Consider the following 287,166-nt stretch of genomic DNA (forward strand, 5'->3'; position numbering starts at 1 on the left):
TAACACATACATTAGTCAAGTAAAGTCAATTTTATTTATATAGCCCAATATCTGTACAATAAATGCAACCACAAGGGGGCACAAGCCAGTGTCTTCTTGTGCCAGTCCCAAGTCTGGATAAATGCAGAGGGTTGTGTCAGGAAGGGCATCTGACGTAAAACACATGCCAAATTATAAATGCGAATCGTGAAAATGACTTCCATACCGGATCGGTCGGGGCCCGGGTTAACAACGACCGCCACCGGTGCTGTTGACCTGCAGGGTACCGGTGGAAATTGGACTACTGTTGGTCAAAGACGAAGAAGGAGAGGAGGAAGGTGTGTTCGTAGGCAGAGAAAGAAGAGGAAAGCTAAGAATGTAGGACTGACAGTAGGGACTTTGAATGTTGGGACTATGACAGGGAAGGCTAGAGAGTTGATTGACATGATGCAGAGAAGGAAGGTGGACATACTGTGTGTCCAGGAGACCAGGTGGAAAGGTAGCAAGGCTAGAAGCTTAGGAGCAGGGTTCAAGTTGTTCTACCATGGGTCAGATAGGAAGAGAAACGGAGTAGGAGTTATCCTGAAAGAGGAGTTTGTGAGGAATGTTCTAGAGGTGAAAAGAGTATCAGACAGGTTGATGAGTCTGAAGCTGGAAATTGAAGGGGTGATGTTCAATGTTGTGAGTGGTTATGCCCCACAGGTAGGATGTGAGTTAGAAGAGAAGGAGAAATTCTGGACTGAGTTAGATGAAGTGATGCAGAGCATCCCCAGAGGTGAGAGAGTGGTGATTGGTGCAGATTTCAATGGGCATGTAGGTGAAGGGAACAGAGGTGATGAGAATGTGATGGGCAGGTTTGGTCTTCAGGACAGGAAGACAGACTGAGACAGACTCTGGGTGGTCAGGAAGTGCTCCCAGATGACTGGACCACTACAGCTACTGTGATCAGGGAGACAGGTAGGAGGGTACTCGGTGTGTCATCTGGAAAGAGGAAAGTGGACAAGGAGACTTGGTGGTGGAACGAGGAAGTTCAGGAGTGTATACAGAGAAAGAGGTTAGCTAAGAAGAAGTGGGACACTGAGAGGACTGAAGAGAGTAGACAGGAGTACAGGGAGATGCAGCGTAAGGTGAAGGTAGAGGTGGCAAAGGCCAAACAAAGAGCATATGAGGACTTGTATGCTAGGTTGGACACTAAAGAGGGAGAGGTGGATTTGTACAGGTTGGCCAGACAAAGAGATAGAGATGGGAAGGATGTGCAGCAGGTTAGGGTGATTAAAGATAAAGATGGAAATGTATTGACAGGTGCCAGGAGTGTGATGGGAAGATGGAAGGAGTACTTTGAAGAGTTGATGAATGAGAAAAATGAAAGGGAATGAAGAGTAGAAGAGGTGACTGGTGTGGAGCAGGAAGTAGCAAAGATTAGCAAGAGTGAAGTGAGGAGGACGTTGAAGAGGATGAAGAGTGGAAACGCAGTTGGTCCTGATGACATACCTGTGGAGGTATGGAAGTGTTTAGGAGAGGTGGCAGTAGAGTTTCTGACTACTTTAATTAACAAGATCTTGGAGAGTGAGAGGATGCCCGAGGAATGGAGGAGAAGTGTACTGGTGCCAATTTTTAAGAACAAGGGAGATGTGCAGAGCTGTGGCAACTACAGAGGAATAAAGCTGATGAGCCATACAATGAAGTTGTGGGAAAGAGTAGTGGAAGCTAGGCTAAGGGCAGAGGTGAGCATTTGTGAGCAGCAATATGGTTTCATGCCTAGAAAGAGTACAACAGATGCAGTATTTGCTTTGAGGATGCTGATGGAGAAGTACAGAGAAGGTCATAGGGAGTTGCTTTGTGTCTTCGTAGATTTAGAGAAAGCGTATGACAGGGTGCCGAGAGAGGAGCTGTGGGATTGTATGAGGAAGTCTGGAGTGGCAGAGAAGTATGTTAGAGTGGTGCAGGACATGTATGAGAGCTGTAAGACCGTGGTGAGGTGTGCTGTAGGTGTGACAGAGGAGTTCAAGGTGGAGGTGGGTCTGCATCAAGGATCGGCTCTGAGCCCCTTCTTGTTTGCTCTGGTGATGGACAGGCTGACAGATGAGGTTAGACAGGAATCTCCATGGACTATGATGTTTGTGGATGACATTGTGATTTGTAGTGAGGGCAGGGAGCAGGCGGAGGAAAATCTAGAGAGATGGAGATCTGCTCTGGAAAACAGAGGAATGAAGCTTAGCCGCAGTAAGACAGAATATATGTGCGTCAATGAGAAGGACCCAGGTGGAAAGGTGAGGTTACAGGGAGCAGAGGTGAAGAAGGTGTAGGACTTTAAGTACTTAGGGTCAACGGTTCAGAGCAATGGAGACTGTGGAAAAGAGGTGAAGAGGCGAGTGCAAGCAGGTTGGAAAGGGTGGAGAAAAGTGTCAGGTGTGTTGTAAAGTATCAGCAAGAATGAAAGGAAAGGTGTTCAAGACGGTGGTGAGACCAGCAATGTTGTACAGCTTAGAGACTGGAGGTAGCTGGAGGTAGCAGAGCTTAGGATGTTGAGGTTCTCTTTGGGAGTGACGAGGATGGACAGGATCAGGAATGAGTACATCAGAGGAACAGCTCATGTTAGATGTTTCGGAGATAAAGTCAGAGAGGCCAGATCGAGGTGGTTTGGACATGTTCAGAGGAGAGACTGTGAATATATTGGTATTGCTGAGGTTGGAGCTGCCAGGCAGGAGGTCTAGAGGAAGACCAAAGAGGAGATTTCTGGATGTAGTGAGAGAGGACATGAAGTTAATTGGTGTGAGTGAAGAGGATGCAGAGGACAGGGTTAGATGGAGGCACATGATTCGCTGTGGCGACCCCTGAAAGGGAACAGTCGAAAGGAAAAGAAGAAGAATATCTGTACAATATACGACACCCTCTGTCCATAGACCCTCGATTCGAATGAGTCCCCAACTCCCCCAAAAAACCTTTTTAACAGAGAAAAAAAGACCTCAGGAAGAGTAGCAGAGGAGGGATCCCTCTCCCAGGACAGACAGGAAATAGATGTCGTGTGTACAGAATAGATTCACAACAGAAAATCATAGTATATACAATTATGATGACAAAATGTAGATTGTAAAACATAAGTGAAGAGGATGAATCCAGAAGGACAATTATGCAGCTTCAAGTGATGCCCACTAAGTAGGATCTGTGCCACACCACCTCCTCTCCACCAGAGACAGCAGTACTGTTCCAGCAGGAGGCCCATAACCACAGATCCAGACTCTGCAGCTCCTGAGGCAGAAATACCTGCTGAAAGTGACAGCACAAACTACGGGAGAGATAAAATGTAGAGTTAGTAACATGCATTAATGGGATAATCATTCTGAAAATTTAATGCATCACTCAAAGACATAAACTCAACTACTTTCAGAGGGGTTGTTCTGCCCTCACTGTTCAGCCTGAGCATAGCTAAGCAGACAGATAATCTCACAAACAAACCTAGATAAATAAGAAATTGCCACATGACATGACATTTTGTCATTATTTGTTCATATATCATACAAAATGTCAAAAATGTAATTATCGCAACAGGCCTAATGTAATGTATATATTACCCAAATAACAAAATTTTGAGTAAGGGCCAGAATAGTACGGTGGAGATGATGACTTACATGCCGGCAGAAAACAGCTGATTAAGACAGAGGTGAGGTTAGACGAGGGTTACGGCTAGCGAGGACGAGGACACACGGCTAGCGATCGCATCTCATTTCTCAGGTCGCTCATACTGTGAGCACAGGAATCCAGGAACAGCCACTGCATACATTTCAGCCACAAACGGGGAAGGGTCATGATGACCTCGTTAAAGAGGAGGTCCGTAAACTCAGTCACATACTCTAAAACACAGGAGAGAGCACATAACATAGCATATATCGTAGAAAAGGTTTCAGTCGTAGTCAGAGGGACTACACCGTATTATTTTGAACATAGCATATAATTTGAGTCATTCATATGGTCTCAACTGTTAACAAACTGTTATTAAAGTAACAGCAATAGAAATGTTGTTTACTTAATATTACTCATCTTTTGTGGATTAGCAGTGTATATTTCGATGGATTCCGCTCAGGGAACAAGGCCAATAAAACATTACATTCAGTAACGTTAGCCAGCTTACATGAAAATGATGTTAGGCTAACATTACAGGATGTAAAATCACATTATGGGGTTGCAAATTTAGCTGAGTTGCTGTAGACTACCTACTGTAATTATAACATAAGCACACAAGACAACTTACACTCATTGGTGGGCATGTACTGCCGACAATGGCACCAGTTGTCAGCCGGGGCAGGAGGATGAAGGGCGGGAGATAGTCGGTCCGGTCGGGAGGATGAAGGCCGGGGAGGGAGATAGTCGGTCCGGCCTGTCAGCGCGTTCGTTTATTTGTGGAACAGTCTAGAGAGTCTATTTTTCAAATTGTCGTTTATTAAAGCATTAGAGGATCAAAAGAATCTTGTACAAGGATCTTTTCTATTCAGTAAACCACAGTCAGCAAGCTGTTAGTCTGTAGCTAACATCCTAGGAAAGAGTGCTCTTCTTAACATAACACAGGGTTTTGTAGTAGAAATGTGCAACTATCTGGTTTTTACAGAGATGAGGAGGAGCTGTGGTTTAGACTTAGCTCTCCCTTCGGTGGTGCACAGGCTGGTCCCAGCCTCTTGGCACACAATTCCACCCTTCGTGTGGAGACAGCGCCCTAGTGGAGGAATCCTACACTTCCTCTGTTTGTAAGTTGCTAAAGTCTCTGCTTCGTTCCCCACAACTAATACTTCTCCTCTCATGGCCATTACAATACATGCTGTCCTCAGTACATGATGTTCTTTCTGATATCCCTGTTTCTTTGTATAAATGTAAGCCTGTTTGCAACAACTAATCAACTTTTCCCTACAGTCAGCAAGTCTGCAGGACAACACTTTGACAAAACAAAAGTTTCAACATGGTATTAATATAATAGGCAAGCAACCTTAATTTAAATGATTAATTCTCACAGGCCCCATTCACCAGTAGTAACAGCGGGTTATCTGTGAATCCCAGTTGTCAGATGTAAAATGTTCACTGCAGAGGCGGGTGTTGGCGGTGATCCTCAGCTCTCCATCAAGGTGGCTCTTCACAAAATCAATCCACCTCTTCTTGATCTCATCATTCTTGGGAAATTTAAATAAGGAGACCGAGCTGTTTCGTTAATTCTCGCATCCAGGGAATATGCATTAGTGGGATGAAGGCATAGCTAGCTAGCAACCTGTAGGCTGTAACTAACGGAAATGTCTGTAACTCACAATTGAGCGCAAACCACTGATGCTAATGCCTACAAGTTATTATATAGTGTTAGGAGAAGAGCCATGCTCGGTGGCTCCAGTGGGTCATCAAGACATGATTTCAGCCCCGCCCAAAAAATCCTGAACACAAAAGTGGTGAAAAACTGTTTTAATGGTCTAACTCCACAGTTCAGTACTACAGAGTTCAGTCTTTGTAACATGTTTTAAGTAATATATTTCTTCTTTCTTCTTTTTAACATTTATAATTAACAAGTTTCTGAATTTCCTTTACACGGAGTGTATCAAGTTTAAAGTTTCAGAGCTCTGAATGTGCAGCTGCCATGTTAGAAATAAACGGGAGGCTGTGAGAGTGCACTGAGTGGTAAAATAAATATATTGTTACAAATTAGTTGCATATAAATGTAATTTTAGGAGACAGGGCTGGTCTATATTATGCGGAAGAAGAGTCAAATGATGCTCAAACGCTATCTTTTATGGGAACGAGCACAGAGCCGAAAGCCGAAAGCCTGGGTTAACAAATTAAGTTGATAACCACCCCTCTGGCTGTATGCCTCATGGTAGCATCAAAAACAAGAAATGTCAACCTAGGTCAACCGAGAGCCCACACACACTACCCAGACACCCCAATAATTGAACCCAGACGCAAAGGAGTTTGAAGTTAGTTTTTTGTCTAGGTTTCCAATAAAGGTTGAAATAAATAAAATAATAAGGTCCTATAAAGGTTGAAATAATGTTCTGTATTGAGGGAGCTCAGTGTCACCGGAATATCTCATCTGAACTTTATTGTCTATTGACTATGAAAAATGTATTTAGAGTAAAATAACACAAGACAGGTAAGGAGGACAGACATCGAGAACATAGGCAAATGAAATATCCTCCTCTACTGCACAGATTTTGACAAGTATTTTTTATATTTGTGTTTTGTGAATTTCCAACTTTTTGGAAGTATAATATAAAATAAATGTAGTACCAATTAAAGTATCTCTTTGAACAAGAACTAACACAAATTTTAGAATATGGACCGACATATTGAACTGAAACAGTTTCAAATGTTTCTTGTGACTCTCTCAGACAATTTCTTAAACTTAGATACTACATGATGAATTACATCAATCTCAGTGTTTTATGGCTCCATGTGACACAAAATTTACTATACGTCTTGTGCATCACTCAAATGCGTGAATGTTGTGAACGGGTCAATGGTGATAGCGTCAAAGAGCCTGATTCCCCCCAATTACAATCACTTGATTATTTTGGACAATGTCATTGTTCAGACCTCTGACCATCCGAAAGTAGTCAAAATGTTTTTCATTAAGGTAAACATAGTGATACCATCAGTTTGAACAGTAGTTACCTGGTGCTGTTTAAAAACCCTCAAGACAGATTACAGATAAATATATTAGCTCAACAAATTTCCCCGGACAAAAACCCTTTTTCTTGGAAAGTTTGAAGACGCTACCAAAGATCCTCACGGTTATATAATCATCGACCTCACCCCTATCTGCCCAGAACCATACAGACTAAGATTGGGAGTACTGCCCCATCAGTGGCCCATCATCTATCGACCTAAAATGAAACCCTAACCCAACATGACGCCGTGTTTAAAAAGGAGCGCATCTTTACTGCAAGCTTTGCACTTCTGAAACGTAAAGATATTCTCAATCATTGCTCCTCAGACTTTCTTCAATCACTGTGCAAGCTTTCTTTTTTAAAAGGAAACATTTCCCTGATCTCCGCTCAATATGAAAAACTCAAAAGGCAAAAGAAAATCCTCAGACTGTTGTCCGATTAAATAAAAAAATTTAAAAAAAACCTAAAAAGCAGAGCATCGGGCTCTGAGGAAACAATCCAGAGGGTTTCTTTTACTTCTACTTTTGGCGGTTGTTTCTATCTTTGGACAGCTTCTAGGGGGATTCTTTAAAACCTAAAAGTCATTAGTCACAAGATGTTTTTGGTGTCGCTGCATCAGTTAAACCGTCCGAGTCAGACGGTAGCCTCTGCTCCCAGCAGCAGGGAAACGATAAGATGCACGGCTGTAAATGATTTGACTGAAAAAATGAGGGCTATATTAAACAAACTGGGGTTGAATGCCTACAGAAAAATTTAAAAATGCAACGCTCTGCTGCAAAGATACCTCACTCTGATCAAACAAGGGGAGAAGGAGGAATGTCATATTACTCTGACTCTACCTAAAGGTGAGCAAGAAGAAAAAGAAGAAGAAAAAAAGCTAGTTACTCTGGATGAAGCGGCGAATGAGTTACTACAAAACTTTCCCGCGTGCTACCGTAACACACAGAGTACATAATGAAGAAATTAGCCGAGAGGTAAGGAGGGCGGACTCCCAAGGGTGAATTTATCTATAAGGGAGACATTGCAAAAGGCTCGCACCTGATAGACTTGTTTAAAAATATGTCCGTCTCTTGTAAAAGATCCCTATCGCCCAAGGTGTGGGACGAGTTTTTTAAATACTCTGACAGAACTCAACATCCCTTTATGCTCGGTGAGTAACCATCGAGTTTGTGAACAATATCGACGACTCCGAACAGGAGGACCACGTGAAGATGAGGAAAAGGAGGAAGGGTTGATCACGCCACAGGCCACATTGCCAGAGACAGGAAGAAGAAAGCAGCAAACCCCCTTTGCCCCACGTTGGATAGATTTTTCCCCTCAATAAAGTCGTTTATTTCTCTCATAAGTTGTAACAATTTATAAAACATTTGTAAAGAACAGACGGTGTGGTGAAAGTTTTCACATTCACGCGGGATAAGGGGTAGAGAGGGTTACCCCTCATTAAGGCATGACCTAAACGCACGGCGGGGGAAGCGGTCGCTTTCTTAACAAACAACTCCCAGTTGTTTTGTAAGCTCCCAACTTAACTCCCAGTATTTTTAAACAGTAATCGGTGTTGGGGCCGCATGTGAGACAGAAGGCGTCGTTAGCCCGGGTCAGTTTAATTCTCAAATCCACAGAGTTCAAAAGAAGCCTCTCACCGAAAAATATGTCAGCGTGGAGAGGACCCAACAGGTGAACCTCTTTAGATTCGGCGCTGAACCGAGCTCTCTGAACCAACCCCCTGTTCTGATCATTATTAGTCACTACAGAGTCCATAAAACCGGCCCTGTCTTTGTAAAATAAACCGGCGCCAAATTCAAGACACTGAACCCCAAATTGCTCCTGAGGGTGTGTGTGTGTGTATATGTGTGTGTGTGTGTGTGAGAGAGAGAGAATAATTAATTAATTAATTTCTTTGTACTGATGGGGCCACTGGGCCAGCTGCAGCTTAGTGGTAGAGCAGGTTGTCCACCAAGCGGAAGGTCAGCGGTTCGATCACGGTTTCCATCAGTCCACATGTCGAAGTGTCCTTGGCATGAGGACACTCAAAACACTGAACCCCAAATTGCTTCCAAGGGGGGTGTGTGTGTGTGTGTGATTGATGAATTAATTTCTTTGTACTGATGAGCAGTTCTGCCATCAGTGTGTGAATGCGATATGCAGTGTGTGAAGAGGTATGAATGGTCAGAAGACTAGAAAGGCGCTATACAAGTACAGTCCATTTACCATTTGCCTCCATCTGTAATGGGTAAGGCAGGATTTCTCTGTAGAGCTTTAGAGCATCAATAGACAACTGCGTCATGGGAGCCAAAAATAAGTCCAGCTCCACCTTGCTGTGGTCTTGGGGTTTTTTCCTCCATTCAAAGTAAGCCAACTCTGTGGGAATGTTGGTGTGTGGGTATATCTCCATCAAGGCTACCTGTCACGGACCCTCTAAATCAATATGTTGCACTAAATCCACATGGCAACTGCAACTGGTATTATTCTTAAATACACTGTGGCTGGCATTGGAGGGCAGGGTAAAGTAAAACCCCTGAGATGTAAAACCCCACCAGAGATTTGATCCATGATGTAATTAATCCAAATCTGATGTACCTGTTATTTTTATAAATTTTTTAGGTCGCTAGCCTTGACCCAACTGTTGAATTTCTCCAGCCAGTTTTTCCAACATACCAACATCTGTTTTTTTTACCCCTGATGACGTGATTATCCACAATTTCTTCCACTTGAAAGGCTTTGTCTTTAGCAACCTTCACTTTTTGCAACTCTTCGTAAAACGTACCGTGGGTATGTTCACTGTCATAATCTTTCAGTTTGTACACAAGGAGTTGACGAGGTATGTGTTCAGCCACCATAAACAACTCGTCGGTGTAAATCTGTTCATATTTTTTATCAAACACTCCTCTCAGTTAGGGTATTCTTACCAGATTTCCCTCCTTGGAATTCATCTTTATCACGTTTGTTGCAGATGGGAAATGTACTGTACAGGTTTTCAAATACTTGAGAGGCATTCTCTTATGTCACCTGCATAGGTGTCATTTTTATACTTTAATGATAGCCATTATTGTAGCCGACACAAGTTTCTTTATACCAGTTTATTGTGATTATTAGTTTTCATCAAAAATAACATGATAGGAAAAATAATTCTAAATATCTATCTTCATGTCATATCTATCTTCTCAATGTACTTAAGGCTAACTTCAACACAGAGGTTCCCATGGTACGGTTAATATCATAATGCAATCTTCTCAGTTCACTCAAGGTATTCAGAGACAAATTGTTTTGTACACAGTAACTCACAGCATCTACAAAAAAAACATATAGAGTACACAGATGGTACACTTTCACACCACGGACCCTGTATGCAGACACATGGATATGGCGTGACTGAAGAGCCCGTTGAATGGGAGGGATAAAACGATCCGTCCAAAGCCGTTTCAACAGCTCGTCATAGTGCTGTCGGAAGAAATAGTCCGGCATCTCAAACAGACGTTCGTGTTGTGTCTGACTCGGATGATCAATTTGATCGTTACAGATTTCAGTTCTATGTCTGTACAGAACCTTACAGAACAGTCAAACCACTATGGCTTTCACCATGTCCAGAAATACGGCAGACCTGTTCGGTTCATCGACCTCTGATCTTTGGGAAGAGCTGGGTGGTGAGGCACTTGGAGCTGAGGATGCTGAAGAAGAAGAAGGCCGGTCGTGTGAGGATAGTGGAGAAGCAGGAAGATACTGACGCATACGCCAAGGAGTCCTCAGTAGTGGTGGTGATCTTTCCGGACTCCCGGCCCGCCGTAGAAGAGGGAGAGACATGGCTTTCTTTCGGAGTCTGTCAGTTAGGAGAGAGAGACATGGCTTTCTTTCGGAGTCTGTTGGGTACCCGCTTTAAATGTGCTTTGGGGAGGGTGGGGATTACTGGGTGGAGCTGGAGGAGGAGGAGCCACCTTGTGTCCTGGATCGTGGACTACCTGACTGGCAGACCACAGCACGTGCGCCTGCAGCACTGTGTGTCGGACAGCGTGGTCAGCAACACTGGGGCCCCTCAGGGGACTGTCCTCTCTCCCTTCCTCTTCACCACGGACTTCAGCTACCACACAGAGTCCTGCCACCTTCAGAAGTTTTCTGACGATGCTGCTGTGGTGGGATGTATCAGCGGTGGTGATGAGACTGAGTACAGGGCTGTGGTGGGTAACTTTGTCTCATGGTGTGAGCAGAACCATTTGCAGCTCAATACGACAAAGTCTAAGGAGCTGGTTGTGGATCTACGGAGGGCCAAGTCACCAGTGACCCCGGTTTCCATCCAGGGGGTCAGTGTGGACATTGTGGAGGATTACAAGTACCTGGGAGTACACTTGGATAACAAACTGGACTGGACCAAGAACACGCAAGCTGTGTACAGGAAGGGCCAGAACTGGCTCTATTTTCTGAGGAGGCTGAGGTCCTTCAACATCTGCCGGACAATGCTGAAGATGTTTTATGAGTCTGTGGTGGCCAGTGCTATCCTGTATGCTGTTGCATGCTGGGGCAGCAGATTGAGGGTAGCGGACGCCAACAGACTCAACAAACTGATCCATAAGGCCAGTGACATTGTGGGGGTGGAGCTGGACTCTCTGTGGGTGGTGTCAGAGAGGAGGATGCTGGCCAAACTACATGCCATCTTGGACAGTGTCTCCCACCCGCTCCATGACGTGCTGGTCAAGCAAAGGAGCACCTTCAGCGGAAGACTCATCCCCCCACAATGCACCACAGAGCGCCACAGGAAGTCATTCCTGCCTGTGGCCATCAAACTCTTTAACTCCTCCCTCTAAGTGTCAGTCTGTATGACCCTAAGTCACCAAACTGGACATTGATCATTAACATCTCTGCCATACTTGAATAATTGTGCAATATTCTGTGTATTACTCGTGTGCAATATTTAGTTTTCCTGTGTTAGTTTTTCCTATTTATGGATATTGATATTATATACCTCCATTACTGCTGTGCAATATCTTAATAATCTCAATAAGCTACACTTAACTCGACGGTACTTGCACCACTACTTATTACTTATTACTTATATTATTACATTGTATTATTATACTGTATTATCATCATCAACCGGTAAACCCACTTGGTACCTCACACTTATTTTATCTTATACTTATACCCACCTGGTACTTAATTTATTTTCTGACCTGTTTTATAGTTTATTGTATTATATTTTTTGCTAGTACTTTCTCCTGTGTGCACTGACGTAAAGGCGAGCTGCTGTAACAAAAGAGTTTCCCTTCGGGGATCAATAAAGTATTTCTGATTCTGATCTGGAAAAATCAGTCTTTTTCACCAGCACAATGTTCCAAAGGCTCCTTTGGAAGAGAGCCTTAAGCTTTGCTGCTTTTTCATCCATCATTTTCAGCCAAACCGTGACAGGGACACATAATGATGTCTGAAATACCGCGCACTCATTGAACTACTCCAAGACAAGTTCATCCAAGGGTTCCTCTCCTACGGATACCTGATGAACAGTAGAACCATCTGCCGGAGGCTGAGTTTCCCGTCTCCCAAACAATGCTGGATAAAATTTTTGGGGAGTTACACATGGGTTGGGGTGGAAACTCCTTTTTCACCCATACGGTTGTCTGCGTCTGTTTTTCTTTTGTCGCAGGTTCCTTTCCCACGGTTGTTTGTTGCTGCTCTGCAGTTTGTCATACAATGCTATCTCTGAGATCATTTGAAGCCAACAGATTTAACACCACCCAGTCCGTTGATGTGAGCGTTGACAGTGAGGGGTCCAAAAGGTTCTCATTTCTCAACTAGTAAAACAAAATAAATTTGCGCCATAGTTGAACACATACCCCCAGACACCTCCCGCTTCTAAAGTCCATTCCTCCTGAAGTGTGTCAGCCTGAGGTGTCTGGATCCAGCACAAATACATCACCTGTTTCTTGCGTGCACCTCCTGGTGTCGAGTCTCTGTAGCTCATCACAGGCATCTCGCTGATCAGCCACAAGCCGGCAGCTCTCTTGGTCATCTTTAGTTTTTTCAATCTTTCAGACTAAAACAAAGGTCCTCAAAGGTCAAAGGTCACCATCCATCAAATTTTGACAAAAAATGTTGTATTTATCTCTCTTTAGTGTGCTATAGTCTTTACGGTGACAACGGTGTAATGGCATGTAGAGCTGAGCTACATATGCTTATGCTTGCTGGTCTTACGAGTGGTACTAAGAACACTAAACATAACACAGACCCTGTTTTGGGCCTCTGGGAATGCACCCATAAGCTTTGGTTCCACAAACCATATATGCTTGCTCAGCAATTGGTGGGGGAGAATTAATTTTACCCTTAGCAATATGTGAACAGTTACTATAGCCCAAATCCTGCACTCTGGGGTACGAGAGTCTTACTCAATGAGAAACAATGAGGCACTGATATTAATTCATGAACAGTTAACACTTGGAAGGGCTTGTCACAATTTCTAGCTTTCTCCTTAGTACCTGCAGAAATGCCACAACACACCTTGAGACATGGAGCCATTCCAGCTTCCCTTCCACCTTTAGGGCAGTCCTTGTGGTCAGCAGCACTTGGTATGTTGCAGACCCTTCCACCTGCAAGATAAAGAAACTTTATCTAGTTATTTCACAAAGTCTCCTGGTTTAAAAGGATGGATGGCCTCTTTTCCTGGTTCTGGTTGCCTGTCTGTGACCTGTGTTTGTGATATGTTCTCAAAATGTTGGCCAGAGCTAACACATAATCAGTCATATATTCTTCTGTCCATATCAGGGTAGCTCTGTGGGATGTTAGTGGCGGGCTTGCACCTGTGGACATCCCTAATATTCAGCTGCTGGGTAATTTTAGAAGTGAAGGGGGTTCCTCTGCCACTGTTAATCAGCAATCTGAGCTGATGAAAGCAGACTTTATCCACCTCTTTGACCTGCTCAACACCAGTAGAAAGCATGCTTTCATATCAGGTCCAATTCCTACAGTGGGTCATGGAATTGGTCGTTTTAGCAGGATCCTCAGCCTTCATACCTGGCTCCAGTCTGTCTGCAGTACCCATGACAATGGTATTATTCACAATTTTAATTCTGCGATTGCCCTACCTTGTGTATACAAGACAGTCTTCACCTAAACAAGTCAGGTAGTCGCATGCTGGCGGCTAACCTGCAGCACACTCTACTGTCCTCCTCACGTAATAGAATATTTACATCGCCTGTCTCCCCTTACTCTTCTTCTTTCTCTCCTTTGCCCACTAAAAACAGCCATGCACCCTTTGCTGTCACTTCCTCCCCCTTTGTGGACTGATCATTCTTGTCCATATTTAGAGCCCGGATCCTTCTAGCACTACTTTTAGTATTCCTGTGGTAATTTCGCATAGGTCTGTCAAATGAAACAGACACAGCCAACACAGCAATATTAATAATTTAATAGAGATCCGGACCAAAACCCTATCTTCAGCTTCAAGTTCAGTTTTAACCCAGCAGAGACTTTTTAAGATGGCTCTTCTCAATGTAAGATCCCTCGCTAACAAAATGTTCATTTTAAATGATTTTATCTCTTCTTCTGATTTAGATTTTATATTCTTAACAGAATCCTGGTTATGTCCTGGTGTTCACAGTCAGCTGGCTGAATTGTGCCCTCCAGATTATGACTGCTTTAGCCGCCCTAGAATTTGTGGTCAAGGTGAGGGCCTTGTTACTGTCTATAGGAAGCATTTACAATGTAACCTCATACAATGATTTTTCTTCCTTTGAAGTACTAATTTTTAAACTTGGAGGCCCACTCCTGGTCATATTTGTTATTATTTATCGCCCCCATAAGCCAGCTGGCTCCTTCTTGTTGGAGCTCCCTGAATTTTTATCTAGTTGTGCAAAATAGCAGAAAAGACAGATTTTGATAATGTACACAAGGCTCTGGCTCTTTGGTCAAAATTACAAACTGTAACTGTCATTTCTATAATTTAGAATGAACAGAAACTACATAAGAGACATAAAACATTTACACTGTGCTGCCCTGCTGGTTCATGTGCTGTATATAATTTGACAGACAGATAAACTCCTTCCTAACATCAAGACTCTGAAGACAGTTGTCCCGTTGTCCACAGATTTATTGACATTGCAAGGAAAGGTGAAACTAAAACATACAAAAAGCATAATCAATACTATGCTTGATCTTAACATGTGCAGATATACACAATGTAAATATACCAACTTAATTTTTAATATGAATTAAATCCCCCCTTTTTTTACTGTTACAAGTTTTATGTATTTATTGTATGTTTAACTTCAAATGTAATATATGGCATCATATGTAATAAATTATCTGAGATTGCATTTCAGCCAATGCGTTCTGCCTCTTTTGCTCTCCACACAGACTGTTTACCTGCATGCAACCAAAGCCCGCTCAAACATGATTGGTCAGTACTACTCAGACTACAAACGGAAACCAGAACGCTTCCGATACCAAAATCTTGGCCACTTACCTACAGATTCTGCATTCATATGTAGATATCTGTTTAGAGAGATTATCAATACATACATACATTGTCATTTCAGAATTCAAAGATAGATCATAGTGAGAAAATACCCCAACGTCTATGCCAATCATATCTATGTCTGTAGAAAATTGCTTATGCCACAGGTTCAGGAGTGGTATGCCGCTGGATCAAGGGTGGAATTCCAGTAGAAAACGGTATATGCTGCAGAATCAGGAGTGGTATGTCAGTAGAAAATGGCTTATGCCGCTAGATCAGTGTAAAATGGCATAATCAGGGCAAACAAGAGTAAGAATTAAACTGAGAAAAACATTTTCCAACAGTTTCTTAATGAAATAATTCAGACTGTAAAAAATGTTGGCAGCTCTGGGTTTAGTAAATGAGAATAAAGAAATTTGGGAGGACAGGAGGAAAACCAACCCACAACGTCATGTTATTTTATGCTAGTTGGCTACTTATTTCTACTTTCTTATGTTCATCGAAAAATTTAAGCAGTAAACAATAGGTTACAAGATTTCTCAAAAACAACATCATTTTATACAATCCTGTTGTTTCCAGATTAACCATACAGGCCTAATGCAGACGATATGGTATTCAAGGGTGTGCGATGTAAGAAGCAGGCCAGTGTTCAACACTTGTGAAGGAAAGTGTGGTGACTGATGACCACTTGGTGGTTAAATCCAAGCTGGTCTAATTTCCAATTAGACAAACGAAGCTTACTTCCAATTCCAATATTTTATTCCCATCGATGCATTATCACAAGTACAGGTTGACCAGGGCATGTTTAAAGTAGTGTGTGGTTTCTATTAAGAGAAATTAAATGTACATAAAAGTAAACAACTGGCATCCTTAACAAAGTAGTTTAAACAACTAGGCTACAAAGGAAATATATCAAAGTAATTATCACAACACCATTGGTAAATACCCATACCAAAACAGTAGAGGGAATTTTCTTAAATGGCCACCAGGTGTCAGGTTAAGACCATCATGGGGAATTTTGAGAATGAGCCACTGCCCACTACTACGAAAGATCCAGAGCGGGTGGCCGGTTAGGCATTCGCAAATGTAGCAATAATCCAACTAGCAGCAGTCTGTCGCCCATACAGTCCCGGGTGAGAGGAGTGCAACAGCACGTCGGGCCACCACACGCTAGCTAGCTACTGCTCAGTAAAAAAAGGGAAACGGAAATCTGAAGACAGGAAATTTGGACTCTGTTGAAAAGGCCTAACTAAAATGTAATTTTTTAGTGATGTGTTTAAAAGTAGTTCGCGATGTGCACGTTATAATTTATTTTCTAATATGCTGCTACTGTTTGAATCTATTTCTTTATCGCCAGTTCGTCATTTACAATACATCCATCCATCCATCCATCCATTTTCTTCCGCTTATCCGGGGCCGGGTCGCGGGGGCAGCAGTCTAAGCAGGGACTCCCAGACTTCCTTCGCTCCAGACACTTCCTCCAGCTCCTCCGGGGGGATCCCGAGGCGTTCCCAGGCCAGCCGAGAGACATAGTCCCTCCAGCGTGTCCTGGGTCTTCCCGGGGCCGCCTCCCGGTGGGACATGCCCAGAACACCTCCCGAGGGAGGCGTCCAGGAGGCATCCGGATCAGATGCCCTAGCCACCTCAGCTGGCTCCTCTCGACGTGGAGGAGCAGCGGCTCTACTCGAGCTCCCCGTGTGACTGAGCTCCTCACCCTATCTCTAAGGGAGCGCCCAGCCACTCGGCGGAGGAAGCCCATTTCGGCCGCTTGTATCCGCGATCTTGTCCTTTCGGTCACTACCCAGAGCTCATGACCATAGGTGAGGGCAGGAGCGTAGATTGACCGATAAATCGAGAGCTTTGTCTTTCGACTCAGCTCCTTCTTCACCACAACGGTCCGATACAGCGCCCGCATCACTGCAGACGCTGTACCGATCCGCCTGTCAATCTCACGCTCCATCCGTCCCTCACTCGTGAACAAGACCCCGAGATACTTGAACTCCTCCACTTGAGGCAAGGACTCCCCACCTACCCGAAGAGAGCAAACCACCTTTTTCCGGTCAAGAACCATGGCCTCAGATTTGGGAGAGCTGATTCTCATCCCAGCTGCTTCACACTCGGCTGCAAACCGTCCCAGTGCATGCTGCAGGTCCTGGTTTGAAGAAGCCATCAGAACGACATCATCTGCAAACAGCAGAGATGAGATCCTGTGGTTCCCAAACCGGACACCCTCCGGCCCCTGACTGCGCCTAGAAATTCTGTCCATATAAATTATGAACAGAACCGGTGACAAAGGGCAGCCCTGGCGGAGTCCAACATGCACCGGGAACAGGTCTGACTTACTGCCGGCAATGCGAACACAGCTCCTGCTCCGGTTATACAGGGACCGGACAGCCCTTAGCAAAGGGCCCCGGACCCCATACTCCCAGAGCACTCCCCACAAAGCGCCCGGGGCACACGGTCGAATGCCTTCTCCAGATCCACAAAGCACATGTGGACTGGTTGGGCAAACTCCATGAACCCTCGAGCACCCGATGGAGAGTATAGAGCTGGTCCAGTGTTCCACGACCGGGACGAAAACCACTCTGCTCCTCCTGAATCCGAGGTTCGACTATCGGACGAATTCTCCTCTCCAGTACCCTGGAGTAGACCTTACCGGGAGGCTGAGAAGTGTGATCCTCTGTGATTGGAACACACCCTCCGGTCCCCTTCTTATACAGAGGGACCACCACCCCGGTCTGCCAGTCCAGAGGCGCTGTCCCAGACCGCCACGCGATGTTGCAGAGACGTGTCAGCCAAGACAGTCCCACAACATCCAGAGACTTAAGATACTCAGGACGGATCTCATCCACCCCTGAAGCCTTGCCACCAAGGAGCTTGCCAACAACCTCAGTGACTTCGCCAGGGTGATGGATGAGTCCGCCTCCGGGTCCCCAGCCTCCGCTTCCTCTTCGGAAGACGTGACAGCGGGATTGAGGAGATCCTCAAAGTATTCCTTCCACCGTCCGACAACATCCCCAGTCGAGGTCAACAGCTCTCCACCCGCACCGTGACACGGTGTTGGTGAAGCACTGCTTCCCCCTCCTGAGCCGTCGGACGGTTTGCCAGAATTTCTTTGAGGCCGACCGATAGTCCTCCTCCATGGCCTCTCGAACCTCTCCCAATCCTGAGTTTTTGCCTCTGTGACCGCACGGGCTGCAGCACGCTTAGCCTGCCGGTACCTGTCAGCTGCCTCGGGAGTCCCACGAGCCAACAAGGCCCGATAGGACTCCTTCTTCAGCCTGACGGCATCCCTTACTTCCGGCGTCCACCACCGGGTTCGGGATTGCCGCGCGACAGGCACCAGAAACCTTGCGACCACAGCTACGAGCCGCCGCATCGACAATGGAGGTGGAAAACATGGTCCACTCGGACTCAATGTCCCCAGCCTCCCCCGGGATCTGGGAGAAGCTCTCCCGGAGGTGTGAGTTGTAGACCCTGCTGACAGCGGGCTCCGCCAGACGTTCCCAGCAGACCCTCACGATACGCTTGGGCCTGCCAAGTCTGTCCGGCTTCCTCCCCTGCCAGCGGATCCAACTCACCACCAGGTGGTGATCGGTTGACAGCTCCGCCCCTCTCTTCCCCCAGCTTTGTGGAGTCCTTCAACACGTCTTTAACCTGAGCCTGAGTCTTCAAAGGGTCCCCATTCTGTGGAAGACATCTTGCCTTGTTCCTGTGCCGAAGACGCCACGTCCCAGTGGCTCCAAGGACTACAGACCGGTGGCACTGACCTCCCACATAATGAAGACCCTGGAGAGACTAGTGCTGGAACAGCTGCGGCCCATGGTCAGACCCCTCCTGGATCCCCTTCAGTTCGCCTACCAGCCCCGACTGGGAGTTGAGGACGCCATCATCTACCTGCTTAACCGCATCCACACCCACCTGGACAGGCCGGCAAGCACGGTGAGGATCATGTTTTTGACTTCTCCAGTGCTTTTAACACCATCCGGCCTGCCCTGCTGGGAGAGAAGCTGGCAGCGATGCAGGTGGACGCCCCCTTGTGTCCTGGATTGTGGACTACCTGACTGGCAGACCACAGCATGTACGGCTGCAGCACTGTGTGTCAGACAGCGTGGTCAGCAACACTGGGGCCCCTCAGGGACTGTCCTCTCTCCTTCCTCTTCACCATCTACACCACAGACTTCAGCTACCACACAGAGTCCTGCCACCTTCAGAAGTTTTCTGATGACTCTGCTGTGGTGGGATGTGTCAGCGGTGGTGATGAGACGGAGTACAGGGCTGTGGTGGGTAACTTTGTTTCATGGTGCGAGCAGAACCATCTGCAGCTCAATGCGACAAAGTCAAAGGAGCTGATTGTGGATCTACGGAGGGCCAAGGCACCAGTGACCCGGTTTCCATCCAGGGGTCAGTGTGGACATTGTGGAGGACTACAAGTACCTGGGAGTACACTTGGATAATAAACTGGACTGGACCAAGAACACTCAGGCTGTTTACAGGAAGGGCCAGAGCCGCCTCTATTTTCTGAGGAGGCTGAGGTCCTTCAACATCTGCCGGACAATGCTGAAGATGTTCTATGAGTCTGTGGTGGCCAGTGCTATCCTGTATGCTGTTGCATGCTGGGGCAGCAGGTTAAAGGTAGCGGGCGCGCAAACAGACTGAACAAACTGATCCGTAAGGCCAGTAACATTGTGGGGTGGAGCTGGACTCTCTGGCGGTGGTGTCAGAGAGGAGGATGCTGGCCAAACTACACGCCATCTTGGACAGTGTCTCCCACCTGCTCCATGACGTGCTGGCTAAACAAAGGAGCACCTTCAGCGGAAGACTCATCCCACCAAAGAGCACCACAGAGCGCCACAGGAAGTCATTCCTGCCTGTGGCCATCAAACTATTTAACTCCTCCCTCTAAGGATAAGTCTGTTTGACCCTAGGTCACTAAACTGGACATTGAGCATTACATCTTAATAATAATTGTGCAATATTCTGTTTACTACTCAAGTGCAATATTAGTTTTCCCTTGTTAGTTTTTCTTATTACTGTTACGGATATACCTCAATTACTCTCGACAGTACATGCACCTCCGCTTTTACTATTATTTATTACATAATTAGTGACATTGTATTTATACTGTACTTCACCATCTACCAGTAAACCCACTTGGTACTCGACACTTAGTTTATCTTATACTTATACCAACATGTTACTTAATTTATTTCTGACCTGTTTATAGTGTATAATATCGTTTTCTCCTGTGTGCACTGACGTAAAGAAGAGCTACTGGAACAAAGAGTTTCCCTACGGGGATCAATAAAGTATTTCTGATTCTGATTCTGATTCTGATTCACCCGAGTGTCCAAGACACGCGGCCGGAGGTCAGATGATACGACAACAAAGTCGATCATCGACCTCCGGCCTAGGGTGTCCTGGTGCCACGTGCACTGATGGACACCCTTGTGCTTGAACATGGTGTTAGTTATGGACAAACTGCAACTAGCACAGAAGTCCAACAACTGAACACCACTTGGGTTCAGATCAGGGGGGCCGTTCCTTCCGATTACCCCTCTCCAGGTGGCACTGTCGTTGCCCACGTGGGCGTTGAAGTCCCCCAGTAGAACAACGGAGTCCCCGGGCGGTGCACTGTCTAGTACCCCTCCCAGGGACCCCAAGAAGGCCTGGTACTCTGCACTGCCGTTCGGCCCATAGGCCGCCACAACAGTGAGAGACCTGTCCCCCACCCGAAGGCGGAGGGACGCGACCCTCTCGTTCACCGGGTAAACTCCAACACGTGGCGGCTGAGCTGTGGGGCTATGAGCAGGCCCACACCAGCCCGCCGCCTCTCCCCGCAGGCAACGCCAGAGAAATGGAGCGTCCAGCCCCTCTCGAGAGACGGGTTCCAGAGCCCAGGCTGTGCGTGGAGGCGAGGCCGACTATATCTAGCCGGTAACGCTCAACCTCCCGCACAAGCTCAGGCTCCTTCCCCCAGCGAAGTGACATTCCATGTCCCTAGAGCCAGTTTCTGTGTCCGGAGATCTGGTCGCGAAGCCCCTGCCTTCGGCTGCCGCCCAGATCTCTCTGCACCCGCCCTACGGATCCTCCTGCGGGTGGTGGGTCCACGGGAGGGCGGCCCCACGTCGCTCCTTCGGGCTGTGCCCGGCCGGGCCCCGTGGGGAAAGGCCCGCCACCAGGCGCTCGCCGTCGAGCACCCACCCCGGGCCTGGCTCCAGGGTGGGGCCCGGTAGCGCCAAATCGGGCGACGTAACTGGCCTTGGTTGAAAATTCATAGGGGGCTTCTGAACCGCTCTTAGTCTGACCCGTCACCCTGGACCTGTTTGCCATGGGTGACCCTACCAGGGGCATAAAGCCCCAGACAACATAGCTCCCAGGGTCATTCGGGTACTCAAACCCCTCCACCACGTTAAGGTGGCGGTTCAAGGAGGAGTACAATACAGTGGTAGAGAATTGAAGATGAAATTTGGAAATTGTCATTGGCCCAATGCAAATATGAATATTGTATTCTGGTTCTTGATTGGTTAGGAAGGACGTCCTCTGTTGGAGCATCATTTTATGTGTTTTGGCCAATAAGAGATTAGCATGAAAAAAATGTACATTAAGTACATTCAATTGATATAAGAGATCCCACCCTAAGGAGAACAGCAGGAGCCCGTCCTCTGCCCCCCACCACCACTTCACACAGACTGCCCTTCCCCCTCTTGCCTGCCCTGCAGGTGTTGCTGTTGAAGCATTTTAATCAGAATTTCAATAGACCTAATGGATTTTTTCCAAAGAAGAGAGAAAAATTATTTTATAAATGATTCTGAGATTTGGTAATGGTTTATGTCAACCAATTACTCTTTTTTTATATTTGGTTCTACCTCTTGCCTCTCAAAAATAGAGGAGCAACCTCCTCTGCCTGTTCCACATTCCTTCTAAGTCGCGAATCACTGTATCCCCACAAATGCCCCTATATTGCAACACCTATGGTAAAAAGACGTTTCTATCATTCCCGTCCACTCTAAGACATTGGATAAAATAAAGCAGGCATACATTCAATGGGAATTATAATAATAATAATAATAATAATAATAATAATAATAATAATAATAATAATAATCCAATCAAAGAGTGAATACATAGTTGATCTGTGTTTCTAAGACGGTGTAGTCCCTCATTCGTCCAGGAGTGTTCTATCGTAGAAAAGGTTTCAGTCGTAGTCATCTGGACACTGTTTTCAGAATCAAGACGTTTCGGCTCCCATCCGGAAGTCATTCTCAATTGTGAAAAAATTGGACGGGAACTGGAAATTTAAACTACTCTGAGTTACATAAGCCCTGCCCTCAGGAAGGAATCTGCCTGAGTATCTGTTAATAGCTAGTTTCACCTGAAACTGACCTAATAGTTTCAAGATGGCCCAGTAATCAGTAATCAGGCCTATTGTTCTCTGGCTGCATCTACTTCATACGTTCAAACCAAGGTGAAGATTCTTAGTAGAGAGAAGAGTTGGTTTGAACGGGGCGTCAAGGAAGCCATTTTTGTGAAGAAAGAGAACCCCTCTTTGAACAGAAATGGTGGTCTGAGATTTAATCTGCCCAAAGTCTATCAGAGTGTATTATCACCTTGGTCACGCCTATCACATGCTAATCAGGCACTTAGCAGTGATGAAGTAGATGCAGCCAGAGAACAATAGGCCTGATTACTGATTACTGGGCCATCTTGAAACTATCAGGTCAGTTTCAGGTGAAACTAGCTATTAACAGATACTCAGGCAGATTCCTTCCTGAGGGCAGGGCTTATGTAACTCAGAGTAGTTTAAATTTCCAGTTCCCGTCCAATTTTTTCACAATTGAGAATGACTTCCGGATGGGAGCCGAAACGTCTTGATTCTGAAAACAGTGTCCATATGACTACGACTGAAACCTTTTCTACGATCTGTGTTTCTGTTACAATTACTGTTTGTAATTACGTTGTGGAAAAGTCCTTTGCTGTGCAGTGTCCGTTTGTGTTGTTCTTTCAGTTAGGAGCTCACGCTAACTGAGTTACGCCAGTTGCTTGTTTAAGTTAGCTGGCAGACTCGGAGTTTGGTTCTGCTGTGTGCCTGCTCCAAGTAGGCCACACCACAGGACAGCTGCTGCTGAGCAGCAGTGCCGAAGACAAAGCCAGGAGGGAAGAAAGAACAATGGTCGCTGACCCTTTTATTGACCTGGTGACATCATGAGTCACAGGTAAGACTGACCAATCATAACTGAAAGCTGGGTCCATGGTGTGAGTACCTGGAGGATTGTGGGAGACTGAGTTCAATGGCAGGCAAGAGCATCTAGTCTCCTAATAAGTTCAGTTAAAGTCACAAATGAACAATGAACAACAACAATTATTATTATTAACTTTTAAAGATATAATTTTGGAGGGTATTATTAATTCACATTTGAGTGTCATATAATTGGTAAGAGTCAAATATTTACACCAGATATCTTATTTTTTTGTGTTTTGAAAAGAAAATCATTGTCATTACAGACATTTCTCTGAAACCAAGATGATTAGTATTTATTTTCTGTAGCAATGAAAACAAGGTCACAGATCCAAAACATAAAATACAACCATATCTGTTTTATTTTACGCATGCTAGCTGCTTATGATGCCCGCTCCAACAGCGCGTTATGGAAGGGCCGGCTCTGATGCGGCGGGAACACACATACACACATAGGGCCGACCCCTATGTGTGCGCTAACGTTCTCAGCGAGGGCCAGTACAAACCAGGATTCGCTTCACAACCAAAGACATATTAGCACTGCAGCCAATCAAATAAGACATATTACAAATAAGGCACACATAATATATGATAGACAGACTGCCTTCAATGAAGAATGACTGAATTTGTGTTAGTCCAGTCCATCATTGGAACTGCATAGCCTTCAATCAGCATGTCTGACACAGTGGAGCTGGTGTTATTGACCAATCAGAGGACAGAAGGTTTTTTTATTCCTTCATTCACTGAGCTTTTACAGAAAAACACAGTAAAGAATCTTTCACACAATCCAGCTATTGCCCATATAAAAGGTAAAAAAACTCTGAACTACTTAAGAGTAACTTAAAATAATAACAAGAGCAAACATCCAAAACTGCCATGTGTAATTCATGTATCAGTTGTCCTTCTCTTTACTGACAGAGTCGATGTGTATGTCATCAGTGCAGAGGCCTGTCAGACCCTGAGCAGGCAGAGGCAACAGTGGGAAGTCTCCATACTGGCTGCTCCTGGCCCCCCAAGCTGGGATGGATGGGCACTGCTGTGAAGTGAGCACACGCTGCTGAGCTAGAAGCTGTTTCCTGGCGGCTCTCCTCTTGTTACAGAGCAGGTAGATTATCTCTAGGATGTTGAGGAGAACCGAAATGCCTGAAACTACAAGCATGAAGAAGATGAAGATCGTCTTCTCTGTGGGACGAGAAATGTAACACTGGGCACCGCTGAAACGGGCACAAGGTGGAGACATAGTACAGTGGAAGTAGAGGTCTATGAACACTGGGCCAAAGATGTAGAACTGGCCCACACTGAATCCCACCTCCAGGAAGATCTTGAAGAGCAGCTGGGTCATGTAAGTGCAAAAGAGGATGCCTTTGATCTTCACCTTCCCTCTGTCATCAGTATACTTGGGCTTCTTCAGTACAGTGCCATTAGTGCTGTCCCGCAGCTGCTCCATCATCCTCTTCTCTTTGTGGATGATGTGGACAGCATGGCCCAGGTAGACCAGTGTGGGTGTTGACACAAAGGTGATCTGCAGGACCCAGTAATGAATGTAGGATATTGGGAACATCCAGTTGTAGCAGGCGTGTTCGCATCCTGGTTCCAGAGTGTCACAGTAGAACTCTGACACTTCGTCTCCCCAGACTTTGTCCGCAGCAGCACCCAGGACAAAGATCCTGAACAGGAAGAGGACACTCATCCAGATCTTCCCCACCACGGTGGAGTGAGACTGGACCTTGTCTAGTAGAGAGGACAGGTAAGACCAGTCACCCATGGCTGGAAACTAGTGTCTAAAGTAGAGGGGAAACACACAGACATCAAACTTACAGCTGGGGGTTGAAAAATAAATGAGACCAGTACAAAGATAAAGCATCATTCTATATTTTATTTGTCAAGGTGTCTGCAATTCCTACGAAGACAAGACCCCGTTAACGCCAGACAGAATGAAAGTGTTTGCGTAAAAAACAAAAATAATTGAAAATAAAAACAACTATAGTCTGTCAGAATCCAGGACTTTGTGAAAGGGCGAGCCAGAAAACGATGCAACAGGTAATCTTAGAATTAGAATCTTAGAATGTTTTTTGTTTTTGTTTTTTCACGTTTCACAACACAGAAAGAAGACTAACTGGAGCGTGGAGGAAAATCTGCTGCTGGCTGTTTCTGTACCATCTAAGATACTGACAGCGAAGAGACCCGAGCTCCCTTAAAAATAAGAGTAAAATTACAATCAAGTACAAAGAAATGAGATGAAGACGTTTTATGAGTAGGACAAATAGTGAAGGACTTTTAGGGGACGAAGCAGCGAAGCGCGCTGCTGGAGCCTCATTATTCTTTCTTCTTCTTTTTTATTTTTCTCCGCTAAAAGTGTTTGTGCAGCCAAAACCTGCGACCAAAAGTCACCAAAATGGGCAGGTGGGTTGCACATTCCAATCCAAATAGTCAAGTTCACGCTTTCGCAATTATCTCCAACGGCTTGACTTAGAGTCCAAATTCTTCATCATTTTAATTGTCCCAAAACGTAGTCAGCATCATCTATTGATTGATTGATTAAAGTGGCCGTGGCTTATTACAACAAATCCAAATTTCAAGGCATTTCACATTCCAAACTTCAAAAAATCAAACGAAATCCCGTCCGACAGAGGTGAGATGAATGGGCGGGGCTTAAACCAGAAGCGAGCGGACTGACGGAAGTTGTACATTTAAGCCTGAAATTGATATGGGTCGATCAGAAGTTGCTATATTAATTAGAAAACTATTTACAGAACAGCCTCAGAATTGAGATTCAGAGAAATCTTTTTGATCACAAGGGTAAGAAGTATTTACAGTTGGGGTTTTTGCTATATCAGATATTGACATTACTCTGATGGTACATTATTTGTACCGGATACTCGTTTCAGCCGAGTACTCGCTCGACCCTAATCTGTATCTCCACAAGTCTTCATTCAAATGCTACCCAATGGACCCAGACATTCTTTAGATACTAGATATCACGTATGTTTCAAATGGTGTTCCGATATGTCAAACAACCCGCGGTGACATTCAGTGTCTTACTGTAATTAGCATTTTCTGTTTCGCCAAATGTTTGCTCAAACTTCACCAAAGTATTTGACAATCCAGCCGAAACCAGAAGAATGTGTGATTTTGTTCAGAATTGTATCACCAACATTTTGACTGTTTGAAGTTTAACTTCACAGAAGTACCCGTCTGGCAAGTTGTGAGGAGGTGAGTGGAAACCATGTGTCAGTGCTGCAGTCAGTAAGTCCCGTTTGCTGCACAACAAGTGGTTTTGTGAACCGTAAGAATTCCACGCACTACTCAGGCACATAGAACGACACCCATTGACTTCAAGGTGATGAAGTTTTGCAATTTTTTCTCAAAATCCTGTTTTCGACATCTCGTCAGAAACCACTGGGCCAAATTGTCCCAAAACGCAGTCCGGATCATCTACAGACTTCACTGATCATAAGTTGTTCAAAAAATTTCGACACATTAATTTGTTTCAATTATACAAGCCAATCGGCTTTTTATCAAAATAGCAACAAATGTAGTCATGTGACACACATCTTCACTGAGGGTCATAAGCTACATCAAATGTTTCTGAACGTAGATGTATACACCTGTAGCACCCAATAATGTAATCATTTCCTGAAAATGTCATAAAAATTTGCACTGAACTTGATCGAAAATGTAACAAGTAATAATGTAATAAATTGTCCTGACTGATATTGCAACATTTTTTCTTCTTTACTCAACGTAGCACTTTCATAGAATTAAATCTGTTCCACATAACATTAAATAATTACAGCTAGAACAAGCTATTACAATTCTGCACCAGTAGGTGGCATAATTGAACAAATTGCAATAGCCTGTTCCACAATTATTAATTCTAATTATTTTTAAATCAGCCTTATTGTTTTGACCTGCGCTCAGCAGTCACAGTTAGGCTGTGAGAGGTGAAAGACTAACTGTACCATTCTCAACGCTAAGTGATGCTAACTTTGCCTGATCAGGAAATAAATCACCAGGGGTGTAAAAAGCCCCCCCCCCCTTTAAAACTAGAAAATCTGTGATTGGATCCCCCCATCATAATCCATGGGGGTGCAGTTAAGTCAGAGTTTCTACTTTTAAATGTACTTATGTACTATTAAGGTGCACCTTTTTCTTCCTTTTAAATTCGACTGGAAACCCTTTTTGTATGCAGAAATTTCACAAGATCAGGCGAAGCAAAGGGCACTTCATTCAATACGAATCACTGGTGACTCAGATGGAAAAGAACATTTCATGGAGGTTGAGTCGACTGTTTTGCCTTCATCGCTCGCTTGTCTAACGTTAGCAGTCTTCTGCAGCTTTTGTCATCTTCTGATGCGTCTAATCTAAGATCCACGCTGGTCTGCTGGACGAGCCGTGCACAGCGACCGGTCAGCATGGCCGTGGGCGGGTTCAGTTCATTTGAATGCATCTTTGCCTGATAACAACGTTCCGCTTGCCATCTGTTGTAAATTTCAAATTCTACATAAAGCCTAGAGTTTACATTTCCACACAGGAAATTGGTGTCAAATGTTGTGTTTTCAGTAACGTGACACACTTTACATTTCCAAGGGGAAAAAAGCTCTTTTTTACATTATTACATCGTCAGTTTTGAAAAAAATGACCCACCTGAAAGGTAAAAATGTTATTACAGTATCTGTCAGGACATTTCTTTTTACATTATTGGTCAAGTTATTACATTGTTGGGTTTTATTACATTTTCAGGAAGATTACTGGGTGCTACATACTTCAGCAGAGCCTCAGCATATAGTGATGACCACGATTCATTATTTTACAGAAAATCAAGTTTTGCTTCTTTTCAGTTAAATAAGAAACAAGCATACTTGCTGCTGTATTTATTTTTTATCTTTGCTTAAGTCCGAAATCTCCCTTTTAGCAGTTTGATAAACACAGGTGTGGCTTTATAAACACATTACAATTTACAGACATACCACACACTTGTCACAGCAGCAAGTTACTCAAAGTTTGCAACAACTACAATATGCTGAGGTGGTACACTTGGAATTGCGACCGATTTGTCGTATAGAAACAGTGAAATACACAACAGCATGTTACTGAGCAAGTGGTTCAAGGCTACAGAAACATAAAATGTACTTGCCTGCCCGGCTTCAGATATTAGAAAGTCTTTGCCATGAGCCCATCCCAGGAGAGACAGAGTGTGGGCAACGAAAGACACCACACGCTGCCCAGGACGAGCCTTTAACAGCGCTGAGGCCTGTGGGTGTGGTCTGACTGACGCAGGCGTGCACACTCGCAGCTCGCACTCGCAGCTTCTCCTTTTACTCGTCAAACTCATGATAATTTTGATGAGTCTGATGAAAAGGTTTCAGCACACTCACTTCCTGAATAGGAAGCCTTGATGACAGTCACAGTAAATCATATTTTGCCTTACCTCCCACTCTGACTGACAGACACAGTATGTCACACACCTTACTCCCTGACCGCATGTGTGTATTCATTTCATGGACACACCCTGTTTACGTGAAATGTTAATATGTAGAAATGTGTATTAGTCTAAAAGGGAAAATGTGAAATTGCAACATGTTACCTGGTATTACTTACTACTTACTGTTAAAAAAGGTCAAATGGGCTGTCGTTCAAGCACATATGTTATGGTGAGTAGTATTACAGATGTTAGTTATGAGAAGAGGTCAAAAAGCATACTTCGTTGTGTCGAATGTTTTACAATCACTGGCTGGAGATCAGGGGTGACTTCATATCGGAGTATAATAGATAATGTAAAAGATGTTAATTCTCCTGAAAATGTTTACATTGCATTCCAAATACACACCGCAGACTAGCAGCTGTATACACTCTTCTTTTTGAAATCCAGAGCCTCAATGCTAATAAGATGAACCAGATAACTAATTAATAAAATGTAAGGAATTATCCACAACGGTGCGGTTATGAAAAATAAACTAATGCGCCAAAGCTAAAATTCCAACAAGTCCGCCACCTAGATGAAACAAACAGGCCATTGGTCAAAATGAAAATGGTCTGAAATGCATTTTCGTGATCTTACAGATGTCTACTGTCAGCCTCAATGATGAAATGTTTCCAGGGCAAAACAAACGTTTAAATCCAATATTTCCCCAGACTTCACATAACCTGAACTTTTGAGAGCCTTGTGAAGCTTTGGTTCGAGGTTGAAAGAGCCTGAAACTTCCATCAGTATAACCTCCTGAGCAAGCGGGCGGAGAAAGACTGATGGATCCAGCCCTCCACCTTTAGAGCAGCTCGAACTTCAGCACGTTGCTCACGGGTACCAGCAGACGTTTCTGTAGGAGTGAGGATTATTCATCCATGGTGGAGCAGCTGATCTGGTGTCAGCTGTGGTCAGCTGTGGCTAACTAAGCTGTTATTTCTCAACATCAGTCCATTTCAACACTACTAAGTAACAGACAGACGTGTTGTTAGGGAGTGTGGGTGGGTCACTGAGACAATCTGATGATTCTGCAATGTCAGCCTGAATTATAAGAGGGAAGTGAGAGAATCCTAGTCACAGTACAGAGACTGACTGAACAAGGCACTGGTCATTACTGAGGTAGGAACAGTTATTACAAATGTAATCAATGTATCAATTGTTAATGAGTAAAAATGTGAAAGCCATGACAGAGAATTTAATTCAGATACAATCTAACATCTGTCTAATCTATTTGGTGCAAAAATCTGCCGGTGTCTGCGAATCATTCAAAATCCTTATAGAATAAAGAATATAGCAGTATTACGCACTGTGGAGAAATACATTTGCAAACAAATGCACTTGATGAATCTCATCAAATGCAAGCTATCTGACTTGTCCTGATTTGTTTCCATCTATCTAGCGAGCTAGAGTTCTGTAATAGGACTTAGGTTTTTGGCTCTCTTGAAAAGATCTGAGACAGGTACACTTCATTCAGAAGTGCTGCTGAAAAAAGAGCATATCACTCAAGCTCTTCAAGCTCTGCACTGGCTTCTGGTGTGCTGTCAGTCTAAACTGCATCATGTTTCATAATGGTTTCAATATGAACTGTTTGGACCTCTTAAGTCTCACTGTTCTGCCACTGTTCCTAAAATTCAAACTACAGCAACATGTCTTCATACTTTTAAAAGTTAGGTTACATAAAGCGACCTGTTCAGACATTGAGTAAGAGTTGGTAAATGTGGACTGTATTGTTGCTGGATAGCATTTTCTTGGAATTCTGCCATGTCTTCACGTCCACAGTGTCGTGTGTGTAAGATGAGCCTGACGAGTAAGGTTACCTCACGCTGACTAGACTGACATGAAATCTGCCATGTTCTATTCATCATTGCCTTCTTTGTCTTCTCTCTCGTAGGCTGTCAGCATGGGGGAGTGGTCCTTTCTGTCGGATTTGTTAGACAAGGTGCAGTCACACTCCACTGTAGTGGGGAAGGTCTGGATGAGCGTTCTTTTCCTCTTCAGGATCTTCATCCTGGCTGCTGGCGTCGATAAAATATGGGGAGATGAACAAGGAAACATGAACTGTAACACCAAAAGCCCCGGCTGCAAGAACGCCTGCTACGATCGATCCTTCCCCATGTCTCACACACGATTCTGGGTCCTCCAGATCCTCATTGTCTCCACACCAACGCTCATCTATCTGGGCCACGTCCTGCTGGTGATTCGCAGAGAAAACAAGCTGAGGAGACGCCTGGAGCAGAAGCTTCGTAAGAATGGGATGATTAAAGCTCCAAAGTACTCAGATGAACATGGCAAAGTGCAGCTCAAGGGGGTCTTGCTGTTCAGCTACATGATGCAGCTGCTGGTCAAGATCCTGCTTGAAGTGGCATTCGTCGTAGGCCAGTACTACCTCTACGGCTTCATATTCATGCCTAGTAAGATTTCATTTCCAGACTACCCCTGTCCGGCACCAGTAGACTGCTTCATAAGTCGTCCCACAGAGAAAACCATCTTTATTGTCTTCATGTTGGCAATGGCCGTCCTCTCTGTGATCCTCAACATCGTGGAGATGTTCCACCTGATGATCTCAAAGATGATGGAGAAGAAAAGGAGGCGCAGTGGCTCAATTCCCCCAGAGATGTACGGCCCCAACAAACCAAACCACAACTCGGCTGAGAGAGTTACACTTTGTTGAAAGACTGTGAACCGAGATGTTCAGCTTTCAGACGGATCCTGTGACTGTGAGGGACGGTTGTTAGACATTAATATTGAGATAAGTCACAACCACTTTTAAATTGTCAAAGTACTACATGCATCTTGTGTACCTACAGTTATACATGATATCTTTACTTTTTACTTCAGGCTTTAAATAAATCAGGTCTGTGGTAAGTTGCAGGATAGAGTATTCAACCCTATCCATCAAATTGCACACAGGTGGTAGATGTGAACGGGACATTATCTGATCCAGGGGCTACTGAATGTGGAGTTGTGCTTGTGTGAAACTTAAACTGACTTGTGAGTTCACAGTTAAAGGGCGGTAATATTGAATTAGCAGTAAAAATGGTTGGATTGGATCAATATCTATGTGGTGAGTCAAAGGCTATAAAAGTTCTTTCTACATAAGATCAACCAAAGGATAGAATTTCTAGCACAGACAGCACCGTTCTTACATCTCTACATTTGGTGGCTGGAGCTCTGGTTCAGGGTCACTTTGGCTCTAGCCAATTTTACTTCCTCCAGGTCCGCATGTTGTGTCGGACCATTTCAGGAAGCTTAGTTGGGGAACAGTTGAGAAGAGGCTCAACCTTATTAGGATGTTGCTGCGTTTTTTAAAAACTGTGTCTTTGTGGGCTCAAGGTTGCTCAGTTCTACAAGGCTGTGACCTTTTTCTTTCAAATGTAACAGCACTGCGCCACAGCTGTCCCAAGACTAAGCCAGCGCACATCCGAGTGCTAGATTACCTCCCTGTACTGGGCATCAATTTCTGACAGGAAGGTACGAAACTAAATTCCTTTTGTTATAATGCTGTTATTAGTATTGGGCCAGTCAGAAGTGTGTATTCAACAGAAGAGCAATGATGGATTTTACTTTCCTTTGTCAAATTTCTTGTTTGTCATTTAGCTTTGTCATTTTATTGAGATGTAAATGTCATGTTGTGACTAATGTGGTGTTGTGAAATGTAATAAAATTATGAGGACATGAAGCATCATATCAGAGGAATGATATCTTCCATTTCTAACTTTTTGTACACAGTGGCGTGTCACAGTATTTTGAGGACACTGTAGAAACCGTTGTCCAGGCAACACATCCTGTTACAGGGTGGACTGTTAAAAACATGATGACAGCATCTGCCTTTATGTATGTAGTTTTAAAGACAAAGAAAAATATTTAGATTACTTGATCATGGAAGTTCATTCCTGATCTTTGAGACAACGCTGTCTCAACGCAAAGCTCCACCTGCTAGCATTTTGAGCTTTCGTTCCCGACCCCATCTCGTGGGTTTCATCACCTTGGAGTTGGCTCAGTTGCAATCATGTGACTTAAGTATACAACTTGAGTCACATTATCACAGGCAGGTCGGTGTACATGAGGGGAGATGGTCTGTCTGCCGACTGATGCACGATGATGATGATGTCGATGCTCTCCTTGATATTTCTCCGGTCACTCTTGTTTGATGACCTTTGACCCCTCCCCGGTCGATGCATACATTCATTTTATAAATGATGCAAAATACTGTAAATCCAATACTTCAGTCACGGAGGCGTTTGGACCTTTGAGAGTAGCTCGGTTCGCTCTGCTTTGACAGGTTGAGAGGAATAAACTGCACTGACCCCGGATGATAGGACATCACTTGTTAAAAGGATCAATTCGTTGTCAGTTTTAGTTGAGTTTTTAAGATGTGATTTATGCCAGTGTAATTCCCTCTCGTTCCGACTGTTTTGAAGCAGTGGCAGAATTTATCAGGAGAGATCTCAAAGCCTTGGAAAATAAAATCAAAACTGGCTGCATGACTCAAAACTATTAACACTAGTGGGAAAACTTTCTGATGATGATTTGGGTAAGGTGACGCTTTAGAGAGGTGTGGTCCCACTCAGACATGTTGCTGAAATAGAGTCAGTGAGACTTCGGTTTAACCAACAGTGGCTCTGCTCTCTTTGCTCAGTGATGCTTAGTGTCTTCATCAATATCATTAGGGACATTTTTGGATGCCGATTCTTGAGCCGCTATGCTGAGAATCCAGATTTTCTACTCTGTGTAACAGAAATGCATGACACTGTAATAACAGAAACAAAAAATATGTCAATGGCAATACCTTTTTGGCTGAACTGACAAAGTAAATAAAGATTCATTCAGTAAAATGAAACTTAATGGAGATAAGTGAGATAATCATCACATAACAGTCAGGTGGGGCCAAATTACAAAACGTCTTTTGGTGGTGTGTCCAGTGTCTGAGAGCAGTCTGATCCAGTGACGGGCTGGAAATGAAAAATGGCCCTGGACTTCTTGACTCAGACCGGCCCACCCTAACCCCCCAAGTGATACCACCGCCCACACAACCCACGCCACAGTTTATGGGAACAAGATTACTGAACCATATTTCTAACACTAGCTTTAGTGAAACAGATGTAAAATAGAACAAGGGGAAGGTGGTGCTCTCAGGAGGAGGCTGGCTCGAAGGAGCACATGTTGGCACAACGGCACTGGGAGGAATCTCTGGAACCATCTGACCAGTAAAAGAAATAATACAGGAAGAAATGTGTTGGTGAGAAGACTGGTGAGTAGGCAAGTCATAGCATCAAATAAAAATAAACATATCCTAGCTAATTAAAGAGCAGTTTCTGCAGCAGCTCACTTCTCTCAGCAGTGCCATCTATAACCAGGTCAGCGTCACTCGAAGATGTTCAATGATCAGAAGCATTCATGCAGAACAAGAGTTCAACATTTGAAAGTTTACTGCAGCACGCAACCTTTTTTAATGTCCCGCCCCATCCAGGCTGTGATTGGTCGGTTCACAAAAATGGGCTGCTCTCTCTGCTGCTCAGGCTCACTAGGCTGAGATGACTGACAGGTAACGGCGTCAAATGAATAATTTATTTAAAAACATTTGGCTGCAACCGCCTCAAGGGACTTCAGCATCTTCTCTCTCAGCTTTTCAGCACCACCTTTACATTTTTTCTCTCTTTACTTCTCCATCTTGCTCCACTCCACTACTTATCTACAAAACACTTAACACAGATGGTAAAGGGGCGGGGCCTAGGTAATGTTAGAATGGACTGGACTAAAAGTAACTGGCTGGGAGAGAGAGGCTGACAGATGTATACCCAACCACAGCGGGCTCACTCGCCGACAGGGTTTGTCTGCTGGACAGGGGCGTAATGTCACGGGGGCGAATAGGGGGAAGCTCCCCATTAAGAGAGACGCTGTGCACATTTACGCACGAGGCACAGCAGCGTAACTTCATTGACTATTTAAATCTCCCGACACGCCGACAGGATCTGATGTAATGAATGTTCAGGGTTCCTCTACACACCCAAAAAGTCCAGGCTCCTAAAATGAAGCCGTCCTCCTGATAAATCCTGAGCGCCATCAGAGCTGTCTAAACATGTATTTCAGAAGCTAAAAGTTTAATTTCCTCTGGAGAGATTCCTCTGTCCTGTCAAGTTTTTAACTACAGTATATATACAGTTTTAATGCTTTAAATGTCCCTCCGAGTTATCGTGTGCATACTGGCACAATTATTTGGTATATGCTATATTGACCTATGAAAGGATCTTCGTTATGTGACAACCAGAAACTAATGTTCTGCTGTGAACTGTATTATGCCCCGCAGAGTGTTCTTTTTATTTAACATTCAGTGTTAACAGTTCTGTTGTCAATTTGCTCGGACCTCGTCATGTGTTACCTTGTGTGTGTTGAGTAAAACATAAAACGGCAGCAAGATACACACGTTCCTACAGCTTTAAGATTTTTTTTTAATGCCACTCAGAATGAAATTTAAGACCAATTTTACAATAACTAAAATTGAAGAAAAAAAACATGGACCGACATCAGTTACTTGGGGTTAGGGACAATTTTGCCCAAACCTTTATTGTAACATAAACATGCCTTTTTTGATGATCTACTTTAAATGTTGAAAAAAATGTAACACTTTCTAAAGTGGAACACATGGAAAACAATTAACATATTATCATAAAAGTACTGACAGACTGAAAAAAGCTCGTTCATTTGTCATCTTGGTCTGCTTCTCCCACAGGTGTAGTGCTATTTGTTTCAGTTCCTATGACGATGGTGCATGCACAGTTAAGTTGTGGCTCGTAATGTAATGTTAACCGCTGTTCCTACCGTGGAAAGTTTACATACATTAGTCAACTATAACTGACTTTATGAATAGTTTCATGGTGCTGAGAATATGAAGCGGCAGTCAGCCAGACAGCTAGCTCAGCAGCATTAGCAGCTAATGGCTGTAGTAGGTTGTAGTTAGCGGCATTAAGCAAATAAGGCGAATGAACACAAGTAGTTTGTTCTTAATGATTTCAGTTACTTACTTGTGCCGAGCAAATGAAGCCACATCGGAAACATCCATTCTGAGGAAAAGCTGCAGTGCATGCAGAGGTGAGCTCATCTAATATGCTAATAGGCTATGAAAACGGAGCTAAGCTAGCTTTCATTTCCAGCCTGTTAAAGTTTAACAAGCTGCTTTGTCATGTTTCTTTGCAAGAAACCGTCAGATCAGTGAGCGATGAATCAAAGGATGCTGTGCTGCCTTTTCATCTTTACTAGTTCATGTTAGCTAGCTACCGGTGCAACGATTTGTTGCATGTTACTCACTGCAGGAGTTGATGCCGCGAATCAGTCAACACACCTTAAATGTCAATATGACAACTTTGACCCTTCAATTTGTTTTTATTGGCTGTCTTGCATGACAAAACGCAATGCAACGCCAGAAAAAAAACAATGTCTTAGCATTAAGACTTTTGAAAGATTGATTTAAGACATTTTAATACCAATAAAGGCCTTATTTTTAGATGAATGAATTCAATGCCCTTTAAGCCTTTTTAAGGATCCGCGGGAACCCTGCACACACCCTGTGTGATACGTAATTGCTAACTTTAGCACTGGATTTAGCTAAGTTTGTAAACTATGTACCTATTCACAAACAAAAAACTCCCCTGTGGCCCAAAAAGCATTTTCCAGCATTATAAAAGACGTCTGTACTGTTGACAGGACGCCTCGAACTGCAAACAAGGTCAATTACGACTCTTTCTATTATGACTTTTTGATGCATGGAGGTTTTATATTTGTAAAACTTTCCTCGAGCCGAGAAAAGTGATTTAAAAACCCGTGACGTCATCACAATGTAAAGTCTATGGGGCGAGCGGGGGCGAGCGGGGCCAGGCAACAGGCCAGCAACTCTTATTGGAATGATTTTGGGGTCCGGGATCCAGTTCTAATAATACATCCATGGGTGCGCCCCGCCAAGGGTCCTAGGCTTCCACCTAGTTGGGCACCAGCGCTCTCCCCATAGGAAAACAATGGCACACTTTGCCCAATACCTTGCCCAAGCCTACAACACATTCATCTGCACAAGCAAAAAGAAACACACCGACAACCACACAAGATATATTCTAAACTATGGATAAATAAAGCTAAAATTCTAGATATCAATAGAGAAAATATCTATAATACACCTTAATAGTCACAGTAAAAATAACTCGAGAAATAATGGAAATTGAAAATAATTAAATAGGATGGGGGGACAGCTACTCAGAGTACTGTAGTGGGTTTCACAAAACAAATGTCAAGAAGGGGAGCAACACTGTAAAATGTACTGTAATGTGCTCCCCGGGTAGTGTAGCGGATTTTCTCTAGATTCATACAGGAAATAACGTCTCTAATCCAGCGCGAGTGGGAAGGAGGGGCAGAGTCCTTCCAAATCTAATATTGTAGGAGCCTCAGTGGGTAAATCTGAGTAACCTGGGAATTGTTTGAACCTGATGAATGACAGCATTATCAATGTGATGTAGCTTCAGTGAAGTGCTGCAACCAGCAAGACACAGAATGTGGCATTTTCATACAGTGTGGAAAAGTTTAGTCCCAGTTCAAAGGAGTTCGAGTAGTTGAAAAGCTCTTTCCAGGAGAATAAAGCAGATACTGTTGGTGTTGTGTTGTCAAGCAAGTTAATCATAAAAATGTGTCCAAGCTGAGAAAAATAAGTCCTTCTGTTCTCTGAAGCTAGTTGATTACATTTGCCTCATTGACACACATTAACATATACTTTGGCTAATTACCCTTCTGAGCTGCTCTGCGTACTTTTGACAACAGCAGGAAGAGCATGATTGTCACACATTTTAAATATTGCCAATATTGCCATTGACAAATTGTACACTCATTCATTATGTGCAGTAAATGTATTGTTACAGCCCACAGGTGAGGTATACACTAATGTGTGATTGTGCTAGTAATGGAGATGTATCTTTATAGATGAGAAAAGTTCCCTGCTGTCCACAGAGGGCATACTCATCCACATATTCATGACAGTTAATGTTAAGCCAAATAAAACTTATCACCAGTTATTTAGTACTCAGTATTCTGCATTTGAGCTCATTGAACATCATATCTGAATCTTCAAAGTTGTAGTGGCTAATTAATATAGATGAGAAACAGATGAAAGCCAGAATGCCCTGGCAGGGTCGTACACCTTTAAGAAAGATTTCTTGCAGGCTGCAGACGGATTCTTTTGCACTCGCCTGGGCCAGTGAGCCACACAACACTTATTTTTATTTCAGCGGGGGCTGGGCTTATTTAGAAATATGTATATTTCGCGTTGCATCGGCCCCAATTGTCAAGCGGCTCCAGATGGCCAGTCCGTCATTGGTCTGATCTGAAAACAGCAATCCACTGTGAAGCTCTGTTACCTGAAAACCTGATATGTCTGATCCTAAAGACAAACAATGGTGGTGAAAATTATACTGCGAATTATGTTTCCTGCATTAAAACGCTTAAAAAGGTGAGGTCAGTGTCTGAATACTCACAACAGCATAACCATCAATTAGAACTTCGAACAAAGAATAAATAAAGGCAACGACATATTTGATGCAAGTTTTTAGTGTTCAAAATGATTTTCATAGCGGAGTGAAACCAATGGAAACGGAGGGCTTTTGGACGGTAGGAAATCAATCCAAACACATTGGCTCTCAAACTGGACGCATGCTCCACACAGTGTTATGAGCCTAAGGAGACAATCAGAATCACGATAAAGCAGAAACTGAGTCATACTGTATAATAACAAGGCAGCGGATGGAGGTGTACTGGCTGCTAAGCGACATGATAGAGTGAGCGACAGGCCTCCAAGTGCCTGGCAAAAATAGAAATATTTACAATAGACAGAAGTGCTCTGGTTAAAAACCATCTGTCAGCTTCAGTATTAAGTCCCAAGGACATAATGCGTGTAATGCATGCAGAACTCAGAGACCTTGTGTGACAGGACACCTGCCGATACCAGACGTACATGATCAGGTATAAATAGAAAGTGAAACGACGTCTGCTGGAAACCTAGTCGCTCAACTGTGCCAAAAGTAGAGAATACCAACTTGTTTTCATGCACAACCATCTGATGTCAAGCACATCTCCAGCATTTTGTATTAATCAAGAAGAAACCGTTTTAGAGAAACATGATGAAAAATGTTGAAAATACAAAGCATTACATCTGGTAGTTTCCCAACATCAGCTGTTTTTGTTTGTTTGTGTTTTTCTTTTTTTTTCTTTTTTTTACTAAAACAGCCAAAAACACACCACCACGAAATGCTGTGTATCTGTATGGAGGTGGTACTGACCACTTGTAAATTTTGTTCTGACCTACCAATATTTTAGAAATGAGAAAAACACTGAAGAATCCAACGACTAAAGATGAAGTCGGTGCGTACAAATGCTTGATGAGGCCCATTGTACTCTTCGGAAAAGCGGTGCACAACATTCAGTAATGTAAACAAATTGTAGTTAATAGGCTAAAGAATGTGCGGACCCAGGAATTTTCTCTCTATGACAAAACATTGATACATTTTTGGCCAAAATATACAGTTCCTTGTCATGTTGCCACGATGCAACTACTTGCCTGAGCCCTAGCTGCTGAGCTGGGATCCAGTCTTTTCAGGCATAAGAGAGAAAGAAAAAAAAAATGCAATTCCTCAACTTCCCCATTGATTTAGCATTTATTTTCAGGCTATAGAAGGTAACTAAATCATCCATCAGGCACAGAATTCAACTGATGTGCCCCACAGAAACACGTGGTGTGACGTGCATTATCGTGGCATTCTTCTTTATCCACATGCACATTGTGACAGGAGCCTGGGATTTCAGTTTTTGGCTTTCTTTGAAAATTCTTGGTCCCAGTCAGTGTCAAAAACATCATTACTTAACTCAACAGAGCCAAACGGAGACAGTCCTGAGAAGAGACCCTTGGAACCACCAACACTACTTGGTGGAGGGCCCAGCTCAAAACACTTTCTCTTCTTCAGATGAACAGTGCTTTGATAGTCAACAGGACCATCATTCACAATCTGCCTCGCTCTGCACTTTGACATTGTTTTAGCTGGTGACTCTGTCCCTTCTTCGTGTTCCTGTCCTGGTGTGAGCTCTGTGGCTGGGGGGGGTAATCTGTCCTTTACTTTGCCCATGGTGACTACAGTTTTGATCTTCTTTGCTGAGCGTCTGTGTTCGAGGGAATTTATTGTTTCCTCGTCTTTAGAATTCGCTCTCGAGCATTCAGCGCGGTCTCTTCTCAGTGGGCTTTTCTTCACTCCAGTTGGAGGATTTTTTCCCACTTTCGCTGTGGTTGTGGGTTCAGTTGTGCAGGTGAAAGAAAATCTTGAGAGTTTATCCAGGGTGGAGGTGGCCACAGTGGACTTGGTGCAGCCTGCTCTGGATAGTGCTGGATCATTCATGCAAGTGCTTGGTTTTGAAGGTGGGGTGCACGTAAAGCCATCTACTTTAGTCTCATCACTGGTGCTGGTTCTTTGTTGTTGACACAGATTTTCTGTACCATCACTCCCCTTTATTCCATCTACAGTTTTTCCTTGTGCCAGTTCGTCAAAGGAAAAACCATCCTTACGGAGTTCTTCTGACGTAAAACAAACGCTGCCTTCAGAGCTACTCTCTCCCTCCTCACTGACACTGCTCAGATTTCTCCTGCCTTCACCTTCCAAAACATCTTGGTACTGGTTCTGTCTTTTTTTCTTCTCTGTGCCTGTAAGTGGGTCTTCACTTGAGTCATCATGACTAACTGGCTTCTGTGTACTTATTCTGCTCCGTGTGTGGGTGTGAAGATCTCTGCTGGCTGGGATACATTCAGCTTGGAACTCTGAGCTGGCATTGAGCTCGTGGTTGTGGACTGAAGGTATCATCTTCCTTGGTTTGAATATAAAGCCTGACAACTTTGCATGAAATCCTTCACCTGTTTCAGCTTCAGCGGCCATCTTTTCCCTTAGCACAGCACTAATGTTCTTAGTCCCAGTCTGCTCCCTCTTGTCTCCCTTCTCAAATATACCAGAGGACAGGGTATCCTGAACCAGGTTATTTGAGGGGCCGTTACCTGATGACAGCGTGCTGCTAGTGTGGCATTCTGTCGGATCTAAAACATCAGTCACATTTTTACTTGCACTATCTCCGGACACCACCCTCTCTCCATGTCCTCCTCCTCCCTCTTTGTCACACTGCTGAGGATTCAGCTCTAGCTCCCTGAGTCTTCTGTCTCTCAGCTTCTTAGAGACTTTCTGAAACACAGACTCTGCATGTTTTTTATCTTCCTGTCTCTGAGATTGCTTTATCTCCTCTTGGAGAGCTCTTATAGAGCTCTTTTCTTTGAGGTTTTCATTTTTCTTACTTTGTCGGTTTTCTTCTTCTGAAGCACAAGTAATTGATCCAAAGGGATTTGAAACAACACTGTGGTTTAATGTTGAGCCAGTGTTACTAAGAATGTCCTTCTCTGTTGGACAGTTTGGCTGTTTGGTTACTGTGGACATTTCTGACCAACTGGAGTTTGGTTTTCTACTGAGGTTTTCTTGAGTTGATGTAAGTATGGGCGAGGCCATACCATGTACCAGTGAAGGAGTGATGGAGTGGAACCAGTCCAAGCCACTCTCCACCGTGACATCACCCTTGCAGTTACTGGTGCTGTCATGGCAGTGTGATTTGTTGATGGAGTTTGTGTCTCTGAGTTGATGCTGGTTATTATAAGTTGGTGGGTCAAATTGGGAGGCATCCGAGGTGTTGCTCTTTAGCCTAGTGAACAAAGAAAACGCAGATGAACTCCTTTGGCATGATGTTAAAAGCTATGTTGGATTACCTCCCACTGAGACTCATCAAATGCAAAAAGCAGTCGTTACTCACCTGGCCAGTCTGTCCATCTCCTTCTGAAGGAGCAGCGGCAGGTTCAGTCCTTCCAGTAGTATCTGACACCGAGTTTGATACTGCTGACCGGGGTCAGCAGGGAAAGAAGTGAGTAATGCATTTACATTTCCCAGCAGAGCAGCGCCCTAAAAGAGGAGTGCACCGTACAGTTACAGACTGCCGCAGGATCACAGGCTGCAGTGTTATGGTGGAAAACAGGGACATGGGCCAAGAGCAAGATGAATAAAAGTAAAGGGTCACTAGTGTGTCAATGTCAAAACGTATCATGATAATCAGTCGAATATCAAGATCAATTCAATCCTTCTTGTGGCAGGGCAAGCCCCCCCACCCCCAAGCAGAGTCCCAAAGCAGTACAATGCTTGTGAATTGTCTCACTGTGTTTCATATTATAGAGGGGCTGCGGTGGAAAAATAACCATAATCTTCTACACATAGGGTTGTATAAAGATTCACTTACTCTTCACTAGGTGTAGATTCAGAATGTCAAAAAATGGGCTGCTAACAGGAAAATCTATTTAAATAAATGTGAATATATTTTACAAAAAAATATGAAAATGATAAACAATACGGCCTGCAATGTAAAATGTTTACGCTCAGAAAGCTGATATTGCATCGACGACAGTCATCCGCTTAAATCCCTAGGTTTCAACCTGTCTCAGCACAATGTCATTAGCAATAAAAGTGCAACACACATTAAGCCTTGCTGTCTTTTCATTTGTTGTTGCAACGCTGAAAAAAGCAGACTGAAGCGCTAAGATTTGTTGATGGTTTCTTCTGAGTTGCCTTACTGAGCGCATACACTCTTTACAATACACATCACCAATCTGTTCTCAGTCAAAGCGAAGTAGCCATTGCCATCTTGTCACCCTGTTTATCCACATCTGTTCTTACAGTTCCAGGTTGTTGTGGATGTTGAGCTGTCACTTTCTGTGGCGACACACAGAAGGAACCCTCATCTCTGTCTCAACCGAGCCTGCTGTGCACTTTTTGTGGCTGTCCTTTCCCAAAGGACTGTCGTGTGACTTATTAGTTTCTATGATGCAACTCTGCGTCATCAATCAATATACTCACCAGTATATATTTGATATACACCAGTCATGGTTCCTACACTTTCTTAAACATCAAATTCAAGAACCTTTCCAGACCCAATTCCCTGAAATTCAAGGACCCAACAGAGCAGAGACACAGATCAAGGTTAATTACTGTAACTCTGAGAATTTTTATAATGAGAACTAGCAGGCTTTACAGAAGCTCACAGACAACAATTCAAGAGAGAGGCCTGAATGTGTTAGAGATGTTACTTTAAGAACAAAAATATATCAAAACAACTTCATTTTCTATTCTTGCACAAAATATATCAATTCAAGCACTTTCAATGACCTGTCTATTTCTCTATTATAAATAAAACCTTCAAGGCCTTGATCCCCCCCCCAGTATATCAAAGTTTATTTATTATACAGTATATATTGTTTCTATTGTCCAGCTCCTTTCATTGTCTAATGAAAACTGAAAATTGTTCCATAATGGACAAAATACATCAGTGACACAGTAAGGTGTAAAACCAAAAGGTCCAAATATTATGAAACAAACTGAAAGACAGGGGTAAAAATCCTATTAGTGATCATTATTCTTGGAACAAAGTGTGTCATTTTGTTTTCTGCTTACCTGCATGGAGCACTCCATGACGGAGACAGCCATGACAGCGTCCTCTATGGTCGCCGTCTCTCTGTACATAAGCCTGGCATGAGCTGTAAGGTTCAAATAATTCTGTGTGAGTGCACAGTTGTGTTGGGTTCAGCTAGTTATACACAGTCAAATGTATTTGCATTTTTGTTTTGCCCAAGACAATGCTTGCCATTACATTTAAAGAAATTAACTTAACAGCAAGACAATGAGCCCAAGTATAAATCCAAAGCTACACAGGATGTCCTGCCCTGGTCCAGATCTCAGTCCAACTCACAATTTGTGGCTGGCCTTGAACAAGGCTTCCAGTCCCCATCGCCATGCAACCTGACAGAGCTTCAGCAGTTTTGTATTTTAATTTGTAATTCATTTAGTCGCTTGTAGAGATCTGTTTGCACTTTAAGTATTAAAAGGGTTTTTTGTTGATCAGTGTCAAAAAAGCCACATTAAATCTACTTTGATTCGGTGTTGTGTATGTAGCCTTGCCACTGTCGCCAAGTGCTTGCTCATGGTGGGAATAATATTATGAAGAGGAAAAGAGCAATGAGATAACGTCTGTTATGAATTGGAGCTATATAAATAAAATTGAATTGAATTCAAAGGATGTGTGTGTGTTAGCCTGTGTGTTAGCCTGCCAGTCTAAATACAAAAATGTATTTAGACTGGCAACAGAGCAGGAAACTCACCAACACAGAGGTATATAGCATTAGTCTTAACGTAATGCTCATTTACATAAGTGAAGCAGACGCCTCATTCTGGAGGAAGAAACATGAAATTGTTGCACATAACAGGGCTAACTGCTAACCCTTGTAGCAGAAGAATTTCCCCACTAGAGTAGATTCACCATGCTCTTCTGTGCTGCACTGCTCCATTAGCCTGGTTCCAGATTCACTGCATGCACTGCAGCTTTGTTCAGTGATTCAAACATCTCATTGGTGGCTGTTTCCACCGGTTGGAGAAACCATCTGATCATAGCTTTGTACACGGTCTTAAGATTGGAGACATCACCTTTCTACATAGCTCGGTACCTACCTCAATTATTCTTATATTTTGCATTCCATGCAGTAGCATATGACCCATTTTGTTTGTGAGTTTTTTCAGATTCTTCTGTCTTCATGAAGACAATACGGACTGTTACATATACATTTTTTATTTTTTCTAATAAAAAATGGTGTCCCTAAGAACTGTGGGAGTGCTTCTTTAGAAACACTCCTGCAAACACTACTTTCTTCTCCGAGGGTACTCTGATCTCGCTTTGTGGTACAGGCTACTGAGAACAAATGGGAGTGACGATATCAGTTTCCTCCAGCTATCTTTGGGCTGAACTCCGGTTTTCTGGTATCACACAGCTGGCTCACCTGTAACTGGGTTCGATCACCATGGTAACCAATGCTGCATGGTTATTTTCAGAGGATCAGATCAGAATCTGTCAACAGCCCGACAACTGACCGATCACATCACTAGAAAAATTGAGTCGTCATTCCTACAGGACCTCCACACAGACAAAGTACTGACTTTAAAATAAAGAGCAACAGATATTTTATAGATCAGTAGAATCACTTTGCTGTTTCAGACTGTCCGTGTCTTGATTTAATGGCACAAGTTTCATTTCAGATTCCGGACCGTGTCGATGCTTTAACGCTCCCTTTCCATCACTTGCTCATATTAGGTGCGTGGTGCTGATGATGTTGCTTGTAATTAACAACGAATATAACAACTTTCTGAACGCGCTCATGACCGGACTGAAGACAGGTAACCCAAAGAGAGCCGGAATCAGTTGAACTGGCTTTGAGATACAGGGTCCATGTCAGTGACTTTAGGCCTGCAGCTATCGATTATTGTAGTCAGAGTATTCTACCGATTATTCCATCAATTCATCGAGTGATCGGATAAGAAATGCTTTTGCTTTATTAAAGAGCAATAGTAAATATGCAAAAGAGAAAAATCAGACAGGTCTCTTAAAATGAACAACTAATTGGTTTCATTTTTAGAATTCTACATTTTTATTGCTTAAATTGCAAACAATATCTGTCAAAACTAAACCCATTTAGTGCATTTATGTGCCGTATTACATTCTGGGTTTTAAAGAAAACATGTTGCAAAAAACAAACAGCTTTGCTTTAAAAAAAAAAAAAAAAGTTTTTATACTTAAGAACTACAAGTTTCAGCCTGACTACAGCTCAGTAACGTGAGCCTTCACTGTCTTCTTTGTGGCATCTGTAGGAGGCAGAAACGAGCGGACAGGAACTGTGACATCATCATCATCATCATCATAATAATAACAACAACATGAATGAAGCTCAGGCCTTCACAGACTGACTGCAGCATTTTATTTTCTGTGGTTAATATCTCTAATATCATAACTAGCCGCCACATTGATTTACGTGGTTAACTAGCCGTTACAGACAGCCTTAATTAACACTTTACTAGCCCTCATGTACCTTGTGTGGGGTCGCTCTGCAGACTGGACGCACAGACTGTAACGTCAGGCTTTCTGCTGAGATGCTGGAGCAGAGACGTCGAGCTGTTGTGGTCGGCTGGTTCAGCTTTACAACACAAACACTGGGCAGAGTTTTCATGGACTCTTTCTGTCTCTTCCCCCCTCGCTATTCTCTCCCTCTTCCTCCTCTTTGTAATCCGCGCTGTCAAATCACTCCAAAGACGCTCGGAACGTCTCTGATCACACAATGTCAGCGCGCTGTGCGACAGTAATAATCATCCGTGTAATTATATGGATTAAACTAAGTAATCGAGTTACTCGAGGAATCGTTTCAGCCCTAAGTGACTTTCTTTTTTAAGATGACTTTTTGCCTTTATTTGACAGGAACAGCTGAAGAGAGACAAATGTGTGTGGGGGGATTCATGCTCTGGGTCTGTGTGGCTCAGACATGAGACTTTATCTTTCTGTCTTTATGAACGCTGCCATTCATGGATATCTACAATGTGTTGAGCAAGCCCAAGAAGTCAGTCTTTAGACTTTTCTTGTCAGTGACAGCCAGGTGTTCGGAAAGTTCACAGCTGTAATCTCCCTAACCTCCCTCCTGCTCAAAGAGAGGATTAAAAATCCTTCTTAACACAATGTCATGGATTACATTAAAAACTGTTTTGTGGCTGAAGAAGCTGTCAATGAACATTTCAAGGCCAGATGTGTGGGCCAATAGTAGACAACTTGTAACAATGTTAGTGGTGTAAGTCTTAGTAACATTTAAGACTTGTGTTGATATGGTGTACAAAAACACTGAATCATTTCCAGCCATTTTACTTTGAGAAAGATTTTGTAGTAAATTTAAAAGTGTTAAAAGGGAATGGTGAATACTTTGAATTCACTATCGGCAAACAAAGAACTGACCACAACCCATAAATCAGCTTCAAAGGCTGAGGTCAACTCAAGGTTACCTAACTTAAGATTTAAATGGATATCAAAATGACTGAATTAAGATGAAGTCAAACTTCCATCCTCACCTTCAGCCAGTCTGCTCAGACTCTCCAGCATGCGAATGGTGGTGCGGGCAGCGTTGCGGCCGTCACTCTGTCTCTGCAGCTGGTAGTAACGTGTCAAGATGCTGTTGGCCTCCTCAGACACCTGCGGCTGCAAGCGTTTAATCACGCTGAAATAAGCCTTCATTTTGTCCATGGACCACAGGCTGGAAGACTCAGCAGGCAGTCCTGAGAGCAAAACCACTTTCATCATGAAGCTCTTCAGAGAAGGAGTGTGTGATGGGACAAAATGAATACTGATCATTATCACAGCATTACTGATCATTATTGATGTTACCGTATTAAATCACAATCAAAGTATATACCTTAACAAAAACAATATTAATATTTAATACTTATTTGGTGGTTTGTGTTCTGCTGAGGAGTTGGGTCATTTTCAATAAATCTATGTTCATAGTTATTCAAGATCTATTTTCAGTGTGTATTTTTTCCACACTGTATTTAGAAATATTATTTATTTACTGATATACTAATAGTTATAGATATTCTGATTTCTACCTGGAATGATGTTGTATAAAGTTGTCACTATACAACTGACATACATAATGCTAATGATAATATTTCCAAATTCAAAAGCACATCCTCTACCTCTGTCCTCCAGAATAAAAGAGGAGATGATGCGGTCCCACTCTGCGTTTCTGGTGTCAAGCAGAACCAGAACCAGGTCAAAACGACTCAGCAAAGGACTGGCCAGAGCTACATTCACAGACAGCGGCTCGCTGGGATCGTACTGGCCTTTAGGGTTGGTGGCTGCCAGGATGGTGGTTCGAGTGTTCAGCTTACACACCATACTGTAGAGAGGAGAGAGAACGTAGAGCAGGATACAGAATAAACAGAAGAGTGAATCTCAGTGTTAATGTCTATCTTAACCTTGCTAACATGCTAAACTAACATGCTCATGGATCCCACACCTTCTTAAACATCAAATTCTTTTCAAGGACTTTCCATTCCCAATTTCCTCAAATTCAAGGGCCCAACACGGCATAGAGACAAGAGAGATCAAGGTTAGTTACTGTAACACTGAGAATTTTTATAATGAGAACTAGCAGGCTTTACAGAAGCTCACAGACAACAATTCAAGAGAGAGGCCTGAATGTGTTAGAGATGTTACTTTAAGAAAAAAAAATATCAAAACAACTTCAATTTCCATGTCTATTTATGTCTATTTTCAAAAACTGTCAACGCCTCGATTTCCCCCCATCAAATTCACAAACTTTCAAGGATTTCAAGGACCCGTGGGAACCCTGCATGGTGAATATGGTTAACAATATACCTGCTAAACATCAGCATCATTGTCATTGTTAGCATGCCAGCATTAGCATCTACAGTGGTGTGCAAAAGTGTTTGCCCCCTTCCTGATTTCGGCATACCTTTTTACCGCCAAACCCCATTAAAACTAGATGCATAGCGGTGTTCTCTGCCTAGACTAGAATTCTATGAGCGTGTGGACATGTATGCATGACTGTCCTACCCAGCTTTGGCTACACTAATAGACTGCTGCTCCATAGCTTCATGGATGCTGATGCGGTCATGTTCCTTGATGCTGTTGAATTCATCAATGCAGCACAAACCACCATCTGACAGGACCAGGGCTCCTGCCTCCAGATGCCAATCACCTCCATCTTTCACCGCTGCTACTGTCAGTCCTACAACAAATTACATCATGTGTCAAGAAATTCAGTTACTTCCAGTAATACCCAAAACTGATAGGATATGTAGCATGTATAATTCTTTATCTGAGAACATGAAGCTCTTGATGACAGTCCTGATAAAAAGCTAATATGAGGCCCTAAAAACAAACTCCTTGAACCTAAGAGCAGACAGTGAACAGGCACTACCTGCACTTGTTGATCCAATTCCAGCCGTGAGTACAGAGCGAGGCATGATCTTAGCTGCATACTTCAGGAACTGAGACTTCCCTGTGCCAGGGTCACCAACCAGCAACATATGACACTCACCTAAAGAGGACAAGATTAACTCCACAGTGAGATGGCATTCCCCAATGGACCAGTTTTTCCAAAGACAAAAACCATTGGAGATTGGTTTTCAATCTCAAGAGGGCGGGTCTTACGTAACATGAGCCTGCCACAAGGCAGACGCCAGAGAGGCGAGAGTAGAGGAAGAGGAGAGGGGCATGCTGTGGAGAGCGCAACTCATTTTGTTAAGAACCCTCATCCCTAAAGTATTTGGGTTTAGTTTCTGACTGCATGTACTGTAATTGTTAACTTAAAAAGGTCCAGTGTGGAACATTTAGGAGCAGCTGTTGGCAGAAATGGAATATAATATATAAGTATGTTTTCATCAGTGAAAATAAGAAGCGTTGTGTTTTCGTTACCTTGGAATAAGCCCTGTATATCTACAGAGGGAGCGGGTCCCCTTCCACGGAGGCCGCCATGTTGCACCGCCATGTTTCTACAGTAGCCCAGAATGGACAAACCAGTCACTGGCTCTAGAGAGGGCTGTTGGTATTTTTCAAGAGTTTTGCGGCCACCGTAGTTTCTCCTACGCACTTGGAAGGGGAGGGCGAGGCGAGCGGGATTCAAATGGTTGCAAACAGCAATTTCCCCGCTAAATACCACTAAATCCTCCAGACTGGGCTTTTAAATGAACTGAAACTGACTCTGGGGTAAGCACACGCACGGTCATTAACACAAGAGACAGGAGCAGGGCTGGCCCAACGACGCAGTCGAGTGGATGACACTGCAGGGAACAAGTGGAGTGATGGCGGAAAGCTAGCTGAGCTCAGAGGTACTTCAATCTCCTAGACCTACAACAAATAATTTTACTAGGACTACCTGTGCCGTGACAATATATTGCATAATAAAAGACGTAAACTCTCTGGCTTGGAGGGTCTTAAAACGTGTGCTGAGATTTATTTTAAAAAGTACATTTATTGACATTTTTAATTATTACAAAATGGCAAAACAATTGAGTCTTTTTCAGTTGTTTAATTTAAACACATAAAAAACAAAAAGAGATACCCCTGATCTTGGTCCCAGAAGAATCTATTCTCTGCACTCCGCCAGCCAACACCATGGCCACCGCCAGTTTAACCACATACATGCCATATACCTGAGGGCACAGGCTCAACAAGATCTGGTTCCTACCTTCAGAGGGGAGAGAATAACGTTTTAAAAAAGAAATAAAACTAAAACAACTATGAAAATATAGTAGAATTGTTAGTGTTATGAGACAAATTCGTTCGTACCAGCTATGGGATCATGTTTGTAGCTATTCCAGAAGTCTTCAAATTCTTTCTGAACGTCCTTCATGAGCAGAGCAGCAGCAGCCTGCTGGTTGTTCACTTCTATGTTGTTAGCTTTGAGGACCAGCTCCACATCACAGCGAGCACCATCATAAAAGGGCTTCCAGCGTTGGCACATTACCCCATAGACAGTCACATCATCTCCTAGGAGCACCCCATACAGTCCAAAATTACTGAAAGCTACAGCATGAGCACTGTGCACTGCCATCATCGGGTGAAAATGAATACTGTGGTTTCTCATTTCATTTCAGCCTTCATGCTGCAACAACGCTTTGTCTTGCAGCATCGGTATACAGGACCAATAAGGTATTTTGTTTTTTATAAAGGTATTTTGTCACAGAAATGTTAACAGCTTTTAATTTAGTAATTAACAAAAAACAAACATAATTCTGTTCTGTTTCTAATCACTGTGAGGCAGAAAGGGTAGTTGGTAATGTGACGGTGGATTTCCACAGCATCATCACAGGCAGTCAATATAATGCCACAGCCTTCTGTTTGCTTTGGTACTCCTGTACATGGAGGTTTTATTTGATTTTGAACTGGGCCTCACCTTGTGTATGTGTTAACAAGCAAGTGTATCTTGTCAAACCCATTTACGGTTCTTACCAGATTTACAACTGTCAACCAGGTCGTCCTCCAGAACCACCACCATAGAACGAGGAATACTGCCCACTGACAGCCTCTGCACCTGTGGTGGGGGGGTGGGCAAGATTTACACTGACCAGAAGTACAATCCATGTTTTAGACACTCTGCAAGTTAACTTTTATATCTGAAGAAATCATGGTACAGTAAGTATTTGGACAGTGACACCATTTTTGTTATTTTGGCTCTGTACACCACCACAATGGATTTCAAGTGTTGCCAATCCGTGTCCCATTAGAGATTACTTTCAATGTCACAGATAAAAGAAAGTGCCTTGTAGTAGTGGAAGGTGATAAAATACATTAAATATTGCTCAAGGGGAAAAATCCAACAAATTTAAAAGTCCTTTTGAAAAAATAAATAAATAAATAATAATAATAATAAAAAATAAATACATTTTAAAAATAAAAAAAAAATAAAAATTTACACAAGAAGGCTAACCTAGCTTAATTTAACAAGGTCAGGGAGAGCGCCCAGCTCCCCTCCCCCGAAAGAGAAGCTAACCTTAGATCCAGGCCAGGCAGTACGAATGTACTATATAATGTTTTGTTTTTATTATGCAATACTTTTCTGACCTTTTTGAATCTTGCCTCTGACAAATACCCCATATTACAAATAGAAACTAAATCTAACACTAAAACTAATAAAAACTAAACTAAAACTAAGCATTTTCAAAAAACTAGCAAACCTGCAAGGCCATCGTGAAGCTGAAAAAAACCAGAAACAATCAATCTAGACAAATAGCAGAAACATTAGATTTGTCCAAATCAACTGTTTGGTATCTTCTTGAAAAAAAAAAAAAAGAACACACTGGTGATCTAAGCAATAGGAAATGGCCTGGTAGACCCCAGAAGGCTACTGCAGTGGATGACAGAAGAATCCTTTCCCTTGAAGAAAAACCCTTTTCAACGTCAGCAACATCAAGAAGACCCTCTAAGAGGTAGGCAAATCTGTGTCCAAAATCACGATGAGGAGAAGGTTTCACCAGAATAACTACAGAGGGTTTACCACAAGATGCAAACCACTTAAGGGACCGAAAGGCCAGGTTACAGTTTGCCAAGAATTACCTCAAAAAACCTGCAGAGTTCTGGAACAAGATCTTGTGGACTAATGAGACACAGATAAACCTCTACCAGAGTGGTGGAAAGAGGGGAGTGTGGAGGAGAAGAGGAACAGCCCTTTACCCTATGCATACCACCTCATCTGTAAAAATGGTGGAGGTAATGTGATGGCATGGGCATGTATGGCTGCAAGTGGAACTGGCTCCCTCGTATTTACTGATGACATGAGCAGGATGAATTCTGAGGTATACAGAGCAATCCAATCCGCTCAGGTTCAACCCAGTGCCTCAAATCTAATTGGACGGCACTTCATGCTGCAGCACGACAGTGACCCAAAGAGACCAAAAACTTTTTCAAAGAAAGTGGAATGTTTTTTAATGGCCAAGTCAATCACCTGACCTGAATCAAATACAGCATGGATTTCATTTGCTGAAGGCAAAATGCCCCAGAAATAAGCAGGAAGTGAAGACAGCTGCAGTAGAGGCCTGGCAGACCATCAGCAGGGAAGAAACCCAGCGTCTGGTGATGTCTATGGGTTCCAGTCTTCAGGCAGTCATTGACTGCAAAGGATTTGCAACCAAGTATTAAATATGACGACTTTATTTGATATTATGTTAATTTGTCCAATTACTTTTGCTACCCTTAAATGTGGGTTCTATCTATAAAAATGGTAATTGTAATTTTATGTAATTCCTACACAATTCACCCAATATTGCTGTCAATACCTTTAAATTAAGGCTGAAAGTCTGCACTGAAAGCACATACTAATTTTTTTGTTTTATTTCAAATCCACTTTGATGGTGTACAGAGTCAAAATAACATAATTGCATAATTGCCCTACTTGCTCTTGTATCTTGATCTCCTGGTAGTCCCTGCAGGCAGCAGGCTCAGATCCAGACAGACAGCTGAATTTGTATGAGTTACAGCCATTAGGATTTGGACAGGCCACCGGTTGGAGAAAGGTATAGGACTGGTCAAAATCAGCCTGCGCCGTGAAGACATGACGACACTTTACGCACATGTAATCTCGCTCATATTCCAGAACCTACAAGACAAAAGAAAATGGTAAATGACATGGTAAAACTCACATGTAACCACACATTTGTGATCCCTTTATTCAGCCACAGGGCTACAGCAGACAGTTCATTACAAGTAATTGTTGTTCCCACTGTACGAGGAGTGGAAGGCACAACCCTCATCCGAAGCCAAAAAACTTTTCAATTACTTTTATTTGTATAGCGCCAATTCATAACAGAAGTTATCTCATTGCACTTTTCCTATAGAGCAGGTCTAGATCGTATTCGTTATAACATTATTTACAGAGACCCAACAATTTCCACCAAGATCAAGCACTTGGCGACAGTGGCAAGGAAAAACTTCCTTTATGAGGCAGAAACCTCGAGCAGAACCAGACTCAGGGTGGGCGACCATCTGCCGCTGTCAGTTAAATCTCAACAACAAAAAAAGATAGCACGCACCCAGTCACCTGTATTTTTGTTTTATGGCTGTATATTCTTCTCTTTAGCACCCTGTTAACTACTAGTACTTTGAGGATGAGCTCTTTACAAGAAATGAATGTGCTTGCACAGAATACCTATGAATTCTCCAGTGAAAATGCTCAAAGAATCCTTCCTCCATGTACAGACACAATATTGTATATCTTTTACCTTGTTGGTCATTTCTAATTTCCCCACTGGTGTAACTTTTTGATCTTACATTAAATACCCCAGTCTTGATCTGTTGATGTTGCATATGATTGGCTTGTAATAAATAAACTCCACCTCTCTCATGTGGGGGAGTTAACTCACCAGATTGGGCCCAACAGAGAGAGAGCCAACACGAGCAGCAGCATTATGATCCACCAATTTCAAAGGAGCTGCAATGTACAGCAATCCTGCACTTCACAGTTCACACTCTCCGTCTGCCTGCAAAAACACATTTAACTAACTAACTCACAACCCATTAACTATCTTCACTTATCTAAGAGTTATACAAGTATGGTCATCCAGTTGCCAAGTGGTGGCCTTAAGCTCTATGTCTACACCTCATCGACTAATCATCACCCATCTCACTCAACTATCTTCCTATTCCAGTTAGTACTACCCATCTAACCCTACTGAATATACCTTACTCACTTCCTATTCTCTATTTCTATCCTTCTTTCACCACCTACTCACTTATCAAACTATTCATTGTTTCTTTTTTATCAATTTCACATTATCCTTCTGATCATATCTGTTTGACATTTAATATGTTATCTACATATTGTATCTATTTTAATATTAGTTTGTGGTCTATGTTTTTGTATCCTCCTAAGTCTGTTTTTTCTCCACCAGCAGTTGAAGTTCTTTTAGCTTGCTGCACGCTGGAGAGAAATGTTCCCGGTAACGGTGTGCAAAGTCCGCATGGATGGAGACGCACCAGCACATTTCCCTCTCCCCCTGCGCTTCCCTCATGGACAAAGATGAGGGCACTTTGACCAGAATGTCCAGTAATCCCACGGATGAGACAACAAAAGTGGGAAATAAATTTACTGGAGTTGTTCCCCTGATGTTCATGAGCGAGCTCCAGGTACTACAGCAGAACACTGAATTTACAAACCAAACAAGACATAACAGTGCGCACCAACACACAGAGGCAGCCATTTGCGGTGCCACTTTGGTCTTATTTACACATAATTAACACATTTATTTAAATGATGTCTAACCTGATTGCCTCATCATTATCGGATAGATTAGAAATGACTTACGTTAAGTGTTACCTACTTGTGTGTTTGTGTGTGTCTATTCCATCTCCTGGCAAATGCTCTGCTCGTGAAACAATGGCAGTACAATAAAGTTTACTTTAATTCAAAAATAACTGCTGGTGCTAAAGGATGAGTAGGAAAGTCGACAGTGTTGAAAACTGAACAAATGCTGTTACCTTGGTAACACTGGTGCGTATGACAGTACCAGTGACAGACAAAAAGTGCCCTACATCTCTGGACCTGGGAATGGTGTCTCTGGTCAGCTCTGGACAAACTGGCAGACCTGGACACATATATGAGAGTCAATAAACTACAACAAAAAGTAAAAGAAGAATTCAACAGGCAAATCAGCAGCAAACACTAAACTATGCAATCTCTAAAAACACAGGGCAATACTTATAATGTCAAGACTACCAAAATCACAAATCTTCAGATTTTTTTACTCTATACTCCTTTTTAGATTAAGTACTAGCTTCAACTTAGTCACCTGTCTGTCTCTGACGCTAGCCAATATACAATAACACCCACCCAGACACAGTCTTAAGTCTTTTTCATTTTGTAAAATAATGTAATTCTATAAGATTCCCATAAATGCAATAAGCAATAGCTATGGTTTAAACACTGGTGCCAAATAGCAATGTGGTGCTTTTGGGTTGTGCTATGGCCTGCAAACACCAGACTTTCCAGTCCACTCCCTGACACTCAGCCCCGGAAAAAAGTCCCTTCACATCTGCAGAAGGTCCAGCCCACCCTGTGTAGACATATACATCATACAGGTTTTGTCATTTGTGCAATTACATTGTCAGAACTAGGGCCGCCCTAGTGGTTAAGGCAGCGACCATGAACCGCAACGTCCCCGGTTCACATAAGGCCGGGAACCTTTGTTGTATGTCAGTCAGTCTCCATCTCTCTCACTTATTTCCTGTCATCCCCCTTTCAGTCTGCTATCTAAAGGTGGCATAAAGTGCCCAAACAAAATGTTTACAATAAAAATGTGATAACTACTCTGACAGGTTTTGATAATTTCTTAATAATTTCCAGTAAAGGCACTTTTTTTCTGAGATACTGTCACCACTTGCCTTACAGAATCCTGCACCGGTTTCATTTCTAAAAACACTCCCTGTTCTAACAGACGATGCTTTATTCATTAAAACCAACAGCTAAACCAGCTTATCATTTCTTCAGTAGGCAACAAAGTAGACTGCAGAAGAATACATTACAGAACCAAAAAACAAGGGATATTTCAGGCCAGAAGAGAGGAGAAAGTTCATGTATGTGACAGTCTGAAATACTATAAGTCCTCACAATGCAAGCTCTGAGCAACATCTGGTAACATCTGACCGTCATTCCCAGCTGGAGGTCTAACCTGTGATGCGGGCATGAAGAGTGTGTCTCATTCTCTGTTCTGTTGTTCCTGGTCCTCTATAGTGCTTGGGAGAGGAATTCTCTGACAACTCCATGGCTGTTCTGTGTAACACTTTATCAAATATAGCCAGGACATCATTGGGATAGGCGTTGAAATAGTCCCCAACCTGTGGCCACAGGCAGAAGAGATACCATGTAATTACTAAAAATGACAACATTCTCATTCTCACCCTCTCTCTCCCACTCAATTCAGTTCAGTATGCTTTAGTGGCATGAGTGTAACACAGACAGCACTGCAAGTGTCAAGTAATAATGAGATTAAAAGAAAAACAAAAAGTACAGTTCATAACATCAGGGAAATAACAGAAAAAAAATCCAAAAACAATGAACATTTGCTCTGTGTGTTTGTGACAGACTGTGGAAGTGTGTGTTGATGTTATTAATGAGTGTGTGTGTGTTGTGGGGGCGGTGTTGTGGTGTGTGTGTGTTGTTGGCGGTGTGTGTGTTGTGGTGTGTGTGTGTTGTTGGTGGCGGTGTTGTGGTGTGTGTGTGTTGTGGGGCGGTGTTGTGGTGTGTGTGTGTTGTGGGGGGGCGGTGTTGTGGTGTGTGTGTGTGTGGGGGCGGTGTTGTGGTGTGTGTGTGTGTGTGTGGGGCGGTGTGTGTGTGTGTGTGTGTTGTGGGGCGGTGTTGTGGTGTGTGTGTGTGTGGGGCGGTGTTGTGGTGTGTGTGTTGTTGGCGGTGTGTGTGTGTGTGTGTGTGTGTGTGTGTGTGTGGGGCGTGTTGTGGTGTGTGTGTGTGTTGGCGGTGTTGTGTGTGTGTGTGTGTTATGTGGTGTTGTGGTATGTGTGTGTTGTGGGGTGTGTGTGGTGTGTGTGTTGTGGGGTGGTGTGTGTGTGTGTGTGGGGGTGTTGTGGTGTGTGTGTGTGTGTGTGTGGGGCGGTGGTGTGTGTGTGTGTTGTGGGGCGGTGTTGTGGTGTGTGTGTGTGTGTGTTGGCGGTGTTGTGGTGTGTGTGTGTTGGCGTGTTGTGGTATGTGTGTGTTGTGGGGGGTGTTGTGGTGTGTGTGTTGTTGGTGTGTGTGTGTGTGTGTGTGTGTGTGTGTGTGGGTGTGTGTTGTGTGTGTGTGTGTGTGTGTGGGGCGGTGTTGTGGTGTGTGTGTGTGTTGTGGGGCGGTGTTGTGGTGTGTGTGTGTTGTGGGGCGGTGTGTGTGTGTGTGTTGTGGGCGGTGTTGTGGTGTGTGTGTGTTGTTAGTGGTGTTGTGGTGTGTGTGTTGTTGTGTGTGTTGTGTTGTGGGTGGTGTGTGTGTGTGTGTGGGCGATGTTGTGGTGTGTGTGTGTTGTTGGCGGTGTTGTGGTGTGTGTGTGTTGTTGGCGGTGTTGTGGTATGTGTGTGTTGTGGGGGCGGTGGTGTGGTATGTGTGTGTTGTGGGGGCGGTGGTGTGTGTGTGTGTGTGTGGGCGGTGTTGTGGTGTGTGTGTGTGTGTGGGGCGGTGTGTGTGTGTGTGTGTGGGGCGGTGTTGTGGTGTGTGTGTGTGTGTTGGCGGTGTTGTGGTGTGTGTGTGTTGTGGGGGCGGTGGTGTGTGTGTGTTGTGGGGGCGGTGTTGTGGTGTGTGTGTGTGTGGGGCGGTGTGTGTGTGTGTTGTGGGCGGTGTTGTGGTGTGTGTGTGTTGTGGGGCGGTGGTGTGTGTGTGTGTTGTGGGGGCGGTGTTGTGGTGTGTGTGTGTTGTTGGCGGTGTTGTGGTGTGTGTGTTGTTGGCGGTGTTGTGTTGTGGGTGGTGTGTGTGTGTTGTGGTGTGTGTGTGTTGTTGGCGGTGTGTTGTGGTGTGTGTGTTGTGGGTGGTGTGTGTGTGTGTGTGTGTGTGTGTGTTGTTGGTGTTGTGGTGTGTGTGTTGTGGGTGGTGTGTGTGTGTTGTGGTGTGTGTGTGTGTGTTGTTGGCGGTGTTGGTATCAGTATAAGAGCGAGGAATTATTCAAAACTATCAAATAGTTAACATAATTACAGAATAATAATTAACTAAATTATATATAACAACATGTATATAATCTGGTTATAATAGAAGAATGTAATATATATACAAATAATATTAGTCAGATCTTCATAAGCCAGATCAATTACAGGCCTACTAACCAAGGTGACTGATATATACTAAATAAGCAGCAGTTAAAGAAGTCAGAGTTGTGTTTGGCAGGCTCCGGTGACTGTCCTCAGGTCGTCACATGAGCCGATAAACTTTGCTGTAATCATCTCACATTTAGGAAATTCTCCAAGTAAATATGGGAGTTTCTCTGTGTCTTATGTTTTCAAATTCAGGGTGTGTTTTCATTGTACTGGGAAAATGCTGATTTTCAGGTATTTGGGGCCTGAGGTGAGAAGTGTAGTTCTGTCTGACACTGGGAGCGGAGTCTGTCCTCCTCTGGCAGCCAGAGACTGCTTGCTGAGTCTGAACAGTCAGGACTTGAATTCAGTTAGGATGTTTTACTGTGGTCAGATACCATTTTAATTTACTCTGTGTTTTTGCTGTTTCCTTCCAATATGTGATATCGTTTTCTTTTTGTTGGTTGATAGTTTGGTTTGGTGTGATCGGGTTGCTGTAGTGGTCCTGAGGCTGTCGGGGGCCTGTTAGGTTGTCTGGGCAGAGTCTCAGGACCAGCTGGCTGAGGGGGCTCTTCTCTGGCTTCAGCTCTTGGCAGGTCTGGGCTGTGTGAGGGTTTGTCTGGGGGTCACTGGTTTTTAGGCGACTGTAAAATTGAATTGCTCTTTTTTGTATTTTCAGTATGGGGGGGGTTGGCCGAGTTCTGCTCTACAGGCATTGTTCGGCGTCTCTCGCTGCACGTGCAGGACGTTCTTACAGAACTCTGTGTGGAACGATTCTGTTATTGTTTTGTCCCATTTGTCAAATTCATGATTTCATTTTGATCCCCAAATCTCACTGCCATTGAGAATTATCAGTTCCAACACAAATTGGAAAATTCTATCTACAGATTGAAGAGAATTGGATTGAGCTTGCATGAAACGGGCATAGACCTTCAAATCAAATGACGGCAATCAAAATGACGGCGTATGTTCTGGTTATCTGTGTCTGTTTTTCATTTGATCATTTTCTTAGAGTTTTCCTTATTTTTTGTGCATTCAATGTCAAACCATTTGCTATTGTGTGTGTGTGTGTTCTGACATTACCTCCATATTGGCTTCAAACAAGGTCATGGCATTAACAACAACAGGGTGATGGGTCTCTTCATTAGTCTCTGCAATAAGCTGGAGAATGTCCCCATGATGATGCTCGGTCAGATAGCTTTCAAACACCCGGCCAATCAGGGCCTCCTGTTCTGGGTTTATCAACATAGTGACGTGATGTGATCTGAACCCCTAGATGAAAAGAAATTAATTTCAGATCATACAAATGTCATGTTCATTGGAGTTAAACGACAAATTAAAATAAATGCCATGAGCTGGTCAACCAAGTTCACAGCAGCTCTCTACTTGTCATAAACACGTCCACGTGCAGTCAGGAATAAGAGCTCTCCTTCTGCATGGATTCCACTGAAATCAAACAGATTTGTAATCATCGGAAAGGTTGTCCCTTTCCATAACCTCTTTGTTGATATGTGACAAAAAAAGCCTGCAACCAACAAGCTCATATGATATTCAATTCAATTGTATTTATACAGCAGGTCCAGGCTTTGCGAATGCAAACAGAAAAAAGCCCTTGAAGGTATGTAGTTCTCAGGGGAGCGCCGCAGTGGGCAGCTCCCCTCAGGAGTCCCCAGAAGAGCTGGTCCCAAACGCCTAATGTAGCGAGTCCCCGCAGGCCGGTGTGAGTGGGTGACCAATAAAATCTGTTTTTTGACAAATTGTAGCGTTAAACTTGTGTTTAGGGATGGGTATCATTAGGATTTTATCGATACTCTTATTGGTTCTTTTTCATTAATAAATAATTGCTTTTTTTAAAATATATTATTTTAAAAAAATAAATTCAGCTAATTAAATGTTGTTTCTAGAGCAGCAAAGTCACTATATAAACTCAGTAATATCTCACTGGAAACAAATCTAAAATGCCAATAAAATAAATCATATTCCTGACATCAAAATACAGAGTGAAGTCATCAGACCTCAGTCAGTATCAGTCCTTGCTCCTGTCCTCTGTCCTCCTCCCTCTGCTGCTGCTGCGACTCACTGCAGGTGTTACCTGGCAGGGGGGGGGGGGGCTGCTTTGTCTCTGCCAGCAGGACATTTACAAGAATTTGCCAAATTTTAAGATTAGTGGCGTGTGTGTGTGCGTGCGTGTGTATGTGTGTGTGTGTATGGGAGCTCAGCCCCGACACACAGCAGGGGAGGCTGCAGCGTGAAAATTAAACTGTTTTTGACAGGAAGGCTTGTTTGTTTGTTTCAACACAGATTTGTTCACAATGTAGCATTATCAGGGGAACAGTATGTGTGTCCCCTGGACGCGTCAACAGTGGGTTTACTGCATCCTTTGGGATTTTAATGAGTCAGAGACGCAGGACGCGTACCTAGCAGCAACGCTGCGCTACATCCATGTCATCCAGAAATCCACTAATATAGGCCTAACACTGGAAAATAAACCACTGTGCATGATGCCGAATGGCCTACTTGTAATGGAGCAGTCTTACGTTGTATTGCTGGTACTTACAAGACTACACATACTTCTACCACTGAGTAGAGAGAGCATCAGTGATTTTCTATTCAAACCATATGTGATGTTGGCATTAACAGAGAGTCAGTCATTGCAGAACTGTGAAATGCTGGATTTGCTTTATCAGAGTAACACAGCAGTTTGTTTCTATGCCAGGGCAGGGCCAGAAGGGCGTGGCACTCATGTACATTTTAATACATACTGAAATATCTTTTAATGCGATTAAGGCCGTCTTTGATTAATGGGTTGTAAATAATAATGCACACCTCATCCAATCACACAGCACCGGTAATTTCAGACCGCTGGTGCTTTTTAGTGCAGGACTGGAAGATTTCACACACAGGTGTCACGTTTATTTAATCCTCTGGAATAATCCAGCGGCCTCGGGGCATTTTTAATTTAAGCTAACTGCAATCACAATAATCCAAAAATATTTTGTTGGGTTGTTTCAATGTGAATAATTCTGCTGCTTACATGCACTCAGTCACAGTACAGTAGCATCATCGTGTGCATGGAGACCAGTCTTAATTAAATAATGAGTGAGTGAATAACAAAGGCAAGTGATGCAGCCATATGAAGCCGTACTATAAGTTACTGTAGCTGTTGCCTCATTGCACAGGTCTTTATGCAGCAGCAGAAGTGTTCAGTGTTTGGTGAAGGCCCCATTCACGATGTAGAGCCGCCGCTGTTTCTCTAACAAATTCAACTTGTTCTTGAACTTTCAACCGCGTTTTGAGCGTCACCGTTGATTAGGACGCCCGGTGATGAAGTCGCTACAGCATGGGGCGAGTTACCTGTCTTTAGTCATTCAGACTCCCTGCCTTAACATCACCTCCGCTAGCTAACCGCAACATGTAACAGCAGCAGAGGGTAACATACCGTGTGTTACAAAGACAGAAACACCTTCCTCCTTCCCCGACGGACGCAAGCGACTTGTGTTGCGCGGGCTTTATTGACGGTGGGCGGCGTCTTCTTCTTCTGCTTCTGCTTCTTCTTCTTCTGCTTCTTGTTTTTGGCATCCAGCTTACCGCCACCTTCTGCTCCGGAGTGTGGAACAGCCAATAGATTTAAATCCCTTCAAAATAAAATATAACGAGAAATAAAAATACAGCAGACACACACACCCTGAGCTGCCTTTTATCCCACGTGCTATCCATGTCAGCCACAGCACCCTATTCCTGTTTTTCATCCTGTGTCCATTAGAAAAGCCAACAGCACCCTGACCTGTGCTCTCTCACTGTGCTCAGCATTTCTTTTAATCCCTCAGATTATTCCTCATCATCTCTCTCTGTGTCCCACACCCCCTACAGCTCAGAGCGACATGCTCCACTGTCTCCTCTTCCTCACATCCGTCACACACCCTGTCTGCTGTTCCCTGCCATCTCCAGCGTTTTGTTTAGTGCACCGTGCCCTGACCTGAATCTTGTCAACACGTTTCCACTAACCCACCCTAGTAACTTTGATACTTTTTGGAATTTTCCCCTCTCTGTCCCACCTTTCTTGCCATAATTGATTTGTTTTTTCCCATATTAAACATGTAACCTCTGCTTTACTGATACTAATTAGCATTTCTGGATGTCCTTTCTTTACAGCCCTCCTTGCTAACTCGTCCTCCTTCTCATTTCCCCTCACCCCTGCATGCACCGGAACCCACAGAAAGCTTACCTGGCCTCCCTGATGTTCTTGTGACTGGCTGTATATCTTGACGGCTGTTTGAACGGAAAGACCTTAAACTTGCTAGATCTGAGGAAGAATCTGGGCATATCAGCACCTTAGCTTGTCTAGTTTTTTCCACCCACCGCAGTGCAACCAACACTGCCAGCATCTCCACTGTGTAAGCCCCTAACATATCGGATGTTCTCCTGTTGATTCCAGGTCCTTTTGCTGGTATTGCCGCTCCACATCCTGTCACTCCTGTCTCAGGTTTCTTAGCACCATCTGTAAAAATCTGTGTGCAATCACTATACTCTTTCATTACATGGTAGTTGAAAGCACTTACCAAATCTGTTCCTTTTTAACAAATACTTCAGGCCAAATAAGCATCCATGGAGCCACCAAAGTATAAAGTACTGAAGGGCTCATCCTCAGACCAAACACTCCAAGTTCTTTGCGATGTCATACCCGACCACAGTTATCCCTCTGATTCCTCCCGTTCTCCCAGCACTCCTGCAACACTCCTGTGGGATGAGAATCAATGTGTCCTCTCCCATACATCCTCAGCCTTAGTTTCAGAACCTCAACCCCACTGACTGCTTACCCGGTTGTGCCCACTGCCCGCCTGTAACCAGACTAAGCCTTGTTCTTTTCATTAAAAGTGACTCCTGCTCCTGAGCTGCAGCAGCCTCCTGAACTCTCTGTGCTGGACTCTCTGTGGTGGAGCACGCTCCTGCCGCTGCTGGATCGCAGCAGCCATCTCATGCTCCGGTTGGGCTGCAACCATCTGAATCTCCTGAGCTGCATCAGTCACATGAACTTTCTGTGTTTCAGCAGCCTCCTGAACTCCTTGAGCTGCAGCGGACTCTGGAATCCCCAGAACTGCAATCACTGGCCCCTGAACTGCTGCGATCCTGTGTTCCTGCGAAGTCGCAGCTTAAGCACCTGTTATCACCAGTTCCAGAGCTGCAGCAACCTCCTGGACTTTTTGTGCTGCAGCAGTCACCTGAAGCTGCTGAGCCGCAGCGGCCTCCTGATCTCCCTGGGCTGCAGCAGGCTCCTGAACTTCCTGTTGCGCTGCAGCAGCCATTGGTGTCGGAGCTACTAAAATCACCAGGCCCTGGGCTGCAGCAACATCCAGTTTCTGATCAGCATCGGCCTCCTGGTTTCCTGGCTCCATCGGCTCTTCTGCCAGTCTGTCGCCGGCCTCCAGCTCAGATCTCCAGTCGTTAGACCCCAGTCTTGATCTCTGGTCGTGCCGCCGGCCTCCAGAGGGGTTTCGCCTTCATCGCTGACCTGAGTTGCTCCACAGGTCTGGTCATCTCCCGAACCTGCTCAGTCCTTCAGCCCTGCCTCCTGGTCGCCTCCTGACCTGCTCTGCTCTTCTGTCCTACCCCCAGACCGTCCGCCTGAGATCTTCCGCTTGGCCTTGTTTCTGTAATATCTTAAAATGCTAGCGGTTAGACAAATTTTGTTAAATGCAAGGCTCTATTACTTTGCAAGGAATGTAAGGCAAATTCTATTTTTTGTTTTAAAAAAATAGAGACCCAATCTGGGATGGCAGATGAGAAATTTATAAACTGCAGTGGGGATATTAAACCTTTTTTTTGCTGATGGAACTTCTCACTCATACTTGGATTTTTCAGGAAATTATTTTTATATATTGTAACAGACTGGGTGACATGTTCGTGTTGAACTGTTGTGTTATCACTGTTAGGAGTTCTGCCAACATAAAAAGGACTGTATATTGCAGTTACTGAGATTTCCAGGGTGTCAGTAAACATGTTATGAGCTTAGAAGCTCTGAAGCCTGTCAGTCATTTCAGCTACCTATGGCTTTGGTTGGGATAGCGTACGTGTGATTGGCAGAGTCGGGGGGGTGTTTGTTGTTCTTCCTGCTAGTTTATAAGGTGGAGTTGAAGTGAGAGAGTTCAGAGGCTACACAGTAAAGTTGACTGTCTTTGCTGTTGGCTGTGTTTGGAATTGCATACTAATATACTAGTCACACTAAGTATGACATCAAATTGAGTATGTAGTGCATTCCAACTACAGGGAGTCTGTGTATGCGAGAAATGCTCAGATGTATACTACACTAGCAAGAATTTCTGAGCATGTGCCGTACCACCCCAAAATGCATTGCATCTCTACAGACCGCAATGGCGATCGTGTGACGCAGTCATGACTCTTGCTTGAGTATACTTCAGTGTGAACAGTCTACTGGTAATGGTATACTTAATCGTTCATTTATTAGGCAGTATGCAGTACATACTGATTATGTAGTAGGCAATACGTTAGTATGCGATTTCGAACACAGTGGTTGTCTATGGTCCACAGTGGCCTGCACCGTTTGCTAACGAGAGATGCTGTGTGCTGGTCCCCTGGGGGCACGTTTGACAAATTGCCAAAGGCAAGAGTTGTATGTGGGACTGAGTTGAATAAAGCAGAACCGGTCTGGGTGGAGGAACTAACCCAGCTGGTGCGGGCTGCTATGTTGCAAGAGGAGCGGCGGCCCAGGCCATGTTCAAGGGTCTGTTGGGGATGTGGACAGCCTGGCCACCTGGTCCGGCATTGCTCTGGTAACTCCACGAAATGGGGATTGTATAATCGAGACTATGCAGACCCCTGGAACTGCATCCAGACCCCTTCCAAGTGAGGGAGCAGCGCAGTCTACAAACCAATTGGGGGCGAGGTCTGTTTTTCACTGTCAGAGGAAGGAATTGAAACTGGAGATGCAGTTATAGTTACAATTAAATGTTTCACTCTCTGTAATAGGATGTGATGGTCAATGGTGTCGAATGCAGCACTAAGATCTAACAAGACAAGTACAGAGACAATTCCATTGTCCTGTGTAATTAAAAGGTCATTTGTAATTTTCACCAGTGCTGTCTCTGTGCTATGATGCACTCTAAATCCTGACTGAAAATCCTCAAATAAACTATTGTTACTTAGAAAGTCACACAACTGATTGGCGACTGCTTTCTCAAGGATCTTAGAGAGAAAGGGAAGGTTAGATATAGGTCTATAGTTGGCCTCTGGATCAAGAGTGGGATTTTTAAGAAGAGGTTTAATTACAGCTACTTTAAAAGACTATGGTACATAGCCTGTTAATAAAGACAGATTGATCATATCCAGTAAAGAAGTGCTAACTAAGGGTAAAACGTCTTTAAGCAGCCTAGTTGGGATGGGGTCTAAGAGACAGGTTGATGGCTCATTGCACTGCTGCACTTTGAAAACGCTGTGTTTTACGTGATTTTATGCATTCTATTTTTATCCGGAGTTGTTGGTTGGTCAACAACAAAAAGAGGAAAAATCTCTTTCCAACAGGAAGTATGCAACTGTTATGTCCCTACCACTCATGAGTCAAATAATTGAATAAGTCTTATATTCTGCTGTGTCATTGTGTTAGCTGAACTGTAAGCAAGCTAGGCTAACGTTAGCCATCATATAATCAGACTACTGTACTGGAGCTACTAGCTAGCTGCGATTATCTTGCTAATATTAAGCATAACTAGTTTTTATTTCTAAGTAGTCTTAGTATAATAATATAATCTTATATTTCATCAGATCCAAGAAGGTGAATGTAGCAGCAGGGCTGTGGCAGGCAAACGCTGTTGAGCAGGCTAAAACACATGGAAGAGTTGTCCATAGACTGACTGACTTTTTTTAATTCAACTGCACTAGTTAGGATTTGTAGAGCATGTTGTTTTGGTATGGCTTTTCCCCTTAAAATCAATGTGAAGCAGACATCTAAAAGCCTGTTTGCCCAAAACCGATATCTCCCGGGGGGGGGGGGCTCTCAACCCAACGCCCTTGGGTGCGGGTAGCCGCCTGGAGGCGTCCTTCTGGAGAAACGTCATTCGCGCAGAGCCTTACCGTAATTGCAAGAATAGAGCCTCCGTTATTTACAACGGGACGCGACTCCCTCCGCCCCTGCGGGCTGCACATCCTCGCTGCGTTCTCGGCGTACTGTGTGGCGCCTGGTCGCGCTGGCAGTACTGCGGCTGGTCGCGTTCAGCTCGGGACGGACGGGCTTCATTTATAGGAAGGATACCGTTATCAGACCGAGAATATTGTCTTTTGTCGATCTTTTTAATGCCATGAATGATAGTACAGTAGCCGTGTTTTCAGAGTTTGGCCTTGTTTTTCTTTTGTCCTCTGATCGGGCTGCCGTTTCCCCTGCTGTTATCAAGCCCACAGTCGTACACAATGTGGTACAGAAGTGACTTTGAAGATGGATACGAATCTAATAAAACAGGTGAGGCGCCCATAAGATAAGGGTCTGGGATGATGCGGGTCTGCCTCCAAAGGCCCAGCGCAGCGACAGGAACGGTCCGGCCGCCGGCGCTCGAGCTCGGCGTGCCTCTGTCTGTGGTTTCGTGCTAAACACGTTTGAGCCAGGGAGCACAGAGGAAGACGTGTCCGGGCTCCGGGCCGAGCCCTGGCTCCCGGGCCGAGCGCCGGCTCCGAGCCGAGCCCCGGCTCCCGGGCCGAGCGCCGGCTCCCGAGCCGAGCCCCGGCTCCCGGGCCGAGCGCCGGCTCCCGGGCCGAGTCCCGGCTCCGGGCTGTAATGCAGCCAGTTTGAGGAGATAAGAGAGAACTGGAGTTCATGATCAGCCGGGCCTGAGATGTGGTTGAAATCAATAGTATTTCAATAAAGCTTGACAAACACCACAGTACAGCAGTAAACAATCGACATATAAGACAGCAAATGTGTCAAATTGATATATAATGTAAGTAACTATTACACTGTTACATTGTACATCGTGTAAAACTGAAGCTTCAATAACTGATTTTCTGAGTTTGTAATTACTACTGCCTGAAGTCATTCATTTGGAGAGCAGATTTGCAAAAATCACACCAGTGCTGGCAATAATGTACAACAATGCAACGTTTTCCCAGTTCAGGGCTACTGCCTGCTGAATCACTGCATCATCCAGTTTCACACAGTTAATGCTGATGCACTGAATGAAGGCTCTATCATTCAAAGTCTATGAAATAACTTTGACCATGGAAGAGTTCTCCACAGCGGAAGTCTTACTCCACTGTCTTCCTGGAGGTGGTCATGCCTGGGGGGTGGCAATGCATGACTGTATATCTGACAACAGGGGGTGTAAAGGGGAAATTACCTGCTGATACAAAAGAGAGAGCCTGAGAAAGCAGTCTTAGAGCTGAAGCCAATAGTCAATTAATAGGTTAGTGGTTTGAGGCAACGACGTCGATAAGTGAGCATGCATTGAAGTCATTCTTTAAGCAAAAATGCCAAAACTTCAAGTTCCATCTTCTCAAATGGGAAGATTTGCTGGTTTCGTTGGTCCTCTGTGATATTAAACCACATATCTTCGGTTTTGGGCATTTTTTACGTTTTATATTTTAGGGACCAAACGATTAAACGAGAAAACAATCAGCAGATAAAGTGATAATGAAAACAACATCACCACAAGGTCCAGCTGACATGGAGGTGAAGACTGAAATTTGAGCTTCAAAAAAATAGATCTCCTTTCCTCCTAAAAATGGCTGCAAATCAAGTTTTTGCTCAGAGCATCAGGCTCTAGAGTTCAGGGCGTGTATCCAGTGGCCTCCTGCCAGTAGCTGGTGGAGTCCGCTCCTCTGAAGAGTAGGGTCTGCCAGTAGCATCGTCTACATTTCCATTTCTAATGCTGTGTGATCTGCAGGTCGTGGTCTCGGGTGGCATTTGGTTTGGCAGGACATTTGAGCATGTAGGTAACGTGCAGTTTATGAATTCTTTGATCTGTGTATGGATGCTAAAATACTGATGTATTAAAAGTATTTGGGCATGTATGCAATGAACACCTTTGTAATTGCCATGAATTTCCTGAGAGAGCCAATAGGCGTTCTCTTTATAGACTGAACTAGGGCTGCACGGTATGGTAAAAAAAATGCGATTGCGACAGATATTACGATTGCGATATGATTCACGATTAGTGGGAATGATCATTTTTGCATTTTCCCTAAAAAAAATATTAAAATCATGATGTGACATATGTTACCAAACAAACATGTTTCTTCCATCTGGAGAACAGGATCTGTAGGCCGGGGCAGCTCTGCAGCTCCACAGTACTTCATCATAATGCTGTTTTCTCACACATTTGACCTTCATCTTAAAATTGCAGCTTCTGTGATTTGAATATTGCGCTTAGCCATATTGGGCTTTCGATAATAGATTCTGCAGTATTTTCTGATGTCTCCTGGGGAGGGTACAATAACTGCTCTTGTTGTTTTATGGATTGCTTCACTGAGCGCTTTATCATCATGACCTTGTGCAATGGTGTCAGCTAGTAATGACGGGACCCAGCGCGGTGCGTCTCAGATCCTGACACTGATCCTGGCAGCTGTCACATTTCAGCAGTACATGCTGTATAACGACTACCTGACTTTTTCGCCATGCTAGTGGCATGGCTCTAGGAATGACTCTGGGATGTCCCGATCAAGTTTTTAGGCCCTGATCGGAGACTGATCGGATACTTATATTTACTTAAATGTTGTTTAAATATATATCTGACAGCTGTAGTCTTAGTAGTCATCTTACATAGCTAATTTTTCACAAGCTACTTGATCCAAATACTGAAGGTCCTGGTTAAAAAATATTAAGTTTATAAGCTTAAATTATTCATGATATAAAAGAAAGATTAACTGCGAGAATACAACTCCTGAAACTGACGCGATGCGATCCGAGAAAAGAGGTATCACTCGGCTGGAGGTTCTCCCCTCACAAACAGTCTTCCAAGTACTGACACCTGTGTTATGTCAAAGACTGTTTCCCCTCCTAAATCCTAGTGTCCAGTTATTTCCCTCATGTGGTTTCTGTGGTTGTCTCTTGTTGTCCCTGTTTAAAACTACGCACTGCCCTTCTCTCAAATCACAGACTGTAGATGAAACACACACATCTCTCCTGCCACTGTGTGATGACTACAGGTGTTTCATCAACTGCACAGAAAAGGTCCAACTTTCTACAAGTTGTTGTGGAACTCCAGGTCACCGGATTACACTCATATTACTGATAAGAATTTTCCTCAGTCGATCACATTGTGTTTTGATGCACATATCAAACTGCAATAACGGGGAAAAAAACCTGAAGCTAACAGAAAGAGGCAAATCTTATCATAAATGAAAGGTGTTTTGTGATTTTGGCGAGTTCTGTGCACGTGCGTCAAGCCATGAAAGTGGCCCTGGGTTTGTGATAAGAGGTGGTCTGAGCAGGTTTTAAAGCAAACGCAGTTTTGTTCCAAATGAGCACCAAAGTTGCACTGCGCCACCTAATCAGCATAAACAGAGTCTCAGCGGGCCTGTCCTCCCACCACAGCGCAAACATGGTCGTTTGGTCCCATTAGCAAAAAGGCGCAGACGCAGAAGAACAGACCTGCACCTGAGGAAAATTGCATAAAGAACATGTTTGCCGTAGCACTGGCTTTGTGTCGGCCCGGCCGATATATCGGCCGATATTAGCTCGTGGCAGTATATCGTATCGGTGTATACAGTATGTCTGCCAAAACTGTCACCATTACGTAGTTTGTCCACCAGAGAGACTGACAAGGTGATTTTTCAAATGTAAAAGGGCACGTTTAGTATGTATCTTGGTCACAATTTAAAAAAAAAAAAAATCTAAGGCACCCATATCAAGATTATGGTTTATGTTATGTCTGTGTAAACGTACGTGGCAGGTACAGAGAACAACTTTAATACTATTGGTTGGCATACTGTGAGAATATTATAAACAGCTTCTCCATATGGCTGGAGGGCCAAATAAATTGCTGACAAAGCACAAACAGTACTATGAAACTACATTATTATTATTATTATTATGATTATTATTTCTTTCCTTTGGTACACAACTATACATACATTGTAGACAAGCCAACTTCAGTCACGTAGCAAATAAATTATAACAGGCTGGCACGGCAGCAGATCTGAAGACATCCACTATCCCCTGCACAAACAGCCTACTCCCCTACAGTAGCCACACACAGACTCAAAATGTAACAATGATAGACATGAGTTAGTTTAACTGAAGGTAGATAAACTGTCCAACTGGACCATTTAAGCACCATCAGCATACTGTCAGACTGTGGCGGGCCCTAGTGCCGCCGTACTGCCTGTATTTCAGTTACTGGCCATTTGCAACCCTGTCTCCATGGTGTCTTTTGTCTACCAGTGATCGTTTTGAAGCTGTCCTACGCAGTCCTATCAGTAACTTTGGAGCTGAAAGGCTGGGAGGCCGAACTTGGGGGGGAAAAGAGATGGCTTCCTTAAACAGTGTGCTTATATCATTCAGATCTATCAAATGTGGCAAGGATTCCACAGGTCAAACAACACAGGGACATCATTGGACATGGGGACTCGATTATGGTAACATTTGCAGTGTTAACACCTTTTACCGCTGACTGACTGATGCATGTTCATCCATGCAGATTACAATCAACGCAGGTTTGACCCTTCACTGACTCAGTCTAAATGGGGTATTAGTGATAATTAGATTTAACTTGTATGTTAACTTGAATGTATTTGTCCTTTCACAGCAGACAATTCTTCAACATAGTCCATTTGCCCATTATATATACCACAAAACCCCAAAATGCATGTAATCCTCTGTTGCTCGTTGTATTAGCTTTATATTCTGCAAACAATGAAGGTGTGGACATTTTCAGAAAATGAGAAACTTCAAGAGCGATGATAAAATGTCTGCCTTGTAAAATAAAACATGGAAAACAAATCAGTGTGACTAAGGCTGACTTAAGCCCTGCGGGGGGAAAATGCAGCACCCTCATTCGTTTGAATGAGGCTCGTCCGGTGGGGGTGCCAACGCAGAGGCCTCCTGATAACAGCTGAGTCTGAAACGATCCTGCTTTTCTTGCATGACGTAATCTGGCAAGTGCAATTGCCAATCGTGCAAGCGTATATTCCTGGTGGACTACTTTGTAACGGGAACGCCGTATTTCTGCTGTTTACCTCAGGATCGTCATGATGACCAAATAACTGCTGCCGTCATAACGTTCCAGAGTTGTAATATCCTGTCTCGGAGTATTATAAACCACTGTGCAGTGTTGGGGCATCTAATAAGCCTTTAAATTCATGGATCCACCAAGAAATGATTTGCGTTGTTTCAACAAAGGACTTTTTTTCGGGCCAAACGAATGTCAGACTATAAGTTGTTTCTTGCTCTCTGCGGGAATAACTCAGTCAGACATTGGCGAGCAGCCCACCTGATAACCCACATTTTTTGTAATTGAATAACTTGTGTAACAGATAGCCTTTTAAAATTGTTTCAGGCTCCAGTAGCGGTGGCTCTCCAGGATGGGTCCCTGGCCACGAATCAGCCTGGCACAGCAACCCCCCTGGCCCTGGGAACAGTTTCTGTGGCGGGCGCCGACACAGCACGGTGTCTGACAGTGGGGACACTGGAATCGGCACTTACTGCTCTGACAGCGTGGAAGGTAGGATGCCCTGTGTAGTTATTCTGCATTGTTTGTCTCTTTCAGAAAGTTCAACGAGCAGGTTTTTATCACTTAAATCAAAGAGCAGAGTGTGGTCAGCAGTGGTACAGTGCTGAGAATCGTTTTCGGGATGCGTTTCACACTTCAACATTCAACATTCCCGAACAACACAACACATCAAGCAAACTGCGTTTTATTTGAAGTGAGAACCCTGCAGCTTCACCACGTTCAACCCAACAAGAAACCAAAGTTTGTTTGAGCTGAACACCGATGGAGTATCATGCATCACATACACCCAAAAACTTCCACAACACCATGAATGGCACGACAAGCTCTACATTTCACTCTGTGTGTATTTCAGAAAGAGAGGGTGAGGGATGTGTTTGTACGTCCACCGCAGCTGTAACAGTAAACCATGTGTATGTAGTTAACAAATATAGTTTCACTGCCAACACACAGTTAATTAGAACAGAACTCCAATGTTGCTTAACTCCATAAAACTCCAACAATCGCGCTGCCACTCAGCCTCCTGCATTTCTGTTTTATTATCCAGTTCTGCTAAGATGTGTACTGCACACAAATCTCCCTTTTCTTGTTGCTTGGAACAAGCTGCGTGGAAGTTTTATGGTGAAAGATTCTACCAGATGTACATTTCTCTTCTAATAGTCCCGCACTGTTCAACAGTTCACAGATTGCATATCGACATTCTCTCGACACTAGACCAATCACATATAGTTTTATGGGGACTAATTAAAGCATTCGATATGATGCTAGTAAACACCGTAATGTTGCCGATGCTGTTGTGTTGATGACGTCTGACATGATTCTTTAAAATCTCTTTGCCTGTATGTCTTCCTGCAGACGACTCCAGTTCCAGTACCACGCCTTTGTCTTTCCAGCCGCTGCCCCAGCATCACGTGGGCCAGGATTCTGATGGCATCCCCATTGTCCAGGTCATGCCGTCCCCATCCTCCTCACTCTACAGCAGTGTTAGAATGCCAGCCTCACCCAGCAGCACAGGTCGCTGGAGCAGGTCTTGCCAGCTGCTTACGCCGGTCATGGCACCCCAGGGCGCATCAAGTTGCCTGGACATGAAGGACCATCAGCCCATCCGGAGGTGGTCCTCTCTCACCAAGTTGTCATCTGGGGTTGATAAAAGCTCCACTAGGACATCAGGCGATCAATACAACCCAGACTCACAAGGCTCCCTGGACAGAGGTCTGCTATATGGGTACAGAAAGGAACCGCTTGGTTCAAACGTGGACCTTTATCTACCTTTATCTTCCTCCTTGCTCTGCCATAGCTTGCTGCAGCGCTCACCAGGTGCTGGCCCCTGCTACCGGTACAACCACAGCAGTAGATCCGCTGGTCTGGAAACAGACCTGTCCCTTTCCTCAGCTCTGTCCTCACCGGTAAAACACAACAGTTTGGACATGAACTATAGTGCTTTACCAGAAGCTAAACTGGCTCGGGGAGGTGGACAGGTTTATGGCCTCAGCTTACCCAAACAAGCAGACTCCCCGCTGGGCCATCAGACTGACAGAGGCTCCCCGATTCAGCCTGAAGTTCGCACCCAGATGTGGCTGACTGAGCAGATGGAATACAAACCCAAAGTAGAGCATGGAGGTAAACTCGGTCATATCAGTGGGACGGGAACAGAGGGCTTTGGTGGAGATGGGCCGTCGCCATGGCAACAGGGACATCAGCAGGAACCAGGGCTTAACCAGGTGAGAAGACTATTCTAATAATAAAAAGCAAAGGGATGAAGTAATGATTCAAGGGTGGATGGGAAGAAGGTATATCTTCAGATATCCATATGTAAATATGCACAATTCACCTGACTTTAAAATAACCCTAACCCTGACTTAAGTCAAAGGTGTCCTGTGGCGTTTTCTTGCAAACAAACTGGAATGCTGTAAAGACCGGGACCAGAATCAGTTGATAGAATAATAAAGTGACTGTACATATATTTTACTAATTACAAAAGTAAATTTAGTGTTAAGTTACTCTTTCAAGTGTGGATGAACCCAGTCTCATTATCCCGCTTGTGCTGCTAACCTGTGCTGTGTGTTGACAACATTCTCTGTTTATACTAGGGATGATCGATTCATATAAGAATCGCATTTTTACTATTTTAAATCTATTCACAAATGCCAAAAATCGATTTTGTCAAAAGTACGTCAGTTAATAACCTTAGGTTGATGGAACTAAAAAAAGGCGGAACTCACCTGTGAGGGCACAGTGCAGCACATGGACGGTGTGCAGCGATCACACAACAGGATTACTTTGTAGTTCATCCTCAAAGAAGACCCCAATATATTCTCACACAGGCAGAAGACTGTTTTTCCAAATTAATGCGGGTGGGGTTTATGAAAAGGCTGCATATTCTCGCACTGACCTTCATCAAGACCATTTAGCTTAACTGCCAGTTATGTTTCATATTGCATTTCAGTAAAGTAAGGACAGGAGTGACGGGTCTGGCACACAGTGAACTGGAATGAGAGCCTAAACCTAGTACCCCCTTTCTATTTATTGAATCGAGAATCAGTTATGAATCAAGTCTGAATCGAATCGGGAGGAGCATAAGATACTGATGTCATTACATTATGTCATCATGCACTTGTGTATGTGTTCAGTTACCTGTGTGTGTTTCCAGATGCTGATGGGGACCTCCCTGCCTGTCAACGCTCTGGCGAAGGTTGAAGAGGGGCTTCTGAGACAGCGAGAACTGGAGATAGATAGGTACTGCAGGACACACTCACACACACACACGCTGCCCTGACACTTCCTCCAACAGTACTCTGTCAAATCTTTGTTCAGACCAAAGGCCTCCTTTTAATCAGATTTTCAGTGTGTATGTACTATACTTGTGTGTAGGTCTGTGTGTATTTAGCCGCAGTATTACCAATGCAATTCACATCTTCTCTAGCTTTAATCCTCAAGGAGGACTTTCATCCAGTGTGTGTTGTTGTGTTTCTCTTCTCATCTTATTAAAGTTACAGGAAACTTGATTTAGAAATGTGCTTGTTCCATATCTTTATGTGGGAATATATGTGATGCAAAGCAAAAGAAAAAAAATCTGCTTTGTTTTTTTCTATTATCACGGACAACACCTAAGATATTTCCAAAAGAGACCAGCTGAGTATAGATATGTGACCGTCCAGAGGGATGAAAATAACATCGCCAAAGATCTTTCTTGGGTTTGGAGGAAACAGTGACACATCGGCCCGTGAGCTGCAAAAGAAACTCCTGGACGGCATAGAGAGTAATGGACTTGATCTGAGCAAGTGTCGGGGGCAGGGATACGACTGCGCTGCTAACATGAGTGAGGTCTATTCAGGTGTGCGGGCCAGGACCATGGAGGTGGAACCGCTTGCCAGATATGTACACTGTGCTGCACACAACCTAAATCTGACACTGAATGACAAAAAATATAGCAGAGATGTGCCAATTTTATGATTGAGGCTCTTACTTATTTACATACTTTATTCAGCCAGAGGATTAAGAGATGGTCACTCCTTTCTGGTATCATTTCATCTGAACTCTCAGAGCATTGCTTTATTTTTCAAGTCTTACAACAAACAAAAATACTGGAAAACGTTAATGTAGTGTCAACGATGTTGCAGGCCAAAGATGTAGACATCCAAAAAGCGGTCGGTCTCCTCCAAAACACAATCCAGGCCCTATCCAGGCCACAATCCTGCATACCCATATGACTGTGATCTTGCAGAGAGATGGGGAGCGCAGAGCTAGTTCATGGATATTCGCAAAAGAAGAGTGAAACGCCACTTGAACTTTAAACTTGTGAAGATGAAAGGCTTAGTGATGACAAGAGCCATTTCAGAATGAATGTCTTCAACTCCAGCCTGGGCATCATTGTCACTTCTATGCATGAAACAAACAAACTGCTCCATCCTGCACACTGTGGCAGTGCGCAGGATGACGCACAGCGCCTCATGGACCACTACAGCAGGGATTTATCCCCCAGTTTCCCCGACCAACTCCTTGCATTGAGAGCCTGCTTTAAGTCTGAAATAGCAAAAGAGTTAACTGTGAAGGACTTGGCCAAGATGCTCATTGTGGACCACAGCTCAATGGCAGCAGTATTTAGTGGTGTTTGCACTTGCGCCTCCAGGAAAATAGTGCCCTTGTGTTTGTAATGTAGGCTTGTGCCAGTTGACTGACTGATTGAAGAGACAGTGTTTGTAAGCAGGAAGGGATTCTGTGTTTCAGACAGAAGCAGCAGATCTTGCAGCTCCATGCCCGGATCAGAGAGAATGAACTCAGAGCACAGCAGGTCCTGCAGAACCAGAGAGGGTGGTTTGATGACCCCCACATTCTAAATACTAAGGTAACACTTAGCCACATCTTTGTGATGAATGAGCATCCAAATTCACAATTTGATAATCACATCAAATATTTTCATAATAAAAGTCGCAGCACAAGTTCTGGTTGTCCAATAGGAATCAACGATGAGAACGCCATGCAAACAGCCATCTGAAAGGCTGTGTTGTGATGAAGAACTTGGTAAGAAGCTAGCAGTGGCTGAACTGGAAGTACTTCATTTGAACGAGTTCTTCAAGCAAGTCACACAAAAATATACAGAGGACATAAGAAAACTGGAGGAAAAGGTACAGAATTCACAATCATTAATAAAAAGACTGAAAGAAAAATGGCGAGCAGAGCAACTGCTCCATCTGCTCCTACAAATGACCACAGGAACAAAAGTATAGGTCGCTTTTACCATTTGGAGGGCAAATGATAGACTTTGTTGCTTTTTAAATAATTTTGTGTACCCAACATCATAACTGATGTGAACAAATGAATTCATCAGTTTTATTTTATAACATTTGTATATGCTGAATGTTTGAAATTACATTCAACATTATAATATGAAATCATTGTATTTTCTGTCCACAGATAAAGACGAGGGACCGCTACATTAGTAGTCTGAAAAAGAAGTGTCAGAGAGAGAGCGAACAGAACCAAGAAAAACAGCAACGCATAGAGATACTGGAGAAATACCTTTCCGACCTGCCAACGCTGGACGAGGTGAAGGCCCAGGCCCAGCAGGTACACACACGATGTAGGCTGTGGCTACAACGTGTCTGCCAGTGCAGCCTGGGGGGTGTTTCATACAGACGGCTTAGGAGGGTAGGTCTTACTGTGAAAGCCTGGCTTTTCTATTGGGGCAGGGATACTCAGCCATTCATGTTGTGCTGGCACGATGTTAATGGTTTTCCACAGGACATCGTGGTGAAGTAAAAGGTGTGCTTTACCTTAATGATGTGTTGGAGGTGTGCTGCTGTGCCCAAATCACAGTAAGAGCCTGTCGCTTGCTGCTCTTCATCTAACGGCTCACTGTGGGTTCTGTCTTTATCCATTCCTCCTAGCGATATTTTGAAGTAATCTGCTGACCAAATTGAATACGTCCATATGTTGTTGTGTAGACCAAATGTCCTTGAACAAGAACGCCGCTAACAACGGACGAAACAAAACCGGCTAGCAGTCGCGACGTCATAGAGCCGTGCCCGGTGGAATCCAGGCAACTGATCGAGCTGTTTCATCAAGCCAATGTTTATTCATTTTCTTTCATTTTAAGACACCTGAACATTTCATCTTGCAAAATCCATCAAAATAGTTGAAAAGACAGGAATCTGTTGCGTGCTTTAGGAAATGGCTGGCAGTAATGTAAGGTACACCATTATGGTCATTTCAGCTTGGAGTCAATGCCAATTGCTTCAAGTGTCAGATGGACTTACTCTCATGCTTCAAAGGTCCATTAGTTCAGAGCAATTCGAGGAAGGTTCACAAATGAATGTGCAGTTTTCAGGGTTTAATTTTGGCAGTTCCTGACAGGACAGTGACACCTGAATAAAATTCTCCTCCCGTGTCGCCCAGTGCTGATTTATTTCTTCCTGCTCCTTGTCAGCCCTGTCACTCTTTGTTGCTATCTCTGTCTCAGCACCTAGGAAGGACTCAACACAGCAGTCTTTCAAATGTTACAGTGATAACAGGAGGCCTCTGCATTGAGTCTCTTCAGTTTTAGGTCCACTGATCTGGTTCCAGTCCCATATCTAATCACCTCATCAAGTCTATGGTCAAATCCAAAACTCTGTTCTGTTTTTCTCTCCATGCATATGGTATTAAGATATATGACAATAATGAAGTCCTTTGAGAACCTTTGTAAAGAATGTCATTTGCCAGTTAGTCATATATTGAGATAAATTCAGTCTTTTAGTACGTACGTTTAGGGTCAATGTTGCCCCTCCAGAAGTTTTTGATCATCAATACCAGACACATGAAGTGTGATCATGAAGTATTACAAGTCTATGAAACCAACTGTTCTGAAGATGCTTTGGGGGAAAAAACAACCAACCTCCTCCCCTGCGTGCACAGTACCAGCAAGTAGAGCGGCCTCGCACAAAAACCTTTGGTTTAGGCGGTGGTGAAGTATTCAGATCCCTTACCACACTGTAAAAATCCTACATTGAAAATGCTACTCAAGTAAAAGTAGGTATTATAAGCATACTGTACTTAAAGTATCAAGAGTAGAAGTACTCGGTGCAGAAAAGGTTTGGGCGGTATCGAGGTATTACGGTATACCAGGGCATTTCGAAATCCCGAAGGTATGATTTTCAGTACAGTCAAAAATACAGACGCTCGTCTTTCTGGTTCATAGCGGCTCTTAGCTCATGTATTGTCTGTGCGCTCAGTTCAGATTTGAGCGGGTACGTTTGCTCAGTGCTCTGTCTCGTAACGTAAGTGGTGCTTCACGTTGCCGCTTTTAATAATCGCCACGGTCTGCCCGTGGGAACTTTTCTCTTTTTAGAGCACGCCATGTGAAATTACTCACTTATTTCTCCAGCTGTCTCCCATCTCGTCTCCCGTTCCTGTCGAGTCGCACAGATTTGATTGGCTGAGTAGCATCGCGTGCGATTGGTCTGAGTTTTCTGGCTGCTAAACCAGTACCGTAAAGGCTACAAAAGCCGCGCCGGTTAATATAGAAACGCTCCGGCTCTGCAGCCCAGATTGTGTCAACGGGTCCTCCTGCAAGGGTCTATGGAAGAAGGCCGCTAACTTCCTATCTATCGATTATTCAATGGGCCATAAGTATTTAAACCCTGCAAGACTTGTCTAAGTAGGCTAATTGCGTATTAGACACACAGCACTGTAGGCTAGACGATGTCATACATGCAGTGACTTCTATCACCTGCGGCTCAGCTTTTAAGTTTGTTTTACTGTATACCGCCGTGAAATGGCAGGAAAAAATAGATACCGCTCAAGCCTATATTGTTATGTATATTATAATATTCTGAACACTATTCAGACAAGTTGCACTGGTACTGAAGCAAGTTCCACTGAAAAACACAGGCATTGAAAAATCCAAGCTTCCAATAAACAACGAACGTAACACACGAGTACATTTTTTGACCTTGTACTTTCAGTCTTCTTTGTTCAGTGACAGTTTTTTAATAATAGCCTTGCACATCAAAATGCAGTACACATCAATGATGTCTGTCACACACTGTCAGTTAACGACCTGATCAAAACCTCGCTCAGTTCCAGTGACCACATTGTGTTCCACTGTGCGCTCAGCAGGAGGAGGTCCAGCAGAAAGCCAAGGACCTGGAGAACACAATGGCTCGGCTACAGAAGAGCCTAGAGGAAGGATGTGCTCTGATGAAGGAGAAAAAGCTCAAGATTGGGATGCAGGCCAAGAGAGAGAAGGAGTTGATTGCATCTGTACACAGGTACTTACTCAGCTAATACGCGCCACGATAAACAGCTGCCGTCAGCTTGTTTAAGTGTTCGGGCTGAACGCAAAGCAAATCTTCACCTTGTGTTATTTACACTAAATTGACTGCTGTAGTGTGTTTTCTGTTCAAACAGTCAATGTACATCCGTACAGATGTTTGCTTTGGCTAGTTAATCGTGCTTGTGCAGTGTGCGGCCTTGCTGTGTTTGAGATCGCTGGGACTTTGGACTAATCTCCAAACGTCCAGGAACTTCAGCTCTTTCTCTTATTTTCCTGCGGTTTCTCTCCTTTTCATCTTATCTCTGAACATTTATGAAGTGAAGTCATAAAGCCGCGAAACAAGAACAACACGGTCCGTCTTCACTTTAATTTGACTGAATACGTGAAAGTGTATATGCAGTTGTGCCGTCTCTAAAATCCTTCTTCTACATTAGATGTCAGCACTGCTGCTAACATGCTCTTCTCTACTGCTCTGCCTAAGTGCATCTGTCTGTCTCCTTCTCTTGGTCTGTCTTTGTGACTGCATGTCTTATCTTGGTAAAGCCTGCAGAAGAAGGTGCAGCAGTGTTTGGACGATGGGGTGAGGTTGCCAATGCAGGACCTAAAGCGGCTTGAGGTGGAAAACACTCAACTCCTGGAGCAGCAAGACCACAGCAGCAGGGTAGCATCCCAAACACACACAGGCACAAATGAACGCATGCATACATGCATACATGCAAATACAGTCAGTAACATGTTATCTCTGCTCCCCACCAGCTGATTGAGCATCAGAAAGAACAGATTGAGAGACTGACCTCGCAACTAACGGTATGGTAATAAACAAATAAGTCCTCAAGTAGAAGTTAAAGTAGTCATCAGAATAGCTACTTGGAAAAGGAACTACTGAAGAAACGATCTGAGTAGTGGCTAACAATGAGTCTTTGCTTTCCCCCGTATGACTGACAGTGTTTGAACAATAGATGGAGTTTCTCAGGTAAAGAAGGGCATGTATACCTGTATTCACAGCCACAGGTACTGAAATGTCACATCATCATGTCTTGATTAGATAATTATTTCAATATATTAAACAGCCGGACACCACAGGAAGTGGCTGCTGCCAGCCATTAACCCCGAACAACAAAGGAAATATAACATGTTACAGTTAGTTCTAGGGCTGAACCGAGTCCTCAAAATGAGCCTGTATGCATCTCCTCCTCACCTGTGGCAAAACATCCAAGACATTTTCTTTCATTCATTATTCGTCCAAACTGTGCACACTTTGCATCGTCATCATTCATCTAGCCACCTGGCCTGTGCGCGGCTGAACGTTTCCCAGTGGAATACCTCTCGCTCTGAAATGTGCTTATTGAAGGAGAAAAGTAATAACCTCATACAAATGCTGTATATTCTTCCTGTAAAGAATAAATGGGGCTTACCTGTGGCCTTCTGTGCTTTGTTAGGCCACCAGTACAAGACTGCAAAAGAAAAGAGGCCTTTCTCATCGACAGCAGTCTTATCCACTAGCAAAGGAGGCAAGCCTGGCCGCCCCGCCCAGAGCCTTCCCACAGGTATCAGAGTCCAGCTGGCGTCTCTCGGCCTTTCTGTCTGTCTCGCTGCAGAGCCGCACCCATGTGGTTATCCATCACTATCAGTGACTGTGGCCAGATTTCACTCTTCCAGAGCTTAAGTGCAATCCAAACCGATCTCTTCAGCATTTTACAAGTCAGCAAGCTGCCTGTCTCACAGGACCTGGTGTCTGTATTAATGCACACCAGCACGTTTCACCTAAACACACACACACTCAGTGTGTGTTTCAGTAGGCACTCAGATCTGCTACTTTCTGTGTGCTGTAGTGAACCAGCCCCGTCGTTATAATAAGCTTTGTAATGCCGTGTGTGTTTATATATTTGTATTGCAGCCCTCTGGCTGGTGTCACTGCGGCAGCTTTCTCAATGACCAGTGCGAATGTTAAGCTGGGCCCAGTGGGCCGCAGCCTCCGGCCCTCAGGAGCGCTCCTCCAGCCAGCGTGTAGAGAATCCATAAGCTGGCCTGAAAGCCATGCTTAGATTAGATTAGTGCTTCGCAACTCATTTTTTCTTAGAAAGTGAGTTTTGTGGTGTCTTTCCCTGACAGTCAAGGCGAGAGATGGCCGCTGCCTGTGCGAGGAGATGAGCGGCACACTCAGATCAGACCAGATGAGACCTGATCTAGCATGAGAGAGATCAGATCAGGGCCCTTCCAGGGCAGCATGTCTGCTCTTCAGACAGCTCATGTCACTCCACTTTTGGTTAGGGATGCACGATATATCAGTGGCCAATATATATACAGTATATATATATATATATATATATATATATATATATTTGGCTAATAAGTAAGGAAAAGAATTATTGTTAAGCGGACTAGGGACGCCACTTTAAACCCACTTCTGAATGGGGGTGTTTGCCTCTGCCCCCCCACACACACACACACAGAGCAGAGAGTACGAGAACACTTTTTGAACAAACACCAGATAAACGTGCAGAAATGCGACGTCTCAGGCCGCTCGGCCTGCGGCTCTGAAGACACAAAGTGTTGTAACATGACCAATAAATTCACCTTGAACCTCGTCTCAAAAACTACTTTTTACTAACCAATTGCAATGAAATTCGGTCGAGTTTGATCGTGGACAAAAGAGGAACTGGTCAGTTTTCGGTTTGTATGGTACCACCATATGGCCATTCATAAATACCAGCAAATGTTTGACATTTTTGCTTAAAAAATGACTAAAACGAGTAATCGCTTATCAAAATAGTTGGCAATTAATGTTCTTTCGATTGACTAATCGATTAATTGACTAATCGTGCAGCTCTATTCATAAGTCACTTGACGTTAGGATAGCGCCACCACAAGGCCATTTATAGATTACTTTTTACTTTTTATTCATTTATTTATTTAGATTTTTTGGGCTTTTTGCCTTTATTTGATAGAGCAGCTGAAGAGAGACAGGAAAGGGGGGAGAGAGGGGGGAGGAGGGCCGCGGGCTGGATTTGAACCCGGGCCGCTGTCTCCCTGAGGGTCAGGTCTTCCACTGTATGAGAGCAACGGTGTGCTGTAGAGAGCAAAGTTACTGGAAACTAAGATATGTGCCTTTGTTTCCCACTGAGAAGCAGCGGCAGGTGGGGGACGGGCCGGGGGGGCATCCTCTCTCCCATGTGGAGGTGCCAGAAGTGGGCCGGCTGCTGAAACAAATGTCCCTGTGTCTGCTGGACCTCCAGGCTCTCTGCAGCATCCTGGCTCAGAGAGCGCAGGGGAAGGAGCCCAACCTGTCTCTGCTTCTGGGCATGAAGTGTATGTGGAACACACACACACACACACACACACACACACACACTACAGTCTTTATGCAAGGCTTTGAACATAGGGATACAGTAGGCATTGTTTAAGCTACATCTTAACAGCACAAATAGTGAGGTAATTATCTATGATGGGCACAGAGAAGAAAATATTACGGTTTCCTCATTTGGAAAATCTGTTGTGTACTCTGTTCTGGCCAGTAAAGCCTTTCTGACTTCTGTTATGTGTGCGTGAGTGACCACTGTGGAGCATCAAATCCTATGAGTCCGCTCACCATCACAGAGTGCGCTATCGATATTCTCTCTCTTGGCAAGAAAGCAAATAAGCAGTTCTCAAAGTCTGCTTGTGTGTGTGCAGACACGGACATTTGGCACCAACCTGGTCCATTTTGGTAATTTATCGATCCATCTCTCTGCTCTGTCTTCTGTCAGAGTAGCTAGTGCCACCTTACCAAAAATAAAGCACAAACATGCAGTATTTTGAGTGTACAGTCTTTAAGCTAAGGCTCAGCTGTTACTTTACCTGTACGGGGCTTGATTCACCGTTCCTGAAATGATTTAGTGATAGTCTGGCTCGCTGTAGATCATCCCGTACCTTAGCTGGCTCTAACTTTTTCTACTTCACTGTCTCTATGCAGCGTTGAGTGTTTCGGCAGAGGAGAGCGACTGCAGAGTGGTGGTGGAAGAAGAACTGAGGTTCAAGCTGCTAGAGGTCGGCCAGCTGAGGCGAGGCATCGACGAGCTGAGGAAAAGCATCTCCGACTGCTATGCTCAGTATATGGGTGACAGCTGTGTCTCCCAGTGACACCCAGTGCCCTGCAGCTCCGATGGCACTGCTCTGACCCAGTGTTTGAACTCTTTTACTTCTCAGTACTTCATAGATAGAACCACATAAAGTATTATATTTATTAGGTCCATAGCAAGGCAGGCTTGCCCCAGACAAGTGTTTCTGTCACCCTCGTGGTGTGGCTTGTACCTGTTGACAGACAGTGTTAATGTGTCATGCTGTTCAGCCTTCCTCCATACAGTGTCTGACAAAGACACAGAAGCCACAGAGGATTTAACGGTGCAGTTTCCCTCAGCTTTATGGAGCGCTTAGCTGCATGCTGCTGGATGTGTAAATAAGATTACGTCGCCATAACAACTCTATTTTTAAGGTGATATGTCAATGTTGTATTTACAGCTTGGTGCGCTGGACCAAAATATCTGTGCATTTTAATGGTTTGAATAAATACTACAGGCTTGCACTGCTTGCCTAGAAGCCTAAAATAAGCGGCGAAACCCTTTGGTAAGAGCACGTTCAGGCTTATTCACAGTGGCTGTGGTGGGAATTCTCTTTTATAAAGAGTTCGGTCCTGCTCTGTAGGAAAAGTGCAATGAGATAACTTCTGTTATGAATTGGCGCTATATAAATAAAACTTAACTGAATTGAATTCATATGTCTTAATAAGCAATATCAACTGTGCAGTTCTGATGTCAACCACCTGATTAAAGTCAAAGGACTGTAGATTCATTCAGTAAGGACTCATCAGGTGATACTTTGCTGTTTGTCACAGCAAAAGAAAAAAACAAGTCTGTCTACAATCAGCACATTTATTTGGCATCATGTTGTGTATTATTTGTCATTTGTCCCTTTTTAAATGCTTATTGTTTCCAATTACCCTCGGGTACTTGCAGCCAAAGAAGCTGAAAGAGCAAACTGAAACAGCATATGCACTTGTCGGTAGATTGTGTCTTCTGTGCAGCCAGGCAGCTCGGAGAATAAATTAATTCCACTACCAAGCTTGATCCATCAAACAAACTATCAAACCTTTTTTTGTCTGCATGATTTAACAGGTTTGTAACATTTAGAGGTCCAGTGTGGAACATGTAGGAGCAGCTGTCGGCAGAAATATAATATTTATAAGTATGTTTTCATCAGTGTAGAATCACCTGAAAATAAGAAGCGTTGTGTTTGCGTTACCTTAGAATAAGCCGTTTTTATCTACCATGGATGTATTATTAGAACTGGATCTATTCATTCCAATAAGAGCTGCTCGCCTGTTGCACACGCCAAAAAGTTTTCTAGCTTCTGGCTTTACTTCTGGGCTCTGCAGCCCACTGCATATGTGCAGTAGTGTTTCTCCCACTGCCGATTTTTAAATCGCTTTTCCAAAAAAAATTAGAATAGAAAGAGTCATAATTGACCCTGTTTGCAGTTCTTATAATGGTGGCCTGTGGGGAAAAAGCTTAATGGGCCGCAGGGGGGTTTTGGCTGCAAGGCTGAGCAGCAGCGCCCTGTCCTGTTGTCTTTATACATCCATGATATCTACAGAGGGAGCGGGTCCGCTTCCACGGAGGCCGCCATGTTACACCGCCATGTTTCTACAGGAGCCCAGAACAGACAAACCAGTCACTGGCTTTAGATTGGGCCTTTTGTTGCCACCGTAGTTTCTCCTCCACGCTTGGAAGGGGAGGGCGAGGCGAGCGGGATTCAAATGGCTGCAAACTGCAGTTTCACCGCCAGACGCCACTAAATCCTCCAGACTGGGCCTTTAAGTGCTCTAACCAAAACCAAGTTGTCATAGTTGGTGTGTTCAGTCCACCTGTGGATGATTTAACAAGCCACTGGATGGCTCTGTATAAGAAATGATTCTTAGTTTGATATTCTTTTAGTTTTACTGTCAAAACCTATGAATGCCAAAGGTATGTTTATGTACAGTGTGTTTTTTTGCAATATGGCAGTTTGATCTTATTTGTTCAGATGGAAAATAAAATTATTTTTCCAAAGAATTAGTATGATTTCTTACAAACTGGTGACAGAATACTTGCAGTATTGTATGTGTACAAAAAGAAATGATGTCAGTCAACAACAGAGCTGGCTCCAGTAAATTCAGTGTGCTGTACTGCATGCTCACAAGCAAAGATGGCCCGCAGTACAATTTATTGGCTCCGTTACTGATACTGGCATTATTTTTCCTATAGCTGTCATTCCTATTATTATTAATTTATTAATATTAACACTACAATTACTATTCTACTCTTTAAAAAAAGAGTAGAATAGTGATGACTGCTTTGTGTGACTGAATTGTCTTGTTGTGATGTATGTAATTTGTTCTGTCTTATAAGATGTTGATCTCAGTGGACCTTCTGAAAAATGGAACATTGCTAGGAGGGTTAGACGCCCCGTGTAGTCCTTTTCCTCTGTTACTGAGTCATTAGAATGAGTTCAATGAGCAGAACAAACCGTTACGGTGGTTCAGTTAGAAAACCATGTCAGCACAGCTTGAATAGTTGCTCACAGGTCGGCTTGACGCGAGCATTGTGACAATAAGCGTCACAGCTGCTGTTTGGGACGTTCTCTGTCTCATACTGTACACTCACTTTAATTTATCTCTGGACTTTCATCTGTCTTAACTGGCCATCCAAACACCTAACAAAACTTTAGTATGTAGGCAAAGTAATGATAAGTCTTCTGACTATTTCATTTCCCTCTAACATTATTTGAAAAAGATAGTTTTAAAAAACAACAACCTTAGAATTGACTTAATAGAGGGAAATTACTTCAGGAGTCTAATAATCCATTCCAGCTGGTTTCCCCACACTGCATATGTTAATATAAAGACAGAACAGAGGTTTTTCACGTTCCACCAAATGGTTTTGTATTTGACAGAATGTTACTCATTTCAGCCACAACAGGTTTAAAGTGGCCATATGATGTTAATGTAGTAATGCCACATCCTGCACTCATTTAGTCCAAGTATAAGTCCAAGCCAAGCGTTCATATCTATCTGTTCCTAGTAGCGAAGGACATGAATGTCATCTGGATCCTGAGCCGTATAACAGAGCTCAGGCTCAACTGGCAGCATCGAGCCTCTTCAACACCAGTCACTATCACTGCAATCAGGGGGAATGCTCATTTGGATACAAAGATGGATTTAGGGAATCATTTATAGACAGTAGTGGTTATATTTCGTTGAGTTTAAAGGTTCCCTGTGGAGTTTTCTTGTAAACAGACAATGTTTACGTTCAGTGTTCTCACCTGAACACAATGGGCTTCAGTCTTACAGGGATTTTAGAAAGAGGAAAAGGGGAAAGCTCTTTGACTAGGCTATGGGTCTTATTTTCCAGCCTAAACAGCTTACTAACCTGTTAATGTGCATGCGTTTAAAACAGCCAATTTCAAAAAGCTCTGAAGACAATAGCTGTACATACATACTTTACGTATACAGTCCTCATCAAGTAATTCCAGATCAAAATGAATAAGAACAATAAGATGTTTCCATTTTATTTTGGACAGCGTGATTATTCATCAACAGATCTGGTCAGGTTGGCTTTGACCACGTGTCCATCTCTCTGTCCCCTCAGACCTGCCAGGAAAACCTGAGGTTTGGGCACGTTGCTCTCATCGTCTCTCTTGCTTTGGCAGGCAGCGTTCTTCGGCAGCCAGGTCTGAGTGACGTTTTCCCGCCTCATGTGGCTCAGATCAGTCTGTGCTGAATGTGTCACTTTAGTCAAGAGATCGGCCTAGAATTATGAAATACAAAACAACGTGTATCGGTATTAAATTAACAACACTCTTTATGTCACATACAGATTGTTGCGTTGCTTTTACACTTAATATAGTGTCAATAAATGCAATTCCTGGTATGTTGTTTGATGCTAGATGAGTTGAAAATTGTTTTTCTTCCCAAAACTACACAATGAAATCCATCTATTGAACTCTGGCTCACCAGTTTGATAGCGTTTCTTCGCAGCTCCCACTCATTCCACTCGTAAGACTTGACGATGTTTGATTCCACTGGGTGGATGTCAGTCTGTGTGCCGCTCTCACACTTGGTGATGGGCTTTACCAGTAAACTCTCTCCTGGCTCCATCTGCAAAACCACAAGGCAGCAACTAAGTGGATCAAATGCCCAGTGGTCAGAGTGTGGACAAGGTGGCGTTTCTGGGCAGATTCAGCCGCAGAGTCATTCTCAACACGACCTCCAGATGTAGAAATAAATGATAGAAATAAAAATAAGTAATACTTTTTCTAATCCTGCACCTGGTGGCTTTAATAAAATGTTTAGCTCTCTACACATACTGTATATTGCAGCTTTGAGCTGCAGCGATTCGAGTTAAACTATCCTTTTCCTGCGCTGCGTGCCGTGGTGTAGCGTCCACCAAAGGCCAACAAGGATTTTCTACAGGATTTCGCTGACTTCTCGACGGTGATTATGTTAAAATACGCTCGTCTTTTAATTGCCGTGATTTTAATATACATGTACGCTGTGAAACCAGACCTCTGGTCAAAGACTTTATGAATCTTATCAACTCTCTTAATCTCACCCTGTCGGTGACTGGCCCGACACATGAAAAAGGACCTAGTGAAGTCTTATGGTTTATCAGTGACATGTATATCGGATCATCTGCCTGTTTTATTTACTGCTACGGTTCCTTGCTCTAGGGTTACAACTTGTGTTCCTGCACGCCTCCTGCGTGCGATTAACCCTCTAACTACGTCGCAGTTTTCCCTGCTTTTAAAGACTCAACGCTTTTTACCCTGGATGGCTGCTGTGATCTCAGTGCTGAGGGGCTTACTACCCTCTTTGACTCCACTTGCACTGATATTTTGGACTCTGTTGCTCCATTTAGGACGCGCAGACGGGCTCAGAGGAAGCTGAAGGAGGACCAGCTCCAGGTCTCCTCAGGAACCTTAAGGGACTGCTCAGCAAATTACCAGAGAGCCCTTAATCGATATCTAACCTTGTCTCTAGTAACAGTCATAGGCCTCAGGTTCTTTTCAGTACTTTTACTTCTCTTATAAACCCGTGTGACTCAGCTCGTATTGTGCCAACGCCTACACTCTGTGAAAACTTTTTCCATTTTTTATTGGTAAGATTTCTGCTTAGGTTAGCCACTTCCTCTGCCTTAGACCCTTCTGCTCCTCCTCTGAGCCCCGCTGTCTTCGATCAGTTTGAGCCCGTATCACTCTCCTTACTGTCTTCATAATATGTGTCCCTTAGGCAGTATTCCCTCTCGTTTTAGTACGGTTGGGTCTGGTATCGTCATTCTGATGAAAAAGCCAAATCTGGATGCTTCTGTTCTCTCTACCTTCAGGCCTTTTTCTAAGCTACCTTTTCTATCTAAAGTTTTGGAGCGAGTTCTTTTTTATGAACTGAAATTTTTTTAGATAATCATGGCGTTCATGAAAAGTTTCAGTCTGGGTTTAAACCACGCCATAGTACTGAAACAGCTCTTTTAAGAGTTTTTAATGATCTTCTCTTAACTGTTGATTCAGGGAACTGTGCTACTCTGGTGCTTTTAGACCTGACTGCTGCCTTTGACACCGAGGATCATAGGATCCTTTTATCACGCCTTGAACAGTGCGTAGGTATCAGAGGTATTGCCCTCAGATGGTTTCAGTCATACCTGACAGATAGGAGTTTCTCGGTTCATCCAGGCGAATATTCATCGAATATTCATCAGGGCATTTTGGGCCCCATCCTCTTTTCATTGTATATGCTGCCATTGGGATCCATTTTTAAGAAACATCATATTCCTTTTCATTGTTTTGCTGATGTACAAATCTATTTGCCAATGAAAACTAAAAGTAAAGATTCGATGTAGCCTTTGTAGTTAATTCAGTTGTCAAAACCAGCTTCTTTCAGTTAAGACTTTTAGCCAAGGTAAAGTCCCATCTCTCTCCCAACGACTTCAAGAGAGTTACCCATGCTTTCATTACCTCGCCGTACGTCGAACAGTCATCTGTTCGTCGTCTGCAGTTAGTACAAAATGCAGCCGCTCGTCTTTTAACTGGTAAGAGACACCAGTTTTGGCCTCCCTCCACTGGCTTCCTGTCCGCTTCAGGATTGATTTTAAGATTTTATTTCTTGCTTTTAAGGTTTTAAATGGGCTGGCCCCACCTTATCTGGCAGAACTGTTACATCATCACGCTCCAGTTAGAGCACTGAGGTCGACCAACCAGAAGCGGAGGCGGCCGAGCCTTTGTGGTGGCTGCCCCTGATCTGTGGAACAGTTTACCTCTTCATAGAAGACCCTAGAAACTTAAGTCGAGACCCGCCTCTTCTCGTTGGCATTCAGTTCTAGTTGAGCTTGACAACTTGATTTCATTTTCTATTATGTTTATTGTTTTCTTTTCTTTTCATGTATTTGTTATTAACTTTTATGTTTGTTTATTATCCTGTTCAGCACTTTGGTGAACTGTGGTTGTTTTAAATGTGCTATATAAACAAATCTGACATTGACATATTGTAGGTGTCCAAAATATGGAACTTGTGTGGTAAAGCTGTGGCTCTACAACTGAAGTATGTGCTTTGACAATACTCAACGTGGAAGAGGCTGCTGACCTCAGAGTAAGGACTGACGCAGGAAAACTGTTGGTGGAGTCTGAGGAGCTGAATGAGTTCCGGGGAGTGCTTGGCTTTCTCTGCCACCTCTGCAATGAAGTCGTCTGGACTGGAGGCAAATTTCAAGGCAGCTTCTTTGGAGCTAAAAGCATAGAGCTTCTCCTTGTGTTTAAGGACTCCAATGTGTGAATTACCTGCAAAAGAATTGTCAAATATTCCAAACTGAATGGACTTCAGGCACAACTGGCTAGATTAAGGTTGCTCATCATAGTGTATCCCCTTAAACAGGATGTATATGTTGAGAAAAATCACAAGATTGGAGGAAATAAATGATATTAACATGACATATTACATATACATGGATATGAATTTGCAAATGTGTCCCATATGCATTTGTCATTTCTTAAGGCCTCAGTATGCTTCAGACGAAATGCTTGTTGGATCATCTAACAGTGTCTGAAATTCTCTTTCCAACAGCAGAATTGTGCAGGGCTGTGTTTGACAATTATTGTAACATACCAAAACAGACATCCAACAATCAGGCCCACTTTATGCAAGCGTGTGGCCAGGTCGTAGGCAGGGTTTGAACTATTCTCTCTATCACTAGTCACAACTTCACTTTTCGTGTGTACAACCAAATCCAACCCCATGAATGTCTTCAGGGAGAGACTGTCTAAAAGTCTAACTAAAAGACTAAAAAGACTACAAAGACACAGAATTCTTGGAGAGAGATCGGGGTCTGGCAGGCCAGGTGGTGGTTCCAGTTTTTTTTTTTTTTTTTTTTTTTTTTTTTTTTTTTTTTAAAAGGGGCCAGAGAGTCTACTAAAGTGATCAGGGTATCACACTACTCAGCCCCCCCAGGAAATCTTATACCAGGGCACTGGAAAGAAGAGGTCAAAAGAGTTTGCTCATCCAGTCTACATGTGATTTGTGTCCCTTGGGGTGTCTTATGGGGTTGCTTCAGGAGTATCTCAAGGTGTAGCTGATGGGACAGAGTGTCTGGTTTCGTGACCTGCACGAGTGCACCCGCACTCAATCTAGGTTCCAACCATCAGATATGAACTTTGGGTGACGACCAAAAGAATGAGATCATGGATGTAAGCAGGATTATATATCCTATCTGGCCTGGGAACACCTCGGCATCCCCCAGGAAGACCCGGAAGACATGGCAGGGGAGACAGACATCTTGCCTCCCTTACTTCCCATATAGTGGGATGCAGCCATGAGAAGGCTATGACAGCAGGCTTTCGTCCCACGTTTGAGGGGCCGTTCAGAACAGATATGAACACTTTGGTCTTTACACGTGGTGAGATGACACTCCACGAGACCTAGTTTGTTTGAAGCATGCTGAGGCCTTTACCCATATGCCTGAATCTGACAAAGAAGGAACATCCAAATACCTTTCCTGATATCACATTGGTTTATCATGACAACAGTACCTGGAAGAAGGAGCCCATCTCTGTTCACAAGCGTGTAGCCACAGACTCCATTATACTGTAGCAGCAGCTCATTAAAACTGGTTGTTGTTTCAGGCAGGAGCCATTCCTGTTCCTTCATCTCAGCTGGAACGATAGGCTCATCTGAAAGGCATAATAAAGAAAAACAAGCGCATTTAAGCTCAGCACTTACGTAAGCTTGGTTCAGAGCCGTTTCTCTCTGGAGTCCAGTTTTGTAAGCCTTGTGGAACATGGAATTAATTACTTTAGAGGCATATACATACTGTATCTGTTGGTGACATCAGCCATACCTGAGGACTCAGTCATTCTCTGTTTGTCTGTCTTCACCTCTGACGCTTCCAGTAGGCTGTCCAAATAAGCTTCAGAAAAAATCTTGGCCTGAGAGGCAACGAAGGGCTGCAAATTGAGCATGATGTTATTGAGGATGTTCAGCAGCTCAGCCTCATCCTGAAGTCCAGACCTCAGCTTTGACAGGGCCTTGAACAGTGGCTGAAAGACAATATGAGGAATGTCAAAAATGAGGCTGTAAAAATAAGTGCTTTACAATTGATGAAAAATACACAAAGAAAAAACAACAAAAATGTTGTAAAAAGGACTATGGCAACTCTCAATTAATGTGACCATTGGTCAAAGTCCTGGTCACTAAAATGGTGGGTGGAAACTGTAGTCTGCGCCTATCTTCTGCTTTACATACTGAGCAGTTTGTCCACTTACAGGAATAGTTTGACATTTTCAACAATGCGCTAATTTGCTTTCTTTTTGAGAGTGGGATGAGATGATTGATATCAATCTCGTGCCTGTGTGTTAAGTGCAGAGCTGGAGTCAGGACGCGGTTAGCCTAGTTTAGCTTACAGACTGGAAGCAAGAGGAAACATGTAGACTGGCTCTGTCTAACGTGAAGAAATACACCTACGAGCACCTCTAAAGCTGAGTAATTAACTCAGCTTTACTGTGTACAAATTCATTCTAAACCATTCGGTCTTAGGGTGAGTTACATTCTGGAACTATTTCTTTCTTTTTTAAAGATTATTTTTGGGCTTTTTGTCTTTATTAGATAGGAACAGCTGAAGAGAGACAGGAAAGGGGGGAGAGAGTGGGGGGATGTCAGTAAGGACTCAGCCTTGTGTATGGGCTACGCGCTCTACCAGGTGAGCTACCGGGGCGCCCCTGGAACTATTTCTTGACAAACAACAGTTTACCCATCCACGCAGTACTTCTGTGCAGCACCTCTGGATACAGCACGGTTTTTGGTTTTGGTTACGTAAAGATATGATGGTGCCAAACCTGGAAACCTCACTGTGACAGCAAGACACTGATTCGCTAAGAAATAGCTCCAGCAACTCCATTCCCTCCACAGAGAACTGAGTGAACCTTTCCTAACGTTCTTGTTCATAAGACCTCTGGGTCAAGAAACAGGCCTGCAGGACTCACAGAGGATGGTCAAAGGAAGGTTAAGTGCAAACTGGTTTATATCCTGAAGTTGCAATTTACGACAGGTCTGGCTTTCACAGACCCAGCGACGATCTGATAAAGGATTTCACTCCCACAACTGGGTGATTCTCTGCATCTCCTCAGGAACAACCCATGCACTCAGGGAACAAAGAACAAAGGAAATGACTCTGTAATGCAAAACTGAATGTCTGCTCAATGATATGGTAAGTATTGTTAACAACATGCCGATTTTGATTCAGGAACAATAGAAACTGAACTAACAGGAACTGTTTACACATGTCCACTAATCTGGAAAAGATACATACAATGTGCTTAGACTCTTTTCAGAGATAAAAAAACAGGATGAATGTGATGAATCTACATTTATATAACCAGTAAATTGGTCATAGCTTGTAATAGGACTGAATGCAAGTTAAAATGGCCGCTGTTTACGAGTCAACGGCTTACAGTCTCCAGATTGAGACTGAATTAATTAAATGGCTGTCATTTTCCCTTTTCTAAGGCCGGCGCCCCGAGGTGAATTTAATGCTTATTTAAAGTTAAATTATGTTACTCAGTATAAATACTGATCATTTCTGATAGCCAAAGTTGAGTGGAATCACTCTACTTCATCTTTTGTACCAATTAATGGGTTTAAGATAACGTATTTTTGGTACCTCTTGAGGCTTATTAATTAATTATCGCTACATATTTTGGTGCCCTGTGTGTACCTTGTGTTATTCCTCATATTCACTACAAGTGTCTCCCCCTCAAACCCCAAATTGTAATATTTACATTTGTACAGATGACACAAATGAGATACATGCTAATAAGTGAGCCTCAGAGGTGTTGGTAGGGGTATTTTTGAGTTCTGGACAGAGGCTCGCTGTTTTCCCCTACTTCCAGTCTTTATGCTAAGCTAGGCTAACCGTGTACTGACCCCAGCTCTGTACTTAACACACAGACATGAAATTGATATCCATCTCCTCATCTCACTCTCAGAAAGAAAGTAAATACTGTACATATATCGCCCGAAATGTCGAACTATCTTTAATCGATTATATAATAAGACATAATGACAGTAGCAACATAATAGCAGTGACCAGGACACTTACAAAAACCTTTGCAGTGGGTACAGCTGTCTTCGACTTCACAGTTTCTTTCAGCAACTTTATCTGTGATGAGAGCTCGGTTTGCAGGATTTCAATGTGCTTGGCACATAAACATGCATCAGCCTGGTGGTGAAGGGAAAACACATATTTATGATTTACCGAACATTTCACTCGGGACAGAAAACGTGAATTCATCTGCCTTCTTTTACTTAATAAGCTGCAAAAGTGGGTGTTCATTATATAAATTCACATTATAATAGTAATAGAGTAAGTTACATGAAAATACCACATTTACGCGAACCATAATTACCAGCTACTGTTACCTCACCAGTAACATTTTGAGGAAAACTTCATGCTGCCTGACGTTGTAGAGAGCCTGTTTGAGCAGGACGACAGGCACATCACATTCTCCAGGCTGACTGTCAGGGGCCGTTAGCTTCTGCAGCACAGCTGTGTATTTCCATGCCAAACTCTGTGATGCTTGCAGCTCGTTTTCTATGCTTTTACTGGTGACTGGAAGAGCTTCATTAAGAGTTGCAGGCACTGCGGACAGAATGTAAAAGGAAGTAGCATAGTTACCAAATGCAGAATTGATCATTAGTGAAAAAGATAACCTAGTCTGATGATGTAGTTGAAGACACAAAATGAAAAGTTTACCCTTTGGTTTGAATAAACACAACACTTTTATGGACTGGGTTCTAATATTGTAGACATACTAAATGATGAGGGCTGGATCTCTTGTTTTGCTACATATATACACATATAATATACATTATATGATAATGTATATGTAATAATGTAAAACGTCCTAAATTCTGTTTGATGTTTTGAAACTTTAAATACTTGGGGCCTTTATGCGTCTGAGCCCAGGGGCCCATTCTCTCAGAATCTGTCCATGATGGCACGTTACATTATTCTATGTTCCATCCACCATCCATCTGCACCCGCTTGGGCCAGAGGCAGCATTCTATCTATTCTGTGTAGCAGCCTAAATCTGTGATTCAGACTGATACATGGGAGGTGTTTTCCAGAAAACCTTGCCCCCTGTAATTTCAAAATATTATAGCAACTTAGTGATTCCAAGCAGAGAGGTAACAGTTTGAACCTCAATTCCCAGTAATGGTGTAATGAATGTCAGTGAACTCTGCACTGAATGCTGCCAACCTGGTTGCTGTGAGATGACTTTGTACCTGCTCAGTTAGCGGGGGTAAGACGTTCTTCCCTCAACTAGCCAGCTTCACTTAGTGATCTACTCAGGAGGAGGTATTCTTACATTAAAGCTTGTTGTAGCTTTAATGTGAATATTCTGCTATGCACCTTCTGTCAAACTGCTAATGTGCCTGATCATTTAAAAAAGACACATTACATTGTCTGACCACATGTAATAGTAATACTAATAAACATATAGCACTTTTCATAACAGCAAACAACGGGCTTTTTATGTCAGTAAGCTGGTGTACTGTACTTAGTTCATGGAGGCCCGTCTCCTCTTCTCCCTTGTTGCTGGCGTTGTTGAAGAGTCGGATCCCTGTGACAATCATGGTGAGCTCTTTGAGCTGCTGCTCCTTGTCCCTCTTTAAGAGCACCATAAAGGCTCCCAGCTCAGTCTGAGGGAAAACGCTCTGCAGGGCAGCTGGGACAAGAGAAGAGGAAGAGAAATCAAGGGTCAGGATGCAGTCCACTCATCATCATCATCATCAAAACAATGTACACTGCACTGCCAAAAGTATGTGCAGGGGTTTGCTCCCATTCAGCCACAGGAGCGTTAGTGAGCTCCAGCACTGATGTTGGGCAATAAGGCCTGGCTCACAGTCGACGCTCCAGTTCATCCCACAGGTGTTGGAATGGGTTGAGGTCAGGGCTCTGTGCGGGCCAGTCAAGTTCTTACACAACTGGGAAAAGCATTTCTTTATGGAGCTGGTTGTGTGCACGGGGGCGTTGTCATGTTGAAACAGGAAAGGGACAAACACAAACTGTTGACACAAACAAAAGTATGTGGACAGGTCCGTCCACATACTTGTGGTCATTAAGTGTACCTTGCTTGTCAAGAACATGTCAGCAATATTTGTTGTGGTGGGAGAGAAAATATTTCGAAACAGCAAACTTTCAGGAAAGAGCACAGCCATTGACTCAAATACTTTGCATGTTTCTGCCCAAGACACTTCAGTCAATACATTTAAACATACATCGCAAGATTTCTGAGTAAGTCGCTGCATCCAAATACGTCTACAGTTGTATATACTAGCAAGCTAGCAAGTAAACTTTAGTGAAACATTTTAACACTGACCACAAAGCAACATTTAATTTCAAAACTCAGACACAACTCAAAGTGTGTAGTTCACTGGTTGATGGATATACTTTAGGAGAGACTAGTACAGTTTACAGATATGGCCCGTGCTGTCTGGGACAGTGGCACATCATTTGTGAGTTGTTAAAATGGGTGGCACTGCCCTTTACCCTGTATTCCAGCAAGTGTAATGTTGTCACTGTACATTTACTGACTACAGTTCCCCAGAAACTGAAAGAACAAGTTAGTGTGAAACCTGTAGCCTCTTGCCGAGTGTTGACATCTGTAGGTGAGCCCATGCCAGAGCGCAGCAGGATGTAGGTGATGATTTTACAGTACAAAGCATCTAATTCCTCCCGTGTTTTCACCCTGCTGTCTGTGATCTCTCTGCTCACTGGGCTCAGCCTGGACTCCACCACCTGGTGGATTTCCTCAAGAAACTCACCTGCACAAGCACAAGCACACAAACAACCTGCTTAGTCATGATATTCATATTCTACTGATTTTTTTCCTCAGAGTGTAAATATGAAGTGCTTTAAAAGTTAACAAGAACATTTTTTAATTCATTCTAAAACAAACAGCCGGTCAGGGTAAAAAGGCTCTAACGTGTGTAATACGCTCCCATTTGCTATTCTGAAAGCCTTCTTTCTATTTTACGTTTTCTACAGTCTGAAGTCTGTCTATGGCTTACTGATTTAGGCAGGTAAAAAGAGCACTGCAATAATCCAAACATGACCAAAGGCGTGTATGACCGCTTCAGTGTCTGAGCATAAGTTCAATCTTTGCAATACTCCTAAACTGATAAAAACAAGACTGAACATGCTTAGTGACGTGATCAATTAGGCTAGAATCGAATTTTAGCTACGGGTTTAATGTTGCAGGAGAAGAACTCCAGATTTTGCAGTACTTGTTCAATGCTAAAAATATTTGTCTCATCAGAGTTTAATTAAAGTAAATAGAAAATGATTTCTATTTCATCTAGTTTTTGACATCTGCTAGACAGTCCTGTACAGAGTGCAATTAGTCCAAGGACAGAAAATGAATCAACAACAACAAATTTTGATAATCAATGAATTGTTTAAATCATTTATCAATGAAAATGTCCCATATTCTGGTTTTAGTTTCTCCAATGTGATCATTTGCTGTTTTTCACTGTTTTCTGAATATCGGATTTTGAAATGTTGGCTTGACAAAACAAGGAATTTATGTCTTTTCATACAGTGACACTTACTTCGGGAGGTGTAATTCATATCAAAATACACTTGCATTTTGATAGTGTCAAGGGAAGGGCTGCACTTTTCCATTAGTTTATCCAGACACAGCTGTAAGACATATTGCAGATGGAGATCAGAAACAAAGCAGGTGTAGTTTTGAGGGTCAGTCTTCACACTGTGCTGCTTCAGGCAGGGGTGGCTACCATTGACACTGAGGTCATGCACGTGTGGTTTTAGCAACCCGGAGGGAGTTACTTCTCCTATGAAAAACCAACACTTGTTAAATTCCTAAATATTTGGGTTAACATCCAAAATTCTACAGTGTAACTGAGTACAAAATTAGTGGTAACTTGTCTTAAAGATCATATTTCTAGGATACTAGCTCAATCTAACAGCATCAAAACGAATTTCAACATGAAAGGTGTGGGTTAATTTCCAAAAAAATGTAATGCAGGAGGAACTAAGTTGAGAGGGGATATGTGGGGTTAATTTCCTAAAAAATCTAATACAATAACTAACTGGAATTTACTGGACAATAGGCTGGACTCACCTCTTCAAGTTTCTGGACGTCTTGTTTTGTCAGTGTCCGATCGACATTAAACCCGTTCCTCGGGTCCAGCACAACCGCTTTCACCTGACAAGATTTCAAAAGAACACGTAGTTTCATACAGCAGTAACTTTAGTTTCCACAATATAGCTCGTGCCAGGCTGCGTCAAGTTCCAAAATGTATTATAATATAATTTATCATATCAGTTAGCAATATTAACACATGGCCATATGTTATTTTATAATATTAAAGTTTAAGCCTTACAGCTTATGTAACTTATGAACTGGATCCAGCTAGCTAGTTAGCTAGCTAACAGTACGAACTACTGACCATGAAAGCCGCCAAAGTGTCCGACACCGCATGTCCTCTCACCGCACACTGCTGCACTATTTCACGAATGATGTTTTTAATCACGCTTTCTGCGTGAGCTCGAGACATCTTAACCAGCGCTGCGGCTAACTGTTACTGCTACACCCAGCGACAGCCGCTGCAGCCTGTTGATAACCGGTTGCCATGGTAACACGGCGTCAACGCTGTGTGCACGTACAGCCCAGCGATGTATTACGTGACGGCGTCCGCTAGAGTGCGCTGCAAGAGGAAGGTGGGCCACGTGCCAGAAGGCCAATGACAACAGTAACTTCCGGTCCTGTTGGCATTCCAGACATTCCTACTGTCCTTTGTACAGGAAAGGTCAAATAAATAAATACAATTATTAGAAATGGACAGTAAATCCGCCAAACTGTTTATAATACAGATTGAATTGAATGATGATCATACAGTGCTGCGCTTACTTTGTTTGAATCATGTTTTAGTAATTGAACTGCTGCTTTAAAGGGCTTTCCAGCTGGGTGCCTGCAGAGTCCATTTTCTGTGCAGAGCCCACTGTGCGGTCATCTTGCCAGCCCCTTACGCGGTGAGGTAGCCCCGACACCTTCACATTTAGACACGAGCTGTAAGCCCAACAGAAGTATGTTTAAGCTCAACGGTTTGGCTTAATACTACGTGTGTTGCATTAAATGTGGCGAGCAGCTGTTGACTTCAAAATTGACATGCAACATTTGACAGCAGGACAAGTAGAAAGCCTCTAACTGGAGTATTTCCCATGTAAGCAATGCATTTACTTCAGCTACTATAGTGGAAAATACTCAACTGTCTGTGCATTAACCCCACTGCGTTCAATGAGGTCTGAGACTGATGAACATAAGGGACATTAAAAAGAAGGACGATTAAAATATTTATTATAAAAACAGACATGACATAAATAGCATGGTTTGGGTGAAAAATTGCTAGACTCAGTGCAGACTGACAGGAGGAGGAGGCCCAGGCAGAAGAGCCTACGGCCAGTAAACAAGGCCCCGAACCGCACATTTCATGGCGATTTCCACGTCGAGCTGAACTTTGCGTCACCTGACGACCCCATGCCACCCCAAAGGCAGTTTACAGAGAAAACATGCAAAGGAGTTCATGCAAAAAGGTGCAACTAAATTACATGCAACCAAATCATTTCATGCAAAAGAGATAACATTCAAGAAAGTAGACTTAAGAATAAATATATAGGGTTGACAAAGGGTTTTTCAAAATTCATGGTAAGGAGATGAATGCAGCAGTTTTGGCGCCATTAGAACACCTTTCACAAAAATCAAACACTACTGTACAAGTGTACAAAACATTTTTTCACACAACCACTGTTCTCAGATCAGAATATATTTCAGAAAAAACGAAGAAAATTAGTGGCAAAACACTGCACTCCAACAGAAAATATTAAAGAGAAATTCAACTTTAGACAGTAGACAGAACCCTGTACCCGCAGCAGCAGTTAACCTCTGCTTATTCAACAGACTGAAACTAAGCGAGAGGCATTCCCAGACCAATACTGGACTTCACATCGGTCACCTGCACACTGAGCCTCACTAACACACAGGCAACTCAGCTGCAGAAGCAAGATACGGGAGGAGAACCATTAGTGAGACACAGTCCGCTAAGGGTTTTATACAAACCTCATATCCCACAAACCCACTTTTCTCCTCTCCAGTTCACAGTAGAGCAGCAAACTCATGTACAATGATCTTTTTTGATTTGGGAGTCATGATATTTGATGAGTATTAGGGCGACGGCTAGGGAAAAAATAAAAACTGACAAAGAGAATTGAAATTGAATTCGAAATAAAAAACAGTTGTAATATGACGAGAACGTCATTATGAAAATAGTTTTAACTATGAGGAAAGAAAATGAGGCAAAAATATTTTGAAAAAAATACAACAATTTAAAATGTTGAGGAACAAGTTGGAATTTGACATGGAGACAGAATTCAAATCATAATGAGGACTCTTCTCTCTAACAGTAGCCCTAATAATCCAGCATCAAGATCATTTGATGCTGCGATAACATTCTAGCTGTGAACACCGCACAGCTGCACTGATCCAAATTTCAAAATGAACGCAACTTTCACCATGTCTAAACACAAAAGATCATCTGTTACACATAAACACACACCGTAATTTGATATTAGATTAATATATATATATGTGAGTCAGCACGTTGAGTTCTCTTTATGTCCCTCAATTGCTTATTCTGGAAACAGTTGGCAGACATCAATTAAAGGCCAGCTTCAATTCTAGTCCCTTAACAAACATTAACAAACTTCGGCTTACATTCTCGGGACACAGAAATACATTCCAAAAATGGGAAACTTATGACACAGTTAAAGGTTCTTGAGGGACAATAACACGACTGACAGGAATTTTATGACAAACAACAGTTTCATCCCTGCCTTGGCGGATCTTATCTTATATGAGGCGTAAAGCAAGCGGCAGGTCAACAGAAACCCACTGGTGTCAGCTCACAGGATCCGCACTGATGGCCGGGGTAAAACTGGCTCCACTAAGAGTCTAATCAACACATAAAAGAGACCTTTAAAAAGGGCCAATCCGTGGCACAGTATTTCAGCTGTGTGTATATTGCACTTGGTGAGTGGGACATTACGCAGGAGTCCAGCGTGCACGCCTCAGTCCGTCTCAGAAGCACTTCCTGAAGACGATCTGCGGCCCGTATTCCTCATATTCTTCCTGACTGATCCACGCAGAGCTGAAGGTGGGCAGGCTGGCCAGCACGGCTCCTCCGTGCCACACTGAGAAGTCTCGGTCCTCGGGGCTGGTGACGCGAACACTCTGCCCCATGTCGCCGGAAACCAGTCGTCTGATTTCAGCCTGCAGCCGCTCAGGCAGGCCGGGCAGCAGAGTGTTCCCACCTTCAGCAGGAGAGTTAAGAGATTAAAAACTAAACAACTCATTTGGCAAAGATCATCAAATTAACTGGACAGAGAAGCGTAAAGCAGGGCAGGCTGGGGTGCATCTTTGAGCCCTCAGATTGTTGTCACCTCAACAAAACCCAACAGACCTGACAGCACTATGTTTCCCATGAAGCAGCGCCGCAGGTCCACGTCTGAGCGGAGGATTGACTTGAAGACACTCTCGTGCATCCCGTAATGGTCCCGTCCGATCAGCTCAGGTTTGAAGAGAATCTCAGGGGCCCTGGATGAACGGGGGAGGAAGTGGTAGACCTGTTTGAGTAGTCTGTTACAGGAGGAAGCTTCCCTGCTCTAAAAGGTCTCCACAGTCTGACGCGTGCAGCACTAAAATTGGCTAATTAGCAATAAACACAAATTACAGCAAAGTCTGAATGGAGAGTCATTGGTTTGTGACCAAATATCTGCTAAACTAAAAGTATTGGACACGTTCACGTCCTCTGGGGGCCATAAAGGTCTGATTTCATGGCAATTTCACGTCAGTCCATCCATTAGTTGAGATATTTCAGTCTGGACTAAAGTGGTGGACCGACTGCCCCACACTGCCATCACTGCTAAAAACAACCATTTGTGGTTTTAGGAGGAGTTACGTGCTGGAACTATTTCTTGACAAACAACAGTTTATCCATCCGCCCAGCATTTTTGTGCAGCGTCTCCGGCTACAGCACGTGTTGCCAGATAAGGTCAGTGATCTCTTTGTGTACGGAGAACAGAAATGAGATATGACGCGTTAATTAGTGAACTTTAGTGGTTTCACTTTGGACAGAGTCCGGCTAGCTGCTAGCTGTTTCCCCCTGCTTCCAGTCATTATGCTCAGCTAAGCTAACCACATCCCAGTTACAACTGCATACTTAACGAGTAACTTGACTCTAAATTAATTCCAGTCAGTCATTATACAATCAGGTGATTCTGGTCCCAACTACAGTGTTTATTGCAATGGTAGTTGGTTTTTCCAGAAGAATACCATTACTGACTCAAAGTCACGACACTGCCTCGTACTCCATGACCCCGACGTAAGACAATAGCTCCCTGTAAGCTTTATATCTCCGAGCAACTGAAAAGCAAATACTGATCAAGAACAACAATGTTCGGCCGATAATTAACATGGTTTGTGTTTGACCGTAGAGTTCCCAGAAGCCTCGAGCTTATCATAGACCTTTTAGGTGGTCAATTTTCCGTCCTACTGGCTAATGAGATTTATTACTAAAATCATGCTAAACCATGAAATTTAAAGTTCCAGTGTTAATACAGATTTCCTTTAGGACCCCACTGAGAGTCCATCTGAAGCAGGCCACGCTGTGCAGACCGTTACCTGAACCTCTCCGAGCCCAGAGTGACAATCTGTCCGTCAGGCATGGTGTAATGCATCTCTCTGCAGGACGACCCCCCCTGACTCAGCTCCGCTTCATAGTTGAGAGCCACACAGCAGCACTTCTCCTTCATCTCCCTCACGATCTCCATCTCTGCTGTGGTGCGCATGCACACCCCCTGTTCCTGCAGAAGCTTTGAGCACAGCAAAATGGTCAATTCAGGGATGGAGCTGCAGAACATTAACCTACAGGTTAGCTTACAGCACACAGCAGCAGGACATTTTTCCTGTGGACACCAACAACGAACAGACACCGCTGTCCACGTTCAGTCGTGTCTGTAGCTCTTTTCAGACGTCACTGCACAATGTTCTGTAGTGACCTTATTCAGGCACCAGTGTACTGCTGGACAACAGCAGTGATATGTTCTCTCATAGGCTGGTGGATTAAAGACATATTGCAGTGGAAGTCTTAATGGCAATTTGAGCGCGAGATGCTCGCCCCCCCTTCTCACAGTGAACCCCCATTACACTGTATAAGTGTATGTACACATTGAGTCAAATTAGTGTATATCCCTTACAGACCTTTGCCATGATGGAAATGTCCCAGATCCAACCTTGTATTACAGTTGTGACTTTCGTGTAAAAGTGACTGCTTATTCAGACATGACTGACGTGTAAAATTGCCAGCATATTACATCACAAGGAGCTTAAGCGTCACAAAGATAAGCCATGTATCACTGTAAGAGGTTCCCAAAACAAACCTGAAACTAAAGATGCTGATGTACAATTCCAATTTGCTTATGGGGCTTAAGCCCAGAATCTTTACTGCACATGACATTTTTTGTACTATTACAAATCATAGCTGTGTAGCTATGAATGTGCTTAGACTGGAATGGTCGGAGCAAAGTGCTGACGGAAGAGAAGACCGCGCCCCCCCCCCGTGGAGTCTTTTTGCTCGGGCCCCGTCACACCTTTGTTGCATGTGTGCCTCTTCCCTGTCAAACTATCCAATTAAAAAGGCCAAAAAAATAAACTAAATCTTTAAAAAACAATCACCACCAGAGTACTGCTGGCAGCGCGGTCAGTGTGTGCACGCCTGCACAGGCCCGTTGTGTGTGCACGTGCAGCCCTGACATTAAAATGTCTCCGAAAGCTGGGCGAAGTGACAGGCGACGCCTCGTCCCTGTAATGGTGATAATGATGATCCTTAAGTGTGCAGTCCCAGCTCACCGGCAGACCGCCTGACTCCTCCCCAAACACGTGCCGGAGCCTGGAGTCGCAGCGCGAGTCTGCGAGGTGCGTCTCGCTCACTGCATATGCTTTTAAGGGACGCCGCGCTATTAGCAACTGTCACTTTGGTGGGGAAAGCTTGTAAAGATAAAGATAACACACATGAGCTTTACAGGAGCCACAAGGAGGGATGTAGTGGGGGAAATAAACACGCATTAAATATAGGCTCGTATATATCTACATTTACCTCAGTATAAGCATCCATATCAACATCATCTCAACCTCCACCTGCTCCACTCTGGACCTTCTCCGTCCGCCCGTCCCTCCCCCCTCACAAATGCCATTTTCTTAGTAAATCTGGTCCATTGTTGGCAGTTCTGATTGTTATTGTTAGTTATTTTCTTTATTGAATTATTGGGTTTACTGTTTCACGAAGCAGGTATTAATGACTGATTTTTTTTAAATTTCACATCACTTATTTAAGATGGCATAACCCTTCAGGCTCGGATTAATTACTCATTGTTTAAATTATAGCCGTTTTGATTTATTTCTATATTTTGACAGTTAACTGTTTGTTTGAATTGTTATTGCCATTATTATTTTGTTATGATATTAGAAAGACAAATAAATCTGATTGACAAGAGCTGTGACACTGTTTACAAAAAAGTTTGTTATTGTTATTCATTATCACAGCAATATTTAGTGATCGAAGCACAACCCCAGACTCATTCAAAGATGTCTGGTCTAAGACCCGGATCTGCACTGACCCTACCACCGGCCCTAAATATTTACCTAAATGACGTCTTCAGTCAAGTCGCTTGGAAGCGTTACCCATCGACATCACTGCCCACGAACTGTAAAAGACTCAAAGTTAGTGAATACCTTTTTAAGATGCAGTGTAACATCTCCACCAGCCAGAGGGAAGCGCTGCACTGCATGAGGTAGACAGTATCCCTCAAACACAGGCACACTGTGGCTCACTCCGTCTCCAGAATCCAGCACCACACCTACAACCAGGACAAAGTAAAACAGAAGAGAGCTTTGATACAGCAGTTTAAACATGCCATGACATCTACAATTTATGACTTAAGTATTCATCCATGAGTATCTGTCCAACACGATGCATTACCAGTGGATCTCCCTGCTGCGTAAAGCGCCAGCACTGCCTGCATGGCCACATAGGTGAAGGGAACACTGAAACCCTCGAACATGATCTCCACCATGCGCTGACGGTTCTCCAAGGGGCTCGTGGCTGCCTCGGTCAGCAGAACAGGGTGATCCTCTGGATCCACACACAGCTGCTGGAACGTGTGATGCCAAATCTAAAACCAAAACAGTCCATCTGGAAGTTAGTCAAGGTAACAAGAAAACATTGCAGTCAAACTTTTTTATTCAGGTTCTCCAAAAATGAACAAATTAACAGGAATGGGCTTCAAGCTTGACCTTAGTCTTTGGAGCAGGCATGATCCGACAGGCCCGGGGGGCGACATGAGCATCGAAAGAAGCGCGACCGGAGGTTAACGTGGGAGATGGCAGATGGCTCGAGTGGTCATAACAAGTAATCACTAGTACACAGCATGAAAGTTATCATAATAATAATATTTTGCGGGGTGCAACAATTTCCAAACACATGGCTGTATGGACTACAACAGCCAGTGGGGGGAGCTGTAACACTTTGGTGGCTATCAGTTGGTCCAATAAAACCAGCAGATCCATGCCTTGATGCAAGACTACATTGTATAATCATTCATCTTATTATTATAAGATGAATGATACCACAATGTACCACAAACTAATTGTCGTAGTATACAGTTTTTGCAGTTAGTACAGAGGACGTCAGTGTTCTTAACCCTTCGTACTTCAATCAAACTGCAACTTTGGAATGCCAATCAATCTTTACGCAGAGAAGGCTAAACGTTTGGTCCGTCTTCCAAGGTCTTTCTGGAGCTGTCAGAGTATTCAATCCTTAGACACTGTTCACGACTCGTGTGTCTTTACTTAATCTTGTCATTTTTCCTGTGTGAACACACTACATGCTCACATCCTGCGCAGAATTAGTATCAAGTATGGATTTGGGACACCGCACAAGTGAATACTTCATGGCGATCATGTCCCCCCCATGGGAATGATAGGTACTTTAACCGTTACTGGACTATCCCTGCATTATAACGAGCAGCATTATCTTATTCAGAATAATCAGGTAAAATGCCATTAATAGCCACCACAACACCCTGATATCAAACGCATATCCCAGCTCCACCGGCTGGTTCTGACAGTTTAAGCATCCCCCTTTCCTGAATGAATGAATATTTTCTTTCCATAGCACACTCAGCTCTACATCACATCACATATCAGCCATATGCATTCCTACTTACCTTTTCCATTTGATCCCAGTTACAAATGGTCCCGTTCTTTATGGGATGCTTCAGAGCCAGGACCCCTCTCATGTGTTGAGCCTCATGTCCAATGTAGGTCTCCCTTTCAAGGTTACCATTCATTATTTCCTGCAAAGACAAAACTTCTAATCAGAAAGGCTGGCTAGAAGCAAAGCCACATTTCTGTTCCAGTGCATTTCCTTTGTAGAGAACAAGTAGTAATACATCAAGTATATGCCCTTACCTCATATTTTGGCATTCCAATAATTGTTGGGAATATAATGTTTGGGAGGTCTTGATCTGCAAATCCTGCTTTCATCAAACCGGACCCCGTATCCAGTACTATGGGGGTCTTGACATCTGTCATCTGCAATCACATCAAGAAAGCTAAATCCATTTGAATCAAATGAACAACAATTCTCACCAGTATTGGGCAACACTCCTTTATGCACTATCAGGTTTTTAATGGTCTTAAGGCTCATGACTGTTTTAATTCTCAGGTGATGCACCAGCAATTTTTCCCCCTGCAATATATTTGCAATGAAACCATGTGCCATATAGCCTCCACATTCAAACTGTTTTTATAGTCACATTTCACTTTAAGAAGTAGTGCCCACACTGCAGGAATACACGCATTTGCTTTGGTTCCGAAAGAAGATTGATATCAATCTCGTGTCTGAAGTGCGCAGTGGGAGTCAGGACTTGGTTAGCCTAGCTTAGCACAAAGACTGGAAGCAGGGGGAAACAGTTAGCTGGCTCTGTCTAAAGTGAATAAAAGTGTCTAATAAACAAGACTCATTTGTTTAACTCTCAGGTAAACAGAAAGGAAACAACTGACAACGTATGGTTTTAGAGGGAGGTGTGAACCGGAACCACTTCCTGACGAACGGCCGTCAGGCGCAGTGACTGTGCACAGTATCTGAAAGTTTTTTGTCATCACAGCAAGATTGCCAGGTTTGGTACCATTGTCTGTACAGAGACCAAAACCAAAACCAAAACCTGCGCTGTAGCGAGGCCGCTGCACACATGTACTGGGCGGACGGATGTTGTTGGTTAAGAAATGGCTCCAGCATGTAACTCCCCCTAAAACTACAAATTTATGCGAGATACACTGAAGGATCTATATGAAGGCTCTCAATTAAGGGACTTCAACGTGCCCACTCCACGTATTATAGTAGATAGTGTACCTCTCTCATGTTGATGTTAAGCTGGGCCTGAATCCCACGTGCCCCAGAGCCAGATATCCTCATGGTCTCAGAGCTCTGAACACCAACAGGAAAGTCTTCATTCTGCTCGTCTCTTCCACCGGGGTCAAACTCCAGAGACTGGTCTGGAGGCAGCTGGTATGCTGACTGTTGATGTGGGCACTCATCTGCAGGAGATAAAGTCTGGATTTCCTCTGCTGGGTGGAAATCTGTCTGTAGCCAACACGCAGGTACCACTGATGTAGCCTCTTCATCTTTAGTGGTCATTTCAGACAAGTGGTCCAGTGACACCTTGCATTTCTCTGGGAACGCATGGTTATTATTGTTGTTGTTGCTGTGTTCCTTCACATTTGGATTGAGAACAAAGTTGTGACTGATGACTGGAGTCACATTCTCTGGCAGTGCATCAAGTGGTTTATCTTGTAGATCAAGTTGAACAAAACCGGGATCTTGAGCAACAGAGGACAGAGCTGGATTCAGCAGCTCTGCGGAATGAGGAGTTTCGTGTTCCGCAAGGTTGTCGTTCACAGGAACAGAAGCCTTTCTTGGCTTAGGCACAGGTGGAAGGTGCGACTTTCCACCTGGGTCAAACGCTCCATCATCTGGCCTCATTTCAGGCGTTAAAGAAGCTTGTGGTTTGCATATGGTAGTGTTTTCACGAGATCCATTGAATTCTTTCCCAGAGATACATCCCTGAGGTTGGATTCCCATCTCTTCAGGAGGTTCTTTCAAATCAGAGGTACTATTTAAGGTAGTTAAATTAAATACTGATGGCTCAGCTTCAGAGCAATGATCTTGACGTTGGGAATCCGGAAGTTGAACCAAGTCTTGTGGCGTAGCCTCTTTGGTAACATCAGGACCCAATACTGCGTGAATACTTTCAGTTTGACAGGTATCCTGAGACTGAGAATCACTCTGGACTGATGGTGAATGTGTTCTCTGCGATCTGTTACAACTACCTGATGAAAGCTCATCACAGAGTGCTCGGTCCTCTTCATTCTCAGTTCTAGCCTTCTCCATTATAGAACATTTTACAACCTTTCCAGCTCTGTGCTTGTGTTTCTTCACCTTAAGCTCTTTGTCCAAACTCTTCTCAAGCTTCTCCACCTCCCTTCTCTCCTTTTCCAGTTGTAGCCGAAAAGCCTCCCTCTCTTTGCTCATACTTGACAGCCCGTTTGTATCCAAAGGTTTGCTACCCAAGAGTTCCTCGTTGGGGCGTCGGAGCTCATGGATCTTCAGGTTCTCCTCCATGATCAGCTCGTCCAGGATGTGGACTTTCCTTAGCTCCGTCAGCAGGCCCGGCCTGCTGTGAAATGCTGCTGCAGCTGCTCCTGTGGCAGCTTCAGTGCCGTGCCCGTCATCTTCAGTTTCACTGGCAGATCCAGCTGATCTTGGTTCACTGAGGTTGTCAGATTCTGCAGGGACAAGGTAATCCTCGAGTCCCAGAACACCAGCTTCAGCCAGCTCACTAGATGACATCTCTCTCTAAAAAATGAGCATAAGCAGATGGCGGTTTACACTGGGTGTAAAAACTGTAGTTCACTGATGGTAGACAATTGTTCTCTAATCACAGCGGCTAACAAACAAAGCACAAGTTGCAAAGGTACACAAATGAAACAGGTTTCTACACCGAGACTCCTGCTGGTTTCTACACACTACCCTGCCATCAACTTAGTGAACAATAATGACTAATATTTGACAAGTCTTAAAGTGTTTAAAACAGGTATGTCCAGGTACTGCACATGTAAAAATAACACCTTGTATGAAATGCAAACAGTAGTCTGCACTGTATGGCTGTATATGTCTGTAAAATATAAACAAGATAAAAAAAACTAAATAAAGTAACCTTTGAAAACAAAAACTGTGACCAAATACAGTACAAATAAAAACTAAACAATTATGTGAAACAGAAAAATGTTTGTTTTAATGCAGAGTTCTGCTCAGCGACCTGCATGCATCTGCAGAATCGCAGTGTGATGCTGAGTGCTAACGCAAAAACAAAACTAATCTGCTTTTCAGAAGTTAATTTCGCTGCACTAAAATGATGCTATGTCTCTGCCAGTAACGTTAGCTAGCGTTTCCAGTTCTCAGAAGGAAAAAGTAACATTTATGGACTAAATTTATTCCCAGTCCCACTGAAAATTAGCCACAAAACATCTGAGACAAACCACGACATCATGCACGCTGACATTTCCAAAAGGTAAGCTAACATTAACGTAACAGTAGCACTAGTGAGTCTATCGCACTACGGCCGGGCATAGACGGGTAACAGCATCTTTTCTGTTGACCTTGTGATAGACGAGAACAATACCTGTAACCATGGTAACTGTACACGTCAAAGATTCAGAATGCTTACCCATCAAAAATGGGAAAACTAGACCAAAATGTCTTCAGGTTTTATTGACTAAAACTACACTTGAACAATAATCAAATAAATAGGTGAAAATGTATATTAGTCACATTTTAAAATCAACTAAAACTAAATCATAAAGTACAAAAATGAACACAAACTTTTAGCCACTTCATGAAGGTTTTTCCTTTTATGTTTCCAGAAAAAGAAATCTGCTTTTTTTGGAATAATTAAAAGAAAACAATGATAGCTGGCATGACCAGTGAGGGCCACCTTGGTTAAAAAGAGATCAAGAAGAGCACCACCTCCAGGAATACTAAGTTTACGACAAAAAAAAAAAAACAAAACAAAAAAAACCAAAAAAAAAAAACACTACAGTGAGCAGTTTGTCACTTTCACTTTGTACATTTCCCAGAGATCAAAATACAGGCCAATGTGCAAAAGGAAAAAACGCTGAACCCTGTTGATAAAACCCATTTGCAATGTGTCACCACTGAATGGCCTCCCATCATCGTTTACACCCCTGATTTGATCTACAGTATGCTCACACCGTACGTACCACACCGAGCTGGCCCTCACTGTCCCACAGGGGCCACTGATTCTGCCCGTCCTCGGATCTCAGCAAGGCATCCAGCACAGCCTCCTGAGCCAAATCCTCCTCTTCTTTCTGTAGAAGACGTACGTAAGAAATGAAGATAGAGCATTGGCTCTTGCTCTTGTAACTTGTGTGATATATTTGACATTTTGTAGACTTCAACAGTGAAAATGAGCACAAGCTGTAGCCCTTACTGACAGCAGTCAAATGTAATGTTACTCAAACGGTGCGTCGCTTACCTCCAGTATTTCATCAGCCCTGTCCAGGATCTTCTCCACCTCCCTCAAACCCTCCTGCTCCTTCACATCCCAGTCCTCCAGGGAGAAATCAATCAAGCTGGGAAAAAGAAATAAGCATGAAAAGTGCCATTTCACTGTAGTGTAGTTTTTTTTCTGCCAAACCAATCTTACTGTACATACACTAGCAGTACTTGTGACATCCACATGACTCCCCAGGGCTCGACACTAACTTTTTAAGCGTGGTTGCCAGGCTGGCAACCGGGTTGGTCGAACTTTTCAGTCAAACAACTTCATTTGCTTCGCCATTGTCTCTAAAACAGCTGCCTGCACACACGCAAGTAAACGCACGTGCAGCATTTCTGCTTCCAACTGTAGTAGTTGGTTGCTATTTTTCCATAGTAGTTCCTGTAATGAGAACCAACAGCCCAGGCTGCATGATGCTTTCAACACCACCATAGTAGTTCCAGAGTTTTGCAGAGTTTTAGTACATTTACACTGCTTCTAACATTGCACCACCATCTTTGGCAGGTAACCAAATAGCTTTTGTAAAATGACCAAAAAAATGGAGTGAAAGTTGACATCTGCAGCACTTTAAAGCAAGAGTCAAGACTATGACGATTTTAAAAAACTCATACGCAATACATAAGCTCAATTCACCCAGGGGTTTTGCTGCTATAGCCTAACTTGTTCTGGTGTGAACACTAGGTTACGGTGGCTAGTGTTAGCTAATTTAGTAATTCGTTCACTAAAGCTACGACTCTTCGTTACGTTTGTGCTACTACTGGTGAGGTAAGTTTTAGCATTTACCATCAACCCGTATTTCTTAGCTAAACTCCTCCCCTGAACAGCAACTGTCCAATCATAGCTTAGCAAATGTAACGGAGCTTTTCACGGCAGACATTTTGACTTGTCGTAGGAGGAAAAGCACAGGTGAAAATGGCTCCGTTTCATCAAGTGTCCCAGTAAGCCATGACAACGAGTCGGCATGCATAATACAGAGACCCTGGAACCAGGTCACCTCGATGGGTTTTGTTATCGATTACACCTGTGCTTTTCCTGCTACGATACGCCAAAAAGACTGCTGTGAAAGAGGTCTATTAGCTACGGCAGGTCTGTCGACCTTTGGATTTCGCCACTTGTGCTTGGTGACCTAATAGAAACTATACTCTTTCCAAAGCCAAAACCACCAAGAGCAACACTGTAAGGACTGGACCAAGCTGTGTTCATCCTCTTTAATATAAGCTGCTGACCTCGGCATTCCCACCTAGCTAGCATACTAACTACAGTTTTAGTAACCTAACATTACTTCCACTGGCCACTGGGTATCTGCATTAGCCAACTACATTATTTTGTGGGGACCGACATGTTTACACCACAGCCAAACTTATCCAATATAGCGTTCCATACAGTTACAAACTAATCAGTTAGTCCCCCCCAAAACTATCTGATATGATAAATGTCACTTATAAAAAAGTGACATTTATCATTTGAAAACACAAATAAATTGAACTGAAATTAATTAGCTAGGTAGCTGGTAAAATCTGCCAATGCATTTCATTTCAGCTGTAAAAATTTGACAGCTGCCTGCTAGAAACGAGAAGCCCACTTTGGTCCACTTCTGTCTGAAGTCCAGGACTACTTGTAAACACACACACCACAGAATTTCGCGTGGTAATGTTATCACTGTAAACGGCATACACACCATGCTAGAAGGGAAAGCTTGACCAGCATAGCAACATGGGGGTCAGTTGTCACAGTGGCTACTGTTCAGAAGTTATTTGCTTAGATCTGACATTGTGAAATGCAACTACCTTAGTAATAACAGTTAGCCCGTCACTCCAGTGAGGCAGCGGAGTCACCTTGTACAGCGGAGTTTAGGTCAGAGTACGTGGGTTGCATTCAAATTAATTTGAACTTGATTGGTTAAAAACAGGGCAAACTGAACACATATCCTGAAATAGATGCATTACCCATCAACAGCATCCTGATTCTGGTCATGGAGGTCATAAGAATCCCAGAGGAGAGTGGGAATCCCCTCTGTGGTGCAGACGGACTTGTCTCTGCCATCTGTAATAGTGCTGGAGAGGATGTTGCAAATGGGACTTAGTTCAGGATCCTCCAAAGTGCTCTGTGACTGTAGTATCCAGTCCCTGCTCTGTGGCCCTCTGGGCTGTGGGCTGCTCAACACCTCCGTCTGTGTGGGCTGCTCTCGAGACCTGCTGGACTGGTTGGCATTAGTGCAGGGGTCTGAGGGATCAGGGGATTGTAGGTCTCTCTTTTGCGGTGCTGGGTTCTGTGTAATGGTAACCGTATACGAGTTTTCCAGATTGTCTAGCGGCAAGCTAAGCCAAGGATTATTGGGGAGCGCAGCTGAGCGCCTCACTTTGATCTCAAAGTTGAGTGACTCTACAGTTACTTTAGGGGTGATCTGGATGCTAGCCCTGGAAGAGTTTCCCACAGAGCCAAAGTCAAACTCCTCTCTGTGATCTTCAGAATCTGAAACACTGGACATATTCTCTTTGTGGATTTGAGGCTGGCTCAAGGCAGGTCTCACAGAGTCCCTGGTCCCAGCTAATCTAGACAGACCTTCCACTGCTTCCCTCCCTCCACAGGCCTCCAGCTGGCTGCTCCCAGCTCCATCGAAGCCTGAGTCAAATGAGCTGAGGGAGGGGGGTTTGCCCTCAGCTGACACGCTTCCAGAAACTGCAGTCGAAGGAGACGTTCCGAGAAGATGGGCTGCTTCCTTACCACTTTCACATTTAGGGACGTCTTGAACATCCTTAGCTGTTTGGTTTGTAGCACTGTCAGCAGAGGAATGATTTACATGGCTGCTCCACAACAACTCATACTGCCACTGTAAGGCCAGCTGGAGGTGACCGACAGCCACGGGTCCCGGAGACATTAGGAGTTTCCTCAGGGTCATGCACCTGATGAATAAAAAGATTACTGTCAAAGTGCAACAGTCCCAGAGAAAAGCATCTGTGGCAGGGACAGGAACACAGACAGTCTGTCAGCCAAACTCTTCCATGTCTACAACTGTTGCAGATGATGTAGTAACCATGTTAGGTCATTTTGTCTCGCGGTATATCATTGCACATCATGACATAGTACATTTTCATTCAGGAAATTTTAACTGAGCAACTGAAGCAAACGCGCTGTTTCCAGAGCTTTCAACCATTTTACTAGGTAGCCAACATGGACCAGAAGTTATAAAAGTGCTCTGGATGAGAGCGGAACAGCGATTGAGCTAGCACATGGACAGATCCATCTCCAAGACAACAAAGCAAACGCCATGTGCTGATGAAGTAAATAAACGGTTTATACATAAAATGACCAGACTGGAATGCCTAACTTTTGAAGATACAACATTTGTATATCTATCTCTAAAAAGGATTGACTTATTTGTAACAAAGAGATTTAGCAGCAGTGTTTTTGGCTTGTGACACATTCAAATTAAGTAATATCTACTTTTCTTTCATATCCTTTTAATCATCTTGCGACCCCGGAGATCTGTCCTCAGTCCTTCCCTCTAGTACTGCCCCCTAGTTTGGGAGAGAAAAGCAAATGAGGCGGCAGACCCACCTACCTCAAACGCTTGTCTGCAGACACTGTGCTGTGAAAACAATTTCAATGTGCTGTATCCAGAAGAAATGTAGCCTTCTTTTACTGTACTTTAACTCATTTCAACATTGCTCATAGAGACAGAATTTTCTATGCAAAACTGACCCTCAAATTGGATGAAGGTCAGTAAAGGGATTGTGCCATCAACTACACTTATTATATAGCCATTTGCATGATTCTTCATTTAAATAAATATGCATCAGTCTGAGAGGCTGAACACTCCAGAGACATGAGCTGTACTTCCAGACAGGCAACAAGGGCCGAAAGGTTGTATCTTTGGGACCAGATTTATTCAGAGGGCCCCTACACACGTCCTTCAATTTTAAAATCATGTGGCCATCAAATGTACTAATATTTCACATATCTGTAAGAAACCAATACAAAGACAGCCATAGGTTTCTCTTTATAACCTCTTTGTGACATGAAACCTAATGCTCTCACCGCTGAGACATCTGCTTGCCCGCCTGCTGGACCTCATCATCTGGGATGACACTCGACAGATGAGCCAGATGAACCAGCTCCTCCATATCAGGTGGGGGATTCTTCTTCAGGAACGTGGACATTTTGTGCCTCCATGCAGGGATCGCCCCCCAGTTGCTCCTCGGCCTCCGTGTGGGATCGCCGTCTCCATTAACACCAGACAGCAGCTCCTGGAGGAAGTTCTCACAGAGGACCAGACTGTACCAGCTGTTGGCCTGTAAGGAGCAGAGGACAGATTCAGGATACGTAGCGTATACAGTAGTGGGTCACACACACACACAAATGTAGTAGTATTATTAATATTATTATCATCATCATCATCATCAGCTGATCTGGCATTTCAACTGCAATTTAACTGCCTACAGGGCTTAAACTTGAAACAAAAAATGTCAAATGCTTTCACACCAACAGACACCGCAACTCTTTTCAATGCTCACACTTCAACTGCTTTAAGCGCTTCAACTTAAACTGCAACTCAAATAAAAACATCTCACATGCAAACAATTTACAAATAACATTTCTCTTAAAAAGAGAATGTTTGTTTTGTCCGAAAGGGACAGCTTCAGTTTGAGATATGAGGAGGGTTTCTACCTATGGAAAGGTTGGAGAAGATTCTTTATAGAATTCTTATGAGAAGTTACTTAAAAATGATTACTGAATGACACTGCAGTTGATGGGTCTCTAGACTATAGCAAAACACCACAGCAATGCTGAAAACGTGCCTTGTTGTAGTAACGATGGTAGTTGGAAACTGCTCTGAGGGTTTGGAGAATGAAGTGCACAGCAGAGTGGAGTTTGTCCTTCAGCCTCTCCAGATCCAGAACCCAGCGCTCCCCGGTCTGACCGTCAAACGGCAGGATCTCCGCTAACGTGTGGATCACATCTTCAGCACAGCGAACAAGCGCCTGGTAGGTGAGCGGTGAGGAGGGTTTTGGAGTTATTATAAAGATTCAGATGAAGTGAAGAAAATGAAATCAAAAGGGAAAATGACAGCAGTAACCATATCAGCGGTTAACATCACACTGATAGGAACCGAGTACGGATCAGAGTGGACGTGTGACTGACACTTGCAGGACTCTTAACATCAATTGTGAAAAACTGAAAGAAAACAGGCTACATGTTTCACAGAGTAAAGATTCAGAACAAAATCAACTATAAGTAAGTACCATAGCAGGAGTGTGAATCGACGCCTCAAATTCGGACACCCGCGTCACCGCCGTCGCAGGATCCTTGGCAATCTCCATTTTGTAAGGGTCGAGTTTGTCTTCAGGAAGTGTTCTGATCTGCTCTGTGATCTGTAAGCAGAAGTCAACATTCAGGTCATAGACGTAGTCTGACATTTACTTATCTTGCTGTAAGAAGAGGAACGAGACATTTTAAAAAGGTCTCAAACAATCATACTGGTAAGGTCAGCACCATACTTTTAAAAAAGGGAAGGACCGTCGTGTTAAAATCCTCAAAGATCCAATGAGAAGCACAAGACTTAATCCAGCAGCAACATTATAAGATGCATTACAGCAATGCAACGCAGTTAGAGATGAAAACAGAGATTCTCCGCAATGATTAGCACCTCCAACTACTGCACTCAGGTCACTTTCACACCTGTAGTTTGGTTCAGTTGGTGTAGAGAAAAAATAAATAAATAATTCACTGTTGTCTTCTAGTTGTTGTCTGGTTCATGTTCACACTGGCTTTTTACAAACATGAAGTTATGCAGACTTACAGGTAACTCATTCATTGGACAGTTTTGGTGATGTCATCATCAGCACATGGAGGCGTGTGGAGGAAATAATTGACAGCAAGTCATGCTGCGCTTTACTGAACCCGGCGTGTTCATTCATCGTCTCTGGTGTTAAACAGCTCATAAAGAAATAACTAATTATGAGCATGATTATCAAGACTCGACCTCATGCCATGAACAATGATAAACAGACAGATCCTGAACAATGAAAGGCTTCTTTTACCATAATGTTAAGCGGGGAGGCCGTGACCGCGTGGCGGCTTCGTTTCACTTGGGCTACAATTTAATGAGGAACTCCAGAGTCCGCTTGGGAGCGGACCGTGACCCAGTGGCCTCGGCCCTGTTGTTCAGGCCGCACCAGAGCTTGCTTAACGGCTTTCACGCCAGCCCAAATGCACCACAGTTACAGCGGACCAGAGTCAGCTGACTCACCTGCAGTGCATCCTCTCGCAGCTGGAACACCTGCAGCTGGAGACGGGCCTTACAAAAGGCCTGCTGCCACAGCAGCTCCACCTTTTCCACAGCTGCAGTTATCCTGTAAAATAAGAAAAACACCTTTAACTAATAGCTGGCGTCATCAATTCATATTTATTATTACATACTGTATACCAGTTAGTGGTTGCTTTAGCCCAAACACCTTAAAATACCAAAATGGATGGACTCATGTTTACTGAAAGGCCTTTGTTAAATGCAAAGACGTATCCCTGAGTTTCCGTGTTCAATAGATAATGTGCTGTTCTAGCTTTACACACAGACAAGTCCAGAGCAAACCGGTGTGATTTTAGGCCATAAAGCCCAAAATAGTCAAAGTTTGTTTGTTTAACTACCATAAAACGTCAGCTATGATTATGTAGATTAACAAAAACATTGTTCAGCCTTCAAAAACCTTACTAGCCAAACGCATGTTGGCACTGTGCTTCAGCTGTTGTGCAACACAGGACCATTGCAACATTGTAGTATGGTATGCGTGGGAAGCGGCAGTGCCAGGATTAAGATGGAGTGACGGAGCTCTCTGGGAGCTGGCTGCCTGCGGTACCTGCTGTGGCTCTGGAGCATGTCGAAGGCGGTGTGGGTGAAGAGGGCAGTGCCAGCCATCGCCTGGTAGCACGGCTCCCTTTCAGGGTAACGCAGCTTCTCCAGCACACTGTCACAGTGCCTCAGCAGCTCATCCAGCCCCAGCTCCCTGCACACCAAAACAGACATACAAAAGGTATTAACGTCATTAGAAACACAGGCTAGACACTGCTAACGTGGCAAAAGACTATTACTGTGGCAAAAGGCTGAACCATCACTCCTGTGTTCCAATGGCACATTCTGTTAGATGATCCTAAATAAAAGACTAATTCATCATTACAAAACCCTTTTGCAACCATGTCAGCACAGCGCAGAACTGTTTTGCTATTTAAAAAGAAACAATAAGACTGGCCTTTGGGCTACTTGAGTATCTGAAGCGTCTGAAACAAGGAGCTGTCTTTGGAAACTCAATCAATTGTTTTGAGACAGGAAGGCTATTCCATGAGAGAAATTGCCAAGAAACTAAAGACATCGTACAAGGGTGTGCACCCCACACACACACACACACACACACTTCATAGATCAGCACAAACTGGCTCTATCCAGGATAGAAGAGAAGTGGGAGGCACAGACACGTCAGAGTCTCTGGGCTGAGAAGCCGGCGCCCCACAGGTCCTCAGCTGGCAGGTGTACACCAGTGTCGTCAGCTGTGAGAGGCGTGATGCTGGCCTTCTACGAAGAGTTGTAAAGAAGAAGCCATATCTGAGAGGGGCTAGTAAAAGGAAAAGACTGAAATGGGCAAAAGAACAGACAGTGGACGGAGGATGACTGGAGAAAAGAGTTATGAACAGATGGATCCAAGTTTGGGGTGTTGGGCTCACACAGGAACTTTTGTGAGGCGCAGAACCCATGAAAAGATGCTGGAGGATCCGTCAAGCACGGTGGAGGCAATGATGGTCTCGGGTGCTTTGGTGCTGGGAAAGTGGGGGATGTGCACAAAGTAAAAAGGCATATTGAACAAAGAAGGCTATCGCTCCCAGATCTCAACCCTATCGAGCAAGCCGATTTATGGGAGGCACTTCAGGAAGCTTGGGGTGACATTTCTGAAGATTACCTCGACAGCCAGAACGCCAAAGACCTGAGGCTGGAATCGGATTCTTCGATGAAAGCAAAGTTGAAAGCACAAAAAGGAATTTGTTCCTTGCAGATGAGACTCCACCTGGTCGGTGTGTTTGGAAGAGGGTGGAATGAGTTCTTTACAAATGAACGCACGGCACATTCCCATAAGAACACAGATGACTTCTGCAATACTGCAAGTCACAGGAGCAGCTCGATGAAGGCTAGTCCAAAGCAAATAGGGATTTGGTCGCAAAAGGCAACAGTGAAATTATTCTGATCCTCAGTTCATCAACTTCCTTTTGAGAAAAGTCACTGAAAAATACTTATTTTGCAGTTTTAGTTTTGACCTTTACAAAATGCATCACGTAAATAATCACAATATCCTAGAACATAATCAAATAGATCACTTTGCTACAATTACACATCCTTGCAAGTAGGAGGACAGCATACGCTTACTTTCACTCCATTTGATTCTTAAATCATTAGAAATCAATAAATGCATGATGACGATGATCGCCACCAGCTGAAACGTGTTGTTCTGACAGTAACATTGTTTGTTTCCTACAAATGGTGCTGAGTTTTGACCTCTTCAGACTTCTTGCAGTCTGACTGTCTAGTGAACCAACGTTGGCCTGTGGGAGGAGTAGAACAACAAGCCTGACCTCCTGAGCTGCTGGAACTTGGCTTCGTTGGTGGAGCAGAAGTGTTGGAGCTCGCTGAAGGTGGAGGGCAGTGGCAGCCTAGACAGAGCCTGCAGGGTGGAGATGCATGAGGGCAGCCGCTGGACCACAGACAGGAACTCCTGGACAAACGCATCAATCTCCTGCAAGGAGCAGCACAGAGCCAGAGTCCAAGATGGTTCATGACATGTTTGCTATGGTGTTGAACAAGGCCCTATTTTGCAACTTTTCACCGTTAACATTGATTAGCTTTAAGCATGGGTTTTTAATTTATGATTTATACTCACTTTTCTTGTCTAGTTGTAATTCTTATAATAAATCAAGAGGACTAATTGGAAGGCTGCTCTGCTTTATGCTCAAAGGAAGCTGCTGTAATTGCTCAACACTCAACCCAAATGTAGGTCTAGTGACTAGAGATTGTGAGTTGCATCCTGAATAGGTCTCCTATAGGCACAGAGCTGCCATGGTTAATGAACACTGTCATCACGGCCAAATGCCCCAGCTGAACATGACTGAATGCATAATGTATTGGATAGAGGGGCTCCTTTCACTTGCTAATAAGGTCAGCTGATTAGGCGAGGCATTCGCACAAGCTTCACCAAGGTAACAGACAATAGAAGCAGGCCGCTTGGACGGATCTCATGAATGGATTCACAAACGAACACCCATCTCCTGATGGAGAGAGCTGAGCACGCTCTCCATCACCGAGACGCAATATTTCCTGTGGTTGGAATCAGTATTTTGGCTGTGGTGCTGAACGTCAGAAACAGTTATTCTGCTTACGTCTGAAGCAGCACAAACATCCCGAGGGTGTATTTGTGTGCGTACGCACTCTACAGCTGAGCAGGACAATGTTACTTTGTGTTGAGCCCTCTGACTGATCACAAGACAGCTTCAGAGGTTTTGCTTTGAATCACTCAGATTTGTGTTTCACAAACAGAACTGGTCAGAATGGTTGACTTATGGAGGGATGCTAATTTATTGCATATATTTACTGAATATTAATATCTCTTGGCTCATAATAGTATATTTGTCAAATAATCATAGGGTGTTTTTGCCAATGAATAGAGAATACTGATGCAGCTGTCACTTATTTGATCTTTATGTGCACTCGGCCTCATGCAAGAACATTTTTGTATTCTCTTTGTATGCCCACGCCGCGCACTTTTCCCCCGTCAGCTAACCTCGCCATCCACCCATCTTTAGAGTGGAGATAACACCAACCGGTTCGTTAACTACTCACCGCATCTGGTCAGCTAGCCGTCACAATACAGTAGCTAACCTAGATCAGAGTAAGAAGAGTAACTTTAAAATGTACTGGGGTTTTTTATTAATTGATTAAGATAAAAAATAAATAAATAAAAGGATAGCAACAAAACTATCGTATCTCTTATTTCCAGCCCCTTCGTTAACTGCTGCTTTTCTACATTGACTTCTAGTTAGCTAAGCTAACTGGCTGACAATGCCCCAAATCATGGAAACCAGGGCTAAATAAAGCACAGTTTGGTTATATTATGTTGGTCATTGTTATGTTGCTGAACTGCTCCCACTACCACAGCTACACTTATGAGACACACCATCTCCTAGTTTGTCATAGATGTAGTGATTGACGCACGGCCAGCTCTCAGGATAACGGATAAAACTAGCCTTAGCTGCTACACACGTAGCCATTTTACCAGTAGTACTTATGGTTTCCTTGGACGCAGTCAAGAGTAGAGCTACGGACAAAAGGTATGATATTTACCTTAATGAAGGCAACCCAACTCTGGTGACAGTAAATAAGGTAGCCGCCCAGCGCCGCCGTGAGCTGGCTTCGGTCAATGTAGTTGGAGAGCTCTGAGATTTCTTTCACAAGTACTTTCTGCAAAAAAGAGGAGAACAACATGTGTTGCCTACTGAAGTCAAGGCGAAATCAAACCCAGGGATACGGTATGTGTCGTTTCACTCACCTTGAAAGAGGCCGCGTAAGACTTGGACGGAGCCAGGAGTTTCAGCAACTGCTTGACAGCCTCCTTCTTTTTGGGCTGAACTATGTACACGCTGTGGACGGTCCGCTAAAGGAAACAAACCGAAAAGTTAGCGCCAACCAGTGTTTGGTTTCTTATATTAACATTGAGTCACGTGTCTTGGGTTGTTCATGCTGCTGAATCAGAATTATTCCAGCAATTTAGTATTTGGCTTCCATACAGCTGGAGGACTCAGACAGATTAGAGAACGGTCAAAATCAGAAGCAGGTCAAGCTCTAAAACACTGCATCCTACATTACCAATACAGCCAACAGCATGTTTTTACCTGGGGGCGTCTCCAAAGCCAAGCCCAGATAACCCTGGTGACATCATCACGAGTCATTTTCTCACTGGGCGCACACACACACACAGAGCACATGCACTAGAGCCCTTCTGTGGCTTAGCTGGCTGGCCCTCTGCTTACTCCCACATTAATGTATCTATTGTTTCTTTTGTAATGATTTTATCTGGAAAGAAAGGAGACTGTGTGGTCAGTGGGCACCATGTGACCTGCAATTCCAACTGTGGCCACTATACCCAAGACCAGATAGCCCCAAGGCAACAAACTGCTGTTGGATACCTGCTGACCTGCCATCTACTGCCCTCTGTGCATGGTATAGAGTATGCTATGTACCCAGTGCTCCTACGCTGCAATAAAACTACCTGGCCCCAAGGTTTCTGTGTTGAGTCTGTGGTGATTCATATTCAGGAATGTGCACAATGGAAACTGAAGTAAAAAAAAGGTCGCAACTACGTTTTGACACAGGGCCCATGCACAAGATTAGCTAATAACGCAGGACCTGCCTTTGCTTGCATTGTACTTTAGTGGTGTGTTAAGTTCTTCAACAAATTTGCAGTAAATCCAACTACCAAAACCCCTGACATTCAGTAAAATGAGACTTTTGAGGCCAATTGGCGTCGGGGGCCCGCTCTGCCTTCAGTCTCATAGCCCAGCGCTGTTCCCAGGTATAATGCAGTGATATTGTGATGGCTGCACATCTGTTAGATTTGTTTTAAAGATGTATTCATTGATTAACAATGATTGATAACAAGCCATCAGTCTTAGAAATCAAAATAAATAAAAACATAGATACCAGTCATGTCAGGTTCAGATGGACCACCACACATAAATTCAGACAGAAAGGAAAAAACCTAACTCACAACTGCCAATCGCAGCAGTTTGTAATTACAAAATAAAATGTACAAACATGTCTGTGGTCTTGGCCTGATGTCAGCATGCATACCAAGACCACAGGAACTACAAACAGGGGTTTCTTCCTGAGTGGAACAGTTGATCTGGATGCAAAAATGCTGCATCCTCTATATAACTGTGCTCATTAATGTCATTTCACTGAGGCTTTTCTATTAAATAACCAAGCATGTGACCAGCCATGCATGTGACCCCCGCCCCCTTCTCCACACACACACACACACACACACGGTATTGTACTCAGAAGATCAGCTCACGCTACAGTACAGACGACAATAAAATGCCACAACTTTGTGCTGCAAGAAAGAAAGAGCTCTGCTAGTCCAGAGGGCAACCCCAGGTCGAGCACGTCACCGTACCGTGTGCCGGGGACCGACACCCAGACCTGTTCATGCATCTTTCAGACAACCCACTGCAGAAACACCCAGCTGCTGTTGCACATGTTTCTGAACTCAACTTGTACAATACTGTAACTTGCAATATGCAAGTTTATTACATAAAGTTACTGGTCTTCTGCTCCTTCAGGATGGGACAATTCAGTTCTGCTGTTGGGACTTCTCTCCGCCTATAGGAAACGACAAATCACAAGTGGAGCTACATCCAGCAGTGAGCGAGCCATCCTTTACGGGCAGATATTTTACAGGCAGCGAGGTGCAACCCTAACGGTGACAGAACCCTGACACTGCATCAGGATTATTATTTTTCCATCAACATTTAGAAATGCCTTCTTCTTAGCACTTCGATTGATATGGGGCGTCCTGGTGGCCTAGAGGTTTACGATGCTGACCATGTCCTACCCATCTCTCCCCCCTCCTTCTGTCTCATAAAAAAGATCCCTCCGCAAAATACATTTAAATAAGGACGAAACCTTTAGACCAACATCTGTCTCTCTGGGCTGTTGAGAAAGGTTCAGCAGTCAAATTCAAACGTCCTCACCAACTAATTGCCTTGTGTTGATTCTCTCACACAACTGAAAGACGCAGTAGTTTGATACTCAACTACGTAAAAGAACTTTAACCAAAATGGAGGAAGAGCTGTTGTCGCTGTCTGCCTTTGTCGGTGCACTGCAGCATATCTTGGTGTGGTACCGCCAGCTGTAGACCTGTGGAACAGTGTGAAGCCACTGCGAGGAGTGTGTACCGCATCACCTACGTGCATGCATGACCAACAGCTCCACGGCAGTACAAGAGGCCTGACACTCCACAGGGCACCTTTAACCCTTACTGATACTAGCTTCTCAGATATCACGTTACGGTGTATGTTTGCCACAACAGGTTTCTCCACTACTGATACAGTGTTGCTGTGGTATATCCACTGAGCACGTACTTGAACCATCTTTAAAGTGTCCTTATAGTTTGTAATGTGGAAAGATGACTGACGTCCTAGTTTGTGCTGAGCTGTGATTGGAGCCCTGGTGGTCAAGAGGCAGGGCTTCAGGTCAGTCAGCTGGATGTACATGTATTCAGAGGGCTGGATAAGGCGCGGCTAGTTAGCCTTGCTGCCAACTGTGGTACTGCGGCCCAAAAAGCATTTTCCCCATAGACCTCCATTGTAAGAGACGTCTGTAACTGCTGAATGGACCAACTGCAAACAAGGTCAATTAATTATTACTCTTTGTATTATACATTCTTAAACTCTGAAGGTTCATATTCTCAAAACTTTCCAAGAGCCTAGAGCCGAGCTGCGGGCGTCGGAATACCAACGTGAAGTGATGGGGCCGAGTGGGGCTGTGCAGTGTGCCACGCAACATGGCAGCAAGCCAGAAACACAGCAGTTCTGGGTTATGCTTTGGTTGAGCAACTTTCATGGAGTGAACAGGCACTACCCTGGAGTCCAGTATGCAGTCCTCCTGATACATCCACAGCCAGGCTACTAACTACAGTCCTTCACAGGAGGACCGGCCCTTGTTTGACCCAGTACAGAGGAAATCGGTGCGTCGCTTTCTGCATAGTTTCAGAACAGTCCCTGGAAACATGCTGCAGGCCAGCGTCCACCGCAGAGCCACAGTGCACTCCGCCATGACAGTACCTGAAGCAGAAGCACAGTCTCAGTGATGAACCTGGTCACAGAGAGCGAGGCATGCCTCAGATCAGCCACCACTGACACCAAACCCTCCTTCTCCTGCTTCTTCCTGTGGAGAGAGAACATCCAGCCATCATTAGATCCCCCCCTCACTCACACACACACACACACACACACACACACAGTAAGCCTGTCTGAGTCCACATACTTGTGCAGACACAGAAAGTAGTTTATGAAGTCCACCACTTCTGCTTTGCTGAGTTCTGAGGCGAGTTTGGCCTGTGCATCCACCGGGAACACGATCAGAGGGCAGCCATGTTGATCAAACGCACCTGTACCGGCAGAGAACAGCCTGAACATGTGTCGGATCAGGACCTACACAGACACGGGTTCGGCAAACTTTTCTATCTGGTGTTTAGAATATTTAGTTAAGGACATTTTACACCCAAGTTTGTTAAGTGATAATTGTCAATATCTCAATATTTTCTGCACAAACGTCAACACGCTGGCTCTGAAGTGTTGAGATAAGCTCTGCGAGTCTTCAGTAGCCCTTCCCATTCCTGGCCAAGCTTGCCGGAATGCAGTGTAAGCCACATGACTACTGTACACACAAAGGCACGTCGGACAGGCAGAGTGGGGAGGACTAATAGCTACCCGGGAACAGCACAGCTCCGGAGGCGAGCACATGATCGGCGGGCAGCGGCGGGGCCGGGGCCGGGGCCGGGGCGCGCTCCTGCACCGACTCCGGGCCGTCTGAAAGCAGAGTGGGACATGATTATTTTCACTGAAAACACGCCCGACAGCAATTTCCAACACTCCTCGCTATATGACCAGTGGAGGAACCGGTCCAGCAAATTCCTCGGCGCCTTACAAGAAGCTGGCTGATGAGCAGCAGCCTGCAGAGCGGGAAGGCGCTGACCTGATCCGTGAGACACACCTGACTGCCGCATCAGTCACTGTGGACGAAGTGCACTTGTCTCTCCTACCTGTTGCGTGTCGGCGCATTTCCACAACTGTTTTTTTTGTCTTGTAGTGCCAAAGAAAGCGGTCCCTGCACGGTGTGCCCAGAGACGTGGCTCAGCTCTACTGCGGTGCTGGACACCGGGACCGGGTGGCCCGCGGCTGCTCGCTGCCTTCCTCCGCCATGTTGCGTCCACTCCGCGGCGCCTGGCTCAGCTCACCCCGCTGGCTGGATGCTGTTCGGCTGCTTTATAAACAAGGAGGGCGGAGAAAACACAGAGGAGGACGGCCAGAAACTGGAGGCACGGCCCCAGTCTAATGACAGCCACCGCGGTCCGCCAGAAGCCCGGCCCCAGCCCTCAGATTACCGGCGAACACCAACAACCAAGTGTTATGTTTCGCTTTATGTGGGCGGCCCATACTGCTTCCACTCAGGCAGATGTTCACTTCGGCCAGTGCATTTCTGCGAATTGTCCTGAAAGATGATATGTTTTATCTTGTGCTCACACGATATTGTGAACTTGTTAACATATAAATGTTTCTATAGAGAATGTGCTCCAAAGGTTACAGAGTGGAAACCGCATATTTATATGATTTCATCAAAACTGGCAAAGAATACAGGGAAGTGTCCAAACTTCAGCTGTACATTATGGCCCTCCATGTTTTACACTTTCATATGTAGCAAAATAACTTGCCATACAGAACAGCCCAAGATGCATTAGTAACAAAAGAAATGTGTTGTCATGTTGGGTTTGGAGCTCACAGGGGCCACAGGGACCACAGGGGCCACAGGGACTGCTTTTTTCAGACTGCCCGGTCTGTTATTTCAAAACCTCTGCCTTCTGTCTGGTAGTTGTGGAAAATCCCATTTATTGACTGGAACAGTTAAGTTGAAGTGAAGTCCAGCTGGAAGCCGTGGAGGCCCGTCAGGCTCCACCTGAGGACGCTCCAGCTGATGGAGTAAAGGAGGCCTTCAGTCTGCGGCCCGATGGCAGCATCTGACATGCTGAGTGGAGAGGATGGGTGGGGTCCTTGTTGATCTGGATTGAGGACATACGTCTTGGAGCTGTTTGTCCCCTTGGATCTTGCTGGCCTGGTTGACACCCGGAGCTGATCTCATGGTATGGGAGCTCATCGTGGAATCTGGCTGAGACGGTTCAAGGCCTGAACTCTCGTTTGGAGCCCTGTGGCACTTCTTCACTTTTTGAGCCATCTCTGTTTCTGGCACGCTGACGTCAACCCCCCCCCACGGGACACGTTGTTGGCACACTTCAGTTCCAGCAAAGGGAAACAAAGAGAGGATATCTGGGTCAGGTTCACATGACATAGCAAAGGTTCCCAGCCACTCCCAGGCATCATGGGAGACGTAGTCTTCCCAGCATGTTCTACAGGTTTCCTCACATAACTTCTCAAAATATACAGAAACACTATCCCATAATATGAGGGGGGAAAGCTTTGGAAAAAAAAAATTGAAAGAAGAAGCCAGAGCAGATGGCCAACAGGAGGGGCTGGCGTTGGCCCCTGTTGTCCCGAGGGAGGCACATGAGTGATGCGAGCATGAATTGATGAAGTGATGCCCACTGAATCTGTAGCAATTACTGACAAGTGCATTTATTATTTCAGTAGCTGTGAGCTGAAAAGCTATTTTGCTTGCTCTGTATTCCGCCTCGACACTGGTCACAACTGTCTGGAGACTGACAGCACAGGAGCCTGTTCTGACTCGAGGACATGAATGGTAACTGGACTGCATTTATACGAACCTTTCAGACACTTTGATAAAGAGAGAGGATAGAGATCTAGTTACTGACTTCCATAAAATGAAGACTGACATATGTTCCGTTTTACATGCAAGCTCATTTCATTGCAGACATTTTTTAAGTGTCTGCCTGTCAGTCAGTACTCAGACATGTAGGACCTCGCAGCCCCCCAGCTAAAATACCTGAAAATCTGATGAAAACATGGATCCTGTTATGAACTGCTACCTATTATATGCCCCCCTAAAGCAGAGAATCTGAGACGCCAGTGCTCAGCACGCCGTTCTACTATATGGCTTTCTGTTAATGAATGAACATACCAGACGCAGAGAAACGCTGGTGAAATCCTCCCCACGGGCAGATTAAGCCACTGGGGGGCCACACATATATAGTCCCCCATCACATTTTGCCCAACACATATTTCAACAATACTACCTGGCCCCCAGTTTGTTGCATGTTGGTTGGTTTGTGATGATTTGACTAAACACAGATTTGTTTAAGAATATGCATCTCGTAAGCTTAATATCAACAGCAATATTAAAGGTATTAAATCCTGAGTTTGACACTGGGTCCCTTTATAAGACAGGGCCATAACAAGATAAGAATGCAGGAGCTACCTTATAGCCCTTACTATTTCAGCTTGTAATTGATCAAATTAGTACAAAGTGACTGCCCCACAGATAACCCGGTGCATTTGCGGCCCCTGAAGGTAAAAATGATTAAACTTTGACATGCTGTCTCATGATTGTGACTTAATAATTCAAAAGAAATACATTTTACTTAGAAAGTCAGTTTTTTTACTCAGTGTGTCATTGTATAGTCAATTTTGATTTAACATAACCTATATCTCATAATAAGTAGGCTGGTTTGATCATTTTGACATACTATCTAATATTTGTGACAAGGTATGTCATAATTTAGACTTGTGTAAGTGTATTAATTTTAGAATGCATAACTTTTTGTATACATATCTTTTATATAATATGCTTTGAAGCGCTGCAGCCCGCTGGTCAACACGTTTTATTTTGTAATTGGAACCGGAAGTTGTTTTCCCACGCGCCAGCCCCGTTGGCGCTCGTGGATGTGCGCGCGGCTGGTGCTGATGTGATGTAGTTTCCTTAGACGTTTTCATAGCATCATTGCTGCTAGCCGACTACCGATATGATGTAAACTCTCGACTCGTTTCACTTTACTTTAAACGTGTCGTCGGAATATGTAGGTGAGGTCCCAAAGGACATTTTTAATATTTGCGTCCAGCTTATTAAAAGGCGTCACTGCGTTATTAAGGCTAATGGCGCTAGGCTAACGCGCTAGCAGTGAGCGTTCCCCGTGTCAGTCTAATTTTCGGATCATTTACGTCGTGTGGTTGTAATCCAGAGATTCGTTACAGGCAGTCATGGCTGGCGACATGTGAAAGTGGCATTTATACGTAACTGACAGTAAGGCTAGTTATTAACGACCTGCGTCTGCGGAGTGTGGAGAAATGAACACGCCGCTCGGAAGGAATGGGTTAATCGGGCTTGCTGTCGGAGCTACAGCCGGCTTGGGCTTGATTGCCTTCCTAATTTACAGAGAGATCAGTAGGAGAAAACCCCAGAGAGTGGTGCTGGAGGCCCAGCCGGCCCCCCGGCTGTTTGATGGGGCGGATGGAGCAGCGCTGCTGCGGGAGACGCTGGATGCACAGGGTGGGTAACGTCAGGCTCGGACACCAGCTTGTCAAAAACACGCGAGTGTGAGAGAGCTGCTTGGCTCCAGCTGCGTAATAGATCATATCAAAAGTGCTTTTCCTCGGGATTTAAGAAAACTTCTTAGGATGATGAATCATGTGTACCACATGGCAACGTCATAGAATGTGTAGAGGTATTTTTCCCTAAATGCATTGCAGTTGTGGCCAACCACAGCTGATAGTATTCACTGTTTGAGTTAGAGATTGGCTTACATTGCATTTCATTGGTAGTTAAAAAGAAAGGTCACATCGCAGCCCTTTAATTTGCTAGTTTGTTTAGAGGCTTTTAAATGGGAGAGAGTTCAGTTTACTGGCCCCAGAAATCGACAAATAGCCCGCCTTTACCGTTTGAAAAGGGGTCTTATCTCTGTTGTTAAAAACACTGAAACCCCTTAAACACTTATTACGTACATTTGAACTTGATATAATGAAATGAGAGAAATGAGCCAGCATGCCATTGCCCCTGCCTTTGCCTGCCGCGTGTGTAGCAACGCACATGATCTTATACCTTGCAAGTTGCAGGGAGTTGGCTCGCAAGGCTGCAGCCCCATGTCACTCTCTCGGGCTGAGCCTGGCCACTGGCCACTGATCAGGGAGGGAGGCCTGGCCCGGCCCCAGCCTCGCTAATCTTGGTGAGGTAGCTTTTTGCCAAAGTTGCATAGCTCCTTAAGCGTTTTTTAAGTTTTGAAACCAGCTTGCCTCCCACTCCTTCCTCCACCACCATGTTAAAGTTGAGGTGGTTCAGGTGCCTCCTGGATGCCTCCCTGTAAAGGTATTCCTGGCACATTGAACTGGGAGGAGACCAGGGGCAGACCCAAGTTACACTGGGGGGGTTATATATCCCATCTGTCCTGGGAACACCTTGGGATCTCCCTGGAGGAGCTGGAGGACGTAGGTAGGGAGAAGGACGTCTGGGCTACCGTTCTTAGCCTGCTGCCACCGCAACCTGGATAAGCAGGGGAAAATACACTGATGGATGGATGTTCATGTTTGGAGGGTGGGAGAAGGGTTGGGGATCGGGGGACACTTAGGGGTACAAGACTAAATTGCAAACAAGTCCAAAGCCATATGTGTAACACGTTCTGTCTCCCTGTCTCCTCCTCCAGAGGTGGAGGCCCAGCAGCAGGCTCTGGCAGCAGTGGAGGCAGTGGTGCAGGGCCTGTCCCCCGAGCAGCAGCTAGAGCTCAGGAACCAGCTGGACCAGTTGCTGAGCTGCGTGGGCTCGCTGCGCTCGGAGGTGGCTGAGCTGAGGGGCGGCCTGCAGGACATCGCCTTGCAGATCATCCAGGATGTCAAGTGAGCGGTCAAACTCAAAGCTACTTTGTATGAGCCTCAGAAGGTTGTGTTGCTGTTTCGTGCATTCAGCAGGGAAATAGTTTTCATTTTTTGCTGGTTACACTTTACAGATATGTCTGACTGAAAAACACATCATGCAGCATTGTCCCAATAATAAATGATAATAGCAGAAATGAAGTTTTGAAGGAAAAAATGAAAAGGTCAGTGTTATGATTGAAATTGAAGAAAGATCTTGAAAAAACGCTTAAAAAATGATAGAAAAAGTCGCTATTAGCTAATGACAGAAAGTAAGAGACCTATAGCACAATAAGAGCCGGTCCATATCAGTAATATTCCATATGTCTGCAGGGAGCACTTTAAAGTCATTGACTGAGAGCCACAGAGGGGGGATTAGGCTGGAATGGTACAGTTGTCAGGACGTTATAAAACGGGGTGAAACATCAGGCTGACCCTTGTGGGGCTGGCTCCCCACAGGGAGGTTGTTGGTGGCGTTTGACTGATGTGTATGTGTGTTCCCCTCCCCCACATTCAGAAAGGGAGTGGAGGACAATCAGCGGGTACGCCGGCGGCGCCATGTCGTCCACAGGGAGCGCACTGACTCCACCGGCTCTAGCTCCATCTACTTCACTGCCAGCCAGGGCATGGCCAGCACGTTTGAAGAGACCAGCGAAGGCGGGTATGTCATGGCTTGGTGTTGTTAAACGGCAGTATGCTAACTTGTGTTTTGTGATTTGGCGTACTGTTTATATTGTGTTTCTAGTGGCACCATCTCGTATATATTATACTACATATGTATATGATTGATTAACCAATTAATTAATTGTTTGTCCAATATTCAGCATCCTTTGATCTATTTGTCACTTTAAAGATACTGATCAGTGCAGCTTGGAAGTGTTCTTTTTTGTTGTTGTTGTTGTTGTTAGTGTCTTTGGTTTGTGGGGCAGATTAGGTGGCAAAAATGCCTCCTTGATGCCTGAAAAGAGGCCTGGAGTAATGGCCTGTGAGTCCAGTAGTGATCTAACATTGTGCAGGGCAGAGATCCAGGATTTAGACAACTGTGGGCATTTTTAATGGGTTTCCTAACAAGCTTAATCAGCTAGTTCGTGTTAATCTCTAAAACAATTACAGACGGGTAAATAGTGCCATGTGTGGCCAATACTACGCAACTGGCTGGCTGACATTTATTCCTTGTGTTTTCTTTTGCCGGAGTTCTCTGCACGGAAGCTCGTCTGTGCTGATGCCGTGGCCCTGTTCAAAACTCAGTGTCTGTATTCAGAACCGCCTACTACATACTGCAGACGAATGCAGTACGTACTGCATACTGCTTTGGAAAGCGGAAGTAAACAATACGAAGATTGTAAATGTAAATACACATATAACATCTTTTTGAATTGAATCTACAGGCTTCAGCCTGTCTATAACAAACGCATCGCTACATTTGTTCTACTAACGTTACGCCATAACGTTTAAGTTAAGCCTGCTAAGCTAACGTTTGATCTCACGAAGACAGCTGTCAATGAAAAAACAACACAACATACAGAACTAAAATCTAACGTTAAGTTCTTTTTTTTGTTGTTAGGGACAGAGCAGTAATATTCCTCCTTGTCCACCACTGACGTCGGTGACGGTTGTTGAGACTGCCTGATTAAATAAAGATTAGTATGACATCTGGGTATTTGTGGCATACTGTAGACTTTGCTTTTGTTTGCATGCTATGTGCTCCATGCTACATTCAGGCTACCATAACTCTTAATATGACACATTTCTAAAGAAATTAAAGGGATTATTTGTTTTTTTACTTACCTCTTGTGTTATCTAGCCATGCCAATAGTTTTAATCTTACTTGTCCTTGTTTTGATTCTGAGACAGAGACACAGTCAGACCCCAGCTTATGTCCTAAACATTGTGAACAGTTTCACAGACTACTAATAAACAAAATAAAATGCACTGTTCCACTCACCTCCAGTGTATTGGGGTGGTGGCAGAAATCTCAAAACCTGAGCAAATACAACCAAAACTGTCTGCACGGAGTGATACCACTAGAGGGAAGAGAGAAAATAGGGCTTTTTGTTATTTGGGTGAACTTATCCTTAGTACACTGAACAATAAGCAGAAGTAATCATAAATCAATATAATGTGAAATTCCAAATAAAAATTACCAAAATAAAAAGTCCTCCATGTATGTCCCAGGTACTCGACGGCCTACGCCGAGTCAGACTACACAGATCGGGACACAGACCGAGAGGAGGGGGAGCGGGAGCCTGAACAGGAGTCTGAGGAAGAGGAGGACAGGAGCTGTGCCACTGTCCTCACCCTCCGCCAGGAAGACTCCCAGGAAGAAGACGTGGAGGAGGAGGAGGATGGGGAGGAAGATGAGGGGAGGCTGCAGCTGGTGACTGAAGTTCCCAGTGGGGAGCTGGCTCTCCTCCTGGCTCAGAGTGACATCCTCCACACAGGAGACGCGAGTTTAAAGGCAGAAGGCTTTCGCCTGCTGCTGGACAACAGAGCAGAGGTAAGGGACAGAAAGTGTGCTGAAACTATTCATAACACAAAGTTCATATGTACAGCACTTTAGATCCAATATGAAGAACAAAGGACAACATAACATGCCAAGTACACATGTATATGTTTGCCAGATTAAAATACTGATTAGAAGAAAGCCTTACAATAAAAGTGAGTTTTTAAGAGCAACTTAAAAGAAGATACTGATTTTGCAAGTCTGAGATTCTCAGCGAGCGATAGAAAATGAATCAACGATGATTTAAATCACTTACCAAGTCAAAATCCTAAACATTCGCTGGTTCCACCTCAGATTTGACTGCTTTTCCCTGTTTCATGTAACCTGAATGTCTCTGGGGTTTTGGACTGTTGGTCAGACAGAATAAGCGCTACGAAGACATCATTTTAGAATTTGGGAACTTGTGCATTTGTCATTGTTTTTGTCATTATTTGGATAAATCCAGTAATCAGAAAACCAATTATTCCTAGATGCGTGATAGCTGTGCCTGTAGGTGTCAGTGAAGGAGCGCTGGTCTGTCAGGATTCTGTAGCACAGAGAGCATCTCTACATTTCCAAACACCGTTTTTGTGTGAAAACGATTTGCGTCCACACTAGCGTTTCCAGGTCATTCCTCTTTCCAACAGATCCTCTGTCCACAGTGAAAAATCAGCATAAATACAGGTTAATGACAACGGCTACATCGGTATTTAAGATGAGTGATCACAGAGAAAGTTGGAGACGACGGGAACTTGTAAACTTCAGTCTGATTCTGTGTTGGCAGTATGGAGACAGCAGGGAGTTTCTATGGCGACTGGCTCGGGCCTACAGTGACATGTACAAGTCCACTGAGGACAAACAAGAGAAGAAGACCTATGCACAACAAGGTAATGGACGCACACACCCTTATATAATGTTATTATATTAAATCAAAGGAAAAGAACCAATCAAAGAAGCCTCAATAGAAATACATTGTCCTCCCAAACCTAACTGGAGAGCAAACGAGTTAAGAACACCTTTGGAAGCGCTAAAGTGCAGGCCCGGCCCGGCGAGTAGGCCCTGCAGCATGCTCCGATGACTCCTCTCCCTCCAGAATGAGCCCAGGACATTCAGCTAATTGTGGCTGGAGAGCTGGCCAGTGTAGCAGGAGCCCCTGCACATTCCCTCTTCGTTCATGTATAATACGCTTTACTGGTAGCAGTGCTCCGCTGCTCAGACCTTGATAAAGTTATGAACCAGTGTAGCAGACATTGGATGAACAAGCGTGTGCTTCTCTCCTCTTCTTTAAAACTAATTCTGTATGGTGATTAGACAGAAACTGAAGGTAGAAACTTGAGTTAGGACTTAAGGCTGCATATCATAATGGTGTTTAGCGTATCTCCCCAAAGTTAAAAGCTGCATTTTACACTCTTTAAGTATTTCAGTCCTTTCAAACTGTACCCCGGTGTCCACTCAGATTGGGGCAAAAACAACACTGCAGGTTAGTTTAGACTGTTGGAGTTTTTGTCTTTGATCTGCGCTGCTGTTGCAGGTCGAGAGGAGGCAGAGTCGGCCCTGAAGAAGAACGGCCTGAACGCTGAGTGTCACAAATGGTAAGATGGTGAACTTATACCTCAGGTTCTGGGTTTCAGCTCTGTGTCGACGGTGCCCCCCACCGGTGACCCTCTGGTTATATGTTGATGTCTTGGCTCCAGGTTTGCTGTGCTGATGGGACTGACCTCCCAGCATGAGAGCATGCATAGCAAACTGAAGAGCAGCCACATATTAAAGGTAACGCAGGCACACTTCAGCATGTTGTTTGTTCAGTCTTTAGAGTTGTGTGGAGTATATGACAGCGTTTCCCTCCACTCAGGAGCATCTGGACCGTGCAGTCGCCCTCAGAGACGACGACCCCGTGTGCTTCTACCTGCTCGGCAGATGGTGCTACGAGGTGAGACAAGGGCCGCTATTTGGCTGCTGTTGTCGACTCGGGTCTTATCAGAGGCAGACTTCCATCCAAACATCAGTCCAAGTGTTGATGCCCGTTGAGAATGACCACACTCAAAGTACTTCATTCAGGACACACTGGGGGGAGTTTGAAGTGTTTGTCCCAGTGGCGTGTCTGTGTCTCTGCAGGTAGCCTTTCTGGACTGGTTGGAGAAGAAGGCAGCTGCTGCCCTCTACCAGAGCCCCCCCACCTCCACACTGCACGACGCCCTCGAGAACTTCCTCAAGGTACTGGACTACTGTAGATGTTAAATGTCTACTCTGTAAATACTGCTTTCAGCTGTGACCACATGCGGCCTGTTTGAGGGGAGAGCGGGCTGGGGGGGGGGTCCCGTGGTGAACACCCGTCTCTGCCACTTCTTGTTTATTGCTGCGGGAGTGTCAAGCTAGCTCTTAGCAAACGTTGTGTAAATAAGCAACCTACGACTTTCTCCACCAATCTCCTGAGCCAAACAGCCCTTTGTCTGTGATACAGCGAGGAGTATAGGCTCCCATTTATGTATTGATTGATTGGTTTGTTAGTTTATTTAACAGGGACCGTTCAGATAAATATTGTTCGATGGAGAAGCAGTGCAACAGATGTAATGTCTGCAGGCTGACTTGGTAAGGCTTTTACATTCAGGTTAAAATAGCGTTGGTGCTCAGTCCCCCGCCACCTGCTATCCCACAATGCTTGTTTTTTTGAAATAACAAAATAAATATTAAATAATAAGTATTTCAGTATTATATGGTATATTGCCTTTATTGATGGTATGACAGTATAGAGACACAGAAAACACAGGAGAGCTCCCTCTGCCAACATAACATCGTGATTTAAATCGTAGAAAAGGTTTCAGTCGTAGTCGTCTGGACACTGTTTTCAGAATCAAGACGTTTCGGACTCGTGATGGTAAAACAGTGTTTCATATATTAAATCTGTGTCTCGTATGAACTTCCAGGCAGAGGAACTCAGCCCAGGTTTCTCCAAGACCGTGAGACTTTACATCGCAAAGGTAAACAATCAGATCCACCGATCCCACAGTCATTACAGAGACGATACGAGAGAGCGCCTTCACATACGTCCAGGCAACGACTGCAGCTCCAGAGAGCCATGTTGACTGGCCACTGTGATTATTCAGTCCAGCAGTGTGACCACGACTGTGCCCCTCCTCCTTAAAGTCAGTCAGCTCTGAACTCAGAGAAATCATAGACAAACCTCAGATTTTGCCTTATATAATCAGTGTCAAAAGTAATCCAGGTCTGTATCCATGGTTACAGTGCAAAAGGGAACTGCTAGCAGCTAAGGCAGCATAAGTTCTCACGATTCAAATTTGTGGTGCTAAGGTGAGGTCCACACCTACGTCACTGACTTTTCCATTTCCTGTTTTGTGCCACGAACACTGACACGCCCCTCTCTGCCTTCATGCACAGATATTTTCCCTGGAAAGCCCAAGGGTTTCAAAAGTTAGTGAAAAGTGAGCAGGACAGGAGAGGGCCAGCAGTAAATAGTGCTTATTGCTAGAGTTTGGGACGCTGCGACTGAGGACCGCAGACACTAATCGTCATGTTGGTTGACTTGTAGTGTCACAAGGATCTGGGAAACATCTCTGAGGCCACAAACTGGACTGAGCTGGCTCTGAAGATGCCCACCAGCACTAATGATGTAAGAGCACGCTTCACTTCAACGTAATATTCACCAGAAATATATTTCCTTTTATAGTTTTGAGAGCTGTGTAGAGCGCAGTGCTGCAGATTACAATGAGAAGCAGACGCATCCTGGAGCTGCAGGAGAATGTAGCCAGAATTCATGTTTAGTTGCATTTTCACTGTTGCCTTTTCTTTCTTTGTAAGGATGAAGAAACGTCGACACTGGAGGCTCAGCTTCGTGTCTTAACGGACAGAAAAATCTGAACCATTGCGTTCCTGCTGAGATCAGCCGATGGCACCGATTGGCTAGTCAGGCCGCGTCGTTGGATATCTTTGTCATACTGTCACTGTGAAATAATATGGAGTTTATTGATGTATATTTATTTTCCGCAAACTTTATTATGGCTTAATTGAGACAGTATCACAGAGTAACCTAATGTGATGTGTTTCTCACATTTAACTATTTGTTTGCCTTTTTAACTGATTAAATAAGTTTTGTTTTTCAGCACCATCATCTTAACTGAACAGGCGTACTCCATGAGTCCACCCGAACACAAGGCTAGATATACTAGAGGTGGGTTCCTACGTGGGGGCTAATGGGGCCAAAGCCTGCTCCACAGGTTCAGGACGCCACGTTTGGAAGAGATTTGAGTTCAGAGGGGACTGATAGTAAAATGATCTGGAAACAGAGCTGGTAATCCAGTTTGATCAGGGACGTTTAAGAGCTTTAAGGGAAAGAGGGACTTCAGGAATTACTAGGACAAATACATCTAATTTTTCTCTTCATGGATTAAAAGTTGTTCTTATTTGTATTGTACTTCCTTTCTTCTCATTCTCTGCTGCTGGGTCCACCTCAGTCGCTCTTTGACAGATGTTTGTTTAGTGGAGATAAATGACTCTTAATGTAGATGTAGTGAAAACTAGGCTTTTCAGTTCCACTCCAACTTCAAATCGCTGAACGGCCCTCCAATAGAGGGTGGAGTATGAAGCAACTGGACCACACGCACTTTGAGTCTCGGCAGCCATCAGTAAAATGACATGGAGCCTCCTGTTTGGTTGGGACTGGAACAGCACCCTTTGTGTGTTTGCATTCCTGTTCTTTTTCTGAAGTGAAATAAAGCTGCAGATTATCACTTTGAGCTAACACACTTTAATGGCACCTTTTCTATTTTTACTTAGTTCTTGTTGGGTTAACTTTGCAGTCATGTCGTGTTCACTTCCCTCAGAATTCTGATCCCACAGCGAAGAGTTAATATGCACTTAGACACGTGGATAACATTGAATAAAATTCTTTTTGTATCTGTCGTGTAAATTTGTTGTTGAATGTGCTTAATCAAACGTCATGTACAACATTATGGGTAGTTGAAGGTAGTCGACAGTAACAAAACCCTTCCACGCTGATGCTAACAAATGAGAACAAATTTAATTTATCCGAAGCTTATGTACAGAAGGTTCTGGTAACCAAACAGGAAAGGGGCGGACAGATGAAACGTTACTTTGTAGGAATGCTTCAGTGCAAAATAATGTTTCAACAGCATTCTCAGAAAACCACTCAGCAGGAACTCCAGAAAGAAAGTTAACAGAAACTAAAAGTTTGACCACTCCACAGGTGGAACTACAGAGGCGCACTGCATTCAGGAGAGGAAAGAGGAGACCTCTCTGATCCGGCTGCATCTCAGTTATGAGCTCATCGGTCGTTACGTAATAAAGATCTCGAAATTAAGGAAGATTTCATTTTTATTCCGTAACGCAATTATGGCTCGTTATTAAAGATCATTATGAGATTTTGGAGATACTAAGTCATAACTGAGATACTGAGCGTGTAATTATGAGATAGCCTGTCATAATTGCAGGAACTCTTTTCCCGTTGCAGAGTGCAATGCGCCACAGTTTGAAGTTTGCAGAAAACGAAACGTTCCATCTTGCTGTTGCAGATCTGCAGGCGGGAAACATGTCGGCTCCGCCTCAGCCAGCATCAGACCACATCAGCCTGAGGCCGAACACCGCACACACAACCCTTTAGTCCAAGAGTGAGTCAGCAGGTGTGACAGTCCCCCCCGCTGCTTCCTGCCTCTCTGCCAGCTCAGTCCTTGGCGTCACCCACTCCATCGGCGTTAATGGCAAACATGGCTTCGGCCTCTGGCAGGCAGGGCGAGTCGTAGATTTTACAGATCCTGGTCTCTCCCCTGCCTTTCCTCAGGTACAGTCTGCAACAAGACAAGACCGGTTTTAATCGTGGTGCGAAACCATGGTGCTGTCAAAGCATCCCTCTAGTGTCCCCACTCTCCCCTCCTGTCAGGTTCCATTAGGAGATACCTTGGAAGGATCCAACCATTCTGTCCGGACCAATAAAACACTGCATCGCTCACCGTGTGGTGGAGGCGTGAGCCAGAATGTTGCCTCCAATGGGTTTCTTGGGATCTGCAGAAAACATGGCTGCCCCATCCACCTGTGCTACCACCTGGTTGGTTATCACCACGGCAACACCAAACTGTTGTGACATAGGATTGAAGCAGACAAAATGACTCATGTTAGAGACCCCCCCCCCCACGTATCTGAGTGCGTCGATGAAGTTAGACGGTGAATAAAACATCTGAATGTGTCTTCACATGATCTGACTGGGATACTTTGCTGATCACCAGGATGTCTAGCTGCCTACCTCGTCTGCCAGCCTCAGCAGCATGCGGAGGAAGCGTCCCAGGTGGCCCTGTCTGGCCGCCAGCTCACCTCTGCCGGAGTAGTCTGTTCTGTACAGAGCTGTGGCGCTGTCCACTATCAGCAGAGCATACCTGCCGCACAGTGACAGAGTGAGCTGCAGGGAGACACACACCACCTGCACAATCCTCCTGAATATTGCCACTCAAATGTCATCGCTGAATACATGGGAGAGCACAGTGGCTGATGCTAATGCTACAGTAGGGGTTCGGTTAGGGATGCAGTGGTTAAATTCACACACCGCAAAATTATACAGTTATTATTATTTATAGGCCAGTTAAGGGTCTGATGAAACGCCGACAAAAGGCAGGAGAGTGACGACACTGAAAACGAGAGTGTGTATTGCAGTCTTGGCAGAACCAGAATCATAATCTAGGCATTTCAGCAACCAATTTAGTATTGACTGTATTTGTTGGAGACTTGATCACTCTACACGTCCCGTTTATACCCATTTGCACAGTTTTGATGCAGCACAACTCCACAGTTGATAAAAGCGACACAGCATGTCAAGCACAGGTGAATACTGTGTAAGCAGAGACACGTGGAGCTGCCTGACCTGGACTCAGCCATCATGGCGGAGGCTTGGTATAGCAGCTGGGTCTGATGGTCTGTGTTGAAGGCTCGGGCGTAGGCCACGTTGTCCAGAACATCACTGCCTACCAGCCCATACCTGACAGCAGAGAGGTCACATCAAGTTCAGCAGCGTTCCTTCTGCTGGCTACAGTGTGGAGCAACAATGCTGGGCTAACGAGAACTGCTAGTCTTTCCGAGCTGAAGAGAAGTGTGCTGGCTCACCTCTCAGCTACAGCGAGGAGTCTCTCTGGTCTGAAGGTTCCCTCTGTGTCGATGTACATGGCTTTACCTTCTCCACCCCCCTGATCAATGGGCAGCTGTGGGCAGAGAGCACAGTGCAGTCCACTGAGTGCAGTGACAAGTCATTTTACAATTTTCAGCGCTCACTAAAACAGAACCAGTCCAAGTATGCAGCTGTATTTTGTATACTGGATATTTGTTGCTCAAGTTTTTCCCATCGGTCTCCTCAGCAAGTGCATTCTTCCACGTGGTTATGGGTGCTGATGAACTAAAACTGATGCAAGATGGATTTTATCAACAGTCTAAACTACAAACAAATGTAAGGGCGCTCCCTGCAGTCAGTCTGCACTCTACCTGACAGGTGACAGCGAGTGTGTGGCACAGCTGGGTCTTCCCTGTCCGAAACTCTCCAAACATCTCTGTGATGGAGCCCGTCTCAATCCCTCCTGCAGCAGAAACGCCAAGTCAAAGCCTACAGTTATTCAGGTCACATCACAACCCGGGTCTAATGTTCACTGCGCGTGCACATCTCAGAGCAGGACCATGGGACACTGACAGTCAGGGGGACTTTCTGGATGACATACGAGACGTACGAACCCTGCAGGAGTTTGTCGAGCTCCTTGGAGCCTGTAGAGATCTGGATGATCTCTGCTCTCCTCTGGTGGAACTCAGTAGCTGTGGTGAAACCCATCGGCACAAGTTTGGCAGCTTCAGCCTGAGAGGAAAGGACAGAAATAAAACGACAGGCGCTACAGAGTGACTAGATACAGTACATTTCACATGGCCGACAGAAAGCTGACAAGGCATAAGAAACAGAGCCGATCAGAAAGCTGGTCGGTCGACACGTCGGCAGATATTTTCAGATATATCTATCGTTGTTTATGTCTAAACGGGAAAAGAAAAGAAAGTCATTTCCAAACACAATCTCCATTACAGTTTGTCCATCAGAGAGCACAGCGTGTGTTAGGGTGGACAACAACAAAATGGAAGGGTTCCTTATCAAAAACGTTTGTTGATGAAAATCTGATACATCATCATCGGAGTATTAGTAGATCAATGGTTTCAGATACATTCTGTGTCAGGAAGGTCAGACCCTGTCTCAGGAGGACGCCTGTCCTGCTCGTGCTGTAGGTTCAACTCCAACTTACAGGCGGTCAGGTGGGCAGAAATGTGTGTCACTAGAAACTTTCAGAATCATTTATATTTGAATTACTCAACTTGAACAACTACATTAAAAACTGAATCTGAATAGCGTAATTTGAAATGACACATGCCTGTCCATACAGTCAACACACGTTGCTGGTATCATTCACAGCTCCTGACTCTCTGGGACACGGAATCAGAAGGCTGCGGTTTCTTACTAGAACTTTGTCAGCTTTGGCCTCACTGATGCCCTTGATGTTGAGCAGCTCCTTCTTGGGTGCGTAGGCCACTGCCTCGATGGTGTGGAAACCCGCGTCCTCCAGCTTCTTGATGTCACTGGCACTGATTCCACATTGCTGCGCGCGGAGACATGGGAACAAGAGACAGCCGAGCATGAATTCACTGGGAGAGAGAAAACTGTATACCTGCTGGGTATGAGGAGCAGTCCTACCATTGGCCTTCACCAGGAGAGTGGGGACATTTAAAGCCCCCCTGTTCACAATCACCAGGGGCACAGCTGCAAAGCTCACACTGTATGTGGCACCTGGGTCACGAGAGGGAGCAGTGTCACCGCGAGAGAGGTCCAGGTCTGTTGTCTCACAGACTGCATCAGGGATGCATGGACAGCATGTGCTAACTAAGCTTACCAATTTCCATAGCACAACATCAGTCTGCAGTTCACCGGGCCCACGCAGAGTTAAAAGTGGCAGGACATTAGGACATTCCCTTTAACTCCCATGCTGAAGGTAAAGTGTAGCCACACCCTCGGTGTAGGCAGCAGACACTGAGGACTAAAGACTGACCGACAGAGTTTTCCCTCTTTCACGTGAAAGAGCCTCGTGTCTAAATAAGCACCTGAGTCAGACGCGTACAGTTACAAACACTTTTCCATAATGGAGGTGCGTGTCATAGCTGTAGAGTTATCAATAAATTAAACTCACTCCCCCAAACAAAGCCCTTACTCAGAAGGAACATGGGAAATGACATTTGTGCTAAGTGCAGTTTAATTGAGAGTTCCTTGTTAGAAACTAACTGCGTCGGGAGACATACCTCCAGTCTGCACAGAGGCTGCGGCCCGTAGGCGTCTTCCTCCTCCGCCTCCACCTCCGCCTCCGCCCTGGCCTCGCTCCTCATAGCCATGGTCCGAGTGTGGAAAGCTGCTGGGCAGGGAGGAAGAGGAGAGGCTCAGTGTGGTCATGTCTGGGATTCATTCCGTGACTTCCCGGTTCCTGTTACAGCCTGTACCAGCCGAGGAACTCTCGTCCCTTTCCTGACCGCAGTGAGCGGCGAATGCCTGGATTAGCTCGGTTTAACGCAACCACCTTTCCCCTCTGATAATGCAAGTACCGCATGACAACACCATTAGTTCGTTTACGTTAGTTGTCATTAAATTGGGAAAGTCAAAGTAATGACCGTTATTAAGTTTAAAGTACGCAATGATGTTGCTTTCGTCGTTGCAGAAGAAGGCAGGTTTCGGCAACAACCTTCGCAAGTTAACAGACTAACTGCTAAACTGTACATTAGAAAGAAATGGCTAACGTAACGTTAACCGGTGAAAGCAATCAAAGAAGCCCGACCGTTAGCTTCACAAACGGCGACGTTATAGCTCATGTTCTGAACCGGCTTTATTTTAGGTCTCACTAGTACTTTTAACACATGTACTTGTTATTTACTTATTTGCTTTATTAGCATTAGCTGGTGCTGTTTTCGCTGCAGTTCAGCCACGGAGACAGCGTTAGTTACCTGCAAGTCAGCTGACAATGCTACTCGATCGAAGAGCGCGAATTGACAAGTTCAATGCAAGTTACTACGTGTGCCTTGCGTACGTAAGTCATTCCAATAATATGCTATACAGGCGAATATTGTTTGACTTAGCTGCGGGCTTTAGCGTTACCTACCGGCTGCCTTCTTGTTTCCCTCTAACTCGGCTGTTCGATAACCAAAGCTCCCGCGCGCACCGCTCCGATGACACACAGTGACGCTGTGCGTAAAGACGTTGTGCGTACAGACGCCGCCTCCTCCGTCTCCTTTTCTGATGACGTTTGCGGCAGCCTAGACGAAGCGAAGGCGTTTTGCTGCCCTCCACAGGTCGCCTGTAGGACTCCATTGACTGAGGTAAAGCCTGTAGTCCAGCTCTGCTTCACGAGGCTTCTCTCTGCGTCAGTTGGTGGCTCTCCACAGATGCAGTTTCCATCCGGGTGCTTCGCAGCCAGCAGCCCGTGAGTCTCCGCCTGGTCGCCCCCACGCGGTCCCTCCTGCACAGGATTACGGAGCGGTGTAAGGGCCGAAACTAAAGATATAAATACATTAATAATTACATAATTACATGCTTGTTACATTTATTACACGTTACATTCATTATACAATGTTACATTTATTTGTGTTTTTATTTATTCATTAATATGTATTTACACATTTGTATATAAATTTATTTATTTACTCGGTCATTTATTCACACATGTATTTATCTATATATCATTTTATTTATGTATGTATACTTTAATTTATCCAGTGTAACTTGTTGCAGAGAAATAAATGAATGTGTCAACTTCATCCATCAGAAGTCAGCGGGCGGACTCTGCCCTGTGATTGGTGGTTGAACTTCAATCGACTGCTTTTGCCTAAATCAAGATGGCAGCTCTCACGTGTTGAAACCGAACTGCTGGGCAGAAGCAGACCCCAATGGATGGTTTCCAGCGGGACGGACAGCAGCGGAGCGATAACGGCCCTGGCGTTCTGCACAGATGGGTCGGTGCGTCTCAGCTCCAACACTGTGCCCGTAGCCCAGCCCCGCTCGACTGATTCCAATGGTAGCTGCATTGGTGCGTTGAGTAACACCTAACCATTTGCGGATGTAGTTATTGGCTTTTGAGTCGATCTCCGGTTCTGTTGTTGAGGTGATTTCACACACTTTCAGCGGGCACATTAGGCATTGGTATAAGGTGAACTGGTAGCGCCAGACCTTCGGATAGCTGCGTCAGGACAGAGGAAGCCACGTGTTTGTCTGTGAGATCGGCAGCGTAGAGCCTCCCAAGACTTCGCACTGGTTGCTCTGCAGCGGCATCTTCTGTACATCAACGAGAAGGAGATGTTGTCGCTCCTGGCCCCTTTCCGCACTGAAAGACTCTGGGACGTGGCTGGCTTGATTTTCATCCGTGCTCAACTTTCAAGGAGCCTGGTTGTGCAAGCTGCCATCTGGAGAAGGGTGGCGACATCGTCCATGTAGCTGCGTATGGCTACTCGACGCAGGCCGGACTGGGATCTCACCCCTTGGACCACCCGTCTCCCGCTGACCTCGAAGGCTGCCGAGGACAGGATGGGTGAGAGCGAACAACCAATCGCTGCCGTTTTTGAGCTGCTGCCACTCAGCTGTGATCTTCTGGCTTGCCAGAGAAATTGCTGAGGTACATAGATTTTAAGCTTGGGATGCAAGTTGGTATGTGAAAGGCGATGAGCTGGTGTGGAACAGATCCATCGGCATTTGCCAGATCAAGACAAACCACGTGGAGGTCTGGATTTGCTCCCAGATCATGGCGGAGTGCCTTCTGGCAGCTGGTGTTGATGTAGTTGCTCGACAGTAAGTTTCCCAAACATTTTCACGAGGTTGAGATTACAGAAGTGAGAGCACAGGCATGGTCACCTTTTTCAGCAGGTCTGGGCAGCACTACAGGCACCTCAGGTTCTATATATGGGGCAGGTACAGGACCAGCATGCACCTGGGAGGGTGAGAGAGGCAGCAGGGGCCATGATTTCTTGGTTCTGTTTGCTGAAGGAGTGAAACTTGTGGTAAACTACGCTGGTGTCAAAGATGCATGCTCCTGCAGTGCCAACATGTATGGAGCCAGTTACAATGTCAGAATGCCTTGGAGGGCGTCCAGGTTGCTTTTCTTCAGTGTGAACAAACTCAGTTCAACTCAAAATACGTTATTCGTCCCACATGGGGCAATTCAAGGCAAGCAGGCCTGCAAACACAAGTACACACACAAAAAGCAATCTAAACATACAAATATGACAATGTTAAAGTTTAAATCCATAGCTGGCTAACAATATCCAACACCACAAAGGCACATATTATGGTAAAAACAAAAAGGGGAAGAGGACATTTAAATTTGCCCATTTCAATGTTTAAGCCAAGTTAGACAAGAAAAATGGACACTTGAACATCTACAATTTTATGACAACTGAGCAAATTCCGTCTTCTGAAGAAGATCATGGTATACGATCAAACGCACGAGAACAGCTTCTCAGTGCGCCCTGTGGGGAGACGGTCAGCTGCTGTTCCTGAGGTCAGCCAGCTGCTTAGTTGCACTGGTGCAATCCCATATTACAGCTGTGCAATAAATTCTGCATTTGAAGCTTTGGGGGCTGATTAAGTCCAGTTCTAAAGTAAAGTTGTCTTTTTAACCACTTTACCTCAAACTAACACTTGTAATAACAGTCCTACGTGTCCTGCTCCAGGACAAAAGAAAGGTTTAACTTAGAATGCTGTCTGTCTATGGACTCACATGGACTATTTTAATAAGCACCACCAGCCAGTTTAAACTGAGCAACACACTCACATCACGGATCACAAAAATGAAATGATGTATCTTTTCTTTTTTAAATTGTATCAAAGTGCTCTCTTCTTCCATTGTTTTTTTTATTCTGACTTCACCAATTTGTAGGATGTTTGTGATAACTCACTGACTCAAAACAGAGTCAGTGAGTATTCCTCAGCCCCTTGCAACCAATCCACTACTTACCTGCTCAGATATCTTCAGAGGAAGAGACACACTATAATTTCACACTTCTGGAGAAAGATCAGTACGTATGACGTCCAGTTTCAATTCTGCCTCTGAGGCTTAGCTGTAAACTACAGGTGGGAGGACAGCCCACGCGTGGAAGTGTCCTCGGGCAGGACACTGAACCCCAAACTGCTCCCGAGGGCTGTGCCTTCGGTGTGTGAGTGTGTGTGAATGATGAATTAGTTTCTTTGTACTGAGGAGCAGTTCTGCCATCAGTGTGTGTGATACGCTCTGAGGGGTCGGAAGACTAGAAGGGTGCTATACAAGTACAGTCCATTACCATTTACAGCCAATCTGTGGAGGCCCCAGAATGAAAAGGGAATCTTAGTGCTGCGGGGGCTGTATAAAGGAGGGGCACTGACATAGTTTGACATACTGAAGAGAGAACACGGTCTGTCTAATCACTTGTGGAGGTATTAACAACTTAGACACCCATGACACAGACCTTTGGCTCAGATCCACCCTCCCCATTTTGAATTTCTTAAACACGTACAGTATATATTCAGTATCACAATATTAGTGTGATTATTGGAATTCAGAGCAGCAACACAAACCTCATCACTGACTCCTGTTTCCACAAAATCAAGACATCGGCACACGAACAGCATTAAATAAATGGAAACAATGACAGTCGGTCCTTGTATCAAACACTAAGATACAGCACGTGGCTCATGAAACAGAGTCCGATACTTTATCAAGTGGAGCTTTATTATTCAAACTAAAAGACGGAATAGACACACTAGACAACAATTAAAGCCAGGAACATTGAAAACACAGCCATTAAAATCGTTTTACTGGGTTCTACACATATCCTCCTGCTTTGGAGACTGAGGCCACCACTCCTCCTGTCTGTCTGCACCCCCAGCTGCATCTGCAACACACAAGACTTTTACATGTAGACAAAACTGCACTCGAGCTAATATACACATCCTGAAATCAATCTTACCGGCCTCCGTCTGTCGGGGCTGTAATGTTCATGGAGGTCTTAAACCGGCCCAGCTGCACAGGTGAGTCAGGTGAGTTTTCTAAGATTGGTCTTATTAATGTGCAGGTAACAAACAGTGTTTCAGTGTTCGTTACTTCCAGTTAATAAGCCAAACGATGTTTCTCCAAACAATACATTAAAGGTGTTGTGCCATTACAGGACAAACACTGCACTGCCTGTACATACTTTAGCATAAACTCATTCCCCCTTTTTTTAAAACATGGCGACTATGAATTGTGGGTATTTTCCACAAAGTCTGCAGGACTGCAGGCTTGTAGGATGCCCCTGTTAAATGACTTCTTTCATGCACACTTTGAGAGTTCACGGATTCAGACATTATGAATTGAATCACCTCATTTTGTAAATAAGTCAATTTTGACTGATATCTTAATGTTGACTTACCATGTCATTCTTGTGAAGTATGAGATCACTTCAACTTATCTAAAATGATGACTTAGAACATAACATACATAACATGTGTGTATGTATTTGTATTTATTTATACCAAGGGTAGACTAAATCCAGAAACAGTTCGACAGCCTCCAGACCTCCACCTCTCTCATGTTACTGCAGGACGGTTAGCTTCAATCAGCCAGGTGGTGCTACTGGAAGGCTGACTGCACTGTCCCAAAGTCTGGACTCCTGTAATTATTCATTTTAAACATTTTGACTGAAAAACTATTTATTTTTTAAATCACTCCTAACTTTTCATAACTTCATGTGGTAAATGAGCTTCTACGTTGATAGTTTTCTTGCTGAAATAGTCCTGTGTATGTTATCACAAACATGATATTTAAATGAAAGCTCAATGAATGGACTGCTCAGGGCCATGTAAGGGGAAACAGTGAATTCTTCAGGCGAGGAAGGTGTGCATCAGTCCGTGAAGTCCCAACACCCCATGCTTCTGTTAGTACACCCCCAGTGATGGCCCAAACACAGTGATATTACAGCAGTTACCCTTCTCTGCGTCCGGAGTATCAGGAACTTGGGAGACCTCTGGCAAAGCAAACAGCTCAGGTCTTTATGACGTTAAGACTACCAGACAAACAACAGCACAGGGAGGGGGACTTTAGATGTAGCTTACCTGAAATGGTTCCCAGGCTGGAGTTATCAAAGAACTGCTTGGGACAGGTTCTGGACAGCAGCTCGGAGCTTCCAGCCACATCAAAGAATCTGCTTTTGGGGGACTCGAGCAGAGAAACCTTTGTAGAGTCCAGCAGCTTCCTGGGAGACTCCAAAACCTTCCGGGGAGAGTCCAGGACCTTCTTGGGAGTAACCACAAACTTCTTGGGAGAGCTGAGGAAGTTGGAGGAGTCGGAGGTCATGGGAAGGCCCCTTTTGGTGGGAGTGCAGGGTGATGAAGGCTTGTCCACCTCCGTCTTGCTCTTGGCCTTCAGCTTGATTGCTCTGCTCTTCCACTTGCTAATCTCTGCCTGCTGACTGGACACCAGGCTGATGCGACAGGGGGACAGATGTCAGAGCAGGACTAAAAGATGCAATGACTCACATGAACCGTCCGAGCAGTTCCCCCCTCAGACTGGTTCATCTTACCTTTCCATCCTGCTGATTTGCAGTTGAAACTGTTTGACTTCCTCCTCCAGTTTGGTCTTCTCCAGCAGAATGCTGCTCTTGATCATCAAACCTCTGGGGTTGGTCAGTCTAGTATGAAGGTCCTCCCCCTGCAGGACTGAATTCAACATTTAAATGGGTCACACACACACACACACACACATACACTTTAAAGCTGCGTTAAATTACATTAAAAAAACAAAAACATAAAAAAAGAGCGTCACCACGTACCAGCTGTGGCTCTTGAATTAGTGTCAAGTAGCTGTAGGAACTGAAGTTACTCAGGAAACAGCACCTAGTGTTAGCGGCAGGCTAGCAGCTACAAATGCTCAACTCATTCCTTCATATTAATACTGTTACATGATCGCAGTCATTACATTCGTCCGTGTTGCCTCAACATGGAAGTTCTTTTAGCTGCACAAACCACTGTGTAGCCAGAGATTTGTGTCTTTACCTTATTTTTACTAATATTATCAAGTGGGTTTTATTTCTTATTATTTCCATCTTATTTTCCATTAATTATGGCTTTCTATCCCAGTTTCTATGTTCATTCTGTCTTTCATGTGAAGCACTGCAATGTCTTTGTTGTAGAGCACTTTGAGCTGCATTTCTTGTGTGAAAGGTGCTGTACAAATAAAGCTGATTATTATTATTTGTGGATATACTCAGGTCTTTGCCAGCTAAACATTGTGCCATCTTTGACATCTGTTAAATATACAATACGTTAAAAAGTTACGTGTTTTCACCCCCACTCTTTAAGTAATTAGCACCCAACTAAGAAACAGCGTTTTGTTTTTATATTCATTTCATTATTCTGTATCACTCACTTTAAAGTCCATTTATTCAGACATTTGTGTTTTGAGTTGTGATGGGAGGAAAACATTTCTAATACAGAAGTTTCATTTTAATGCTGTGATCCAGCTTCTACGTGTTTAGAAGCAATTATTCCATGAAAAATGAAACTCAGCTGACAGCTACTCTACATGTTCCCAAGATAAAACTACAATACACACACACACCGCTGACTTACATGACTCCTCTCCTTGCTGCTGTGATTTCCTCAAGGTCTCCTTCAGTTTCCTCAGTGACTCTTCCTTTTCTTTCAACAGCGTGGTCATCCTCTGGATCCTGAGAAGGACAAACCTCTGGTCAGAACAGGCAGTCGTGCAATGAACTGAATAAACCCCTTAGTATTTTCTCCTAATAAGGACAAAGACGACAGTTGGGAAGGTCGTAACTCTAATCTGTCAGAGGTACAGAACACTACTGAACCGATCGACCATTTCTAGCACGACAGGGAAGATTCTTTCACCATCTTCCGACACATTTTGCAAAACAGCTAAAGAGAAGGCAACCACAGAAACACAGACACTACCAGCAACTCATGAGCTACAGTCAATAAACAAGACAAAAACTGAAGAAAAACGCATCCAAAGGGCTCTCACTCTTGTTGGTGTTTATCAGATGCTGAACTTAACTCCACCTCCATTTTGAACAGCTTGGTTCGGAGTTTTTCCAGCTCAGCAGCACTGGGTGATGCCCGTCTCTGAAGCAGAAGAAGACAAATATTAAAAAAAGCTGCTCAATGTAAGTCAAAGAACCTAAATCTAAACCGCTTAGGGACTGTTTGTTATTTTTTTCTTTTCACAGGTGAGCGAGGGGAACAAAGGAAAAAATCTGATTTAAAAAGTCACGGCCGCTGTGCCAGTTGGCCAGCTGATATTATTCTGGCTGCTGCTGCTGTGTATGATACAGTTTAGTTGGGAAAACCGTCATTAATATGCACATGTTGCTTTTTATTTTCTCCAATACTACATACCTTTGGTGTGAATATGATAAAATATGGTTATTTATGGTGGAGGGAGGGTCACTCAGGGAAAAATATTTGCACCCCCCCCCATAAATAACAAACAGTCCAGTCCGCAATAGATGAGCTCAGAGTACAATGTGAAGGTATGGCAACAAGCCTCAGAATGTGCTCTGTCAACTGTATCAGAGGCTGTTCTGTTGGTCACAATGGGCCTGAAAAGGAGATCTAGATGAACCTCAGACTCGCGCAGTTTGCTCCTCAGGGTCTGGATCGTATTCTCTTTCTCCTCGACTTGTGCGCGGCTGTCCTGCAGCTCTGTCTGCAGGAGCTGGGTAGCCTGTTTATGGTTGGACACCCTGCTGTTGGCTTTGATCCGAGCGTCCTCCAGCTGCTCGTTTTGTACACACAGAGCCTGAAAAAGAGAAACCCCCGTCAGCATCTGCACATAGACAGGTTTCCGAGTCGTACCATTTTGAGATGAGACATCGGATGCATTTGCTACGTTTAAAGACAGGTTGGGGCGAGAAGAAAACAGCTGACCTGTACAAGCCATGCTATATTGTCCCATGAAAAGTGTTGGTCCATATCTCAATACTTTCTGACTTCCCTACCCTGTTTGTGGCTCTCACAGGGTTTCTGCAGGTTTCAACAAGTTCAATTTAAGACTTTATGACCTTTTTAAGAGCTATGAATGCAATTGAAGACCTATTTCATGTCCATACTGGCAAAAAAAACTACAAAGGATATAAAGGAAAACTGGAGTCCCAGAATTACTTGCAAAGTAAATCAACTGATGCTGTGAAAAAAGGCGCGGCGCACTAGCTGGGCGTGCTCTGATGAGTTCTGACCGGGCTGCACACTTCGCATTAATGGTTGTTAGTTATCCACGTTGGTTTCGCTTTGTACTTGTTACAGCCTGATCAATACAATTTTACCCCAAAAACATTTAAAAGCGAGACTGAAGTTAATGCAACTTCATAAAAGTACCGTTAACTTCATAATCCAATCAATTTTTAAGACCTGTCAAAATCGTATTTAAGCCATTTTAAGACCTAAAATTCAGATTATTGGATTTTAAATTTTAAAAGGACCCGCGGTCATTGATTCCTACTGAAGACATAAATCTTTGATTACAGCTCACAAATGTATGCTTTCATTTTTAAAAAGGTTCAGTAATGTTCTAACAGCTGCTGACTGTAGATTCAGCAAATGCTACTCAAACAGGAGGGAATTTATTGGGGATGAATCCACATGTGGTGCTGTAGTGAGTGTTTGGGGCAGCAGGACGGTGTGTGTGGGGCTGAGTCCGAATAAACTACAGTGTGTGTGCCAAAACCTGCAGTTCTTCGAATGGCCACTGGAGCCCCGTGTTAAAATGCCCAACTTCACAGCAGAAAAACATGTTTACAGCCTGCTACAAACAACAGTCCTGTTCATGACAGCTGTGAGCGGGGTGGATTTTTATGTAACTCGCACGTTTAAATTAAAGTTGTGCATAATTAAGGACATGGCAGCTTTGAGTGACAGGTGGGTGCCCTATCAGGTGGCCTGCCGCTGGTTCAGCAACCAGGCTTGATCCGGCCCGCCTCGGCTCCACCTCTTTGCCCAGTTTTGGATCAGCCAGTCAGGCACTACCAAGATGGCGACGGCCCGAGTCTCCGGGAGCCGCCCACTTCACAACGGCTTTTCAGAAACAAGTGGGTCAAACCCGCACCAGGTCACTGTTACTACATGTTACTACTCGATGACATCAGTCATAAGAACATATGAAACAGATACGGCAGACATACTTTGACTTTTTCTTCAGTTTGTTGGAGCTGAAGAACAAGTTGCTGGTTGTCGTTGAGCAGGGAGAGCTCTGTTTTCATAGGCGCCCCCTCCAGTGCCTGCAGCAGAGTGGAACTCTTGCTTCTCTCCTCTCTGAGTTGAGAATAAGCCTGAGCCTGCAGCAGCTTCGGCTCTTCACACAGGCCGTTCTGTTCATCGACGATGCCCTATCAGGCAGATAATACGACATTAGAAAGACAAGCAATATCACTGCAATACATACACTGTGGAAAACAATGAGTGTCCTGACTTTTTAAAGGCAATTATAAATAACAACAGTGAATGAAGACAATCAGGCTGCAGGTTTGAACACAATCCAGTTAAAGTTGTCTTTAACTGAACTTACCTACCTGCTACTGAAAGCTGCTTCTGGAAAGGAGCATGGGTGGGCATAAATCAATACTATGACTTACTGGCTGTGATACCATCGTCACTAAGAATTCTTGATTCCGATTGGCTGGCAGGTGTCCATTAAATTGCAGTAAATGGACAGTATAACTAGACACCTGTTGTGTCTCTGGTGTAGGACTTGATTTATAGTTTAATGATAAATAGCACATGATCATGCTTTAAATAGATTCCCCACAGTAACTGGGTTTACATTCTTTTACATACTTTGTGATATGAGGGACAGTTTGTTCTGTTTTGAGATATCCTGCTAACTAACACACAAACGGGACCAAAAACATGTAACAACTAGAGAAGTGAATTTTAACATTACCTGCAGGATCATCTTCCTGCTGTGAGCCACTGCAGATATGCGGTCCAGCTCGCAGCTCAGGACGCGGTCCAGCTCGCTGAAGTCGATTGGCTGTTTGGTGAACACGGCCTGCAGCTGCTCAGTGAACCTCTGCCTGTCTGTTATCTCAGCTGACAGCTCACTGGGGTAAGAAGCCATATTGGCCAAGAGCTTCTCCAAAATGCTGGCCATTTTCTACAAAACCAACAGTCATCAAAAGTTTCAGTCCAGTAATCAGGGATGTGACTGGCCAACAACAAAAAAGCAGGAAACTAGACATGGGTTTATTACAGACCATGTCCTGTAATTTCACAATGGTTGAAAAGGAAAGAGACGGTGCTGTTGAGTTTTTCAAATGTTTATGATTTTGGGATGAAGTGTCCCTTTAAAACAACCTTTCTGAAAAGGCAGAGCAGCAGAGCTCACCTGCAGGTAGAGCTGCCTCTTGTCCAGCACCTCAGTCAGTCTGTGTTCCCACCGGCCGTGGAAGTCCTCGTCTTTGATGGAGTAGCTGGGTGCCTGCGCTCTGCACAGCAGCACGTCCTGCAGACGCCTCTCCTCAAACACAGCCAAATCCGTCTTCACCAACTCCTCGAACAGTTTCCTGTAGCCCTGTGCCCGCACCTTTAGTTGCTCCTGGGGAAGCAGAGAGCAGGAGTTTTCAGGTTATCAACTGATCACAAGTAAGACCTTCATACAATTTAAAATGGATAATATGAATATTGATATTTACCATAATGTCTCCCAGAATCTTAAGACTCTGCAGTCCCACCTGACAGACTGCGCTGTAGGCTTTCATGGTGGGTTGTGGTAGAGAGGTCAGATAAGGGTACACCAGGGAACACTGCGCTCTCAGGGAATTATCCAGGACTGTGGAGTTATACTTGGAAAATGTGTCTATAAAGTGCTGGAATCTTCTGAAGGACTCCTGCAATGATACGAGTTCAGCGGTAGTAGTAGTTATATTGAACTTTTATGTTAGAATGTCTTTGCCTTTCAGCTGCTGGTTACTAAAAGATGAACTGGCGACATTACCTGAAGCTGCCCAGTAGAGTCCTGCAGCCGTGATGACGCAGTCTCCTTGGTGCTCTGATCCAAACTGCTCAGCTGCTCTCTGAGTGCGGAGATGGTTGCGTTCGCTTCCCTGAGCAACTGAAAGGACAAGAGAAAAAAACAAAAAAACCCTCAAACTTATATCCATTTTATTGTAAGCACATGGCTCTCCAACTCAAGCTATATCAAAATTACAACCTGCCTTTCAGACATGTCTGCAGAACCTCTCACTTTTTCTGAGTGCCGATAAGACAATGTGTTTTATTCTCCAGAACCCATAATTCTATTTTACATCTTCCTGCCATCCATACACTGAATGCTACTGAAACTTGTTGTTCAATTGTATAAATACCTAGAAATTTGGTTCGATAGCAGTCTGACTTTTAAAGCTCATGTGGATCAACTGGCACAGAACCTGAAGATAAAAATGGGTTTGTTATGTCAGAATAAAGCAGGTTTTCCTCATGAGGACAGATCGACCATCATGCCTGTGCTTGATTGTGGAGATATCCTTTATTCTCAAGCTGCTCGCTCCACCTTAAAACAAAACAACTTGACGCAGTTTACTACTGTGGCCTGCACGACATGCGGAAAATCTGCAATGTGCGATTACTTTGTTCAATATTGCGATGACAATATGACTTGCGATAAATACACAAATATTGAAGTGTGTATATTAGCTGTACAGTGACTATGTCAGCCTGGGTGTCTTTAAATTCAGAGCAGGATTAGAATTTAATATAAATTTTGTTTCCAGAGCAGCAACAGCAAAGTCACTATATAAACTCAGTAATATCTCACTGGAAACAAATCTAAAATGGCAATAAAATAAATCATATTCCTGACATCAAAATACAGAGTGAAGTCATCAGACCTCAGTCAGTATCAGTCCTTGCTCCTGTCCTCTGTCCTCCTCCCTCTGCTGCTGCTGCGACTCACTGCAGGTGTTACCTGGCAGGGGGGGAGGGGCTGCTTTGTCTCTGCCAGCAGGACATTTACAAGAATTTGCCAAATTTTAAGTTCTGTGGCAAACTAAGATAAACAGTTAGACTACATACAGACCGCTTCATTTTAGCTTGCTTGTAATAATTCATTATTAGCCGAGCTAGCGCGCTGTGGTTGTGTAAAACATGTGAGAGACTGCAGACAGCAGATTACCGCTGTCACTATTAACATGTGTATTGGCGTTTTATTCAAAGGTTTTATTGCGCTTATCGTTCAGCACTAGTACTCAGTGTGTACTATATAGTATGTACCTATAAGAGTAGGCTGGTCCTCACTAGTAACAAGAAGAGAACGACATGATTTAATTTCTGTGTACAAATATCTCCTACTAAAGCTGCCTCCGTATATCAAATCTCTTCTCTAATTTAAAACTACTGTTCAGAACAGATCCCAGGACTAGCTAACTCTTGAAAAGTAAATTCTACTGAAAGTAAGTTCAGTATTTACTGTACTTGGTAAGACCATCCAGTACTTTGCACCTTATAAATGGGATGAATTACTTTAAAACTTGAGTTGAGTAATGGGAAAGGTTCATTCTGAAGGACTATGAGTCAACAGTTTGAGTCAAGCACAGAGGTTGTATTAGGCTTTGTGTAGCTCTGGTTGTGTCTGTTTTACAAACCAACTGCCAAAAACCAAAACACAAAGCCAGCGGTGCTGCTGATCCAGGCTAACGCTTGCGGTGAGTTGTTACGAGTTTTCTAGATCTGGGTACAAAACGGATTGAATGCAGGTATCGTTTGACTGGAGACATTTCGATACTACTTGGTACAGGGTTAGTTTGGTCCAATACCCGGCCCTAGTGTGTGCTGTAAAAATATTTGTTGTTTGTACACAGCCATGGCACTGTAAATGGGAAACAAACAAATTGGCTCGGACCGAGCCACTAGGGATGGGGATCATTCATTTTTATCGATACCATTTTAGAGACTGCTTAATGATCCAAATCTTTATGATACTTTGATTCATTTGGTGGAAAGACGAGATGACGATAAATTCTTAACAGAACTGGTGTTGCTTTTATTGCTTAACTGTAAGTCTGTGACTGTTTGATTTCTGAACAGAATGAAATTTGCCTTCAATAAATACTGCTGATGCTAGGCATTTATTTGAAAAGAAATACACAGGGCCCCTTCAATATGACGGAACTAACTATAAGAATAGTAAAATAATACATCAGTAGCAGTAAATGTCCAACAAATTTTTCCAACAACAAAGATGGGATGAGCTGGAGCTGACCATCTAAATGAATGAAGTTGGCGAATATTAAACATATTTTGGTCTATCATTAAACACAACTCATTACTAGGCCCTCCCTTTTGGATTATTATCAATTGGATTATTATTGTCAACAAACGGGACTTACTAGTTGGGGGAAGTTGGGGTGCGCACCATGCATACCTTGGGTAGAAGAGAATGATTGTCCCAAAACGGCAGTCGGAGAAATCTGGAACCTGGTCCTTATAGAACCAGGTCTCGATCCCCATCTCTACGAGCCACACAACACTATTCCAGCCAATCAGCAACAGGTGGCGTTTGTGCTCATGCACAGGACAGGGGGCAGTGGGAGCGAGAGGGACGGTAAATCTGCTACCGTATTGTCAAGAAGGAGAGATTGCCGAGAAACAGCCAAAGAGGAGAAGGTCAAAAGAACAAAAACTGAAGAAGTTTTAAGATGAGGCAAGGGCGAAGGGCCACGTTAACATCGGTGAGGCTTTCCAACGGTGGAGACACCTCCGAGAGTTGAAAGGCATAAAGACCAACTTTGTCAGGAAACGTTAAATGACTTTCCCCACAGACATTCAGTTAACCTTCTAGTTTGCCAAGACATGCTGTTGTTGTGATGTTAGCTATAGCAGCAGGAGAGTTGTGGCGTCGCTGTCTGGAGCTGCTGTGCTGGCTCTGGGAAACCGTCTCGTCCTCTCTGGCTGTTAGCTTTGCAGCAGCAGCTGTAGGGACAGTCTGCTAACCCACAAACCGAGCTAACGCTAGTTACATTACTTGCTGTGTCGGTGTTTGCTCTATATCATGGTATTTGTCCTTACAACGTTTGCGAAGGGTTTTATAGCCAAGAAGACATAAAAACACAAGTTTGCTAGCACAGTGGGATGATTTGGATTGATGCATAATTCGAAATGCTATGCTTGGTAACATTACCTTCCTTGTTAGCTACAAACCTACGGCCCTGTCTTTGGTCACTGTTTTGTAAATACAATCAAAACAACTAACTTTTGCTAGATTTTATCTGTTGTATTTGTGTTCTTGCATGTCGTTCATTTGACCTTTTATATTATCATGTTTGTTTTACCCTCGGGCAGCAGACGCTCTGGATTCCGTCATATTGCCCAGTTTTTAGTGTTGTTGCCTTGGCAATGCGTGTCCATGAATTTGGGGGGCAGAGCTTGCCCCGCCTTTAAATAAAGATTATAAAACAAAAAGACCAGGGAAATACTAATGACTCAAGCAGAACTGTTGACAAACCTGCTGTGAGGTCCCAGCTTCAGCTTCAGCATGAGTTTGTCTTTCCCTGTACAATTGAAGCTGCTCCTCGAGCTGCTGCACCTGACAGCAGCAACAGAGACATGTCATCAGAACCGGCATCACAGCTGACAGAAATGTTAACAGAGGCATGGAGGCAGTTTCTGAAACAAAAAACACCTCTGGATGGTTTTTGAATGTGTAAAAGGGGGCCTTGTTAGAGATCATCCATCATCACAGACGCTTTCTCAGCCTCATCTCTCTGATAATTATTGTTGAGAAAAAACACATCACTCAGAGGACAGATAAAAGACATTTGAAGCAGTTTTTCTTAGTATGAAAACTGTGCATGTCTTGTTATCCAATAACTTAACTACAATTGAATTCAATCATCATATCCATTTACTGTCCAAGGTACATTTCAGGATTAACAAGATGGTTTTTTGGGGGGGGGACTAAGCTTCCTGCAGGTTATTTAAAGGATCAGTGTGTAAGATTTTGGGAGATATTGGCAGAATAGGAATATAATATTTATAAGTATGTTTTCATCAGTGTAGAATCACCTGAAAATGAGAAGCGTTGTGTTTTCGTTACCTTAGAATAAGCCCTGTATATCTACAGAGGGAGCGGGTCCCCTTCCACGGAGGCCGCCATGTTGCACCGCCATGTTTCTACAGTAGCCCAGAACGGACAAACCAATCACTGGCTCTAGATAGGGTCTTTTGGGTTTTCACGAGTTTAGCGGCCACCGTAGATTCTCCTACACGCTTGGAAGGGGAGGGTGAGGGGAAGGGTTAACAGTTGGTTGCAATCTGCAACTTCACCGCTAAATGCCTCTACATCCTACACACTGGTCCTTTAATGAATAATTGCAGGATATTACAACTTGGGTCTTCATTCTTGCAGTGTTGTCTGCCATTTCTATCAGTAATGATAACATTGCACACACCAAAGAAATTGCTGAGGTTTGGGAACATGGCGACGTTGCAAAAAGAGTTTATCCATATGCTCTCAACCACTTGATTTGGAGGTAAAACTGAAAGTGAACGCACCTAAAATGTTGCTAATAATCCCTCACTGCACAGGAAACGGCAACTACAGGCACAGCAAATTCCTTGAGTCTTGTGGTCACAGTGAGGTTGCCCAGCAACCAGTGGAGACACCAAGTGATTACTGCACCCAGCCAAGCAACAGTCTGGCCCTTAACCTCCCTTAAACCCACTATGTGTCTTTTTTGTGTGGATTAAACAAAATAAATATAAAGTGCTAATCAGTGAGCTTAGCAGGTGCTGGTAGGCGAATTGTTTCCACTTTAGACAGAGCCAGGCTAGCTGTTTTAGCAGTGTTTATGCTAAGCTGCAGCTGCTAGTTGTAGCTTCTTATTTACCAGAAAGTTATGACAGTGGCATCAATCTTCTCATCTACCTCTTGGCAAGAAAGCTCTCAAACTATTCCTTTAAAACTATGGCAGTAAATGCTTTAGGCCTACTTCTTTTGTTGCAGCTTGGCCTCTCGCTCTCCTCTCTCAGCCTGCTGCTGCACGTTCAACTGTTCCTGCTTGCTCAGCTTCTCCTGGATGGCTGAGATCTGGTTGGAAGAGAAAATAAATTAACTGACAACATCAAGAACATTGAAGCAGTGAGTTTTTTGCTAACCAGTTTATTGACATGTTATCAACCTTTGAATTCATACAGCACACTGCATCTCTCTTTATGTGACAATTTGGTCAATTACTTTAACTTTTCTGTGACACAAATTATGAATGACATTGAGGCGATGTAAAGTGGCGTAAGACCAAATTGCGGGTTGATTATAATATCTTTAGGGACCTGCTCAGTATATATAACAAAGAAATGAACAAATCTAGACAGTATTACTTCTCTCAAATGATTACTGACAATTAAAATAATTCAAATTTTCTGTTAGCACAATTGATAAACTGATTAATCCACTTAGACCAATACCTGTTGAGCTCCTCTCTTCAGAGAAATGTAATGAATTAGCCTCATTCTTTAAATATAAAATTTCCAATATTAGGAATAATATCGTGGCTTCCTCTGCTGGTGGGTGTGATCACTTTTCTTCTACTCATAGGCCTTTCCCACCAACATGGAACTGGCTCGGTTCTGGTTCGTGCACCTAATTTTGAACCCTTTGGAGCATTTTGACCAAAAATAAATTTGTTCGGAACTCGAAAAGTTGGTTCCCAGCTGAAACAAAAAATAGCAGGTTTTCCTTGTAAACCCTCAACGCCCTCTGTTGATGCCTTCCTTGATTACAATGGTTCTGCTCAAAACAGGTGGAAATGCAGGCCGGTTCGCTAGATAGCACCAAGATTCCAGTAATCTTGAATGGAACCGGTTCAAGAACCAGAGCTCATTGAGTGGAAAAACACTATCTGTGCCATATTGCCAGCACTCTCTCCAACTTCACCCTTATTCAACATAGTGAACTACAAGAAGTGGTACAGCAGTTAATTTCTGCAACATGTGCTCCTGACCTAATGCCTACTAAGCTGTAAATTTTTTTTCAGCTGTTAGGTAGATGATGTTCTTGAGATTGTTAATGCCTCCCTACTCTCTGGAATCTTGCCCACATGTCTTAAATATTGATGTTTACCAGTCTGGTTTTAGAGTTAACCACAGCACAGAAAACCTCCTGGTAAGAGTTGTTAATGAGCTTAAAATTAGCTCAGACAACCATATAGTCTCTACTCTCTTACTCTACTCTTTAATTCTTCTTCAGCGCCTTGAACACTGTTTAGGCCTGAGAGGCACAGTTCTGAATTGGCTTATTTCTTATCTTACTGGAGATCTTTCTCTGTGTCTACTGGCAACTTTGAATCAGATGAAGTTGGCATTCCATATGGAGTTCCACAAGGGTCAATTCTTGGTCCACTGCTGTTTAACTTGTATATGCTCCCACTTGGGTCCATCATTCAGCAATACAACATTTCATATCACTCATATGCTGATGACACACAGTTATACATATGTTTCTGCCAACTACCTTAGCCCAGTGAATGACCTCATCCAATGCATTGCTGATATCAAGCATTGGATGGCCAAAACCTTTTTTTACAGTTAAATGAGGACAAAACAGAGATTCCTTTAGTAGGTCCCAAGGCTTTGAGGCACCAGATTCACTCTTTGTTATCTTCCCTGTCGGTTAAACCTTGTGAGCATGCCAAAAACTTTGGTGTGAATTTAGATGCTGATCTTAACTTCCACATATCTAATATCTCCAAGATATATCATCTTAATAATATATCTAAAGTTGGATGCTTCCTGTCACAGTCAAACTCTGAAAAACTAGTTCATGCTTTTATTTCCAGTAGACTCGATTACTGTAATGTGTTAAATAAACTCCAGCTTATTCAAAATGCTGCAGCCAGTTTTAACTAAAACTAAAATGTTTTAACACATCACTTCTATTTTAATTTCTCTTCACTGGTTCTCAGTTGCCAAGAACTGAGTTTAAAATTTGTAAAGCTATGAATGGCGTAGCTCCTTCCGACGTCGCTGACACGCTCACTGAATACACACCGGCCAGATCCCTTAGATCATCAAGTAAAGGTCTCCTCACTATACCTAGAATCAATTCTAAATCAGCTGGTGCCTTCAGTCATTATGGTCCTACTCTCTGGAATTCTCTACCAAATGAACTAAGGTCTGCTGCAACAGTGTCTTCTTTTAAAAGCAGACTAAAAACATCTTTTTTGCAAGCTTTTAGTTAGGTTTAAAGTGTGTGTTTAACAGGTAAAAAAAAAAAAATCACAGAATTAGTATTATCATTATTATTCTTTTTTAATAATAATAATGATATCTTCTTATTTTACACCCTTTTTATTGTAATACCTTCTTATCTTATATGTTGTTATCTTATGTTTTTGTAATGTATGGTCTTTGCCTATTTTTCTTGCTTGCTTTTATTTTGAAGCACATTGAGTCTATGCCTGTCATATGAAATGTGCTATATAAATAAACTTGACTAGAAGCGGTCTGCTTTAAGGCTTATCTAAGTTACTGTTCTTGGATTACCAATGACTTTACAATTGCACAAATGTACCATCTCCATCCTGTCCTCCAGCTGTGCTCCGAGCTGCTGCTTCTCCTGTCTCAGTCCCTCCAGTGTCTCCTGCAGCTGATGTCTCTCCTCACTGAGAGACGTCACTCTGCACAGCAGCTTCTCCATCTCCTCTGTGGAGCTCTGGCAGCTGGTTTCCTTCTCAGACAGCAGACTGTCTCTCTCTGCTTCAATGATCTCCAGTTTCTCAGTTAGAGTCCTCAACTGTGAAGAAGGGCGCAGTTAGAAAGATCATCCTGCTAGGAAAACGAGCATTTCATAAAAGCAAGTTCTTGCTATTTTAACAAAGTGAGGTGTTAGACACTAACATGTTGATCTAAAGAGCATTCCCTCTCCTGACCCAGCCTCTCCAAATCAGAGTTCATTTGCTTCTGTTTACACAGCTCTTCTTGGACTGACTTCAGAAGCTCTTGGGTTGTAGAAGCCTTAAAATAGAATGTTAAGTTTTGTCAGTCAAATATACAAACACGTCATCATGAATGAAAAATGGGCAATATATTAAAAAGCTAAAATATCCATTAGCAGAAATCGACAAAATACTCAAATAAATTTGACAATTCTCAAAACCCAAGTACAAATCTGCCAAAAGATTGTAAGATTGCAGCTAAGCTGGACTCCTTTATGATGACCAGTTGCCTCACCATATTCATGTTCTCCTGCAGATCATCTTCCAGCTGCCTCTTCTGCTCATTCACAGTCTGTAGAGACATACTCAGCCGTGCTATCTGTGGGAGCAAAGATGGGCTGATTTGTATCCTCCAAATATTTGCAAAAAATCAAATCAGAAGATTTTTTTGACGACACAGGAAAGAAATTTAAGCAAAACTGAAATTATCAGTGTATTTCAACAGAGTCCCAAAATGCATCTTACTGATACAATGGGCTACAATCACAGGGCATCACTGCTTGGAGCCAAAATACAGATCTTTTGATGTATGAGGCATTCTTAGTGATTTTGTTCTTAAAGAAAACATAACTGTGGTACATAAATCCCAGACACCAATATAATGGTGCTAAAACTGATATCATTGTGAAACCTTAACTTAGGGTATTTGCTGATACCAGTTAGTGCTTCCCCCTAAACATTGATGATTTGAAGCATCAGTCGAGAATACCTTGAGTTGACTCACCACCTTATTTATTTATTTTTAAAAGCTGTGTCATTGTACACAGATCTATGCGTGATAACAGCATGGCAGGCTATAAACCTTTACAAACTCAGTCTTGTCTCACAAGAACTTAACTACAAAACTACCTGTGATGGAAACAGAGGAGAGATGGAAAGGGAGGGCAGCACGCATTGTCACAAACCTCAGTCTGTAGTGTCTCCATCCTGTCCTCCAGCTGTGCTCGGAGCTGCTGCTTCTCCTGTCTCAGTCCCTCCAGTGTCTCCTGCAGCTGATGTCTCTCCTCACTGAGAGACGTCACTCTGTGCAGCAGCGTCTCCATCTCCTCACTGTGAGTGTCGGCTGTCCTCTCAGACAGCAGATTGTCTCTCTCTGCTTCAACACTCTTTAGTTTCTCAGTTAGAGTCCCCATCTGTGAGGTAGGGAGCAGTTAAAAGAATCATTCAAGTGTCTCTTGAACTCCAGCTGCGTTGTCTATAATCCAAATATCCTATTACAACTGTCATTGTGTACAAAAACTGGTGTAGTCCCACAATGGATGCTATTTTATGGAAGTAAAGTTCTGTCACAAACCTCAGTCTGTAGTGTCTCCATCCTGTCCTCCAGCTGTGCTCGGAGCTGCTGCTTCTCCTGTCTCAGTCCCTCCAGTGTCTCCTGCAGCTGATGTCTCTCCTCACTGAGAGACGTCACTCTGTGCAGCAGCGTCTCCATCTCCTCACTGTGAGTGTCGGCTGTCCTCTCAGACAGCAGACTGTCTCTCTCTGCTCGCACACTCTCAAGCTCCTCAGTCAGCCTCCGAATCTGTCAGGAAAGAATGGAGACGCAATTGTACTGTCAAATATTGGGACTGACATGAATATAATATGTGTATTTGAATGAGCTTTCTTAACAACAGTTACACAAAATCTGGCCAAAATCCAAAAGTACTTTAAAAATATGTCTCAAATGAGTTGACCTATTCAAGAAGCGACAGCAGGTTCATCCTGTGTATTCTTTATGTATAAAAATGTAGTCCTGCCTGTTTTTGGAGCTCTTGGAACGGGGGGGTACTCTCTGCATCACTCCCATTGCTTGGTCTGCCCTCCAGCTCTGCCTTCTGGCTCCTCAGCATGTTGATCTCATCTTGTAGAACTCTGATCTTCTCCTGAGACACCCTGAGCTCCTCCTGATTCTCAATCATCTGAATGATATTACCACCACATGAGTTACAAGTGAAGATCTCTTCTGTACAAAATCACTAAAAAGGAGTTGACAATAACAGGGCCAGCAGTCTACTATCAACAACCAAATCCGGGGCTCTCATTACTAGAACTGCAATGATTATTATCGATTATTCGATCGAAAGAAAACTAATGAGCAACTATTTTGATAATTGATTCATTGTTTCAGTCATTTTTTAAGCAAAAATTATAAACAGCAATTTGCTGTTCAAGGTAAAAAAGAGAATTCAAAGAGTATTGTGCCAGGACCGCTGATGTCTTTGACAGTGTTCTTCCATCTTTGTGTTTCATGTTGCAACATGACGATGGCCCCGTGCACAAAGCCAGCTCCATAAAGAAATGCTTTTCCCAGTTTGCTGTGGAAGAACTTGACCGGCCTGCTCAGAGCCCTGACCTAAAGCCCATGGTGCTGGAATCACATGCTGGGTGGGACAGTTTGGGCCATATAGTTAAAATCTGAACTATAAATGATGTTCATTAAAGCGCCAATGTGTCCAATGTGGGCTAAAACTCACCAGTTCTACATTTTCTTGAAGGTCAGACTTCAACTGGCTCACATCCTCCTTAGTTTTCTTCAGTTGCTGCTCCAGCTGTTGGATCTGAAGAACCATGCAGCGATACATTTTCAGTATTACTGATTTCTGACGAGGCCTTTATCCACTTAAGGAAACAGCTGAATTCATGACCAACAATATAAACTGGAAATCATTAAGTTATGTAGCTCAGTGCAGAGAGATGCAAAAAAATGGAGCAAGTTGTTTCTTGCTTGCTTCAAGAGTCTTGTTCACTGTTAGGGGACAAAGGCCCGATGAAGTAAAGTAAAAAGGTCACTGTGGTGTCAGTGAGAATAAGTGAGTGACATGAGCTAACCTGCAGAAGTCGCTGAGCCTCCTGCTCTTCTTTCAGCGACTGCGGCTCAGCACCGCGCTGCTGCTGTAGCTCACACTGCATCTGAACAACAGAGACAGACAACGATGTGACCTCAGTGGGCACTAGGTTTAAACGTTAAAATAATCCAGTTCTGGGAATATAGCACTCTTTTCCACAGATTCCTGGAATTTCTCACCATAAATGAAGTTTGATTTTAAAAACAGAACTGCGGATAATTAATCATAAAACAGTGTTTATTCAAATTTTCAGATTTGAATAGATTAGGAGGATTATTGTTGGACTATTGTTAAGTTATTAAGAGGATCTTCTGCAGTCATCCTGTTGAACGCCACTTTGCAATTGGCCTTACTGCTGTGGTTTGGGATGGATGTCTGCAAATCTGGGTGAGCCACTGTTGAACTGTTTGTATGATCGTTGAACGAGTGTGCACACGATTCAGTTCAGTTAATCTGAAAAATATTTTACGACACCGCTGGACGGCAAACTGCACATTAGCATGAAAAGTAAATGGATGAAACTTCAGGTGCATATGTAATCCAGTTATATTACCGTAATGACTGCAATTTCAGGTTACACACTGTAGTATTTAGCTACAACAGTTGCATGGAACTGTCAATGTGGTTTGGAGAAATCATTTTTGTCTCACTACGTATGATAGTCTTCTACGGAGTCCCCTGAAGGTCAAGGCCAGAATTCTTTTGAGGACTACTTTTACGTTACCTCACAATACTTCTCTTCTTCCATTCCTTCAGGGCCATATGTCTGTTTGCCCCAGTAGATCAGCTCATTGAACTTTACTTTGAACTGGGCATTAAGTATGCTGATATAGTGCTACTGCTCAATAGACATGCATGGTTATGTAATTAGTGAAAGTAAAATTAAACAAATTCTTAGACTGAGAGGTCTCTCCAGAAGAACGCAGTACGGTGATCTGAAGGATGCTGTCGGTTTCATTCATGAACAGCTACTGTCCTCTGTGCTGGACTGGACCCCAGAGGGGTTCACTGAGGAAGAGGAGACGTCTCCAGAGGTGGAATTACAGATGTGCAGTTCAATCTGCCTCATAAAGCTAATGTGCTGTATTTGTATGAGTCAAAATCAGCAACAAACAAGAAGGCGACTGAAATGCTGCAGACAGTCTGTGGTTCTGTCACAGACAGCACTGAACCGCCTGCAGAGACACATCAGGAACGCAGACCAACGTAGTTTCTGCACAGGCTCCTCTGTTCTCTGCACAAAACAAATTAAAGTAACCTTCAGTGCTGAAACAGGTTTTGGTAGAAGGCCTGTTGCTGTAAGTGTGGAGCAGTAATTGATGTTCCTTATTCATACAGCTCCTACCCAGAGGTTTGATAACGTTCTATCTGATAACTTCTTTGCAATGGACATGATATAAAGGCGAGGTGTCCATAAACAATGCTGAATGCATTAACTTGAGAATCTCATCACTACCTTCCATTCCAAACACACATACGGCTCAGAAGGAACGGAAGAAAAGTATTGCGAGGTCACGCAAAAGTAGTCCTCAAAAGATTCTCGCCACGACCTTTAGGGGGCTCCGCAGTCTTCAGTATGTGAACACAGACATAACCCCGGGTTCCTGCCGGCACTGTCCCCAGGAAACAGAAAATGCCCGGGATTTACAGTATTCAGGCCAAGTCTTTACCATCTCCATCCTGTCCTCCAGCTCTGCTCTGAGCTGCTGCTTCTCCTGTCTCAGTCCCTCCAGTGTCTCCTGCAGCTGATGTCTCTCCTCACTGAGAGACGTCACTCTGCACAGCAGCTTCTCCATCTCCTCTGTGGAGCTCTGGCAGCTGGTTTCCTTCTCAAACGACAGGGCATCCCTCTCTGCTCGTGCTCTCTCAAGCTGCTCAGTCAGAGTCTTCGTCTGTTTGAATGAGAAGATATCCAACGAGCAGTCAGACCACTGACAATGAAGGATCCGTTTTAAAAATATCTTTAATTAGAATGTCAACTCACCTGTTGCTCTAAGTCAGATTCCTTCTGCTCACAGAGTTTCATATGATCCGAGTTCTTCTGCTTCTGCTCCTGGAGTTCCTCTTGAAGAGAATGTAGAAGACGCTGAGTCTCTACAACCTAAAAATAAGAGAACACTGTAATTCAAAAGAACATCAAAGGGGCTCCAGTGCTTCTGAAAAGGGACACTAAACATACAGCTTTAGTGAAATGTGTTGTAAGAAACAAACCTGTTGTTCTAGCTGAGCTTGCCTCTCTTGGTTGAGTCTTTCCAGGTCAATGTTTCTTTGATTCTGCACTTGGAGCTGCTGTTGAAGTGAATGTAGAAGGCTTTGAGTCTCTGCAGCCTAAAAATCAGAAAAAAGGTGCAAATTCTCCATTCATCCATACAAGGACAAATATCTAGAAATCTGTGAGCACAAGCTATTTAACATCACTGGCAGTGTGATCACACTTTAACCCAAAACTTTAGATCTCAATTTAACCAAAAACAACTTCCCCTCACCATCTGCATATTAGGCTGCATATCTTCCAACTGTCTCTTCTGCTCACTGATGGCCTGCAGAGCAGTCTGTAGTTGCTCTATCTGCGGAGGAAAATCCCATAATTCAAGTGTCGAGCACCAGAGTTTTGAAGCACAAGGCTGGCATTAATCCATTTTTGTCTTGTCAACAAATCATATGAGGAGACTGAAACCAACAAGGCCTCAGTCCGTCTCAGCACTTTCTGACTGCTCCAAGCCCATTGGTTCCTAGTGAATACATCTTTCAAAAAACTGCACACAAATATAATTTCATTTTTTAGACAAAAAAAAAAAAAAGCTCAATTATAAAAAACAAATGTCTGCTTGCTGTAGTTTTTTTTTTTAAATCAAACATTACTCAAACAGGAGGAAATAGTGCATTTGTTGGGGACTATTTTCTGTGGTGTATTAATCCACATTTGGTGTGTGTTCATGGTGATGAAGGAACATGTCACCCAGTGCAGCAGAGCGGCTCACTGATGTGTTTTAATAGTTTCTGGACAACAGTGGAGGAAGAAGACCCATCAGGCTGCGACACACACACACACACACACAAGTTGTTAGCAGATACATTCACTGCTGGTTTGAGTCTGCACATGGGATTTGTTGACAAGAAGGAAAATATAGAATATCACCAGAACTTCATTCACTTCGCTGCTGTTACCTCTTGCTGAAGTTGGATTTTCTCATGTGCTTGCAGTTCTGAGGTCAGCATTTCTGGTTGGGCTTGTGCAACCTGCAACAGAAAACACATCACTCTTTCATACTCATGTCATACATGAACAACACTTTAGAAGAGACAGTGTTAACATACCATCTCCATCCTGTCCTCCAGCTCTGCTCTGAGCTGCTGCTTCTCCTGTCTCAGTCCCTCCAGTGTCTCCTGCAGCTGATGTCTCTCCTCACTGAGAGACGTCACTCTGTGCAGCAGCGTCTCCATCTCCTCACTGTGAGTGTCGGCTGTCCTCTCAGACAGCAGACTGTCTCTCTCTGCTCGCACACTCTCAAGCTCCTCAGTCAGAGTCTTCATCTGTTAAATTTGGGATTTATTAACACAAGACATGTTCAATCCCTCAGACAATTTACATTTTTTGTATTGAGATCATTATAACTTTTATTTAACCGGGGCTGGGTATCAAACCTCAATAGCTTTCAGTTAGCAACTAAGTTGTGAAGTGGGAGTATTTTCCCCCCATTCTGAACTCCCATTTAAAATGTTTCTTTTACTAAAATCCTGTTACTCAACATAGCAACATGGCCAGCTCCGGGATAATGCAACAACCCTACACATTTATGCTATGATCACCAGTTTGAATTATTTAAACTTTCCTGAGAATTCATGTTTTTCTGCAGTCTGGTTTGGGAGATTGCTTTGAATCCTACAATTCCCATGAGCCTTTCTTCTCCATTTCCGTGGAGAAGAAGCCAATCAGATGCGCAAATCAGAGCTGGAGCAAATTCAAAATGCTTCGGCCAAAAGGACTGACCCAGAACCCAAAAGTAATGTCATTTAAACTGCAGATTGAATTATCGTTTCTTCAACTGCATAATCTTTAGGTTTTGCCTGCCATTGGCAGCACGTGGAACAATGTTTTTTGCCTCCTTAAATAACACCCCCATTTCACAGTTCTATAGAAAACTGTCAAGAATTTGAGTCTGACCAGACATTGGATGCCAACTTCAAATACATGTCTAATTCTTCTTAGATCAGACAGTTCTTAAATTAAACCAGTCTGCTAACTTTAGTCTGCCCCGTTCCTGCAAAGTTCTTGTATGGCTGCTTTAATATTTGAGAACTTTGGTTTCTTTTGATAAATGAAAAAGGGGTTTTGTATAACAAACATGTTTATATTTGTCAAAGAAAGGTAATGAATAGAGTATCACTTCAGAACAATGAATACCTTTAAAGCTGAAGTAAGCACAGCGTTATTGTCATGGAATCATGTAAGTTTTGATTTTGCAAAGAGAGACCCAGTTTCCCTGATGTATCAAGAAACTCTTACACGTGTTTGCAGCTCCTCTAGCTGTGCGCTCATCTCATTGGGAGGACCGTCCTTTCTGGATGTTTGTGCAGTCTCCAGCTGTTTGATCTGCTTCTTCTGTTCACGATTTTTCTCCAGGGCTGTCCTCAACTCCTCCTGATTGTCAATCATCTGTTTGGTAAAAAAAACGTTTTTCTTTTGTGCTTTGACATGCAGAGAAAAAACAAACAGCAGAGGCCCAACACAGCTGAGTGAAATGAATGCATTTTAAAATCTCGACTGGCAAAGCAGTCGCATGGTAACTCACCATCTCCACATTTTCCTGCAGGTCCATCCTGAGCTGGTCTCTCTCTGCTGTGAGAGAAGCCACAGTAGAGAGCAGCTCCTGCAGCTCCTCTGCAGACCTCTCAACACCGGCCATCAGGAGAGTCTCTTTGTCATCTGGCACGCAGTGAAGCTCCTGTGACAGACTCGGCATCTGTTGGGGAGATTTCCAATTAACAGTCAGAACATTGACAATGAAGGATTAGTTAGGTAAAAAAACTGCTTTACCAACATTTCACTCACATGTTCCCCTAAATCAGACTCCTTCTGCTCATAGAGTTTCACCAGATCGGAGTTCTTATGCCTCTGTTCTTGGAGCTCGTCTTGAAGAGACTGTAGAAGAATTTGTGTCTCTGCAGCCTAAAAACAAGAGAACATATTGTAGAGCAAAAAAACAACAAAGGGGCCAAAGTAATTTGGAATAGGGACACTAAACAGTTGGTTTAGCTACAAAACCACAAAGCAACGGCTGGAGAAGAGGTGACATGGAACAAGGGTCGTGGACTTGAAAAGGATGACAACAGCTTTCAACAGAATAACTCATTTAAGCAACATTTTGAAATATTTGAACATCCAACAATAAACTACAATGTTTTTTTTAAGTTGTGAGAGAATGAGACCCTTAGTCATCATAAAAAGAGAGAAACTAACAGATTTGTGTTGTGTCTCCACATTTTCCTGCAGGTCCATCCTGAGCTGGTCTCTCTCTGCAGTGAGAGAAGCCACAGTAGAGAGCAGCTCCTGCAGCTCCTCTGCAGACCTCTGAGCACCAGCATGCTGCTCAGACAGGAGAGCGTCTTTCTCATCTCGCACACACTGAAGCTCTTCAGTCAGCTGATTCAGCTAGAAATATCCAAATAGAAAAAACTTGGTTACATTTATGATATTACTACTTCATTGATCTACAGTTTTCAATACAAGAACAAACATAATAACCAGAGAAAAGATTGTGACTTGAAAAAAATTTCATGTCTAAGTCTTCAAGAAACCCAACCATCGAGTCATATCTAATTGAATAAAAGCCAGCATCATCAATGTTCTTGTACTTGTTCTTGAAGTTCTTTGCTTATCTCCTCCTCTGTGGTTCTGGAAGCGTCACTGTCTGCGAGCTTCTCCTCCAAATCCTTCATCAGCTGCTGCATCTCATTCAGTTTTTCTTCCAGTGACGCTCTGTGTCGCTCTCTCTCCTCCAGCTAAAACGAAAACATTACCGTAAGTTTGTGGTGGGGACGTCCCGATCCTTTAATATTGGCTCTCTGCTGATACCGTGTCCGATCACATGCTTATATTTACATAAATCTGGCCTAGCCAGTGACACCCAGGAACAGACTGGGTGGCCAAATACCAGACCGGACATACCAAGCCCATAAATTAGAGTTTTCCACAACACATTCCTGCAAATGTTTCACAATAAAAGCCTTGTTAAGAAATACGGATACAGGAAATGTTGACTTTGTATTAACACATCAGCAAAAGCAACAGCAGTAGTTTCATTAAGTTGTTGCCTCATATTCCAAAATGCAGATGTGACTGTTTGTTAGTGTTTGTAATGTGTCTGTTCAGAACATGGTGGTTTATGTTGGTAGTGGTCATTTTTGTGCTGGTTTATAGTTTTAATCATTAGTGAGGTGGCTGTTACATTTCTTGACGTGGTAATCCTGATATGGGTGTAATAAACATTCTGCCTGACAGTCTTCAGGTTTGACACCTGCAGTAGCACCTGTGACAGGCAAATGGCAGACCAGTCTTAATATCTATCTATAATATTACTTATACTTATATTACTGATAGGCTGGCTGACATAGAAAAGTACAAGACCCTCAGTGTTGGGTAACTACAACAGAATAAGATAGGACGTCTGTGTAGTGAGTGAACGTTAGTTTGTCTGCAGGCTGATGGATCTCAGTGGAGATAAGCCTGTTAAACTGTGATGGGGGTCATGATGTCAGTAGCTGAGATAGCTGGGAGAGGGACAATTATTTTTATTAGCTCCATCTTTTCAGTCTTGTTACTGTCAGCTTTGCACAAACCACTCTGCTGTGAAACTAGAGGCCAATATGTCTTAACATGGCTGATGAATGACTCAATCACTTCAAAGCTAAGAAGGTGGTACTTGAATTCAGGATCAAAGAGCACCTATATTTCTATTCCATAGCTTACTTTCAAGCCTGTCTCTTCAACGGTAGCCATGAGCTGACTCTTCTCAGCATCAGAGCGCTCCAGGTCTGAGCGCAGTGAATCCAGCTGCTGTGTTGCATCAGCACACTGCTGGCTCAGCTCCGTCCCCTGAGCCCAGCAGCACGAAGGTCTGCTTGGATTTTCAGAATCTCATCTTGGGACGTCTGCAGGGAGTCTGTGAGCTGCTGAGCCTCCTCCTGACATTGAGCTTGGGTTGAAAGCAGGCTGTCCCTGTGAGTTTGAACAGCACCCAGCTCCTCGGTCAACTCACGCACCTGAGACAACACGGCATGAAATCACATGATTACTGTATTATGCTCTCCATCTCAATCTAACACTGTCCTTAGAGGATGCTTGGAAGACTCACCTGCTTCATCAAATCGTCCACCTTATCTGGGAGAGTCTGGAATGAAGCCAGCTCCTCCAGCTGAGCTCTGAGGGCTCCCTCTGCTTCACGAGACGCCGTCAGCTCTTTATGAAGGTTGGCCACTGTTCTCTGAAGTTCCACACTGTCTATCAGAGCTTGAGACAGAGAACATCTTACAACTCCCATCTGATTTTACAGACTGAAGGTCTGCACTCACAACCTGATGAGCTGAGTTACATTATATAAAGACCCTGACTTAAAACCTACTTTTGGGACTTTTCCATCTAGCAGAGTGGTGAGCTTGGTGTTCTCGTCGAACGCAACATTTAGCTCTTTCTGGAGATCGCTCTGCATCTTTCTGTAGCGTGACTTCTCCGTCTCAAGTTGAAAGCTCAGGCTGTTCACCTCAGCCTCCATCTTCTCATGGTTGGCAGTCAGAGTGACCTGGAGATGACGACAAGAAACGCTAAATAAAAAAGATACAGATATTGGTCTTGGTGTCATTAGTACAGGTATTACAAAATCATTAGGACAACAAACACAGAAAGTGTCGCTATCTCACTGATTCCAAACTAATTAAGCCAGCATTTCCTGTTCAAACCAACTCTGGTGGTTCAATTCTTTCCCAAACACCCAGACTAAGACCGCCTGAAAAGGAGAGCGTTGGTCTGCTTCCAATCAGACTGGTCCAGTTTATTTGTCCCAAAGCAGACCCTCTACAGGACGGCAATACTACATATGTAATCATTTTAGTAGAATTAAAAAGTTAAATGCTATTGTATTTGCTCACTCGATGTTTTTGTGTTTTATTTAAAAAGTGAGTAAAATGCAGCGAACACACAGCAGTGTCCCCACCAAAGACTGCAGTGACAGGTTTTCATACTGTGTGGTAGAAACAGATGCCATTATGAGGTCCATTTGCAGTCTCCACCACTTCTATTTTGGTGAGTAAAGTGCTGCGTGATTTGCCATCAGTCACTGGAATAAACTGTTTTGATTTTGGCTTCGTGCGGTGCTGATGATGCAGGATGACATCACCACAACCGTTGAGTTCCCTGTCAGTCTACATGCCCGTTTACTCCTCTTGGTCTGTGTGTAATATGTGTGAACATGAATTAAAATACAAAAACTAAAATGACTCTAAATGAAACTGATAGGACAACATGAAAATGTTGCCTTTAGAAAATATTGAGAAACTTGGAAAATTGAAATATCTTCTACATTCTATACTACTGTGAAATCCATCTTGTAGAAATATGGATGCATTTTTTTAACAGTGATCCAGTTTTTTCATGATAGGAAACGAGGGAGAGAGATGCAACGCCCCCGATCAGATTTGAACCAAGGAAGATGAGGTTCATGGTCAGCGCCTCCTCTTCTATACAACAAACATTCAAAAGCAGCAGATAGTAAAGCAGGAGCAAGCCAGGACAAAACACTCCATTTGCATTCGGGACAAGCAGTTAATGAAGTTAAAGCACTTTCAACATTTTAACTGCTGAGTAGATTTTCACACCACAAAAGTGTTTGTGTGTGTTAATCCCACTTACATTCATTTCCTTCAGAGCGATGTTTTGACTGCGCAGGACAGCCCACTCCTTCTTCGTGTCTCTGCCGAGCACCTCAGCATCATCCAGAGAGCGGCGAAGCTTCGCCACCTCCTGCACCAAGTCCTTACCGCTCTGCATGGAAAACGTGACAGAATTAGCCTGCTCAATTATTTGATCACTTCAACTGATTTCAGCTCGTACACTTCAAACTCTTTCAGTGCTTCTACTGCACCCATATGACATCTCTCATGCAAACAATTACCATTTTATGAGATTTTAAGGCATTTAGTGTTTGTACCCTCACTTTTCAGCGAAGTGAGCATACCTAAATTTTCATTGCAATATTTAGCCTTTTCTAGTTTTTCCACGTTAGCGTTAAATATTTAAGATAGATTATTGTAAAGATGCTCATTAGGGATGGAGTACAGTGTTTCAGCAGTATCAGGTTCTCAGTTTTACACTCAGCTGTTGAACTGTATTTATTCTTATCCTGTACAGTATGTTATTTTATGTTTGCAACACTTTTAAAAATGATAGTAAAGTAATGTGGTTGTGTGGTGTAGCATTGTATAGTGTAATAATGTGACTGTTCTTTCATTCTGAATGGTTATACTTACACTGTAAATGTTTCTTTGATCTGCCCATCTCTGCTAACAGAGTCATTTGATAGACTGGCTTTATGTTGTACCTTTATGAGTTTTACAGGTGATAAGACAACAATTTAAAAAACAAAACACACATACCATACTCTGAAGTTCCTCTGCAAATTCAGTTTTCTTCTTCAGCTCCTCAGACAAAGTTTCTAGTTTGTTCTTGAAAAAACAAAGAATATTTAACCAAACTGCCACAATTTGAAGGAGTGGTAAAAGCGCTGTGAGCCAAAAGTGGACTGGGGCTTAAAGATTGTTCTGCTCAGCAGCAAACACCGTGATACATGAAACAAGACCATTCAACTCGGGTGAAGTATGTTTTGTGTGTACTGTAAGTGACATTTTTCTAACACAAAACAAATGTCTATACTTTAGATACCCTTTCAGATTGAATAAACCCGAGGAGGAGCTCCTTCTCAGCGTGTCATCTTACCTGAAGCTTTAGGCATTGGAGTTCAGAGGATTCAATGGCCTTCTTCAAGCTACATATTTCATTTTGCAACTTGTTCTATAAGATCACACAAACAAAATGAACACAGTCTAAATAAATATCACAAAAATAATGCAATAAGATTGGAAAAACTAAAACAAAGCCAAAGCATCTAACTCTACGGTCCTTGGATCCATTCTGAGTGCAGACTGAAAGGAATTAAATCAATACGTTACCTCCTGCTCTCTGCTGATCTCCTCCTCCAGAGATTTGAACTCGTCCATTTCTCTCTTCTCCTTCAGCTCCTGTGACAGAGTAGCTTTCTCTTTCTCCAGACGTTCAGTCTGCTCTATGAACATCCCCAGCTCCTGCTTCAGATAGTCTCGCTCAGCAACCATCATGTCCTATAAACATACAATTTCAATCAAGCAGCAGTAAGCATATCCACTTGAAACGTACTGCCTTAATGTTCTTTGTTTTCATCACTAGTAGCTTGAAAAAATGCTCATCTGTATGTAACACTGGTAACTGCTCAAGGCAACCATATTTCTTAATAATAATAATCTTAGCGTTGCACTAGTGTCTCTGTTTGGCCTTAAACCCAGATTAACTTCAATTGGCCTCCTCACACACAGTTTGGTTGATTTCCTGGAGGAGTGCGATAGTTTCTCCACAACTAAAAGACTCTAGATTAAGACGTGCTCCTGGTTTAATAAATACCTCACCGGGAAACATGCATTTTAGAAGATAACTAGTTAACAGGATTTTCTCTGCATTCTTATGCAAAACAAGCTACTGAGTTATGATGAGTTATAGTCACAGCAGAGGTGCTCCAGCAAGCATTACCTTCTCTGAAGCCAGAGTTTCACACAGCTGGATGGTCTCTGCAAACTCTCTTCTCATCTGAGAAAGAAAAGATTAGATTCAAACCAGCTGACACAACCATGCCAGATCATAAACAACAAACAGCATCCAAAGCTGCTATTCTCATGTGTTATAGCAAGGTATATTAAACACAGCACACCTGTTCATCAGTGTCACTCTGAGTGCGGCTCTGTTCTTCCAGCCATCTGTCCAGTTCTGCCACTCTTAACTCCAACATCTCCACCCTTTCCATGGCCTCCAGCTTCTGCTGTGCTTCTGTTTGCAGCTGCAGCTCCAGCTCAGCTGCCCTCAGTTCTGTCGTCTGTATTTTCTGCAGGGCCTCCTGTTTCTGCTGCGCTTCTGTTTGCAGCTGCAGCTCCAGCTCTGCCACTCTGCCATCTAATGTTTCTACCTTTGTCATGGCCTCCTCTTTCTGTCGACACTCCATTTCCAGCTGCAGCTCCAGGCTGGACACTTTCCCTGAAAGCTCACGCATCCGGTCTGGAGACACAAAGTCTTTGGGACTGGAAAAAAGATAACATATGATGACTAATGTGTTCAACAACTGTGAACTACCTACAAACACTCAAAGCCCAGGGTTTGGATGAGACCATATCCATATCACCCACCCCTATGTTAATGAAACTGAGGAAAACAAAGCTGTGGTTCCTGATTTAGTTGTCACACATCATGCTGTCCTGGATTATTAAAAGGAGTTTGATTTGCTGTCTTGACAGTGAGAATTTCTGTAAGTTTTAGTAGAAAGACATTCACCTGTCTTCAAAGCTTCTAACAGTCACAGAGCTCTGACTCATGTCCATTTCATCTGACGGCTCATCAGGAATCCCCCAGTGAAAGTCCTCATCATCTGTTAAAATATAGCATGTTGTCATTTAACTAAATTATCAGATAGTGCAGTTCATGCATGAAATGGGAATTATGATCTGCAGTGTGCATATACTTTAAAAAATGTTTTATGTGCTCCTCCTTACCTTCGCCCAGCTCCATCAGGCAGGAGCGGTCTGCTTTCCTCTTCCGAGAGAAAGACTCTGCAAAGCTGAGGTCAGATGAACCACCATCACAGGCAGACAGACGGGCAAGTCTGAGCATCTTTCCTCCCCATGTGACTCTGCGTTTCGGCATCTTAAAAACAGGATGAGAGTCATTCTGACGATAATAATAATGAAGAGAAAGCTGCACTCTTACTACAGCTGTCATATTTACCCTCTGAACAGGAACCAGGTTTGAGCTGGTGACGAGCAGTTTGGTCAGGTTTCTGATCCTGTCCTCTTGATCTCTCTGGAGCTGATCCTTTTCTTGGAGCAGCTGGGAGAGAACCTCCTTCTCTGTCGCTGTGGTCTGTGTGACTGAAGAAACCTGTAGGGACGTCGTGCACAGGTCAGCGGGTGGAAAGTGCTGCTGTAATGGAACTTGCAACGAAAGGCCAAACAAAGCATGACGGAAGAAAAAAACGAAACAAAAGAGTGATGACACTTGCCTCGTGCAGTCGTCGCTTCAGGTCTACAATTTCATTGCGATACCTTTTGAGCAGAGCCCCGTCATCAGACACCTCTGTCACATGGGGGTCGTTCTTCATTTTCTTTGCAGTGCTGGCAAACTAATAGAAATAAACATTTTGTGTTTGATTTCTCAGTCTCATGTTCGCTCTAAGGGTTCACGTTTTTCTCGTATAGCTGCACTTTCTGGACTGACTGTTTTGGAGCAGATTCAACCCATACATCCACCTGCAAAGCTGCAGTGTTTCATCTTGTAAAAATGTACAGGGGAAAGGAACAAACCTTATAAATTGTCCCATTGCATTTGGTATTACGAACATAACAATAGAATATTCAAATGTGAAGGTAGAGGTATTAGGAGGTGTGCAGGACAGAAATCTGCATATTCCACCAACCTGCAGAGTGCTGAGGGTCTCATCGAGAGTGACAGGAGTGATGGTGCAGATGATGACCGTTTTAGCGTTCCCACCCAAGGAGTTCTGCAGGATGCGAGTGAGCTTACTGTCTCTGTAGTTGGTGAAACCCCTGAAGAGACAGAATGATATTTAGCAAATGTCAGCAAATAATCCCAGCTTGTCATTTCACTCTCGGAAATGAAAAAAATAAAGATATTTCCTAAAAGCTAATGGATTACTAAGATTTATGAGTCATGCTCCTTTGTGCCTGCCTGGCAGTGAAAATACATCTGGAGCAGTAAGACTCTGACCAGAAAGAGGGAAATTTCAACACTGACTGATGGTGATGACATGCCAACAGTTATTGGATGTATTGCATGTCCATTGTTTACTCACTTCTGTCCTTCATCAGTCAGTTTCTTGATCACTTGGCCAAGGGTGAACAGGCTGCGATTGATATTGCAGCCTTCTTTGAAACGCGTGCCTAGGATATCAAAACAGACGGATTACTGTAAACTCAGTATACACTGTGGTGTGCACCCAGTAAACTCGAACATAATATCAGGGGTAGTATGCATTTCATGCGGCTTCAATCAATGACCTAACACAGTCTACGGATGTAACTCCACCTTACCTTCAGCTCCTGTTTGACTGGCTCTCTCAGATCCAGCTAGATCAACTAAATTCTAGAAGATGAAACAAAATTGCTAGTGACCAAATAATTATTCCAACAGTTCAATTTATTTATTTATACAGCGCCAATTCATAACAGAAGTTATCTCATTGCACTTTTCCTACAGAGCAGGTCTAGACCAAACTCTACATATGATTATTTACAGAGACCCGACAAATCCCACCATGAGCAAGCACAGCAGCACAAACAATGATACAAACAACAAGATAGAAAGCAAGCCAATAATAAAAAGGAGGTAGCTTACCAAATGAGACACAATAATGGCTCCATCAGCATTTTCACCTGATGCTGGGTCGCTCCTTTCTCGGCTTTCCAGGATCTGAGAAAAACTAAAATCATGAAAAATCCAGATTTCCCCAGAATCCCACGTTACTGTATGTTGTGGTGTAGCTTACCATTCGGAAAATGGTGTGCGAGCGGCTGCTCCGCTGGTTCATTTTTGTCTTTCCATAATGACGGTTCTCTACAGAGGCAGATTGTGCAGAAAACGCATTGGTTGTTGCACACAGTCTACAGTGCACACTGCGTAGGATCATTCTCATGTTCAGTAATAACCTCAGATCTTACTTTCTCCTTTCCGAATCCAGGCCAGGGCTTGTGCAGGAGACGTAACCAGTTCCTCAGTCAGGTCAGCCACGTAGATGTTTTTCTGCACACAGTAATTATCAAGACACATTCACAATGATCATGTAAAATAGAAAAGTTAGTCTTTTCAGGGTTTCAGGCATTCAGTGCTCCTAGACTTTGAAGTCTGTTACCAAGGAGCTTAGTCCCAGTATGATATTTCAAATCACCTCTAAAAGGGGCTCTCCAGTGATTTAGCATTGCACTTCCATAAAGTTTGGGGACTTGTGAACGCAAACATTTTAAAAAGAATGGTAGAAAATTAAATCTGCAGAGGCTAATATATCCTTACTTTTGGTCAAGCTCCAAAACACTAGATTCTACACTTCATTGTCATTTCAAACTTCATTGCCCACAATTTGTAATGAGGACTTTCCATTGAAAATGTGTGGTGTCCACGCCCAAGCTGAGATAACCCTGACATCATCAGGGTTATTTTCTCTGGCTCCCCTCAGAGTTACAAAATACATTACACAGCCATTTCCACAGGCTGTGTATAAAATTGCCCTTATAAAAATGAATAGATCTGCTTCTACGTCATGATTTTGCCCCTGTGCCTTTTGACAGATACTTAACACTTTTCTGTCTTCAGGGCTTTTGCTGTTGATCGTATAGTGTTTTTGTTTGCCGTTTTCCTATTTTACTGCTTTGTAAAGCACTTTGCAGTTTTGCCAAATGTTTTCTACACAATTAGTTCAAAATCAACATTATTTTTAACCCTCTTCTACTACAGTCGGGTTCTGATGACCAATTCCATTTGAGATCTGGTTCCCGTTTGGCAACATACACAGATTCATTAAGATCCAATGCTAACGAATCTCTTCTCAAACCTTTTGTCTCCTAACTGTTCTTGTTAGCAAAGATACAGCAACATTCAAAACCATTCAGGTAGCCAGCTTCTCACTTCCAGCTGGCACTGACTGTCACTTGAAATGACATCATTGGTGGAGTATATCATCTGTCGCTAATTACCGTTAATTCTGTCAGTAACTTGGCGATAAAATGGATTTTGGCTGTTGTCTCGTTAACGTGCTCTCTACAAGTCAGTGTCTGTACTTGGCCAGAGATCATTTGTGAGGGAAAAGAAAGACCACTCTGTAGCATTCCTGTTTTTGCAGTTCAATAAGACCAACAGAGTCCCCCCCCCCCTTACATTGATTGTCTCTCGGACTTCCAGGGGCTTTCTCTTCCAGCTGTCAACAAGCAGATCAGTCACAGTTTCGTTGTAGATTTCCATGTAAGAAACCCTGAGAAGAAACTCCTTCTTTGGACACTTTGGGCAAAAGAGAAGCGACTGGTTAGCGTAAACAGCGATTACACAACAATCGGCGCCATGTTTCAAACATGTGATACAATTCTCACATTTTTAATGGTTTGGAAGACATCTTCCACAGCCAGAGGTATCACTCCAGGAGTACGGTCACTCCCCATCATGGTGAAAGTCTTCCCAGAAGAAGTCTGCCCGTAAGCAAATATGGTTCCTGTGCATCAAACACAGAATAGATAGATACACAAAATAAACCCAGTGCAGCTACAGCGAGTGTCTGAGACAACATGTTGCATTCACTTTCCATTACATACCATTGTATCCCTCAACAGTGGAAACAACCAGGGGCTTTGCTATGTCCTGGTACAGCTGATTGGTTGTTTCTTCAGCAGTGAACACTCGGTCTGTGAACAACAGAGGAAGAAAGTGAATGTACGGTAGATTTTTATTACTATGACTCCATACTAAATATCTCAAAGGGACAACAAAATCCAGTAAACACATTTCTTAATGCTGCAAAACAGACCGAAACAAAAGCTCTTGGTGGAATTCCCATCATCGATCTGATGAATTGATTTCTTGTCAGCTTTCCAAAACAGCTGGACAGGCTCTGCATTCTCCGATGCAGCACTTCCTTCCCTGTAACAAGGACACTCATTCAAGATATATGTGGAAACATTAAGCAGCAGCTCACTTTCTCGACAACATCTTCAAGAGCCAAAGGTTAGTGTTGCTCTGTGAGCATTCATTTGTGGCTGAATTGTTAAAACATCCCTGATGATTCTATGAGCGAAGGTTTGGAAGCACCAGCTAAAGCAAAAGTTAATATTTGGAGGAGAAATCAAGCGTCCCCGTTGTCCGCAGTGTCATACCCAATTATTATGTCGTATAAATCTGCGTCAATAATATCACAGATTAGGCTCTTGATTTTCAAATGCATTGTTAAAAGAGAGCCGCAATTGGGTCACATTTTATTAGAGACATATAACACAAAATCATAATTGTCAGTTTGGTGAAAGATAAGCCTTGTGGATATCAGTGCAACAACCATGTAGTCATCGTCCCTGAAGTCTGAAACATCTGCTAGCAGCACGGCTATAGGGATGGTCCAGACTGAAATGTCTCAACAACTATTAGATGGATGGTCTCAAAATCTGATGCAGACAATTATGTTCTCCATCTAGTGCCACCGCCAAGTCAAAATGTCACTTCATCCTCCAGACAAGGCTTAATGGCAATAGGATCAAATAACTGGACAATACAAACAAAAAACACAAAGAACCCCCCCATCCCACTAATTTCACTGGGTCAATTAGAATAATAATACAATCTAATAAGACAGAATGTGTTGCATTGCAGCACTGTGCGTCTAAAGTTCTTTACGACAGTGTAGTAAGCACGTTAGCTAAACGTGAAGCCCGAAGCATTCCGTTTGTCTAACCGTCAGTCAAAAGCAGAACGCAGAGTTAGCAGCGGCAGGGGACGCCGGGACTCTTCTGCCTGGACCTTACTTGCCACTGGTCTGGTACTGAGTGAGAGCACAGGGCTGCAGTGTAATCCTGGAACTGGCTTTTCTGTCTCCGGAGTGGAGTCCGGGACAAATCGGCTTAGGATGACAGCAACTGGTTACTCACTCAAAGTATTTATGGTGAATAATAAAGAACATGCCATACCTACGCCCGCTGCATGGAGTTGTATATGATGTAATGTGTGATGTCTGTTATGGATTAGTCAGACTGGCTAAGGCTGTTATGCTGCGTTAAGGCTAGCTCTGATATTAGCTTTGGGTACATCGGCAAGGATATATGAAATTACTTTAAAGTCATTTTCATAGACTGTATAAAATAGGGTTAGGTCATTTTAGTTTACTAATGTTAATATTAATAATATAATTGCCCCTTTGAGTAAAACAAAGGCACATTTTATTTGTAACATTGACTGTTAAACCATTGACCATTGAACGTTAACGCTCGATAAATAAATATTCTTTAAAGACATTAATGTCCGAAATGTAGCTAACGACAAGTTACTAACATTACTTTAGTAACGTTAACAGTCAGCATTAGCATTGACGCTAGGTAACTTAGCTAGCTCCAGGCTTGTAACTTACTGGCTGTTGGCTCAAAACTTACCTCGCAATAAGCGGACGGACGCGAACACAGACTTTAACAGCCGATTCTTCTGTCATTGTTCTTCTGGGTAATCACCCACCAAACATAAAACTAGCAGGCAAACTAATACAGCTTTCATAAATGATAATAAACGAAATACGCCTAACCAACTGCTGCGAGCGCACTACAAGTGACTCCCTTTGCTAGAGTTCAAATTCTCCCACTTTGTTGTGATTGGTGAACGTCACCGGGTGGACTGGTCCATACGGGGTGGCGCTGCAAAAAACGGTTGGGCTAAGTTTTAGTTGAGATTGTGCTTTTTAAAATCCGTTTCAACAAAATGTGTAATAGCACATGCATGGGCAAATGGCCCCAACAGCAAAATCTGTTTGTTTTTATTTGAATATTAGCACCGAAAAATCAGGTTAATGTGGCCGCGCCCGACTGGTGACGGAAAATTGCGACTGGCTTGAGTGGCGTCATCAACCCGCGCCTCATACGGTATGGACAACACATGAGAAAGTGATGAATTTTGTAGTTCACTATAAGTTGAGCGTTTACAGTACTTTAAAGAAACAGAGCTGTTTACGAATGTGGACGGGGTTAATTGATATTCAGTGATAATATTTTGCGGGAGAGCTGAAAAGTATACCGTCCCTTTCTTGGGGCGTTTCATCTGGCTGTTGAAATGTCTCTGTTTCTTGTGAACAGGTAGGCTTCTTTTCTGCACTAGCTAACGTTAACGTTACACCGTTGGTCTCTTTTAGTTATGTCACATTACTACATGACCTTGGAGTTATACGGTTCTGTCTGGCTTCTGAGTGCTTTGAAGACAATAAGCTTCAAATGTTCACACCAGACAGCAAAACTAATACGCAGCAAAGTTGTCTTTAATTGGCCAAACTATCAGAGACCGTTAAATAAAAGTAACGTTACTGTATCAAAAACCCGTCTAATGCTGAGAACTAACTTCCTGCTTGGAAGTATAAGGTTCTGTCTGCTGGTACAACAAAAAGCAAGGCTTTTCATGTCAATAGTAGACAGTTAACTCTTACTTTGCTTTAATACACAAAGTGAATGTATTAATTACTGAAAGGAGTTCTAAGATATTTGGGCACACACAAAACTCAGCAGCATGTTTTGTTTTAGATATTAAAACATTGGAACTGACAGATTTATACTGACAATACAATTCAGAAAGATTTACTAACAATGCAATTCAAAACAATGCGGGGGAAAGTTACTTGTGTTTTCAACATTTTTTCCTTCTGTCAGAGTTCCTCTGTCTGCTCTCCTGCTCTCTGTCTCTCTGTGGCCATCGCTCAGTGTCTGAGCTCTGAATGAGTCACTTCCATCACTGTGTGTCAGTTTCAGTCCACATGTTATAAAGCAGGTCAGGGCCACGGGAGAGCTAGCATCAGATCACTAAAATCTTCATCAACTAGCTAGCTACAAACCTGAATTTATCTCAGATTCCTTCATATTCAGATGTTGGCCTTAATTGCTAACACCTCTAAAGTAGTCATAGTAAAGTAGAGATAATCATTTTAACATATTAGTATTAAATTCTGTCAATGTTGCTCACAGGTATCTTGGAGAGGAGGAAGATGGGAGCGTCTCCAAGGAGTCTCGGTCTCGGGCGTTACTGGCTAAACTGCAGCAGAAGGCAAAAGAGAAGCAGAAACGGAGTTTGGCAGAGCAGAGACAACACCCGCCTGAAGAACAGGCAGAACAGCAGGACGTCAAGAGGAAAAGAAAAGCCGACAACGACAGCAGCCAAGAGCCTCAACACGCCAAAAAGAGGGAGTCACAAGTAGTGCCTTTGTTGGCCTCGGACCCTGACAAGCCTGCTGAAGAGAAGAAGAAGAACAAGAACGGTGCGGATGAGAGAGCGAGAAAGAAGAAGAAGAAGGATCAGTCAGGTGTGTGCTCGTGCTTGCACACACTCACATGTTGACACCAAACTGGGCAATATATTCCTATATTCATTCATATGATCAGTGATATGATAAAATTCCATCATGCCTTGTGCCTTTTTAAGGCCCAACCGACACGTTGGCATGGCCGATATATCAGCTGATTTCAGCTTACCACTGATAGTTGGGTGCCTGCGGACGTGTCGGCTGATAAGTAGCAAGAAACTGTAGCACAGAAATGCAGAAATATATAACCAAGATATAAAAATATATATTCTATTCACCATAACATCATCATCAACATCATTGTGGCTTGCCAATTTACTGAGTGTTTATTTATTGCATTTTTTGTTATCAAGAAATAGAGAAGATGCAACATAAACAAGCCGAGACATGCCGTCAGCTTTCGATAAGAGGACACGTCCCTTCGAGGACAGAACTCTCTGTAACCAAAGATACCAAAACCAAGCTAAACTAAAGTTGAGAGAACTTCTGTCTTGTTGATCTATGGTAATAAGGATGCCTCAATAATTCACTTTTTTCTCGACAGGTACATCATCAATTGAGGTTACATCACAGTTTTTTAAAGCAAACATTTGTTTAAATTTCGACAGAGACCTGAAGCTTTTGAGAATACAGCAATAGTTTTGATCGCAGGTTTTACCTGCAGAGCATTTTTCAAGAATAAAGCTGTGTCATCTGCCAGTTGGCTTAATATAATATTTCTACCAGCAATAGAGATACCTTCGAGGTTACTTGATTTTATATAGTGACAAAGCACTTGTGCAACAATGAGGAACAGGTCAACAGAGACCGGACAACCTTGCCGTATGCCTCTGTCCAGACAGAATCTCTGAGTAGTACCATCGCTTCATTTCCCCGAGCTTGTTCCATCTGCACAGAGGGTTTTCACTGTGAAAATGTGTTCCAGTAAAAAAAGAAGGGCTGTGAAAAAATCAAGAAAATAAAACTATCCTCAGTGATCAGCTCAGAGTAATCAGCAAGATCAAAAACCAATCTTATGTTATTGAAAATATGCCTGTTACTCTTAAATCCAGATTGATTTTCATCTATAATTGAATCTAGAACACTTAAAAATCATTTCTAAGCACTACTGAGTAAACTGATGGGCCTCCAGTTGTCAATTATAAGCAAATCTTTTTCGGTTTAGGTCTTAGACAAATTACGCCCTGCTGGCAGGAAGTGTAGATTTTGCAATGCTCTCTGAAAATCTGTTCAAAAGAAATGGTGCTAGCAGTTCAGCAAAAAAGCTTAGAAAATTAAGAGGTGATTCCATCATTCCCAGGTGACTGGTTATTTTTTAGAGGATTCATGGCATCTATAACTTCTTCTAAAGTAATTGGAGAATCACACATTAACGTGTCCTCCTGGCGAACTGAATTTCTGTTTAAAATTCACTGTTATGTTTAGAATTATGTTTTTGACAACTGTAAAATGGCCCGCTCAATAAATATCTGTCACAATTCTTTAATAACCAAATATAAGGATCCATACCAAAATATTTGTTTATGTTTAAAGAACATATCAGCCGAGAATGTTAAAGCTCTCAAATATCGGTATTGGTCTCAAATATCCAGTATCAGACAGTTTACCATGTGGACAAGGTTGTCCTCATATAGTTCTCTGCCCTCATTGTGTGTCTTGAGGAAATCACCGTGTAGATTAGGACTGAAAACCATATCTGAAGTCATAATCTCAGGGCATTTGCTCCATATTGTCACGATCATCAATCTCAATTCAAAGTTAAAACCAGTTGTGGAAAAGGCCCCCTCTAGCGGTGACTGTGTCGCCTGTTCCCCCTACTATCTCTCTCCCCACCTGTCATCTGGTGTGAAGTGCGTCTCGCACAAGTGACTGAGTGAGCAGTGATTTTACATTCACTGCACTAGCTTCTGTAATATACATCATAATAACAAAATAACAAAAATGGGCTTCAGGTGATTTAGTTTGTCTGTCTTTGGATTTTAGGCAGTTCAGCTAAAGGTCTTTCAGACACTCGGGAGACTGAAGGAGACGGACAGGAGGACACAGGAGAAGAAGAGGAAGCAGAGACAGAAAATGACACACCAAAACAAACCACAGGGAAGACGTCTGCTCCAACTGGATTCACAGTTCTGGGAGGGTTTGAGAACAAACCTGTCCAAAAGGTACAGTGATTTGTTGATGGTGCCAGAGGAAGGGTCATGGGTCACCAATATCAGTAGTATTCATCCTCTGGGGACGATAGGCATCCACAGTGTGTGTATTCTTGTGTTCACAGGTACACAGAGTCCTGCCTCAGTGGCTCGCTCAGCCTGATTTGATTCACAGAGACATTAAAAGCAACCTGATCCCCATCTCTGACATCCCAGGACTTTCTGCTCAGCTCGTGAAAAAACTACAAAATAATGGAATTCAGCACCTTTTCCCAGGTAATGACACAGGCTGTATGGATCTGTGTATTCAGCAGCAGCTTCTAAGGGACTGACAACAGGCCTGTGATATTTCACTTAATATTGATGTTAGTTCATATGTCACATATGTTACAGCAGTGTTATTTGCTCCATTAGTTTGTTCAAATAAGTCCTTATAATAGATATCCGTGGTGTCTCTTTAGCGGAAAAGGGTGCTGTGTTGTGGGGGGGGGTTCAAATTCACTATGAAGGGATGTTGTGATTTGAAACAGTTGGGGAACTGCTGGTGTGTTGAGTATACACTTGAGAAATAAAAGTTGTGAAGAACACGGTGACCTTTTCACAGTGCAAGCGGAGGTCATCCCGGCCATCTTGCAGAGCGCACAGCAGGGGCTGCTGATTGGACGAGGCGGCTACAAGCCCCGAGATATTTGTGTGTCTGCACCAACAGGCAGTGGCAAGACTCTTGCATTTGTCATACCTGTCATACAGGTGAGCTGCACACCACCTCTTTTAAGATGCACACAATGTGTAGAAAGACTCTCCAGATGAAATAGAAATGTTCTCTACCATCAGGTGCTGATGGAGCGGGTGGTGTGTGAAGTCCGGGCGTTGGCCGTGTTGCCGACCAAAGAGCTCGCCCAGCAGGTCATTATCTTTCAAAACAAAGTCTGGATAACACAATCCAGTAATGTTTGCTGCACAGACAGAAAACGCTCAGCTGATATGTTCTGTCCAGGTTTGTAAAGTGTTCACATCATACGCTGAGGGAAGCTCTCTCAAAGTGGTGATGCTGGCTGGTCAGAAGTCCTTTGCTGCAGAGCAGGCTTCGCTCTCAGAACACAGGTGAGTCCAGCTTCACAATAATGGGAGATTCATTCAGCACCGCTACTGTGGCATTTCATTTTCTAAAGGCATTTCAGGGTCTGGGTGTGAGAATGTATGTCTTTATTTCAAGGAGTCATAAAGTATTATCTTCCGCATTGAAATGTAACTAAGTACATCTACTCAAGTATTGTACATTTTGAGGTACTTTACTGGACTTTTGTCATTTTATGCTTCGTGGTGTAATTCTACTCCGCTACATTTCAGAGGGTGATCCTGTACTTTTTACTCCACCACATGTATTTGACAGCTATAGTTACAAGTAACTCAGATCAGGTTTTACATACAAAACATAAGGTGAGCTTATAAAATCTTTGTTGGGGATTAAACTACCCAACAATATATGAATTAATACAAATTAGCTCCACCGCGAAAAACTACATTACAATATTGGGTACCACTTTCTAATAAGGAACACGTTATAAGGGGTTTATGAATTGTAATGAGTTGTATGAATGTCCTTATCGAATCATTAATTAAGGCTTCATAGATAAATCATAGGCCATTAAGAAGGAGAATGGGACATTTGGGTTGCCAGGTTGTAAAAAAAATCAGTTTGACTGATGTAAGAAGAAAGTATGAATTCAGTGTTTTTATTTGATCTGAAAACTTCAAAGTTAATAGTCTAACTATCTAATAGTTTTAAAGATAATTAAATTCATATATGCAAGTTAGGATTTCGCATTGACAAGCAGGGCTGAAGTATAGAAATTGTCAAGTACCAAAATTTGGCATTTAGTTATTGGTCTGACTCGTAATCTTACATATATACTGATTTAGATTTTTTAAAAACTGACACTTTTAGTATTTTTAGGCAAAGTTCTTGTTTGTCTGTTTGTGTTCAGACAACTTTTAACATTTGAAACATTTTAAAGACCTGAGTATCAGCACATATTGACAAGTGTCCTATAAATGCTTCCATGTAAGGACGTCCCGAGCTAATCCATGACTGATCGACTGCTTATAATCCACTTGGCCCTGTATGTCAGCTGTCCAAAAAACACCACTGCACTCTGATAGTACCCTTAGTAGTATTTTCATTGTAATATCCTCACTGATAGTGAGCAGAGCCATGCTGGGATAAAAAAAGGTCACATTGCTTCTATTTCACCAACCTTTTACAGGTAGACCATCTCTCTTAAAGTGAGACTAGTAACTTTTGGAACAGTGGCCACTGTGATGGTAATTACCACTGAAGTGGTAAATGCTTAAATGTATCCAACTGAATCAGCAATATGTATCTAAAGTTTGCTAACATTGGCCACCATAGGCAACTGGTCATACCAGACCAAGTAAAACACCTGAGTGTACTGAACTGAACAAGGCTGTGTTTTATTGCTTATTATTCAGCTATTCATCAGTAAGAGGAAGAATGCATCATTGCTTGTTTCAAAAGGTAGAGAGTCTCACTTTCAAGTGCTGCTGAAAGTTGCATTTAGACTTGCTGTATTTTTGAAGATGGCAGATGGTGTCTTTTTCTATACTACCACAGAGGGCGCCAAAGTCAATGAAGAAATTAGAAAACTCTACACATAGTGGCTTTAAATATACAGCTGCATTAGGAGAAAATATAAATACCAGACCAGGACTTGGGATTTGTACAATACTCAGGAAAACTTCTTTTCTTTTTGTTCTGATTTTTCTTCCAGAGGGGGCCTGAGACGCAGTTTAGCAGACATTGTTGTGGCCACTCCAGGTCGACTGGTTGATCACATCAACAAGAATTCAGGTTTATGTCTGGAACACCTCAGGTTTCTTGTGAGTTCTTAAAAGCTGGATATATTTACAAAGCACAGCAGATATAACTGACACTGAAGTCCATTGTCCACCATCGACTATTTGTGTACTTTTTTAAAGTAGATGCTTTCACTCTCTCCTCCGTCCCAGATTATTGATGAGGCTGACAGGATGATTGACAGCATGCACCAGTCTTGGCTCAGTCATGTGGTGAAGGCAGTGTACAGATCAGGAGCTGGACCAGAAGCCATGTCCATCTTCAGGCGGACTGAGCCAGCATATGTCACAGCAGCCAGGTGAGTCTGTGTTTACACCTGAAGTTACAAAGTCTCTTCAGTGGATAGAGATGAAACTTCCTTTTTCAGGAATGTGTTTTTCTTCATTTAAGCAGAGTTTTTTTTTTTCTTTACAGAATACTACCCCACTACCCCCTCTGTCAAGTTCAAAAATAGTTCCAGCACATAGATCCCTGTAAACTCACAACTGTTAATTTTTACATTTCTGTTTGTGTACAGATTAAACAAAATCAGATACAGGTTAATTGTATTGTATTGTAATACGAGTTAATTGTTCAGCAGTAGAGGTGTTGGTAGGGGGGCGCCCTGGTAGCTCACCTGGTAGCTCACGCACCTTGGCACTACGGCTGAGTCCTCACCGCAGGGCCCCAGGTTCAGTTCCAGCCCAGCCCAGGGCAAAAAGCCCAAAAAACCAGCCAGGCTAGCTGTTTCCACCTGCTTCCAGTCTAACCACGTCCTGACTATAGCGCTCAACAAAACACTTTGTTCATCCTAACAAACGTGTTGAATGTATTTTTCTTCCTCAAAACATTTATATATTATATACATATTGTTTACAGTCATGTTTACTAGCCTGATGCCTTTTGCTGGTGCATTGCTGTATTTCTTAGCGCGTCACCGCCAAATGCTGATCAGTGGAATAATGTGAAACCATTGGTAAGAACGAGTATCATGTCACCTGCATGCATGCGTGTTCATGTGTCTTTGTGCTCGTGCCATAGCACATACGTGTATTTCCCACAATATTGAATGTTTTTTTTAAGTCATTAATTTATTTTTTCCTATCAAATCAAAGAAATGTAGTATTATAAGATAATAACTCTCAACTTAACAGTTAATCCAGTGACCCCACCCCCTGGAACAAGAACTGTTCTTTCTCCCAATCCCAATGAAAATCAACACTGATGACTACTTTTCTGGAACTTGAAAACTTAAGCCCAGTCTGGAGGATTTAGTGGCCTCTAGTGGTGAAATTGCAGTTTGCAGCCATTTGAATCCCGCTCGCCTCGCCCTCCCCTTCCAAGTGCGTAGGAGAAACTACGGTGGCCGCGAAACTCTTGAAAAATACCAACAGCCCTCTCTAGAGCCAGTGACTGGTTTGTCCGTTCTGGGCTACTGTAGAAACATGGCGGTGCAACATGGCGGCCTCCGTGGAAGGGGACCCGCTCCCTCTGTAGATATACAGGGCTTATTCTAAGGTAACGAAAACACAACGCTTCTTATTTTCAGGTGATTCTACACTGATGAAAACATACTTATAAATATTATATTCCTATTCTGCCAACAGCTGCTCCTACATGTTCCACACTGAAAAGAATATGTACAAAGGCAGATACGGTTTAAATGCTGGTTAATGGTTGAGCATAATTCAAAACCGTATTCATTTTTATTTGTCCACTTCGGCCGTGGAACAAGCTAAAAACCCAACATCTGGCACACCTGTACAGGCTAAAGAAATCCAATGCAACAGCTGTACCACAAACACCTACCTATCAATGGCAGAGAGGCGTTAATTCAAATGTATGTTTATGATTGAGCTCACAGTTAGTGGTGGTGTTGTGCTGGACTGCATTATATTGAGAGGTGTTTCTAATGTTTTGTCCACCCCATTAATATACATGAAGATGGCAGAATATCACAAACACAAACTTTGTATGTCCTTATTATGTCCAAAAGACTTTGACCAAACCTCCACGAGCTTAGCTAGATCGAGATCTGGTTCTGTGAGACTAAATGACAAGTTATCACAACTGTGGAGTAAACCAGCTGCTGGCGAGTCCATGTGACTTAGGGGGCGGTGCAACTGTAGAATACGAACTGGACAGAGCTTTCATATTGCAGCGCTTTAAATTTTAGTAACCATCTGTTTCTCCTCTCAGTCTGTCTCCACCTCAGATGCCGCTGCAGAAGCTGCTGTTTTCTGCCACACTGACACAGAACCCAGAGAAGCTGCAGCAGTTGGGCCTCCACCAGCCCAGACTCTTCAGCTCCATCCACAGTCCCTCCAACACCACCCAGAAACAAGACCGCTTCGACTTCCCCCAAGGTCTGACGGTAAGAGATGACCTTTGATCCTCGGGAAGGAGGGCAGGCACACAAGGAATGATGATTAGAAACTGTCAAAGATATGGGTCAATGACTGCGCCTTTATGTTTTTAGGAGTATTATGTGCCCTGTACATTAAGCAAAAAGCCCCTCCTCATCCTGCACTTCATCCTGCGCATGAAACTCAGCCCCATCCTCTGTTTCACCAACTCCAGAGAGACTGCACACAGGTTGGAGAAAGCAACTCTGTTTAAACCCATTAAACCATTTCTTGCACATATTTACAACCGTCAAGTGCTGCAGACTCTCTCAGGGCGGTCCTACTGTTTTTCCTCCTCAGACTTTACCTGCTGGTGCAGCTCTTTGGTGGACTTCAGGTGGCCGAGTTCTCCTCCCGACTCTCTCCTGGTGAGAGAAAGAATACGCTGAAGGAATTTGAACAAGGAAAGATCCAGCTGTGAGTCTGCGTGTGTGTGTACATATGAGAGAGAGAGAGAGAGAGAGAGAGAGAATAAACTTACTTTCCCAAAATGTATGTCACAGTCCAGCTTGCTTCCAGTGTTAATGTTGCTTGTGTATCATTGAGAGGTGTATTTGTTGTATTTTATTTGCAAGATGTTTGGTTCAGTAGATAGCTGAAAGCTCTGATAGATCAGCTGATATCTCACCATTGGATTTTTTTAAACTCAAATATCAATATTGGTATCAGCTTCAAAATTCTGGGCAAATATTGTTGGTAATTTTTCCAGTTAAACCCAGCCTATCACAGTTTCATGTCCTGTGTATTTTTCTGCATCTCAATAACCAGCAAAACAGTGACATAATCACCATCAGAATCAACCTTATTGGCCAAGTATGTGACTCTGGTTCTCAGTAACTTTGACTATACTCACACAGTACAGTGCAGAGACCAAATTCACAGGATGATACAGACATAAAGAGAAACAAAGTTCACACGTTATGAAAATACGGGCAAACTAAACATACGGCTGTTGTGTTCAAGCAGGAGCTGGACAACAAACTATCTATACACAGGTGAGACTGTTACTGTGGAGTATATCCATACAGTGTGTGTGTCTAGAGTACTCTCTTAATGTATATTTACTTAGCCATTCATAAGTCCCTGCAGTGCGAGCTTTAATGAGCAATGAATCCAAGTGACGTGTCATCCTGAAGGTTGATCAGCACCGACGCAGCCGCCAGAGGCATCGACATCAACGAGGTCAAATGTGTTGTGAATTATGATGCACCACAGTACGTCAGGACGTACATTCACAGGTGAGCTGTCCATCAGACCTATGTGTATATAATATATATTGTCTAGTGTAGTGCCATCATATTGCGTTCTGACTGAGACTTTGTCCTGGCTTCTGCGTCTTTCTTCAGAATTGGAAGAACAGCAAGAGCAGGGAAAGCAGGCCTGGCCTTCACCTTTCTGCTAGGAGTACAGGTGAAACACTCAACATCCCATAATTAAATATGGGTGAGAGACAGACACACATATGGACAGTATAAAGAGTGAGTAAAGTTTTTTTGTTTTCGCCCTCAGGAGAAGGACTTCCTTCAGATGGTGGTGGAAGCAGGAAGTCCCGGGATTCAAAAGCAGATCGTCAAACCCGAGACCCTGAAGGGTATGGAAGCCCGATATGAACAAACACTGCAGGAGCTGGCAAACGTTATCAAGGTACCATCTCAAACACGTTCATTAAATGTTGAAACAGACCGAATATCCTCAGTTTAAAAGGTTTCTGCACATATGTGGCCATTATATTATTAAAACGCCAAGTATGACTGAGTGAAACCATCTCTTCTTTAATCACTAACTCAGTGGATGGCAATGAATGTCAATTTCAATATACTTACTAGTTACGATGTTCCACCTCAGTGAAAACTCAGTTTTGGTCTTTTTCATGCTCTGACTTGCACGCACAGAAATTTAAACCAGCGACAAGGCAACTTTGAGCTGACCGCTGCGATATATAAAAGACTACTTTAATTTCAGTTTCTGCCTTTTGTTTCTCTCCACAGGATGAGAAAGCCAAGTAATGGACAACACTGACAGCCTCCTGTGAGCCGACAGCTGTGCCGTTTAAAGATCACTTTGCATTTGGAGTTATTGATGTTGTTTAATAAAACACCAAGTGTGTGTGTGTGGTGGAGCTGGGGATTTCAGAAACAGTATTTATCTGAAATTTGTTACAAAAACAAAGTAATATTAAGTAATATTTCAGCTATTTGTTTTATTTCATTAAAGCAATTTCTATGAAATTTTAATTCAAAAATCTCTTAACACCCCCGTGAAACTGTAATTTCATAATGTGCAAATAAAACAAAGAACCAGAAACCAAGTCTTTAACATGTTTTAGCCCTCAATACTTCACACTGATCCAGGATCCAAGTAATGTTTTGGATTTTAGAGGTGTCAACACCATGTCTGCTTTTAATCAGTACAGTGTTAGCTTGTTGTGGTGTGGACATGCAGTTGGCAGGTATACTTAAAACACAGTTTAATGGAGGCATTTAGAGAAAACCTGGACAGGTGTCCTTGTTTCAGTCCAGACAGGTTTTAATCCACTCTGTCCTTACAAGACAAACACACACACTCAGTGTTCCAGAATATGTTGTGCCATCAGTCCCATTTGGAAGTCTTCCTCCTCATGGATCTCTCTCCCTCGCTGTCGATGGCCTCATATAGCTGCTGGTCGTTTTCTTTCATTGCATGCAGGTAGCCCAGGTAGCCCACACACAGGGTGATGGTCACCAGTCCAAACGCCATCACTGGTTTATTCTGCAAAACAACGCAGCTTTATGTTCTGGGGGGGTGGTGGGGGGGTCTCACTCTGTGAGTGTGAAGAAATCATGTTTCAGCCAGAAATGGCTACGGTGAGATATTTTCAGTGAGTGATATTTCACAGAACATGTGGTTACTCAGAACAGCTGCCTAATCTCTCCTGAGGCTGATTTACACATCTGATGAGGGGAAACTTTTCTCACCTGATTCTTCACTGTTGCACAATTTCCAACATTTAAACTTCAAGATGTCTAAAGACTGTTTTGGACCTGGTCTCAGCTCTGTTAACCCACTGTGAAAAGTGAAAAAGGCCAATGCCGCAGTTTCCTTGTGAAAACGGGTTCTGGATCAGAGTGGACTGGATTCACAGGGAGAGCCTAGACACCGTTCAATGTGTGCAAACTGACAAACTAACCTCAATACAAGGGCTACTACTCGCTTTGTTGCTGCTGAAGACTGTGAGGCGTAGTTAAAAGCTCCAGAAAAGGCGAATAATTGGACTCTGACTTGAGAGGGCAACACAGGCACATCCGTCCACATGACACTGGGTTACCTGGACCGGTGAAGCCTGGACCAGACACTCCCTGTTAGTTCTTTGTGGGTTAACGTTAGACCTCCTGCACTGCATGCTTGTCTTTAAATTAAAGTCATCGCCAGCCCACAAGTTAAACATTAAAGTGAGAGAAGACGCTACGAGCAGCGTGGAAGTCCGTTTGCATGTGAACGCATCATTTAAAGAGACAGGCCCTAAGCCATGTACAGGCTAACTGCTAAGCTAACTGCTAAGCTCCTTCCCAGGCAGAAGCAGAGTGAGCGTGCTGTTGTGACTGGGTGTCCGCCGGAGACTCACCGGTTTGATGAAGAGTTCAGGGTTGACAGCTCGGAACAGCGTGGTGGTCTGTGCGCCCCTCAGCCCGGGGGTCCTGAAACCCTTTTCCCCGGGACTGGCCTTCCCTTGATCTGACATGTCCGGTCAAACCTGAGCACGACAGCTCTTTGGACAAATATACGATGAAGCTCGAAAGACGAACGTCGCAGACCTGTGGACTACGCTGCCTCCCCAAACGCAACCATGTTTCAAAGTCAAAGACGACTGCGACCAGTTTGAAGAAGAAGAAGAGGGGAGGGGAGAAGCATCCGAACGGCCACAGCGCCCCCAGTGGCGATGAGCGGGAACCCCGCGGCTGCCATATTGGTTTACACTGTGGCTGCTAGCATGGGGGCTAGTGTGAGCTGTGAGCATAAACACGGTCGTGGTCCGACTGGAAGAAGAGTAGGATCATTAGTAGCCCATGAATTATCGTTTGGCATGTACTAGTTAGTAATTACAGTAATTGGTTTGTGCTAACTTTATTAATTATACATTTATTTAGCAAAATGCACCAAGAAAGCACAGTATAATAAAGGCCTTTAAGCTAGGTTTGAACTTGAGGCCCTTCTAAAAAACAGGGCCCCAACATTAGGTACTGATGCAGGTGTCAGTATACAGCCCCTATTATTTCAGTTTATATTGTTCCGTAGTGGTGCGTGGTATTTTTAAACGAATAGTTACTTTACAAACTAATTGCCCCACCATGAACAGAAAGCCCTCTGGCCCCTTTGGGGCACTTGTTTGCTTTGCCTGGTTGGCAGTCCCGCCTTGCTTGTAGTCCATAACTGTGACTTCTTAAATCCAAATTATTCTTACACACCCACATGTGTAACCCTGGGCAGAAAATGTGTGTGTCTGTGCCCACACACAAACACACATTGACAGCCGCAGGCCTACTTACATTTACCCATACACACCAGCTTTGAGCAAAGACTCTGCGGTGAGCGGTGCATTACCCAGGAGGCACAACAGAGTGGCACTGGAGCCGACCAGCACGCTGGACCGCCCGGATGGGCGCTCTGGGCTTTGACTGGAACAAAAATGATCCGTGGAAGTGTGCTGTTAGGGCTCAGACATATGCTGAGCAGGTGAGTCTCACACATCCAAACACACAGGCTTAAAGAGGGGGTGAGGTGCGTGCCACAAACCAAACATCTAACCCATGCTTTGTAGCGAGTAGAGTGGGAGACAAAGCAAAAAGAAATTAAGTGACAGGACAATTTCACGTTATATTTTACATGAGAAACGTGCCAAACTGTAAATATCTCTAGTTTAAACATCTATTATTCTATATGTTTTCAAAGATTTTAAAGATCCTCCACTGTTGTCCAGAAACTGTTAAAACCCATCAGCGAGCCGCGCTGCTGCACTGGCTGACATGTTCCTCCATCACCACGAGCACACTCTGGAGTTTACTCTGGCTCATCTTGACTGATAACATCGGGGGCCGGCTGCTGAAGCACTGCTCAGCCCGACTGAGTGGGATTTTCTGCTGTCTCTTTCAGCGCTCCCTGGATACCCAGGTGGTCCTGGCACTGTGGAAAACATCACTCGGGGCCCCCTTCCCAGTGACTACAGGCCCTTTTCCTTTACTTCACTGGTAGTTAACTCACTTGAGGAGATTATCAAACCCACACTATCAACTCATGTAAGCCGGTCCTGGACCCACTACAATTTGCTTATCGCTCTGCAAGTGGGGCAGACTGAAAGCACAGTTTGGACTGGACTCAAAACTAATCACAGCAGATACCCTGGACACCATAACTGAGTGCGCAGATGACGCCGGGGTCCAGTTCTAAGTGACTCGGTCGACTGGCATCCCATTTGAATCTGAACACCTCCGAGACCAGGGAACTGATTCTAGATTTCACCACCCACTCTATCTAGGCCCCGAGGAGAGGAGACTGAGGTGGTGACGGAGCTTCTTGATCTTATTATCTTTTGTTTTTCTGATGTGTTTTTAATGTGTCTATATGTTTGTGCTGTACCACAAATTGCCTCTCGGAGGACCTTTCTAAGCTTTCTAAGTCTAAACACTCCATTTTATTGGCATCAACGTTTTAAAAACAAGTCTGCCAAAGCATCCAAGTACAAACTGATCAAACCAGTAATAAAAAATAAAAACAAATACAAAAACACAAAAATAGTAATACTGAAAAAACAGACGCACAATAACAGTAATATTAGCAATAACACAACATAGAAAAAATACAGTATATAACAGCAAAACCGTATATACAACCAAAATGGTTGTATATATGTAACTTGTGTGTGTGATAGACTATGTCAAGATAATTTTTTGTCATATTCAGTACTCACCACATCACCGAAGGCAGATTCATTCGCCACTGAAAATAGTCCCCATCAAATGCAGTATTTCGTCCTTTTAGAGGAGCGTTGCTGACTACAGTGGTCAGGTGTCGGGACGTTACTGAGCCTTTTCAAACAGGAACCCACGTATCTGTGGGGCCACCTTCCAACACCTCGCGGACCGAGTGCTGCGTCCGCAGCCGCCTATCTTGATGACGTTATCATCCACAGAGACAGGTGGGCGCAGCACGTGCGGCAGGTGGCTGCGGTGCTCGGGTCATTGAGGCAGGCCGGTCTCACGCCAGGAGGGAGGTAGTATCTGGGGTAGGGGGGCAGGTGCGCCCCCAGGTAGACAAGACGCTGCGATTGCTGCCTGCCCGAAGCCCAAGTCAAAGAAAGAGGGGAGGTGGTTTCTGGGGCTGGCCGGCTGTTACCGGCAGTCCCTTGACCAGTCTCACCCGGACAGGTGCCTCAGATCCGGTCCAGTGGACGGAGCGGTAGGTTAGGCCGGTTAAGTCAGGCGGTGGGGATATGTGGAGGTGGGCAGGGGTCTCCTGTCTGTTCCTGAGTCCAGGATGGAAACTAAGGGGGGCAGAGCTTTGGCCATCAGGGCCCCGAGGATCTGGATCAACCTGCCCGAAGACATCAGGCTGTCTGAGTCAGAGTCTTCTTTAAGTCTCGTCTCAAAACACATTTTTATCTGAAAGCAGATTCTGATTTTACCTGAACTGTTTATTTTATTGCTTTTATGTATTTTATGTATTTTATTTCTCTTGTTGTGAAGCACTTTGTACTTTGTTTTGATAAGTGCTCTGTAAATAAAGTTTTATTATTATTGTATTATTGTCGGGTCTCTGAGTTCGGTGTGGACCTGCTCTGTAGGAAAAGTGCAGTGAGAGAACTGTATCAGTGGAAGTGAACTGGATAGAGGGGGGCCTCAGGAACTCAGGCCTTGGGATTCTAAGAGTGTAACCAAAACCCCGACTGACAGGAGACCAGGCACAGGCCGAGGTCACGTGCATTATTCATCTGCAGCATAATGTGAGCTGGCTCTCATCAAAGCTGCATGTGCAGGTGCAGGTGGGGGACACAGTTGGTGCTGAGTGTCTTTGAGCCCCCCCCGCAGCTGAACAGGACAGGCACTGGACAGCTCCATGGTGACGCAGTGTGTGTACACACGCGCTTCACCTTGAACAGGTGATCGGAGGAAGGCTCGTGCTCACACGGTTTCCTGTAATTCACAGGCAGCCCAGTCTGTTTCAAACTCAACAGAAAGCGCGTGCTGTTTGTTGGGCGCGTGCTTGGTAAGGCGTGGCCCAGCAGGTGTGCGGGCAGGAGGACTGCTGGTACTCCACCTGCTGATACTCCACCTGCTGATACTCCACCTGCTGATACACCGCCTGCTGGTACTCCACCTGCTGATACTCCACCTGCTGATACACCACCTGCTGGTACTCCACCTGCTGATACTCCACCTGCTGATACTCCACCTGCTGGTACTCCACCTGCTGATACTCCACCTGCTGATACACCGCCTGCTGGTACTCCACCTGCTGATACTCCACCTGCTGATACTCCACCTGCTGGTACTCCACCTGCTGATACTCCGCCTGCTGGTACTCCACCTGCTGATACTCCGCCTGCTGATACTCCACCTGCTGATACTCCACCTGCTGGTACTCCACCTGCTGATACTCCGCCTGCTGGTACTCCACCTGCTGATACTCCGCCTGCTGATACTCCACCTGCTGATACTCCACCTGCTGTTACACCGCCTGCTGATACTCCGCCGGTAAGTCCGCTGCTCTCTCTTCTGTTTCACAGCTTTTTAGGAAGTATGTCACTTTAACACGATGAGGCATCAGCATCGAGGACGCGCACTGAAGAAAAAGCGCACATCCTACCTTTGGGCCCTCAGCCCCCCGACCCCCCCAGCCCCCCCCCCGGATGTGCTCTGCCCTGCCTGGCCTACAGCTGCCCACTAAGGGAGCGGTAATAGCGCGTGTGCTCGCCTGTCTCTGAGGCCACCAGAGGAATCCATCAGGCTCAGCACGACCCGAGATGGGAGGCTGAACGGCTTGTGATGATTGGCTGATTGGTGGAGTCTGCGCGGGTTGGTACGTCATTCAGTGACCTGTAACAGTAACCCCGTGTGTTTAGCGCAGCAGTGATGCCAAGTGGAAAGTGAATTGCATTAGCAGTCTGCGGTGCTCCACAGAGGGCCCCGAGGGTCCAGCGGTGCGCAGTAACGTTCCCGGAAGGCCCGCCCTGCGGTATCAGCTGATACCGAGGCCTGCTGTTACCTCACTTATCTTATCTGACTAGATTTAATCAGGACATGCCACCGAGATCAAGAGAGGCAGACAACAAGAGGACACACCGCATCAGACAGTCCCGGAGAGATTCTGTCTCTGCGTTATGGAGATGGTGGTTGTCTAACTTTTTTATTAATACAGGCAAAAATACATATAACACACAGGACACTATAATGACATGACAATATAACCTGAGTGAAAACATACAAGAGACAAAAACAATAGGACAAAAGAGAAAAAGACCAAAGGAATGGACTGAGTGAGCAGACATTCAGAAACAGAAACATATGACAGATATGACAGCATATTTACTGGAGCTAATGTTTTCCCATCCCAAGCTGTGTTGTGCTACTTTGCAAAGGTTTGTAGCGATTCTGTTTTCCGAAAACTTCAGATTAGTTCTTGAGCTTTGAATATGAATATTTTACCTTTATATTTCTTATCTGTTGAGTGGCCTGAGCCAGTTTTAGATACTGGTCCACAGACTTGCAGCATTTGGACAACAGACTCCACGGTGACGGTTCCGTGGTAAACCTGTTAAGCTGTTTTTTTCTGTAGAATATCTTCAACTGGAGGAGGAATCAATTGCTGGTTTGTAAATTGTTGTGAAAGTTCGGATTGTTTCCAAAGTACTAAAATATTAAATTCATCTGCATGTGGGGAAGCAGCGAGGCCTCTGCTCTGTGAAATGAACTGAAAACTGACTTTATTTATGGTGGTTTGAGACCGTCTGAGACCTGGTCTGACCAGATCTGCTGCCTGTCTCCCAGGTGGTCGGGAAACTGAAAACCACGGAAGCGTATATGGGACTTTGTTCAAATGATAATGTAAACCTGAAAATGAAAATGTAATATTTACAGTTTCCGGATGTTGCTGCGTGAAGCCCGGCAGGCGGAGCGCTCTGCGGTGTCTCAGCTGCTCCTCTGCACACAGACTCCAGACGATGAACCAGGAGTCTGCTGGAGCCACTCTCCCAGTCTGGGGCTCACACTGGGGGTTCTGCTGGCTCCTCTTTCAGCCCTTGGGATTGGTCGAGCTTCTTCTTGACGTTGCTGTCGCTTGGGGTGTCTGGTTGGTTAGCCCGCACCAGTTTGTCAGTCTGGATCTGGCAGTCCCACAGGATCTTAGCTCTCTGGATCTTGCACTGAGTGCCTGTTCTTGTGCTGCCATGGTTAGTCCAGCCTTTTGCAGCCGCTGGCAGGATTTCTTGATATCAGCCTTCTTCTGTCTGTCGGTGGTTCATGCCGTGCAGGGGCTTGTCTCTCCATGATGCTTCATCCTCCTCCTCCTCCTCGGGTTTCTGCTGCCTGAGGTGTTTGCTTATACACACACACACACACACACATCTATAAAATAAAGACAACCCAGAAGGCAATTCTGGCTGTCACGAATGTTAGCTCTCATCTTCACTGTCCTCTGGGCGATGCCTTGAGGGACCATGCCATTTTTTTTTTACAAATTGTGCACACTCTATATTATAAAATAAAATGTTAATATTGTGTGGTGATATGGTGCAGACCTTTTATATCAATCTGCATTACCATCTGTCAAAGAGTTAAATCTGCTAAATCATTTTCAGAATGTAGCACACTGAATGCAGATCAATGGCTGCCAGGAAGGTGGTCCTCAGTATTGTATTGCAGAGTAGTACAGCTGGAGTGTTGTGTATATATTTGTTGCAAACAGGTAAAAACATTGGTACATTTCTGTAAACAACAATTATGCCAAATATCCTCCAGCTTCAGCTGAGCTATACTCACCTCCACCTAACAGCTGGTTTATTCCCTGACAGGAGACTCAGAGGAAGATGAACTGGGGATTTTTGGAAAGCGTCCTCAGTGGCGTGAACCAGTACTCTACAGTGATCGGACGCATCTGGCTCTCTGTAGTCTTTCTCTTCAGGATTTTGGTGTACGTGGCGGCGGCCGAGGACGTGTGGAAGGACGAGCAGAAGGATTTTGTGTGCAACACCCAGCAGCCCGGCTGTGAGAACGCCTGCTTCGACCACTTCTTCCCCATCTCGCAGGTTCGCCTCTGGGCTCTGCAGCTCATCATGGTGTCCACCCCGGCCCTTCTGGTGGCCCTGCATGTGGCCTACAGGAAGCACCGGGAGGCCAAACACAAACGAAAACTGTACAAGGACAAAGGGAGCATTGACGGAGGTCTGTTCTGCACCTACACCGTCAGCCTGGTCTTCAAGACAGCCTTCGAAGTGGGCTCCCTGCTCGCTTTCTACTTCCTGTACAACGGCTTTGAGGTGCCCACACTGCTCCGCTGCAGCCAGAGTCCCTGTCCCAACACGGTGGATTGTTTCACTGCCAGAGCCACAGAGAAGAAGATCTTCCTCTACATCATGGGCTGCACCTCCATTCTGTGTATCTCTCTGAATTTTGTGGAGCTCATGTACATTGTATGGAAGCAGTTATGGAAATGTTTCACCAGGCGGTACATCCCCGTGGAAGAGAAGGCTTTCAGCCACTGCCGGCCAGCTGTTTCCACTGTCAACACGTTTGTCTCCGCTGAGCCCACAGTAAACACGGAGGACAGCACCACACAGCCTGCATTCACTGCTGAAAACCGGCCTGTCCAGTCCTAGAGGGCTGGGACTGAGTGAGAGCTCATGTTCCCTTCTCAAAGTGAAACCACAGTGAGCTCAAACCATTTAATGGTACAAGTGGGCCTAAACTGAGAAAGGCTATGGCAAGCTGTTTACCAGTGTGAACAGACTCTAATTACACATATTAATACACATCATCTACTGGTAACCTGTCACAACATATTAAACCTGTTGCAAGAAATCTTGGTGTCCTGTTTGATAGCAATTTATGTTTTGAGCAACATATCACTAAGCTTGTCCAATCATGTTTTTATCACCTCAGAAACATTGCAAAAATCTGATCTATTTTAAATCTTAGTGATGCAGAAACTGTTGTACATGCTTTTATCTCCTCACGCCTTGATTATTGTAACAGTCTGTTCATTTGTCTTAATCAAAAAACTTTGACACGACTGCAGACTGTACAGAAAGTCCTGTTAACCAGGACTGAGAGGTTCGACCACATCACACCTGGTTCAGCCTCTTTACATCGGCTCCCTGTTGGTTTTAGGATTGATTTTAAGATCTTATTGATTACTTTTAAGGCTCTACATGGCTCCAGACTTTATCTTAGACCTTGTAATCCCTTATGAACCTTCACGTAGTCTGAGATCTTCGGGCAGGGGTCTCCTGTCTGTTCCTGAGTCCAGGATGGAAACTAAGGGGGACAGAGCTTTGGCCATCAGGGCCCCGAGGCTCTGGAACAACCTGCCCGAAGACATCAGGCTGTCTGAGTCAGAGTCTTCTCAAAGCACATTTTTATCTGAAAGCATATGCTGATCTTATCTGAGCTGTTTATTTTATTGGTTTTTAATTTCCTGTTTATTATTTGTTATTTTTGCCCTTCATGTATTTTATCATTCATCTTGGTATTTTATGTAATTTTTCTCTCTGTGAAGCACTTTGTACTTTGTTTTGATAAGTGTTCTATAAATAAAGTTATTCTTCTTATTATATTAATGATCAGTCAAATCACTAATGAAAGATATGCCATTACGCTTTGACTTGTTTAACTCCCGAATGGATGAAATCTCCAGAAACATAAATTCCCCATTTCGACTATAACTAGTTGTAACTCAGATTCAACACCTCTCCCTTTTGGTTATTCAAATCATTTTATCATGCATTCCGCCAGTCCAGTGTTACAGTGTAAGTACATTTACTAAGTGCTGTACTGAAGTACAAATTTGAGGCACTTGTACTTTACTTGAGTCTTCTCTTTTCATGCCACTTTCTGCTTCTACCCCGCTACATCTCCGAGGAAACACTGGACTTTTTACTTTACTACATTTATCTGACGGCTGTAGTTACTATTACTTTAATAAGTTAGTCAATTAACAGAAAATTAATTGGTAACTATTTTGATCGATTTTGCTCTGGGTCGTCGTGACGGCGTTTCTCACCGTTTTCACCAGTTTTCCAAACCGATCGATCGATCGATGGATCGACGGAGAAAAGAATCGGCAGATGGATCCAGAATGAAAAGCATCATCAGCTGCAGTCCGATACAAACCGGTTCAACATGAGCTCCAGCTCCACCAGCTGCAGCAGCAACATCCTGCTTTACATTAATGCACGAGGAATAATAACCTGATGATAGAATATATAACAGCACAGCAGCCACAGGGACGCTGCACTGCTTTAATGCTTTAAGGGCTTTTTCCTGATCACACTCTCACACTCTCACTGCAGCAACATTTTCTATGCTTTTACTGTAACACAGTGTGATTTTACCACTTTTACTTAGTAAAGATATTGTGCGAGCCGTGTTGACCAGACAAATAAAATATATCTCCAATTATCTTGTGACTAGTATGGAGGCCCAAAATGTTCAAATAAAAAGGACATGAATACAGACGATGTCTTATATAACCATCCATCCATCCATTTTCTACCGCTTGGTCCCGTTAGGGGTCGCGGGTGACTGGAGCCTATCCCAGTGACTTTGGGCCTTAGGTAGGGTACACCCTGAACCCACGGTAACACGGGGAGGACATGCAGACTCCACCCAGAGAGATTGCGTGATGTTGGTCTGGTCCGGGAATCGAACCCACGATCTCCTTATTGGGAGGCAGGAGCTTTAGCCGCTCTGCCACCGTGCACCCCTATATAACCATGAATTGTGAAATAATCCAATCCAATTTTAAATGATGAAATGTTATTTCATCCTGCTTCTTTTCACAAGTTTACTGCAATTCATTTTTTTCATTCCAGCAGATTTATTTCAAAATGTCTTTTTTCCAAAGTCATTATTTTCACCAATAATCATCTTATTTTATAATTCCACGACCGATTAGCTCTGCGCTGTTTGTCTTGAAGTACAAAAAGGACATTTTGAAATAAAATCTGCAGAATTTGAAATGAAATTATCATAATATTGTGCCTGTCTTTTAATATTGAACACTACAGTCAAAATTTTGTTGGATATCCAAACCAAATGTTTATTTTGCCACAATGTTGGACATCAGTGCTTTATATCCAGACTGCTGATAGGTTCTCCGATGTATCAGGAGATGAATGTGCAATAATCAGCAGATATCTGGAGAATCAATTGTTGTTCACCACAGATAACTTAATATATTTCCAGTTAACCTAATGTTGTTAATATTTTAATTTACTAATCAAATTGCAGTTGTAATCATTTTGATTGGTAACAAATTATGACTCAAGAATGCATTTACAGGGAGGCCGCGGCAGCTCACCTGGTAGAGCGGGTACCGCATGTCAAAGCTGAGTCCTTACCGCGGCGGCCTGGGTTCGAGTCCGGCATGTCATCCCCTCTCTCTACTATCACTGTCAAATAAAGCAGAAATGCCGAAAAAACCCTTAAAGGGCCAGCGTGGAGGATTTAGTGGCCTCTAGTGCTGAAACTGCAGTTTGCAGCCATCTGAATCCCGCTCGCCTCGCCCTCCCCTTCCAAGTGCGTAGGAGAAACTACGGTGGCCGCAAAACTCTTGAAAAATACCAACAGCCCTCTCTAGAGCCAGTGATTGGTTTGTCCGTTCTGGGCTACTGTAGAAACATGGCGGTGCAACATGGCGGCCTCCGTGGAAGGGGACCCGCTCCCTCTGTAGATATACAGGGCTTATTCTAAGGTAACGGAAACACAACGCTTCTTATTTTCACTGATGAAAACATACTTATAAATATTATATTCCATTTCTGCCGACAGCTGCTCCTACATGTTCCACACTGGACCTTTGAAAAAAAAAATATGAATGCATCTCTAATGTAGTTACTATAAGTTAAAAAACGACAGTACGTGACTCTCAACCTAACTCGGGGTTAATGGGCAGTTTGTGCTCATTAAACGTGGCCTCCCATTAGCTGTAGCAACAGGCAGCATCCCGCAGGAAAAGGCTGGCTGTGCTCTGGAAGTCAGCAGCCACAGTGTCAAAGTGTTTTTGTTCTTTCATGGTTCTAGACAGTTTGTTCTACCATTTAGCAACAATGAGAGGACGAACTGACTTCAACTGATAGTCTATAGGAATATGTAGCACTGATTGGTATGTATGATGCATGGAAAAGAATATATTTTTGATTTAAATAATTAAAATTAGTTAGCCTATGAGTTGATCTATCTTTACCAACTTTGTATAGGTGCAGTTTGTTTAGAATTGTGACCGTTACATTTTAGATCACTCATGCTATTCACATGCTACAACTGTGTTGCTCGTGAACATGTTAAGTGCAACAATATATTTATGTATACACCTTGAAATAAATCTGCTCTTCTTTCTCAACAACATAGTGAACACTATTTAATAGCTTCTCTGCCATGAGCTGCTGCTTTGATTGGCAGTTCATCCAAGACTATGAATTAAAGCCAATTGGTAACCAGAAATGAGAAGTGACAACAGCAGCAGTGTGAAATGACCCCTTTAAGCACTGTGCTCCTCCATCCATACCGATATGAACTTGCTCTTTGGGGCATTCCTTTCTTCACTTCTCTCACCCTTTAAAATGAAAGCAACATTCAAGTTGAACTAGTTCTCCATGGTAGTCCTTTGTTTAAAGTAATAGTTTAACACTTTGTGGAATACAGTACTTCTTATAAATAGTTTTTACATTTAGTGTCTGGATTAAACAAATAACTATTTATATAGCATTCAAAAACAGTCACAATGTGCTTTACAATAAAAGCAAATAAGATCCAGAACTCAATAATTCCATCAGAGGAGACTTAAAGGAGGAGACTGTGTGTAAGAGGTAATGTGTTCATTAATGGGCTTTAAAGGTGTTGGTAGGCGTACACCATTTTTTGAACTTCCAGTCTTTATGCTAAGCACCTAGCAAAGCAAATAAGCAAAATGACTGATAGACACAGGAGGAGTTGGGAAACATCCAAAATTACTTCCAAAATACCAATGAACATTTTTCTATTTCAGAAACCATGTGACTACATAGAGCTCATTTGTTTTTAATAATTCAAAAACTTCCACAGAATAATTTTCCATTCAGTGTGCATGCAGCAGCTCCAAACTATACACCATTAAAGGAATTCCTAAACTGCAGTGTAATCTAACAAAAAAGCAAATGATGAAAAACAAGTCCAACTGGTTGTAAAAAAGCTGTTCATTTAATATAAGACTGCTGGTGGCAGTGGGTGATTTCAAACTATATACACAACGCACAATAATCAACATCTGCAAATCACAAACTACACATAACAATACAGTCCATTTCAAAGGTGTTTGCCTGGAAGTCCCACAGGGATAATTAAGACACCAAAAGCTGATGTCATATTTCAATTTTCCACAAAATTTTCAGATAACTTTTTGACTTAGCCCATAAATAAAAACATGCTATACACTTTTCTATTAAAAAAAAGAAGACAAAAACTGTACAGATAATATTACAGTATAATTGAAAACAACTGTTTTTTAAATAACTGGATGTGTAAAAAACTTTTCATATGTTGTGCACCAGTCTGCAGCAGGTTTTACTCATTCTAGTGCTGAGATTCTGCTTTACAAAAACAACAAAAAGACAGGTTAGTCATTCTTTTCCAATACCACAGTGGGCCACATGTCCTGCAGCTGTTTCAACATAAGGTCAGTGACACCTGAAAAGGCCCCGTCTATGATTATTTTAACCTTACTAAGTGATTTCAAATTCTGACGGTTGCTGAACCTGACACACGTGTTCTTGGTGTTCAGACTGGATGTTTTTCTCCATGTCTCTGCCACATCGACCTTCCTCGTCAAGGGGTGTTCACATTTATTTGACTGTTCCAGGAATTTTAAGAAAGACATTTCAAATCCCATTGGTTTAAAAGAGGCCAGTGGAGCACTCTGCTCAGTCATCTCCTCCTGTATTACTGCAGGGCAAGAGGAGTCCGATTCATCGTCCCTGCTGTAAACAACGTCAATCTTGGTTGTACGTGGAATTTTCTTGCGTTTCACAATTTTTTCAATCAGTTTTCGTGGACGTCCTCGTTTGCGCTTGAGCACCACAGAGCCATCGGAACTTTCATCATTTGACAATTTGCTGTCGAACAATGCAGCAGGCATCCCTGCTGCGGTCCTTTTGCGTAGGACAGGCTTTGAATATCCATATTCCCCTCCGTCCAGGCCGGTGTCTGCCGTCAGCTCGTTGTCTGACAGGTCCGAGGTGTTGTCTGATTTGGAATCATCGCTCCTGTTAGAGCGGCACTTCTGCCTGGGGAACTTTTTGCAGAATATGAAGTTACTCCTTTGATGTTCCAGGTACTTTTCTGACAGTCCATGTCCCATGTAATGTTTTAATATGCTCCGCTCTGATTTCATGACTGACTCACAACCTTTAATCATACAGGGGTATTGTAGAGGAAATTTCTTAGTGCACATTGCAGATGCCTCCACTTTAGATTTTAAGGAGGGTTTTCCATATTTAGTCCAGTGATTTTTTGCCTTGCTAACTCTCTTTGTGTCACTTCCCCTCTGTAGGATCTTTTTATTGCTCTCAATGTTTTCCTTCCCATTACTCGTCTTGGAAATTTGGTAATGCAAAGTCTTAGAGTTCTGTTTCATTCCATCTTCTTTTATCTGTTGATTCTTTAGTTTAGGCTGGTACAGGTCCTGATGCTTTTTCATGACATGTCTGAGCAGGTTTGACTTTGTGGCATACGAACGGTCGCAGCCTTCAATTTCACACTTGAACGAGCCATTTAATTGTTCTGGTTTGGCCATCTTCATATCTTTATGCTGTTCTTTGACGTGGCCTATATACTTCCAGAAAGCAGTGAAGGATGCTGTGCATCCCTGGTGGCCACAAACAAACTTGCCGAGCTTGATACCGGACAAGAGACTGCCAACCTTATCAAGAGTGAATTCATGCAGCTGAAGATAATGCTGCAAAAGGTTGGGAACTTCTTGGAAAACTCGGGAGCAGTCTTTGACTTGGCATCTGAATTCAGAAATTTGGGGGATCTCCGCCTCTGGCTCCTCCTCATCGGGGTCCATTATTTCATCCAGTCCCTCACTCTGGTCCTGCTCTTTGTTCACCTCCAACGCTGACAAAGCAGACTGGTGAACAGCCCTGTAGTGGAGGATCAGATTGTGCTGGATGGTGAAGGCTGCCACACAGCCTTGATGAACGCAGCGATACGGTCTGTATGGACTCATGGCATCACCTGAGTTAGGCTTCTTCTCTTTTGTCTTCTTGGTAATGTCTAGGCTTGGCTTAGCAGATTGTCTGTCGAGAGACGGAGGCCCATTAGCCTGAGGCGTGGCAGACAGAGCCTGGGTGAGAGGAGCTTTGGGCAAATGGGCTCCAACGTGTTGACCACTTACGTGTTGAGTGGGTACCTTGGGAAAGTTTCTTTGCTGTCCATGTGGCCACTGCTCTGCTGCTATCCCTGCTTGTACTGACAGAAAGGCTGATGTGGAGATCTGGGCCTGTACTGGTGGAGTCATTGCTTGTTTGTGCATGAGAGGTGTTTGCAAGGGATGAATGACTGTGGAGCGCGTGTCATCTTGAAATTTCTGATTAGTTATGTCCATGTTATTAGACGGTACAAATGCGTGTGATGGGCGATCAGGTTTTACTGCATTTTGGAGTGAATACAGATGTGTTCTGTTCTCCATGGATGGATGAGTAGCCATTGTGGTTTGAGCTGATGGAGCCTGGTTTGTTCCAACAGGCCAGTTTTGAATAGCAGCAGATGCAGCCGCTTTGGCCAGTTTGCGCTTTGAATCTAGATCTGCAATTTCTTTAGCTGATAATTTGTGAGCTGACTGGTAGTGAGTGCGAAGGTTTGAATTACGAGTGAATCTTTTACTACATTTTTGACACTTGAATGGAGCATATTGGCCATACCTTTTTTTAACCACATTCACCATCTCAAGTGTGTAGTTGTGAGTTTTGGAGAGGTGTTTCCAAAGTGCTTCACTTGACATGGAACTAAATGTGCAGCTCTCATTCTCACAAGCAAACGGCTTGACAACAGTTGCCAACATTGAGCTGCGCAAATCAACCTTTGCAGATCCTGTCAGATCCTGGCTTTTTGTAGTATTGCTGTTCTGTTTCATGTAAGTTGACATCTGATCAGATATTTCTCTGACCAAGTCGAGCCTTTCAAATGCACTTTGAATTTCTGTCATCCACTGTTGCTGGCTGTCAGATAACTGAGTAGGCTCAAGATCTGCATCATTTGCCATGACGCCCGTGGGACTCCGTATCTCCTGCTGCAGGGTGGAAGTCTCTCTGAAACAAGTAAAGCTCTGTGTGTTCAGTAGTTGTTCAATTTCATCAGAAGTTCCTGGGATGATGGCAGAGTTTTCTTGAATGACTTGTCCTTCAATTGCTGAGTCACTCTTTGCATCACCAGACATTTGATGAAGCCCAGAATTATTGGAAGGACTGCACATTCGGCCAAAAGACATAGGATTCTTTGAACTGACATTAGGGTCAGTGTTGCTTGAATGGCATAAGCTGTTTCTGCGTTGAAAGTCGCCAGCCAAAATCTGCTCACGCAGTCTCTTTTTAATAACTTGTTCAGTTGTCTTCCTTTGCGTCTCAGCCTGCTTGCCATTTGTTGTTGCTGGACTAAGCTGACTATCAGGTAACAGTGTTTGCGTCACTGGGTTTGAATCTGTGTCTTGTGTCTGAATGGTTGTCTCAGAGTGATACCCTTCACTGTGATTTGTGGGAACACTTCCAGGAACTGCAGTGGAAGAGTTTTCTGTAAGAATTTGAGTAAGAAGTGGGTCAGGGAACTCACTTCCAGCAAATGTATCAACACATGGCTGAGGATAATGGGCTGTACTATACGAGTTGTCCTCTTGCTTCAGCTGGACATTTTCTGTATGCTGTATGACTGAGCTCCCCGGCAAACGTTCTCCAGCTCCATAGGGAACACAAGGGTTTTGGAACAATGGCTGGGGAGCAGGTGTGTGCACAAAAAGATCAGACATGTTGGATTCAGCCATGATTTGTTTAAGAATGTCATCATTTGACTCACCATTCCCATATACTGGCAAATTATCTTGTGGATAATTAGGAGTGGGGTAATCTTTTGTGGCTGTGGAACCATTTGTTACTGACTGGTGGGGCTTCTCCTGATAAACAGCACCAGAATTATAAGACAACTGTGGCTGTGCGGTGCTAACTGTTTGCTCTGAATTGAGAAGGTCAAGAAATGATGTTGGCAGGTCTGTGTTCAGTTCTGACTCTTCATACGGTTTGCAGGTTGCACGCTTGGACAAATGGCCTCCAAGGGATTTAGGACTATTAAATTGTCTAAAACACCTGCAACAAACAAATTTGCCATCTCTAAGAATAGCTGGCCATTTGGTCCTTTTGCTTCTTCTGGCTCGCTTTTGATTTTCGGGATTGTTTTCAGAGACAACTGGGCCATTTTGAGGTTGGTTGTTACTGTTTTTTTGGCTTGCACTGTCTGGAGAGGGAAAATTGGACTGCAGATGATTTTTCATTGATTTTTTTTCTTCTGGTGCCCTGGAACCGGAGACTAAACAGCTTTGCATCTGTGATATATAGGGTGGAAGAAGGTCGTCTGCTTGTTGTGACGCTGCTGTGGCACCGTCCATGTATGAGGGCAAAACTGACTGGGACCCATTTTCCATAACTGGGGACTGCAATGACTCTGCTGGTCTGTTCATTGTTGATCCCATCATAGTGCAAGATGGGACACTAATTGGCAGAGCAGCACTGGTAGAATCGACTTGTGGCATCACTTGCATGTTAGATGGATAGACTTGGGAAGAGCCACAGTTTTGAATTTGTTCACTTCCAGAGTGCCAATTTTGACTACCTGAAACTTGGGACTGCGCACTTATTGGATTTGTATCACTTCCTAGCTGAGAGAGAACAATGGGATTTAAAACGTTTTCCATCAAGAGTGAAGCATTCTGGTTGTGGGCAGATGAGGAATGGGAATTTAGAGTAGTATAGTTTGTGCTTGCACCCATATTAGTATAAGGAAGTGATTGGATAACATTCTGCCTCTGAACTCCACAAACTGGCACTGTGTTGCCGTGCTGGTGCTGAAGTGAGGCGACTGAACTGAGACGTCTGGCAGATGATGTGCTCGGTGCTGGAGCATAGGTTATCTTGATTTTAGTTCGAGCAACTTTCCATTGTTCATAGAAATCTGGGTGAACTGTTTTCATGTGCTTGGTAACACTTCTGTAGGAGCTGTAGTGTCGTGTACATGTTTCAAATGCACAGTGAAATCGCTCTCTCTGTCCTGGAGGGGGACCTGTGCTAGTTGAGGACGTGACGGAGTTCTCTGGTCTGTTCCCAGTTAGTGGCTGTGGAGTTACTGTTGGTGGAAGTGGTTGTGACATTGCTGGCTCTATGGAGTTCTGGGGTGGTGATACTGTTAACAGGCTGCTACTACACATTGGCCCTTGGAGCCCTGGCAATGGTAAGTTGTGGTCAGAGTTGTAACTCATTGATCCAGTATTTACATTACTGGGGAACATTTGTGGCTGGCCTCGTAAGACATCTGTATTACAGCTACGTGGCCTGTTACCTAAATTAGCTTCAAATGGAGGTACTGATTGATTCTGTTGGGGTGGTCTCATATAATCAAATGAATGACTACCTGAACCATCTCTGTGTCTATTAGGTTCAGACAAGTGAGAGTTCACAGGCTGAATCACGGAATTATTTGACTGACTGGTCGAGAAAGGCGTATTTTGTGGTTGATGTTTGACTCTGTATTGTTCTAAGGTTTCCACAGGTGCTTGTGAAGATTTCAGCAAACTTTCAATGGACACTGACAGCCTTCCGTGATCTGAACTGACAGCACTTTCAGTGTTCCAGTTTTCATGGGAATTCTCTTGTTTAAGGGGTGTGTGATTAGAAAGCATTTGTTCAATGAGTGAAGGGCCAGGCTGCATATTTTGTGAGGTCTGTTCAGAAGATGGGCTCTCCTCTTCTTGAGTGGCATGCTCCTCCTGGTGCAAATCCAGCTGCTGTTGTGAATGGAATACCTTTCCACAGTCTACAACTTTACAAGTGAAAGTTTTATAATGCTGTGCCTCATGGTCATAGAGTTTGAAGGCCTCATTGAAAATCCTTCCACAATTAGGAAACATGCATCTAGCCTTAAAAGCAGAATGTGTTTTCCTGTGTATAAGGAGCTCAGTGTTGGACAGGAAACTTGCCTTGCAGTTCAACTGTATACAGATGTAAGGCTTCACACCACAGTGGACCTGCAAATGATCATTAAGATGGGTGACATTAACAAAGTGGCGGCGGCAGTATTGGCATACAACCTTTTTGCTTTGCATTTCGAGGAAAGTCTTAGCTTCCTCATTGTCCCCATGAGCTTTAATATGTGCAATGAGATTTTTGAAAAATTTGAAGCTCCTTCTGCATTTTCCAACAGGGCACACATTGTCATCACTACTCTCTGTTTTGCACTTAGCCACTCTGGCCTGAACATTATGAATCAAACTCCCATTTTGCCCCAGGGAATCAGCATTTTCATAAAGTTCATTTTCTGTCTTGGCCTTTAACGCTGCAATAACAGGGGCAGTTGTTTTAGAGTTAGCCAATTTCTTGTTTGTTTTCATTGCAGTCAGCCGTTCCTTGCACGACTGTTTAACATGTGATGTTACATGGGGAATTAATGTGTCTTTTGAGGTAAATGTCTGAGCACATATTGGGCAGCTGTATACGCCACTGCTCAGATGGGTCTGTGCATGGCGTACAATCCTGTGTCCGAGAAACTCCTTGTCACACAGCACACAGTACTGCATATATGCCTGCCAGTTTCTGAACCTGGCAGATATGAAACCTTTTTCTCTCAGTTTCTTCATTTCTCTGTTTTTCTGTTTCTTGTCAGTTATATCTTTTAGTTCATAGGTGCCGCTGATTAAGTGGTCTGGGATATTCTTAAATCCCTCCTGACTAAGGAAGTCTTCCTCTTCTTCGGGGGCCTCAGTATCATTCAGCAAGTCAATGGATGACACTATTGAAGCTTCTTCACCCATTAGCGATAGACAATTACGTTTAAGTGTTTTCCAGTCCCAGAACTCCGGGTCAAAGGGCCATTGGGTTTTAAAAACCAGCAGGAGTTCGCAGCGTAGTGAATTGGGAACAGGCATATTCTCCTCCTCTAATTTTTGATCTGGTTCATTGTAAAGAGTCTCCACAGCATAGTATGAATCCACTGTGGGCTCCAAGAGGAACTCTGTCAGCTGGCAGGCTCGCTTGACTTCCAGGTCAGTGGGAAGCAAACAGGAAATAGTTTTACACACAGTGGCCTTGGTGCTTCCATCATCTGATTCCATCCTCAGAGCCCTTATGCACATTTCGACGCACACTGGCAGGCCAATGCTGTCAATCTATGAAAAAGAGGAAGTCGAATAATTGAAAGCTGCCAAACACATGGAACACAATTATTCTGAAACTAACCTGGGACTTTCACAATAAATAAAGCAAATTATTATTTTTTTTTAGAAAAGAGAAACACTTACACTAAATAATCCAGGGTTATTGCATTTGGCAAAGAAAAGTTACCAGCAACAACAGAAAATGACCTATGGCTTCTGGTAGATATTAATTTCCCACATCAATAACAAATTAAATCAACACTGAATCATTACTTTTATCATACTCATTATGTCATGCATTGTACATAGCAAACCCACACTACTTTTGAGTACATAAAAAAAAAGAAAAAAAAAAAGAGTACTCTACCCAGAATCTTTTCAGTATCAAAAACTCACCCCCTGTAGACCTGAAAGGTGGCTTTGAAAGATATACACTGTTGACCATGGCCACTGTTGTCTATGCACACATAAACCACCTTTCAAGCTTACATGCAATAAGCATTTGATACTAAAAAGATTGCTTTAAACTTAGGGGCAAACATAGGCTTAATGTATTGGAAAACTATGTGGGGGAGTGTAATAACATGTAATAGTCGAGAGTTAAAGGGCAGTGATAACTTCTGTTTTTCCAGATGGTCCACATGTTGATAATACCACAACAGCTGACTGTTTACTGACCTCTGATTGGATGACCTTGATGAGGAACAGGATGTGGTACACAGTTTTGGAAAGTAGGGACATCTGGCGGCATTTGTCGAGGAAGGCCTGCTCTGATGGCTCTAATCGCTTCAGCAGCTTGCTCCAAAATAGAGTGAGCTCCCTGGTTTGAAGAAAGGGAATTGATTGCTCATTGTCTGTTCAATATCTATGAATTTATCTATTCAGTCTCATACTGACCATCAGCCTCTCAATACTACCTATTTATTAGCAACATATAACACACAATGACACTGAATGTGCTTTAATAAACACTCCACACTGATTTTGTGCAAGTGATTCATCGTGTGCTTTTGGTTCATTTGGACTGAATGCAACCAATTCTGCTTTAAACGTTGACATATTTTTTCAGAGTAATATTTCTTCACATCAGCATCATATCACATTTTACAGACTAATTATGACAAACGCCACCAAAAAAGGGGATAAACATACAGCCTTATTAATTTCATATTAAGACCGGTGTAGATTCTGGGACTAACACAATCACTATGCTATTTGGTTTAGCCCTGTCAAGGACATAAAACTAGGAAACCCTATATAGATGAGCATCAAATGGGGTGGCCTGCGTTTTCTTACCAAGCACAGTATGTATCTCCTTGGAGAAGCTGTCGGGTCAGGAAGGCTGAGCATAAGCTGAAAGCTGCCCTCTCATCGCCGTCTGACTCCAGGTTGCAGATCATCTCTAGTGAATCGCGGCAGTCCTCCTTTGAAAGCTGTAAGGATAGATATCATGTATACAGTGCTAAGTTTGATAAACAATATATTTCCACTTAAGCTTCATCATCCAATATTTTTAAAGTGATAGCAGACACCAAAATTGCAGACAGTCTCATAAATTGCTTTTAAGTGTAGTCTGCCATCTTGTGGATGAGGAACTTATTACAGGAAAAAGGTCTAAAAAGGCACAGACTCAGTGAGAGGCATAGCACAGATGGCAGAAAAGTAAAGCTTGCAGATAGGTGCACTGCAAAACACTATTTTCTTACAAATCCATATACAGTATATTATTAACAGTAATGTGGAAATGTTGTACTGTTACAGTGGTCTGCTTGATATAACTAATAAAATTCAAAGCTCTACTAGATGTGATCACATCCTTTATGCACGAGTGACACTGTCAAGCAAGCAAGTCAGTAATTTCAACTATGTAGCTACACTTACCTCGTCCATTAGCTGATCCTGTTCTGAGGTAGCACAGAGGCAGACGAGGTACATCTGCTTGAAAGGTCCCTTCCCTTGGAAGGCAGGACACTCAGAGCATGTCTTTGCCAGCAGTGCAGCCTTCCCCAGCTGATTCTCCTTCATCAGCTGCTTCACTCTCATCTGCAACAGGATCGGCCCCTCCTGCACCAGGAACTCCTCAACTGAAAACCAGTGGGAATATTGATGGTGACTTTTTATTCAGATTTTATAAATAAGGTTTAAATGGTTTTTACATGTGCAACAAAATGGCACCCATCACTTTAAACAAATGCCAACAAATGCCATATTTTCTTCTACACGACCACCCCAGTGCATCATCTGTTATCCTGTACGCTGGATCAAATGACATTTCACTGTAACAATCAGTAAAACAACTGGATTACATGTCTCATGTCAGCGCAGTCCTAGGCTCTGTTCAGACCTGGTATTAACATGCGTCCTGGGCGATCCTATCGCAAGTGGACAGCTCCAAGTTAGTGAGTTCACACCTGGCATTAGAATGCATCTCCACATGCGTCTCGAGTGACCACTTGTGATCGGATCTCACTTCCCCGCTCTATATGCAAACAAACGTACATCATTTCCGTTTGCAAAGACCAAATGTGTTGCTGTTTTAACCCGAATTTGATGAATTTACTGTTTATCAGACAACAAATGAGACAAGAATTAGGTTGAGACAACAATAGACCAGCAGGAGTGTTTCTGGAGGCCGGGCCTCAATGACTACTGTACTAAAACACACAACTTTTATAACTTTATTCACAGATTTTTGTGAAACTGGATCATATTTTAGCGGCCGGTGCGGCTCCTCGGTGCAGCAGCAGTCCCGGGAAAAGAGATCCGACAAGAAAGAAAGAAAACGGCAAAAAGTCTAAATTGGACTGAAAGTCCATTAGTCCGATGGCCTGTTATCCCTAAAACTAAAAGCACATTGCTCCGAAAATACACACTGGAGTTGTTGGAGTACAGTGAATGCTGGCCTTACTACTTTCCAGACTCTGGTAACATATTGCTTAATTCAGCAGTGGGCTGGTCTTTTGCAGACAACTTTGCTTTTAAGGGATGTGCAGACATCTTCGGCAGAGATGGTATTCACCCAAACAGGACCTGAGCTAGACTACTCTCTCTGAACATGCGCCTTACTGCCTTATCCAATAAGACAATTTCCAAGAGCGGTTTGGCAACTCAACAGCTCACCTCTGTATACCATTCCTACTATTCACTGTACTGTAAGACCGTATTAGACTATAGAATCTTATATGTATCAGTACTCATCCTCCTGATAATACTGCTTATCCGAACACATCTAATGTTAGTAATGAAATTACATCCTCCTATGATTCTAAAAACTCTTATGGACTTCACCTTCTAAACTTAAATATAAGGAGTTTACTTCCAAAACTGGACTTTGAGTGAAACTGCACCAGACATTTTTATTTTTACAGAAACCTGGATCAATACCAAAGTTCCTAATGAAGATTTATCCATTACTTAAAGGTGGCCCTGAGAGGTCAACGCACTGAAAATTAAGAAAACATCTTCATCAATTTGACAACACATGCACAGCATTTAGAAAACAAGCTGCAAATACAGAAAACACAACCAAATCCACAAGTGTGCTGCAAATACAGAGTATACAGTTGTGTTTTCTGTATTTGCAGAGCGTTTCTGTATGCTGAGATTGTTCAACTGAAGTCAGGTATGTCTGTGGAAACACTTCAAACATGTCATTTACGACTGCATCACCTGAACACGTGTTGATTAGCGGAACGAGACAAAAACAGACTGATGGCACATTAATGACATTTGTGGTAAATGGACTGTACTTGTATAGCGCCTTTCTAGTCTTCTGACCACTCAAAGTGTTACATGTCACATTCACCCCACTAACACACTGATGGCAGAGGCTGCCATGCAAGGTGCCAACCGCTCATCAGAAAGAAATTGATCATTCATACACATTCACACACTGATGGCACAGCCTTCAGGAGCAATTTGGGGTTCAGTATCTTGGCCAAGGACATTTCGACATGCAGGCTGGGAGAAGCCAGGATCAAACCACGATCTTCCGATTAGTGGTGACCCGCTCTACCTCTGAACCAACGTGCAGCTGTTTTTTATAATCTGCTATGAGATTTGTTTTCAGCGTGTTAGGTCAACACTAATGCTAACACTAGTTAATGTCAACCTTTAATGAAGCTGACTGACTAATGTTGAGCGCTGTGGATTTTTGGCAGGCAGTCATTTCTTGCACAAATCTTGAAATAAGTCATGATGTTTCATAGTGGTCCATTTTTCAAAAAAACACGGACAGCAGTCTAAACAAGCGATGTGACTTCCATGGGCTGTGACTGGCATCAGATGATGGTGTTGTTAGCTAATTCCTAAACAAAGAGTGCCTGGAAGGGTGCGTTTGATTTATTGATCCCATCCTTGCTAAATTTGTGAACTGCCTCACTATTCAAGATTTTGTTTGCATCAGGCAAGGAGCATAACAACAATAATAACTGAATTGAAAAATTTAATTGAATTAATAATTATATTTATTTATATTTTTCAGTGACAGTATTATATAACAAAGTTGTTTTTTTTTTTAAACAAGCTAGGTTAGCACACCCACAGCCTTACTGCACCCATGTGTTATTAGCCTACCCTCCCCCTTTAAGGAAGATGGCCTTGTGAGTACCCTGTGTGTGTGACATAGTCTAGCGGGTTTGTAGTGGGAATTGCACTTATTTCTGCCCATCAGCACAACCCCAGATTCCTATTTAAGACTGTGGATCAGTTAGCTAACCCAGTCTCTCCTTGTGCCCCTGCTGATTGTGATGCTGATTGGGAAAAGTTTCTTTTGCACTTTGCTGGAAAGGTGGAGTTAATAAGATCTGATATCACCCCCAACCCTGCCTTTTTAGATGTGGATGACCTGCTCAGGGATTCTTTGAGCAATTTTTCTGCTGTTATGCTGCCTGAACTCACAGACATCATGTCTCTTATGAGAGTGTCCTCCAGCCCTCTGGACAAAATCCCAACTAGGTTTTTATTGAAAGTTATGGATTGTATTGCGCCCCTTTTACAAATTATTTTGAACAGCTCGCTGTCTACTTGCTTTCGTCCCAGATTACTTTAAAACTGCTTGTATCCAGCCAGGCCTAAAAAAACATGGGCTCCGACCCTCCTGGATAACTATCACCCAATCTCCAAATTGCCTTTTATTTCGAAGATTCTAGAAAAACGTGTATCCAAACAGCTTCTTGCTGCTGTGGAAAACAATAAAAAAATAAGAAAAGTTCCAATCTGGCTTTCATCAACACCACAGCACTGAGACAGCCCTTCTCAAAGTCACCAATGACCTTTTAATGAATGCAAACGCAGGCATGTGTTCAATTCTTCTGCTGTTGGACTTAAGTGCTGCCTTTGACACAATTGATCATGGCAATCTTTTCGATAGACTGAGGCACTGGGTGGGCATATCTGGCACTGCACTAGACTGGTTCTCATCTTATCTGTCCAATAGAAAATTCTGTGTCAGCATTAATAATTCGATGTCATCCTTTTCCCATATCAAGTACAGTGTGCCTCAAGGTTCAATTCTGGGACCAATACTGTTCTCTTTGTACATGCTTCCTTTGGGTGATGTAATCTGCAAACATGGTATTTCTTTTCATTGTTATGCAGATGACACACAGTTGTACCTCCCTGTCAAGCCCACTGACCTTAGTACGCTGAGTTCTTTGCAGGACTGCCTGTCTGACATAAAAAATTGGATGTCGATAAATTTTCTTCAGCTCAACTCAAACTAAACTGAAATCCTTATTATTGGGCCCCAACACATCACTAAACAAATACTGCCATCTACTGGTAACCTGTCACAACATATCAAGGCTGTTGCAAGAATCTCGGTGTCCTGTTTGATAACAATTTGTTTTGAGCAACTTATCACTAAGCTTGTCCAATAATGTTTCTATCACCTCAGAAACATTGCAAAAATCCGATCTATTCTAAATCTTAGTGATGCAGAAACTGTTGTACATGCTTTTATCTCCTCACGCCTTGATTATTGTAACAGTCTGTTCATTTGTCTTAATCAAAAAACTTTGACACAACTGCAGACTGTACAGAACCCAGCTGCTCGGCTGTTAACCAGGACCAAGAAGTACGATTACATCACACCTGTTTCAGCCTCTTTACATTGGCTCCCTGTTTGTTTTAGGATTGATTTTAAGATCTTATTGATTACTTTTAAGGCTCTTTGTGGCTCCAGACTTTATTTTAGACCTTGTAATCCCTTATGAACTTTCACGTAGTTTGAGATCTTCGGGCAGGGGTCTTCTGTCTCTTCCTGCCATTAGGGGTAGTTAAGTGGGTAGTTAAGTTACTTTAGTCTGCCACAACGTGTCTAGATAAGCTCAGGTTGCAGCACAATAGTTACTGAAATGCTGTGTATTGTGATTGTTCACTGCCACAAAAGAGAAACAAAAAGTTCCTGTTCATGCAATGTTACTATGGCGTCTTCCTCCATTCTTGACAACAGAGTTGGTTCAAACTGTGAGAAGATAGTTACCAGCTACGAACAGGTGAAAGTCAATTAAAAACAACCTAAAACCAGAAGTCTACCAACTGTGGTTTGGAGCTGTGGATCTAGAAAGATAACATATGCAATCAAGTTAATTTAGGTTACATCATTTTATCTAGAATAGGTATCTAGTCTAGCTAACTTAGCTCACTAAGTCCTGCCATATTTACCTACCTTGACTGCTTTCCTTTCCCTTGGAAAATATCTGAATAAGTTAATTTTCTTAAAGATTGTGATGTTTACTTATAAGATGAACTGACTGAATTTTGTGGGGTTTTTTTTGCTGTGGCAGCAAAACATTACCTATGCCTCCCTAACTTCATATTCAGTAATATTTTTTGGATCTGAAAATTGTCAGGTGTGTTAACTCTGAAAACCAGCGCAGGAACTCACCTTGTTCAGTCTGTAGGTTTTCTTTGGACAGAAGGCCTTGCAGGACCCTGTTGGTCCAAACACCATCATACTGGCCCAAAGCAGACAACAGGGACAGCTGAGTGATTCCCTTCTCCTGCAGCTTACTGTAAGCAAACTACACACAACAGGAAAACTCCATGACTTAAAGACATGATGCAGAAGGTATGGGACTATCTGATGTTTGAGTCTATTTAGTCAAGGTTTTGGTAGGGTTTGAACTGCAACTGAAAAACAAGTTTATGGAAACTTAATTGGTTAACTAAAGACTGTGAACCCTGCATATGATGAGGAAATTTAGTCTGAAGTCCAATTTTCTCACTTGAATCTAAAGCACAGGTTGTGGACATTTTGAAAGCTGAGATATTTCAACTCTAAACTGTATAAACAAAGGAAGTTGTGGAGTGACGATGCTTTGTCATGGGGTGCAAAACTTTAGTTTTAAATAAATCCACATTTCATTCTTAAAATGATAATCCTTAGCTTTACCTGCACAGATGACTTGAATTCTTTCCATAAGCCATCTGGAACGTCCTTTAGTGAGAGCAAAAGCTCCACAAAACTCCTACAAAATGAATGGGCAATAAACAAAAACATGATATTGATGTTCGCTTTAAACATGAGCACAGAAACTTGATAGAATTAACAAGAAAACTATAATTTAGCTTTTGTAACAGGGTTGCATTCAGCATAATGATTACTGATTATGGGTATAAACCCTATATCTTATCTACAGTTAATAACATTTTAATGGTACTTACAATGAGAGCCTCTCAACCACAAGAGGAACATGTTCACACTGCAGGGAGAGGTATGGAGAGGCCTGGGCGTAACTCAGCAGGGCAGCTATGTATACTTCCACCAGTGGCAAAGGCTCTTCCTCTATCCTCCAACGGCCTGCATACTCCAGCAGTGTCTATAGAGAGGGAACCAGAATTTAAAGAGACCCTGTTTGTACAAGAAACTTTTACCAACAGTTTGAAAATAAAAACAGAAGATTGGGTATTTAGCATAAACAGTAATACCCATGAGGGCTAAAAAGACCAAGAAAGGAATGCCAACTATAGAAAAAAAAAAGTTCAACAGAAAATCTAAGCAAAGAAATTAGAAGACTGCCTACACTGATTAGCCAAGGATGTTGGTCATCAAACCAACATCCGTTTGTTTTTTTAACAACCAAGGACTTATTTTCATAGTTTTATCCATAGTTAACATCCATGAGGTCAGACAGAGCTACATCCTAGTTCTACTTAAACCTGCCATATTTACTGGTGACTTGTTTAAACCCTTCTGATTATCTGACCACTTAGGTTACTTATGTTACTGAAGTTGTGTTGTTGTGCCCACAGGTTTCAGGTGAACAAGATGTTAACCATCATAACCAATAGGAATAAGGAGCAACACCACAAAAAATAAACCACAAATTTAAAAAAAACTGCAATGTTCATAGAAATACATTAAAAAAAGCTGTGATGCAGACCATTCTTAACCAAGAGCTATTCAATTCTCAAGCATATATTACTGGACTGCTTTGACTAACTTGAATACACTTATGGCTTACACAATGCATAAATACAATAAATGATCAGTCAGATTGGGCTCATGGTTACAAAAACTAACAAAACAAAAAACAAGTTATATTAAGAAATCCACAATTTTAGGGTGTTTGTTTTTAGTGTAAAATATACAGTACATTTTTTTCTTCACAAAATGGATGCACAGTGGTTAGATATGCATTCCTTCATAATAATTTATTCTGATGAGAAAAGATACAACACCTACTCAGTTTTCCTGCTTGCATCATCCTAGTCATTATGAACATTCATGCTGACCTTGATCACAAAAAGAAATCTTGTCAGGCTGGATACCTGCAGGAGAGAGCAGCCTGCAGGGAAGAGAACCAAGCCAAGTGCAAATACAGCTCCGTTTACAGAGCATGCTCTCTGCTTCTCAGATCTCTCAACTTTAGCCTACACACTCATGATCTTCCACCCACAGCATCTCCCTCTGGGCTCTTTACTGTTTAACAGTCTTAAAAAAACCCAGACTGAACATATTAAAACAAACACCAATTACATGACACAGCAAACCATTACAAAGTATAGTGTAGTATAGTATTATTTGTTTTGTTGTGTAAGTTGTTAAGATGTAGAAGATGTGTTCTCCATCCTATTCTATAAAACTAACTAACTAAGGGAATAATATGTGATGGCATAAATTAAAACTTAATAAAAATATTATTTTCTGTCTTTGGACATAGTAGCATTCCATTTTTAAGGGGGGAGGGGGGCTTGTGCTCAGAACAGGATTATCATATGGAGCCAGGAAAAACCCTGAAGGTAATATTCAGTTTTGCACATTTCAGATCTGTTCCTCCCTGATACAACTGCTGCTTGTAAGGTCTGGGATATGGTTGAAAGAAAATACCCCCAGATTAAAAGGCGTACTTTAGTGAAGTTACTTGCTCTTCTCAAAATGAAATTTGATCAGTCTGCCATTGGCCAAATGTTCAAAGAAGTAACAATAGGTTTTCAAAGTATAAAGTAGCATACAATAGAAACACTCAAGTATAACTACCTCAAAATTGTACGTTAGTACAGTACTTGAGTAAATGTATTAAGTTACATTCTACCACTGACCTAGACTAATAATTAGAGATGTCCCGAGCATATTTTAATGGATTGATATTGGCCAAATAAACCAGATCAAATGCTGATCCTTTCTTCACTAGGGATGTTACTAACTACTAACCTCCCTGTCGATTAAACGGAAGTTTAAAATTAAGACAAGTCGACCAGTCTAAAAGTAAGAAAACACTCAGAAAACAGTCAAAATTGAGCACAATTTAAACGATAAGGTAAACATAGTCTGAAAAAACATTTTGTGTATTTAAGAGTCGTTTGAAACCGTTAATACCCAAATTGTATTTTAAATGCAGCTGAAATGTGTGGCACTACACCGTGTAAACATTCAAATGTTGTGTAGCTTTTTCCCCCTATTCATTTTGCAGCACGGCACAGGAGGTGTTTCTTGAAGACATTGTGCTTTTTAAACGTTTCACTTCGGAACGTCGATGCTCCAACAGCAAAAGCACTGTTCCCAGTAGTGATGTGTGGATCGCAGTTATATCCGCGGGGCCTGAAATAGGGGGAAGCTCCCCATTGAGAGAGACGCTGTGCACATTTACGCACGAGGCACAGCAGCGTAACTTCATTGACTATTTAAATCTCCCGACACGCCGACAGGATCTGATGTAATGAATGTTCAGGGTTCCTCTACACACCCAAAAAGTCCAGGCTCCTAAAATGAAGCCGTCCTCCTGATAAATCCTGAGCGCCATCAGAGCTGTCTAAACATGTATTTCAGAAGCTAAAAGTTTAATTTCCTCTGGAGAGATTCCTCTGTCCTGTCAAGTTTTTAACTACAGTATATATACAGTTTTAATGCTTTAAATGTCCCATGATATTTATGACATTACTGCACGCATGGAAACCTTTAAAATGACTGACAGCAGCCTCTCTAATCATTAAAAGTAAATCGTTAAAGAAAACAATCAAACATCAACACAACACACAAAGAAATCACCTGGAAATCTTGTGCTGCTCAACATCATTTCAACGGCAATATAGCCTACAGGGACCTGTACAGGAGGGGTGAGATGTCCATGCTGGTGCGGGTCTCTAAATCTGAGAAAAGTATTTGTTCGGGTGGGTGGCGGTTGGATGACTTATGTTTACATGCGGATTCAGGTCACGTCAGAGCCGATCCGCGCACCACCACTGCACACAAAGTTCGTGTTTGTTAAAGAATATTTATATACATTATTTGTTTTATTCAGACATACTAAATTTCAGGCGCACCAGTGCGACCAACGAAAATGCTCAGTCGCACTTGACAGATATTTGGTCGCATGTGCGCCAAACTGCTCAGGTATACCTGGCCCGGACGGACCGGTGACCGGTCAATTGACTTGCCCTAAATAAACTTTCACTGGCCCCGGGCCATCGGTTATGTTGGGTCCTGACATCTCAATATCATAGCACATTTGGGATGTGGTGGAACGTGAGATATGCAGCACTTAAGTGCAGCCGACAAATCTGCACCAACTGCGTGATGCTTTTATGTCAATATGGACCAAAATCTCTGAGGAATGTTTCCGGCACCTTGCTGAATCCATGCCATGAAGAATTTATTCTGTTCTTGGGGGGGGGCGCTACCCCGTATTAATAATGTAGCCTATACCTAATAAAGTGGCCACTGAGTGCATATATAACACAAAATAACTAATTTGTCTGTGTCCCCATTTACTATTGCACGTGTAATTCATTATTGGTGCATCCAATTGTCATCCTGAGAACTGGAAAAATATCAACAAAATCAGACTATTTTCAAAAATTGGCCAAATCAGGAATAATTATCAAAGCAGGATTTTTGACAGTATCACTGGAATATCTGTGTGGCTGGTGAATACATTTATCTATATCAATGTCTCTCACATGAACCTACCACTAACTGACCTTTTTGAGAACACCACCAGTGCTTTTTTTTTTTTACTACAAATTTTCATTTTACTGCCACAACACAGTGACTCACTTTATGCTCAGTTTCTGGAGAGAGTGCACACGTTTCCTTTCAACAAATCCGCCAGCCCAGAAGAGCACTACAATGGGCGTCGAGATGCTTGGTGCAGATCCGCCCTAGCCGTACTCTCATTAGCTCACACAACACGCTATACACATCTCTGTAGCCACTGAATTGTGCTTACGAATCGGCATCGTTCAGGACTCTGAAGACTGGCTGTAATTGCTGTTGTAAGTATGCAACTGTGGTGGAAGACGGTGTGCCTCTTCTGCAAAAGCGTGCGTTCGATTCGGCACGTACACACACGAAAGTCGTCGCGGGAAAAACTCACAAATCCTTCATGTTCTCCAGCCTTATTAAATTTGCTACATTTCACGCAAGGTAGTTAAATTTTAAAAAAATTAAAAGGCAACGTTGCTGTTGCCAGCAGATTTTGGGGCAATGGCCACAACAAACCACATTACGAAGCAAGACCAATTCGTTTTGGTAGCCTGAGGTCTACGTTACCACCACAGACAATCCGCGAAATTATTCTCACGTGCACGCGCATGTAGCCAAACATACAAGGCTAAAAGCTAACGTTAACGCTAAGCTAACTGCAGGTGGAAATGTTTTGGCTGATATGCTACCGTGTAACTGGGTATTGTTACCTCCCTGACCAAGCATAGAAACAGGCTTGTATGTTGGAACCAGTCTACGGTAGACAACTAGCTATACGTGTAAAGGACTTTTTAACGTCAGTGGCATTATGGTTAACTACCGCCTGCAGCCACAGCTAGCGTCTGCTGGTAGCTAACTATAGATGAGCTAACCTAGCCATGTCAGCGGTCAGACTGAGTTCTATTTGTACGTTCTACTTCACCGATTAGCCGACGTTTAACCACTGTACATGCTTTTATTATGTAACTGTCACGGGGCAAAACACGAAATACAACTACCCTGTGTGTTCGAGCATAGTCAGGTTATCCAGGAGCCAAGACGTACCGTTATTATTAATGCTAGCTTCTTGGCTAAATGGGCCTAACGTTGAGGGAAAATAACTCACCCTACAAAACTCTTGGCAATACTCAGAAGAGGATTGGGCTGGCGAGTTGCTGCTTTCTCTAACCACGACTTCTTGCAGTTGTTGCAACCGTTGTTTGAGTTCCCCAATCGTTTCACTGATACCGTTCTCAGGACTACGGTCCTGTTCGGCCTCCTCGTCCGCCATCTTCACACCCAGCTCCAGCGCGTACCACTACCGCGTAGCTACGTATGCAGCGCGAGGCGATGTTTACGTATGATGCGAAAGCTGCGATGACTGCGGAGGTCGCATCAGGATCACTTCAGAAGATTGATGACTGAAATGTCTTGAATGTACGGAATTCCCCTTTTCCCCACATATGACCCCCCCCCCCCAGTTGAATGTAAAGAGCTCCCTGCACTCAGCTTTGTTTTGTTTTGACTGTGTACTACGTCTGTGTATAAATAGATCTTTTTTTACACCTGGCATCATGTTTCCTCTTCGTGTTTTTAAATATGTGCTACTCTGTGATCCGGTTGTTTTCAATAAAGGCAACAATGTTTAAAAAATATATCAAATAAAAAGATTGACTGGAACCAAATGAATTCAGCAGCACTATGCAGCTGAATTCATTTTTGATTTGGCCATATACATTTCCGACATTTTGCTCAATTAATTGTTAGCCTTGTGCACAGATGCTGTGGCAACAATGCGCATCACAGACGCAGGGCTGTAGCCAGGGTTTTAGTAATACCGAGGTCCAAAAACTGAGCTTGCCATGCCCCCCACCCCCGATCCCTGATCTAAATGTGTTCATTTTAAGACGTTTGGAGAGCAAAAACTGGATAACAATAGCTTTAAAACCATGTCAGGGGCTGCAGCATAAATGATCTGTCAAGCAGTAATAGGAGAATCAGGTTTTATGTTGCAACGAATGATCCACACTACAATCTGGAAACACAGGCTGCCTGTCCCTCTCCCTGTGACTCCTCACTGTCTCTCTGCCAAAGTGTATTACAAATCATTTAGTCAAATCATATACACCTTCTTTATTTCGTCTTTGTGTTCGAGTTTGCATCATTTTGGATTTGAATTATAGAATTGTCAATAATATATACAATACAATAATATATTCATACAATACTATATAATTACACTATTATTATGCTAGGTGTTTATGTTGTTAAATTGAGCCTATAGGTTCCACTGTAATTACCACAGAACATACAGTATGTCTCTGGGGTAATTACATAGTTTGAATTGGATCAGGTCAGATTTGTTTGTGTTGAACAGCACAGGGACATAATGCTAATCCTGTCCCGGGCGCAGAGGGCACTACCTGCTCTTCCTCACCTCCATCACCTTCTCTCCTTCTGTTTCTCTCAGTCTCCTCGTCTTGTCCCGTATCTCTTCCCTTCCCAAAGCTGAAATTTGATTGACAGAGTCTTTTCATTTTCATCTGTCTCGGTGAAGACAGTAAACACAGGGTCGACTGTAAATGTTAGGGGCCTCCGCTTAGGTAATCTTGCAATGAAAATAAAAATACCTCATTTTAACATGAGTTTCAACCCTTTACGCAAACAGAATTGAAAGAAAAGCATTTGAACTTCTGTCTACCATTGGATCGATGGAATTAACATTAGCTGGCTAGCTAGCTAGTTAATTCACTCAAGTGAAAGTAACTAGCTGGCGTCATGATGGATGGCTACTGTTAGCGCGACCGCACAGGAGCTATTCGTCACATGATGTCTGGGGATGAATGGCATTGAGCTACAAGCAGTCACCTAGTAAAATTCAAATCAAAGAACCACCGTGTTGAGTCAGGCTTTTTGTAGTAAAGACAAGATCAACCACTTCACCACCCACACACACACACACAAGCAATGACTGTGATCAGAGGAGCAAGTCGTAATCTTGGTGTTGGTGTTGTAGCTTTGCCGCACCAAAGTAAAGTTATTTTTAGGCAATTATTTCACACCTTTTATTATATACACCTCGGAAAAAGAGAACTGGCTACGTGCTCTTAGATAGTAACCCATTCATTCCAATGAAAGGTGCTTACAGACATTCATGGTTCCCAGATGAACCCCTGACTTTTCCTCTAGCATGAGGTTCACATTTGTTGGTTTGAGTGAAATGTTTCGACAATTATTGGACTTTGTGTCTTTGGGGGTGGAGCCTGCAGCTGTCGCCCCAGTGGCAGAGCTGAAATGCCACAGCTTATGGTAGATGAAGTAACTTCCCATCCTCAATGAAAACCTTTTTCACCTATGTCATTTTACTACAATGTTAAATTGAATTTACTGAAGAGGAATTTCAACTGGGAATTGAACCCTGGTCACCCAGTCTCCAAGCAGTACATAGTTAGAGAACTGAAAAAAACAGACAGGCTTTGCAAATTCATTATTTTGCAGCAGAAAGAGCTCAAATGATAATGAATGAAAGCTATGTAATGAACTTATAGTAGTTATAAAGAATTCTTTTATTAAGAAAAACTGTATACAATGTTTGTTGAGATGTAACTTTTACTTAAAAGCACAACATCACACTCGATATTGCCAGTAGACATGTATACATTCCCTTTGGTGTTTTTAAGCTCAGACCTATGTATGCTCTTTTCTCTTGAGTAGCTTTTTAAAAGCCAGCTTGAAATCGTCATTGAAGCTGGTGTACAGCAGGGGGTTGATGAGAGAGTTGATATAACCCAGCCAAGTGAGGAAGTCCGAGAGCAGCTGAGAAGGCTGTAACACTTGCAGACCCACTAGGAGCTCCTTTAAAAAGAAAGGCAGCCAGCAGATAATGAAGGCCCCGAGGATGAGGCCGAGGATTCGCGCAGCTTTCCTCTCACGTGAGGTACACATCTGGTTCTTCTCATCCTGCCCATCCATGTCCGTCTCAAAGGATGGGATGTGGATAGTGGTGTTGAGTTTGTCAGTAGCCAGTGTGGGATCTGAGTTGGACAAGTCTGACACACAAAAGGTGCGGGAGACACGCCAGTAGTCTACAGAGTTCTGACTGCCCATGCTGCGGTTGCTGAGGTGCCGGGAAGAGCCCCGCTTCTGGTAGAGAGTTTTGGCGGCGTTGTAAATCCTGTAGTATAAGATAAGAATGATGATCATGGGAATGTAAAATGCTCCCAAAGTAGAGTAGATAGTGTATCCCAGGTGGTCGTGCTCTATGATGCAGCGTTGGAGGCTGCCACTGCTGGGCCTCTGCCTCCAGAACAAGGGGGGCAGGGAGATGAAAACCGAGATGATCCAGACTATTCCCACCATGACAGCGGCACGGCGGGCCGACCTCTTGCGAGCATACTCGATAGCTTTGGTGATGGCCCAGTACCGGTCCAGGGCGATGACACACAGGTGTAGGATGGAGCAGGTGCAGCAAGTCATGTCCATGCTCAACCACATCTCGCATATCACCTGACCCAGGGACCACGTCTCCATGGTGATGTAGAGGATGCTGATGGGCATCACAAGCAGTGCCACCAGGAAGTCGGTGACGGCCAGAGAGCAGATGAGGTAGTTGGCGGGCAGGTGGAGCTTCTTGGTGGTGCAGATGGCAGCAATGACAGCAGCGTTGATGAGTGCAGTGAAGAGGGTGAGGAGGCCGAGGACAACCGCCACCACCACCATCCCGTCTGTGAATCGGACTGCCTGCAGGCTGCTGGCAGGTAGGCCGGTGCAATTTGTGATGTTGGGACCTGAGGTGCTCCCCCCTGGGTAGCTTTCCATGTCCATCCCTGGCCCCAGGCTGGCCCCTCCCTCTCTGGAATCACTCCCACGTAGAAAGTGCTCTCTCAAGGTTCAAAGGTCAGTCTGAAATAACAAAACAGGCAAATAGTACATTAGAGACAGCCAAAGTGCACTTTTGGTGCTTTGTGCCAGGTGCAGGGTGCTTTCTGCCTTCCACACAATGCATGCTGGGAAACGCTGCAAACTGCTATGACACTGAACAGGAACCTGTTGGCAAAGAAAATGGAAATGTATAGTGCTTTGTTTTTATGCTTAGCTTTATGGTGATGTTGGCTGGTCTGTTGGTTAGTCCAGTGGTTTGACTGTTAATCTGTCCGACACTTTGGTGACAAAGGTATTTTAAAAATAAAAGGTCAGATTGCAGTTTCCATGGATACTTATGGTATGATGGGTAAATCCCAATGTTTTGGTAATGTTTTTCCCTTGCACCACAAAGATAAAATAGAGGTAGAAAAAAGTTGATGAAAAGAGTTGTTGAATGCAGTGAAGGGATAGAATTTAATATGCTCAATATGTGCACAAATGGAGGCACTTTATGGCACAAAGAACACATAAAGGCTTAAACAGGCAGCCACTCTGGATCGCAATGTGTTTCAAGTTTGGCGTCTTCCTCAGGCAGCATTAAGAGGTTAATGTGTCTGTAAAGAAAAAGCAGGAGGTGACATGATATTTACATCCTAACAAACTGGTAAAAAACAAAACAATAGTGGGATGCTTACACTATTGAAAAGGAGTAATAAATGGGATTTAGCCTTGGAACAGTTTCCCCTGCTGAATGAGGAGTTTTCTGTTTGTATTTGACAAGCACAAGTCAGTGCAGACAGGCAACAAGGGAAGAGAGAGTGGGGTATGACATGCAACACCGTGGACATGTTACATGGTATGCACCTTAACCACTCAGCTATTAGGACAAGACATGAAGGCTTGCTGTAGCTTCTAGGGGCTGCTAGCAGGACTTTGCTCTTGTTTTAACTCGCTAAAACATCAGTCATCAGTGATTAATCATCATGAAGCAGTCCTTTCAGCCTTTGCTGCATTGATACAAAAGACAAAAGACACAATCTTGGCCACAATAGTCCCGTAGGTCCAAGGTACGAGCATGCCAGTCCTTGTTCTCTGATCAAGTGACAGACCTGGGTACCTGGGTCATTCAAGTTTTGTATTCCCTCAAAAAGTCAAGAGTTATTTTGGAGCAAAATGCCACTTTTTTCTATAAATGTAATCAATTCTATGAGCCATAAACTATACCAGTACAGTCTTACTTTACATTAACGCTGGCTAAAAAAGTTTTTAAAATTAGTTTTTCCTTACTCAAATCAATTTGTCTCTGCAAATAATGTTGTACTCTCTCTAAAAGAGTCCTTTTAGAGCATATATATATATATATATATATATATATATATATATATATATATATATATATGTATATGTATATATATATATATATATATATATATATATATATATATATATATATATATATATATATATAGTCCTACCAATGGCTAGAGCGGGCCAGACTGAAGGACAGCACAGAGGCACTCATCATGGCTGCACAGGAGCAGGCCCTGAGCACCAGAGCAATAGAGGCCCAGATCTACCACCAGACAAGACCCAAGGTGTAGGCTGTGCAAAGAGGCCCCTGAGACAATCCAGCACATAACTGCAGGGTGTAAGATGCTGGCAGGAAAAGCATACATGGAGCGCCATAACCAAGTAGCTGGCATAGTGTACAGGAACATCTGCACTGAGTATGGACTGGAAACCCCGAGGTCAAAGTGGGAAACACCTCCAAAGGTGGTAGAGAATGACCGAGCCAAGATCCTGTGGGACTTCCAGATCCAGACTGACAGAATGGTAATGGCGAACCAGCCTGACATCGTGGTGGTGGACAAACAGCAGAGGAAAGCCGTTGTGGTTGACGTGGCAATACCAAGTGATGGCAACATCAGGAAAAAGGAACATGAGAAACTAAAGAAATACCAGGGGCTCAGAGAAGAGGTGGAGAAGGCCTGGAAGGTGAAGGCCACAGTGGTGCCCGTGGTCATCGGAGCACTCGGGGCAGTCACCCGAGTGAAGGACAAAGTTTTTTTTTTTTTTATATATACATATACTGTATATATATAAAAAAACCTTTGTCCTTCACCCTCCGCGGGTGGTCTCATCCTTCGAGCTCGGGTCCTCTACCAGAGGCCTGGGAGCTTGAGGGTTCTGCGCAGTATCTTTGCTGTTCCTAGTACTGCGCTCTTCTGGACCGAGATGTCTGGTGTTCTTCCAGGGATCTGCTGTAGCCACTCCTCCAGTTTGGGGGTCACTGCCCCGAGTGCTCCGATGACCACGGGCACCACTGTTGCCTTCACCTTCCAGGCCTTCTCCAGCTCTTCTCTGAGCCCTTGTATACATATATTTGGGGTGGGTGGGATTTGTGCAGCAACAATGAAACTTTTTGCTTTAAATTTCATCACTTGTGACTATTATCTGCTGTAGATGAGTGCCTCTCTTTATACTCATTATAATTAAACACAGACATGCTGTTCTGTGGTTGATTCTGAAGGCTGATGTTCTCACAGATTACCAGAATGGCCCTATCTTGCACAGGCCCAGGGGCCCGAGGGGGCCCTTAATCCAGATCCTCTATTTGTAGCAACTATTATTAATATTTCTTGTTGGAAAGTCAAAAGGGTTGCCCTGATCATGTTCTTTTGCTCCTGATATTTATTTTTATTGTACTCTATATTTATTTTCCTACATATTACAGCTGAAAAAAGATCGGTTTGTAAATCGACCCTGAGTTTAGATTTTTTTTCAATCTATTATTCCCAAGGTCAAGAAAGAACTTTGATGCTCACTTTAAACATGTTTGACAGCAGAATAGCTCTGCTTTGAGAAAATACAACCTCCACCACAGATTTCTTTTTATGGTTTTCTATAATCATTTTCCCCGGGCGCTGCAGTGGCTGCCCACTGCTCCTAATAGCCTACTTAGGATGGGCTAAATGCAGAGAATGGATTTCACTATGTGTTGTACTGTGTATGATTATGTATGTGACACTCTACTATCGGCTAGGGCACTATACAAATCAACAAATCAAATCAAGTTTTATTGTCAGTGTGAATCTGTGGCAAGAAGCTTTGGAGAGTTAGATGGCCTCTCTTCAACTCCAACAATAACAAAATACTGAAGTTCAGGTGCAGATTTCAAACCACAAGTAGCGCCTTTTGTCTTTTTTTTTGCAATAAAAAAAGGTGTGCCTTGATTTTCTGGTGAACCCATCCTCATTTCTTTGTTGTCACCATTTACTTCTGTATCAGGAGCACTTCCTTTGTTTTTCAGACCCTAGCAGCACTTTCCCAGTCGTGTTTATACAAGAATTTTAGGATTGAGCTATTTTCTTGTTATTCTATATCAGGCTCATCTCCCACCTTTCCAAAGGCAACAGACAGCAGGCTGATGGGAGGCTTGTGGAGCCTTGAGTTACTGCTGAAGCACACTGAGGGGAGCAGCTTAGTAAGGTGGACTGGGTGTGTTGGAGCAGCTAAGTGGTGACTGTCACTGACAGCAACAGCTCAGTTGCAGCTGTCGCTGTGGACACGGTTGACTGCTGCTCCTGTACAACCTCTCAGCTAAACCAATAATCACAGACAGGTGGGCCAGAGCAGTGGCATGCTGGGAATACAGCCAGGTCCCACACTAACAGCAGACTCAGTTAGACACAGATACCTGGAATGAACTCTAACTGAGTTATACCATTTAAATCTTAAATCTCAGGGTAGAACTTTCTAAGAAGTCACCCTTTATAAAAGGTTGTTGTAACTAATGACTTCATGAATGGTAAGTAAATCATTTGCTAATGTTTTAAAGATGAGTTTTAAACCATTAATAACTTTGGGGTTGCCAGGTTGTGAAAAATCTCTCTTGTGACAGTTTTATCTCAGCAAGCTCTTTGGTAATTTGCCATTGGCTCTGATGTCTCTGTAGAGTTTTGATATATATGATGTAATTCCTTATGGAAGATACATTTTGGTCTTAGAGATGAAAACTAATATTTGTTTATTTGTTGTGTTTGGTTTGTTTGACGGGAAAGTTAAGGTTCATGTTTTTAATGGGCAGTTTAACATGGATGTTGAAGTGTAATAACCAGAACCCAGCTGTGCTGGTGATGTCAGAAAGATCGCTGCTGTCCCAATTACAAACTGAGTGTATTGTGTCCTCCTGTCCTCGGGAGTTCAAACTCCTAAAGACGCAACTCCGAACTCTGTATTGAGAAAGGCATTTAGTCCAGTTTCACTATGAGCTTTCTGGTTTCACTATAGGCAGATTTTCCCTGCCTGCTACCCGGGTGAGAAAACTAAATAAATGAATATATAAATAACAATTTAATTTTCTTACTCCTCATGGAGCCTACTTTTTTGTCTAGTAAATTTCTGATATTGGTCAGTCTGGTGAAGACAAGTTTGTCCTCCTGCTGTCCTTGCTGCTTCTCAGGAGCTGTGCAACTGACAGGACAGCTGTTCTGAGGACGGTGGCCATCGTAACAGAGGTTGGATTCAGTGTGGATTGAATGGATGGACACTTTAGTAGTGCTGACATTTCTGCTGTGGATTCCCAGTTAGTCCCTAGTATGGGTCAAGCTCCAGAAACTCTGAAACTGCATTTCCCATTATGCAATTTGATTGTATCTTTCATTAGCCCCTCCCTGCCAGGTAAAGAGACTTGATGCGATAAAAGCATGAATGATCATTTCCATCTCCTCGTGTGACACAATGGGCTTGAGTTTGGGAATGTTTCTTAGCTGGAAAAACCAGGAATGAATCGGACACTTGACATGTTGGTCCAGAGTCAGAGCCTGGTCCATAGTTACACCTACAATTCGGAGGGGGGAATTAACAGAAGAAGAAGGAGAACCAAGACCATCCATTATCTTAAGGGGAAGACTAGGTGGTACAGAAATAAGAACTTCTGCTTGTCAGCATTGAGCTGTAGGAAATGATCTGCCATCCAGTTTTTTTTTTTTTTGCGTTAAGGCAGTTATTTTAAACTGACAATTTAGGGCTTAAATGAAACGTATAGTTGAATATCATCTGCGTAGCAGTGATAGGAGCTACCTTCAAAATGTCTTATCTGTCCAAGGGGAAGAATATTCAATACATTAAAGGCTTCTTCCAGTTTGGACTGCAAATCATCATTTTACTTTCCTTAATGGTGGCGTCATCCTGTCCACATCTGAATCTCATCCTCCAATAACTTAACCTGACCTCGAGATTCTTCTCAAATCAAGATACATTTGAGCATCTCTGCCCAGCCAACGGCGGTTTTGGTGGAACTAACTAAAGATCAAACAGTAATTTTTTCAGTTTTTTAATTTTGTTGTTTTTAAGCAAAAAACAGTTATTTTAAATAAAGCTGTAAAATACTTATGTTTTCTGACTTAGAATTTAAAGTAAACTGAAATGCAATTTGATGAAATAGTTATTTTATTAGTGTAAAACAACTTACATACAACACAGACAACATAAAACAATACAAGTAAGAGACAACAACATACAACATATGAAACTGCAGTTTAGCTTAAGTTGACAGAGGAATTACATACAGAAGATGAAATTGTGTGTACATTTGGCATCAATAAGGGCAGTACAGTACACAGGTACTGCATAGGGGGCTTTTAGGTAGATAAAACGTGTTTTCTGAACATAGTTTTAGTACACTCAGAATAAAATGGAAAATTTAAAATGACTAAATTAAATCAAAGAAAGAAATAAGGCAAAACGCAATACACATTGTTATATGTATTTCCTTTTTATATAGGCTTTACTTTGTCATAATTCAATGAAAAACATGTTAAAAGGACAATTATTTAGCTTTCTGTTTTTAACAACTGAATGAATTGTTTTTCATGGTGACATGAATTTTCCATGCCACATTAAAATCAAATCACAACACAGAAAACAAAGTGAAGAGGTGTGTTATATGTCAGTGTTGTCCAGCAGAGGGCAGCATAGACATACCAATACTAAATGCAAAACATTTTCATTAGTTTTCATGAGCAGGTGTGAGGGAGCTTTTTCTTTTTTGAGATGGACACGCATTGTCAATGCCAAAATTAAAAACAATCAACCGTCCAATCACAACTTGGAGGCATGATCATGGGTGGGGCTTAATTCTCAAACCTGTTTACAGTCAATCACAAATGTAACTAAATGTATAGTCAATAGTAGTGTCCCTGCAGCTGGCTAGCCTACAGGAAACTGCTTTATTGTAAAAGGCTGTCTATCATGGCAGCCAGCTAGTGTCAGTGACGACAAGCTCTACCCATGGTTCTGCCCTACTACATATACTACCTATCCTGCTCCACGCTGGCCTGGCCATTGGTACCACTTGGGGTTCAGTGTCTTGCTAAAGAACAACTCGACAAGTGGAGCCAAAGATCAAACCACCAACCCTGCAATAATGGACAACCTGCTCTATCTCCTGAGCCACAGCCACCCCAGAACCAACCCTGACTGCTGTAAACCTCACAGGTAACAAATTTGACGAGCCTTGGTGCAGACTCGGATGTGTCCAGCTGCTGATTATCAACGACAGCCTGGTGTCTAACCTGCAGCGCTGTCTGCTGCTGAATGATCAAAATGGTTCCACCTTTGGCAGAAAATTGTGTGTTCATGTAGGACCACATTTCTCACAGTAAGAAGCTGAGAAAACAGGTGTTCAGGGCCTTTAATAGTAAACTATCAGTATAGACATTGCTGATTATGGGCCTGGTGTTAGGCTTACACTATATACTATAGAAACCAAATGTTGTGGTTTTGCCCACCATTAGAATGTACATTGTGTTTGATAAATCAATCACTGTCAGCTGCTGAGCTGAATGAGACAGATGACGCATCTCCTGTCGTGATCAATTTAGTAAATATGTGACCTTTGATGTCTGACATAGCGCCTCTCTTTCTGCTTGAAGCTGCTGATTGTCTCATAGTATTTTCTGATCTGTAAAGGAGGGCTGAAAAAAAGTCCAATTCAGAAACAGCAGCACTAACAGCCACACGCAGCTGAGTGAAAATTATTAGCGTCTTCAGAGAGTTGGTGGTAACTGCAGCTCACACCCGGACTTTTCAGTGATCACGGCAGCAGTGACATGCACACAGGTGGCACAGACAGTACAATACCTGAGGAGGGGAGTTATCGGATCATTAGAATAGTTCTAATTATAATTAGAATAAGTTCTCTTTCAAATCAAACATTTTAAGATATCAGTGCAAAGTTTTGTTCTTGCAACTACATTGCTCATTCACTCCTCACAGCTACACTATATAATCAAAATGATGTCGACACACTGTACTTTTGGTCTGTTTTCCTGGTTTGGTCTAGGCCCCTTAGTTCCAGTGAAGGGAAATCGTAATGCTACAGCATGCAATGAGATAGTTTGTGTTTGTCCCTTTCCTGTTTCAACATGACAACGCCCCCGTGCACACAACCAGCTCCATAAAGAAATGCTTTTCCCAGTTGTGTAAGAACTTGACTGGCCCGCACAGAGCCCTGACCTCAACCCATTCCAACACCCGTGGGATGAACTGGAGCGTTGACTGTGAGCCAGGCCTTATTGCCCAACATCAGTGCTGGAGCTCACTAACGCTCCTGTGGCTGAATGGGAGCAAACCCCTGCAGCCATGTTCTAACATCTGGTGGAAAGCCTGAAACCAGAAGAGTGGAGGCTGTTAGAGCAGCAGATTGATGCCCATGTTCAATTATCGCATATGGGTGTAATGTTTGGGTGTCAACATACTGCTGACCATTTACTGTAGACCCTCCATGGTGCTTAAGGGATTGCAAACACTGACCCTTCATTCACTGTTCACTTCATGTTGCACGTGTACTGTGTACCAGTATAGAATGGGACTGAGTAAGTGTACTGAAACCAAGTCTTGATTGATTTCCTTCTGAACCAATGACAAGCAGATGAGCTGAATCAGCCACTTGGTGGAGGCAGAGGAATACAAAGCCATCAGCCAACAATTCAATTGTTTAACACCCTGTTGTGTACGCAAGTGCACTGCACTGCCTCTTTAATACGGCAGTGTTTATATAAATGACGCTGCTGATTGGATAACACCTCTGACACACCCACCAAACGAGAGAAACACACCTCAAAGCCTGAACAATGTTTTCAGATTGAACGTGCCCCACATGACAGTGATTGCTGCAGGAAATGTGGGGAATCTGGGCATGTGAAAAGATATAGAGGGAACCGTTTATTCCCACTGACGAAACAATGAAGGTCATTAGACAGCAGCTGCATCCAACTACTGAGTTGTATCTTGACACCACTTATTTCATGTACAAAGGGAATTTTTAAAAACAAACTGAAGGAACAGCCGTGGGGTGACTCATTGTAGCTAATTTGTATGGAACATTTTGAACAGATTTCCCTGACAATGGCTTCTACTGCTATGTGGACGACACCCTCACCATAAAGCACTGCTTCAGTATCGACAGCTTTATCTAGCATATCAGTAACATCAACCCACATATCAAATGTGAACAGGAAATGGATGGTAAGCTGCTGCTCCTTGACACATTTGTTAATGTTAAGGCTGACAGGGGTATTGAGACCACTGTGTACAGGAAACCCACTCACATAGACCAGTATCTTAATTTTGACTCAAACCACTGCATACAACATCAAATATCAGTGGTGAGGGCCCTCCTACAGAGAACACTTTATCAGTGAGGAGGAGGAGGATAGAGAGAGGTAGGTGCAGCAGGTCTGGGCCAAAAGGTACAAGGTACCTGATACTGCTAATTCAACAGTGACCACCAGTAGCATCCCAGTGGGTCTCCCTTGCATGGCTGGACTGTCAGAACATCTGACCAGAGTCCACAGGGAGTCCACACTTACCACAAACCGTTCAACACCTTAGGATCTCTGCTGCTCCACCCTAAAGACAGGACCCCCCTGAGAGGAAGACTGGTGGTATGTGGCATCATCACGACATCACATGTGACTGAATGAACACCAGCAGCAGACATCATCATCTGTCTGTGAACACCAGACCAAAACCACTCCCAGCGTCCACTGGGAAGAGGTCAAAGGTCATCGATCAGGAGTCAGTGGACGGCGGTAGAAAGATCTACGAGGACATTCACATCTGACACCAGAGACCATCTTCGAACAGAGACCGGGGTTACCATCTCCCCCCATATACAACCACCTGTTGTCATGTGACTGAATTCCATACTTGGATTCCATACTTAATAGTACCTGCAGCAAAGACTTCTTTTTATCTGCTGAAAGTGACATCTGACATTTATCAGACTTCATACAGCTCCATCTGGAGACACAAATACACAATACTACACACATATATAACTTTTTTCACATATGAAGTAGTAGCAGTAGTTACCTTTTAATAACGGCCCTTTTCGGAACAGTTTTCAAATCATAATGAACATTTTTCTAATTCTTAGCCATTGCATATTTTTTATATTTTCATGAATGAACAACAAACCCTGAGGATGCACTCTAAACAAAATGAAATCATTGAACAAACAATATCTGCAGCAAAGTCTTCTTTTTTACGTGTCATGGTAAGGTTTCTTTGCTTGGTGTCGAGAGAAAGAAAGGAAAAAAAAAAGCCACTTCTGTGCCGAATCCAAGATGAATCATCAGTGACTTATCTCTCAGTACAATTCAGCAGGAGAGCTGTGTGGAGGTGTGTGTTTCCTGCTGTCTCACCACTACAAGGACTCTTGTTGTTATAGTTTAAGACATGGGCTGTGTCCCAAAGCTCTTTCACTCCTCCTCCATCTCCAGTTTGCAATTCAGGGACGAGATTGAATGGGGGAGACGGTGGGGGGTGGTGTCTATTGTCTGTGGTGTAGTATTGTCCCTAAGAATTTGGGTGTTATAATGAATTGAGGAAGAGTTTAGATATGGAGTGGCAGTAACTCAGTCCAGCACGGACCACTTGCCCTTGAGCAAGGCACCGAACCCCAAACTGCTTGGGGAGCCATCTTATGAGGCAGCCCCCTTGCTCCAGCAACCCTACATACATTAATGCATGTGTATAGGTCCTGTTTGTGCATGTGCGTATTTCGGGCCTGTGTGTAAAATAACAACAGAGTGAAAAAATATAATTTCCCCTAGAGAGATTAATAAGGTTTGCCTTCTTCTTCTTAATTCTGCAAATAACAGATGGTGAGCTTTTTAAGGCTGATTCAGACTCTTTGAGCCTCATGCATGAACCACTCATTTAAGAGAGCTTGTCGCAATCACCACTTTTCTCATATTTAGAATTCTTTCTAAGTCACAAACACAATTCATGAGTGGTCCAAACCTGTCATAAGAATCACGTAGCGATAGTCTGTCTTTCTCCAAAGGAAGAAAACTGTTCAATGACTAATCCTTTAATCCGATTGATGTGCATCATACTTGCCAATTTACTGAGAGGCTCAACAACATTTTCTTTACACTTAGATTTTTATTGGATGATTACTTTGCATGTGCAGTAGTGCGATACAGGAGAAGTTTCCAGAGACTGAAGTGTGGATTGGACACTTTGGGAACAGAACTTTGGGAGTCACTAGGTGAGTTATTCAACTTGAATAAGTATTTTCATTTGTCTACAATGGCTACATTTTCATTATTCACAATTGCATCTTGGCAGGCAATAATTTCCGTCTTGTGCACACACACACACACACACACACACTGACACATATACTACTGTTGGCACCCTCCCCCAACTTTTTACCTAATTTTTAAAAGTTAAAATGCTAATTTTATGTGCAAAATTAAATAGAGTCACAATGTGCATGCAACATACACAGGCATTCTATGTCTCACACATACTGCTGCCAGTTGCACCCTCCCCCACATGTGCCCATTACATCTCGTTTCCATGGTCAGGCAAGACTTGGAAAATTAATTGGAAACAACACAAGACAAGGTAAAAGCAAACACAACTACCCTAGCTGCAGTGTGGTTAGCCTAAAAACAGGTGAAACTTGACTTACAGGCTTCATGGAGCATTATTTTGTTTACTTCATTTCAACAGACTGACAGAAAAACCGTGCAAGTGTTTCCACCTTTTTGCGGGTCTGTCTGTATGACTGTCATATATGAAATCAATATCTTGAGGCATTTGTGATCATGGCTAAATGTGAGGCACAATTTTACATGTTGCTTGACTCTTTCTCTCTTTCATGCACCCTGACTGTTAGGCTACCAAGTAACTCAAGTGTATTTGTTTATTTAAATATCTCTGTGTCACCGGTCGAATAATTGAATACAACCCAAAAATGGTGAGAAGGCATCTGAAATACTACTGATTAGCTATGAAAAATAAAGAAAGATATATTTGTATGTACATAAAAATAAGTATACAAATTATGTAAATAATATAACAAAACAAACTTTTGCATGATGTAAAACTGTGTGTCCCATACACACTGTGTCAACCAAAAATATTGCACCTTTTAACATTGAAAAAAAATGGTTATGGCTGTGATGGCGTTCTGTTATGTCCTTGAAGATTTTTGCAGAGTTCACAGGAGTGGCAAGTAAAGATCTTGAGCAAGACCTCTTTGAGTCTTTGGACACCCCACCCCCCACTGTCATGCCTGTACATTAAACACACAGCCAGCAGCTGGTTAGCTTAGTTTAACATAAAGAGTGAAAACGGGGAAAAGCTAGCCTGGCTCCATCCAAAGAAAAATCCACCTACTTGTACTTGTACTTCTAAAACTCACTAATTTATACGTTATATCTTGTTTGTTTAATTCTTAAAAGAAATCGGAGTATAAAAATGACATGTTGCATTTGTACAGGGGTTATGTGCCAAACTATTTCTTTAGAGGTGCTGGTAGGTGGACCTTGTCACCTTCAGCCAGGCTAGCTTTCCCCATTTCTAGTCTTTGTTCTAAGCTAAGCTAGTACTGTGGCCTTATAGTTATTGTACAGACATGAGGGTGGTATCAATCATCTAACTCGGCAAGACAGCGAACAAGTGTATTTCCCAAAATATTGAGCTATTCCTTGAAAAAACTGAACATGAAACAATGTGATGCACTTGTATTCAGTAAAAACAGTTTCTTCAGAAAATGCTTCTCCTTAGTTTGACTGTTTTCCCCCCTATGGTAGACCCATGATGTTGTAAGGATGCAGACTGCTGTCCTGAAAATTCTGTATATTGAAGGTTTTACCCAGTGAAGCCAAAAGGCCTTTGCAGGGACAATTTTCACCTTATCTTCTAAACCTTCCTTCATGCCTGCAGGATTCAAATGCTGTCACATATTTCACACACGTTCCTGTTGGGGTATTGACTGTTACACCTCAAGACAGCCAGAAGCCAGGTCCAAATGTCCTGCACCTTGAACCATCCAGCATCGGTATCATACCGATGCTGGATGGAGGAAGGAAATGTCATCATGGATGACATTGAAATAGGTAGGTAATAGGTAATCAGAGCCCAAATATTCAGATCTTGAAAAATGTACTTGCGCAGTAGGTGTGTGTACTGAAGGCAGGTTCGGAAAGCAGTAAAGGATCCTGAGGTGTCCAAATATGTGTGATACAGGTTGAAGGTTTATGCCCATCTTGATGCAATTGGTTTCAGTCGTCTTATGTAAATAAAGAAACAGAGTCCTTTTGAGATGTCATGTCAGGTAATAAGTCAGAGCATTGCAAAGAATCTCTTCATGTTTATGTTTAACTGTTGACTTCAAACATTTTGAGATTTTGGCTTATTCGCCCCTTTTTTGTAGGGTACACCATGCCTACTTAGTTATAGGAAGATGTGAAGGCAGTCTAAAGTTGCTTTTGGAAAGTTTACAAAAGTAAACTAAAAAACAGATTTCCTGGGTAACTGAATAATATTAGTGTTATATGGGTTGTGTATAATTACCAGAAATCATTGTTGTCTTTTTTTGGCATTGCGAATGGCTCTAAATACTACAGTACCTGGCACATGACGGGCTGTAATTATGAAATGTTCTGTGACAGATAACCATGTAATGCATCTCATGAATGGCATGATTGTGAGACTGGATGAGTGGCCTTTATTAATGATGCCTACGGATGCTTCATTGTCGCACTGGACTATGATGCGTTTGCGTTGCCAGAACTTCCCCCACACGACATGCTACTGCAATCAGTGGGGTCGGCAGCTGTAATCTTGTGCGAACTGTGCGTACATTTTTAAAAATTATTTTGTTCTGTTTTTTTAACATTCTAATTTAACATTCTATCTTGAAAATAAAATTGTGACAACAGCAGATCCTGTTTCTGGATTATTTTTTATTGAATAATGTGCTTGGGATGAATTTTTTGGCTGCATCCACACTCACTAACGTTATGATGCAAATACATTTGATGGCAGATTGTTAATGTCATTGGCTATAGGTGATCAACATTTCTGGTGCTAAATTGTGACATTGGCAGTGTTGGATTTATCTTATCTTGTGTGTTAGCAAGCAACTAAGTAGCCTAGAAATGAGCAAACAAAAACAATTGAACATTTTTCAGGCTTTTGAAAATAGAAAGCAGTGAAGATGAACATTGAGTCTGCTAACTTTAGTGCTGCTAACATTAACTTTACAACAGAAGCTAGCAGCCAGCTACATGTCAGCCACCTGCTTTGCAAAGTGATGAGCCTCAGAAGGAATCTACCATTCCAGCTACCCCCATCAGTGACTGTTGTCCACGCCCAGAAGAAGCTCAGATGTTTTGTCACAGCAGCAAATATCTACAATATGTGGTACCTCAGCCTCTCAAGATGAAAGTGGCAGTGTTAAGGCTGATGAACTCAAAATGACCTCTGACTGTGTCAAACTAAAAGCATTATAGTCTAGCTTCAAGTGTCCTAGAGGGTGGATAGCCCATCTAAGGACATCTGTGGGAAGCAACGGAAAATTCCGGAGGGTTTCTTTGATGAGAGTCTTTACTCCACTTAGAGTCTTTACTGCATTACAGCAAAAGCATTGATGGCATTTTTTGTATAGCTGGTATGATTTTCTCATCAGGAGATACGTTTTTGAGAACGAAGGCACTGAATTAACTGGAGTAAGTGACTGGAGCAATGCAAAGAAATTAGTTTCGAGACACTTAGCAACACCAGCTCACACAACTGAGCCTGAAGATCTGTGGCTCCTCATGGGTGCAAAGCCCAAAGCAATTGCCATTTCTACTCCTTGCCGAGCCCCAGTGGATGCATGGTCACTTGACGGCGGGGGTGGTGAGAAGGCTCTGGCGAGTTCGACTCCATGTCAACCGGAGCACTGGACTGTAGCCTGTAAGGACAGACATGGTGCAAAGCCCCTGCCTCCTCCACCCTCACATCTGGACCTCCTGCTGACCAACAGGTTTGACATCCTGGATATGCAGGACTTTCCTACACTGGAGGGACGCTTCCTTTTTCCAGCGGTCAAGTCTTCCTCCTCCTCTCGCCGCAAGTTACTGAAAGAGGTCTCATTCGTCCTGAGACGGCAGAGAACACCTCTGCTAAAAAGGATGCTGCCCCGATGACTATCACGAAAGTCATAGTCCATGTCGGCACCAATGACACCACCCGTCAGCAATCAGAGCTGATGAAAGCAGACTTCATCCACCTCTTTGACCTGCTCAACAGCACCAGAAAGCATGCTTTTATTTCGGGTCCAATTCCTACACTGAGTCATGGAATTGGAATTTAACTTATTCTGGGCTCTTTCATAGAAAAGGTTTCAGTCGCAGTCATCTGGACACTGTTTTCAGAATCGGCTCCCATCCGGAAGTCATTCTCAATTGTGAAAATGGGAACTCATAAATTTAAGCTAATCTCTGTTGCTTAAGCCCTGCCCTCAGGGAAGAGTCTTCCTCAGTGTCTGCTGTTTACCCTGCCTAGTTTCACCTGAAACTGACCTTCTTTTGTTTCCATGATGGCCCAGTAAGCAGGCCTATTGTTTTCTGGCTGCACCTCCCTCATCACTATTAAGTACCTGATTAGCATATGATTGGCTTGACCATGGTGATAATACACTGTGGTAAACAGCTGGCAAGCTGAATCTCAGACCGCCATTTCTGTTCAAAGAGGGGTTTTCTTTTTTCACAAAAATGGCTTCTTTGACTCCTCTTTCAAACCAACTCTTCTCTCTACTAAGAATCTTCACCTCACTGTCTTCAAATGTGCGGTTTGTAGCTTTTAGATGCAAATGCACGGCGCTCTGCAATCCAGAGTTAGCGTTCCTCACTGCATTGAATAGAATAAACTACATTGCTCTGTTTTTGTGTGGGCATCTTGTCCTTAGGATGAATGAGTTTCTGTCTTAAAGTGTTGCCTGGTTTAAAGAAAACAGGAACATCGTGCTGTCTAAAGATCTTTTGTAGTTTTGACTGTCCAGATACATAAGGGATGGAGACACCGTTCCTTCTTGGTTCTGTTTCCCTTTTGTCCTGTTTTTTGGTTCTTAGTCACTAGAACACATCTGCAAACTATTAGACATCTGTCCCTGAGGGCAGGGCTTAAGCAACACAGATTAGGTTAAATTTCTGAGTTCCCAGACCATTTTCACAGTTGAGAATGACTTCCGGATGGGAGCCGAAACATCTTGATTCTGAAAACAGTGTCCAGATGACTACGACTGAAACCTTTTCTACGATGGAACACTCCTGGACGAATGAGGGACTACACCGTCTTATTCTGGGCTCGTTCTTCCTTGTTTGTACAAGATGGTCTTCACCCAAACAAGTCAGGTAGTCAGGTAGCATGCTGGCAGCCAACCTGCAGCACGCTGTGCTGGCCACCTCCTCACCTCCCCTAGTTGACTATTTACATCACCTGTCTCCCCTCGCTCTTTTTCTTTCCCTTCTCTGCCCACCAAAAACAGCCACGCACCCTCTGCTGTCACTAACTCCCCCTTGTGGACTGATCATAGTGCTGCTATTTGGAGCCCGGATCCCTCTAGTGCTACTTTTAAAATTCCTGTGGTAATTTTGCATAGGTCCTTAATACGAAACAGACACAGCCACCACAGCAATAATAATAACTTAATAAAGATCCGGGCCAGAACCCTACCTCCACTCTCAACTTCAAATCTGAAGCAGCACAGACTTTTTAAGATGGCTCTTCTCAATGTAAGATCCCTCTCTAACAAAACATTTATTTTAAATGATTTTATCTCTTCTACTGATTTAGATTTTATATTCTTAACAGAATCCTGGTTATGTCCTGGTGTTCACAGTCAGCTGGCTGAATTGTGCCCTCCAGATTATGACTGCTTTTGGTTTGTGGTCGAGGTGGGGTCCTTGTTACTGTGTATAGGAAGCATTTATAGTGTAACCTCATAGCTTGCAATGATTTTTCCTCCCTTTGAAGTGCTCATGTTTAAACTTGGTGGCCCCCTCCCGGTCATATTTGCTATTATTTATCGCCCCCCTAAACCAGCTGGCTCCTTCTTGTTGGAACTCCCTGAGTTTTTATCCAGTCTTGTTTTAAATTATGATAGAATTGTTCTTTGTGGTGATTTTAATATTCATGTTGATGACTCCTCTTATGCCCTTGCTGATGATTTTTTAAATATCACTAACTCTTTTAACTTACAACAACATGTGTTTGGCCAAACTCATTCCCGTGGCCACACCTTTACTTTGGGCCTGCAAACTTCATCTGTGGAAATCAGGGACATGTTTGTATCCGATCACCTATGCATTGTTTTTAACTGTGAATTACAGGCTGCTAGTACTGTCTTATCCCACACACGTGTCCTTAATGAGCATAGTGCCTCAAAATTCTGTACACTGTTCAATTCTCCTGGCATTGTGTTTCCCGATTCCTCCAAAACCAACGATTTGGTTGATTCTTTTAACTACCTGTGTTCTTCAACATGCAACATGCTTTTATCTCCTCACGCCTCGATTATTGTAACAGTCTGTTCACTTGTCTTAATCAAAAAACGTTGACACGACTTCAGACTGTACAGAACTCTGTTAACCAGGACAAGAAGTACGACCACATCACACCTGTTTCAGCCTCTTTACATCGGCTCCCTGTTTGTTTTAGGATTGATTTTAAGATCTTGTTGATTACTTTTAAGGCTCTTCATGGCCTGGCTCCAGACAATATTTTAGACCTTGTAATCCCTTATGAACCTTCATGTAGTTTGATCATGTAATTTGATCTTCAGGCAGGGGTCTTCTGTCTCTTCCTGAGTCCAGGATGAAAACAAAGGGGACAGAGCTTTTGCTATCATGGCCCCGAGGCTCTGGAACAACTTGCCCAAAGAAATGAGGTTGTCTGAGTCATTGTCTTTGTTTAAATCTCTTCTCAAAGCACATTTTTATCGGAAAGCATATCCTGATTTTACCTGAGCTGGCTGTATATTTTATTGCTTTTGTGTATTTTATGTATTTTATTTCTTTATAATTCATCATTCACTGTGGTATTTTATTTCTCTTGTTGTGAAGTGCTTTGTACTTTGTTTTGATAAGTGCTCTATAAATAAAGTTTTATTATTTATTATTATTATTATTAGTCTTATATGGCAATTTGAGGGCGTCAATTATGCTACTGATCAAATGTCACAAATGCTTACCTATTCACGAGCAAGTCGTATTGAGTGAGATTACAACCTATATTTCTTGTTAAGGAATGTTAAAATACTTCAGCACAATAAAGAGAAATCACTCATAACAACAGTAAGGAATTCAGCAGGGAAATATACACAATCTCCTCGAGCCATAAATGATACTTTTTGAACTTTTTATAGCAATCTATATTCCTGTGAAACTATTCAGTGGTTTCTAGATAATCTGTTAGTACCACAAATATCTACAGATCAAGTAGAAATCGTAGATGCTCCATTAACCCTTTCTGAACTACACAATGCTCTCACACAAATGCCTAATAACAAAGCACATGGACCAGATGGATTCCCTGCAGAATTTCTTGAACACTTCTGGCGGACACTGAACCCACCTTTCTTTAAAATGGTCAACGAAAATAAAGACAAAGGTCAATTCCCCCCCAGATGAACACTGCTGCTGTAAAAGTCTTAATAAATCCGGACAAGGACCCAACTCTTCCCTCTAGTTACCGCACCATATCGTTAGTCAATACCGACATTAAAATAATTTCTAAGGCATTCGCATCCCGGTAAGAAACAACACTTCCATCCTTAATCCATAATGACTAAACTGGCTACATCAAGGGACAACACTCGACTAACAACATCAGAAGACTCTAAATTTAATCAACATTTCACAACGTAATAAAGCAAAGACAATTGTAGTTTCACTAGACACAGAGAAAGCATTTGATAAAGTTAACTGGATTTTCCTGTTCTACAAAAGTTTGGTTTTGGAGAGTCGTTCATTAACTGGATAAAAATACTACACACCCATGGCCACTGTCACCACTAATGGGATAACATCACAGAGGTTCACACTGCACAGGGGCACCAGAGAGGGATGCCCACTCTCTCCCTTGCTTTTTGCCATTTTCATCGAACCCCTTGCTTGTGCCATCCCACAAAACCATAAAATAAGGAATTTATGCCACAAACATTGTCACGGTCAGGCTATGCCGTTCCCTTTTTTCCTGTTGTTATCAGCTGTTCTCCCCTCCCTTGTGTGTCTTGTCAGTCTCCAGTTTGTAGTATCTCTGTCTGTCTGTGCGTGTGTATGTGTCTCTGGCAGGGCGTGGTGCTCCAATCATCCTCCTCCTGCTGCAATCACCTGTGTTCCATCCAGTAATCAGACTCTACTCTTCACTCCAGTCTTCGCTAGATCATTCAGTTCGCCAGTGTGGTACTAACGCTCGACCTACTCTGCTTTTATCCTGTTTTTTTATATTGCCTTTTTGCTTGTGCCTGACCTTGCCTTTTCCTGTACCTCAGGTCTACTCAATCATTCCCGGATTCTGTTTTCGTTTCCGCCTGTTTGCCTGGCTGCACTGCTCTCCCATGAAACTCTGGATCTCTCACTCACCACTTCATCCATCATTCCTAAAATAAACTTTTGTTCATCTTTTCATCCATTATCTGAGTCTGCTTTTGGGTCCCATAGTTACTGAACCTTAACAAACATGGAAGACAAAATTAATTTGCAGACAATATCTTACTCTATCTTCAAGATCCACAAAACTCACTACAGAAAGTAATATATCTGAGAAACAATTTCTTTCAAATCTCAGACTACACCATGAACTGGTCCAACTATTCTTTCTATCTTAATGAACTCATGGGATCCTCCTTTTGGTAATATCAGATATTTCAGAGTTAACTCAATTTCACCCCACTATTAGAAAAAATCCACAATGATCTAAAGCGATGGTTTAACCTTCCCCTCTCTTTAACTGGCAAGTAGCAACCATAAAAATGAAAGTTCTACTGCAAATCAATTACCTCTTCTCCATTATTCCACTAAAACCTATAGCCAAATCGTTCAAGTCACTGAATTCCATCATATCACACCCAATTTTCTTCACTACTACCTGGCAAACAGTAATGGATCCATTCTAACCCGGCTCATATATCTTGGATTAAATTAGATCAAGCAGAATGCAACAACATAATATCTGATTTACCCATTATTGGCTCAAACATCAAATACCACAATTGCTTCAAAAAGCCCCTCATTTCCTCAACTCTGACAGTCTGGTGGAAAACTCTCTCAATTAGCAAATCACAGTTGAGTCCCTGCATGTACACACCTGTCTGACACAACCTGGACGTTAAGCTCAACAAATCTCCACTTAACTTCAACACATGGGAACATGTGTTGTATTTCAAAACAACTAATTTATTTCATTTAAAGACCTGATCCAGAGGTATGGGGTCAGAGTGGGAAACTTTTCCAATACCTACAAATTAAATCAGTCATTAAAAATAAAATCAATATAATAATTAATCCACTCCAACTACCCCATCCAGCATAACAGATCATGAAATATTCTACAACCACCAGCATGTGTATGTGTGTGTATATATATATATATATATATATATATATATATATATATATATGTGTGTGTGTGTCTTGGATATCAAGACACACACACACACACACACACACACACACACACACACACACACACACACATCTGCATACACAGTTTCTGACTCTTGATTACTACATACCCACCAGTTTGAACTCATGTTATATACCTCAGTTTGTCCGATCTGTTATTGTCGTTTTTCTTACTTAGCATAATCTCTTTTGGCAATTTATGTGTCCCTGTACTTGTCTTCACTTTACTGTAATCACTTTATTGCACATAAAAACAACCAGTGCTCCAGAAACCACACATCCTAAGGGAGGAGATATACAATAGTGGGCCTATGTCTGAATCACTCACCTCCCTCAGGAACTAGACAGAGACAAAAACTGACAAACATCAAAAGAATGTTTTAGTTAAGCAGATTATACCATTGTTTTATTTTCCCCCAGCACAGGATAATGTCCTTTTTTTAATCCAACCAAAGTGCCACAAGGGTCTTGCTAAGCAGCTCTTGTGCAACATTAAAGAAGCCAGCATAATTATACACACGCATTTATTTAAAAAGATAAACAACATACTAAACTACAGAACAAAGGGTGTGTGAGTATGTGTGTGTGCACGCACAGGTCACATTCAAAAGGAACGTGTGTATGTTTCTTTGTTCTGTCTCTTTATATCTTGGTTGCACGAGCATGAACCCACGTGGTCAGAAACAAAGGAACATGTGAAGCGGGAACTTTAAAGTTACTCTCTGCCGTGTGTGGTTGTGTTCAAGTCAAACTAGAGGTGCATGTGTGTGGTCTGTTTAGGATAACGGTGGCAAGTTAAAAAGGAGTTAGTTAGCATGCAAAGACTGTCAGATAAACACGTCACAACAACAAAACCTCAGAAAAACACCTCAGTACATGTACATCATCAACTAAACAGTCATGTGCTTAGTCAAGTACACTGTTACTCTATGCTGTATCCATATTGTTAGACAGTAGAAGGAACACTTTGAGGAACTTCTAAACCCGGCTGACACATCCTCTGTAAGGGAGGCAGAGTTGGAAGACTCAGGGAAGCCTTACCCATCTCCCTGGCAGAGTTCACTATGGTAGTGGGTAGGTAGCAAGCCTCATTGTGGCAAGGTGTCAGGGGTGAATAAGATTTTAATCTGGATGCTGACGGCTCTGGATAATGTTGCGCGTCTTTATTGACAAATGTTGTGTTGAGATAGAACAAGGATAGTATCTAAGCTGGCAGATAGGGTTGGCGGTTCATATTTTTAAAAAGGGGACCATTGTGTGCTCTAATTATCGGGGTACTATACTGCTGGAAAAGCCTGGAAAAGCTTCTGCCAGGGTGCTGGAAATAAAGCTGTGGCCCTCAAATCTTAAAACCAGGAATAGCAATGCGGATTCTGTTCCAGTTGTGGAACACTGGACCAGATCTTAACTCTTGCAAAGATGCTGTAGGGTTCACAAGGTTTGCCTATGACTGTTCCATGTGTTTTGTGGACATGTTGGCAGCATACTGCTGGACTATGTGGTACCATTATTACGAGCCATCCTTGTATAACGAATTTTCTTGGCAGGAAGTCAAGCATGTTGTTGATGGGTGTTGGGCTCAGCCAGGGTGTGCCTTGTCACGATTCCGTTTGTGATTTTAATGAACAGAATCATGAAAAGTGCAGCCAGGGAGTGGACAGTGTCTAGTATGGTGGTATCAGGACTGCACCAGCAACTCCAAGTCCGAGGCCATGGCACTCTGCCAGAAGATGGATTGCTCTCTCCGGGGTTGAGAAGGAGTTGCTGCCCTAAGTGAAGTAGTTCAAGTGTCTTGGGGATTTAAAGAGTAACTTTAAGCCACTATGTGTAAAATTTTAAAATTCCTGACTTTTGACTGGTGCCCCCAGTGGTAGTATCAGCAATGCAATGCCACTCTCTGAGTTTAAAAGTTGTGACATTTAATAAGAACACTTGAATGTGAGTCAAGTTGGAAGCTTATTCTTTCAGCATCAGAAGTGCACTTGAAGGCATGATCAATCTTCAGAGGTTACTGAGCCCAAAATATCCAGCTCTCCTTTCATCTTCCAGCTTTTGTTTCAGCACACCAACCAACAACACAGAAAGTTTACATTTCCAATCAGTAAAATAGTGGACCATCTTCTTTTAAACTATTTGTTAGTGAAATGCGATGTCTAAGGGCTAGTTTGGGAAAGAAATTATCATTTTAATGTTTTCCTAGTCAACCAGTACTGTTGTCAGCTGATTTCATCCTTTATGCAACCAAAAGCACAGAGAAGAAGACTAGAGAACTCATTTCAAAGTGAGATTCAAGAAATTTGACATGAATATTTATGATCTACACAGGATGATTACCAATGTTTTTGTGGCCTGATATTTCCTCTTGTTTTGTACATTGACACTTTTGTTCTGCAGAGAGCAGTTTGGTTATGGCAGTTTTTTTCACTTTTGTATTTTCCCTGTCTGTTAGTTACATAAATAGCTGCTTGTCACTGCAATCATGCCACAAATAAATCACAGCAGACTCCTCTGAAAAGGAGTAATGTACTTTATAATGAACTATATTATCTGAAAAGTTCTGATGTAACTGATGTAAAAGTAAAAAGCCGTAAAGAAGTTCTGATGACCCTTTTCTCTGTTGCCACCATCAGGTCAATATTTCCACTTGTACACAAGAAATATAAAAATCTAAAGGGTGGATTGAATGTTTCTGAACTCAGCTGCTCTCCAGATGATGAATCCTTTACATTTTGGACACATTTGTTAAGCACATTCATGCCCCCACTGAAATACAGCTCTTGATTTTGGCTAGCATGCTGTGTTTAAGGAGAGCATTTATCCAGTGAAAACAATGCAAGATGATGTATAGGTTTTCCTCTTTATCTATTCTTTTATTATTTGATCATTTATTTTATGCTCATAATATTTTAAAATACCTAAACTATTTTCAGTGTTAGGTTATTTTGCACTATATAGGTTTAAAAAATAAACTAATAATATAATAATAAAGTATTTTAAGTGCTACCAGGTCTCATCCACAATTCAAAATCCTTGTCTCTGCAAACACAACTCAGAGTCCCATGGTGTTAGCGTCTCCCGTCCATGACCTCTCCATTACCATTGAGAACTCTGGTGTTCCTGGCTCAGACTTCAAGGAACCTGGGAGTGACGCTGGATGACCAGCTCTCCTTAACTGCCAACATTGCTGCTCCTGCAGATTCATTCTCCACAACATCAGGAGGATACGACTGTTCCTCACTCAATATGTCCACAGCTGTGATGGTGACTGGATTCTGTTCAGGGAGGTTGCCACTAGCCACTGTGCATCGCTGTTGTGTGATGCCTCCCTCTCCCATTTACTTTTCCAGTACTGTTCAGTTTCCAGCCTTGGTGGTGGTTATTACCCTGCCATTGAGCGTACACTTTCGCAGGTTGAGTTGCGAACAGCCGGTTTATTCTTCTGGCTTCATTATCTGTCGTGTACCTCTTTAGGCGGCTGGCCAAGGCTCGGAGCCTTTGTTTGGCAGTTTCGAGTCAGGTATGGGCATCTGGTTGTACTTCTTGGGTACTTGCTTTCTCATTGCACCTCTCTCGGCCTCTGTCAGTTGGCTCACTTCTCTCTGTGCCTCCTTGATTTTTGCCTCCAGCCTTCGTTTCCATGGTGGGTACTGTTTCTCATGGCTCCCATGGTTGCTCTTATAGCCAAGCATCTCGAGGATATATATATATATATATATATATATATATATATATATATATATATATATATATATATATATATACACACACACATGTTGTAGAACTGCATGTTGTAGAACTGCTGATAGTAAATCTTTACAGAATTTCCTTGTAAAATACATGCAGTCTTACTTTGTGGGATTATGTACAAGTAATATGGCAACCTATCTTCTCCGTTTTCAGGGATGATGCCTTGTCAGACATTGGTTTTGTTGAGGATAACAAAGAGCTGGATGTCTTGCAAGAAAGGTTAACAAAAGATGTATGCTAGAACTCATCAGTACAAAGAAACTAATTAATCATTCACACACCAAAGGCACAGGCCTCGGGAGCAATTTAGGGTTCAAACCGGGATTGAACCACTGACCTTCCGATTGGTGGACAACCCGCTCTACCACTAAGCCACAGCCGCCCCACAGCCACAGTAATGTGTGTGCTGCATTATCCATTGCCCTCAAAAACCCAATAGTTTACTTTTTTATAACCTGAATTTTCAGAGCTTATTATTTCTATTCTTAATTATGACCACAACTTATTGTTTGGTGAATTTAATATTCATGTTGACCGTCCTGATAATCGTTTTACATCTGAATTTTTAACTATTAGTGACTCAATCTATAACAGCATGTGTCATCTCATACACATGAACAGGGCCACACTCTTGACTTGACCTCTTGAGGGATTTTATTTCTGATCATAAAATGGTTTGATTTGATATAAACTGCATTTCTACTACTCCCTGTTCTGAGCAAACAGTGTACATTAGTTGTGTCTGTAAACTGTTAAAAGGGAATGCCAACCATTTAAAAAATTCACATATTTTGTTCCTGTGCCCCAGGATAGTTCAGTCAGTTTTTGTGAACATGCACCAATTTTAAAGCTAGAAATCAGAGAGAGAACCCTCCAATCGGTGATGTAAAATCTGGGGATGCTCCACAGACAATGAATAGGGCTCTGACTTTAAGAGTCCATAAACTGTTTGTGTGCACTCTTTCACCCAAATGAAGTTTATATTCTAGCATTGGTAGAAGATCTGAACCAGACTTAAAACCTCCTTAGGGTGTAATAGCACAAACTAACGTTTTATGGACTCATAAAGTCAGAGCCCTATTGTCTCCATTGTCTATGGAGCAGCCCCAGATTTTACATCCAAATTACATCACCGATTGGATACTGACTGAACTGTCCTGCGGCACAGGATGAACATATTTTAATTCTTAAAATAAATGTTACCACCAGGACTTTTACCAACAAAAAATCATTGGTGTGATTCAGACTATTGTGTTATTATTTTTCCAGCTACAGAAGGCTATGGAATAAGAAGGCTCAGAGGTGGAGTGCATACTCCTTGAAATCCACAAAGGAATATGGCTACACCACTGACCTGCAACGAGCCACTGTAGGACTATGACTGTGTTCTGGCAAGGGACTATCACATAGGAGGAAGAAGAGGCCCGATGATCCAAGGAGGCTTAAATGTCTTCCCCCTGTTCCACCACCTTCAGTAGAGGAGCTGATTCAAAGAGCAGACACAGATTCAAAGAGCACAATTAACTATATAGACTAACATCAAAAATAATGGTCTGCACACTGTTAGACTTGTTCCCACTGTGTGTTTATTGAGAGAACAACATTTTGATTGAAGCATTGATCTCTCAATAAACACACAGTAGGAGTAAGTCTAACAGTGTGCAGACTATTATTTTTTATGCTGATTTTCTGTTTGTCCAGCACCAGATTACCAGAGTGGAGATAATGTGAAAAACTCTTACTTTACCCCTGTTTGCGGATTACAGTGATCTAATTGCTATTGTTTACCATTTATAGAGCATAGAATGAAGAGAGGATTTCACGCCATTGATTATCAACACCCTACCATAGGGCTGGGTATGGGCAAGGACCACACGATTCTATTTCGGAGGACACAGGCCAAGTGAACATTTTACTACTTGTGCTTGTGTGTAAATTTACTGTATATATTTTTCTACATAAAGTTGTTTGTATTTCAATATTTCTTTTTCCATCTTCAAATAAAAGTATAGTGTGTGACAGCTTTGAGTGCTATCATTTAGTAAAAAAACACATGTTCTTTATGCGCTTCAGTTTAGGAGCACATGTGCTCCTTTGGAAAAAAGTTAGCGTCAAGCCCTGCCTTAAGATAAATAGTCAGTCCCAGTGTCAATAACTCTAACAATAAAAACTTGATCAAAAACTGGCTCTGATCCAGTAAATCATGACACAAATAAATTCAACAATGGAGCAACAACATTTAATCTGTGAATAGTGCTTTTAATTCCTAGCCTTTTCAATATTGGAATGAGATTTACTGAACCCACACACAACACAAAACAGTGTTCCTGCTGTTTAATTCACATTGTTGATTTGTTAACTTGTGAGCCTCTCTTTCTGATGGTTCGTTAACTGCTGCTTTTTTGACTTTCTACACAACTAAATAATCAAAGGAAACATTACGTTCAGTAAGACTGATTCAGTTTGCCAACTAGCCCCGACTGGGAGTTGAGGACGCCATCATCTTCCTGCTGAACCGTATCCACACCCACCTGGACAAGCCAGCAAGCACGGAGATGATCATGTTTTTTGACTTCTCCAGTGCTTTCAACACCATCCGGCCAGCCCTGCTGGGTGAGAAGCTGCCAGCGATGCAGGTGGATGTCCCCCTTGTTTCCTGGATTGTGGACTGCCTGACTGGCAGACCACAGCATGTTTGTCTGCAGCACTGTATGTCGGACAGCGTAGTCAGCAACACTGGGGCCCCTCAGGGGACTGTCCTCTCTCCCTTCCTCTTCACCATCTACACCACTGACTTCAGCTACCACACAGAGTCCTGCCACCTTCAGAAGTTTTCTGAGGACTCTGCTGTGGTGGGATGTATCAGCGGTGGTGATGAGACGGAGTACAGGGCTGTGGTGGGGAACTTTGTCTCATGGTGTGAGCAGAACCATCCGCAGCTCAATGCGACAAAGTCAAAAGAGCTTGTTGTCGATCTACGAAGGGCCAATGCACCAGTGACCCCGGTTTCCATCCAGGGGGTCAGTGTGGACATTGTAGAGGATTACAAGTACCTGGGAGAACACATGGACAATAAACTGGACTGGGCTAAGAACACTCAAGCGCTTTACAGGAAGGGCCAGAGCCGGATCTATTTTCTGAGGAGGCTGAGGTCCTTCAACATCTGCCGGACAATGCTGAAGATGTTTTATGAGTCTGTGGTGACCAGTGCTATCCTGTATGCTGTTGCATGCTAGGGCAGCAGGGAGGGGGGAGCTGGACTCTCTGGCGGTGGTGTCAGAGAGGAGGATGCTGGCCAAACTACATGCCATCTTGGACAGTGTCTCCCACCCACTCCCTGACGTGCTGGTCAAACAAAGAAGTACCTTCAGCGGAAGACTCATACCCCAAGAAACACCACAGAGCGCCATAGGTAAGTGTTAGTCTATATGACCCTAAGTCATTAAACTGGACATTGATCATTAACATCTCTGCAATACTTGACATAATTATGCAATATTCTGTGTTAATACTCCTGTGCAATATACACTTTTCAGTTTAAAATTCCCTATTTATTGATATTTATTCATACCTCTATTACTGCTGTGCAATATCCTTCGTCTCTTAATAAGCTACACTTAACTTGACAGTTCATGCACTATTACCTTATACCGTATTATTATCATCAACCGGTAGACCCACTTTGTACTTCACACTTATTTTTTACTTATACCCACTTGGTACTTAATTTATTTTCTGACCTGTATTATAGTGTATTATATTTTTTGCTTAGTACTTATATTCCTGTGTGCACTGACGTGATAGTGAGCTGCTGTAACAAAAGAGTTTCCCCTCGGGGATCAATAAAGTATTTCTGATTCTGATTTGCACATGATATATATCATATCGCAGTGCTGATAACAAAACACCGTTCCTATTGCATTTACTCTATGCTCAGATGTCCATTTTGCCCTGCTGGCTTTGGTTGTTTTTTCCAGTTTCTTTTCGGGATCCTGAAGTATGTCTCAAGCACTCCCCTGTCCATATGTGGCCAAGAGCTTTGGTGTAATGCACAGCGACTACATTTTTGTTTCCATTGGTGCACATTTACCACAGCGGCACCACCAGCTGTCCCTTGCACAGGGCAGCTCTGTGCTGCTATCCTCACTGGCTGGCTGTGCTTGACTCTTCCTCCTCCATACATAGTAATTCCTCCGCACTGTATTCTGGCTCATGCAAGTAGCCCTGAATGTCTGATGCCAGCATTACACTATTATTTTCTTCAACAGGAACATTGTCTTCTGCCAGTGGTTGTTCTAGCCAGTTGATTTTGGAAAGGATGTTTTGATTTTGGAGTGGTGGGGAGCCTGCCCTCTCTCGATCTGAATGTCTGTGGAGGCGGGCAAAAAATGCAGAAGTGTATTCTGTACTTTGAACAACAGCCCTAGAGTAAATGAACAGGGAGCTCTGGGTGCAGGCAACATGGAGGGAAAGTTAACTATTGTTCATTTACATATACTACCCACATTTTCCCCTTTCAGTTTAACTCTAATATAACCCTGTCCCTGACAACCGTCACGTCACTCATGCTAATCACAACTGTTTGCTGTGTTAGCGAGGTAGCTAACCAGCTATCGTTTGTCAGGCAGTAGCAGATTGAAAGGTTAGCGTCAGAGCATCTCTTCATCATTCTGCAGCTCAGCAGACGACGGTGGTGGTTTGAGTCTGTTGAGTGGTAACTTCATGCTACGTTGTTACCTAGTTGGTGAGATGCTGGAAAGTAAATCTATAATGTTAGAAGCCTGTTTTTTCACCAGATATGTTGAACGTTTCCCCTGAATGTTTATAGCGGCTGAGGCGCTGTTTATCTCTTGACTCGGCAGCAGCGAACCATGAGTTAATGTTTGTGACCGTTACCTTAACAGCAAAATATTGCTACAGATGACATGTTTTGACTAGCAAAAAAAAGCGTTTCTGATTAGAGATCAATTTATTGAAATACTGGTTCAGAATCGGAACAAAGCTGCAGCATGAATCTCGTAGCTTGATAGAGTAAGTAAGAGAATATGTGGTTTAATAGAGAGCAGTGGTGGAATGTAACTAAGTACATTTAGTACTGTACTTTAGTACAATTTAGTGGTACTTGTACTTTGAGTATTTCCATGGCATTTTCTGCTTCTTTAGTAATTGACTGATACTGAACAGTACTGATGTTCAATAGCTATTTATTCTTTATTCAAATGGTCAGCAATTGACTGATACTGAACATACAGTACTAATGTTTATTTTATTTTTTATATATTCTTTATTTTCTCAGTGTTCATTTCTAGAATTGGTTGACATTGTATGTTACATTATTTAACATGTTAAAGTTATTTGTTTAAGAACTCAGAAATTCAATATATCGGCCGCCATATCGGCTGGATGTTTAACCTCTAAAATCGGTATCGTTCTCAAAAATCCTATATCGGTCGGGCTCTAATTCAGAATACCAATTTGAAACATGCATTTTTTGCCCCACGATACATCCAACCCAGAATGCCTTGATTGATCAATCAGGAGTCAATTCAAGTATTCTGTGAAGTAGAAACCACTCACAGCTCAACATTTTACCTCAGAAGAACAGTGGTGGGCGGGCAGCGATGTTCCTTCAGGCTCCGCAGCCTGGCCAAGTGCCAGGGAAAGCACCAAGAAGAATGATAATGTTAGCTAAGCACCAACCCAGAGAACTGTGACCTGCTCTCACTGAATCAGTCGCATTGACCCAAAAATACATTTTGAGATTAGCTAAGCTACAAACATAGCTAACTGGAGAGGTGGAAGAGCTAGTTTGCAAGCCAAGTTTGACGTTACCTAAACACAACACATCTGTCATGTCGTTGGTGTTGAAAATACTCTCGGACAAAACAATCCGACTAGGGGAGACCGCGGATGGTTGCAACACTTTTTGTCTAAGCACCTATAACTTGCAGAATTTTTGTGTTAGAGCTCTCAAATTTGGACACAAAGTACCCTTATTTGTCTACTACAAATAGCAGTTTTTCCAACTTCTCCAACTATATAAGAGAACTAATTAATTACTGTCAAATGCAAAGAGTTCCATGTGAAGTGAAGAGTTAAAAATTGAGACCACACCACAAACTAAACTAACTAAACTCTTTCTGTGGTTTGCCAAGAACAAAAAGAACTTGCCACGGACTTTTAAATCACTTTAAGAATGACTGTAATCCACACTGCTGATTCTTTGCTTCATTTATGTTTGGATAAAAGTACTATTGTTAAATCTATTCTGGTTAAATTATATTATTTATGTGTAATTCATCTGGTACTTTTACTAGACTTTCAGCATCATGCACAGCCTGCTGCCTCTGCACATTGGGTCAGTATTAGATGTTGCTGTTACTATTTATTGGGATTTATACAACAAAATGAACATTCATTGGTATCATTCTGCATTGCCTATTGTTATATACAATCTAAATGAATATGAAAATTATTTGTTCAGGTAAAAATGTTATGTCATATAGCCACATTAATAAAATTGAAAATGAATCATTTATATGTTTGTTTGGATGCTTTCAACTGTATGGTCGCCTCAATTTTGAATTCTGCATTCTACAAAATTAAAAAATAAATACATTTACTTGTCTAAAGTACAAGTGCCTCAAAACATTAATATCAAACCCTGGTTGACCTAACCAGTTGTTGTTTTAGGGCACTTGCTGAAACGACTGATGCTGTTGTTTTTCTTGGGAGGACAGTCACAGTGATGCCTGAAAACAGCTGAACTGATAGTTTCATTGAGTTGACTGGTTAAATAAGGGTTAATAATTATTAGTAAGTAAAGAATGAAATATATTATATATATATATATATATATATATATATATATAGCCTTATCTACCTACACATTCTCTCTTTTTCTATCTTCTGCATACAAAGACAAACACACACGCATAGTGACTCAGTGCACCCACTCTCCACTTGAGCTAATTCACACAGCACTGCTAAATCTACCACATCATGAGAATGACCATTCAACTTTACTTCTTACCTTCCTGACCTCAGTCTGATCCACAAACACACAGACAGGCAGGACAGACTCAGCTAAACAAAACTTCAAACACCTCAGAATACTTACAAACTGACACATTACTACTGTAACTCGTCATGGTTAATCACTGCTTGGCTCAGCAACAAGATGGCCCTACATTCTTTTTAATCCAACGGATATTCTTTTGATGGAGCATACATCAGATATGTCAGCAGTATAAATATTAAACAATAGACATTGTTCTTGAAAGAAACAGTCTTTGCTCCCAAAAAACTGCAGTGTTAAATATTTTAAGTTGTGCTTCAACTAGGGCAATGGCTAACAATGAGGACATTGAGGTCACTTCCAAACTTTTTTTATGGGAATTTTAGCAACCTATAACAAATTGGGGTATTTAATTGGCTGTTTCTTGTATACATTCAATATATTTAAATTTGATTAATTTTGAGCTAAAATAAATAAATAACAAAGTTAGTCACAGAGTTCCACAAGGTTCTGTGCTTGGACTGATTCTATTCACCTTATATATGCTTCCTCTAGGCAATATTATTGGGAAACACTCCATAAACTTTCATTGTTATGCAGATGATACCCAATTATATCTATCGATCAAGCCAGATGAAACTAACCAGTTAACTAAACTTCAAGCATGCCTTAAGGACATAAAAACCTGGATGACCTGCAACTTTCTGATGTTAAACTCTGACAAAACCGAAGATATTGTACTTGGTCCCAAACACCTCCGAGACACATTATCTAAAGATATAGTTACTCTAGATGGCATTGTCCTGGCCTCCAGCACCACCGTAAGGAACCTCGGAGTTATCTCTGATCAGGATTTATCCTTTAACTCCCACATTAAACAAACTTCAAGGACTGCCTTTTTTCACCTACGTAACATTGCAAAAATCAGGCACATCCTGTCTCAAATTGATGCCGAAAAATTAGTGCATGCATTTGTTACTTCTAGGCTGGACTACTGCAATTCCTTATTATCCAGCTGCCCGAATAAGTCCCTGAAGACTCTCCAATTGATCCAGAATGCTGCGGCACGTGTACTGACAAGAACTAGGAAAAGAGATCATATTTCTCCAATATTAGCTTCTCTGCACTGGCTCCCTGTTAAATTCAGGATATAATTTAAAATCCTTCTCCTCACCTACAATGCTCTTAATGGTCAAGCACCATCGTATCTTAAAGAGCTCATAATACCATATTATCCGACTAGAACACTGCGCTCCCAGGATGCAGGGTTACTTGTGGTTCCTAGAGTCTCCAAAAGTAGACTGGGAGCCAGAGCCTTCAGTTAACAAGCTCCTCTCCTGTGGAATCAGGTCCCAGTTTGGGTTCAGGAGGCAGACACCATCTCCACATTTAAGAGTAGGCTTAAGACTTTCCTCTTTGATAAAGCTTATAGTTAGGGCTAGTTTGGGTGAGTCCTGAACCATCCCTTAGTTATGTTGCTATAAGCCTAGACTGCCGGTAGACTTCCCATGATGCACCTCTTTCCTCTCTCCTCCTCTCCCTCTCCATCTGTATGCATTTTTATCCCATTAATGCATGTTACTAACTCGACATCTTCTCTCTCATGTAGTTCTTCTCATTTCTCTCCTCTCTCCTTCTGTCGCTTTCAGCAGGTATTTCTGCCTCCAGAGCTGCAGAGTCTGGATCTGTGGTTGTGGGCCACCTACTGCCCCTGTGTTCCTGCTCGACAACTGCTACTACAGTTGTTGTTATTGGCTCTGTTACTAATACTGACATTATTTTTCCTATAGCTGTTATTACTAATTTGTTAATATTAACACTACAATTTCTATTCTACTATTAAATTTAAAAAAATAAACAAATCTACGTGGTATTTGCATTGTGCACACATAATATTACCGCATGAGTTATGGTCAAGATCCATATCTTGAGCATAACCCAAAGATATTCAAGCAGTACAGTAGCCAGCATAGTTTGTCATTTTGATAAATTGAAACAGTCATAAAAATGATCATCAACTGACAAATCAATTAAATACTTTGTAACTGCAGTATTAGGCTACTTATAGGTTAGGCTGTTTGTGAAATTATAATCCAATGGTATGGTACAGTACAGTGTTTTTTTTATATCTCCCTTTCATTACAATAATATATTAGTAGCTGCATGATATCCCTAAAACATAGAGAATATCACCTGACAGTAGCTGTTGTATCCACAGACCAAAACACTGAGTCAGTGTTGCAGCTGCTGCAGGGACTGACAATATCAGGCTTGTTTTATTAATTACAGTGTAAGTGTAGCAGGCTGTGTGCTGACAGGGAGGCACCTGTGGCAACACAAACGCATCCTACACTGTATCTGCCCATTCACATAAAGCCCCAGTTCCAAGTTTAGTTCACTTACCATTGAGATTCTGTCACCAAGACCTCTCTCATCTTCTCCTCCAATCCTGCGTGTTTTAGGTAAGAATCAAAACTAGATGTGATGTCTGTTCTGCGCTCCTGTTGCACAAATCTGCAGCGTTTTCTCAGCTCTCTTCACATGATGCACACACATAAAAAAAAAGTTAAGATGCATTAATGTATTTCATGCATTAATCATGCATTCATGGTGCATTAATCCACGCAACGAGTCACCTGTCATTCATCTGCCTGTGGAGAGAAAACAGGAGGACTTCATGAGCCAGTCTACAACATCCCTCAGTGTCTGCTGTTCGCTCGTCTCCTGCCGAGGCTGTCGTCACACTCTGCTGCTGCATTCAAATGCTGTCGCAAATGTTGTAATTATGATTCGTGCGCACATAAATTACTCGACAATGTAGTAAATAGCCATTTTAATTAGGGGTTGAACAACTTGTACCAGTGTCCTAGCCTAGCCCCCTCGGGACTTTAACCCTATTGTGTTTGTGCTGTCTTATTATTATTATTATTTGTCTTATGCCGCTGCTCAAATTACCGTGAGCTGGAATGAGCTAGAAACTGAAACTTGGCCCAATAACTGTAAATGATGTGCAGGTGCTTCCACAGAAATATGACCCAATCGGCCACATGGTGGCGCTGTAATTAAGGCTCAAAAATGCAACTTTGAAGAGGCCACGCCCCTCACACCGTAAGTCCGAACGACTTGAAATTTATCTCACAAGTCCAGCTCAATGTGCTCTACTAAAAATCCTCCTGGACCACTGAAGTCCGTCTAACATTATGAATATTTTTGAATAACACATTTTTGACATCTCCTGCTAAATCGTAGGTAACCGTAGACCAAAGTCAACAACCGATGGGCCAATCATCACAAAACTTACAGGATATGTCCACACAAGTACCTGAAACGTACCCTGAAAGTTTCATTCAAATCGACCGCTAGCGGGCGCTACAAATGCAAACAATGTGCGTGGCATGACAAATCAGACTATGAATCAGAAATGGTTTGTTTTCTTCATTCTATTTGTGAAAATGCAAAAAGGGAGATTTCACTGCTCTTGTCACGTCTAGGCCACAGGAAAATCTAACGGTGTTGACTTGAACCCCACAATTGCCGCTTACAGCTATATTTTAAATATAGGACTTGCCATCAGGTAATGTTTGTTTGTTTAATATTAAGCACATCATCATCATGCCCACAAATTGAGCATTTTTCTTTTCTATTGTACTGCAGAGCAAACAGGTCTGTGCCAGGGTAGTAGCCACAATTTTTGAGATCATGGCTCCAATGTTGCCCAGCTAAAACAGTGTAGTCAGAAATCATGTTGTAGCACACAGAAAAATCACGCAGAGAAAATCAAGTTTCTCTGCAGCTCAGAAATGTACCACTGTACAGTAACTGTGTTCTGCGTTCAGCTGGTGAATAAGTAACCAACAGTCATCGAGAAATTCAGCTAGACCTGTTGTTGATTAGTGTTAACCCATAAAGACCTGTCAATCTGGGAGAGAGAGCAGATTCCAGACCTCCATGTTCAATGTTAATGTTAGGAAAACTCTCTTGTCTTAAAGAGGCAAGATTCCTTTGTGTCCTTGGAAGATATGGTGCTGGAGGTTTGGTGACGTATCGGTGAAGTCGTTGCATTTTCTGAGTAGGCCTTCTGTGACATTACCTACCGCAGGGGGCGGGGTCATCTCTCCTCTATCAGGGTACTTTTGTGTCTTTATTATGCAATCAAACAGAATAGGTTTGAAAGCAAAACTATCACTGCAATCAAATTTTTTTATTGCAAATAAATTAATTTGTGATTAAAATGTATCAATGCAAATCCAAAAGGTTTGCTTTTGAAACCAAAAGTTTTGCTTGCTGTTGAGTTGACTCTCGTGGGCGGGACCTGCGCTGAAAGAGCCACTGTTAGTAAACGGGAGGGGGAGAAAATCAGTGCACAGGTATGTTTATATATAACTTTAACGCCTGAACTGGTGCATGTAGATTGCTTTTGTTTAACGATCTGCGATATTGTAATGGGTAAAAAAATACATATTAGTCAGCCTGTAGCTGCTAGCTTAACGTTAGCTTAATTAGATAGTCACTACCTTACGTGCCCAGGCTGCCTATTAGCCTGCATGACGTTATGCATATAGCCAGCTTAGTTAACGTTAGTCACTTTCTCGTCTTAGGTGTCACGCTAGCTGAGCTGTCTGGGTTCCATCCACCTGTTTTTTGCGTATTTTCGATTTTAATAATAGCTATATGGAAACAAGCATTCTTTCACATTCTGTTTTGCCGATTGTTGGCCCACCAACCGAAATTACCTTTAGGCATATGACTTTATGGTTACTTAGCTTTATAAGTTTGGGAATGTGTAGTGACACGGTAATATTGATGTTACTGGTGGTGAAAATGTCTTAAATAAAAACCTTCCTTTTGGCCAAAACACGTCCTTAAGATACTTTGATAAAAGAAACTGCTTTCCTCCAAAATGGATACATTTGGCTACATTTTACAAAAGTTACTGGTAGTCTCTATTCAACGACACACCTTCTGAGGCTATCTAAGCTAAATTATAAGCTATTTCATGTTTTAAAATTCATTTTAATGTTAGCAGACAATGGTGACCAAATAAAGTAAAATTGGTATGTAAAAAATAATTACAGATACAAAATACATTACAAAATTACAAAATATCTTAAATATTATTATAATATAATTATGAACAGTCAGCGAAGAGAATCAGTCAGGCTATTTGTGAGAGATAATTGATTATACGATTTAATACTACTTAATAATTGATTTAATACTTGGCAAATCAGTAAAGCCATCAAAAAGTCATGTTAAAATACAATTACACACAGTATAATAAGCAACAAAACTGTAACCGTAACCACAAACAAAATTGTAACCAATTCGGCCTATGTACATTCATGTGTGTGCATGCGCCCGTGCGTGATTCCAGCTGGCGATGGGCATCACTCATGGTCAAGTCCATAATAGATGGCGTGGAAGTCCTTCGGCAAAACCTTCTTCAGTTCTTGAACATATTTGAACTTCTGCTCTTTAATTGTCTGGCTGGATGTGTACAGTGGGGACACAGTGGGGACACAGTGGGGACACAGTGGGGACACTGTGGGGACACTGTGGGGACACTGCTCTTCTTCCTGAGAGATAGGGTTCTCAGTCGTCTGCGTGGAGAATCTTGTACTCCATGTGCCATCCACTTTGTGTCTAGTGGATAGATGGATGGAAGAAATTGGAAAGCAAAAGAGGGACAGTTAACAGAGATGGAAGAGAACAAAAGTCAAGTTTTAATTGAATACACAGTATGTTTATGTTTATGTGATCTCCTGATCACACTGTGCACAGAATCGCACTTTATTTGTGTGTGACCTCTTAAGATATTTCTGTCACTGGCTTCTGATTTTCAGTAGCAAACTTGAGGAGGGCACTGCATAAGAGCAGGTCTCAGCTCTGGCAGCCGCATCCGTCGCTCCGCAGGATGTACTCTTCATACATCCATCGCAGCTACAGAACACCCAGCCAAGTGGGCGCAAGATGTGATCCGCCTCCTGAGAGAGACCAATTCAAGCCGAGTTGCACCGCAGGACAGACAATCCCAAAGAAGCCTGAGCTCCACAAGAGGAATCACTGGTCGAAGAGCACACGGGGCTCAGCGCTGCCCCCACAGGAGAATCAGTTGCGCATCCCTCCTTGCTTCCAGTGCAACTTGTCCCCTGGCTATCTGAACCATCAGGTGAACATTACTTTTCCTGTGATATACTGATTGATTAGGTTACTAACAAGTAATTTAGCGTGAGGTCAGGGATAGAATCTCCCTTCAATATAATCATGATATGAAATCGTGAAATATTTCACAAGAGCTTCCCAAAACTTCTCTTGCTGAATTTTGTGATTTTCACTGGTCAATGTCAAAATTATCCACTTATCTGATTACACTGGTCCTCATTTATTTATTTATTATTCATCACTGTATTCATAACATTCATTTGTCTGTTCGTTTGTGTGCTGTTAGTTGTGTGTGCAATAAATGTTTCACGTATAAAGATCGTTGCCTTTGCTTTCTGTAACTTACACTCACTTTACGTATCCGTTCCTTGTTTTACCTCTTGCTACCTGATTTCAGGTTAATTACCTCACAAAGCTAATTTGTGCGTTATCTCTTGGCTGATCAAGAGAAACGGCTTAGTGTGAAACTGAGCTAAATTTTAACTACATGTTAAATGGTGGAGAATGTTGATTAAATTGCTGCTGCTTCGTATTCACTACATGTTGATGCAGAATGCAGGCAGAAACCCGTAGATTTCCTACATATAATTCATTAAGTCATATAAGTCATTCCTGTTAATAATCATGCTCTTTGTGACTGAAAAAAGCAAAACATTATAGAGTTTCAATACATTTCCAATTTTTTTTGAAATTCAGCGTTTTAAGCATGATTTGATTGATGGTCGAAGATTAGTCTTTAGAAGACTAAGATTAGAAATTAATAAATGAATCCTGAACATTGCTCTCCCACATCTCTATAATGATTACATTAATCTCTCCTAATTGTATAATGTATGAGGGCCGACATGGCTAACATCATGATGTTCTCACTGAGTCATAAGAATCAATGACAGATTGATGTTTCTGAGGGAACTCTGTTATTTGGCTGCAGAAAGAAACTGATATTGATGTTACTAAATTTGACTCATTTTCCCACACTACAGGGCAATTTGTTAACACTGACGATGCCATGCTCACTGTATTGTACTGGACAGGTCAGAGGTGTGTCAGGGGGCACATCAGTGATAGTTGTTGAGGAAAGTAAAGCAACTCCAAGCCTCCAACCTTCTGCTTCAGTCCTCTGCGCCCAAAGTATGGTGTGATGTCATATCAGTATGGAGCAGCAGTGTGCAGGCTCTGCATTAAGCTAAGAGGAGCTGGACATGGCAGGCGTGTTTTATCAGCGCAAAGTTGAGGAAGAATATTTTCGAATAATTTGGAGGCATGTCACACCTACTGTTGGTGAGTCTGTAAATGTGAATCACGTCAGAGCCCCCACAGCAGTGTTTGGTTGCACAAAACCCTCATTTTTATGGTTTATTACAATGTGAATGCGTTGTCATAAAGAAAGGACATACATTTATCCACAAGTCTAATCATTTAGCTAATTAATTTTTGTCAACATTCCACAATATTTGTTTGGTATTGCAATTTAAGTGAAGACCACATTTAAATGTCTCATTACAGTTATGTTAAAAATTAAAAGGGACTTAATGTTTCACAATAATGGATTACATATGTGTTTCAAGCGTGTGGATTTAATATTTGAATATAGTTCAGAAATGAGTGGAAACCAATGAATGCCTGGAATGTGTAAAAAAAAGAAGTTGTTTTCAAAACAGCTGTCATGTGTACTTGATTTGTGGAACATTTGCTAGAATATCGTTTGAAAGATGAACTCCACCCACTTCAGATCAGTTTACTAGTTCATGGTTAGTACAACTCAGCCTGTGAAAGTTGTATAGTGAGAAATTAACATTGATGATGTCATAGTGATGTCATCAGGGTTATTTTCTTGGGCTTGGAAACTACAAATTTATAACAGAAAGCCTGCATTCCAAACTGGGACTACTATGTCTAGAGACTAAATGTCAGGATATCTCAGCCTCTGCTGCTTTGCTGTTTCTTGTGAGTCGCCCAATTTCATGAAAGAGCAGTACTAAATCACTGGAGTGCACTCTTTAGCTACTAGTTGTATGTACAGTAAGTGGATCAGTAGGGTCATTGTAGAGGCATCTGTCTTATTTTTGCACTCTCTCCTCCTCACCTTTTCGCAACAAGGCAGTAACTATCTGAAAGTGTCAGCCAACAGTGGGAGCAACTTGTGAAATGTGCGAGCTGGGATCTCTCAGAGCAGGCACACATGGCTCCTCTTGGCACTTGGATTAAGGTGTCAAGGTGCACAGGCGGGTTAACCTGCAGGGGTGCTGGGACAAAAATTAGCTGCTGGGCCCCTATTAACACCCCGTTCCTCACACTTTGTGCAAGGTGTTTAGTTTTTCTATGCTGGAATAATACCTCCCACCAAGATTTGTTGCGTGGTCATTTGATCAAACATGCATACTGTTATGTAAGCACAAATTTGAAATAATTAAAGTCTTGAAACTTGACCTGAACTTTGGATGTGTTTGACGCAAGTGTGCAGAGTCAAATCAAATAACAAAGTTCTTAGTAATATTGCACTCAAAACTTCAAAATGTTGTCAGAAAATCAGCAGAAAGAGAGGTTTGCAGCATATCTCACAATATGAGAAGACACTTTGTTTTACTTTAACCTATGGTCGATTACAAAGTCCAGTTTGAGCTCAGATTCTGGAGATGAAATGGTGTAAAACGTTTTGAAATATTGAGCATGCAGTGACAATAAATGTCTTAGCATATGTACTGTATCAACAACATGTCCCAACTTGCCAAATATGTGATCAAAATATTTGACAACATCTGTGTTTATCAGAATCATGTCTGATTTTCTTTCAGAATATATCTGTAACTCTGAGATTTTGATGATACTCTGATCACCGGCACAATCATTCATAATGAGGGACTACTACTATTCTATCTACTTTTAATCCCACTGGGTACCTGTGTTGCATGTCATCTCTCTGTTTCTTTTCCCATATTCCTGTCTCTCTTTCTATCTACAGTGAGCTAAACATACTGATGACAGTTCTGCTTTAAACGTAAAAAAAGAAAGAGCCATATTCACTTCCATTAGTTAATGTTTGCACTTCATCTTCATTCAAGATCATCAAGGCAAAGTTGTGTCATCTCTGTCTTCCATCCTTCCATCAGTCAAACTGAAACCTGTGAATGCTGCTTTAATGTTGTCTGTGCTACCCATGATCATAAAATCTGTCCATGCTAAATAGGTCTTGATTTGCTACATCCAACATCCAGTGATTAACTCATCAAATGCAGGTTTTTAGTAGCATTGCTCACTATGAGGAACATGGCGTGCAGGATAAAAAAGGAATGATTACTAACAAGAAAATATGCCTCAATTGTTTTCTGTGTTTTGGATCAGTACTGTCATTAGTGTGGATATTAAATAGCTCAAGGTCTGTGGTGTCAGAGTGCTTTTAGCTTTAAGCTTTGGGAGTATTTTCTAACTGCAGCCTCACAATTAGAGCAGCAGACTTGATTTGAGTCAGTGATTTGAATCCCCAGGTAGGCCGCTGGATTAATGTGCTTACTCAACTCCCTGCTTCACTCAGTTTTTCCTTTCTCTAATCTCTTTGTATTATTATTGTGTTAGTATTGAATATATAATAATCATTTGATCTCACAGTTCCCCTCCACTTCTATTTATAGTGGCCATTTGTCATCTCTCCTCGGGTGGTTTCATTCCACTGTGGCACAAGCAGAAAAAAAACAAATAACTTGAAAATAATTACCAACCCTGCTCAAAGAACAAGGAGAGGAGAAAATACTGTAGACTGTAATGATATTCTTATATTGTATAATTCTGACATTATCATTAAACCTCAGGTTCTTCAGTTTGTTACATCTGTGTGTCACGGACTAACAGGCAGAGGACACCGAGATGGATAGGAATGTCTTTATTCAGACGACAGCCAGCAGTGGAGAGTGTGGAGATAGGTAGAGTGGATCTGGGGAAGCCACCGGAGGGAAGCCACAGGAGACTGGAGAGACAAAGGAGGAACGGAGAAGCCACGGGGAACTGGAGAGCCACTGGAATAGTCTGGTGCATGGAGTCCCAAACACAAACGAGGTCGGACACTGAGTGTGGAGAGTGGAGTGGTTTTATCCTGGGTGTGATTGGGGCTGATTGAGGGCAGGAGTGGAATTAGGAGCAGGTGTGGGTGATTACGGGCTGGTGAGGACATGACAGGCTGCGACACTGTGTTTGTTGCTGATCTGTTATTGTAATGAATCTTTTAAGTCATATACATTTTCTAGACCAGTTAGTTGAATATACTTCCTTCACATTCATATTTCAACAACAAAATAGGTGATTTGTCATTGCCTTCCAGAACGACCCACATGACCGCTACAAAAACTACAGTATTTATACTGTATGAGTGTTTTCTGATATGCCACCTATAAGAGTATGTTAAATTTAGGCTATTGAAACTACTTGGTTAAACTTAGGGAATGACCATGGTTAAAAGAAAATAACCCTAACTGTTGGTAGACAAAATGTGAACAGCAGTCTCCATTATTAAATGATGGTAAATGGTAATGGACTGTACTTGTATAGCACCCTTCTAGTCTTCCGACCCCTCAGAGCGCGTCACACACATCACGTTCACACACGTTCACACACTGATGGCAGAACTGCTCCTCAGTAAAGAACAAAGAAACGAATCATTCACACACACTCACACACTGAAGGCACAGGCCTCGGGAGCAGTTTGGGGTTCAGTGTTCAAATTCACAAAAGAAAATAAACCTGTTCGGCATATGACTGATTCTTTTCAATACTGTCAATCACAACTGTCTGTAGAATGTGCAAGTTCGTTTTTAGTTAAATACCTGTAGCCATCAACAGCAGGAATCAACAAATCCTCAAATTTAAATGACAAAATACGTCATTTGCCCATACCCTTTAGAACGACTCAGAGAAGTGTCTCCTCATCTGACTCCCCTATCAGCAGAACGCAATCATTTGTCTGTGTCTCTTAAAACTGTGAGAAATCACAGTTTATGATGTGGTTAAGGCTCAGTTAGGTTTAGGATTAAAACCTTGATTAGGTGTAGGCAAACACTGTGGTTTAGGTTAAAATTACTACTTCGTTCAGGTTAAGGGATCTCCGTCGTCATGGTTACAATAATAAGCACGTAGTTAAGGTTATGGAACGATCGTGGTCATGCTTAAAAAAATGGTCGGTTGGAACCGGGAAACAAACAGCAGGCTTCCGTGGTAACATCTGATGTTGACCCATCCGTCCACCCCGACCTCCTCCCCCTGTGGACTTTGTCGCTCTATAACAATGTCACCTGACTTCCTCCTTTGCTCCTGTCAAAATTACTACAAACTTGAACATAAACATACAATATGCTGTTCTTGGGAGGACATTCTCATTGGAATGTGAATCTGCAGTCTCTGTTTTAATTTCTTTATTGAGGAATACAGGTAAACAGACATCATTGAGGTCCAGCCATATTCCTTGACATGCTGTTACTGTTTGAAAACAGTTCAAAGTATTACAGAGGAAAAATGGAAGCAAAAAGAGGAAACAAAATAGAAAGAAAGGCGGAAAGGGCGTTTAGGCTGGTGGTAAGATCTCTAGTGAGTTGAAGTTAGTTATAAAAGGTTGTCAGTTATAGAAGAAACATGACATCCTGAAGCAAGTGAGAGATGGGTGGGCCCCAGCTGAATTTCCACTGAAGTAGAAGACGGCGTGGTGCTTATAAAGAAGACAAAGTTGGGTAACATTGAGCATAGATAAAACATGTTACTTAAATTGCATGAAGCATGGAATCTATCACACCTGTGCTCTACATCTGGATATATTTCCGACAGCAGGACTTTAGAGAGGTGAACTCTGTTTGCTGCAACATGTCCTCATACCTAAACGACAGAATAGGTCGATATCCAACAACTCCCAAAATTACATATATGACCGTTCCCCAAAACTGTGAGAGGCGTTACGTTAAACAAGTGGTTAACGTTGTGAAACAGTCACAGTTTGGTTGGGTTTAGGCAACAAAAGTACTTGGTGGACAGCGAACAAAGCACAAGCAACAGCGACAGCTCACTTTGATTTTGGCCAGTCAAAACATGGCTACATTTAAGAAGTTGGATGATTGAACGGTACGCCTTTGTCTTCTGTTAAGATGTTGCAGCAAACTTAACAAAAATAAAGATAGTGGAAACAATCCAGAAATCAGCTATTACCAACTTATATTTAGATACCACTAAATTACAACATACAAAAAACTACACATACCTTTGCCTCAATGTCAGCTCCACAGGAAGCTATAACATGGCTGTGAAAGATCTCAGAGACAAAACAAGAGGGACTTTCTATGCAATTAGAAGAAATATTAAATTTGACATTCCAATTAAAAAATTTCTAATTTGTATTAGAACCGCTAATTCTCTATGCCAGTGAAATTTGCGGACCAAAATTAAATCATGAACACTCTGGCTGTAGAGAAAGGTCGGCATAGACAGAGCATTTTCCCAGTACAATGAAAACACACCCTGAATTTGAAAACATAAGACACAGAGAAACTCCCATATTTACTTGGAGAATTTCCTAAATGTGAGATGATTACAGCAAAGTTTATCGGCACACAATTACAGAGAATTACATATAAGTACACTGAATTATTGAAGTTAAGTTTCAGTATTCTATGTTTCTAATACTTTTTGGGGAGTCAGTTAAATGAGGTTTAAATGTTGGTACTATTAAATAATTTTCATCCCTGATAGAGATGCCACTTCACTAAAGCTGGGCAGTGCTTGAACCGCATCAGACCCTGGCTGGGAGGAGGCTCGTGAAGGAGGGTCGGCTGACTTGACTCCTTCAGACTGACAAACCCAGTGCCATAGAACTAGAAAGGCTTCAGCAGATGCAGCAGAGGACAGAATAGAGGATCTGAATGAGTGGTAGGGAGAATGTATAACAGTGTAAACTACTAACTTAGTAGTACAGTAGTATTAGAACTTTTACTACATGCCACACTACTGATAGCTGCTTTCTTAATATGTTGGTGGGGCTGAACCAGCTTTAGACTTTTAGTCTTGTTTACTTTGGGGAATGAAAGGACAGACCTATGTTAGGAATTTTCTGACTTACACGAAAACTTTCACTGTCTTGCAGCAGCCAATATAATACACATACAGAACAGGATACACAAAGTGTGAGCATGTGCTGCTAATTTATAGAAATGAAAACTAAGCAGTACTACGCAGTGTAAAACAAATACACCAATAAGCGATAGCGATCTTGTTAAACTGCACTGGGCAATAGACTGGCCATCTGGCAGAAGATCTGCCCAACAAGGGACCGCATGGAACACTCAGTGTGAACTCGCTATTGTACTGAAGTAAAGAAAAAATAGAAAAAGATACTTTTTAATGAATATATCCTAAAGCACTGTATCTCTATCTAGGAGTGAAAAATGTGTAAATGGCTGCATTTTTTCCAAAGCGCTTTACAATTTTCCTGTATTTCACCCATTCACACATCGATGGCAGTGAGCTACCATGCAAGGTGCTGTCCTGACCATTGGGAGCAATTTGGAGTCCAGGGACACTTCGACATGTGGACAGGAGGAGCTGGGGATCGAACTGATTGAAAATCAGGCTGCTGAGGTGATGTATAGAGAAAGGGCTCGTTTCTCATCCCAGTCAGTCACTGACTGCACCACAGGTCAAGAAAAGCCTAGTCTAGCTTTGCAGTGTGCAGTAATGCAAAAGGCAGTAATAACCTTTACAGACCAGTCGGAATGAAACGATCTGTAACATGTGGCTGGCAGTATTACGCAAACTGGGAAGCGTCGGATAAAAGATGTTTTTCTCACAAAGAGCAAACAATACTAATGAGAAATTTAAAAAATATAAAACAGAGAAAATATAAAAAAAATATAACAGAGAAAACTAACACTTTCTATTGCCGAGGCCACAGAGGATCGCTTGGGGAAAATTTGGTTAACACTGCTCTATCACACTGAGTGTACTTTCCATCTTGTCTCTTCAGTCTGTAACAAATTTCCAGAGTTGAATTCACAAAGTCAGCCTCAAGCTGCACACAGAAATATGAGCTCAACATTGTGTCATTGTCTCAGTTGCCTCAATGAGACCATTTTCAGTGCACTAACTATCCAAAACAGAAAATGGAATTGGTTGTGACATCTCTTATTATGTAATGTAACTACTACTACTGCTGATTTTTTAGAAGCGCTGTTTTATATGGTGACGGTTTTGAGACAAGCCAGAACATATAAATTTAGTATAAATCAAAATTTTGTGAAATGTGCTTTAGTGAAACAAAATGCTAGGGTTTTGTATCTGCAATTTGCAAAAAAAGGATAAAGTTAAAGAGCAATTGTGTGTAAGTACAGTACCCAATCTCTAATTGTGAGCCATTGTTACCCAGCCCAATATCCCTAGGAAATATGCCCATAGTGGATGATTCTGCATCTCACGATTTATAGCCAGTGCCAATGTTCAGTGCTAGTGCAGGACATTTTGTATCGAAGTGGAAAGTAACGGCGTGGAGGTTGGGATGGGGGATGGGTGTGTTTGCTCTCCAGTGTCCTGACTTTTATGCAGGAGACTGGAGTTTTCATCCTGTCACAGACCTGCAATTAAGGTTTTCCCAAGAGGCAACCTCTGGGTCTGAAAAGTGAAGCCAAGGTGGAAGTGCCTTAAACCTGCATTCTTTCTAATGGCCAGCAGGGGGCGACCCCACTGGTTGCAAAAAGAAGTCTGACTGTATAGAAGTCTATGCAAAAATGACCCCACTTCTCACTTGATATATTACCTCAGTAAATGGTTTCCTAATGAGCTTATGGTCCCATTTAGAGTAAAATAGACGATAAAGCAGGATATGCTTTAGGGTGTGGCTACCTTGTGATTGACAAGTCGTTGTTTTGAGCCTGTTTTTCGCCAGCCAAAACTAGCATCCCAAATAATATCACAGTTAACGTGAATTATGGATGCACCTTGCTAACCAAGCTAGCTAGCTCCACCCTCTCGTCCAAATATGGTCACTTCTGGCTCCAAAAAAACAAGATGGCAATGGCCAAAATGCCAAACTCAAGGCTTCAAAACGGTGGTCCACAAACAATGGGTGATGTCACGGTGGCTACATCCATTTTTTTCTAATACAGTCTATGGGTTTGCCTTTTTATTTACTGTAACCATGATCTTTCCCAACCATGTGCAGATACTGTAGCAAGAGATAATTTTAAAAATGTTGTCATTGAATGTAATTTGGGCTTTTGAAGAAGACAACCCACTACTGGACTCACTCCGTTCCAGTGTGTACTCGGTTACCAGCCCCCTCTCTTCCCATGGTCTAGGGAGCTCTCGGAGGTCCCCGTCGTGGACTACTGGTTCCGAGAGAGCGAGAGGGTCTGGGACGCAGCTCACCGTCAACTTAGAAGAGCACTCTGCAGGCGCAGGTTGACAGCCGACCGTAGGAGATCCACCACTCCTGAGTACCAACCTGGCCAAAAGGTCTGGCTTCCCACCCGAGACATCAGGATGCACCTGCCCTGCAGAAAGCTAAGTGCCAGATTCATTGGTCCCTTCACCATACTAGAACAGATAAATCCAGTCACATACAAACTCCAATTACCTGCACAGTATAGGATACACCCTACCTTCCATGTATCACTACTCAAACCATTTCATCCTTCTGTTCCCATCTCCACAGAGCCTGGTGATACGACAGATCCCCCCTTACCGCTGATCCTGGAGGATGGAGCCGCCTACCAGGTCCATGAGATCTTGGACTCCCGACGCTGTGGTGGCATCCTGGAATACCTGTTGGACTGGGAGGGGTATGGTCCTGAGGAGAGGTCATGGGTCCCCCGACATGACATCCTCGATCCCTCTCTTCTAACAGAATTCCACGCTGACCATACAGATCGACCTGCCCCCCGAGGAAGAGGACGGCCGCCACGACATCGGGGTCCCCGGTCCTCAGGAGCGGACCGTGAGGGGGGGGGGGTACTGTCACAGACACGCCAGGCTCCACTACACCACACACACACCGCACTCCCTCACCTGAGTACTAATTCCCATCTTGGCATCCCTGCTGTATGCTAACGTTAAGGATGCATACAGCCCTTCCCCCCTACCCACCTTGGGTAGGTCAGACCACAACCTGGTTCACCTCACACCCTGCTATGTGCCTCTGGTTAAAAGGCAGCCTGCGACCACAAGGACAGTGAGGAGATGGTCAGAGGAGGCCTATGAGACACTTCAGGGATGTTTTGAGGTGACAAACTAGGATGCACTCTGTGAGCCTCATGGACAGGACATTGATGGGCTCACTGAGTGCATCACTGGTTACATTAACTTCTGTGTGGACTGCAATGTCCCAACTAAGATGGTCCATTGTTATCCAAATAACAAACCGTGGGTAACATCAAAGATATCTTGAATGCCAAGAGGAGGGCCTTTACTGATGGTAATAAGGAGGAGGTGAGGGCAATCCAGGCTGACCTGATTACTAGCAAAGTAAGTTAGTAGCTAAAGTTACTGATGGTTGCTCACTAATGTTAGCCACCCCAGGGGCTGCTAGACAGGTTCTTGCTTAAACAGCTGGCTGCTGTCAACTAGCTCAATAGCTACTATCTTTCTGGGAGGCAGACCACTAGTCATTTCTTTATGTGTGCTGATGAAATTTACACTTAAAAAAATACTGTAAATTTCTCAGCAAAACATAGACTGAAGTTAATAACTAGCTACCATAACAGAAAATCCCAAGGCTTTGATATGAACATAAGTTATGCAAGAAACATTTGTCAAAATCCTATTTTCATTGCAGTTCACCTGGAAGATGTGGTGCTTTGTTGGTTGAAATGATTAGCCACAACACACTAGAATGTAACATTTTTTTTGGGTGCAATTCAACTTTCTTCAGGTGAGGAAACCAGGCTGAATCAGTGGGTATTGAACATGAGGAGACTCCCTCTGGCACTTCTTCCTCTCATTTCACTCTGCAGCAAGCACTTTGAGGAGGATCAGCTCATCACAGGTAGACCGATCGAGTCTGAGGCCTGCGCTCATGCAATAAGAAAGAAGACTTACTTGTCAGTAAATTCATAAAGCAGTTAAGAATCACTATTGGAATGATTTTTATTCACAGTTTAAATAATGTCATAATAAAGTTAAATTGTGAGAACTGTGTCATACACAGTCATAGTGTTCAGAGTTCCCATTTCAAGGTTTGGGTATTAAATATGTAAGTCTATACCATAGACTGTATATAAAGATGGACGACATGTAAGCTCCCTAAAAGTGAAGCCAAAACATCTTGATTGCCCCCTGGTGGCTGGCTGCAGTACAGGTCTTAAACCCCGCCCCCTCAATGTTAGCGGATGGGATATGAGTGAAATTAAAAACTCAAAGTACGCTTCAAATACATTTTTTACAAAGATGGTTTCTGTCATTTTAGGTACTTCTTATCACGTTAATGTATGTTCAGTTGTTAATTTTTCTGATAAGTTTGGTTTTAATTAGTTATTTGATGCTCTAAAAAAGGGGTTTCACGTCATGATTGACAGCTGGGCTCTGCTCGAGATTGATTTGTTGTATGGGTGGGACCTCAATACCATGGCCCCAGCTCCGATCACTACTGCACAGACACTGGCTCCAAATGACGTCAAAAGTGCAAGATGGCTGCTCCCGTATCCGGGATATTTTGGCTTCATTACAGTGGGGAGGAAGTGGACCATAGACCATATACAGTCTGTAAAGACAGACCCACAGCTTACAGTAGCAGTTTATGTGAATCATTGAAGGATCTCTTCAATTTAATTATAAGTTCAACTTCTTTCCTGTATAAGATCTTCTTTTTGTACTATAACTGATGTAAGATAGTCATTGTATAATTTGACAAAAAACAACCCTAGTGCACTAGTTCACACAAGTGAAAAGTACTTTCCAATTTGAGATTAACGGGTCTAGATTAGGAAACATCTGGAACTGGCCAACTAGATGTTCACATGGGAGCATAATATCTCCTGTAATAGATGTGTACTGTAAATCTTTACTCTTAAATGATAATATCCTGTGGAAATATCCTTTGTCAGTATATTAAAGTGTGGAGTTTTAATAGTTTTATTGTTGGCTGCATAGAAATTATATTTAGTTGAAGAATGTGATAAATATGAGCCATTGGGAATGTTTTTTGTCTTCAGGTTGAGTAATTTAAAAATAAACAGTGAGATTAAACAGAAATCAGTTTCTATAAACTAACTACCCTTACCTGGTTTTGCAGATTTGTCACATACATAAATGCAGGAGACTTCTGTGAATTGTTTTTTGGTTCAGTATACGTACGTATGACAAGTCAGAAAACCAAACTTCCAATATCTCTCTTCTGATCCATGGTTGTTAATGTTGGATTATTGTACATATTGATATTAAACTTAGTTCCAGAATACCATAAGAGAAATCAACTGTCTTAGAACAACAGTTTAATAAATGACTTTACTGCACATTAAAAATAGCAGTAAAAATATTTTAGGATTTATCAATACATAGAAGTGGACCAAGGTCAAGATGGGCTTAATTATCCTAAGACAAATGTGTCATTGTCAGCCACCATGCCCGTACGACCCCTGCAGGCTCTGGTGTACTTTCCTCTCCTTGTGTGTCTTGTGTGTCTTCTCGAGTTGTGTGTGTGTGTGTGTCCCCTGGTCTGGCTCCCTGGTCTCCCGCCTGCTGCTGATCACTGGCACACTACATTGTAGGATTACTACGGAGTGTTGGCCTGGGCGGAGGCAATTCATTTTCCATGGCGGAGTTTCTGGAGAGAATGAGGAATGTGTGTCGGGCTCTGCAGTCTTGGGTGACTGTTCTGTCAACCAGGAGTTGGTGTCTAGCTCCTCTGGTTCCTCTGCCAATGCCCTTCTGTGCTTTGCTCATGTATTGATCCATGTGCCCACTTATCTTAGCTGCGATGATGCCTGACATGAGCTTCCATGTTGTGGAGAGACAGGTTATTGGCCGATAGTTGGATGGGACTGTACCCTTTGAGGGATCCTTCAGGATCAGGATTGTGCGCCCTTCGGTAAGCCATTCAGGGTGCGTCCCATCCCTTAGCAGCTGGTTCATTTGTGCTGCTAGGCACTCGTGGAGTGCAGTGAGCTTCTTTAGCCAGTAGGTGTGGATCCTGTCAGGGCCCGGTGCTGTCCAGTTCTTCATACCTGAGACTCTTTCTTGGCTGTCTGCCGCTGTGATGGTGACTGGATTCTGTTCAGGGAGGTTGCTGTGGTCCTCTCTCATTGAGACCAGCCACTGTGCATCGCTGTTGTGTGATGCCTCCCTCTCCCATATACTTTTCCAGTACTGTTCAGTTTCCAGCCGTGGTGGGTCTGCTCTGCTGTTATTACCCTGCCATTGAGCGTACACTTTCACAGGTTGAGTTGCGAACAGCCGGTTTATTCTTCTGGTTTCATTATCTCTCGTGTGCCTCTTTAGGCGGCTGGCCAAGGCTTGGAGCCTTTGTTTGGCAGTTTTGAGTGCTTCAGGTATGGGCATCTGGTTTTACCTCTTGGGTACTTGATGCGATATATATATATATACACACACACACACACACACACACACACACACACACACACACACACACACACACACAGGCTCCTTTTCTCTTTACTCTCTTCCCCTAGTTGAGAGTTGTGGCTAATTAATCCCCGGTGGCCTCTCACAGCGAATGTCCTTGATAAAGATTTCATTAGGCTTCCCTGGGCTGCCCAAGGGCTTCACAGCTGCTCCCCAATCAACAGTGACTCTCAGGCATTACCTCCAATACCCCACTCTCCCAGACAGGTAAACAGATCAAGGTGGGAGACATAATTAGAGTAGCTGTATCACAGACGCCAAAGCTGCTGATACTGATGCAGTTTGGACATCACAGTTTAATTCTGTGGATGATGCATTTTATTGTGTGCCCTTTGATACATTACACCAATCCAAGAATTAAATCTTCCTGCCATTTCAGATGAATGCAGCAACATACAGTTTACATACAACAGTTATAAACAGCTCACAAATTCAAATTCAAGAATGCAGTTCATTCTTGACCTTGAAAATAACAGTTTGACAAAAACTGTTCTTGGCACAAGTGTGGGACTCTTCAACCCACACGGGTTAGAGTTATCCAGTGAAGTGTTTTTTTTTGTCAGACTCTGAATAGTGATTCACAAGGCAAATGGAGGGAAATTGTGGATCACATATTTGTTATAAAATTGACCTGAAGTTACTTTCTCATCTTTTGGGTCGACTGAGATTCATTCTTATGAATGTTTTGATCGCTTTGCATAATTATATATTACTTTCATGTATACCTCAGTAAAACTAGGTTGTGATTATAGGCCATGATTTGTTGACACTAAGCAGATGGGGAGAAAGGTTGTGGGTCACATTCTTGTAGTGATGATTTGGAATAACTATCTTCTTTTAGAATCCATTGCATCTCACATTGAATATTTTGATTTTTGATGTTGGCATCATCACAGTTATTCATTTCATATTATGTAGGCTACACCTAGGTAAAATAATAATAATAATAATAATAATAATAATAATAATAATAATAATAATAATAAAACTTTATTTATAGAGCCCTTATCCAAACAAAGTACAAATTGCTTCACAGAGAGATAAATAAAATACCACAGTGAATGATAGCTCAAGTAAGATCAGGATCTGCTTTCCAAGAAAAATGTGTTTTGAGAAGAGACTTAAAAGAAGACTCTGACTCAGACAACCTAATTTCTTTGGGCAAGTTGTTCCAGAGCCTCGGGGCCCTGATGGCAAAAGCTCTGTCCCCTTTAGGTTTCATCCTGGACTCAGAAACAGACAGAGGACCCCTGCCTGAAGATCTCAAACTACGTGAAGGTTCATAAGGGATTTAATATACTCGCCTTGTGATCCAAGGAGAGTATATATAAAGAGAACAGTATTGGTCCCAGAATTGAACCTTTAGGCTCACCATAGTTGATATGGGAAAAGGATGACATGAAGTTATTAATGGCGACACAGAATTGATGATTTATGCTGCTATAGGCCTAGACTGCCGGGAGACTTCCTATGATGCACTTTCCTCTCTCCTTCTCTCCCTCTCCATCTGTATGCATTTTTATCCCATTAATGCATGTTACTAACTCAACATCTTCTCTCTCCCGTAGTAGCATAAGCCTTCCAGTCTGCTTTAAATTGTTTATTTCTTTTCTTTTGAGTGCCTTGTTCTTTCTCTTCTAATTTGTCTCTTAATATCTCTATCTGTCTGAGAGAGAAGCTGCCGGTTGGAAACCTAAATTCTTTTACCCAGATGTCTAGCTGGTCAATGCTGTGCATACCATAATTGGTAATCATGTAGTTTATAACAGGGGATTTCAACGTGGGTGATAGCAGATTTGATTTTTCATTCTCAGAAGTTTTGCTATTGTTAGAACCCATATTTATTCTTTAATCCCGATTCCCCAACTACAATAACTTCATTTGATGTTTTAAATGGCCTCTTTGTGCTTTTTAATATTTTGGCTGGATTTGTAGGAGCGCTTCTGCCACTGTTAAGAGGAGAGGAAAAAAAGGACCTTGAAGCTGGCTGCTAGGGGAAAGACAGTTAGATAGTTTACGTACTCACTTGAGAACGGCAAAAAAAATTAACCCTTCAATGCCTCTAAGAACGGGCTGTTTTATTGCCTTCTCAGATCATCCATTTGGCATTCACACCTTTTACTTTTTCAATTTTTCAATTATTTATTTTATATTGTTATTTTTGTTTTATTTGTTTTTTTCTTCACGCATTCACTCCCCCCTTTTAAAGATGAGTTCCAAACTACGAATCTTTAAACAACCCACAAGGGAACCTAATGAGTGAGGCAAGAGTGTGTAGAAAAGAATTGTAGAAAACCAGTGAAAACTCAAATTATCTACAAAGAGCAGAGAAGCAATTCTGAGATCCCCAAACTGGACACAGAACACATATAGACTAGATGAGTAAACTCCCATGATCCCCACAACAAGCTTGCAAGGGTAAAGAGCTGGTCCACTGTTCCACAACCAGGAGGGAATCCGCATTGCTCCTCGTTTGATGATCGGTCGCCACCTCCTTTCCAGGACCCTGGCATAAGCTTTCCCAGGAAGGCTGAGCAGTGTAATACCCCGATCATTGGAACAGACCCTCCAACCCCCCTTTTTAAAAATTGGAACCACCACCCAGTTCTGCCATTCTGCAGGCACTGTCTCCAACCTCCATGCAACACTGAAGAGGCGTGTCAACCATGACAGCCTAACAATGTCCAGAGTGTTCATCATCAAATCCCATCCAACCTTGCACCTTGCCACTGAGGAGCTTCTTAACTACCTCAGGGACCTCTGCTAGGGATATGGGTGAGGCTTCAAGTCTTCAAACTCTGCCTCCTCTGCAGTGTACATGTTGGTCGGGTTCAGGATTTCCAGTCAGGGTGTGTAGTTCTCCTCCATGGCTGAAACCAGCCTGAGCCATGCCAAGCCAAGCCTTGCTTTCCCTTCTCTTCCTGAGTCATCTAACAGTTTGCCAGAATTCCCTTGAGGCTAACTGAAAGTCCTTCTCCATAGCCTTTCCGAACTCCTCCCACACCTGGGTTTTTGCTTCTGTACCCACTGAAGCTGCAGCCCTTCTGGCCTCCTGGTACCTGTCTGCTGCTTCAGAAGACCCCTGGGCTAACCAGGCCCAAAAGGCCTCCTTCTTCAGCTCGATAGCCTCCTTTACCATTGGTGTCCACCGGTGTGCTGGTGGTAGGTTGCCGCCATGACAGGCATGACAACCTTCTGACCACAACTCCTAGCAGCCACTTCAACAATAGAGGCTTTGAACATGGTCCACTCTGATTTCAGGTCCCCAACCTCCCCCGGGATGCATGAGAAATTCTTCCGGAGGTAGGAGTTAAAGACCTCATGGACAGGGGTCTCAGTCAGACGTTCCCACCCTCACTACACGTTTGTGTTTACCAGGTCTGTTCTGCAGTCTTCCCCACCATCTGATACAACTAACCACTTGGGCAGTATCCTTTCCAGGACCCCACCCAGAAACTCCAAGAGCCAGAAGGCAAAGCTTTTGATTTACCAGTCAATCTACATTCCAACCCTCACCTATGGTCACACTCTTGAGTAGTGACCGAAAGAATGAGATTGCAGTTACAAGAGACCAAAATTAGTTTCCCCTGTAGGTTGGCTGGGCTTACCCTTAGAGATAGGGTAAGGTGCTCAGACATCCGGAGCGAGCTTGGAGTAGAGTGCTGCTTCTTCGTATCGAAAGGAGCCAGTTGAGGTGGTTCCAGCATCTGATCAGGATGGGCACCTTTCTTTGGGGGTTTTCCAAGCACATCCAACTGGTTGTAGACCCAGAACACGCTGGAGAGATTATATGTCTCATCTGACTTGGGAACGCCTCGGGATCCCCCTGGAGGAGCTGGAAAATGTTGCTGGAGAGGGACGTCTGGACTACCTTGCTTAGCCTGCTGCCACTGTGACCAGGCCTCAGATAAGTGGCAGACAATGGATTATATAATTTCACTTATTTTTAATGGTGATATAGAAACTTTATACAATTGCATCCCTCCGTCTGTCTTTGTAGAAGTTAATAGCTCTTTTCTGTTTCCATTGAGGACAGCTGCTACTACCATAGACAACCAGTGATTGAGCTCAGTTAGGCTGATGTCACCACTCAACTCATCTTTACACTGCATACAGACATATGGCATCAGAGTGTGTGACTGTGGATAGGCAGAAAATCCCTTTAATCCCTTTAATTAATCATATGTCTACATTACATTACATTGAGTATAAATTAAGTTAATTAACAAACATTTAAAGTATATGCCACTTTTAAATTGCACTGCTAACATTTTTTTTGTTGATTGTCAAATCTTGCTCACATAATATTCAATTTAATTAGTTGAGAGGGGTGCTGAGCCTCACTGTGTGGGTGAACAGCTTGGTTGTTAGATGAAGCAATTACCAAAAACATCTCCAGCAACTGCAATTATTCTCCTAAGCAAGGAAAATGCTGTTCTTTTTCAGACCTTGCCCTTCACAAAGCGGCCTAATTTGTTTCTTAAAGGGAAATGCCACATCCTTAAACTATTCCTTCAAATATGTTATGTGAAATGTGGAGTTTGATCTATTTGTATGTAGACTGTCAACACAACTGCAGTCCACATAGTTTCAAATTTCAAGAGACTTGTGGTGGGTCCACTGGCAAGCTGCACTTACATAACTGTGAAGAGGGGACACTGGCAAAAAAGGTATGCAGTGGACAGTGTATTGATCTGATGCCTTTTTGTGTACAGTAGTAGCATACTTTGGTTTACATTTTCTGCCATACAGCAGGATGATTCAAAAGATTCTTCCACCATTGTTCTCCGGCCAATTTACAGCTGAATCAGACAGCCGCTTAACCAGTATCAGTGTTTAACCAGCTCATTAGCTCTACCGTAAACCCACTTTCTGATCTTAATAGTTAGTAAGACGTCATCAGCTCCTCATCTTTATAAGCTCATTAGATAAAAGGGCACTTATTGACCTACAGTACTGTGTGAATGGCAAGTTGCATTACCTCACTGCACAAGCTGTACTCCTGCTTTCTGCTTCTCATGTCTGTCCAGGGCTAATGAGCTTTGCTGGGCCATGGAACAGGTGGCAACATGCCCACAGTCATTTTAAATTAGCTGCGCCTGGCATTATAAAATATGAAAGTCATTTAAAATCACAACTAAGGAAGTTTTAAGAGGATTATGACATTTTTTGCACTACTCAGACAATCTATTCATATGGAAAAAGATTAACTGAAATAAAGCTGCTAGTAGGAATTCGAACACCAAAACAAAACATGCTTTAAGTAGATTACAGTACACACACACACACACACACACACACACACACACACACACACACACACACACGCTTGTTTCACTATCCCCATGGGGGACAGTCATTGACATAATGCTTCCCCTTACCTCATCACAACTAAATGCCTAACCTTAATCCTTACCCTAATCTTAACCCAATTATAACCTGTAACCTAAAACCAAGTCTTAACCCTCAAAAAGCAGGGTCCCCACCAGGATATAAGAACATGGCACACACACACAGACACACACACACACACACACACACACACACACACACACACACACACACACACACACACACAGTAGTGATACAAAAGTTTTATTAAAGTAATAATTCCTCATTTTGGGAAATATGCTTATTTGCTCTCGTTCAGTTCTGATCCTCGGATTTGATAATTTAGCCAGCATCATATGGAACTGTTGTAAAGCTTGTCCATATACCTTATGAAAGTTAAGCAGGCCAACATGTCATAAAATAATAACACTAGCAGTAAATGAGTCAGAGTTTTTTCTTTTTCTTCTTTTTATTCAAATCATGAAACTTGCAATCCATTATTTCTTGCACTGTAATCTGAAGAAATACATTGTTGTTGTAATAAAACTCGGAAACACGATACCTTAAAAGTGGAATTTTGGCCAGGAAATGCAAAGAGTCCCCAGGCAGCAAAAAATATGTGGCTGGTGTAAGCAGATCGCTCAGTCTTTGTCAGTCCCTGCATTCTGTCAACACGCTGCTCAGAATGTAAGCAGAACATGAGAATATAATTTAGATGAATTAAAGTGGAATTAATTTCATAGATCAAAAGCTTGTGGATTTTGATTTCTATTTCCCCCCCCCAAAGTTTCATTTTGTTGTTGGAATAGCTGATAACAGCACATCTAGCCATCTGTTAAAATTCAACTTGGTTTGAAAAAGGACACTGAGGTTGCTAGCCAGAGATCCTCAGGTAGGAAGATACATAAATGAGGGGCCCTTACTGCCAAAGCGTGGCCATCTTTTGTGACAAGGCGG

At 43.0% G+C, this 287,166-nt stretch overlaps 14 protein-coding genes across 29 annotated transcripts; 5 read left to right on the top strand and 9 right to left on the bottom strand.

The window, feature by feature from the left end:
- Positions 1-23,559: 23,559 nt before the first annotated feature.
- On the bottom strand, positions 23,560-29,595 carry LOC122863221 (gap junction Cx32.2 protein-like). Its single transcript, XM_044169480.1, has 2 exons — positions 28,428-29,595; positions 23,560-25,071 (listed from the first exon to the last, which is right to left on the bottom strand). The coding sequence occupies exon 2, from the start codon at positions 25,053-25,055 to the stop codon at positions 24,183-24,185; it is 873 nt and encodes a 290-aa protein (XP_044025415.1). The 5' UTR covers positions 25,056-25,071; positions 28,428-29,595; the 3' UTR covers positions 23,560-24,182.
- Positions 29,596-29,727: 132 nt separating this feature from the next.
- On the top strand, positions 29,728-32,439 carry LOC122863222 (gap junction Cx32.2 protein-like). Its single transcript, XM_044169481.1, has 2 exons — positions 29,728-29,873; positions 30,646-32,439. Exon 2 carries the CDS (start codon positions 30,655-30,657, stop codon positions 31,423-31,425), a length of 771 nt encoding a protein of 256 aa, XP_044025416.1. The 5' UTR covers positions 29,728-29,873; positions 30,646-30,654; the 3' UTR covers positions 31,426-32,439.
- A 2,746-nt stretch (positions 32,440-35,185) lies between these two features.
- On the bottom strand, positions 35,186-61,649 carry mcm9 (minichromosome maintenance 9 homologous recombination repair factor). Of its 3 annotated transcripts, XM_044169477.1 has the most exons (15): positions 61,429-61,623; positions 59,073-59,261; positions 55,898-56,063; positions 54,708-54,814; positions 52,627-52,830; positions 50,688-50,769; positions 50,025-50,225; positions 49,798-49,923; positions 48,655-48,774; positions 48,288-48,462; positions 47,405-47,607; positions 46,781-46,984; positions 43,301-43,383; positions 41,616-41,761; positions 35,186-41,507 (listed from the first exon to the last, which is right to left on the bottom strand). In XM_044169477.1, exons 2-15 carry the CDS (start codon positions 59,235-59,237, stop codon positions 39,584-39,586), a joined length of 3,906 nt encoding a protein of 1,301 aa, XP_044025412.1. In that variant the 5' UTR covers positions 59,238-59,261; positions 61,429-61,623; the 3' UTR covers positions 35,186-39,583. The 3 variants fall into 3 exon arrangements, with proteins under 3 accessions (XP_044025412.1, XP_044025413.1, XP_044025414.1); XM_044169478.1 differs by lacking the exons at positions 49,798-49,923; positions 50,025-50,225; XM_044169479.1 differs by lacking the exons at positions 35,186-41,507; positions 41,616-41,761; positions 43,301-43,383 and having other exon boundaries at positions 46,827-47,015; positions 61,429-61,649.
- Positions 61,650-66,089: 4,440 nt separating this feature from the next.
- Positions 66,090-85,495, top strand: cep85l (centrosomal protein 85, like). Of its 5 annotated transcripts, none has more exons than XM_044169648.1 (13): positions 66,090-66,456; positions 71,486-71,650; positions 72,512-73,377; positions 74,307-74,392; positions 75,884-76,001; positions 76,114-76,281; positions 76,571-76,804; positions 79,250-79,404; positions 79,953-80,070; positions 80,166-80,216; positions 80,849-80,956; positions 82,538-82,718; positions 83,362-85,495. In XM_044169648.1, exons 1-13 carry the CDS (start codon positions 66,408-66,410, stop codon positions 83,526-83,528), a joined length of 2,466 nt encoding a protein of 821 aa, XP_044025583.1. In that variant the 5' UTR covers positions 66,090-66,407; the 3' UTR covers positions 83,529-85,495. The 5 variants fall into 5 exon arrangements, with proteins under 5 accessions (XP_044025583.1, XP_044025584.1, XP_044025587.1 ...); XM_044169649.1 differs by having other exon boundaries at positions 79,253-79,404; XM_044169651.1 differs by having other exon boundaries at positions 66,092-66,456; positions 76,571-76,723; positions 79,253-79,404.
- A 1,479-nt stretch (positions 85,496-86,974) lies between these two features.
- cfap206 (cilia and flagella associated protein 206) lies at positions 86,975-98,626 on the bottom strand. The gene is made up of 12 exons (XM_044169654.1): positions 98,434-98,626; positions 98,106-98,189; positions 97,573-97,663; positions 96,598-96,786; positions 95,520-95,687; positions 94,383-94,597; positions 94,058-94,177; positions 91,802-92,000; positions 91,494-91,634; positions 90,055-90,248; positions 87,436-87,579; positions 86,975-87,229 (listed from the first exon to the last, which is right to left on the bottom strand). Exons 1-12 carry the CDS (start codon positions 98,539-98,541, stop codon positions 87,008-87,010), a joined length of 1,875 nt encoding a protein of 624 aa, XP_044025589.1. The 5' UTR covers positions 98,542-98,626; the 3' UTR covers positions 86,975-87,007.
- A 698-nt stretch (positions 98,627-99,324) lies between these two features.
- LOC122863288 lies at positions 99,325-125,801 on the bottom strand. Of its 2 annotated transcripts, XM_044169645.1 has the most exons (23): positions 125,590-125,801; positions 125,258-125,356; positions 124,812-124,935; positions 124,610-124,712; positions 121,315-121,419; positions 121,110-121,226; positions 119,348-119,508; positions 117,589-117,735; positions 116,985-117,087; positions 115,978-116,106; positions 115,534-115,716; positions 114,773-115,026; positions 112,681-113,637; positions 110,711-110,807; positions 110,436-110,543; positions 107,509-109,011; positions 106,566-106,688; positions 106,322-106,450; positions 105,076-105,268; positions 104,829-104,953; positions 102,720-102,910; positions 101,500-101,633; positions 99,325-101,350 (listed from the first exon to the last, which is right to left on the bottom strand). In XM_044169645.1, exons 1-23 carry the CDS (start codon positions 125,606-125,608, stop codon positions 101,118-101,120), a joined length of 5,337 nt encoding a protein of 1,778 aa, XP_044025580.1. In that variant the 5' UTR covers positions 125,609-125,801; the 3' UTR covers positions 99,325-101,117. The 2 variants fall into 2 exon arrangements, with proteins under 2 accessions (XP_044025580.1, XP_044025581.1); XM_044169646.1 differs by lacking the exon at positions 112,681-113,637.
- Positions 125,802-127,155: 1,354 nt separating this feature from the next.
- On the top strand, positions 127,156-137,747 carry rmdn3 (regulator of microtubule dynamics 3). Of its 4 annotated transcripts, none has more exons than XM_044169659.1 (12): positions 127,156-127,298; positions 130,150-130,339; positions 130,872-131,015; positions 132,530-132,851; positions 133,621-133,723; positions 134,368-134,428; positions 134,531-134,606; positions 134,689-134,766; positions 134,952-135,050; positions 135,761-135,814; positions 136,384-136,464; positions 136,653-137,747. In XM_044169659.1, exons 1-12 carry the CDS (start codon positions 127,292-127,294, stop codon positions 136,710-136,712), a joined length of 1,275 nt encoding a protein of 424 aa, XP_044025594.1. In that variant the 5' UTR covers positions 127,156-127,291; the 3' UTR covers positions 136,713-137,747. The 4 variants fall into 4 exon arrangements, with proteins under 4 accessions (XP_044025594.1, XP_044025593.1, XP_044025592.1 ...); XM_044169655.1 differs by lacking the exon at positions 127,156-127,298 and adding an exon at positions 128,360-129,002; XM_044169658.1 differs by lacking the exons at positions 127,156-127,298; positions 130,872-131,015 and adding an exon at positions 128,358-129,002.
- A 102-nt stretch (positions 137,748-137,849) lies between these two features.
- Positions 137,850-143,217, bottom strand: rad51 (RAD51 recombinase). 4 transcript variants are annotated; one of them, XM_044169661.1, is made up of 10 exons: positions 143,018-143,175; positions 142,170-142,279; positions 141,338-141,475; positions 140,574-140,691; positions 140,331-140,422; positions 139,959-140,053; positions 139,720-139,833; positions 139,108-139,237; positions 138,818-138,939; positions 137,850-138,655 (listed from the first exon to the last, which is right to left on the bottom strand). In XM_044169661.1, exons 2-10 carry the CDS (start codon positions 142,257-142,259, stop codon positions 138,532-138,534), a joined length of 1,023 nt encoding a protein of 340 aa, XP_044025596.1. In that variant the 5' UTR covers positions 142,260-142,279; positions 143,018-143,175; the 3' UTR covers positions 137,850-138,531. The 4 variants fall into 4 exon arrangements, with proteins under 4 accessions (XP_044025596.1, XP_044025595.1, XP_044025597.1 ...); XM_044169660.1 differs by having other exon boundaries at positions 142,170-142,276; positions 143,018-143,173; XM_044169662.1 differs by lacking the exon at positions 143,018-143,175 and adding an exon at positions 142,863-142,886 and having other exon boundaries at positions 142,170-142,276.
- Positions 143,218-146,592: 3,375 nt separating this feature from the next.
- Positions 146,593-182,484, bottom strand: LOC122863296 (centromere-associated protein E-like). Its single transcript, XM_044169667.1, is given in 56 exon segments — positions 146,593-146,774; positions 147,973-148,340; positions 148,440-148,575; positions 149,488-149,585; positions 149,903-150,003; positions 150,503-150,679; positions 152,058-152,261; positions 152,816-153,028; positions 153,260-153,469; positions 153,567-153,761; positions 153,869-153,977; positions 158,859-158,956; positions 161,438-161,659; positions 161,764-161,880; positions 162,097-162,180; positions 162,767-162,994; positions 163,156-163,383; positions 163,601-163,762; positions 164,318-164,401; positions 164,673-164,753; positions 166,360-166,581; positions 166,674-166,790; positions 166,901-167,017; positions 167,176-167,256; positions 167,858-167,929; positions 168,008-168,223; positions 169,197-169,346; positions 169,483-169,653; positions 169,743-169,859; positions 170,151-170,342; positions 170,546-170,692; positions 171,660-171,784; positions 171,787-171,952; positions 172,045-172,200; positions 172,312-172,488; positions 173,595-173,726; positions 174,338-174,406; positions 174,678-174,752; positions 174,911-175,078; positions 175,521-175,577; positions 175,699-176,062; positions 176,313-176,406; positions 176,531-176,681; positions 176,763-176,915; positions 177,037-177,156; positions 177,451-177,580; positions 177,847-177,934; positions 178,085-178,136; positions 178,389-178,463; positions 178,540-178,607; positions 178,712-178,793; positions 179,922-180,041; positions 180,131-180,249; positions 180,350-180,439; positions 180,562-180,674; positions 182,168-182,484. Coding segments are annotated over 56 exon segments (7,797 nt in total). The 5' UTR covers positions 182,224-182,484; the 3' UTR covers positions 146,593-146,694.
- Positions 182,485-182,645: 161 nt separating this feature from the next.
- Positions 182,646-193,788, top strand: ddx51 (DEAD (Asp-Glu-Ala-Asp) box polypeptide 51). Its single transcript, XM_044169653.1, has 16 exons — positions 182,646-182,857; positions 183,734-184,068; positions 186,052-186,230; positions 186,344-186,494; positions 186,823-186,968; positions 187,053-187,124; positions 187,216-187,322; positions 189,011-189,119; positions 189,249-189,394; positions 191,275-191,449; positions 191,555-191,670; positions 191,781-191,897; positions 192,617-192,718; positions 192,827-192,890; positions 192,990-193,124; positions 193,469-193,788. Exons 1-16 carry the CDS (start codon positions 182,835-182,837, stop codon positions 193,484-193,486), a joined length of 1,995 nt encoding a protein of 664 aa, XP_044025588.1. The 5' UTR covers positions 182,646-182,834; the 3' UTR covers positions 193,487-193,788.
- Positions 193,789-193,982: 194 nt separating this feature from the next.
- smim8 (small integral membrane protein 8) lies at positions 193,983-195,344 on the bottom strand. Its single transcript, XM_044169666.1, has 2 exons — positions 195,082-195,344; positions 193,983-194,228 (listed from the first exon to the last, which is right to left on the bottom strand). Exons 1-2 carry the CDS (start codon positions 195,196-195,198, stop codon positions 194,070-194,072), a joined length of 276 nt encoding a protein of 91 aa, XP_044025601.1. The 5' UTR covers positions 195,199-195,344; the 3' UTR covers positions 193,983-194,069.
- A 132-nt stretch (positions 195,345-195,476) lies between these two features.
- On the top strand, positions 195,477-202,594 carry gjb7 (gap junction protein beta 7). Of its 2 annotated transcripts, none has more exons than XR_006374981.1 (2): positions 195,477-196,190; positions 196,407-198,037. XR_006374981.1 is itself a non-coding variant. In XM_044169664.1 (2 exons), exons 1-2 carry the CDS (start codon positions 196,113-196,115, stop codon positions 202,321-202,323), a joined length of 882 nt encoding a protein of 293 aa, XP_044025599.1. In that variant the 5' UTR covers positions 195,477-196,112; the 3' UTR covers positions 202,324-202,594. The 2 variants fall into 2 exon arrangements, 1 of the variants encoding a protein (XP_044025599.1); XM_044169664.1 differs by lacking the exon at positions 196,407-198,037 and adding an exon at positions 201,520-202,594.
- Positions 202,595-206,727: 4,133 nt separating this feature from the next.
- znf292b (zinc finger protein 292b) lies at positions 206,728-226,936 on the bottom strand. Its single transcript, XM_044168633.1, has 8 exons — positions 226,643-226,936; positions 221,778-221,932; positions 221,506-221,581; positions 220,999-221,134; positions 215,991-216,193; positions 215,406-215,542; positions 214,788-214,929; positions 206,728-214,121 (listed from the first exon to the last, which is right to left on the bottom strand). The coding sequence occupies exons 1-8, from the start codon at positions 226,805-226,807 to the stop codon at positions 207,318-207,320; spliced, it is 7,818 nt and encodes a 2,605-aa protein (XP_044024568.1). The 5' UTR covers positions 226,808-226,936; the 3' UTR covers positions 206,728-207,317.
- Positions 226,937-229,061: 2,125 nt separating this feature from the next.
- Positions 229,062-263,869, bottom strand: LOC122862842 (5-hydroxytryptamine receptor 1E). 2 transcript variants are annotated; one of them, XM_044168634.1, is made up of 3 exons: positions 263,757-263,869; positions 263,524-263,655; positions 229,062-230,418 (listed from the first exon to the last, which is right to left on the bottom strand). In XM_044168634.1, the coding sequence occupies exon 3, from the start codon at positions 230,338-230,340 to the stop codon at positions 229,204-229,206; it is 1,137 nt and encodes a 378-aa protein (XP_044024569.1). In that variant the 5' UTR covers positions 230,341-230,418; positions 263,524-263,655; positions 263,757-263,869; the 3' UTR covers positions 229,062-229,203. The 2 variants fall into 2 exon arrangements, 1 of the variants encoding a protein (XP_044024569.1); XR_006374855.1 differs by lacking the exon at positions 229,062-230,418 and adding an exon at positions 235,868-238,047.
- Positions 263,870-287,166: the final 23,297 nt, after the last annotated feature.

This window comes from Siniperca chuatsi, linkage group LG16 (assembly GCF_020085105.1).
Source record: "Siniperca chuatsi isolate FFG_IHB_CAS linkage group LG16, ASM2008510v1, whole genome shotgun sequence".
Lineage (NCBI taxonomy): Eukaryota > Metazoa > Chordata > Actinopteri > Centrarchiformes > Sinipercidae > Siniperca > Siniperca chuatsi.

Excerpts from the sequence above, each read along its gene's own strand:
- rad51 (XM_044169661.1), bottom strand. The coding sequence starts at position 142,259 with ATGGCTATGAGGAGCGAGGCCAGGGCGGAGGCGGAGGTGGAGGCGGAG. Across the intron at positions 139,834-139,958 it reads CTCCTCGCTGTAGCTGAGAG|GTATGGGCTGGTAGGCAGTG; the intron begins GTGAGCCAGCAC and ends CTCTGCTGTCAG. Across the intron at positions 139,238-139,719 it reads GCCATGATGGCTGAGTCCAG|GTATGCTCTGCTGATAGTGG; the intron begins GTCAGGCAGCTC and ends ACTGTGCGGCAG.
- cep85l (XM_044169648.1), top strand. The coding sequence starts at position 66,408 with ATGTGGTACAGAAGTGACTTTGAAGATGGATACGAATCTAATAAAACA. Across the intron at positions 76,002-76,113 it reads CCCACATTCTAAATACTAAG|GAATCAACGATGAGAACGCC; the intron begins GTAACACTTAGC and ends GTTGTCCAATAG. Across the intron at positions 80,071-80,165 it reads AGCAAGACCACAGCAGCAGG|CTGATTGAGCATCAGAAAGA; the intron begins GTAGCATCCCAA and ends GCTCCCCACCAG.
- smim8 (XM_044169666.1), bottom strand. The coding sequence starts at position 195,198 with ATGTCAGATCAAGGGAAGGCCAGTCCCGGGGAAAAGGGTTTCAGGACC. Across the intron at positions 194,229-195,081 it reads CTGAACTCTTCATCAAACCG|AATAAACCAGTGATGGCGTT; the intron begins GTGAGTCTCCGG and ends GTTGTTTTGCAG.
- LOC122863221 (XM_044169480.1), bottom strand. The coding sequence starts at position 25,055 with ATGGGTGACTGGTCTTACCTGTCCTCTCTACTAGACAAGGTCCAGTCT.
- LOC122862842 (XM_044168634.1), bottom strand. The coding sequence starts at position 230,340 with ATGGACATGGAAAGCTACCCAGGGGGGAGCACCTCAGGTCCCAACATC.
- rmdn3 (XM_044169655.1), top strand. The coding sequence starts at position 128,801 with ATGAACACGCCGCTCGGAAGGAATGGGTTAATCGGGCTTGCTGTCGGA. Across the intron at positions 129,003-130,149 it reads GGAGACGCTGGATGCACAGG|AGGTGGAGGCCCAGCAGCAG; the intron begins GTGGGTAACGTC and ends CTCCTCCTCCAG. Across the intron at positions 136,465-136,652 it reads TGCCCACCAGCACTAATGAT|GATGAAGAAACGTCGACACT; the intron begins GTAAGAGCACGC and ends TTTCTTTGTAAG.
- znf292b (XM_044168633.1), bottom strand. The coding sequence starts at position 226,807 with ATGGCGGACGAGGAGGCCGAACAGGACCGTAGTCCTGAGAACGGTATC. Across the intron at positions 221,582-221,777 it reads GTGGTTGAGAGGCTCTCATT|GAGTTTTGTGGAGCTTTTGC; the intron begins GTAAGTACCATT and ends TTCATTTTGTAG. Across the intron at positions 221,135-221,505 it reads AATTCAAGTCATCTGTGCAG|TTTGCTTACAGTAAGCTGCA; the intron begins GTAAAGCTAAGG and ends TGTTGTGTGTAG.
- LOC122863288 (XM_044169645.1), bottom strand. Across the intron at positions 115,027-115,533 it reads ACCATCGTTACTACAACAAG|GCCAACAGCTGGTACAGTCT; the intron begins GCACGTTTTCAG and ends TGCTCCTTACAG. Across the intron at positions 113,638-114,772 it reads GGCAAGCAGATGTCTCAGCG|GTGCATGACCCTGAGGAAAC; the intron begins GTGAGAGCATTA and ends TTTATTCATCAG.
- gjb7 (XM_044169664.1), top strand. The coding sequence starts at position 196,113 with ATGGGCGCTCTGGGCTTTGACTGGAACAAAAATGATCCGTGGAAGTGT. Across the intron at positions 196,191-201,519 it reads CTCAGACATATGCTGAGCAG|GAGACTCAGAGGAAGATGAA; the intron begins GTGAGTCTCACA and ends ATTCCCTGACAG.
- LOC122863222 (XM_044169481.1), top strand. The coding sequence starts at position 30,655 with ATGGGGGAGTGGTCCTTTCTGTCGGATTTGTTAGACAAGGTGCAGTCA.
- ddx51 (XM_044169653.1), top strand. The coding sequence starts at position 182,835 with ATGTCTCTGTTTCTTGTGAACAG. Across the intron at positions 186,969-187,052 it reads TTGTCATACCTGTCATACAG|GTGCTGATGGAGCGGGTGGT; the intron begins GTGAGCTGCACA and ends CTCTACCATCAG. Across the intron at positions 191,450-191,554 it reads ACTTCCCCCAAGGTCTGACG|GAGTATTATGTGCCCTGTAC; the intron begins GTAAGAGATGAC and ends TTATGTTTTTAG.
- cfap206 (XM_044169654.1), bottom strand. The coding sequence starts at position 98,541 with ATGTCTCGAGCTCACGCAGAAAGCGTGATTAAAAACATCATTCGTGAA. Across the intron at positions 96,787-97,572 it reads TATGAATTACACCTCCCGAA|GTGAGTTTCTTGAGGAAATC; the intron begins GTAAGTGTCACT and ends GTGCTTGTGCAG. Across the intron at positions 94,178-94,382 it reads TTTTCCTCAAAATGTTACTG|GCTGATGCATGTTTATGTGC; the intron begins GTGAGGTAACAG and ends CTTCACCACCAG.
- mcm9 (XM_044169477.1), bottom strand. The coding sequence starts at position 59,237 with ATGTTGATAAACCCAGAACAGGAGGCCCTGATTGGCCGGGTGTTTGAA. Across the intron at positions 54,815-55,897 it reads TCTTCATGCCCGCATCACAG|GTCTGCCAGTTTGTCCAGAG; the intron begins GTTAGACCTCCA and ends ATATGTGTCCAG. Across the intron at positions 49,924-50,024 it reads CAAACATGATCCCATAGCTG|GTAGGAACCAGATCTTGTTG; the intron begins GTACGAACGAAT and ends TCCCCTCTGAAG.